The sequence below is a fragment of the Phoxinus phoxinus genome, assembly GCF_949152265.1.
Source record: "Phoxinus phoxinus genome assembly, chromosome: 2".
In the NCBI taxonomy this organism is placed as follows: Eukaryota; Metazoa; Chordata; class Actinopteri; order Cypriniformes; family Leuciscidae; genus Phoxinus; species Phoxinus phoxinus.
In genome coordinates this window covers 33,964,721-34,222,737 of record NC_136877.1, presented here as the reverse complement: position 1 = coordinate 34,222,737, position 258,017 = coordinate 33,964,721, and the positions used below count along the sequence as shown (strand labels likewise).

Genomic DNA, 258,017 nt, shown 5'->3' with positions numbered 1-258,017 from the left:
CATATGACTTGATTTGACAGAATCCTGGATACTTTGACATTGGGGCACAGGATGTGTCTGTGTGGCATGTTCCTAATAATATGGCGTTTGAACACTGGACCACTGCCTCCATCCTGAGATATCACACTGGAAATCGCTTCTTAACTCTACATGGAGGAAACCTTTTTAATTTATTTAAGGTCAGATAAACTTTAATGCCAGTTTTGAGCTTTAAACATTCCCAGAAATATAGGTGGCCAAAATTGTAAACTTTTCTCTTAATTTTCCCAGAGATATCCTGTGAGGTTTGGAGTCGGGACATGCAACATTGCTAATGGACCTGCTATTCCAATAGTGTATGATACTGGAAGTGAGGATTCCACCAAATTACTGTATGGACCTAATTCAAGAGGTATAGCAATATCTCGAGTCAATATTTCTTCAGATATTTTATCCACTTACTGTCATAAAATCTGTGTATTATTCAGTGATGGTGTATTATTTTTGCAAAACCATCATCAATGTTGTGATCCAATCACTTTAATGACTAAAAGCCATGTCATGTGTGCATGGACCATTCATGGCAGATCATCAATTATATATTTTGTATAAATTTTTCAGCCGAATTTGTGCCTGGATTCATCACATTCAGAGTCTTCAATAATGAAAAGGCAGCCATGGCTCTTTGTTCGGGCGTTAAACCAACCGGCTGTAACACTGAACATGTGAGTTAAACAAATAATGGATTATTTACAACAGTGTTTATGAACAGCATTTGATCACCACAGGCAGTTATTCATGCTCCATTGTTTAAATGAAGAGGAAATCCATTTATGATAATACAATTTAAACAGAAAAAAATAAACTGCACCAATGTAATGAAATGCATATGTTGTTTTGTTCCCTATCAGTCGGTCACTACGACGTATGTCGTGACCGACAAATAGGAATCTCGCTAGAGAGCCAATCTACTTCGAGTGAAACTAAACAAGCCAATACACATTGGCGTGCAATCATTTGCATCAGCTGCGCAGCCTCGCAGCGCGGGTATATAACGAGCAGCTGGTGATTGCACTGTAGTTTTTTGCTTCGGAGCCAAACGATGCTGTTTAATCTATCCAATTTTGAGTGGTCAAACAACGAGCAAGCTCTCCAGGAAGATCTCTCGTGTCTGATGCGGGCGATACAGCGCGGCAGTGGGGTCGACTTTCCTTTCTCTTTTGTTTTTGTGTGTCTGAGCAAAACAAAAAAGCTGTTTTCACAGCTGGTAACGGTGCGCCAAGAGCGTTAAATAGCCGCCGTGAAGAGAGACAGCGCACCACAGGTTGCACATTTCTGTCTGTGTCCGCCTCGACCGTTCCCCTGCGTGCTTCAGTACCAAGAAGAGCATTCACCTGAAAGAGCTTACATGGGTGTGAGTTGCGTCTTTCTAAAGATGACATTCCACCCGTGTGTTTCTGGATGCGGTTGTTTCCTGTCCTCACTGACGGCCACGATCACTGTCTCGCATGCCTGGGAAACATGTGAGACTGTGTTCGTGGGTGGTTCATGTTTTCGCACGGGAACATGACCACGTCGGCACGCCGGTTGACTCTGCTTTCTCCGGAAAGCTTGAGTCCCCTCTGTTGTTGGCCAGCCGCTGCTTGTGTGTGAAAGCACAGCTGCAGGTCTGCTCGACACTCTAGGACACCAGCGTGTCGTGTGCCGTCGAGCTGCCGGGCTGCAGCGCGGGTTGTCACGGCGACCCAGCGCTTGCTCGGCGCTCTAGATGCGCGGTCCCCATGTCTATTCTTCGTTGTAGCGCCCTCCCTGGTGGCCACCAGGAGAGGTCTACTTCAGTAGAATAGCTTGGGTGATCCTGAGAGCTGAGGGCTTCTCCTTCGGGGAACCAACCCCCTAGGGCCCCTCCCTCTCTAGCGCATCACAAGCTGTGCAGCTTCTGGATGGGATTGCTGGTCCTTCAAAATGGAGGAACCTAGCATTTCATTCAAGGCTCCAGCTGAGGGCAGATGTCGATTGCTGCATTGGAGAGAGGGGCTGTTTCGTTCTGGAAATGATGAGGCTGAGTTCCCACTGTAATAGTGTGCTTATGCTGAATCAGATTCAGAGCTGACAGCCATGCTTTCCCGGGTCTTTCTCGGACGTGCATTGAAAACTTAGCAGTATGGAGCTATATTGGTGAAAAAAAAAAGAAAAAAAAAATGGAGTGCCAAATTCTGCATAAGTTTTCACCTCTCTCACTGCCCTCGATGGTGGGGTGGCTGTGCTTCTGGCAGGCCACCTCTACCCTGTATTTGAGGCCAAGGCACTCTTATTGCACGAGGGTAGTTCTGAGCCGGGGTTGAGCTGCGCTTGTTTACTGACCGTGTTCAAGTCACAGCGCAGGCCCTCGATCAGACGATGTCCACCTTGGTGGTCAAGAAGCGCCCTGGCTGTCCTTGTAGAGGTGTGAGAGCTAGTCAAAGCACACTTTCTGAAAACTTCCTCCAACGTACCACCAGAGTACCTCGTGGGCTGCCCCTCAAGTCTACTCGTCGCCACGGGTGTCATCCCCTGCAAAAAACAACTCTCGCACAGCCTGCTCTACTGTGTCCGCTGCATGGGGATGACACCGCCCGTCTCAGCCACTGTTTAAGTGTCGGTGAAACAATCACCGGAGACGAGTTACGCGGAGATGGGTGGAGCTGCTCACTCCTGGTGGAGGGCCGGGAAATGAATCTTTTGAGTCAAAATTCTGTTCCACCACTGGAGTCACAGTGGTACACAAAATTCTCAAGAAAAAAACAAAAAAAAAAGCAGTTCCCTTATCTCTGGGTCTGAAGAGGGCCTGGAGAGTAGTGGGATGAGAGAATCCTCACCACCCTCATCTGCCTCTTCTGTCGCCAGCTGGCAGCAGTGTGTGGTTCGAGAACGCAACCAAGCCGCCTCCTGCCTCGTGGAACCAGGTAGTGTTGCACAGAACACTCAGACCATGCTACGGGACGCCTCCCCGAGAGAGCCTCCCGGGCCGCGTCCCTGTGTTCCACCTCGCTGCCCCGCTCTTGGTACGCCTACGGTCCCTTTGGTCCCGCTTGTACGGTCTCTGCGAGCCTGGCTAGCGCTCCCCAGTCCGTCTCGCTGGCTCATTCGGACCATCAGGCTCGGCTATGCGATTCAGTTCGCCCGGCGTCCCCCCAAGTTTCGGGCCATCCACTCCACTACAGTGAGAGCAGCCGATGCCCATGTCTTGCGTGCAGAGATCGCAGTCCTACTGGCGAAGGACGAGATAGAGCCGGTCGCTTCAGCCGATATGAGGTCAGGACACTACAATCCCTACTTCATTGTACCCAAGAAAGGTGGTGGGTTACGACCGATCTTGGATCTGCGAGTTTTTAATCGGAGCCTCCATAAGCTACCTTTCAAAATGCTCACACAGAGACGCATTTTCGGATGCAACCGTCCCCAAGATTGGTTTGCAGCGATCGACCTGAAGGACGCGTACTTTCATGTCTCGATTCTTCCTCGACACAGGCCGTTTCTGCGCTTTGCGTTCGAGAGTCGAGCATATCAGTACAAGGTCCTGCCTTTCGGGCTGTCCCTGTCTCCCCGTGTCTTCACGAAAGTCACGGAGGGGGCCCTTGTTCCCATGAGAGAACAGGGCGTTCGCCTCCTCAACTATCTCGACGACTGGCTCATACTAGCACACTCTCGAGATCAGTTATGCGAACACAGGGACCTCGTGCTCAGGCACCTCAGCCAGTTGGGCCTTCAGGTCAACTGGGAAAAGAGCAAACTCGTCCCCGTGCAGAGGATCTCTTTTCTCGGTATGGAGTTGGATTCGGTCGCACAGAGAGCGCGCCTCACAGAGCAGCGCGCTCAGTCGGTGCTGAACTGCTAGAACACGTTTAAAGGCAGGACGGCGGTCCCACTGAAACTTTTTCAGAGGCTCCTGGGGCATATGGCAGCGGCAGCAGCGGTAACCCCGCTCGGGCTACTTCATATGAGACCGCTTCAGCACTGGCTTCACGGCCGAGTCCCGAGATGGGCGTGGCATCACGGCGCTCACCGGGTGGCAATCACACCGGTGTGCCACCAGACCTTCAGCCCATGGTCAGATCCCTCGTTCCTGCTGGCAGGAGTGCCCTTGGAACAGGTGTCCAGGGATGCTGTGGTATTCACAGATGCCTCTGCCACCGGCTGGGGTACAACGGGCATGCAGTATCAGGGGTGTGGACGGCTTCCCAACTGCATTGGCATATCAACTGCCTCGAGTTGCTAGCAGTACATCTCGCTCTGAGCCGCCTAAAGTGGCCGCTACAGGGCAGAGACGTGCTGGTCCGTACGGACAACACTGCGACCGTTGCGTACATCAACCGACAAGGTGGTCTATGCTCCCGTCGCATGTCGCAACTCGCCCGCCATCTCCTCCTCTGGAGTCAGAAGCATCTGAGGTCGCTTCGAGCCATGTATGTCCCTGGTGTGCTCAACCGTGTGGCCGACGAGCTATCACGAGCTGTGCTCCCGGGAGAATGGCGACTCCACCCCCAGGCGGTTCAGCTGATTTGGAGAGAGTTCGGAGAGGCTCAGGTAGACATGTTCGCCTCCTCAGAGACCTCCCACTGCCAGTTGTTTTACTCCCTGACCGAGGGAACACTCGGCACAGACGCACTGGCACACAGCTGACCCCGGGGCCTTCGCAAATATGCGTTTCCCCCAGTGAGCCTACTTGCACAGACCTTGTGCAAAGTCAGGGAGGACGAGGAGCAGGTGCTGCTGGTTGCACTGGCCTCTTTCAAGAGGGTAGGGGACCTGCAGGCATTTTCGGTCGACGAATCGTGCCTAGAGTTCGGGCCGGGTGACAGCCATGTTGTACTGAGACCCCGGCCTGGCTATGTGCCCAAGGTTCCTACCACTCCCTTCAGGGACCAGGTAGTGAACCTGCAAGCGCTGCCCCTGGAGGAGGCAGACCCAGCCCTGGCTTTGCTCTGTCCCGTTCGCGCTCTGCGTATGTACGTGGACAGAATTCAAAGCGTCAGGACCTCAGACCAGCTCTTTGTCTGTTACGGATGCCAGCAGAAGGGAAAGGCTGTCTCCAAGCAGAGGATGGCCCACTGGATAGTGGATGCCATCGCCTTGGCTTACCAAGTTCAAGGCGTGCCCTGCCCGCTCGGGTTGCATGCACACTCCACGAGAGGCGTTGCATCCTCCTGGGCGCTGGCACGTGGCTCCTCGCTAACAGATATCTGTAGAGCTGCGGGCTGGGCGACACCTAACACGTTCGCTAGATACTATAGCCTACGTGTAGAGCCGGTCTCCTCCCGTGTTCTCACCCTAGACGGGTAGAAGCACTGAGAGGCCCGGCTCTGTCGGCTTGCTGCACCCTACTGTGCACCTTTATTCTCCAGTGTGAAAAACCTGTGAGTCCTCCAAAAACCATCGGGCCAGACTTGGCGGAGCGTCCGGTGCCAGGCCTTTATCCGCTGAATCCTTGTGAACCGGATTTAGGCTGGGTCCCATATGTGTGACCCTACGGGGATCCCATATGTGTATATTCTCCACGGCTGCTCCTAAACGGAAGCCCGTGTCTTCCCTTGGGCTAAGTCACCCACTACTCATATGCTGTACAACCCTCGGGTTAGTCCATATGTTATCTCCACTTAACTCCTCGAGAATGTGGCTTCAGCAGTGTTCCCCTCCTTCAGTTCGGGCACGCTTTCCCAGTGTTATCCAATAATCTCACTGTACGGGTTATCACGGAACAACAGTGACAGGTTCACTCTGTGTAAGCCTCCTCCTATCGTCCTTCCAGGCAAGAAGGTAGAGGCTTGCACAGGGCGCTGGATGGGGGGCAGCAGCTGTGGTGCTTTGGTAGGGATTCCTATTTGTCGGTCACGACTGATAGGGAACATCTCGGTTACGTATGTAACCCTCGTTCCCTAAAGGAGGGAACGGAGACGTATGTCCCGTCGCCACATCTGCTGCCGCCCGCCGGGGCAGCCAGCTTATCGGCTTGGCTCCTCAGCAAAAAAACTACAGTGCAATCACCAGCTGCTCGTTATATACCCGCGCTGCGAGGCTGCGCAACTGATGCAAATGATTGCACGCCAATGTGTATTGGCTCGTTTAGTTTCACTCAAAGTAGATTGGCTCTCTAGCGAGATTCCTATTTGTCGGTCACAACATACGTCTCCGTTCCCTCCTTCGGGGAACGAGGGTTACATACGTAACTGAGACGTTATTAATTCACTAATTTTTGCAGTTCTGTATTGGTGGACACATTCCTGAGGGGGTCCCTAAACAGTGTGGAGACTTTACGAGTTTCGACTGGAGTGGCTATGGCACTAATACAGAATGGAGTGCTTCCAGAGAGATAACTGAAGCAGCTGTGCTTCTTTTTTATCGCTGACACTCTGATACTTAAATCACCTGCTTTTTTTTTCTCTCTTGAGATATATCACATTAATTAACATCTGATTGTTATATGGACAATTATTTATTTAAAGATATATACTGTATATTGGTCTGTGATCTAAGAATAAGTTACATTTGATCAGTTGGAATTTTAGGTAAACGTGTTTAGGTGTTTGTAACTAATAAAACAAATATTTGTCATTTAATGAGCAGCTTCTGCTAGTTTTAAATTCCATATCCAGTACTGTATACTTTAAAACTCTCAGTGTTCATGTGTTTCTTTTTACAACTGTTCAAAAGTGGAAACAAAAAATAAATCCAGTGGATTTCCACCAAACATTTACAAAACATTCACATTTGTTCATACACAAAACACGTAACAAGATCTACTGAAACATAATCTCATGTCACACTCATTGTTTTTCCAAATTCTTTATTTAGAGATTATTTTGGACAACAATAGAAGGGTAAAAATGGCAGGGACTGTTTACAAAATAAAAAATATAAACGCAACAAAACTTCAACAGACAAAATAAAATATAGCCTATATTAGGCTACTATAATGTAAGTAATATTTCAAAATATAGTAATTTATTCAAACACACACACACACACACTTAGGTTTAAACGTGCACCCGCAGAAGTCGCCCAGAAGCTTGAAGTCTCTCGGCAGTGATCGCTAATCAGAGAAACAAACATAAAAATTGGTATTTGAAAATTAATGAAAATATTGTGAAAAAAATTCAGTGAACTAAGCAGTTGATACCTGTCTATTAATATTTAATCTATTTATAGATTAAATATAATAAACTTAATAAAAAAATCTAAATAAAAAAACTTAAAAGTGAAAGTAAACAAGCTTAGTGTTCACGAATGCCATCAGATTGACAAGTTCTTGTGTCATTGTTCACAAACAAGATAGTCAAAATGCTTAACCATGTTGTTGTCAATATAACAGTAGGCTACTCTGTCAGTATTTCCAGATTTAACCCAGATAGCAAGCAATCATTGAAACTGTAGCATCTGGACCAATCAGACACAATTATTCATTAGAATTAATGCAGCAAACCCACTCTCCCAACAAACTATGTTATGGAGTTCTGTGAACAGGGGCGTAATTTGTGTGAGTGTGGGGGGGGGAGATAACCCCCCAATATTTTAATCTATGCATTACAACCTCCCCCCCCCAATATTTATACCATGATCACATGAAAACCCCCCCAATGTTCAAACCAAATCTACACCCTTGTCTGTGAACCATCCCCCGAAAGGCAGATAGGGCCTCTGGTTACCGTGGCAGCGAAGGCGCCAGAGATTTACGACTTAAAAAATTGCATTTTTCGCCACTCGCATTGACATCACTTCAAGATGGCCGCCAAACGAACCCCAAGGGACATTAGTTGACCTCGGCAACATCAAACATTCTTAACTAGACACCATTAGGGTCCCAAAAAACAGGTTACAAAAAACTGCCAAGCGGACATGGGAACCTATTTCTCCTGCTAAGCTAGACTAATCTGATGTACCAAGATAATGTGGGAAAAAAACCCATTAATATTTCAACTACACTTCCATGGTAGCCTATGTCAACAAATTCCTGACCATTTCAAAGTTTGGGGTACACCTTTTCACATATAAATGACACCTTTCCAGCAATTGAGTCAATTTGTTTTATTTAACAGTTTAACAAAATCAATGACAAAAAGATATAAAATATACTTTACAAAAGAAAAGAAAAGAAAAGAAAAGTGGGACAAAAAAGCATTACTATGTCATTATAACTACAAGTGGTCCAATGGTTCAGGGGTCTCATTTATAAAACTGTGCGTAGGATCCTTACTAAAAGTGTACATGCGCCCGAAAGCCATAAATAGCGTAGCAAAAAATATTCAGACTTTTAAAACCGTGCGTACGCCAGAACCTGCGCAGAATTCACTTTATAAATCCCAGTCAGCTGAAGATTGTGCGCACATGCGTCTCCACCCCGAAATAACCATATATGGAGCTTACAATGCCTAGTTTTACTATGCATATCATCATCTGCATATAATTTGCATATTCATCCACATGATACCATTGTTTAACGGTACATTAGGAAAATATGTCACTTTAAATTGCTAAAAAAAATGAGTAGCCTATCCTTGCCTTGTTTTTGAATAAATAAATCAAATAGTATAAAATACATTTCAGAGAAAGTTTTTCCTCAATCTTTTCCACTGGCCAAAATAGTATTTTTAATTTATTTATATTTTTAATGGAAACAGGTAAGCCTTATTGTGCATTATTTGCACGAAAATATTTTCTCAGACAAGCTGCTATTATTATGGTAAGCAATCCTCGCTGTAGTTGAAACATTAAAACACAGCATGCCACAGAAAAAAGTGTTCAAAAGCAATGCATCCACCGCAAATATTTCTATTTATATCTATACTTTTTTTGTAACTTCTCAATAATGATTTCATGTAATTTAAGTGCCTCCACAAGGTACAATATGTAAGAATTTTGTATCAAAATATCCAAAAAACACTTGCACAGTGTTATATATTTCTTTAAATTGTGTAGGCCTACTAAAATTATCCTAAATGTTTCCAAGAATTAGTAAATTCAGAGAAATTCACAATTTTAAATAGTGCCCGTCCCTTGACACTTGTCGCCTGCCAATGACGTAATATCCACATTATCCCTGGTTTCCGCTTGTACTGCCGTGGGCAACTGCGTAACGTCTAGCGCCTGTTGTTGTTTCGTTCAAACATTATGGACCATGGCAAGCAGACTTTGGGACAAAGGGAGAAATAAAACCAGAATAAAAGTCGGTGTAGCGCAGCGTTTTTGAGATGCCGAGAGCTTCGTGACAAACTTCGACTTGACAGAGATGCCGCTCTTGCATGTGCTTTATTAGACAGGTGAGCAAATGTACATCAAACGAATCAATGTTATAGCTCAAGATGATGAAATGTTAGAATATGATCTGTATGTTATTCTAATGTTGATATAGCTTACTAGTAAGCTGCTAGTTTCATATAGCCAAACTAACACATAACATTATATCTTTCAACACACAATCTTTAGTAGATTGCAAAGGAATGTCATGTGTTTTTGCCATTTGCAGTACGGTGTGAGAACAGGGAACTGCTCTCAGATTTATGTGTTTACGTACCTGGGGAGGCAGACGGGGGAGAAACTCCAGAAAACAGACGAACAAGGACCTCTGACCTATGTGTCAGAAGGCCATGTGGTGCAGGGGGGCTTAGTGGGCCAACTAGTGACGAATCTAAACTAGATATGGTTCCTTTGTCTATGGAAAACTACTGGGAGGAAGGATCTGGGGGAAGAAGACCTTGGAAGAACTAGGATAAAAATGTGGTTCAGTCTGTCTGGGGGTGTGTCACTCTTCTGCACACGGTAACAACTGTGTATTAGACTGCTCCTATTCTTGGAAGAATAAATACTTCTCTTTTTATAATTTGACTCTGAGTGTCTCTTACGCAGTGATGTTTGTTTAATTAATTTTTGCCACAACAACACTCAAATGCAGTTTAGTATGATAGTGTAACGTTAGACCAAGTGAAACAGTGCTGTATTACCTCACAAGTTAAATTCTTCAAATAAACTGTCCAGTTTGAGTATTAATTCAGCACTTAATAATATTAATAATAATTTATTTATTTTGTATAGCCCCTTTAAAAGTAGCTTTCTCAAAGCGATTTACAGACAAGCATAACAGCAATTGAATAAACACAATAAAGATACAAGAGAAAATAAATAAATAAATAAACACATAAAATCAAGTTCAGGTGAAAGCAATCCTAAAATAAAGAGTTTTAAGACGAGATTTAAAAGTCACTAGTGTATTTGCTTCCCTGATGTTGGCCGGGAGAGAATTCCAGAGCTTAGGAGCATAGACAGAAAATGCTCGGTCACCCCACGTATGAAGCCGTGTCTTCGGAACAACCAAAAGACCACTCTGAGAGGAGTGCAGATTGCGACGTGGTGTGTAGGGGATTAATAAATTAGTCAAATACTGAGGTGCAAGATTGTGCAGAGATTTATAGGCCAGCAAAAGGATTTTAAAATCAATACGGTACCTAACAGGTAGCCAGTGCAGGGACTCCAAGACCGGGGTTATATGGTCCCTGGCCCTGACCCCAGATAGTACTCTAGCAGCTGAATTTTGAAGATATTGCAATTTATCCAATGATGATTTAGATACCCCAGCTAGAAGATCATTGCAGTAGTCAATGTGCGAGAAGACAAAAGAGTTTATCAACTTCTCAGCTACCGAAAAGGACAACATAGGACGTAGCCGGGCTATATTTCTGAGGTGATAAAAAGATGTCTTAACTGTGTTCTGGACAAAAGGCTCAAATGACAGTGTGGCGTCAAATATGACACCCAGATTTTTTAATTTGGTCTTAAACTCCAGTGCAACACCATCAACAGACAGAGTAGGAGACCCAACCTTTCGCAGTTGATGTGGAGATCCAAGGAGCATAACTTCTGTTTTTGAGCTGTTGTGGCAAAAACAATTACTAAACTCAGCATTCCCAGGCAAAGAGACGTCAAGATCCAAATTGTATTTAAAAAGAAAAGTAATTTATTCATGCAAGAAAAATGGTTCCCTGACCCCAGCCTTGCAGCCAGGCTGCAGGCCAGAGTCAGAGACAGACAGATACTGGCACTTTTCCTCAAGAGAGCTTGGCCTGCTACTTTATAATGCAAGGGGAAACCATCACCCCCACCGTTTATACAAGCAAGAACAGCTTCCCCCAGCATGGGAACTTAAAACACAGATCATTCTCGGGCTCACACCCATACAGCTGTATCAGCGTTACAACATAAAGCTCAAAATACAGAACACATGGCATTCATATATTATCATTGAGAAAACAAAATAAACAAAGAAAAGATTAAAATTGCCACTACAATTTCTCCCTGTTTTTCATTCTCTGAAAACCCAAATAAATGCAACAATTTTAAGTCATTTCATCATATTTATACCTCTCATTTAAATCTTCCTGTTATCCCTTCCGTGACCATGTGACTAAAACCCAAATTTTTTGACATTCAAAACTGACCAATCAGATAATTACAACTTCCCTCATTGTACCAAATGTCGGACAATTTCATACCCCCAAAATACACACATCTTAGGCCTACAGGCCTTGATAACTATCAGCACCTCCGGTGCCTTTACAGACTCCAAATGGTCATTATGGAAATAGGTTGTCAAAAACAGCAAAGCAGATGTCTTTGTTCATTTCAAATATCTTGGATTATTTTCAATCCTACAATTCCCCATTGGTCCCGTTGGCCACACACGTGAAGTCCAAAGGTGACACAGTCCATCTTCAGACTTTTCGTCCAAGCTTGTAGCAAAACAGTTTGTCAGTTGTTCAGTCTTTTGTTCACCATCCAGCCCTGCAGGATTAGGCTCTATCAAATTGGGTTGCACCGTTATGCAAATCATCCATCGAATACCTGCACAAGAACAGTCACTGAATCTTGGAGCAAACGCCGGTTCCTCTTTCTGAGAAGGACACAGAATGTGAACTTGGGTTGCATGGATCCTGTGATTCTAAAAGAACATCTAGCACAATGACACAAAAGCAGACACATCTCATTTGTCATTGGTCAGAGGATTGATATGGTCAGATTGAAATTAGTCTTCCGGCAAAAGGCCCTTAAATTGATGTACTTAAAAAAATATGGTCAAGGAATGATAAGAGAAGATCTTACAAGTTCTTACACTGTTTCAGGAAACACTCAAATAAATTTCATTACAACAAAACAACAACTGCTTGTTTAAAGCATCATTTCATGAAGAGTATCAGCAAAATATTCAGTGTAACCAAACACAGAGATTCAATTCAATTGATGTCCAAAAATGTTGTTGCAAGTCAAATGGACAAAATACAAATAAACAAAAATCAAATAAGTTTCAGAAAAGTTTCAAAAGCATTAATGAGAATACAAGTAGTTGTACTTCAGTTAAAATGAGAAATACTGACATACATTTTAAAAGAACTTGGTGAGACAAATGAATACTTAAGTGATAAAGTAAATCCAAAGAAAAACAAAACAAACAATTGTCCGTATATCAGGGTTAAATGGATATGCACTGTCACCGCTTTGTCATAGTATGAACATACAAAATAATAAAAATTATAACAAAACCCCTCATTTCAAATCCTGTCCTTGTATTGCTGCTTTTAACCCTTTTTACATTTCATCGTCTTCAGAACGAAAAACAAAAGAAAATCAAAAAACAGAACAAAACAAAACAAAGAAAAACAAAAACATATCTTAAACTCAATTAATACATTTCACTGTAACTTCCGCTACTCGAATCGTCTGCATAATTTTGTTCATCCTTCTAACCAATGTAGTTTTTTCAAAATTTACTCTAATATTTCCATTATGGACCGTCTTTTTTTGCTTATTACGCATCAATTAATAGATTTTCTACATTTTCACCAATCAAATCAATACCTAGTTTGAATCAATCAAATAAAATCATCAACATCATCACAAAACAGATTCTTCTGCTAAACCATTAGTTGGTCAAATCGTCTTTCTCCCTCGTACGTAATGGAGGCTGTTACTAACACAAGCCTTTTATCCCTCACTTTATTCTTCGCGTTGGCATGTGTTTGTTCGTTTAGTCTAAGGTGAGAAGTTTGGACTCAGGTCTCACACTCTCCAATCATTTTCTGATTCTTACAAGATTTTCCCTTAGATCATGACCGTACCCCCACTGGAATAAAACATTTACTAATGGTCCTTCTGACCCCCCTGACCCCCCTGGGTTTTGAAAGGCTCTTATCTGATCATTTGTTTATGTGTGTGTGTGTGTGTGTGTGTGTGTGTGTGTGTGTGTTTCTTTGCTCATGCCATGTGCCCAAAAGTCTGCATTCTCTGTAAAGGAAAAAACAAATGTTAAGGTTATTGTCACATGTGTTCTGTGTGTCTGCTGTGCTGCTGTATCCACCCTAGGCGTTTTCCTGTTGAAACATTTCTTGTTATTAGCACACTTTACAGACTTTTGTTAGGGAGAAGAATGGCTTCTTGCAGGGCTTTACTCAATTAAACCATTCTGAGATTTACTCAATCTCAACATCCATTGCTCCACCTGTGCAATGGCTTTGGGAACACAGATGGCTTTGGGAAATCCCAAACCATCACAAACTATATTCCCCATTTTTTGATGCACCATCTTACTTGTGCATCAAATTAACATAATTGGGTTTTGATTCACTAAACTAAACACTGTCCTCCAGACATCTTTCTCTGTCTCTTAACCAAAATGTTATATTCTTCACTCTAAGCCACAATCTCATCTTCTTATCAAATTATTTGAAATGCAAATGCACTCTTTGCGTATCCTGCTTTTCAGGACTGCTCTCAATAGTTTGTCTCTCAACTCAATCTCAATTCTCAGTCATCTGCAAAACTGAATACAATTGTCACTCTATTTGCCCTCCTCCGTGGGCTTCACTGTCCCTTGCATCTGTAAGATCAAAGGTATTTATTTATGGTCAAATGGCCCCTCTGGCCTCCCTGCCTGACAGGTTTCCCGTGTTTCAACAAATGTTAATTGTTTCACAAACATTCATACATACCCTGAAAATGCAAATGGCCCTTAGTCATCTACAAACATTTTCAAATCTATAACCTATTTTATTTCAATCTATGATGGACCAAAGATATCCAAAATTGATCTAGAAATTCATTCAAATCTACTGTATATCATAAATGACCAAATCGATTCAGAATTATCAACTTCTCTCAAATTTAACGACACATCTATGCACACTATTCAGACATAATGTTTTTCCACTGCCTAATACCTAAACTCACACTTATCAAGACATAAAACTGCAGTCATCATCAAACACACACATCTGACTATTAACCGTTCATATTTCGTATTCATATCTTTTCTCTAAAAAAATTTACATTTTAAATCAGATTTTAAAACTTAAATTTTCTGTAGCTTTTACCTAATTTACATGGCCTCTTAACCTTTTTTCAAAAAATGTCTATTAATTTGTTTTTTACAAAAGTCAGCTGTGTTGTTTTTTTTTTTTTTTTTTTCATTATCATTAATTTGTTTTAGCTTTTCCTTTACTGGCCGAATACAGAAAGACAAAATATAAATCCTTCCTCAAGCAGTCTCTCTCTCTTTCTCTAAACAAATGCTCTTTTCAACAGCCTTCTAAGACTGTAATTTAGACAAAATGTAACAATAAATTCATTACAATAACTTATTTTATGTATTAGTTCCTTCGTTACTCAATCTTTTCCTTGAATCTACAAAATATGTCTTCATCTTTAGCCACCACGATGTACTAATGGCACTTTGTCATGTCCAATGACCTAAAATTCCTTGCCCTTAAGGCAACTAAAATCAGACAAAGAAGTCACTGGTTCTGAAATAAACAAATCAAAACAGTATTATTTTAAAGACTTCTTTAAAGTCATTCAGTTTTACTTATAAAACATTTACAAATTGTCCTCTAAATTTATAAGATCCTGTAACATTATTTCTTTAAATTTCTCTGTGCCTATTATTTTCAACTGAAACACTGTGCTTTACTAAATAGCTCATTAACATTTACAACGCAGGCTCAGATAACAGCTTTTAGCTGACATTTTGAATGAGAAGAGACTTTTGAGCCATTCCTGACTAATATTTTCACTTTCATAAACTAACTTAAGACTTCATCTATCATCTTGTTAACTCTAGCCTATAGTTTGAGTTATCTTTTCCATAAATTAAATGCATTTTCAATTCAAGCATAATTTTTATAGTTTCCTTTGCCCCTAAAGGGAATTTAGACATTATAATTCCTACTCAGAATGAGTCTCTGTTGCACTGAAACTGTTTCAGCACACATCAAATTCAGATAATCAAATTGTTTTCAACCAAATCATAAACTTTATCTTATTTACAAATAGCACATCAGCTTGTAGGTCTTTCATAGTCAACACTAACAAACTTTTGTTTAATCAAATGCCTTTTACGCATTTTTGCTTTTAGCAACTGTTACTTCCTCAACACTGCTTCTGTTTAGCTTATTTTATTCTTTAGAGAACAAATTATTATTATTAAGTCTCAATAACATTTCAAATTTCATCTAAATTTTAGTTGTCATGTTCTCAAATTACCATAGTTTTAATATCTTACTTCCATATTTTCTCTTCTATGAGTTTATCAATCTGCAATTATGATGATCTAGAACCTTTTTTAAGCGTTTCATTAAAAGACAATCATTTTATAGCCTTCTTCAGATCTTCTCTTCTGTAATTTTCTGTTTATTCTAATACGACCATATCTAGCTGTAATAGATTGCCCTATCCTCCCCTCCTCCTAGGCCAAATTGTCTTTCACACCTAGGGGTCTTCATTTATGGTTAAATGACCTTCCGTGCCTTCCTGACTGAAAAGTTTCCCGTGGCTTAAGGTGTTAAAAGTTCCCCAGTAGCATGTGTTTTTGCTATGAGCGAGCCTTAAGAAAACAGACATGCATTCCAGAAGATAAACATGCTTAACACCACACAATGTCTGAAGAAGTTAAGACAAGTTTTTTTCGTTTCATTAACACTACATTAATACACGTCACTCTCACATCATTTAGATGTAACCTACTGCTTGACCACAATAAAACACTTTACCGTTTGATCACAACCAGCCTCCGAATTCACCCCACTGCAGTTCTGTCCCATCCAGGAAAGCAAACAACAATATAATCTCTCAGTTGCAAATTCAATCAAAATAGCATTCTCTGTATTCTTTTACAATCTCAGTTCCCGTAAACTAGATATATGGAGTAAAATAGAATACAATTCTAAATTCCCCTGAGTCTTCTAAATTTCCCCTTCCCTCGGGGGTTTTACTGTCCTCACTTCCCTGAGGTTGAAAATTCTTTGTTTGTGGCTAAATAATCTCTATCTTTCCTGAAGATAATTACCTACACTAAAAGTTCAAATGGTCTTTTGAACTATTTGTTTCACTTTGTCTGTGTCACCCTGTTCTGTTTACTATCTGCTTTCAAAAGCATCCCCCATTCACTAATGCAAACAGAGCTACTAATGCAATCTGTTGCAAATTGAATTATAATAGCCAAATGCCAAATCATAGTAACATTACTCTTTTTTTTTTCTAACCCATATTAACACAGAATTTTTTCTTCAAATTTGTATCATTTTGGCATGTCTATGATTATTGTTTCTTTAGAATCAAACTTTTAGAAAAGCATCATTTGCAAATCAGTTAGCTTCAGCTGTTTACAGCATTTGCTCTCTTCTGTCTCATTATTATTTATCAGGACGGTTTCACAGAAATTACAATATCCTTCATATCTCAGTCCCTAAATTACACAGACATCTCTCATAGCTGCCTGCACATTCAAATATTTTATAAACTCTGTTATAAACATATAGAAGTCTATTCTTCAATTCCCTTGTTTTCATAACATTAATACAATAATGCACATTCACATCATAACACTGACATATAGACTTTTCCCATTCTGCTTAATGAAACATTCCTCATGTTAATCCCTGTTAATCATACTCAATGCCTTATTTTTATCTAAAACTCACTTTTCATACCATTTCAACTTAATTTGACTTAACAGGCCGCAGGCGTTCATAAATAGTTCCATGAATTCTATCAATCCCTACATTCCATGTTCCTTAAATCTTCAATCTTTCCCTACATTTCAGTTTCCTTCTTACATCTGTTCTCTTTATCTGCAATCCAACAATTCAGTTCAACAACTCTCAACAACATTCTATTTTCTATCCCTACATTTCAGTTTCTTTCTACATCTGTTCTCTTTCATCTTCAATTCAACAATTCTTCTTTTATTGTACCTGCTTCTTCAGTTCAACAATTCTGTCTGTTCACAGTTTTACACATGCTGAACACGATCACAAAAACCCTTTTGTTACAATTATCCGTTCTCCCAATTTCTTGCATGCATTTTCTGGCCATAATTTCTTCTTTTTAACAAAACTGGTGTGTAAAAATGATCTAGCTTACTGTTAGATGATCCCATTTTTGGCTGAATCTCCTCTCTTGGATTTTTATTTTCGACGCGCGTCTTATTAATCTGTCCAAACGTCTTCGAACAGATCTGACTTCTTAACCCAAAATCAGACAGGTTTTAGCAAATATGCTCTGTATTCAGCTGTGACTCTTCCGTTCACTTACTTAATCAGCTGTGGCTCTTTCGTCCACGGTGTGGCTCTTCCGTCCACCTACGAGCTAGTTTTCAGAAAATTTACTTTACTTCCTCATGTCAATTTTCCGCTTAAAAACTCTGCTCGCACCAAAGAAACAGTCTCAGCCAATATGGTTCACTCACAGTTAGCCTATATCAATCTACACCCAACAAAAGAGAAGAAAAATAATAATTTGGCTGTCTTTTTTTTACCTGAGCTGAGATGCACTGCCACGGATTCTTTCTGATCCCGGTGAGGATTCTTCTCTGGCCCTGAAATCAGGAGTTGTCTCTCTCTCTCGTAACCTGTTGAGCTCTATTTCTCAAACCATCGAGGTATGAGACCAGTACCTGGTACTGGGGCGATTCACTCCGTCAACTCCGTCTCAGGACCAGGAGAAGAATTTTCCTCACGGAATCCCACTTCTGACACCAAATTGTTGTGGCAAAAACAATTACTAAACTCAGCATTCCCAGGCAAAGAGACGTCAAGATCCAAATTGTATTTAAAAAGAAAAGTAATTTATTCATGCAAGAAAAATGGTTCCCTGACCCCAGCCTTGCAGCCAGGCTGCAGGCCAGAGTCAGAGACAGACAGATACTGGCACTTTTCCTCAAGAGAGCTTGGCCTGCTACTTTATAATGCAAGGGGAAACCATCACCCCCACCGTTTATACAAGCAAGAACAGCTTCCCCCAGCATGGGAACTTAAAACACAGATCATTCTCGGGCTCACACCCATACAGCTGTATCAGCGTTACAACATAAAGCTCAAAATACAGAACACATGGCATTCATATATTATCATTGAGAAAACAAAATAAACAAAGAAAAGATTAAAATTGCCACTACAGAGCCGTTTAAAGACAGAAAATTATTGGACATCCAAATCTTTATCTCAGCAATACAGTTAGAAAGATGCCCAACGTTCACTTGCTGACCCGGTCTATGTATATAAATCTGTGTATCATCAGCATAAAAGTGATAGTTAAGGTTGAGAGATTGTAGTAATTGACCAAGTGGATAGATGTACAAACTAAAGAGTATGGGACCCAAGACTGACCCTTGTGGAACACCCGTATGAACAGAACCAACTTTGGACCTATAACCACCCATAAAAACAAATTGACTGCGGTCAGTGAAATAGGACTTAAACCAGTCAAGAACAGTCTCTGAGAAGCCAAATACATGTTCAAGGCGATTGAGTAGTAGGGCATGGTCAATAGTGTCGAAGGCTGAGCTGAGATCCAAAAGAATGAGAATGGACGTGGAGCCGGAGTCGGAGGCAATTAGTAAGTCATTAGCGACTTTCACCAACGCAGTCTCAGTGCTATGTAATTTTCGAAATCCTGATTGATGTGGCTCAAATAGTTTATTTTCGATTAAGTGTTTGTTTAATTGAGCTGCAACCACACCCTCCAGGATTTTAGACAGAAACGATAGATTTGAGATTGGCCGATAATTTAACAGATTACTCACATCAGAATTTTGCTTTTTTTAAACGGGAGTAACCGCAGCAGTTTTAAGTGCTGCTGGAACCTCCCCAGTTGACAAAGAGTCATTTATTATAGCAAGGACTGAGGGACATAAAGGACCAAGGCAGGATTTAAACAGGCCACCAGGCACGGGATCAAGTATGCAAGTGGTAGCTTTCATACTAGAAACCTGGTTGCAGAGCATCTCAGGTTGTAGCAAAGTAAATTTGGATAAAGGAATGCCAGAGAACCTAGGAGTATTAACTCTAAGATCGGCAGACTGCAAGGAATGGATATTTGTACGAATATTGTACATTTTCTCACTGAAAGATTTGAGAAACTCATTGCACAGCCAGTCAGATGAAGTCAGAAAACTGATACTATTTGCTTTAAGCAGACTATTAATTGTATGAAAGAGTTTCCTGGGATTGCTATGATTATTATCAATAATGTTGATAATTATTGCGGGTAGTTCGGTAGAATGAAATGTACTTATTCCTTTATGTCCGCGGGACTTGCTTGTGGCGCTGATATCTGTCTCTCATTAGCAATCTCACCCTGCTTCATACCACAGTCATGTTAAAAACATGACTTAAAAACATGGTGCGAGTGCAACTGGCTTTTAAAGGGAATGGGAAATTACACTCTGATTGTTTTTTTTGCACGTTACGCCCAAAACACACCCATGACTCATTAAGATAATTAACCCTTTTGGACCATGCGCTGGGCGTGCCGACCATTTTTTGCCGTCGTTAAACTAGCAAAAGTAGATTTGGACATGCCCTAAGTGCACTTGCGTCCTGCGCTTTAGACCATGCGCTTAGATCGACTTATTAAACCGTGCGTACGCCAGAACCTGCGCAAAATTCCCTTTATAAATCCTAGTCACCAGAAGATTGTGCGCACATGCGTCTCGACCCGAAATAACCATATATGGAGCTTACAACGCTTAGTTTTACTATGCATATCCTCATCTGTATATCATTTGCATATGTATATTCATCCACGTGATACCATGTTTAACGGTAAAAGAGATTAGGAAAATAGCCCCTTTCACACAGAGATTCCAGAAAATACACAGATAATGTGTCCCGGGATCATTTGATTTTGGTTCATTTACCCTGCCAGTGATTTTCCCGGAATCTGTGAGTGCGTTCACACACATCCCGTAAAGGATGTCAGGATGTGACGTGTAACGCACGCGACGCGTCGAACGATCTCAGCTTTAGCGTGGATAGTAAGCATAGACAGTTTATAAGATAGTAAGGAGCTCTCTGGGCTGCGTTCCAGTTTCTTCATGAAGTGGATGAGGGAAGTTTATATGGACAGACCCTCGTTCCCTTGATTTTGACAGAGTCTACTTCATATATAGTCCAGGCGTTTTAAGCCAAAATGGGGGTCAACCGTGAACAAATTGCAACAGAATCAAACTCAACTGATTTTGTATCCTCCATATGTCCTCCAAAAAAAAGCCCCGAAGAATCCCATTAGGGGAAAGTTCCGAAAAAGACCCAAATATATCCTATTCATGTAGGCCTAGCCTATTCATTATTTTCCTCACATGAATAGGGTAAAAAAATGTAACCTTTAGATATCACCATCAAAATTACTGTGTTGATTACTTATATCAAGACAAACAAAAAATGTATTACAAGTTTTTTTAATTGTTTGTTAACATGGACAAACGGTGCATAATCGAATTACAGATGTGCTAATTTGCATAAATACCACAACAGATCTAAACATTGGGTAGCCGCCAGGAGAAAATGTCTTGTTGAATCTTGTTGATATAACAGTAAAATACTAAATGTTAAGGTCTGAATGGAACCCATTTAGGCTACCCATGAGCATATACATAGAGGCAGGAAGAAGTACTTTAAAACAGCCTTTATTCATTATTATTGCAGAGATGGGGTTTGGGGCTGGGTCTGTGGGACTGTTTCTGGGGGTTCACTTTTTATTTTACCTACCTTTTGTCTTCTGCATTCTCCTTACCCTTGTCTCCTATTCTTCCCTCAGACTCATCCCCCAGAAACTGTCCCACAATTATTATTTATTAAATAATAAAACTACTCCATAGCTGATTCCAAGCGATCAAGGGCTTAGTACGTGCCAATTCAGCCTATTGCAGTTTCCGCCAGTAGTGGGCACTCGTGCAACGTAAGCAATGACATACATCTGAGTGAACGAGACGCAGGGAAGTGGGCATGACAGGGCATGACAATTTTGGACTGTAACGCAGCCCTGGTCTCTGCTTCATTCCAGTTTGCAGACATGTTTTTGTTCTTTCTTTGTTGATGACGAACACAAACTTTCTTCTAAGTGCAACAGAGTCACACGATACAGTGCTGGTCAGAATTATTTGCCCCTTGGTAAATATGATCAAAGATGGCTGTAAAAAATAAATCGACAGTTAGGGCCAATCCCAATTCTACCCCTTACCCCTTCCCCTCTGTTTTGAGCGTGCACGTGAAGGGGTAGGGCTGTCTCAATTCTCTTTTGGTTGGAGGGGAAGGGCCAGATAGCCCTTCAAATGAAGATTTTTCGGGACCACACTTCAAACAAAGGGGTATGAGAAGTGTCACTGCATACACCGGCTACAGACGCAAAATGGCTGCCCAAGCAAAAAAAGGAGACCCATAAATGTAAGAATTGTTGGCTTTAATAAGTATTTTAACGACAAATAATTATTTGCTTTGTTACATTCAATCTTGTATACATATTTACGGTCAGTTCCTTCAAAGAAATGTTTGTAAAAAAAAATCCTCTCCCCGAACAAAGCACACAAGCTATTGGTGCGTTCAAGTCATCTCGTAAAGATCGTATTTATGAGTTGAACGCACATGAACGCCACACAATGTCGTATTTCACACAGTAAATAAATAAATAGGTCAAAATAGGACAAACATAGGTCTGTACCTCCAACGTGTTAATACAACACCACAGAATACAAGTCCTGTGCATCTTGGAAGTTTGTGATAAACATCGGCGCATCTCCTGTGACGTAGGCGACAACGTATAATGACGTGTAACGGTGTAGTAGTGGTGTCCCATTTCTTAGGGGAATATTTTCACCCCTACGCCTTGCCACTCTGTTTCAAGGGTCAAGGGGAAGGGGAAGGCGAAGGGTTAGGGGTAGACGAAGGGGGAAAAGGTAGAATTGGGATTGGGCCTTAATCCTTTTGATATTTTATTTAAAAAATTAGCAAAAATCGAACCTTTCATTGAAGTAAAATAATTGAAAGTGGGGGGGAAATCACATGAAATAAATGTTTTTCTCCAAAACACGTTGGGAACAATTATTTGCCCCTTTTTATTAAATAATTTTTGCAACCTCCTTTTTCCAAGATAACAGCTCTGAGTCTTTTTTCTATAATGCCTGATGAGTTTGGAGAACACCTGACAAGAGACCAGAGACCATTCCTCCATACAGAATCTCTCCAGATCCATGTTAGCACTTCTTCTCTTCAGTTCAGCCCACTCGTTTTCTATAGCAGGGGTGGGGAACGTTGGTCTAGAAGGGCCACTGTCCTGCAGAGTTTAGCTCCAACCCTGAACAAAACCTCACCTGATTGTAGCCTTAGTGATCCTGAAGACATTGATTAGCTTGTTCAGGTGTGTTTGATTAGGGTTGGAAGTTGGAACTAAACTCTGCAGGACAATGGCTCTCCAGGACCAACATTCCCCACCCCTGCTCTATAGGGTTCAGGTCAGTGACTGGGATGGCCATTGCAGATGCTTGGTGTCAGTGACCCATTTTTGTTTTGACTTTGATGTTTGTTTTTGGATCACTGTCCTGTTGGAAGATCCAAACATGGCCCGTTATAAGATTTGTAGCAGAGGTTGTCAGGTTTTGATTTTTTATCTGTTGGTATTTGGATCGAATCCATGATGCCATGTATCTGAACAAGATGTCCAGGACCTCTGGCAGAAGATTAGCATCTATACAAGCATCGAAGAATAGAGATCCCTGACTAAAATACATCTGCAACACTCAACAACTTTTAACGTTAGGGAATTTGATCATTTGATCAATATTCTTAATATTTGTAACGAACAAGTCATAAGTCTGGCTGACGTACTGTACAGGAAGCATACCCTTTCTTAAAGGCTACTTGTTGAGGTGTGAAGCATATCATGGAAGCTAAACTAGGGCTGATGTCTTGCAAGAGATATATTGTGATGCCACAATCTTTATGAAAGCACACATTTGAAATTTGTTTTACAAAGATAAACTGTATATGTACAAAATTCAAGTTTGTATCACTACAATATATATAAAAAAGTGCATCAATGTTGTAAAAAAGTAAAATAGTAAATGTCCACCTCTATTGTTATTTTAGATTGAACAATGAGCATATAGTAAAAAAAAAAAAGTAGATGTATAATTATTCAGGGTATTAGACAAAGATAGTTTATAAAAATGTAATAAGGTACATAACACGGTTCATTTTCTATTCAATAAATTACAACCACAAAAACAAACAAAAAAAAAAAACAGAGCTACAAACTCCAGTGCCTAATATTATATTACATATAATAACAATGGCCATTACAATAAAGTGAGCCAACTTTTACACTTTTTTCCTCCAAGATGTCCCTTTTTTCTTGATGTCAAAGAAGCACCAGAAAGCATGGCTGTTTTATAGAGTTACAGCACTTTGAGGTTTCTCTTGTATATTCTTTTGTCTCTTGTCAGACACTGGATTTGGCCAAGGATCAAATGTATTGACTGCGATTCCAAAGACCCTGTGAAAAAGTTATTTTCTTTGAATTAATGCCAAAAGTCAAGCTTTTCACACGACTGCATCTTCCAAAAGTCTCTCTTTTGAATATGTCTCTCAGAACAACATTCTTGTGAACATCATGTCATCTGAGGGGTTTGAGGGGTCATCTGGAGTGAGAAGAGAGATGGAGACCCATCTATAGGGTCGGCTCAGTAAGCAGTGCAGGCATGATGAGGATAATTGCAGTGTTTTTCATGGTTGAACAACAGGTCGTCCAGTGCGCAGAGCATATCCCTCTGCTTTATTCATTGCCTCAAGTTCTGTTTTTCTCTCTTTCCACCTTTCTCTCAGTTTCAGAGACGTCTAATATTGCTGTTGGTTGGTCCCTGAGATGTAGGCCTGTCTGAACCCTCTTGAGCAGCCTGCGTTATCGCTCTTCCACCGTCTTGCCATTAGCCTCATTCTCAGCTTCCTCACGCCTTTTTTGCCTTTGGAAAAACCCCAACTAGTTGAGTAAAAAAAGAAAGAAAGAAATACAACAAAAAAACTAAATAAGAAAGATATTCAAGATTCACTAATCAAGTAATCTATCCAATCTATCCATGCATCCATCTATCTATCTATCTATCTATCTATCTATCTATCTATCTATCTATCTATCTATCTATCTATCTATCTATCTATCTATCTATCTATCTATCTATCTATCTATCTATCTATCTATCTATCTATCTATCTATCTATCTATCTATCTATCTACCTACTGTATCTATCTACCTATCTAGTCAGTATGTACAGTATGTATGTATGTATGTGTCTATCTGTATTCCAGTGAGTCTGTGTGTGCTTACAGTATATATGTATAGGGCACATTACCTTCCAAAGTGCCAGAATGAGGAGAGAGAGGAGTAACAGGCCTCCAAGTGTGCTGCCAATGATAATCCAGATGGGAACACGGTAATCCTCCTCTTTCCTGATCTCCAGGATTATCTGAGAAAACACACATAGAAAAGAAAAATGTAAAACACTATACTGCTTTATCAGAGATGCCTCACATTGCAATTATGATATAGCTGCTTATTATTTGACTGCTGGTTACCTCATACCTCAAGTTCCCTTTGTATATCTTGCTTGCCACTTACACATTTCATGTTTTATCCAATGTTTCATCTGCTGCAGCTGAGATCAGATTTGCTGATGTTAGAATGTATGTCTACTCCCTGTCCTGCCTATAGATGGCAGCACCACACAGTAATAAAGAAAAGACCAGAACTCAAGTGTGCTGCTGGTCCTTTCGGTCCCCTTGGCTCCAGGTTATTTTACTGTGTTGAAACAACTCACACAGTAGCTCACCAAAGGACACACTGACGTGTAAAGAGAAGGTTCTGGCATGAGAGAACCAGCGAGCCTAATTGCGTAAAGTCCAATACTCAGTAATGTTAGCATGAAGGTATTTATGTTTCATGCCTGTGTACAATTGTTCTTAACTCTTTCTGACAGATGAATGAAAACACATCGTTTGTCAATGTTCTTCTCTCTCAAAATCGCCAAGGATGGAAAAGACAAAAGCAACTTCTCATACTAACCACATCTTCGGTCATGGATTTATATTTACCTATTCTAAACATGTTGTCCAGCAATGTTTCTGTAACGTGGCTTTCTGTAAATGCTGATGTGTACAGAGGGTGACTCACATGTCTGACCGGCCTCTCTTCAGGCAGAAACATGGGGCTGGAAGGGTTCAGCTCCACTGAGGCTGTCGTCACCAGCTCAAGGGTTTTGAACTTCAGCTGCCGTGACAAGAAAAACAGTTTTTTAGTTTCTCTGACAGATACTTACTCCAGTGGATGTGAGAAAGTGAGAGAGGACCAGCACTAAAAGTGAGAGGCTAGAGAGGTGGTAGAAAGAGTCCGTGTATTGGGACATTTAAGCCACATTTGTCATAAATTGTCTGAATTTCATTGCATTAGATACAAAATATAAAATCGACTGGAATCTACAAACAACTGATGCTAGAGCTTTTCTCAGAGCTAACAATTTTTCTTAACACACTGATCTCAAGGTGATTTTAAGTGCATTTGTTAGTTGTTCCACTAACTAACATATACAAATGTCTTAATTTTGAACAATATATCAATTGTTTTGAAATCTGAAACATGTTATGAAATGATTAACTTGAAAAGTGTACAAAATGTAAACAAAACCAGATTTAGTTACAGCATGTCTCTAATTACTGCTCTAGTCACAGTTTTGCATCGGTTTTGGGATATCCTCTTGACTAAAGACTTCATGTTGTGTGCGGACACTATGCCTTGATGTCGGGTTCTTCCCACATTGTACTTCTTCATCTTCATCAGATTGCTACTAACCGCATGCAGTGCATCAGTACGAAGGGATCCGCCGATTTTCACGCTGACGTCTCTGTAGGAAGGCAGGTTGATGGTACACTGCACTGGCACTGCCAGGGTGTTGGAGTAGTTCTGTGCAAAGGAACGAAACATTTCTCTCACAAACAGACAATCTTACTGATGAAACCCAGCTGCTTGTGGTGGAAATCTGACATGCATTACAAAACTCCCTACCTCAGACATATGAGAATCTTCAAAAACAATAACATTTCTAGAACTGATTGAAGATGAACCACATTTACCAATAATAATCTTTATTTATGGCACAATTTATTAAACTCAAGTGGCTTTACTCAGAGAGTATAAACCAACTATTTTGCAGAGAAGTGCTTTAATGCTGTGCATTAAATCAGCATAATCTCATATCTGAAAGCCCCTAAATCAGGCAAACTTTAAAACGGCACAAACCAGACTTTTATAAAGTGTTAAAGTGCTAGTCTGAATGTGGCGCAAGCTTTGTCTGTGATAACAGGCAGACACTATAAGCCTGTGCAGAAAGGGTCTTACCAGTCGTGATGTTCGTGAGAGGTCCTCTGGAGAGGCTCGACTGTGTGCCACATGCTGAGGGGGGATACAATGACTTCCACCTACCTGATGGAAAAATGACACAAATCACTATTAATATCATTCCTGTAGTAGAACCAACATGATCTCACGAAAGTGCGTATCTATACCATGAATGCTATTTCTCGTGCCATTTTTTTTTTTGCGTGCATATGCTACGCACTAAAAACCCTTGGGTAGGATTAGGGGTTTCATATGCACTATTTTCAAAAACTATTTTTGGCGTATAATAGCACGAGAAATAGCACTTTCATGAGATCGGGCTGGTAGAACATGGCACTAGCAGCACAAACGTCATGGGTTTGATTTCCAGGGAATGTATGAACTGATAAAAGTATAGGCTACCTTGATTGATATGTAGATCACTTTGAATAAAAGACTTAAAGTGCACCATTTATGCTATTTTAAAGGTTCCTAATTTTGTTTGGAAGGTCTCCTGCAATAGGGCTACATGCATCCAAGGTCAAAAACACATTAATTGTCTCATAATATACATTGCACATCATTTCATTTCTCAAAGATTCGGAAAACTGTTTGTTCGAAGATTCAGTCTCTTTAAATCCCACCTTTCCACGACCCTACTCTGCTCTGATTGGTCAGAGGAGTCTGTCTGTCGTGACTGGTCTACCGCTTACAGCTCGTGTCAGAAACGAAACGCCTATTATTACCTAAATTTCAGATCTGGAGGCCTACTCAGCACTTGATACACAGTGATACGAACGATAGCAGCGGTTTTTCTGTATCAATTCCAGTGCAAGTCCTCATTCTTTTGAAGTGCATCAAAGTGGATTCTCAGCACTGAAAACAGCGTCTTCTAGACATGTCACCAACACGAACCAAACTCTTCCAGGCCTCAGCTACAACAACAGTGTTTGAAGGTGGTTCAAAGTAGACGTTGTTTACCGGCAGCCAATGAAGACCATAGTATTGTAGTATTGCAAATGTATTACATTGGTATGTAGGTATGTAATAAGAAGTAAGACTAGATTTGCTGATACAATTCTGAATTGATTCTTTCTTTTAGAAGACGATAACTTTATCATGCACTCTGATCTTTAAAATTTTGCAGACTATTTTCATTTACAAACAGCTATATTATACACTGCATGGAAAGTAATATTTGAAAAAGCATAATGACTTTAAGACTTAAGGCTTGAATACACTTTGTGACTTTTAAAAAAAAATCTGAACAGATTTTAGAATACAAGGCATACACTTGCCAACTTTGTAAATGGTTACAGAGGACAAACTGGTCATCAATAACATATCCTCTAACTGAATTGAATCATATTCTGAACCTAAAAAATAATTTGCCCATAATACATGATGTGATTTTCTGTGAACTTAAATCAGCAGACTGGCTCTCACCTTTGGCAACTAGCGTCAACTTATCTAGACTGTAAATGGATGCAAAAATCTGATCGAAAGGGCAAAACATTTTTGAAAATCTAAAGGAAAATCTGATATATAACAGGTAGAGTAAAACTATAGTCTAGTTGAGTCCTCCTCACCTGGTCAATATGGAAATCTCTGATCTTCAGGAGTTGATTGCCATTTTTCGTGACCTCAGGGATTGCAATGTAGAGTTGTAAGTCTTGGACTGGAAAATAACCAAGATTCTTGATCTGTGATGCATAGAAGAAACATGTTTGGTTTTTTGAAACATCAGTTTTTGGGGTCCTGCTCTCTTTAGTAACAGATAGCAGTGGACCTCACCTGAAAGGTAAAGTTGAATGGAGGGTTGAAATCACCCGGTTCTTCTAGAGAGAGATCAGGTTTAAGCTCATATCGGGTTGGGTAAAACTCCCTGCGAGAATGAAAATATATTGTAACTATTCTAATTCCCACAACCACACATAGTGATTAGAGCGTTTAAACAAACACATCTATCTCACCTTGTGAAGAGCAGATCAGCTTCATATTTTAGAGTGTAGAAAATGTCATTAATGTTATCGTGTAGGACAACTTCCTCACCCTCACTGCAGAAACATAAGAACAAGCATGAGAAACCTCCCCAGGCAGATACACTCACTCACCCTCAGTGACGCTTGGTAGCGTTTATGAAAAGTTTAACATTCCAGCTTAGGCATCATCGTTGTCCAGAATCCTTCATAGAGTTTCATAACATTCCAAACCATCAACTATGTTCTAGATACTTTAACTGCAGTTACCACATCTAGATGATTTTAATCTGAGTGTGGCCATTTAGTAATCCAGTGATCAATGCATGTTTTCTTTTTTTTGTTTTGTGGTCCACATGATACAAGTTATATGATTTTCGAACTACATTTTTTAAAGCAAATAATCTGGCTGAAATAGTGCCGAATCGATTATCTCAGATAGATGTAAGACCGGCTGAATGTTCGCTGTGTCCTACCTGGTAACCTCCAGAATGAGCCGTACGTGATCCAGCAGCACAGAGTGACTGAATTCAAATTCCAAACGAAATGTTACCTGGGGAGTAAGAGAGAGTAATGTTTAATAAAAAACAGCCACATGATAGTAACAAGTGACTGACTAGTGTTAGTAGCTTTTTAAAAAATATTTTCAAACCTACAAAAAAAAAGAAAAAAGAAGCAGTTTTAGCAGAGGATTTAGGAGTGTAGTCTGCAATAACCTGCCTTAAAAGCGCAGTAAGCAATTTTTGAAAAACGCTGTTGAAAAGTGTATCGTGCACCAAAACACACTTGTAGTAAATCAGCAGTAAGGGGCATATACACTCATGATGGGGGAGGAGAGAGAGCTCAGTGAACAAGACAAGATATTAGCAGAACGACTATAGAAAGAGAGAGCAGAGAAGGCAGAGAAAATACAAAAGAGGAAAAGGCCTTGGGAATGTAACTTTAAAAAGAAGGGTTACGATCAGGCAAGAGGTAGGACCCGCATTAAAATTAGAGAAGATTTCCGGTGCTTGAGAGACATTAAGGTGCGGGAAGGCCTGAAAATGGATGCCGAGGTTGTTGAGCGTCGAGTAACGTTGTTTTGCTGTGTTTCACAGATCTAAGATATGCTGTCTTTTGCTTGAACAAACTCGTGTGTCACCTTCACTTGTTTGCTCATTCGAGTGATTCTATAATTGGAGATACATTTTGCACTTTACATTTCAAACAGTAAAGGAAAAAACTGTTCTCTAATAGAAATTCTTTCCAGTATTATTGAAAACATATTCAAATTTAATGGCAAAAATTATGTTTTCATTTTGATATTGTGGTAACAGTTTTTATGTTTTACAAAATAACTCTTGGTGTAAGAATTTTCTTTTAAACTATTTAATCCTGTAGAATTGAGAAAATGACTACATGGGGCTTTTATAAATAAAATAAATAAGATATTACCAAAAGAAAAGTAAAATAAAATATTTTGATTAGCTACACAATAATACATGAGAGAGAAAAATTCGGAAAACAAGAAATCCTGATTTTCAGCTATATAAGACACTTTTTACAGAAAATGTTATAGTTATGGCCTGTAACATCATGTGATCCATGACAATGAGTAACAAATTATTCAAATAGTTAAAAATATAACCATTTGAAAAAAGCAGAACAAATAACGACTTTGGACACCAAATGTACCTGCAACTATAGAATCACCCACTTGCATTATTAATATTATTATAGACCTGGAATGTCTGAACCCTCTTCTACTGCCCGTTTCAAGCATCGGCTCATAAAGTGTGTCCGAAAAGTGAGATAACATAATTCTAATATATGTTTTTCTTTTGGTTCCACTTTTAGTGATCGCTATAATCTCTTTAGCTTGTCACATTTTATATATTACAAAATGTATATATTAGTTTGGACTATCATTTTATGTAGGGAGCTGTTCATGAAAACTTTGTTTTTTGGGATGGAAGGGATGACTTTGCCATCAAAGGAGTAGAGGAGCTAAATAATAATTAGACATTCGATCTGAATTACCATACAGTAATAACTAATTGCTTTCACATATTGATGACATCATACCCTCGGGTGGACGGCACAGCAGATTCCGCCGTAGTCGTTGCCTGTGTTGCATAGAGTGAGTGTGCGTGAATGTGGGGTTGGAGGCTTCAAGATAGGGGTGTGATCCTTTTAGGTAGAGGTGTTTTTGTTTTGGTGATTAGTGAACACATGTTTACAGTACAAACATTTGCAAGTGCTGCAAACGCAAGCTCCTAAATCATTATATTCAGAGGTTATATCCAGCACATTCTACAATGGCGTTTTAAGAAAAAAGGTTATTGAAAGTTTGTTTGGCACTTTATATAATTTACAGCATGCTAGAGTCTATTTTTTCTTGGATTCATTCTAACTACAGTTAAATGCTCAAACAAATGAGTTCATGGTATATTTTGAGTTCAGATTTAACACCTGATCACATCCAAAAACCTAAATTGTAAAATATTCCAGGCCAAATAGACTTTCTGGATATAAAAGAATGACACAAACAGGCCAAGACCCTGCTAGTCTACCCATAGCCTTATTCTACAGACCAATAACATCATTTTTGTGTGAGAAGGCACTTCATCTGGCACTGCTGGCTATTCTCTAACCACCACATGAAGTATTAACTTCCATATCCTGCATATACATAAAAAAGATTCTGTTATTTGATAATATACAATAGATACTATAGGTGTTGTTCCAAAACTGCATGACATTCTGTCTTCTGTGAGAAATACAAGACAATATTTTGAAGAACTGTTCTTGCCGATACAATGAAAATCAGTGTGGTCCAAAACAACACTAAACCCCATTGACTTGCATTACTGTATATGGACAAAAACAAACAAACAAGCTGCAACTAAAGCACAGGAACATTTTTCAAAAGATTGTTTTGTGTTCTACAGATGAAAGAAAGTCATACAGATTTGGAACGACATGAGGGTGAGTAAATTATGACAGAATGAATTATGAAAATGTGAATTTTTATGAGAACAATGACAATGACAATTTATTTGTATAGCACTATTAAAAACAACCGCTGTTGACCAATGTGCTTTCCACATAGACTCACAAATCACATATATTGAGAAACTTTATATTAAAAAACACGTAAGCACATACAAAAAGACAGTGTTTAATCAAAAGCTTTTGAATCCCTTTAAAGCACAGAAATTGCCTTTCAGTTTGATTCTTGCTTAGAGAAATGGAAGCACTTGGACACAGCTATAACTACGTGGGCAAACTCTTCATTCCCTCTTGGTGAGTAGTGGCACAAAGCAGCATGGAAAATCCTTTTTACATTCTCTCCTCCTGAGTTCTCCTCCTTTTATTCCACTTTCGCACCATCTCAAACTGTTCTGAGCTGAACCAGGCTCCCATGTGGGCCCATAAAATATCTCTCTGTAGCCACAAGTGTAGCTCCAATGACCCCCAAACCTCAAGAAAATGAATCAGGACTCTGTGAGAAGCTGTTGACCCGTTTCCTATCAAAGCAGTGCCCTAGCACAGGACAGACTTCTGTGGTCCAGGGCAGGCCATGTGATTGATGGGCTCTGTACGGATGTAGTAACCGTTTTGCAGCAGTATTCTTGCATTACATTCCTGCCTCATGTTTTTCTTTTTTTTTGGAGAGGGCCGAACATGAGCATAAGTTAAAAAAAAGGACACTAAGTGAATCAATCTGTGACTTAAGGGTGCTGGTGACCTTGTGAGTTTTTTATGCCCCATGGAACATTCCAGACATAAAGATTTGGTATGTCTGCGACAGATTCTGACAGTTCAGCAGATGGGTAATGTGAAGAAGTCTATAGGGTTTTTGACTGTGTGGTCCAATATGTTTGTGTAAGCAAGGCTTTCTAGAGCACAGACGGCTAGTGCTGACCCTGGTTTAACCTCTAAATGTCTCATGTTGCTGAACATTGGCGATAAAAAACGATCACATTAGGATTATACATTATATAATTCTGAACATACGATAAATGTTGCAATGACAACTCACCTGTGACTTTGCTCTCATAAAGGGTGCACTGATATTGCAAGATTTCTCATTTTTTCGCTTGTTCTCACTGCGGCAGTCTATATGTATATCAGAGTTATCCTATAAATAAGGACAGAGAGATAATTTAACTTACAGTAACAATTACTATTGCAGATGCATTTCTAGAACGTAATTAGTATCAATCAAGATTATGAATGAACAAAGGAACAACCAATCAATCCTTGTCAGGTACCAGAGTGATGTACCTTCACTATAAGGCTGGAGAAGCGTAGGTTTGGAGTGAAAGTGATGTTAAGCTGGGCTCCATATGCGTTCTCCCCTCTGTTTTCTAGACGTACATCCACTACCATCCTCCTTCTGGATCCCTCCATAATGCGTTCGGAAGGTTCTGCTGCTGTCTGACTCCGACATATCAGACTGCCTGCCCGAAACGCCTGGGCACAGAACTGCCTGTAGAGCATCAGAGTGGGCATGAGCATGTGAATAAGTGCGTTAGCATGTGTGTGTGTGTGTGTGCGTGACTTATCCTACTTGCGATTTATTAGATCAGTCTGAGATTGTAACACCAAGTCTGGAACACAATGGTCGTCTTCATCACACCCGTTCCAGAAGGGAAGCTGGAGAAAACCAGGAAGAAGAAGTGCCATTACATTCAATATACATGCAAACGAGTTTCATAATGTGTGTTAATGTTGTTAATGAAAGATATATAGTGTGACAATGAAGTTTCCTTTGACCTACAGACACTCACCTGTGTTTTCACAGTAGTTGGCCAGCCATCATCCAGCACTGGGCCTTGATCCAGGTCCAATAGCTCCGTCTCTACAGTGAATATAATGGGCCTGCCGTAGTCTGTAGTCTCCTGTATCAACATTACAATATCATAAATCTCTCAATATAAATAAATGCCTATAAAAGAGTAACTTGGAATAATATAATCTGCTGCTGTAATGCTAGAAAGTGAACTTAATAAAATAGGAATGCTGTTATTTCAATAGAAAATCTGAATAAACAGAAATGAAAGTACTTAATTAATAGAACCGATAATGACCTGGCAGTTATCGCAGACATGTTATCATTATCAATGATTTATGCAATGCAATGCACCCTTGTGATACTGTAACCTAAGAGGTGAAAGCTAACCATGACGTGGAAGTAGATGTGGTCACAGGTCTCCTCTCCAGGAAGCAGTGTCAGATTCTGGGGCTGCTGGCGATCTGGATCATCAAACACGGCTCGAGGGTTGAAGCGCTTCTCCTCAAAGAAAGCACTATAGCTAAGAGCTAAGAGAAGTGGAAGTAATAAAGTGAACATACAGAGAAATATTTACTCATCACTTTACAAATTATTTTCAAATAATGCTAGATAACATATACGCTAACGCTACAGTTAGTACCATTCAAAAGTTTGAGGTCAGTACAATTTTTTTATGTTTCTGAAATTATGCTCATGAAATTATGAAAGTATTTTTTTTTTCTTATTTTTATAAAATACAGATAAAAAAAGTATATTGTTATTACAATTTAAAATTACTGTTTTCTATTTTAATATTTTAATTTGACATGATTCTTCAGTACATGATCCTTTAATATGCGGATATGGTGCTAAAGAACCATTTATTATTATCATCAATGTTGAATACAGTTGTGCTGCTTAATATTATTTTGTGATATTTATTTCAAGATTCTTTGGTGAATATAAAGTTCAAAAGAACAGCATTTGAAACTTTATAAATTATTTTATAAATGTCTTAACTGTCTCTTTTGATAAATTTAATGTGTCCCTTCTGAATAAAAGTACTCAATTCCTACTGACCCCAATCTTTTGAATGGCAGATTTAAGACGCTCTAGAGGTGAAATTTATGATACTCCGGAGATCTGAGAGCAATTTGAAACCCCTTTTAAGAGCCCTGAATGACAATAGGATGTTCGGCTCAAACAGAGGTTTTAAGATGAAAGACACTCTATAAACCTAAAGTAATCATATTTTCTAAAATCTCATACATGTGTACCAATAAATGACACACTCAACAGACTCAACATATTCATAACCCTGCTCAGCACATGTGAGGTGAATTAGAAAAAAAAAATTGTTTCTCCTTTTATGATGTCCCAAATGTCTGATTTCCCAGATGATTGTAGAGATGACGTGCTTAGTCTTTGAGACATTACGTTGGTTTCACACCATGACATTTTTGATGAAGATGCTCTGGGGTCGTGAAGGTTAATTAAAAACAGTTGTGCTGCTCTGTTGTCCCACACTTTACACAGGAACCTGACCTTCCAGCACATGACTTTTAAAACAACATATGATGGTCACCGAGGCCTTAAGTCAAACTGCATGTGTCAAGCCCTAGACCTGTCCTGAGGGACTGAGGCATTTTTTTTTTCCTTTCCTTTCACGCCATTCCAGCTTCTATGGCTATGTTCATGGCAAGAGCCAGGTTTAGTTATTCAAAAATAAAACTAAAGATTCTATAAACTCCCTCAGTCTATAAACGAAGCTCGGGCGCACCAGATAACACGTCATCAGCGTCTTACGCCAGCAGTGTAACTGTGGAGTCGTGAAGGCGGATTGACAACAGAGCCAGGAGAGAATACAATGCTGAATAAAGTCTTATTTTGTGTTCTTTTTGGACCAAAAAGTATTTTCGATGCTTCAAAAACTTCTAACTAACCCACTGATGTCACATGGACTACTTTAATGATGTTTTTATTACCTTTCTGGACATGGACAGTATACCGTACATACATTTTGAATGGAGGGACAGAAATCTCTCGGACTAAATCTAAAATATCTTAAACTGTGTTCCGAAGATGAACGGAGGTCTTACGGGCTTAGAACGACATGAGGGTGAGTCATTAATGACATTATTTTCAATTTTGGGTGAACTAACTCTTTAAGACTAAATATGGATTTACTTCGTTAAAAACATTCTCAAAAGTATCACCAGAATAGAGCATTTGGCTCTGCAGTGAAAACTGAACTTTGGTCAGGGATGCAGATATACCCTGACATTGTTGATTTGTTGCAAAAGCTGCTGCCACTTGATTTCCAGATTTAGATCCATAAAATTTTGTAAATGTGGGTATGTTGTGGGAACATCGCTCTTATGTTCAGAAATTGCTGGTGATAATCATTTGGATGAGTTTTTGATTTTTGGTTTCTCGCTAAATCCAGATAGATTTTCGGCTTTTTGAGATTCCATGGAGGAATTCTGCAAAAATGTCTCTGTTCCAAAATGTTTAAATCCACTTTCAGAACCTCAGATGGGTTTTAATGCGTAGACCAAATGGACAGATGTAACTTGGTTTTGTAAGACTGGAGAAACTAGAAGAACTGGAAGAGAGGGCTACTCTCTGAGAAAACAAAGGAAATTAACATTTGAACTCTCTTGCTATATTACCATCCCCATTCGAGACACGATCACCTCCCAATTTCCACATCATTCCCTTCACCCATCCCTACCTAAATTTACCCCAAGAACGATATGGTTTAATATGAACAATTATCATACAGTATTATACATGTTTGGTATCATTTGAAATGTCTCAGTGCGACTGGTACAAATGTCTCATTCCCAAAGAAGTAAACCAAAAGGTAAAAAAGTTCTTAAGTTTAGAGATAACTTGCACACAGAGGAGGGTGTGTCTTCCAGGCAAATGACATCCTGCCCAAAGGGTGTAAACTCTGAATGCAAATTCAGCAAATGTTTCAATGTGAAAGAAGTTTCTGTCTATATAAAGAAATGCAATGAGAGGCTCAGCGCGATTTGTAGCTCAAATTAGCCTGTGATGCGGAGTGTGTGCAAGACACTCCGCATTATGTATTTTCTAATGTCAGGTTCGCATCTTTCCTCTTTGTTCCAGAGCATTTGATGTTTTGTATTTATTATCTTTGAACTGATTATGAAATTGGCATGATACATTTACCTGACATAATAAGTTGTTACATTTGATTTTATTCTGACTGACTCTGAAATTGTTTTCCCAAGTAGATTAAACGGATTCATATGTTACCGCAAGACTGCGTCAGATTAGTGACGACTAATATTAGGCACTAATTCAAGTGTACTTAGTTTGCAAAGACAATAAGTGAATTTCTGTTTAGGGCAGCAAAAATGTTGCTTGACCAACCTAAATCTGGGTGTGTCTTACCTTTGTTTTAATTTAATGTTACTTTAGATAAGTGTACGTGGGAAACCACGGCATGGCCAATCCAAAGCTATTATAAGAGAAGTAATGTTGGTCGACTTATATCTGTAGTAGTGGCCATACCTCTGCCTAAAGTAAACGTTACTTTAAATTCAAGTGTATGCAAAATCATGGGGGCTATACCAAAGTATCTTTGATTGTGTAAGCATGAATGCGACAATCTCAGGTATATAGCCAATTACCTCTGTTTAGGGACCCAAAATTTACGAGCTTGTGATCGTGAGACCCGCGTTAAACAGAAGGTGTGAGGACCTCAAAGTGACACAGTTTCCTAATATGAATGGGTAAAATATAAGTAAAGAGTTAAAAAGAATAATCAAACATTCGCTCACATTTAATGATGCTCAGATATCATTAAAACCTTTTTTATTTATGGAGTAACATGAAATAAAGATGTTAATACAGAAAGACAGTAACACTTCACCCGTTCTATCGGATACCGCCATTTGGACCGATTTAGACGGGCTTACAGTTTTCTTTCATCTATTATTGAATGTTGACCTGAAAAACTGATGAATAGGCTGGATTTTCCTTATTTGTTTTAAGTTTGATTGTATATATTAGAGCCAACATTAGTAGTCTGATTTCCAAGGAAGGTTCATTGGGTTCCACATATAAACTTTTGACCGGTGCCAATCGTATGCCTTGGTGGTGTACACTATCCAAAAGTCATATATATGACTTCCTGGCTGATTTCCTGGTTTGTGAGCACTTGAAACTTGTATTTTGTTTATCTTCAGTTGGATTTTGTTCTTTCCAAATAAAATCCATCATGAATATAACTTTCAAGACAGACAAGATGATCTGTAGTGTTTCGACCTTCTGAGGCATTTTAAAGCAGTAATGCAGTCTGACACACTTTGTCACTTCTACTTAGTGTTTTTGCACAGCAATGACTTCATGTGTAGGTAGGACCCATAAAACACAATATTCAAACCATTCACATCTATTATATCTGGAACCATTTATAACACTAGTCATTTGATTTTTTGGCTACCTGACACAATGTTACAAATGCTAAAAAGACTTTTATACTAATTTAATGTGTTTTTTCAGCCAGAGTCATTATACAATGTGTCTACTTTACTTCTAAATTTCCAGAGCTAGCTAAGCAGTTTGTCTTTTCCCCTCCCAAGGCAAATCTTGAATCAACAAAGCAACAAAGGAAAGATCAAGAGATTACTGTATGTTGAACAATTCATCACAACTGAATATTTTTCAGGCTAATACGTGGCATGCTTAGAAGGGAAACCTTAACTGAACTACATTGAATATGCAGCTGGTTGGTGTGTGAGAATCCCACCAGCTGTTAAGTTCTCTTCTTATGATACTTAAACCAACAGATTCAATATGAGAGGAAACTGCTGCTTTCAAAGCACTACCATAACTTCCTGTTCTCCATTCAGAGTGTGTTTGGGTGAAAGCTAAGTGTTATGTTTCGTCTTTGACCAAAGAACTGTTGCAATCCAACACTACAACAGATGGATTCAGTGCAAAAAGACCATATTTAGATAAGCACCAATTTCATATATGATCAACTATCTACACAAATTAAACTTTTTATTTACAAATCTGCAGAAAACGTACAAGACATCAAAGAACAGTATTGCTTATTTATTGAAAAAAGTGTTTTATATTTTATCATAAAAATATAAAAACTTACCTATTTCTTGTGAGGGTCTGCTGGGAGTCCGAGCTGTGACATTCAGACATACAATAGCCGACATGCAGGTCACATCTTTTCCTCCTCTCTGACAGTCTTTATTGAATACGTTGATCTTGCTGGGCTCAAATCGAACCGTGGCATGGATTCGGACAACACTTCTAGACCTGTAGCACAACGAATATTATTGAGTTTTTTATTAAGGAGAAACTAACAGTGTAAAGAACCCTGTGTTAGAGACCCACCACAGAAGTACTGCTGCACCGAGGGAGCCCACAGCCAGATCCACCAGGCCATCTCCATTCATATCCATATTGCCATGGATACTACGCCCAAAGTACTGCAGACCCGGGGCCAGCTGAACTGCAGCAATCCTCTGACAGAGAGAGGAGATGGGGGTAAAATAAATAACTATTCAAAGCGAACACATTCAAATAATGAACACACAAGAGAACAGCTGGACACTTATGTGGTACCTGTTTATATTTCCTCAATATTCTGTTGCGTTGGCTGTAGTAGATGTAAATGGCTCCTTTGTGATCATCCTCTAGTGGAGCTCCCACCACCACATCATTAAATGAATCCCCATTTAGATCAGGCACAGGGGCCAGTGCAGAGCCGAAACGGGCATTCTGACCTTGATCTAAGATCTCCAGCGAGCCCTCCAATATGAAACGAGGCTGATGGGAAAACAAGCATAAAGAGCTGCCGTGAGGTAGTAAGACAATTTAGATACAGCATGAGCCTTGTTGCTCCAGTTTGATGGCTTGTACAGGGGGTAAGGCAGAGGGTAAACTAATGGGTTTCACAATGCAACAATGTACAGAGAGTTTGCCCTTTAATGCACAATGCATTGAAAATGTGGTCATGCACTGGGCTGTACTCTCTCTATGTGGGTGGGATACTAGTACTGAATGTTTTGTGAACTCCTATTTCCATATTATTGGATGCTCATCTAAACTATAAATCTTTTTTTATACTTTTTTTATTGTGACATTATTCATATTGATAATATGAATATGAATAATATGAATAAACTATAAATCAATGTTGATTTTGCTTAAAACTGAAATCTTGAAGTCTTAATTGGACTAAAAACACATTGAGAATACATTAGGAATCAGGGATAAATACAGTAAGAATTAATATTATGGTTTAATAGAGATATAAAAGAAGTCTATTTACATTAAGTTTATATTACTGTTGTACAAAAATGTTCAATGCAAACTTTTAATGAGGAGTAGGATCATTGTTTATATTTATTTCATCCAGCAACTATTAAAAAAACTCTCTGAAAAGATGCTGCTTATGATGTAAATATGCACTTAGGTCATGGACAAGCGCTAAACATTTCTGTAACCAGAAACAATCTTTTGAGGATTTTGTTAAAGATCCAGAGACGACGACAACCCATGTGTTTATGTAAGAAATATGGATGAAACTGCTGCCTTTATGCATTGTTTTTTTGGATAGATTGCAGCACAACTGTAGCATGATTTTGACAATAAAATGCAGCCTTTAAGAAATGAAAAAAAAAAAAATGAAAAAAAAATAATAAAAAAATAGTTGCATACACATTCACAATAACAGTCCAAACCAGACTCCCAAGATCAAATGCAATAACTGCTCCTGTATTATCACTTAAGCTGGGGTCAGTAAGAAAGCATTTGAGCCTCTTAAATCAATTAGTCTCAAATGGGTGGAAAGTTTGAGGGAAAGGTGCAATTTCTCAAAGCAAAAACTGTTCAAGTTAGCCAAGTATTTGGGAGAGTAATTAGCCATGCACATAACTCTCCTCCTAAATTCCTAAATCTCTCACTCGCACTGAAAATATACGGCCATAGACGACAGACACATGACATCAATTGCATCCTTAATAAATTAGCATCAGATTACAGTAAAAGAGAAGAGAAAGAGAAGAGAAGGGAAGGGAAGAGAAGAGAAGAGAAAGAGAAGGGAAGAGAGAGGAGAAGAGTGGAGAATGGTTTGCATAATAAATGGATGGAGTATGTTCAATGGTATTTGAATAATGACTTAACTATGGTCAATTATTTCAGTTAACGATGTTGATGTACCCTGTGCCTGGCATACTGCAACCTGAGGTATAACACAGATTGTGGTCCCCTGGTTAAGGCCACAAGGAAATAGCTTATAAGAGCTAAATGAATAAAGATGGAGGTCTGCTTTATTCACAGCATTGCTCTTGCATGCACTCCAGCTTTTTCCATTTATTAAAGCAGCTTTCTCTCTCTCTGTGCGATTCATATAATTACATTTCAAGGGGGAAATATTTTCCTGCTGACTTCACCCTCCACTACTCTCTGATGCGAGGTATGGCAGGTGGCAAAAGCCTGTCAGTATTTATGTGAGACCATTAATGAGGAACTGCATTAATGCACAGGCACAGTTTTCAGAGCTTGGATCCCTCAGCTTTAAGACAAGAGACAACATCTGTAATGTTGCTTCTGGGTGGGAAGTAAACAGGAGATAAAATAATAGCTTGTCAATGGCTAATTAACTTGTTTTTCCACAAGAAACTGTACCTGCTCTGTGACTCTGTATATGTAGACTTTTCCCTTTTCCCAGCCTCCACTGAAGAACATGGGCGCAGCCACCAGCAGGTTATCAGTCACTCCATCATCATCCATGTCCACTGGAGCAATCTCACTGCCATAGTATGACCCGATCTGCACAAACACATCCATCGAAGCCAGACTGATTACTTCTGGTGCACATGCATCTTATGCCTATGAAGCAAATCACTTGAATATGTGTAAGCTAATGTAAGCATAAAAATGCATGAGCTGTACCACTTTTTACTTACACTGTCCTCAAGCATAAGGGCATATAAATATATACAGTGAATGGCAAAATAACAATGCCATAATATGACAATTTAAGAGCATCTCATTCCAAAATCTTTGCAACTTCATACAAGCAGTTGGTTGATTCAAAAATGTATGACTTGTCTTTAATCTCATACTTTAGGGGGTTATGAAACATATACTGTATATATACTGTATATAATATATATATACATATACATATATGGATCAGCAACAACAAAAACAGCATAACCAAATGCTTATTTCTCATGTGTCTCTCAATCACAATCCTCTGTACAGTATATGCTTTCTAAACAAAGAGTCACATGCATAATTATGCAGTTTGATTAATATGGGTGATATTTAAGGAAATTTCCTGAGGTAATAATCACATGTTAAATGTTTACCTCCTTTAAAAATATTCAATAACTCTGTGCTTTGTTTGTGAGAGTGAATTTATTTGCATGCTTTAGGACTGTGATGAGAAGCACATGGATTTGGGTCTGTAGTCTAGACTTTAGACAGTCTACTCATCGCAAAGAAAGCCAAGAGAGAGATTGAAAACACAATGACCAATTGATCACTGCCGTTTGTACAGTCTAGCTGCTTTTCCACCATCCGGCCAAACCGTTCTCATTGCTAAATCGATCCATTCCATGCTGATTCGGCCCAGCCGATATGGATATTGTTTCATTCTCCACTGTGGGGCTGATAACGGAGCTCTTTGGAATGTAATACAAATGCGTCAGTCGTTGCATTGGTAACGCAAGAGTCTACAGACGATATGAGACGTAAATAACGTTCTGTTTCATTCTTACTGACCGCCAGAGGCAGTGTAAACACTATGGATTATCGCAGCGCCAGCCAGATAGGTCGAGAGAATATACCAACAAAGTCACGTGGCGTGACGTATGCTGAGCCCTGGAGGTTATAGGCTACAGTAGCTCAGCACTCTACCTCTTTCGCTTTCTCGCCTGGTTGAGATAGGTTGTTTTTGAGTGATTATTCGCGCTGTCAAGTGCAGCTTACAAGAGCAGCGAGATTCGTCCTCACAAGCTGTGACAGCGCGCGTCTACGCAATTTCAAGGATTTGGATTTATTTTACAGCGCTTGGTGAGTCATATTAACATTACTTCGTCGGTAACACTCTGTGCCTCTCGGTGCTATCCGGTGGCTTGTGTTTTCCGCGACTGAGTTAACGGTCTCCCGTTGACATATCTAACGTTACTCAGACTGTTTTTTCCTCGAATCCATGTTACATTATTTGTCCATCGGTTCAATCCGCCGGCCATTTTAGACATTTTTTCTTTTTCGTGAGATATTTGTTGGTATTACCTGTCGGTTTGCCCGAGGTAATTGTTTTATTTATTTTTATTATTTTTTCATCCCGCTCAACTTAACCTTACGGTGCTATCCGAAGGTGTTATTAACGAGTAACTATGGCTCACAGCTCGATCGCCACTGGTTTTCCACTGACTTGTAAGCTGTGCCCTAATCATCTTCTCCCTGACGACGGTCATGACTTCTGCCCGTCGTGTTTGGGTGTTCAACATCTGCGAGATGCTCTCACGGACCCGTGCATGCACTGCAGCCTTTTGCCTATTTCGGAACGACAGCTCCGTCTTGCCGAGTTAGACCCTAATTCGACAGTGAAACTTGGGCAGTTGGATGCAGCCCCTTCACGCACTCGGAAGCGCAAAGCGTCGGCGGCAGCTGGTGCTCCCCCCCCATCTAAGAAAGTCAAATCGCGAGGTGATGAACATTCACGTGTTGAGAAAAGTTCACTTTCTATGACGGTGTCGGTGCTTTCTTCAGAGATGGCAGAGCTGAAACGTCTGCTTCACTCGCTTCAGCCTGTCTCATCTGCTACACCTGTGAAGCTGACACAGGAGGATGAGAATGTTCAGAATCAGGGAGCTGGGGAAGAGTCTCTTGATTTCCCTGGTTTTTCTCATCGTTCAGAGTTTGATGTGCTTTCTACAAGTGCTTCAGATTCCTTTTTTCACGATCATGGGGATACTATGGATGTTGCTGCACAACCATCACCTCAGGCTGTTTTCACTGGTTACCCAGCAGCGGAGGGGTCTAGTGGGGGTTCAGTTCAGTCGTCTGGACAAGCCCAGTCCTCCTCCGATGATACTTTGGATGTGCTTCGAATGGCAGTTGCTCGTCTAGGACTTGATGAGTCACCTGTCCAATCTGCCCAAACAAATGTGTTTTTCAGACAGAACACAGCAGCAACTTCTTTTGCCATGCCACCATGTAAGGATTTTGTGGCTGAATTCTCAAATGCTCTCACTGGTTCTGGTCCGCCTAAACGGCGCTCTAAGATTGCTCGAACGCTAGCATCTATGGCTGAAGCAGATTCTATCGGGGTGGGTCGTGCTCCAGAAATAGAGCAGCCTGTGGCAGCTTTGGTGGTGTCTCCTGATGAGGCTCTGCGAGGGAATGTGCGATGTCCCAGTGCGCAATGCGGTCGTACGGATTCCTTGCTAAAAAAGGCATACGAGTCTGTTGCCTACATTACTCGAGCAGAAAACACAATCTGCCAGTTACTTCTTGCTGCCACCAGTACGCTGGAACCTGCGAATGCGGATCCCTCTGTTTCACAGTTTCTGCAAACTGCTCTGTTGGCAACAGGCCATGTGACCCGCGAGCTGGGTAGTCTTACAGCCACGCTTCTGGCAGCCCGCCGCCAAGTGTGGCTTGCCCAAGCACGACTGCCGGAGGACTGTAAGAAAACCTTGAGAGAACTTCCATTCGTTCCCGGGCATCTTTTTGGTCCAAATGTTCCGGAACTGTTGGAAAAGAGGATAAAGCTGTCTGAAGCTACTCGTCAACTGACACAGGTGCAGCGCAACCCTACCTTTAGGATGCCAGCGGTTCAGACCCGACAGCACTATGCCACATCGGAGCAACGTTTCCGCCGGCATGCTACACCTCAGTCACAGCCCCCTCAGAGACCTCGTGCTCCTGAAGAGGCGAGAGTTTTTCGCCCACCTCATCGACAGTTTCCAGGAGGACCCCGTCAGCGTCCCCCCGCGAACACTAAAAATCGCACACATAAAGCCTGAGACAGCCAGGCCGGCGGTCGATCGCTTTTCAATAGATCAACTGGAGTACTGGAGATCCAACACAGCAGACCCCTGGGTGTTGGCGACTCTGAGCAGGGGATATACTCTACAGTTTCGACGTCGGCCTCCCAGATTTTCAAGAATTGTTCCTACGATTGTCAGAGACGCGGTTCGCGCGGTGGCTCTCTCTCTGGAAATTTGTTCACTGTTAGAGAAGGGAGCCATAGAAAAAGTTCATCCCCTCGTTCAGAGAGACGGGTTCTATTCAACATATTTTCTTGTTCCGAAGAAGGACGGTGGTTTCCGCCCAATTCTCGATTTGAGGCTTCTGAATTTGTTCCTGAAGGTCCTTCCTTTTCGAATGCTGCGCACAGCCGATGTTCTTCGGTCTGTGACTGCAGACGATTGGTTTGTAAGTGTCGACCTGAAAGATGCTTACTTTCATGTCCCAATTGCTGTACATCACAGAAAGTTTCTGCGTTTCAGTTTCCTGAATCAAGCCTATCAGTTCAAAGTGCTACCCTTCGGCCTTTCCCTTGCTCCTCGCGTCTTCACAAGGTGTGTGAGCGCAGCTCTGTCTCCTCTTTGGATGAGAGGCATGCGTATTCTTCCTTATTTGGACGACTGGCTTCTCTGTGCCCCAACAGAGCGGCAGGCTGTACAAGACTCCAGACTGCTTTTGAGACATGTGCAGAAGCTGGGGTTTTCTGTGAACGAGAAAAAGAGCCGTCTGATTCCATCACGGACCACTACGTTCATAGGAATGACCCTGAATTCCTGTCTAATGTCTGCCTCCCTGTCTCAGGAACGTGTGACGAACATTCTGCAACTTTTGGCTCGCTTTCGCCCGGGGGTGTCTTTGCAGTACGAGGTGGTCCTACGACTGATAGGGATGTTAACAGCGGCTACAGTGGTGATTCCCCTGGGTTTACTCCACCTCAGGCCACTCCAGTTATGGAACAACAGTTTGCGGCTAGATCCCACCAGGCATCGCCTTCGACTGGTTGTGATTTCTCACCGTTGCATATGTGCGTTGAGGCGGTGGAGACAGTTAGAGTTTCTGAAGGCAGGAGTGCCCCTGGGTGTTGTTCCCTCTCGTCGGGAGTTGGTCACGACAGACGCTTCCCTCACAGGATGGGGAGCAACGTGGAATCGGAGGGGTATTTGCGGGCGCTGGACACCGATCCAGGCCACAGAACATATCAACCTGCTAGAACTAAGAGCAGTGTTCTTGGCCCTAAAGTACTTCATGCCGGTTCTGGCAGGCCGCCATGTTCTCGTTCGGTCCGACAATACCTCAACGGTGTTCCATCTGAACCACCAGGGCGGCACGAGATCCCGCAGGTCTCTGCAGCTGACTCAAGAGATCCTGACTTGGTGTCAGCCACGACTCGCTTCACTGAGGGCAGCTCATATTCCAGGAGTGTGCAACCAGACAGCGGATGCTCTTTCCAGGGATCAAGTACACCCAGGAGAATGGAGGCTTCATCCAGTTGTAGTGCAGGAGATCTGGCTACGATTTGGAAGAGCAGAGGTGGATCTTTTTGCTTCAGAGATGACCACCCACTGCCGATTATGGTTCGCAAGAACAGAAGTGTCCAGCCCCCTGGGCCAGGATGCGCTGTCTCACGAATGGCCGAACTGCCTGCTATATGCGTTTCCACCTATCCCTCTGTTATGGGAGACGTTGCACAGGATCTCCCTGCGCAAGCACAGAGTGTTGCTGGTGGCACCACGGTGGCCAGCCAGACCATGGTTTCCTTTGTTGCTGAGACTTCTGACAGGGAATCCATGGAAGCTTCCCCCCAGGAAGGACCTCCTCTCCCAGCTGGAGGCCAGTGTCTGGCACCCGGACCCGGCACGTCTGCAGCTTTGGGTCTGGCCATTGGGCTAAATCCTTCCCTGGAGCATTGTGACCCTGCTGTTATTCACACCATCTCTAATGCCAGGGCCTCTTCCACACGGCAGATTTATGCTTCCCGTTGGAAGCTTTTTTCTACATGGTGTGAGGAACAAGGGCTTGATCCTGCAAAATGTGACATCCCGAATATCTTAAGCTTTCTTCAACGCTTACTGGAGGAAGGAAAAGCAGCTTCCACGTTGAAAGTATACGTTGCTGCGATTTCTGCGTATCATGTTCCAGTTGGCGGCTCTTCGCTGGGCTCTCACAGTCTTGTCTGCAGTTTTCTGAAGGGCGCGCGCCGTCTGAACCCTGCTCGGAATCCTAGTTTTCCTGTGTGGGATTTGTCACTTGTGCTTGCATTCCTGTGTTCACCCCAGTTTGAGCCCTTGCAAGGCATTGACGTTAAAATGTTGTCCTTGAAGACTTCTTTTTTGTTAGCTATTGCTACTGCGAAACGGGTCAGTGAGTTGCACGCGCTGTCTGTTAGCGAACCGTGCTTGCGTTGGTTACCGGATGACTCCGGGGTGGTTCTACGACCCAATCCTTCTTTTCTTCCGAAGGTCCTTCTTCCTCAGTTCATAAATCAGCACATTGAACTGGCGTCTTTTCAGACTTCTTCAGGGTCTGATTCAAGTGCCCAACTTTTGTGTCCTGTTCGTGCCTTGAAGTATTATGTGAACTCTACTGTTCAATTTAGACAGACGGACCAGTTATTTGTCTGCTATGGTGGTGCGAAGAAAGGTGCTCCAGTGTCGAAGCAGAGGTTGTCGAACTGGATAGTAGAGACCATTACACTGGCTTACAAGGCAGCAGGGAGACCACTGCCCTGGGGACTAACTTGCCATTCCACTAGGGCCATCTCATCTTCATGGGCTGTTTTCAGAGGAGTTTCTCTGGTGGATATCTGCACTGCTGCTACCTGGACTTCTCCATGCACGTTTGCCCGGTTTTATAAAGTCAACGTTGCTGCTCATCATGCCGTTAGTTCTGCGGTTCTTCTGGAGCAGCCTTAATTTCATCAGGTGGGTGGCATTCCTCATGACTATGTTGGTATGTGTCATCCATAGTGTTTACACTGCCTCTGGCGGTCAGTAAGAATGAAACAGAACGCTAGTTACGCATGTAACTGTGGTTCTGTGAATTCTGGATGACCGCCAGAGTTCTCAGTCACTCGGAATGCGCGAGAAAGGCGTACCGAGGTAGAGTGCTGAGCTACTGTAGCCTATAACCTCCAGGGCTCAGCATACGTCACGCCACGTGACTTTGTTGGTATATTCTCTCGACCTATCTGGCTGGCGCTGCGATAATCCATAGTGTTTACACTGCCTCTGGCGGTCATCCAGAATTCACAGAACCACAGTTACATGCGTAACTAGCGTTTGCGTTATGGAGGACGTTCAGATCATTTTTTTCATTTTATTATTAACTTGTGTTTAGGTCGCTCAAATAGCGAACCAGGCCAGCTATAGAAAAACTGGTAGCCAGACAACAGACAAGTGACCAATCCTGAGTGGTGACGTCACTTAGGGGTGTCACGATTCTCCAAATCCTCGATTCGATTAAATTTTCGATTCTAAGTTCACAGTTCGATTCGATTCTCGGTTTTAATTTTTTTTTTTTTCCAAAGCACAGGTTGCTATACCATTTTTAGACCAAATTTAAATTTAGACCAAATGTCAAATTTAAAACATTTATTAAGAACACAATGTAACAATAACTTATATCTTCAGTCAATTGGAAACTTAAGCAAAATAGCCTGCGATAGTTTCTCCTTTGTAACCCCTTCTTCACAGAAGATGACATTCAAGTTCACAACAAACAAACAAACAGTTTAACAGATAAATCTATGCGTCGCGCAGAGCCACGTCTTTAAAATTCTAACACTTTATTCTCTGTGTACAGTACACACACACACACACATACCGGCGGCGCCATTCGGCGTCTCATAACATAGACATGATCTTAATTCCATAATGTCCATAAACATATTGCAGGTCATAAACTGAGAAAGTGCGCGCGTCTGGTGTGCGATACCTCGAGTTGTCAGACGCGGCGCTTCTCGTCCGGTGTGTGCGATGCCTCGAGTTGTCAAAGACGCGGCGCTTCTCGTCCGGTGTGTGCGGACCCCAGAGGTTGACTCGCAGCATTTCAACACGCGTGTTTTTTTCCGCTTGACAAGCCGACCGAACGTGACATGGGGGCGTGGCAGCATCGACGATTCCATTTTTTAATTCGATGATCGAGATTGTGACTTAATTTCGATCGATTTCGAAATCGTGACACCCTTAACGTCACTACACGCATTCTACCAGCACGGTTCAGCATGGTAAGCCAATGGTGCTGAGAAACCCGGGCTGAGAATCGTTTGTAATTTGCCAAACCAGGCTGAAGTGGAAATATAACTGAAACAATTCCTTGCTGTTCTTAAAATCGTTCGGCCTGACAGTGGAAAAGAAGCTTTTGAGTACTTGGATACAGCTGTAAACTGTAAAAACTGTGTGTGATGAGTCAGAGCAGCAGAATGCTATTGGAGAATACATGAGCATTGTATACAAACACTGTGTGCTGCAAATGTTTGTAAGCATGTTTGTAAGTGCTTTACCTGCTGTCCCTTCAGTGAGTGTAATATAGTGAGCTCTCCAGTATTTTTCAGGGTGAAGATGATGACCTTGCCCGTGTGGTTAAAACGTGGAGCTCCTGCTACATATAACTGACCACTGAGAGCTGACACCACTGACGTCACTGTGTAACCTACAAACACAAAAGGAGAAAGATGATCAAATAAAATGCGTATCAATTAAAGACTGTATACTGTATGTATCACTTTGATTGGTAACAGAGTGGAGATAAAATGAGACCAAGAGAGTAAAAAAGTGACAATATAATAAATAACAAAAAAAATTTTTTAGATGTTGACATATCACACTGGGGCATTTATCTCAGTGACAGCCATGGTTGAATGTATAGGTGTGGATTCTTTACCCAGGTAGGCTCCATGGTTCTTCAGTTCATCTGGAAACTCCTGTTCATAGGAGGACTTTGGTGGAACCACTTTACCCTGACGAGTCTCCTTCAGTACAGCCCCATTCCAGTCATAAGCTCCCACAGCTCCCACTAAAATACCGTCCTGGAGACAGAGCAAACAAATATATTCAGATTTTTACATTTACATACAATTCACTAACTTCACAATTACATACAATTCACTGACTATATTCTTCTTTTCTGTAAACTCTTATAGCATCAACCTACAGGCTTTGGGCCTTCAAAGGTATGAATGGAGGATTCTATTGTTTTAAGTTGCTAGTTTTTCTGACATCCAACTGATTTTTATGAGACCCTAGACTAGAGCATCTGCAGTGGTTAATTTTGGGTTGATGGGCTTTTGCTTCAATGGCACAACATTAAAATAAATGAATAAAATAAAATAAAACAATAAAATAAAATAAAATAAAATAAAACAATTTCAGTGAGACTTGCATAGAATTAATTCTGTAACCGTTGCTGAAGAATAATGGAATCCATGTAAAAAAAATTAGAAAAGTTCACAATCTCAAAAGCCTCTTTATATTATTTAGCCAATGCATCAATCATGCCTCCATGGCATAATGTACAGGTGAAAATGTTAATTTATTTCAGTAATTCAACTTAAAAGGTGAAACTAATATGTTATTATAGACTCATTACATGCAAAGTGAGATATTTCAAGCCTTTGTTATAATTTTGATAATTATGGCTTACAGCAATGAAAAGCTTTTCACAATATTCTAATTTTGAATTTGGGGGTTTTCATAAGCTGTAAGCAATGATCATCAAAATTATAACAAATAAAGGCTTGAAATAACTCACTTTGCATGTAATGAGTCTATATAATATATTAGTTTCACCTTTTAAGTTGAATTACTGAAATAAATTAACTTTTGCACGATATTCACATTTTTTACGGGTTTCACCTCCACGAGGGCAGTAGGATTATTTGTTATTGACAAAAAAACTTGAGGATTTTCCTGTAGATTGAAAGCACAGTTAAAAAAAAATCACATTTTGCAGTTGTTTGTATATAACATAGCTACATTCTTGACCTCATTTAGCTCTCAGTAAATTCATAATACAGTGATTCATTCAGTTTCCATCCAGCTCATAATTTCGCTGGAAGTTCTTTGCATTCAATTGCCATGGAAACCTCATAAACAATTTATTTACTTAGTTATGAGTTTATTCTGCTGTAAAATATGAACAAAATGCTTGGCATCCCACACTGTTAATTATGTAGACAGTAGTCGGAATGAGAGCAAGTGGAATGGGTTCATGTTTAGAGAGAACTTAAATTCCCTGGCGGATGCTTACATATAAACAGACAACAACGTTCCGAGCAATCCCAGCCCAGACGGAACATTCTTACCGAACTTGCAGCCCACTGAGAATGCACTGCTCTGGCTCAGTGGATAGGCTACTTCAGATGTCAAACATAAACAACACAGAGAGCTGATAATCATGACTTTCTGGTTTTTAATCAGTGAACAAAATGGACTGTGGATGAAACCACCAATGTTTTCCAGAAAGCCTCCAGCTTTGTGTGCCTTTATGGTGTGACCTCACCCTTTCAACAACTTCTGCTTCGGCTCTACTGCATCCTGGCTTTCACAGCATTAAAGAAGTCACATCTAAATGGAACAGTGCTGGCTGAGTGTGATGTTGTGCACCTGGTACCATTGCACCTCATCATCGCTATAAATCCATCATCACTTTCTACTGAACCAGCACCACATACGCATGCAGAAGATGTGATAAGGGACCAGCACAAAGACACAAAGCAGGACTGCCTCTAAACCTCTTGCTACCAGGACTGCAGTGCTTTAAGACTTTTACTGGACATATTTTTCTCATTTCCCTCATTTGCTTGTCTAATTTTGATCAGTTAAACATTTGAATCTTGTTCCCGCTAACACTACAGTCTGGACTCCCCACTAAAGTGGATGCCAAAATATGGCCAAAAGCATTGCAAGCCGGTGAACAGCCATTTGCAAGCGAAAACAACAGTGTGAAGAACTGCAAAACAGATTGACCATGTAGAAGCAATCTGTGTGTGTAAAACGTAAACTGTTGCAAATGTCTAAATTACTTGTTGTGTACGCTTAAAGTTTTGGCACGATTCTCTCACTCATTAGAGTTGTGCAAGTGTGAGAGGGAAGGCGGGTCTACCTTCTTCTTGTAGTCAATCAAATGGGGTTCTCGTTGTCTCGATTTACTCTTACGTATGTGATTGGTTCATTAAACACGCCAGACGCCAGATGGCATCTTTATCTTAATTTGGCTCAACATTGTTCTCACTGAGCCAAATGAAGATATATCAGTCTGTTTTTTCAGTTTCAATTACTAACTTTTACTTTATCTTTTTTAATTATGTCAAAAAAGTCATCTTTATTGCTTGCTGAATTCACTGTTATATCTAGGCAATCACTTTATATTGTTACTGTATATCTTACACAGATATACAATATCTCTCCTAATGGCTTTTCATTTATCAAATAGGAGTATAAAGGTTTTGTAATTAATTACTTATTGATGATACTTGCTCAGGTGGTTGCTGGGTTCCTATCTCTATCAGCTTGTATTGTTATATATATTGCTCATGAGAACACATGGCATGCATGTCTAGTGGCTAGTTGTCCAGCTTTATTGGCATTGGCTGGACAACTTGTAAATGATCTGTTTGGATGTTTGTTGAAGAGGGCTCTGCCCTTTTCTCTTGTTTCCTGCTTTGATGGGGGTTCATTCATGTATGTTATATGTGCAGCAGCAGCAGCATGCTCAGTCTTACATGCTCACAGCAATCTCTGTGAATGTATTAGCAGTAGCAAATCTCAGCACTTGCTCTGCAGCAGCAGCTGGCTATTCCGACTAGACCAAATACATTAACATTGCCATATCCATTACAATACCAATCTCCCGAGAGTTGTCATAACAGAAATACCTAGTTCTGGCATTAAACTCTAGATGGAGCATGCTGATAGGTCTAACTCATTTGTCATTAACAACTCATTAGAAACCCTTTCAGAAACCCTCCACCTTCCCCAGCTCCACCTGTAAAGGTCTACTACGGGCGGTATTTCATGTATGTTATATGTGAAGCAGCAGCATGCTCACAGCAATGTCTGTGAATGTATTGGTAGTAGCAAGTCTATATGTACTTGCTCTGCAGCAGCGTAGCAGATCTAATCCACCAAGACCAAATACATTACCATTGTCATGACAGAAATAAAGATCATGTTAAATGTACAAAAATCCTAAAATAAATAAACCAAAAAAAAAATCTGGGGCATGAAATAAAGTCTAAGTCGAATATGTGTCATACACAGTATATATATACACACATTTAAACCTAGACACATCCCACACGCTTTAGAGAGTACCATCTGGATTTAGGGGTATGATTTTCTCCTAGAGTGCAAACATTCTTTCCAAAAATGTATCCCTCCTCTCAACACTCAAGATGCTTCTGTTGCAGATGTTGTTCCAGGCATCTAGATTTCCAGCCATCCCAATGACCATCTGGAGTTTTCCTATCCTTTTCTTCCATAAAAAAAGACTAGATATTAATAACTCTCATTGCTTGCCTTCAGGGGACGGAGTGGAAAAATCGGAGGGGTTGCATCATCAAACTGTGCAGCCTGGACAGAGATGATTAGCGTTACATTTGGGAGCAGGTCTTGGATGGAGACAGACCCACCAGGTACAGTTTGGGCTGATTTGTGGACGGAGCGTGGCAGACTGCCTGCCAGAGCAGCAGGTACAGTATGGGAGTGTCAGATGCTGAGTCTGTGCTGGAGGACAAGCCAGCTCTAATATCAGCTCTGGGTTCAGACAGACAAGAAAAAAATATTCCTTCTCCCATAAGGTGCGGCTCCTCCACACACTTCTCACCACAATAATCCCTTCCCTGGGAAAGCCTGGGCCTTATATTAATTTTTTTGGAATGAGAATCAGAAAGAGTCTTGTTTGAATTATCAGGGAGGAATCTTATCTGCTCACCATTATAAAGGTGTAATATTTTTGGTGTATCATATTACTGACAGCGACATAGTGTATAGAGATGACCTAAACAAAGAGAAGAAAAGAAAGAAAGAAAGAAAGAAAGAAAGAAAGAAAGAAAGAAAGAAAGAAAGAAAGAAAGAAAGAAAGAAAGAAAGAAAGAAAGAAAGAAAGAAAGAAAGAAAGATAAAGTTTCAGTTTAAAGCAAGTAAACCTAAACATTCACTGAACGTCTGACTTTTGGTTCAGACAAGTCCTTAGTCTGATCTCAGTTAAACTGTCTAGGTTTTTCTTTCAGCTGAGATGGAAAAAAAGGAGCTGTGAACTAAGGAATAAAGTAGATCCAGAACTTACAAAGCACATTTATATTCACACCGATACGCTGATAACTCCCAAAAATCAGCTTATTGAATTAACCTATTGTCCCAGTTTACATGCAAGCCACTAACCCGGCAACGCAGGTAAGCCATGTTTACTAGACTTTATTAAAAAATCTGGTTATTTCCCAGTAGTGATGCCAAAACCAAATAATTTGTGTATCTGACTCAGAGTGTTCCATTTGTTATACGAGATGTGATGTTAGAGGGATAGTTCACCCAAAAATGAAAATGACCCCATGATTTACTCACCCTCAAGCCATCCTACAGTAGGTGTATATGACATTCTTCTTTCAGACGAATACAATCTGAGTTATATTAAAAATTGTCCTGGCTCTTCCAAGCTTTATAATGGCAGTGAATGGCCATTATAACAGCGAAATAGGGGTAAGGTTTAAAAATCAACCTGAGTTGATCGGTTTATGCTTAAGCCATTTATGACCTTACTTTGATAAAGGAAAACAGGTTAACGCGTTTACATGACCAAATTTAAATGCACTTACAGACTGATGGACATACAGACTCACCTCCACTATGTGTGTGGAGAAGCCAGCCTGAGACATCTGGAGACCAAATGCTGTCCCATTCTTGCTAGTCCCTGCACACAAAGACAACATAAACACACAAGAAACGAGTCCACCATTTCCTACAACAGAGCATTGCAGATTTCAGTGATCTTAAAGAAAGAGTTGGCACTGAGAATATAGCAAAGAGATGTGGTATAAATTTGAAGATTTGGTCCAATGCAATTTACAGTGTAGTGCTGTGCAGAGATTTTACTGCTGAGGTTTTGAGCTGTGTTATGGATATGATGCAATGCTGTGTGTGGTGCCATTGTGGTAAAATTGCCAACCCTCTAAACTGAAGATCCTCTCCCCGAGAGCGTCCACAATGTCCTTCAAAGCTGCCTCATCTGTCACATTAAAGAAATGCTTATCATCGGGGTCGCTAGCGATGTACTTGATCTCATTAAGGAAAGCTTCAGGGTTGATGCCTCTGCGGTTGTAGTAGCCCAGTACCTGTTGTGAGGAAGAACGTCAAGAATCAATCAGCCTGAAGAGGGCTCAAACATGACACATTTCTTCTGAGCACCGAAGACAACACATCAAATCTAAGGCTCAATAAGTAGGAGTGAAAGCATTGGGCCATTTTCACTGGTGTCAGCAGCAGTTGAATGTGACTTCAATGACTGTTTAAAAGCCCATTTTAAAAATAGGTCATCACATAATTTCAGCATGAGAGTTGGCATCAATGCCAAAGCAAAAAAAGAAAGCAGGAAAGAAAGTAAAGTAAACTGAAGTAAGGAAAGCAATACTTACAGCGATGGCATATCTGGTGATGCCGTCCTTCTCGCTGTCCTCAATGACCTGCTGCAGGTCAGCGCTGTCATGTGATTCTCCATCTGTGATGACGATCATGACCTTCTTTGCTCCTCTTCTACCTCCCTGTTTAAAGGCCTCTGAGCTGTGAATATCCATAGATGATCATTTATGCTCTGTAAATGTAAGTCTTGGACTCTATTAATAAGCAAAATGTACAATCGTTCAAAAGTTTGAGGTCAGTAAGTTACTTCCTTGAATTTTTTTTAATACTTTTATTCAGCAAGGATGCATTAAATTGATCAAAAGTGACAGTAAAGATCTATTAAAGTGACCGTTAACATTTCTAATGTTACACAATATTTTTCTTTTTTAAATAAATGGTGTTCTTTTGAACTTTCTATTTGTCAAAGAAAAAATGCATCAGAGTTTCCACAAAAACATTAAGCAACACAAATGTTTTCAACATGGATAATAATAAGAAATGTTTCTTGAGCAACAAATCAGCATATTTGAATGATTTCTGTGACACTGAAGACTAAATTACATTTAAAAAAATATATTAAAACAGAAAACAGTTAATATAATACAAATATTTCACAATATTACTGATTATACTGTATTTTGATCAAATAAATGCAAGAGACTTCTTTCAAAAACATAAAAAATATGTAATGGTAATGAAAAACTTTTGCATGGTAGTGTACTCTAGTAGCAAGAAGAGCTGGATGATTATTAAGTGTTTTTTTATTATTATTATAATATATTTATTTTTGTCATTTATGCGCAGTACCGTGCAACACTGATTCCCAGCGCAGTGTTGGTCTCTTCTCCTCCTCGCTGGCCTATTTTACGGGCTGCTTTGACCACATCCTCCACAGAACGGAAGTCATTCAGCTGAAACTCTGACACTACCTTTTCTCCATATTGTAGTACTCCAACCTGACGAGCACATGATTCAACTCATGTGACATTAATGAAGACACATTTGATACTTCGCAGTGACATTGTTCAGAAACTCAAAAACACCTGAATCTGTCCCGGTCCAACGTAGAATTTCCGCAGGATGTTGATAAGGAAGTCTTGAACTTCATTCCAGGGGTAGATTGAATTTGAACCGTCCAGGACTATAACTATGTCCATGTATGTCTCACACCCTGATAAGGGAAATTAGATGTGTTTGATGCCTTTGGCTGATAAAACTCTTAAAAGGTAGTAATTCTGCTCAGAAGCTAATTTTAGGGATTTGTTCTAAAAAATTAGGCCTGTGATTCTTTCATAAAAAAGAGAGATTTATATTCTCAGCTCTTTCTTTATGAGCAGTCATGATCATTTTCTTTTTAAAAAGAAGATTCATTCCACATTATATTGCATATGGCAGATCCAGAAACTGTCATGGCCAAATTCAGCATAAAAATAAAGTCCACATTTAAGACAGAAAGTTGAAACATATGACTGAAATGTCACTGTAAAAACCGTCCTAGTTAAATCGAGGGCGCAGGTGCATTTTGCTTACTTTGGAAGGCAGGAGCAATAGTGCGGGAAAACTTGAAGCTGGCGTTGACTCTGGAGCAAATTCCAGTGCTGTAGTACGAGCTACCACATTCGTACGACCAAAGGGGACCACATGCCTGTGAATTATCACAAAGAGAATTGAGTGCACCATTAATAAATGAATTTAGGATTTACACGAAGATCATGGGCTCATTTGACATACAAAGTATGATTCCATAGTGTACCACATGGAATAGATGTTGTTTAAACACTTAATAATATTAGTGTTATAGACCGTTTAAATTCCAGATTACTTTAAATATAACACTGAATATGTATTATTATCTAACCAGACATTCAAAACATTCAACTCACCACAAAGCTGTTGTCTTTAGGGTTGGACGAAAGGGTCATTCCAAGTCTCATCTTATCCTTTCGTTCAGAGACATTTGTCAAGGATATCCTTCCTTAAGAAAAACAAAAACAAACCATTAACAAATGTTTCAAATGTGTAAGCGAAATAAAATGCTGTGCTGTAAAATTTGACCACAGTCCATATGTGGCATATGTACATTAAACAGGGACTTCCTCTAACAGTAAAAATATTTGTTAATTCCGTCTAGACATTCCTGACTTTATCTGTTATGTGTGTGCATCTATACGCATACACATATTGAAACTGGCAGAGTGGTTATATTGACACACTTAAGATTATATAGAACACATATGCTTGACATACTGTAGATGTTGTGTTCTGTAGTGAAGAACCCAGATGTGTACATGTAAACTCAAGTTCGGGGGTGTATTTGAATGAATCAATCTGTTCCCCACCCCCCATTGCTTTTCACAAGGCATGCCAGGCAACACTTTACCCAAACCACAACTCTTACCCTTATTGTGGAAGCTTTGTGAAGTAATTATTTGGTGCTAGTAAATCATTACAGTTCCTTTTGAAGTCTGTTTACAAAACGTATTTATGCTAATTATATATCTAGTAATAATCATCAAGTGTTAATCTCATCAACAGAATTACTGGTGAAAATTTTCATTAACAATGGGTTGTGCAACTTCACCAATGATAACAAAGAGACGTAATGCCTTTGCCTTGCTCAGTTGGGGATATTCAATTTAATTAATCAATGAATAATACTATTGATTAGCATTACCAAACATGGACGTTTTATTATTACTTTAATTTAATACTGTGAAGCTGCTTTGATACAATCTGTATTGTGAAAAGCGCTATACAAATATTCTTGACTTGACTTGAATATGTACATTATGATGATAATTAAAATGCTGACTTTTTTAAAATTATGGAAATATGATGATAAAAACAATGCTGGAATGGTTTTTAGACAAAATTAACAAAAAATTCTGTGAAAATACAAAAACTGCAATCACCATACCAAGATTGAGTTTGGTGCAGCTGGGTCCTCCAGATCTCTTGCTTAAGGGACATTTGTACACATCTCCTGTCTGATGCTGTCCATTTGTTTCCAGTGGGGCTCCTACCAGTAACCTAGAAACATCCACAATCCAAACATATAAATATTATCTTTGACACAGTACAGCATTCATCTAACAGAAATGTCAGAACAAAAACACATAAGCATAAAGCAGGTGTGTGATCCACTTCCCTGTAAATAATACAGCCAGAAGCCGGTTGATTTAAGCTCCCTATGAAAACAGCGACGTTTAAAGGAGGTTAGAGGAAGTGAATCAATGAGAGATGGCAGGTGAGTGGAATCTAACGGCAAAGGAATGTTTAAACAGGTTTAAGCTGAATGTTGATGTCTGAGGTAATGTATCGATGGAAGCTCGCAGGGCGGTTAGGTATGTGGGACTCTGCTGAGATCTGTTTGTGTGCGTGTTGAAATATGTATCCTATGACCCAGACTGACTAAACACATCGCTCCATTAATGCTGACATGCTTTACACGTAATACTGCTCCTGCAGAGAGCAATCAGGGACACACACATTATTCAGGTGCAGTAGCAGTCGCACTGTAGGGAGCAGTACAAACTTTTCACGGCTCTCGGAAGCATGCAGCTTTTAAAAGCAAAGGCTGTCACTTTCACTAAGTAGCCATGGAGGACTCATTTAACTAGTCACAGATCACTGGAATACTAGGCATCCTTAAACACATCAAGATGTGTACTTTCAACTGTTTATTCAAGAGATACAGAATTCTTTCATGCTGATAGTTGTCTCGAGGGAGAGAGAAAACCGGTTTGACTTCACATTTATGTGCCTATGCCAGGTCAAGATGGGCTCTTAAATGTCATTCAGAACTTCATAATTAGTTAATGGTGAGGTGGTACTATTAAATAGCCTATCAGATGTAAAGCAGTATCTGTCCATTGGGGTCAGAGAGTGAAAGTAAAACTAATCATGCATGGGAAACAAAAGTCCATTTACTGCAAAACAGCGATTTTTAAGAGTATAGCTCATGTAAAATGCTATATTTTCTCGTGAGCAGCACAGCATTGCAACTCAGAGGTCCATTCACAGCTCAAAGTATTATTGTTCAGCATTATGGATCAGGTAGAACGATTATCCCAACCACTAAATATATATTTGCAAATAACCCTCATGATGTCTCAACTGCTCAGTATAAAGTGGCTAGATTAAAATAAACATAAATCACTTGAACTGAATGTTCCATCACAGTTTAGTAGTCATTCATTTATGAATTTCTACACTAAGAAAATAGAAAGCATCTGAAATACAATTATAAATGAATACAACCTTTTACAGCATTTTATGATTCAGCCTCAATTATCGCCCCATAAAGAACAATTGCAGAGCTTTACAACTATGGGACAGGAAAATATAAAACTTACTGCATCTTAAACCACTAAATTGAAGAGTTGCTCCCTGTAGCAATAGAGCCTCTTCTCAATTGTACTAACTCTTCTCTATCTAGGTAATGTCCCAAGACCCTTCAAGCTGGCACTGATTAAGCCTCTCATTAAGAAACCACAACTAGATCCAAATGAATTGACAAATTACATACAATTTTCCATCTATGTCTAAAATACTAGAAAAAGTTCTGCTCAATTGTGCTCCTTCTAGCAAAAAAAGAAGAAGAAGACATCTATGAAAAATTTCAGTCAGGATTCAGGACCCATCAGAGCACAGACACTGCTCGTTAAAATTACGAAATTATGACTTGCTTCTAGCTTCTGACACAGGCTGCATCTCAATTTGTACTTGATCTTAGTGCTGCGTTCGACACTATACATCATAAAATACTCTTACATCAATTACAAAATACACTGGTATTCAGGTACAGGCATTAAGGTTGATTAGATCGTACCTATCTGACCGTAAACATTTTGTTTATTGAAATAAATCCATATTAACATCAGTAAATTATGGAGTGCCGCAAGGGTTTGTTTTAGGCCCTCTGTATATTTTCAGTATGTATGCTGTATTATTATTAGTAAACATGGAATTAGTTTCCACTGTTATGCTGATGATACACCATTATATATACTTCATCACGACACATATGTTGTCAAGTTGATAGAGTGTGTTAAAGATATAAAATATTGGACAACCAGTAAATTTCCTCAAAAAAATTCAGATAAGACCGAGAGTATCTAATAAGAGGTCTAATAAGAGTATTACTTATTAGACCAAAAACTGGTTCACAGAATCTCCTAAATTTGCATCCACAAGGATGTACTGTTACTTCCCCCTCTAAAGACCTGGGTGTTATATTAGACAGTAACTTGTCTCTTAAAATCATATTTAACATATTTACAAAAACAGCTATCTTCCACCATCGCTAAGATACGGAACATGTTATCTGTTTCTGATGCAGAAACGCTAGTTAATGCATTCATGACCTCTATAGACTGGATTACTGTAATGCACTACTAGGTGGTTGTCCAGCAAACAAGCTACATTTCGTCAGATCAATTGCACATGAAAATCTATTGCTTGAATATGAATATTATGAACAGCAGCTAAGCTAATTATTGTCCAGTTGCTTTTCTGTTTCAAACTCGGGATGCCCATTACAGATCACACCAACTCCAGTTGGGATCTTCAGATGATGGTAATTCTGTATCAACATACAAAACTGCCAAATTTTCTATAAATTGTAATCATTATGATCAAAATAGTCAATGATCAATGATCATTATGGTAATAATTGCATTAACAAGGCTCATTGTTTCTGCCTAAATGAATGCATGATGTTAGCTAACTTCATGATTTGTATTATCGTATAACTGCACATATCGGACATATGGACATTACTTTGACACAGTTACGGTACTTACCTCTGATAGCAGATTACAAAAAATGCATGCATCTAAAAAACAATTTAGAGTAAAGCTGCTTTGAAAAGATATTGTGAAAAATAAATGTGAATTGAATATTTAAGGAAGGGAATCCCTCAGAAGGTGATCATCCTCTTTGAAAACCCCTCTTCATTGTGCATCATAAATGAAAGATTCAAAATACAAAGGCACTAACACATCCTACCATAATGAAAATATTCAGAAGCACCACATCTCACACACATCAATAATCACCACATCTAAAGCTGATTCTGACAGGTGGTAAAGGTTAATTCTCTGAACAGGAGCAATACCCACTCAGGGACAGTGCGATTCAGGGAGCGATATCTGACACTCGTTTATTGCAGATCCAGACCTCAATGAGTGTTCTGCCATAGGCCAGGGGTCAACATCATGGGACCCTTGAGAAAATATTTCTCTGTTTGGCAAGCTTCTCCAGGGAAGCATTCCAACAAAATCTGGATCCAGCTCCCCAAACAAATGGATTTTACCCATTACAGTTAAAATATAATTATAAGACACCCACAGGCTATTTACAGTGGAATTGGGGAATGTAGAAAAAAATAACACTACAGATGTATGTTGACTGCTCAGTCTCACTTACCGCAAAACAGCAAAATAAACAAAATTAACTGACAGTGACAGTGTATCACTGTTTCTTATGCAAATATGACATTTCTGTGATATAACGATATTTAGATAAACTAACCATCTACGTTTGACATGGGTTTGAAATGAGCATGAAATAAGTAAATAGTTTACACATTTAAAAAAACCAAACGAGGTCTCCAGTTAAAAGTTCATCTAAACATTTTCAAATGTCTCTGGAAATAATTTTTCACAGAAGGAGCTCAGACTGCGTGCATATTTTCACTGCTATTAATATTGTGAATAGTACTGGTGCTATAGCCGCTTTTGGCACTACACTTTACGCTAGAGTTCAGCTCGGGACAAACTTACCTAAATAAATAAATTGGAAAGAAGGAAGTATGAAAGAGAAATGGAGAGATGAGCATGAGAAAGAAGGCCATTGTTGCAGTGATTTAATAGTCTAGTCAAACTTCCAGGGCAATGATACAGTGAGCTGTTAAAACAATCAGGCTCAGACTCATTAAGTTCATACTTTTTTTTTCTCTGCGGCAGGGCTACAAAAGGCTAATAGCACTGAATGAAACAGCCTTGCTAATACACAAACTTTACATACTCAATCTCCCACAAAGAACTGGACTAGCGACCCAAGTCCTTTGGAAAATTCTAAGAGGAAAATGTTTGCCATTAATAGACAAATGTTTTTCACATTTGGAGAGTTAGACAATACTTGGTACCATGGCGCTGAGGTCTATGAAGTGCCAGTGAGTCCACTGATATGCTGTTTCATTACTTTCATAAATGACGGGACAGAAAAGCAGAGATGCACCACAAATGATCTATCTTAAAGGGATAGTTCACTTTAAAATGAAAATTCTGTCATCATATACTCACCCTCAAGTTGTTTCAAACCTGTATGAATTTCTTTCTTCTGCTGAACACAAAGGAAGATATTTTGAAGAATGTCAGTAACCAAACAGTTAACTGGTCCCATTGACTTCCATAGTAGAAAAAATACTATGGCATTCAATGGGACCAGTTAACTGTTTGGTTACTGACATTCTTCAAAATATCTTCCTTTGTGTTCAGCAGAAGAAAGAAATTCATACAGGTTTGAAACAACTTGAGGGTGAGTATATGATGACAGAATTTTCATTTTAAAGTGAACTATCCCTTTAAATCCCTGCCTGTGTTATTGATTTAAACGAAGTTAAACATCACGAAAACCTCAGTGTGACATTACCATGAAACCTAACACATTTGTGTTGTTACTTTTTCACTGTAAAGGTAGCAAAAGTAGTGAACTATAGCAACACACCCCAGATAAAAACCCATTATTTAATTATTACTGCTTTAACCAAGAATAAAAGACAGTTTGTGAGCCATATTTCAGATGAGTTTGAGTCTATAATGCTTCAACCCTCCTGCTGCTTGTGGAATTCAGAGGTCACAGGCCAGACAAAAGTCAAAACTCAGCAAGGAATTCAAACTGCAAAACTCTCAAAAATAAACATGTGCGTATGTGTCCACGTTTGTCTCCATGTTCATCCCTAGGGATCTGTCAGGCCAAATCTGTGGATGTGCAACTGTCAATGGCCACCCAAGGAAAAATCCCATTTGGCAGGCAGAGACATCAGAAAAAGAACTTGTGTAGTGAACGTGTTATGCTGAAAGATCTTTGCTATACCAAATAGTACAACTTCTCATTGATTGCACTGCAAATGTGTAATTCATGTCTTTTACATAACAACATTGCTGTATATTTAATCATTATTGATTAATGAGGTCATTATTGTAGGCTTTTCACTTTATCCATGGCCACTAATGATGGATCAGCACCATCGCAAACATAGTAATGCAAGTCAGTCATTCAAACTAATAATAATACATAAAAATAAGTTGTTTCCATTTATGTATTATCTCGCAGTTGTAAAAGTTTCCTATCCATCCATGAGCTCTGACCATTTTTCTATCCAAACAGCATTCACGCAGAAAGTGAGAGATGGGAAGAAATAGCAATTGAAAATTGTTCTCTTTGGGATTACTTACAGCTGAATGTAATAATGGCTGCAGATCATGTGGTGTAGCTTTTAAGAGCTGTATTATATACAGGTCAAACGTTTGGGATCAGTAAGAATTATTTTTAAAATAACGCAATTTTTTTTCTTCTGTCCAGCAAGGATAAATTAAATTGCACATTTAAAAAAAAATTATTTCAAATAAATGCTGTTCTTTTGACCTTTCGATTAATAGAAGAATCCTGAAAATGCATGAGTTTCACAAAATATTTAGCTAAACAACTATTTTTAACATTGATAATTAATAAGACTTGATAATAATAATTCTTGAACACAAAATCATCGTATTCAAATTATTTATTAAGGATAACTGTTGACACTGAAGTCAAAAGTAATGGCTGCTGAAAATTCAGCTTTACACCACAGGAATAAATTACATTTAAAAATTTTTTTTTAAATAAACAGTTACTGTATTGCCAACACAAACTTTGAAACAACAGTGTCTAAAAGACGGATGTAAAGGGGAAAAAAAAAACATTTAAAAGTGTAAAACACACACACAAGTCAATATGATTTGAAGAAAAATCGTTACAAACACACATTATGCATACAGGTGAAACTCAAAAAATGTGAATATCGTGCTAAAGTTAATTTATTTCAGTAATTCAACTTAAAAGGTGAAACTAATATATTATATAGACTCATTACATGCAAAGTGAGTTATTATCATTATTATTTTTTGTTATAATTTTGATGATTATGGCTTACAGCTATGAAAACCTTTTCACAATATTCAAATTTTGACTTTGGGGTTTTCATAAGCTGTAAGCCATAATCATCAAAATTATAACAAATAAAGGCTTGAAATATCTCACTTTGCATGTAATGAGTCTATATAATATATTAGTTTCACCGTTTAAGTTGAATTACTGAAATAAATGAACTTTTGCACGATATTCACATTTTTCGAGTTTCACCTGTACTTCTAAGAGCTCCAAGACACCAAAACAGATTCCTGGAATAGTTCAAATATTCATCACCCATTCAAATATTCTGTGCCCCAAAACACCCACATGCTCCCTAAGAGTTGTGCAATGAACTCTGTATGGAGATAGATCTGCTTTTACCATCCTCAGAGTGCTGGAGAGACTCAGGTCAGTGTCAGTGTTTCTCAACTGGTGGGTAGCGCAAACATGTTTTTACTGAATCAAGACTTTAAAGCTGTTGACTCTTCTGTCAGGCACAGTTTAAGTAAAGAGTGCCCGAGAAAAACGTGTTGTACTGATTCGGTATCTGCTGATGTTGTCAGGATATATGTCAATGTCATTATTCTAACATTAGTTACGAAATAATAAAAAAACTAACCTCACCTCAGAAAAACTAACTTTCCTGTCCTGTGGTCGCGGTGGACAATCCATTCCCCATTTATAATGTGCAAAATAAATGACGAGCATGCAGCGTCGTAGTTTTTGTCAATTACTAAGTCATGAAATTACCAAAAAGTAACAATAAATTACTTAACTTGTCATGTGTGTGTTAGCTGGGAAGGATTTGCATGCTGGTATGATGTTCATTCTTTTCATCAGAAGCAGTTTCCATATGTTTCATTAACAGTTCATGTTAGTATTATGTATTTACCATTGTATTTAATAGCCTTATCTTAAGCTATTTTAGGAATTACGTCAAATGTCTAAATTGGGTCGCTCTCTAATGACCATGGAAAAGTGCGGGTCTCATGGTCAAAACAGTTGAGAATCACTGTTCTATGTGATACTAGTAATGTTTGGTGGGTTAAGTTGGACAAAGCAGTCGAATACAAAGTAGACGTTAAATGAGTGTTCACATTAGTAGTTCGGTTCTCTTGGTTCTTTTGAACCGGACCAAAAAATAAAATTATACATTTAGTCTTGGTTCCCTTAGCATTCACACAGTCATTTTAAGTCTGAACCTTTATGGCGTATATTTTGCAACCCATCTTTTTAGGGGTCTCGGTCCACTTGTTTGGTGTGCACCAAGGTTTGGCAGCGTTAACACTCCAATGAAATGCACTAACAAAGCAATCGCACCAGAGTTTGTTTTAATCTAACAAAACCTGCCATGTGTGAACACACCCTAAGAGAATCAACAGCTCTAGACAAATTCAAAGTTCTGTCATGAAACTCTAGATGGTGCAGGCTGATAGGTCCTTAACTCAATTTGTTAGCGATCACATCGTTATCAACATTGTGCAGCTGATTGGTTGCTGTGGTATCGGCAGCCGATGAGCTTGCTGCTCAACATTCAAATACATGGCATTGTTTGCTGTTAGCAGTCTGCAGCGCGCTTTCAGAAACCCTCCATCTTTCCCAGCTCCACCTGTATTTGCTACGGGGGTTATTTCATGATTGTTATATGTGCAGCAGCAGCACGGATCTATTTCACCAAGACCAAATACATTAACATTGCCATATCCATCACCATGCCAATCTCTCAGAGAGTTGTCATGACAGAACTTCTTTTCATAAAAGTGAAGACATACTTTCACTTTTGGTGACATACCAAACCCAAAAAGTGTATAATTTTGATTTAAAATAAAATTAAACATGCTTGTTTAGTGGTTTACATGGCATGGAAATATAAGGTTTCTCCAATTGCAATAGAAGCTAAACATTAATTTGTGGAACACAGGCTAGTTTTAACATGATAATTTCAAAGTTTCTAGCCTGTAATTACTGTATGTATCTGCTATTGAACATGGTAGGCAACTGCTGAAATTGTTCCACAATACAGTATACAGGTCAATGCCTTTGTCTTGGAACATGTATAGTGAACATGTTCCAAACAATCCTGGTGAACTGATCTGAAATAAAATGCATATGTTAACATAGTATTAAGACTCGGAGAGAAAAATATGAGAGAACAGCAACTTCTACATACTTCCTTCTAGTCCATGGTTTCAGTAACCACAGCTGATGTGTGTGTTGCCAGCCCCTTTCCCCATTTTCCTACACCACTAAAACCCCTTCTGTGCCTCTGAAACTGGGATAACACCTTTTTCAACTGCATGCTGCTGTGATAGGACCCTCATGGCACCCAAGAGAAAGAATAGTGAATACTACTATACTACCATTTTAGAAGTTTATTATATTTAAATAAAACTTACACATACTAGTTTTAAACAATAGAAGGTATATATGCAGTAATCCACATAGCCAGATTCAAAGAGAAAAAAAGAGACAGGATGACCAATTGGATGATAGACTTTAGCTGTTATCATCATTTCATTCCTCATTTAGCTTCTTGATTAGATTTCAGATATGACATTATATAATAATAATAATTATTATTATTTGTTACATTCATATATCGCTTTTTCTGGGACCTCAAAGCGCTTCACATGTAAAGGGGGAATCTCCTCAACCACCACCAATGTGCAGCATCCACCTGGATGATGCGACGGCAGCCATATTGCGCCAGAACGCCCACCACACACCAGCTTACTGGTGGAGAGGAGACGGTGATGAAGCCAATCAGTATATGGGGATGATTAGGAGGCCATGATGGACAGACGCCAAGGGGCAAATTTGGCCAGGATGCCAGGGTTATACCCCCACTCTTTTTCGAAGGACATCCTGGGATTTTTAATGACCACAGATAGTCAGGACCTCGGTTTAACGTCTCATCCGAAGGACGGTGCTCTTATATACAGTATAGTGTCCTGACCCGATCACTTTACTTGGGCATTAGGACCCACACAGACCACAGACCTCACTAGCACCTCTTCCAGCAGCAACCTGGTTTTCGCAGAAGGTCTCCCATCCAGGTACTAACCAGGCTCAACCCTGCTTAGCTTCAGTGGGCAACCAGTCTTTGGCTACAGGGTGATATGGCTGCTGGCCATATTTATATCATATGGTATATGATATAAAAACTATTATGTTACATGAACTATAATGTAACTATTAACTGATATGAAACCTAAACCATTGACCAAAACAGTGATGTTCAATTAGTGCTTCTCCAGTGATGCATTTTGACCATGTCAGAGTCTATTTTGGGCACACAACATGAATAAGCTACAACAGGTAAACATGTCAGCTGTGTGAAGACACTTCACTGTGGCCAAAAATCATGCTGGAGTAGCAATACGTAAAATTACTTTGCGTCACTTCACTGAATTTAATACTGTAGGTATTCTGAACCGAAAACTGCATGAAAAATAAGTTGAACTGTCATAGTGTATTGTGTGTTGTCCATGCTGAGAGGGCTTCGGGGTTGTGAGAGAGGTGAGACACAGCTAGACTCCATTACTTTCCTGGACTAAACATTCTCCTCCAAGGATCTGACTGTGCTAATCAAGACATTTCCTGACTCAAACTGTGTGAGAGCACCAGTACACACACGCACAACTTGCACAAGTAAATAGCAAGCAGTGTCTCAGAGTCCAAAGCTTTTCTCCTGTTCAAACGATCTGAAGTAAACTTACCGCATAATGACGATTAGCTACCATCTACAGCCAATTCCTGCACAACTCTTTTCCTCTCCTACTGCCTAGTCATGCCAGTATAAACACAACACGAGCTCCCTAAAGCTCTGTCTCTTTATCGCATTAACAGATGGGGATGAGAGAAGGTATTGCTGGCATCAGAAATATTATATTAAAGGTGACATATTATGCCCCTTTTCACAAGAAAAATACATGGTGTCCCCAGAATGTGTCTGTGAAAATACCCCCCAGATCATTTATTATAGCATTAAATTTGCCCTTTTTTGGGTGTGAGCAAAATGCGCCGTTTTTGTGTGTGTCCCTTTAAATGCAAATGAGCTGCTGCTCACCGCACCCGTTCAGAAGAGGGTCGATCCTTTACACGAGCTTCGGATACTCCAGCTATAATGAAACACGTGAATCTCAATCATCCAAAATCTCAGAAATAACCAGTAGTGGAGTGCAGCCTTACAGAGACTCAAGAAGAGGTTGCAACTTTTAGACTGCACCCTGGACGTTTCTAAATGGTTAGTAGATACATTTATGTAGTTGTTGTGGAGTTACATTGATTCCTCTCATCTCAACTTTTACACAAGTTGACACAGTTCCCTGAGTTCTTTAAGACAGTTGTGACATTTTTTGGTCAAATAAGCCGCGTTTCCACCGCGGGAACTTTCCCCAGGAACTAGGAACTTTGGGCTGGTACTCGGTGTGTTTACACCGCAGGAACCAGGGTCTAAATGAAGTTCCGGGTAAATATTTCCCCCTCTGAAAGTCTCTGCTGGCGAGGTAGTACTTTTTTAAAGTTCAGGAACTTTCGGGGGTGGGACTTGTGCGCTGAACATGCTGATTGGTTGTGTTCACGCCGCATTTTATTTGGATGACTCCACGCAGCATTCTATTTTAACCGCCATTTTTAAAAATCTATTGCGGTTCGTGGCTTCATGCAGTAAGAGTTGTCTGTCTGCAAATATGGAATTTAATAAATAAATAAAAACACAGCTGGACCGACGACGATGTTTGGGCTTTATTAAGCGTATTTGTGTAACAGGAAATTTTCTGCGCGTTCGTCCCAGCCGTCTCACGGTCAATGTCCGCATCGTCTCATTTTATAGCATTACGAGCTTAATGAACACGCTTTAGTGTCAGTGCTCGTCTCTTTTCTGCCGTTTTGTTAATTACCTCGTTAGTAAACCAATACATCACAAACAACCTCAGCACAGTTTGAATCTCCTCCATATGTATTATAATGTGGCAATCAAAACTGATTACTGTCCATCGCAGACTGGGAGGAGCGGACGTGCGCAGTTTATAATATTCCCGGTACTTTAGACCGCGGTGTAAACGCAGAAAGCAACCGGTCTGGGGCAAAAAAAGTTCCTGGGACAAATTGTTCCGGGTAATTTCGGTGGAAACGCGGCTATAGTGTTCTGTGTGCGTCTGTGCAGCCAACGACAGAACAGTTTGAATGCTTTTCTTGAACTTTTGCCATTGTGTTAGAACTGGTTACACTGTTATCACTTGCGAAAACAAAATGGCAGCACCGTGGGTGCACTGTAAAAAAAATTGCTGCGATTATTTAGCACAACTTAAAATCCAACATTGTTTCAACTTTAAAAAGTATGTGTTCAAGCTTGACTTAAAATATTAAGTTTAGTTAACTTAAGTTTAGTTTGGTTAAGTTGGATATTTAAGTTATCTCAACAAATTTTAACTAATCGCAGCCACATTTTTTACAGTGTGGAAACCTGCAGGTTAAGGGGCGGTAATATTATAATAAGATCCCCTTCCTACGCCAGAAGGGGAGCGAAATCTGATCGGCTTATTTCTTGACATGCTTAGCAGAGAAAGGCTTACCAAAACAAAGTTAATGGGTTGTCACTTTTTTTTAACGTTTTATGGGTTGGTTCATGCACCGGGGACCCGATTATACCCCTGAAACACGGAAAAAGTCAGATTTTCATGATATGTCCCCTTTAATTTTGATCTCAAGGCAGTGTTAACTTTTATTTCATTAACTGTTTGCAGCACACAGGTGTAAACTTACTGTGGTGTTCACACACATCTACAGTGACATTTGTTAATTGGGCTTTCACTCAATATATCTTGTCTTCATGTGTATTTTAGTCTGCTACTGTAATATTGTTAGATGTGCAAGTCTTTATTTATGACTGCTTTCTGTATTTTGTGTAAGTGCTCATTCACAACACACATCTCCCAAACAAAACTTAAATATGATTTTTTTTAAATAGCCAAGCCACATGCCACACTGAAAATTTCCTTTGGGCTGTTAATGGTTTCCAGATGCCGTGTGAATGGGGCAGAGACAGAAAGGGGGTTTGTTTGGCAGCCGCTCACTTGAGAAAGTCTTTGTTGATATCACCCCACATCAGTCCAGCTAAACTGACAACACACTCACATCTAAACTACAGACCAAGCCATCTAGCCATTACCTGAGGAATGTGAGATAGAATATATCATTTTCATGATCTCAGGTACAATGGGGGGAAAAATATCTTTGTTACAATGAGAAGCAGATGAGCTGGATCCTCTTGCTTATACCAAACAAACGGTCCTTCATACAGTTCTATGATATGAAGTCAAAGGGGTGATTTACACACACACACACACACACACACACACACACACACACACACACACACACACACACACACACACACACACACACACACACACACACACACACACACACACACACACACACACACACACACACACACACACACACACACACACACACACACACACAAACTGGGATGCCAGATTTGAATCAAATTGCCAAAGCAAAGAGAGATGATGATATCACAGTGATGGACGACAAATGTGAAACTCCTTCCAATTCTCATAACCCCCTAAAAGCATCATAGGTGGATTTTCCTTTTAAAAGAGATCTAAATTTACTTGTGATGAAAACTGTAGATCATGAGATCTGTAGATCATAAATTATGAGGCAATGAGACCTACTGTTGGTTTGGGAGTTGCAATGAAAAACAAATTCATTATTTTCTGGGACATCTTTCTGAATTACACTTCCTTCACTTCAAGAACTGGACACAGGATTTTTTTTTTTTTTTTGATAGATGAATGTAAATATGCTTTCAGACTATGATTTGGCACACAACCGACGTGCTTTTGACATCATTAGGTATTTTGAGGGTGAGTAAATGACAGAATTTTCATTCTTGGGTGAACTATCCCTTTAAAATCAAAGGGTACAGGAAGAGACTCAATAAGTGCTTCTTACCACTTCTGTCCCCCAGCCATGTGTTGTTGGACAGTGTAGCCAAACTGCGTCTGCCTGGGGCCCTTTATGATCCTGTGATTTATGGTGTCAATATTGAAACAGTCATGGAACCCTGTAAACAGACACAGACAATTCAACTATGATTTTCATCCACATCATGCTTAAACATAAGACTACACTTACTGGCAATGGCAATAGATTCTGTGAGGCCAGGAGTTCCAGCAATGACCCAAAACTAAGAAGCAAAATTTAATTGTGGCTAAACTGAATTTCTGCCTGCACAAAGAATCTTAAACAGTAGCGCTTCTGGTCATGAGGAACACTGTACTGTTTCTACACAACACACAGACGAACAATAAACAGAGAGGAAAGTACACATTGTTTTTTGTTATTTGGCCATAACCAAATCACTTGACAGATTTGCACACATATGCACAAACTTAAAGAAGTGTGGAAATGTATTTCAAAATGTAAGTAATTTTTATATATTGTTTTATATTTAATTAAGTTTTTATTACATTTGGATAAAGATTTTAACATAATAAGCCATTGACATTGTACTCAGATTTGGCTTATTTACAGAATTTGTCTTTGTAGTGAGTATTGCCTAAAATGTAAATGACTGAGCAGCAATGAGTAACCCAATTAATAATAAAAAATTGCTTCTTAAAGATGTGGTCCAGAAATCCTCCTTAAATGGAAAATCGACACTTCGACATCAATAGACACTTTGATGTTTTGAGGTTTCATCCTATTCTGAAAACAGACTATATGACTGCTGTATCTCCATCAAAGTTCAAAGGTGTCTCTGTTTACACATGACATCCCTGTATGGCTTCTGCTTATGTTCTGACGGGCCCCTTAAAGGCTACAAGATCCTGGTCAATGGATTAACAAACACCTTCATGGAGGTCCAATGCTGAAAGCCCTTCATAATCAGCTAATGCTCAAGATCATGGAGAAAGCCTGCATGACTTTCACCGCTTGACCTGACACTCTCCTACTCTGTCAACAGACTCTGGTGTGGAAGAGACAGGACTATTCAACCTCATTATGGATGAGACTAAACAATAAAGCTGTCAATCACCAAATTGCCATTTGACTGTCTGTCCATCAAAAAAAAAAGGGGAAAAAAAGGGGAAAAAAATGCATAAGTAATGAAGTTACATCTATGACTCACAGAGCTCTTACAGGCAGGGCCAATTTCAGTGAAAATCAAAAGACTATTTTGTCTTTTAAGTTGCTTCCTTTCAGCACCATAATTGTGGCTTAACCTGAAGCAAAAGATGACTGTTTAGGCTACAGATATTTTTTTATTTTTTTTATTAAAGGGATAGTCCTCCCAAAAACTGAAAATTCTACCATCATTTACTCACCCTCGTGTCCTTCCAAACCTGAATGACTTTCTTTTCTGGATCAAAAGAGAAGAAGAAAAAAAATATATAAATAAAATAAAACATTCTTCAAAATATCTTCTTTTGTGATCCAGAGAGAAAGTCATTGATTTGGAATGATGAGTAAATGATGACAGAATTTTCAGTTAAAGGGATAGTTCACCCAAATTTTTTAAATTCTGTTATTAATTACTCACCCTTGTGTTGTTCCAAACCCATAAGACATCGATTTCTGTCCCTCCATTGACAGCTACGCAACAGAACCTGTGACGCTTCAAAAAGTTCATAAGGAGATCGCAAAACTAATCCATATGAATTGAGCGGTATAGTCCAACATTTTCTGAAGAGACACTATCGCTTTATACGATGAACAGATTGAATTTAGGCTTTTATTCACATAAACAATCATCAACTCACACATCAGTTGCGGTAAACCAACAGAAGCTCAAGCATGTTTGCTTGACGATGCGAGAACCAATGAGGTTCATTCTCATGTGTTATGCAGCACGTTTGAGCTTCCGCAAGAGGTTTGATCTCAAGCGTCAAGCAGGTTCGGTTGAGCTTCTGTTCTGTTTATGTTCACTGATCAATGTTTATTTGTGAATAAAAGCCTACATTCAATCTGTTCATCATATAAAGTAATCAAGTCTCTTCAGAAAATTTGGACTGAATTCATATGGATTAGTTTTACGATCTCTTTTGCGTAGCTGTCAATAGAGGGACATAAATCTCTCAAATTACATAAAAAAGATCTTCATTTGTGTGCCGAAGATTAACGAAAGTCTTGCGAGTTTGTAACGATATGAGGGTGAGTAATGAATGACAGAATTGTATTTTTTGGGTGAACTATTCCTAAGTAAACAAAACCTTTTAGTATTTGTAAACAGAGCAAATGATGTCAAATAAATGAAATAATCATGTCGTTAACGATTTTAGCGAATATTTTTTGATGCAGGTCTCAAAGATAGCCTTTTCATATTATAAACCCTGTGAATAAAGATAAATACCCGTAAGCATAAACTAAATCTAAAGCAGGTGCTGAACTGAGAAATATAAAAAGCTTTGATCCAAGTGTAAACACAATGGTTAATTTACCTGAGAATTACATTGAATTACACCGTTAATCTCCGCTCTGAACTCTGAACGACAGCATATGGATGCCATAACCTTGCCTTTCCACGTGTGCAAGGTTATGACATCCATATGCTGTCGTTCAGAGTTCAGAGAATGAATCAGTTTGACAAAAAAAAAAAAGAGGCAAGGATTCAGAAAACATACAACGGGATCTGATGAAAGGCCTGATTCTCTCTGGTGGCTCCAGGTCTCCTTGCCTCCAGTTTGGCCTCTATACCAATGGAAAAAACAGAGGGAAAACATCCATCTCCTCTGGATTAAATTAAAAGACTAAAGAAAAGGTCTTTCAAAATAGAAAAAAACTATTTATTTTCCATCTGTCACCAGAGAAAATGAAATAGTTTATGGATGACAATGCTGATAAGTACAATGTCTGCTTCATGCAGGGATGCAGTTTCCATTCAGCATATTATATCTTGCAGAGGATTGATGGATGAGATGAAGAGATCTTCCTCTTAGTGGAGGGGAGAGGAGGAGAAGTGAAGTGCTTTTAGCATCTCTCTCTCTCTCTCTCCATTTCCCACGTTCTCTTTCTGTAGACAAAAGCATGAATGATGACAGGCTACTGTAGTGTACAGGGATGATGTAAAATAATTTTTGCACATTAATCTGTTCAGGCACAAGAATGCACAGGGAATAATGTGGACCACATGTCTTTCCTAGCCTCATTTTTGGTCACTGCCTTTCACAGAAAGTGATAAACAGTTGAGAGTGATGCTGCCAGTCAATGACGTTTTATTCTGAGTACTGTATGTCCCACTGTGAACTGCAATGAAGGCTTATAGAAGCTCAAATTGACCCCTGGTTCACACACAGACTTATTCTCATCAGATCCCCTGTTCCATGCCCTTCTTTCTTCTAAGTTAACTTAAAGTTAAGTTAAAATGTGTATTTGACAAACGGATATCATAGTGTCCTGCCCTTAACCGAATTTCAGAAGTCTAATGCATTTTATCAAATATAATAAAATGTATAATATATAAATTGTCTTGCTATAAATATACACATCTAAAAAGTTTGGGGCCCGAAAGTTTTTTTTCCTGAGCTCATATGGCTGAATTTATTTGATTTATTTATTCGATTAAAACTACAGAAAACAGTAATATTCAAAAATATTATTACAATTTAAAAGAAGTGTTTTTCACTTTAATATGTTTTAAAATGTAATTAATTCCTGTGGTCAAAACTGTATTTTCAGCATCATTACAGTCTTCAGTGTCACATGACCCTACAGTGTCACACTGCCTAATAGTTTTGTGATGCATTTTTGCAGGATTTTTGATGAATAGAAAGTTCAAAAGAACAGCATTTATTTGAAGAAAGTTCTAGTAAAATGTATCACTGTCACTTTTGATCACTTTAATGCGTTCTTGCTGAATAAAAGTATTAATTTCTTTCGAATAAAATCTTTTTGACTTTTTTTAAATTTAGAGGGATCTAGCATTAAATAAACTGGATCTAACAAACTCATATAATTACCTATATAAACTCATATAATTACTGAAACCATATAATTCACTTATATGGGAACATACTGCAACACAGTCCAGACGTCCAAAACCTTTTGATCTTTTTCCCCCTAACTCTTGGAAGACTTCATTTATGAATAGCTACAAAAATGAGAACCTTACACGTGCATGAATCTAAATATAGATTCATTGGCTGACCAGTGAAGAAGAAAAACCTAATAACACCTGTGATAATTCAACTTTGCTTTTACCTTTTCCCCCCTAAATTCTCTCCCACAGTCATTGATCACTTTTTCCAAAGTGGTTTAAATACACATCTAAGGCATCCAGTCTGTTACTGAAACCAAATTGTCCCAGACACCATCTGAGAACAGCTTTACCCTTGAAAAAAGAAAGAAAAAAATCGAAGGGAAAAAAGAATGAGAAAGAGAGGGGAGCAGAAAGGTTCTAGTTTCCATTTAAAAGCACTAACGTGGCAGACACTTTAATATTCTCTGTAATATCAGCAGGTCCTATAGAGTGGGTTTCCTGTGTATGGATTTCTTTGCCCAGATAAATAAACCTCAATACAGTGGCTGCAAGGGTTGCGCTGTGTGTCCAGGCCAGGCCTGCGCTGTTTTGGACCACAACCAAGCTACATGAGCCACACCACAGTCATACTGACAGAGAAGCTCCAGTCTATGAGAAGGTCCATGGATCCTGAAGACTAACAATCTGTCAGACCTTGACAGACCCATAGTGATCGGGGATGCATAAAGAGCTGTACACAGAGATGCAGGTTCGAATCTGCCCTACGTCATGTTCTAGTCTCATTCTCCCATTTCTCTTCATGTCTTTTAAATACAAATATTTCACATGAAGACTGCATCTTCACTGAAAACCTAAGACCTTGTAATGAAAAATGTTGATTCATTGTGCAAGTACACACCACTTCATCTTCCAAAAACACGGATGTTAAATCCTATTGATCTTCTGATGAAATTAATTTTATTATGCTACATGCTTGTCACCAGATAATTAGATAAGACAAAATGCCAGCTACAACCTGCAACTGGAATATATTACAGTAGTCCTCTAAAAATCAATCAATGCCACATGCCCAGACACTGAAATCTCGATCAGATCGTGATCAAAATCAAAACATTTCTAAAGAAACGTTTAAATTGGTGTTGTTGGCTTATCTATGGCATATCTACTGCAGACCAACCACCAAAATCTAATCAAAACCCACATCACCAATACTGATACTACTAAACTTTAGTTAGACATGCAGCTGTGTACAAGCCCACATGTGACAAACACCCCCTTCTAAACATCTGCTCACCCCTCCGTCATCCCTTCCCTCCTTCACAAATATTTACGTGAGGAACTACCCTGATGCTAATGAGCCTCACTGATGCCCACTGGCGAGGATTATGGGCCAGCAGATTGACTTTTAATAAACTCCACATGCCGGAAATGCATCTTTCAAACCATTGCTTTGAAATGCTATTCTACTTAAGATCTCATGGATTTTATGCTCTTACTGTATGTGCTGCACCACAGGGACTGATATACATTCTGTTACACTCACAGATCAAGATTAAAATGACCAGATATTGCTTATTTCATGCTGACTTTCCAACTGTGAGCTCTGTGGTCTGGAAAGCTCATTGAAGGGCTGCTGAGAGATGGCTAGCAGGGGATGAGCCTGGTGGCCTTCGCCTGAGTTTGTGGCCAAAGTAAACTCTCTGTGAGGCACGTGGCATCAGCAGACGGATACACACCACAGTCAGGCATTACTCACTAGCTCTGGAGTTCCTCACCCACACACAAAATTCCTTCATTATTATTACCTAAATAGTACTCCAGAGGCATTTAAGATCACAATATTTTATCTTTAATCGCAGCCTGAATCAGCTGCTACTAACATCAAAGCTCTTACAAACTACAAAGATAAATAGAATACAGCTGTTTCTTTACACCATAAATCAGCCAGGAAACAAACATTTACCACACAACATCTATTCAACCGACATTTTCACATATCGTTTCTATCGTGGATATCTCCAGCATCAAAGCAAAACAAGTCCTATTTGAATTAGTTGTGAATGCAAGTTTGCAGTCTGAATGGAATGTAGTGATAAAAATTGTGGACGAGAGCTGCATGCCAAAACAGATAGCGCGTATAGTCCCGTTCATGATCAAGTCATGCGAGCCGATTCTTTTAGTGAATCATTTAAACATTTCACTAGTTTGAATTACCGTAGTCTGACGAATCCTTCACTGAATCAATCATTGTGGTTACTGAATCAACTTCTGATTCACTTATTGCAAATTATTGTTTCTTTCAGCTACGTCCGTCTTCAGTTCAGTATTTTTTGGTACTGAAGGTTCATAAAACGGAGTCGTTACTGCCTGGTTGTGTGCAACAGCCCTTCTGTTGTCACATTTACCTGATCGCTCAGGAAAAAAAGGTACAAAGGTCAATGGGGGTACTACTAAAGCGAAAAGGTACATATTTGTACATCTTACTTTGTACATCTTTGTACTTTATCTTTTAAAGAACATATCAGTGCTTTAAAAGTACATATTTATACTTTAAGTTTACATATTAGTTCTTTAAGTGTACATTTTAGCTTTTGTATATTAGGGTACTGTCCCAGTGACAGCTTTGTACCTTTTTTTCTGCACTTGCTTTCGCTGTCAAAAATGAAGCCATAATCGATCACGCTTGAGTCAGTGAATTACATCAAGAGATGCGAGTATTATCTGGATTAACCAACTTTCTGTCATAGTTGGAAGGCTATTCAAACATTGTTGGATTTGGAAAATATGGAAATGTTCTATTAATTGGATGTCAGTGTGAACCGATTAATATTTCCTTTCAGTATGAACAGGTTGAATTTCATGCGGTTTTGATATCATTCCATCACAACATTTGTAATAATTGTGCACCTTGCTTGAGCCAGAGTGTATTTGAGTGCAGGTCAAAAGGAGTGTGTGATTTGAGCAGAAAATCCATGTTTAGGTCACATTCAGCTGCAAAGTGAACGTAGAAGTTGCTTTGTATAAATGTGTTAATGTAATGTGAACAGGGAAAGGCTGAAAAAAAGTACAATAGACAGTAGTTTGTACTAGTACAGTATAATGTTTACTTTGCTGGACTTGATTAAAATTGGCCTGGGTCACAGCTGGCTTACTGGCGACTGGTCAAGATGAGTAATAAACAAACTAAACACAAACAAACATGTTTGAACATACCAACACACACATGTTCTTTATATCTCTCTCACACATTAGTATCAATTACAATTACCGTACTAGTTCCATCAACAGTTACACATTAATTTACTTCTCTTTTAGCCAATCAAATTACATAAAATAAATATTTGGATATTCTCATTCTCATAGCCTTAATTTTGCAGATGGATAGACAGACAAATTAAATAAGACCTAAAATATGACAGGACTGGGAAGGAATGCAAATTTGATTTACATTTTTCTCAGGGACCCTTGACCCATGACAGCACTGAACTGCAAAAGTCCTTGAAATATGCTGTCAAGAGTGTCATTTCAGAAGTGAACTTTAATATGGCTGCTCACCAGATCCTTCCCAGACACCGCAAACAATGAACTCCCAATACATCCCTGATAAAATCTCCTTGCATTTCAAAGTATGCAAGAGCTAGGATAGAAATTGGAACAAGGGTAAACTCCAACCATTCCACAGCCAATCCAGCATCCCCATCTATCACAGGAGGTCAGTGCAACAGTGCCTGACATTGGAAAACAGACGTGGGAGATGCACAGTGCTGGGATACAATCCCATGCGCACAAATCACATCCATGGCACTTTTTCAACTCTCAAGTTGCAGAGTATTTAATTCAGTTTGGTAGTATCAATGGAGTGTTTACTTACCATTTTGCTTCTCTTAAATGTTTTTAATTGGAAACAGGCAACACACGCTAACACACTCACCTGGCATCACGCTCCAGAGAATCCAGAGTAGGTGGGTCCAGTAGTACTCCATGTGCATGTGCGAGATGGAGAACGAGACAGAGTGCGTGTTAGTGTATGTGTGTGTGTGTGTGTGTGCGTAAGGATGAGATATCCTGACAGTGTGCTCTCCTGTACACCCGGCTCTGATTGACTCTACTGCTCCTAAAAACACTATATCTGAGGCAAGGAGGAGGAGACTGTGGCCAAACTAAAAGGAGGTGCTCATTCAGCCAAGAGACAGATCTTCACTCTTTTTCTTTCGCTCTCTCTCATTTCCTCCTCCTTTTTCTCTCTTTGTCTGTCTGTCTATCTATGCTTGATTTAGGTCACTCTATTATGAGCTCATGCATTGCTCCTGAAAATGCTTTTTGAGAAGAATATGGAAATTCAGGTTTCAGGGATCACTGTACATCACCTCTATGGCAAAAACTGATCTTCCATAATCTTCTAATTTGCTTAACAAGCAGTTTAAACTGCATACTTTCGGAAAGATGCCCTCCAACTTGATTGATGCAGAGATTTGTGGTTAACATTGCTGCATGTTACCATATAAAGCCCACTGACAAACTCTCAGCAGAACCTCAGACACCATCCAAACCACGCTATCCCAAGCATATAATTACAGATTATATAATAACTAATACTGAAGTTCTGGCCGCTCTAATAGTGAAATATGGCCCACCTCCATTTCAACTTGACCTTGAAAATAGCAAAACCACAGTTAATAAGTTTTGGTCAAAATGAACATGCAGTGTGTTGTAATCGTACACACCAGTAAACTACTAAACGTACATAATATCCTGATGATAAAAATCAAAACAAGAGCAAGATTTCTACGAGAAAATATCTGCTTCAAAATTATGCATTTAAGAAATTTTATTGTTCTAAAAAATAATTTGAATTTATGATTCACTAGTATTATCCAAAATAATAATTACATAAAATAGCAATATTGTTGATGCTATACACACATCTTGTTTAATTACTTCATCATCATGGTGTGTATTAATACATTTAAATGTATTCATGGAGTTAAATATATCAATTGGTTATGTCTCTAGTCTGAAACCAAAGTAAAACATCTGATGAACATTGAGCTGATTTTATTTTAAACACAAGTGACCAAAGTAAAGGGTGCTGCTTTCATTAAGAGTACTTAAAAAGCCATCTTTTTTTCCTTTCATCAAATGCTTCTATCAAAGCCAGGCATACAATTTTGCAGTATAATTCCCCCTCTTTGGAAATGAGGCAGCTGGGAGTTATAAGTTCTTTCAAATTCTGGAGGACTGCACAGTCAAACCATTGAGCATAGCAGTTACTCCAACAGACAGATGCAGGCATGTAGTGAGAGAAAGAGGGAGACAAAGAGATGTTTAGGCCCTTGGCAGAAAGATTTAGTGAGTACACCTGAGCTCTGTTCTAAATGTGAATACCATCAACTGATTCATTGGCTAATATTGAATGCCGCGGGCAGACCAGGAACTAGTTGCATAAACATATGGCCATTATAACTGTAGTCAATAATTGTATCTCATCTTTGATCGCCAAAATTACACATTTAAAAAACAAATCCTGTGAAATTTTTTTTACTCATGCCTTAAAATAGCATGAATGTAACTCTACACCCTTGCTTCATTTAGTATAAGTGGACCATGAATATGCAAATGAGCCCCGCCTCCACTCACTCATACAGGCTCGTCTACAAGTCGATGTATAACGAATGCTAATGCATTTTATGTATCACTCTCTACAACATCGGACACATAACGATAATTTATATGATTAGCCATTGGCTTGACTACATTTTCAAATAGCTAATAATGTTTTGCTAATGTTACACAAACCATGTTCCGTTCACCATCTCAGTCAGACAGCTTCCCTCTAAAAATCAGCATCCTTAGACACGCTTTGAACAACTCAGAATGTCAGTGGACAAAGACATATAGTTCATTATAACATTGTAATATCATATACATAATTCACCCGCTATTTTGCTAAATGTACATGATTTTTCATATCAAAAGAAAAGATAACCTGGTTCTTCAGACTCCCCTGCTTTGCAGTTAATGAAAAAGTCCAAAAAAAAGTTTATGATAAAGTGCGCCCACACTTTGACATGATTGGTTACAAGGTAGTTTGTGACGTGAGAAACACCAGAGATTTCAAACCGCGTAGAGCAAACCCTGTATTGGCATTAAAAAAACTACGGTCAGGACTTACTAAAGACAGCAGTGAAAAAGTAAAGCTGAAAAGGTGTGGACAGTTATTTTTGCAACTGACCTTATATGCATTTGTAAGAGTTTGTAGTCTCCTTTTCAGACGCAAAACTTATGGGATGAGATTATGAATCACGCAACGTGCTGTCAATTTTGCGCTAGTCAATTTACTGTTATTTGAGCCATTATTTAACGGCCAAAAAAGCATGTCTTAAACCAGATGCTAATTTGCACTGGCTTGGTAGATTGCGTTTGTCAGTATGGAAATGATTCAGCTGCGTCTGTGTTCTTTATTTTTGTGTGTCGTCAGTAGATCACGCGCTCTCACGCTAATTTACCCATTTTGGTAAATCTGGCCCTTAAAAAGTTATGAACAGTCTTAAAGAAAAACAATTGTTGACTAACTTGTAAGACTAGTCTTGGCAGTTCATGCAACCAACCACGGCTTAACACAGATGTGTTTACACTCATTTAGGGTTTCTTAATTTTATTCAGCATTCAGAATGTAAATCCATAATAGACATAGGCTATATTTATACGATCCAATATATTTTTTCCAATATTCTAAAAGAAGTCTGTGTTTGAGACTGGACTAACAAAATGAATCATGCAGTGATTGAGATAAACTAACTTAAAGTATAATTGAAGTCTTTTGAAACAGCAAAAATAATCACCTCATTAGCATCTGTTGTTTGAGAATCAGACAGGTCAGGCTGTCTGTTTCGCAATGTAGATTCAGCAGCAGTGTCACTGAATAGCACAGGAAACTTTGTCAGAGTATTTAATGCAATATTCTGTCCATACCTGCACATGCAAGAACCCTTATTTATTTATTCATTTTAAAAAAGGAATTCCATATCCCTACAGTCTATGACCCATTTCAACGAAAATATAAAGAAGCTAACTAGAATTCTCATCAAAAAATATAAGGAATAACTCCGGTTCCTTTGGCTCTCCTTGCAATATTCTGTCCTCCTTGAAAGTGAATAAAGATGCTTTGCAGATGAGGATTCAAAATTGGGTAAATGGATAGAGGGATAGAGAAGAGGCTATTTTGTGTCACACAACACAACATAAGGCAGCTTTTACCAGTATTGTGAGGTTGCAGCTCATAGCTCAAGAATCCACACTGTCAGTTTGCAAAATGTCAACAGTCCAAACAAATGATAAATCGTAAAGTAACCTGCAATTAAAATTTAAGTCTGATGCTTTCTCTAAAAAGAGAAGAGGGGCCTGAGAGGGAGCTGGTTGCTTCAGTCACTGTTTCCACATGGAAGGAAAACGCTTTCGTTCATGATGCTTGCTGAGCTACTGACCAAAATTGACATGCCAATATTTAAACTCAGAGAAGAATATAGTGAAGAGAGAAAGAGACTAATGTACCAAATGAATTGTAATAATGAGTTGTGAGAAGTTGTTTTTCTAAAAAATCATTCCATTCTTTCCACCAAAAGGTGAGGGTCCTAAGCCCCTTGTCGAGGAGAGGTTGGAAATGAATATCCTCTGCAGGAGCAACACTTACCTCATGACCACAAACCATTTAACAGCAGTAGCAACTGCAAACAATTATCCCACATTACCTGCTGCATGGTGTACGACTGACCCTTTAGAGAAACACAAGCCAAAAAATAAAGCCAGCAACAAATTTTGTTGAACTTCAGAGTTAAAGCTTACAATGAAAATGGCATTGCTCAACGAAATAAGGCCTTTCACATCTCCATCATGTGATCGAGAAATATCTATAAATCAACTTGCAATCTTAATGTGAAATAATGGACTTGCACTCAATCTAAAATATTAATAGTAATACTTTTCAGTAACTGTCATTTCTATATGGAAAGTGATTAAATTGACATTTTCCAAAGTCCTTATTAGCCCGAGCACCGATGGTGTGAGGAGGACCCTATTGGAATTGCTCCGTTTATTATTTAAAGTCTGTATTTGTTTTTTAAGAAACATTTAACGAGACATTTGTAATATATAAACAGATATATAGATAATTGTATATCTATTAATAAAAAAAAAAAAATATTTTGATCGTCATATATTTTGAGAGCAGAAAAAAAAAAATATTTTCCTTGAGCTTTCAGCCAGGTTGTTTTGGCAAGGAAATATAGTGCAATGTCAGTGACAGCTCTGCTGTGGTCAAACCCTCGAAGTCACCACAGTGTCAAGTGCCAGTCAGATCAACCCAAATCTGGACCCTTTGACTGTTTCTGTAAGATGTTGCTCAAAACATGGCAACCGCAGTCAATAATGCTGAACTGTGGTAATATCTGAATGCCAACTCCTGCTTTGTTTTGTTGCCTTTTCTTTCAACTTCCAGAATTTAAAATAGAAACTGTTACGAGTGCAGATGATGGTTGACCTATACAACTCCACGTTCAAAATGTTAACTTTCCACAATTCTGGCAAATTACATTGTAAAGTCGCCAGTACGTGATCAACACATAGACTTAGACAGTTGCCATAAAGGATTATTTAGAACCAGTTATAAAAATAGCATATGGCAGAGGTTGTTCTCTATAGCTTTTATATAACACAAATACTCGTTCATTAAATTAGTACACATTACATTAATCTTTATGACACAACCCTCTCAGCCCCAAAATAAATGTGTTCATGAATCATATGAAATCATCCTAGGAATCAGAGATTTTGTGGTTAGGCCACGGAAGCATGAGTCAACCAATCAGACATGAGTTTGATGTGCTTGGCCGTTTGACTGACAGGCAACGTTCAACTGGAGGAATTCAGTGGTTTGGGCAGAGACGTCGGTGTCCTCGCACTCACTCGCAAGCTGTGATGAAAGCTTTGCTTTCCCAATATACAATATTTTACCAAGAGCTCAACTTGTGTAATCTCGGTATGCTAAAACCCGAATCAACACTCTCGCTGTGTTGAAATCCAGCGGTTTGGACTGTAAATCGTGATCTCATAGCCATTTGCATTCCAGCTGCTCTTCTCCCCTCCATGAGATCTGCCATGAAAGGGCTATTTTTGCTGGTTATGCTGTTCAGTTCAAAGACACACTATCCTAATTTAATTGAAATTATATATTATGATACAAATAATATTCTTGAAAAACAATGTCATGACTTTCATGACTTCTCGCAGTGTCAGAGCTCCTTTAAGGATACAGCACTCAAGGTAAGGTTTGATGGTTGAAATGTGGCTTTGTTCTTAAATTAGTTTAATACTGAGCAGAAACACGTTCATTTTGTTCTGTGCTACTGTACCATCAACTGTAGTGCTGAACTGAACGTCATGCACACTAAAGTCAAAAATAGTATCTTATGGCGCTTTTCCATTACCAGTACCAGCTCGATTCGACTCGCCTCGTCTCGGCTCGTGTTTCGCTCCGTTTTCCATTGCAGATAGTACCTCCACAATAGTACCTGGTCGTCATAGCGACGCGACACACACCCGCTACCCACACACACAGGACAATGGAGGAAATCAAGTGTATGCTGTTTTACATAATATTAGTAATGGGTATATCACGCAATCTCTGGCAAAACTATTGAAAAATGTCGGGGTTATTCAGGATACTCCGTCTGGCGCGTACAATGATGACGCAGTGAATAGTGACGATTCTCTCTGACCAATCAGCAGTCTGCCGTGTTTCACGTCACATTTTAGTATCGCCTCAGCTCGCCTCGGCTCGCTTAGAACCTCGCTGAAGGTGATACGAAAATAAGTACCTGGAAGCAGGTACCGGTACAACTTTTACACAGTGGGAAACCAAACAAAGGCGAGTCGAGTCGAGGCGAGGCGAGCCAAGGCGAGCTGGTACTGTGTAGAGGAAAAGCGCCATTAGATGCTTTATGATGTGTGAGAGATTGAATTGTACCTAAAGGATTAAAAGTGAATTTAGTTTTGGAGTCCAAAGGGTGCAGCAATTGATTGTAAGAGAGGCAGAGAGGATGTTTAAATGAACTCACTTGATGTTCTGACTCATTATTTTGGATCCTGTAGATTATTACAACACAGCACTGACAATAAGCTACACTCTTGCCACCATGGAGGTCCGTTCTACTCAGGGAGCACCAAATTGTCAAAAGTGTCATGAAATCTCAATATTTCTGATGGAACGCCTCCATGTTTCCATGTGCCAAGACCCTTTAACTTTTTCCAGTCCTCACTGGTTTTATTATTGCACATGTGGTTATTCACATACTGCTGAGAGAATGGAGAGCAGTTTAATTGTAAGCAAGGCAATAGTGTACCAATAGAAATGCTCATAATGTGAAAGATGGCAGAGGCCTCTAATATAAATACAGAAAAGTAAGCGAGCAAATGGTCTAGCCTGAGCAGTGAGTCATTCCTACTTTTCCAGATATCTGGCAGCTGAGCTGACTGGCGCTCAGAGCCAGTAGCAACATCGGGATTTGTGGAAACTGAAACCACGCACCACAGCAGGAATAGCCACATGATTTGCACCACGCAACACACACATACACAAGTACTCAAACATGCAAACAAATGCATGGACATGGAGACACACAACCAGAAACCGACCAGGGACAATCCAGCTCCGTTTAACCTTGCGATTTACAGCAACGTCACCTCAACAAATAATACAAACTCAGGGTACACATTAAACCACTAGACTAACAAAATCCCTGACACCATATATTCAGAATTCCTCACTATCATCTACAGCAAAAGAAGGAATTTGTGGACAGAAACTGTCCTTCGTAACCTTTAAGCTCCAAAAGTAATGACTTCGGTGCCTGAGCTTTGGCCTTGGTTTGTTCTCGCTTGAGTCAGCCCTTCAGCGGCCGCTCGAACACAGGCGGTTGTTTCAACATCGACCAATTAGCTCATAATGTGGTCTAAGATCACCCGATGCCTTGTGCGTGCCTGCTAAAGGGAAATGCTCCCGTTTCATAGAGCTTCCGCATCACTTCATATGAAACAGAATGGAAAAATGTAAGAGAGAGGGAAAAATCGTATCTTTCTTTTCTCCTGCATCACCATGGAAAACCCAAAGCTCCGTCATTTCCAGCATGTAATTATTAGGTTTGAGGAGCCTGATACGTAATTATTTATTTCGGGGTTGACCGCTTAAACGCCGAACTGAGCCCCTGTGAGCAGGCCCTGTAAATGCATCCCATATGATGACATATTAGCAGGAGAAAGCATAATAGTTTTTGTGGCTGAGAAGATTTTTGCATCGTCATTTCTTTCTCATATAAATGTTTTTTGTTTTCCTCTTATTTCCTAGCAATACAGTCATTTAAATTACATTTTGCTCAGTAGCAAGTGGAAACATTTGAGATCCTTATCATCCCTGGTGCTCTAGCAAGTGCTATATTCATTAAAGGAAAGCACGGAAAAAAAAACATTTATGAGAATGTTTTTGTAAACATAATATATAAAACTCATAATTTAATTTTAGTTTTAGATGCATACATGGCATATTTTAACATTTGAAATCTTTACATTAAACATGAATTTGTTAAACATTATAAAATAATACCAGATAGCTCATTAACCTTGGCAGTCAAAAAAATAACTAATAACTAAAATAAAAATAGAATAATTTTTTTTTATTTTTAAAAACTTTACCTAACAATGACAGAGTGACCAAAAACTTTAGCTCTAAAATAATAGCTACATTTAAATTGTAACTTTTTGAAATGTAAATTTAAACTTAAATTTTAAGAACCTAAAACTCATCTTCTCATTCCCACAAACACTGTCACTGAAATAATCCAGTATGCTATTAAAACAAAGGCAATTTTTCTCGTGAGAATCTAAAAAAAAGAGCTATTTGAGAAGATGGGAAGTAAACAGTGAGCATTTCCCTATTTACCGTTTGCTTCTCTGATGTTTGGCCAGGTCAAGGGTTGCTGGACAGACTTCAGAGAAATTAGCCGCCTTTTGATCCAAGAGTGACCACTTACAGTAAGGCATTATCCATAATGTGGGCATGTCCACATTTTTAAAACTGTGAATGCAATTGCCATTTAAGGAAACTATAAAATGGAAAATAACAATCTCAGATGTTTCCCTAATGTGACTTAATCCCTTAAAATAGATTTTCACTTTTTTGCTTCATCAGCTTGTATGATAATCACACCCAGAAAGTTGTGATTTCATTGCAAGTCATTTGTCAGGAATGAACAAGGGATTAAGCACTGAACAATATCAGTTTCCTGGACCTAAGGCACATGGACCGCAGAAATTGCAAATATGCTATGGACAGAAGTGAAAATAAACACATAATTGGTCTACAAATGGGTATGACTCACTTCCTAAGTCTTTCAAAAAGGTCTGGAAAAATCGCATGGGCATCTTTACAAAGAGTACTGAAATATAGCTGGACGGCTAGGTTTGGATCTGGCCAAACAGCTGGGGACCTGGAGCGAGTGTTCAGCTGGAAATACCAGCTCAGATTTTCAGCCGGTTGGTTTTACATACTGCTTAGTGCATTAGAGGTGAAGATTATTCCAGAGGCATGGAAGCACCACCTCCATGGAAAGAATGGAAAATCCCACAATGCCTGTATCAAATACAGGTGATCTATATCTCAAAGTATAGTCTGGCATATGATTTAAGGACACATAACATTATCCAGCAGAACTTAAGTCAGGGAGAACATTATGATTGATTCTTTTTCAATCCGTCTGCCCTAGCGAGAGAAGAATCATCCCAAACTCAGCGATTCTATAGAAACTTCCTGTCAAACATTCCAAGAATACTAGAACAGGAGCTGTTTAGATAGTCATCTGAAAGTATGTTTACATTGTCTAAAACATTCATAAGATGTACCATAAGGTCCGCATATGGCCATTTCCCCAACATAGGTAGGTGTACAATTTTCCACAGATGCAATGGAGAGAAGATTTGATTAAAAAAGAAAATCCCTTAATTTTCCCTTTCCCTTAATGATTTCACTATCTGGGGTTAGTTATAACCACTGGACTATAGTATCAACTCCCAGGGCTCAACAGTAAGGATTTTCAGCGCTGGACCAGTTAACCAGTCGTTATGATCAAAAATAATTATACATTTTTACTTTTAGCAAAGTATTGTCACATTTAGGTTGTAGCAAGCACAGGAAGAAGAACATCAGGGTTAAAAAAGGCTTTAATAATCCATACGTGCAAACAATCCAAAAGGCGAGCAAACACAACTTAACATTAACGTGACGGACAAATGAGAACTGAAAAGACTGCAACTTAAATTAAAGGCAAATGAGGGTAATTATGACAAGCACCTGTGATAATTAAACGAATCTCCATGACAACTGAAGAGTGGCGGGAAACTAAACAAAGGAACATATGTGACTGTAACAAACAAACAAACTAAAATCCATGATAACAACACTAACTGAACATAATTGTGACAGGTATTTATACCTTGATGGAAAACAATGCCATATGATTCAAAACATTACTGACTGGTTTGTAATTTTCAACATACAATGCCTTCATGATTATCACGTCCTTTTTATAGTTTTGACAAAACCTCACATTGGCATAAGGCCAGCAGACCATCCTTATTTTCACCCAATTTATTTATTTGACAAAATATTCAATTGTACCAGATTCATTCGTGTCAATTTGTTTTTTTACTCATGTTTCTTTATAAACCGAATATCCCTCATGAGATTTTCCATTTTTCTTTGGTCTTTGGCACAAATACTCCAGACAATCCTGCGTATTTTCCCATAGACACACACACACTATAATAGTGAAGGAAACACCATCGTGCTTTGACAGCTTGACGCCTGCATATTTTTTTATAGACTTAAGTAGAATTTCCTCTTCTTTCATTCTAATCTCTGGTGTGTCAATAAAGCTTTGCCATCCAAGTGCCATGCACCTCTGTGTGAGCTGTAAGCGGCTCACAGCACTACTATAATTGAAGCAAGACCACTGGACTCATGTTAAAGCCTCATTGTGCTTCAGAAGTAAGGTAGCAGACAGACCACACACACACACACACACACACACACACACACACTTTTCTTTGGATTGTCAGTCCCACAAACACACACACACACACACACACACACACACACACACACACACACACACACACACACACACACACACACACACACACACACACACACACACACACACACACACACACACACACACACGAAAGTTCTGACCTGTATACACACACAGTACCTGGCACTGGATCAGCCAAGCATACAAAAGAGCTTAACCAAACATCAATGCATAGATAAATGGATCCCTGACCACATCAAAGCATTTGTGACCACTGAGTTCAGTGCAGCCCTAAACTACTACAATTTACTATCGCTTTTAAGCATTTAAAAGCATTCACGCTCTGAAATATGAACAGTGTATCCATAAATAACCCAATGAATGCATCTAAAAAAAGATGATTTAGCTCTTGTGTGTCATACTATTATTTCTCTGTACAGCTATTCTTCCAATTTATTTTAAATATTTTTCTATAGAGGAAACGGTAGATAGTTTATTGTATTCTTTATTAATGATACCCCGAGGGACACATAACAGGATAGCTTGCTTGCGCTCACACTTATTTATTTAATACATTATTTATATGATTCCCACTGCAATTACTGATCTAAAAAGCTGTTTTTTGCTTACTCTTTCACATATGTGCAGGGAATCAGTCAGATATGACGTGCAAAAGCTTGCAATTCTTTGTGAGAATGTAACATGATGTTTAAAACTTGTTTAAAGTGATCAGCTACCCTCTGGACTGGAGCAGTGGCAGTAACTCACCAGAGTAAGCCTGTAATGATGTGAGGGGTTAATAGGGTAATGTCTTTATGAGGGGAAAATGCCACGTGTGCAATGCAAACCTTCATGTATCACTCTGAGGAAACATGCAGAGAGAGTTATGGTGGATGTGGGGGGTGGAGTCACATGGTTTCCTTCAACTTGTCAAGTTATAAAGGGGCAGATCTATTGGACACTTTAGGTAAAATGATTTAGTTGGGAATACAACCTTATAAAGAAGACTACTGCGGCTAAATACAACATCATCTAGAAAAGTCTATAGGTCAAATGTGCTTTTAACAGTCATGTCAACATATAGTGCGCTTACTTGTACAAAACATTTACTTGCAGATCATTTGATTATGAAATAAAAGGCCACTTAAGTGTACTTAAAGACAGCATTGTTTCATGACGGTTTCTTATATTTAAAAGTATACTTTAAAAAAAGTGCATGTATAGTAATAGTGTCAAATTAAACGTTTTACTCTAAAGTAAATTTTAATTCATTATGTTTTAACAATACTTTGTGATGCTTTAAAAAAGTAATATTAACTCTAATGTGTCATTCGATAAGTGGGGAAGATGGGGGTAGAACAATGTGCATTTACTTTTAAATTGTAACATATTTAGATATGAGTTTGTATGCAGAATCAGGATGATGATACATCAGCAGCACCATGTGTTAAGGGGAATAAATAGAAACATTTGCTATAGTTGTCAAAGCACAAAATGCCCCAAAAAAGCCCACTATTGGGGCAAGATGATTCTACAGAATGTATAAATGACTTTTGATATTCTTATTAATATTGAAATGTTTCAATATGCATATTTCTAAATCAACTATTCTTTTTAAAATTGTGTTTTTACAATTTAGTTGAATAACGAAATAACCATTGACAACAACCAAAGCAGAATCAGTAAAAGAGCTTCATAAGGTAAATTGATTCTATGCCTTACAGGCATATGTATATTCACATATCTAATTGCCCATATTTTAATTTAAGATAATTGCCATAATATCTGTAATGATTCCTGTCTTGTGTGGACTTTTATTATTTCCTGTTTTGTGCCATGTTTTTGTAGTCTTTTGTAGTTTTCCTGTTGATTAGTTCATGGTTGTTCCCAGGTGTATCTTGTTTCCTCATTACTTAGTTAAGCTTGTTTGTCCCTGTGTATTTATAGCCCTTGTGTTTTACTTGTTACTTTGTCAGTTGTTGTACGTGTAATGGTTGCCTCTGATTCCCCTGATTTTGTTACTTTATTAAATAACCCTGCGTTTAGATCCTCATCTTCGCCTGCTTTCCTCAGACCGTTACAATATTGACCCAAATTCAGATGTAATGATTTTACACAATTAGCCTATAGGTTTAAATGAAGAGTGAAGATGTATGAAATGTACATTTAATTGATGTACTTCGCCTAAGTCCATTAAGTTGGTCAAAAAGCACTCTAGAATTTCATGCAATAATCACATTTATTAAAATGTACAAACTTTAATGTTGCAATTGATATGCAAGTATATCCAACAACATTACGTTCAGTTTTTGCTTGAATATATTTATTTAAAAGTATATGATTTATGTAAAAATAACTCAAATATACAGTACTAAGGCCCGGGTGGACAGATAGGGTTTAGATTAAGCCAGGATTAGGCCTTAGTTCAATAAGGACAAAAAAGTAGCTTTTATGAACATGCCTTAAAATAAAAAAAAACATAACTGTAGTGCATCTTGAGACAAAACAAAGACACTAACATATTTTAAGATATGTCAGTGCAAGTTGCTTTCAGTTAAGCCTTGTCTGTGAAACCGGGGGTAAAGTAGGCTATACTAAAGTATATTTCTTTTTCACAAGGGACCCCATTTAAATGGCTAGTTCACCCAAAAATGACACTTCTGTCATCATCTACTCACACTCATGTTGTTACATTCCTGTATGACTTTCTTAACTCTCTGGATCACAAAAGAAGAGATTTTGTTTTAAATGTTTCAAATGTTTGTTTCCACATTTGTGGGAGAACATCCCTTTAATACTTATACCATATCCCATATCCTATATTACACACCTTATTCCTTTACTTTGTATTCCATAAAGCCCTCAGCTCATCAGCTTCTCTCCGGTCTCCTTCCCGGAGGCCCTTACTTTTTCCCTTGGCCCCTGACTTCAGAGGAAGTGGTTTCTGTGCAGACAGCGTGTAGCTGGAACATTGTGTCATGTACATGGGAAGCTGTAACCAAAGAACTGCACATTAAAAGTTCCACTAGAGTAACACTTTCTGTGCAGACAGATCTGGTGGACAGTCAAGCCAGAATTGGGGGTCTGCCTTGAATCTAACCATAAGCAAGTATGCGCTCTGGTGTATAATACTGCCCCCTAGTGTTAATATTCTGTTAGTGAACGGAGCACTGGGACATATCCTGTCCCCTGCTGTATTGAACACACACATTCACATCCAAAGAAAACATTTTTAAGTGAACACATAACTGCACTCATCACTATTATAAAAAAACACTTCCAAAAAGTTCCTGTAGAACTTCGCTTCCAGATCCAGTCAAAATCATATCAAGGCCTATTAAGAGGAATTTCAGGCATGAGCAGATAAGATATCAATGCATGTTGTACTCTTATCTCTGCTTCTTCTGTAGGTATAATTCCAGTATCTAGGTCTTTTTGAAGTTCAAAAGCATGGCTTATCTCAGTCATGTCTGCTCATTGTTTTAATGAGCAGACGGTATACATGTTTGGACAACATTATTTACAATTTAACTATAAAAACATAATCTCCCAGCACTATTCTAAACATCAGACATAATGACCCTTAACTGAACTTTAAGATATGTTTAGCCAAGTTAAGAGTCTATAGTTATCTTAAAATGTTAGTTGACATAAAAATGATGAACGTTCCAAACCTGTATGACTTTCTTCTGTGCAAGGGACACAAAATAATGTTGGTAACCAAACCATTTACATTGAATGGGGAAAAAAAAATCTACTTATATGTTGCACAGAAGAAATAAAGTCATACAGGTTTGGAACAAAGTGATGATAAGTAAATTGACAGAATCTTCATTTTTAGGTCCTTTTCATTTGGGTGAACTATGCCTTTATGCTAACTTAAGATAAAATAATGATCTATTTAAAAAAAGCTTTAGCAATAGCCATGACAAACTTTCAAACTAACTGCGAAATTAAATCTCTGCAATATATGTTGCTTGCAAAAAATGTACACCATTCAGAAGTTTGGGGTCAATCTTTTTCTTTTTCTTTTAAATGAAATGAATAATTTGATTCAGCAAGAAACGCATTAAATTGGTTAAAACAGACAGTAACGTATTTTAAAGTGTTACCAAAAAGATAATTTTCAAGAACAAAATGCTGTTCTTTTAAACTTTCTATTAAGAATACTGGTCAAATGGAAAGAAACCATGATACATTTGACCAGTATTCTTAATAGAAAGTTTAAAAGAACAGCATTTTTTTGAAAATTATCTTTTTGGTAACACTTTAAAATACTTTACTGTCTCAATAAGTCAGACCTTGAATAAGTCAGTAAGTCAGACCTTGAATCCATGCAGTGTCTGACTTACTGTAAAAATGGCCAGAAATAAGTCATATAGGTTTGGAACAGGTTTTGTCCTGATTTCTTCAAGGGGAGGGTAAAATGTATGCTTTTTTCCATATATTTCAGTCTAATGAACAAAATAAGCTTATGCAATTTACATATGAAAGCGAAAGGAGACAACGGGAAAAACTATGGAGAGCCGCAGCTTTAGTTTCTGCTCTGAACAATGCAAGACCACACCGAACGCTGTGAGTGTTAGAAATCAGGAATGGTTAGAGAACCTTGTGCTTGGTATGTTTTTCATCTTCAAACCAAACTTGGGCCAACAAAGTTTAAATCCTGTCTGGCTAGTGCGCTTCCCATAATGTTTACACGCGTCAGGTCAGTAGGCGGAGAGTAGGTCGTCTTTTGCATTCGACCACATGAGTGTTTACACTATGAAAGCAATCCGGTCAAATGCATTTTGGACTATCTCAGGAAGTGGTCGAAAGTGGACAAGCTTTCCAGGGCCTGGGTGAACTATCCCTTTAAATGTGTTGTTCAATAAATGTAATTAGTGATGTAAGGTTTCTTAGGCCCACAAGAGGGCAGCAGAACATAAAAAACTGCATTTATCCTCAATTTTTTTCTCAGTCATGGATCTCTTGCAACCGTCATATGATATAGCCTTTTAAAATAGTTTTTCTAGCTCTTTATGCTTCTCTTTTTTTAATGCTTCTCTTTTTTTTAAGTATATGCATTTTAACTAAGCAATTAATATTTTTCTAAACATATGTATCTCAACAACCTTAGAAACCATATTCCACAAAAACGCTAGTTTGTGTATTAATAAACCGCTTCCCCTTAGTTTTGCACGTTTATGTGAGAGTATTGCGCAGTGTATTCTGGGTACCCCTTGGTTTCAAGTAAGCTCGTGAAAATGCTTGGTTTTAAGGGGTATCTACCACTTCTCCTTAGCCCTGGACCCCTCGATCAAAACGAGAATTGGGATAGCCCTACTCTCTCACGTGACCGTGCAAAACTAAGGGGAAGGGGTGAGACAGAGAATTGGGATTCCCTTAATATGGATCTTCTTCGGACAGTTTTCAAGATTTCAGAGTCTCTGTCATTTTGTTTGCTTTCTGAATTTTGCTTAGCAGCCAAGTTACAATATTTTTTATTGTAGTAGGCCTAGATACTAGAGAGAGAGAGGGAGAGTTTGAATACAGAGAGCTAATAAGATTATAACATGTAGAACAGGGTGATGCATTTGTGGACATCAATAATCTTCATTAGCGCATGCAGTAAACAGATTGACAGCATGGAAGGAGAGAGAGGGGGGGGGGGTAGTAGTAACATGCTGAGCTCACTTCACTGCAGTATCCTGACTACAGGAGCACGGCTGCGGCGGCACTGATAGGCTCGGATACTCAGCGAGAGACAGCGACCAGACCCTCCCTCCCTCTCTCTCTCTCTTCTTCTCCTCCTCTTTCACAATCTCTCATGTCTCACTCTGCTGTCGTAGAGGCTGCAGACTGCACGCGCTCAGTGAGTCCATCTCTTTCTCTCTCTCTGTCCTGCTGTCTCACTCAGCATTTCAGGAACAGAAGCTGACTCTTCTGCACTCTTCTCTGCATGACTGTCACAAAGGTAAGCGTGTGCTGGAGCGTGTGAGGCTGGGAGGGGCTGCTGGGTTCGGGCTTCACTGCAGTGGGATGTTCTGCTGAATCTGTGACTGTAGTGTGCTGCAGTGCCGGACAGGTGGTGTGTGTGTGTGTGTGTGTGTGTGTGTGTGTGTGTGTGTGTGTGTGTGTGTGTGTGTGTGTGTGTGTGTGTGTGTGTGTGTGTGTGTGTGTGTTTATGCAGGTGAATCTTATACCTGCAGGATTTGCTGTGTGGTACAAACTTCTATGTGCATTTGTCCAACTGGATCCCTGTGTGTGTTTAATATGCGAGTGCCTGTCCCGCAGTAGGCCAGTGGGTCTTGGCTGGGTGAGGCATGTGTGTGTGTGTGTGTGTGTGTGTGTGTGTGTGTGTGTGTGTGTGTGTGTGTGTGTGTGTGTGTGTGTGTGTGTGTGTGTGTGTCTTTAGCAGACTGATTACGAAGGGGAGCTCTTAATCCAGTGCTGTCCTGCATTAAGCTTGAGCTGTGCTTTTTTGCTGAGGATAGACTGAGCATGTCACAAACTACAGTACGCATGAGATAAAAAGAAGAAAAGAGTGAAGGACTAAGAAGAAAAGAAGGTGAAAAGGGATATAGGGTGAATTCAAGTAAAAAAGGGCCACATTTTTTGGGATTGAGTCATGATGACATTTAAAAAGTAGTCCAGCTGAATTCATCTTAGAAATATAAATGTGGATCAGGCTGTAGTAATTTGTCTTCATGATTGTGCATGTTTGAATTATAAAAATGTGTGTTTAAGTTTGATTTGCCTATATGCCATTGGGCTCTCACAGCTAAAATCCTGTCGCTGCTGGCTAATAAAAAAACTGGAGAAAAATTACTATGAAATTAGCGTTAATGCAGTACACAAACAAACATGTTTGTTGTCAAAGTCTTCCTCTTCATTCTGTAAAGCTGGAAATAGTGTCTACTCTAGCCTGATATAGTAGAGATGAACATACAAGACTGTGCACTTTATAACACCACAACGGGTGCTCATAAATAATTTATACCATTTATATATATACACACACACATACATATAAAATGATAAATAATTAAATCTATAATACACCATAATTTTTTTTATAATATTCAAATAATAACAAAATCTAATAATATATTTAATAAATCATTGATTTTATATTATACTATATTATCAAATCACATTTGGTTATTATTCAGAGTTCAGTCTCCGCATGACGCAGGTGCTGACTGTGTAAGAACTGGTGTGTGTGTGTGTGTGTGTGTGTGTGTGTGTGTTTTGCTCTGTTGGAGAAGGTTGAGATGTTGAGTAGGGGCTCGAGTGATGGATACCAGAGGTGGAAAGTAACGGATTACATTTACTCGCGTTACTGTAATTGAGTAGTTTTTTTGTGTACTTCTACTTTTTTAAGTAGTTTTTTAAATCTGTAATTTTACTTTTACTTAAGTACGTTTTGTTTGAAGTATTGTAATTCGCTCCATTTTAAAATCATATCCGTTACTGAGTAAAAAATAAATAAAATAATAATTTTCAAGGAAAAAAAATAATAATAATCGCGCTCCGGAAACTACTGCATTGATTGAAGGGCGGGAGAACCGTCTATCTATGGGAAGAACAAACGCGCATAAAAGGTGATGCAGACCCAGCTGAAAGTGAAACGCCGTCGAATTCTTATGAAGCGAACCATATGGCCAGTATGTGAATAGGCTACTTTAGATGTAGGAAAAACGCGTGGTTGTCCTCGAGGATAGATAGCCTATCCAATGTGCAAAAAGTGTGGACGCAATGTGGCTGCAAAAGGATGAAACATAGAACACCATCCATCCGTGCAGATAAGGGTATGTCCCGTTTGCAGAGTGAATCCCGGAATCCAGTCATAGTAGTAGGCTATATTAATAAATTGAAAGTAGAGCTGTGCAATAAATCCAATCGCGACATGGTCTCTGAATATTAAAGCGCAAAAAGACTGCTATGTAAATATGCTTGTTCTGCGTGCCTCTGTGTGAATGAGCTGCGTCGCGCCTACTACATACTCAAGTAGGCCTATGCCTGATGCTCATTGTGTTTTCAGCCTCTCACAAACAATATGAGGACATGAATACATGAACATTTAGAGAGCTGCTCTGAGAGAACGCCTAATGAGCATTTTCATCATTTTGTTTGAGAAAAACCATTGTCAAATATTGTCAAATGAAACAGGTCTTCACTAGAACCCGTCAAAATAAAAGTTTAGTGTAACTAGGAGAAATTATGATAGAAATAGCATATATTACTATCGTATGCCTATAGAACATACTTCTCAAAATAATAACAACAATAATTTGAATTTAAAAAGATTTAACATTATTTAAGGAATATCTTTTTTTGGGTCCATGGTTTAATTTAATAAATCTGTTCTGCAGAACTTTCCCAAAAAATAAAAGGATACAGTTTACATTTATTGGTATTAAATCATAAAAAGAAACATTCATTTTCTGAATAAAATACATTTCATAGGAGTATTCTTAAACATTTTAATAAATTATTAATGTTAAAAAATAGTTAATCTAATGGTCATTGGTCAGTTATTGAATTTAGTTGATTAGACATGTTTTATTGAAATTTTAATAAACAAAACAAACACATAATTTTAAGTTTGTTATAATAAAAGCATTGTTAAACCAAAAAAACTGTTTTCATTAATTTAACTGTCATTTTTTAACTGATGATAATAATAATAATAACAATAAATTTATTATAACCGTTTATTTATTTATGAATTGATTAAAGGGGGGTTAATAAAGGCCTTCTGAAGCAAAGCGATGAGTTTGTGTCAGAAAAATATCCATATTTAAAACTTTACAAAGTAAAATAACTAGCTTCCGGCCACACGAACATACAGATTCCACTTAAAGGGCTCCTATTATGCAAAATTCACTTTAACATGATGTTTGAACATAAATGTGTGTTGGATTTATTTTACATCTTGTGAAAAGGGGCATAATAGGTGCCCTTTAAGTCTAAAGCTACGCCATTACGCACTACGCTACTTCGACGTCATAAGTTGTGCTTTAGACGCAAGTAGACTGCGTTTGGCCGGAAGCTAGAATTTTACTTTGTAACATGTTAAATATGGATTTTTTTCTTAAACTCATTGCTTTGCTTTAGAAGGCCTTTATTAACCCCCCAGAGCCGTATGGAGCACTTTTATGATGAATAGAGGCACTTTAATGGACTTTTTAAATATAACTCTGAAAGAAGAATGTCATATACACCTATAGGATGACTTGAGGGTGAGTAAATCATGGGCTTATTTTCATTTTTGGGTGAACTATCCCTTTAATAGTAATATTTTCTGAGACATTGCCATACTGTGCAAATCTCATACCGTTACGAACCTACATGGGAGAGCCCCCCACCCCACCCCGCTGTTAAAAAAGTAACTAAGTAACTTTTACTCTGAGTAAATTTTAAATTAGCTACTTTTTACTTTTACTTGAGTAGATTTTTAGACCGGTACTTTTACTTGTACTTAAGTAAAATTTCATTGAAGTAGTAGTACTTTTACTTGAGTACAATATTTTATTACTCTTTCCACCTCTGATGGATACTGTACAGAGCTAAATGACCTTGGAGTGTTGTGCTGACTGAGCAGAACAGCCCTCTGTGTCAGACAGTGAGAGACAGAGAGCGATTCCACTCAAGAGTGTGTTCTCCATATGTGAGAGTGAGTGCACATACTAGTGTTTGACCACACAGCTGTGTGGCAGGATATCCTCACAGACTCTTGGAACTGAAATGGTCACACACCCCGACTGTCATGAAGAGGACAGGATGCATCTCTCACTGCAGGGCTATAAAACAGCTGGCTGCACGTCACTTCCTGTTACACATTAGTAAAACGTTATAGTTAATAAATCACTGTGGATGTTAACGTTAGGAACTACAGCCAAAAAAATGCCTCATATTCAAATAAATATTTTAATCAGTGAAAGGGGAAAGAGTGTACAAAAATGCCTCTCACACAATCTACAAAAGCTGGTTAACACTAAGGGGCTAAATAATATAAAAAATTATAGCACAAATAAAAATACATGTATTAGCACACAGACCAACAAATAAATAATCATTATTTTAGTTAAATATTTGCCATTACAAAAAATAATAATAATTGACTTTTCATTTCTAGCTATGCTAGAATCATTGCTAGCTATGGCCCTGAAAAATACCTTATTTTAAATAATAATCAGAAATTGAAAATTAAAATTAAAATGGCCAACCACCTGAAAGCCACTCCCTAATTCCCACACTCACTTAGAGGCATGAAATGTACAGAAACACAGTAATCGATTTCATATAAATATGCAAACAAAATGGGAGGATTGGATGGAAAGCTGAAGGAGATCTAGAGATCATTCTGTCTCCTAGGGTGGAAGGTCAACACATGTGCCCTCATGCCTTTGTTTAAAGCGGAGCATACATTTCACCTTGGGACAGAAATGCCATCAGATTCACCAGTAATTTGTGGAGAATGAACTCACTGGGTAAATTTCGTCCCCAATATTAAGGCACAGAGCCAGGCAGACGTAAATGTGCTTCATGATCACTAAGTGTGCTGTGAGTGTATTATTTTTATGGGGAAATTGTGAGAAGAGTCCTCATCTATGATGTGTGTGGGTGGGTTTGCACATATGTGCATGACAGTAGGTCGAGAGGAAGGTGGGAAGCTTACAGGTGTGTTTATAAAGCTAAGAGAAGATTGCACATATAAATTGCACAGCAACACAATTGACAGGAGTGTTTGAGTGACTGAAAGGGCCCTGCGTGCGTAGGAGGACTGTAAAGTTGCAGGTGTAAGACATTATCATAACTGACCTCATGCACTGAGTGGGTGTTGTGTTTTGGCAGAGATCGTGTGTGTGTGTGTGTGTGTGTGTGTGTGTGTGTGTGTGTGTGTGTGTGTGTGTGTGTACTATATGTATGTGGGCTACATGTTACATACATTTTAGAGCTGCACAATTCTGGATAAATTGAGAATCACAATTTTTTTGTTCAAAATAGAGATGATTCTCCCACGATTCTGAATAGACAACTAAAATTAGACAACAAAATAACATGCAATTTAATTCTGACAAAATGAATGATTCAATGACAAATAGATGTTTAACAGTCACTTGTTGCCACCTACTGCCGTAAAGATGTAATTGATACAATCTTTATTTGAAGAGTCAAGTTACTTTCAAAAGGAGATTTGCTCTAGTTTGATCGCTACCATTGACATTACTGTTTATATCCGAACTATAAACTTTTACCAAGCACATTTGTAACATTTCGATTACTGTAACAAAATAAATAATGACACTGTGTGGTTGAAAAGACTGTTCGTAAAGCTGTTTCTTAAACATGACAACTGCTCTCTCTCTCTCTGGGTCAGCAGCAGCGCCAAAGCAGATATGGATGTTAGTTGAGATCGTACTTGTCAAAGGTTTAATAGACAGAGACGAATCACCATAGGAATAAGATTGCAATCTGTTAAAGGGATACTTCACCTCTGTAAAGATGAATGTGTATTTAAAATGGGTCATTTATGTAATAGAAATGTGAAATTATTTTTGAATTTGGAGCCTTCTAGACTGAGAAAAGCCAGAAAATGTATTTGTGGCTCATGTGGATCAAATACAACAACTCCCAGAATGCACTTGCTTCACTGCCCTACGAGGCCACGCCTACCGGTAACAGAGCGCAGTAACAGTTAAACAACAAGGCTAGACTACTTGTGAGTCTCCGTGATTTCTGCCCGGGATTTCGAGACCGCCCAAAATGTCCGGGATTCGGCTTTTGCTTTCTACAGTCGCCATTCATTGTGTGCGAGCAGGACGAGACTGACGGCCGCGGGAGAACGACCCGAGGCCGGTGGCGTGATTACTGATGAGCGGCACCTGTGAGACACACCGGTCTCGTATCTCTCACGGAGGAGCGGGAATTTTCTTAGCAATGTTAAAACTCACATTAACCCATCACTTGTTTAGTGTTCATGTAAACACTACATTCAGATTCACCGATCGGAATGAATTCAGTTAAATTGAAACAAAAGGTGTGCATGTAAACAATGAATGGTGGTGACTGCAGAAAGCAAAAGCCGAATCCCGGACATTTTGGACGATCTCGACGGCCGGACATGTCCAGGAAAAAGAGGATGGTACTCTATGCCTACTCTATGTCCCTACTACTCAGCTTTCTCCACAGAATAAGAACCTGTTAGCTTAGCTTCCAAATAAAAGATGGCTGACACTATTTATACATTCTGTGCGTGAGATCCCAGCCGTTATGGGTTGAAAACATGCGGATCTAGTGCCTTCTACTGGCTGTAGTTTTTAGCCTCTGGCCAAAAAAAGCCTCCGATGACGCAAAATGACGATTTTCGCGTCATCAGATAATTTTTTACAGACACAAAATACACAAATCTCTTGTCTCAGGGGGATATGAGGGAGGGAAGCTCTGGAATTTGAAAATACTACAGGTTTTCTACTGATACAAAGCTTAATGCTAAATCCTGAAGTATCCCTTTAACGATTAATTGTGCAGCTCTTAAGGCAGGGTCACACCAAGCCTGGGCCTACATTCTCTCTTTTTCTCTCACTCACACTTTTGTTGCCGCTAGTTCGTTGATTTCGGCTTGGCGTGTCCTGGGTTTTATACAGTGTTGTAATGTAACGGAGTACAAATACTTCGTTACTGTACTTAAGTAGAAATTTCATGTATCTGTACTTTACTTCGCTATTTAAATTAAAGTCAACTTTCACTTTTACTCCACTACATTTCCTAGATAAAATGTATACTTTTACTCCGCTATATTTCCACTAAGCATCTTCGTTACTCGTTACTACAAAATAAAATCAGAAGAAATGTGGTTTGAGGTTTGGCGAATCACTGCTCCTGGATTGCATTACGCACACTCTATTTCAGCGTAATGCTTGTTTGTTGCCAAAGGAGGAGGATGCAAAACTGAACCCGCCATGGAAGCGCGAGCCGCGGCCGCGCGCGAATCACAACGCGACGCTTCACGAGATAAGATGCAAGTGGCTAAACTAAACCGCTGATTTACGATAGAAGTTTTAAACGACCGACATAAATAATCAGTTTGCAAAGACTGTAATCAAAGCTCAGCTTCGGGAAGGGGAGATTTACAGGTAAAGATAAAGAGACTGAGAGAATAAGAACGAGAGATGGAGATGAGAGAGGGGAGCAGGTAGAGCAATAGCCTTTTGCATACTGTGCCCAGAATGAGAATTACTTTATTACAATGGATTCCTATTTAACAGAGATATATGTTTTTTGCCAATGACAGTGGAAAAATAATATGCCCCCGAACCCCCTAGCAAGATCACTTTTGGGACCTCTGTATTTATAAAACCCTGTGTACGGCTAGTGCACTGAATATAAAATTATATTTTTGAAAAATACAATGAATTATAAGGCTGTACAGAACAGTGCACTATTGCAGCAGACTTATATACTGAGGGTTTAATTATATTATTTTAATATAGTCAGTCGGGAACTAAAGTGGGCCGGACTAAGGCATGAAACTCCAGGGCTGAAAATTGATTTTTTCTTAGTAGAGCAGCTAACTTAATGTACATGCAGTGGGAGATAAACGATAACACAAGTACAGGCTACAAAACACAAACAACAGCAGGTTGTACCAGTTAATAGTATGCCTAGTATAAGAAATCCACAATAAAGTTCACAAAGTTAAAAAAAAAAAAAAAAACGTTTTACTTTTACTTCAAATACTTAAGTACATTAAATATCAGAAAATTACTTTTCATACTTAAGTACAGTATAAATCAGATACTTTAAGACTTTTACTTAAGTAATATTCTAAAAGGTAACTTTTACTTCAACCAAAGTCTTTTTCTAGTACCATACTTGTACTTTTACTCAAGTATTGCTTTCTAGTACTTTATACAACACTGGTTTTATACACGTGTGAGTTTTAGGATTAGCCTATGTGTTGGTACCTCATAGATGTGAGGATATTACACACAGATAAAAAGTAGTGTACTATTGTAAAAAGTTTTAAAAGTTAATATAATTCAAGAACTTCAGAATGCGGGTGCTTATTGCATTGTAGGCTACATGTATTTTAGCAGTAATGAAACAAGATTTATTAAATTATCAAATGTTGGAGATTATCATTTAGTTACATATAATCAAAACTTCATAATTTTAAACTTTCTTTTTACAAAAAAAGAAAAATTATATTTAAATCCTACATACAGATTTTTGTCCAATCAAATGCGGCAAGTCAAAATTTCAGCAAGCATGTTAGTATAAATCACAAGTAAGTAACTATCAGAGTAAAGGCAGACAAAAAGTGTATTAGTACATGCTTGATTTGGACCCTGTTTTTTGTTCTATCCTCAAAGGGAATCTTATAATTTGGACTGAAGTTGCTGGCTATTATGCCCCATGCAGGCAGTGTGCACACACGCTGAGAAGAGTCACATTTGATCCAAATCCTTACAGCTAGCTTAGCAACCCAAACCTCCCGCTGGCCAATGTGCTTATACAGAAAACATCCAATAATGAACAAATGACTAAAAGGTCCTGCATTTTTCTTCAACTTTTAAATGGAGCCTGAAAACGTGCTTGTCCATATTATATGGTGAGAACTAACTCAAACTCCACAGAGACAGTGTTTCAGTGGGACTGTCGGTAGAAAAGGAAAGGAGATCATGTCATTTATAAATATCCTGCTCAGCTCCTGCAGAGCTGTAGTGAACGTGAGGTAGAGACGCTGGGAAGAGGATGTGCTTCCTGTGGTCCTGGACTGGTGAGTGAGTGAGTGCAGTGGGAGACTCTGTAGATAAACAGCAGCTGTGGGACATCAGTGTGTGATGTTCACACTATCTTGTTATTCCCATTGTCTGTCCTAGCTGTGTTTTCAATCCCACTCCAAGGCATAGAAACTGAGAAAATATTATATTAAGCAACTTGTCTTGAGATATCTGTATCTTTTTGCAACTGCAATCCTAGATGCATGGACACTTATACACTTCACAACTGTTAAGAAGAATAAGTCCACTCACAATGTTAAAATATCTATGAAAACATCACTTCAACTTTTGGCTCAATCAATGGCTTCAGTTTTGAAAACAGTCTTTAGTATTGCAATCGCATTTTTGTGTCCCTATGTGTACTGTATGTGTGTAAGAGGTCCACATTGGAACATGGGACCAGAGAAGGAAATGCTACAGCCTACACAAATCAAACAGTTTGGGAGAGGGAACTAAAGCGTGACAGCATGATGAAGATACTGTAGGTCATATGCTTACGCTCTCAGGATTTCAACACACTCCTCATACAAGCAACGTCTCATGAAAATCGAGCTCATTATCTGTAATGCAGGACAGCAGCAACACATTCCATGCAGTGATCCCACTGACCAATGACTCCTATAAATGTGCTTGTCAAGATAATGAAGTGAACAGCAGTACGCTGCAGAGAAAAAAAACCTTTTTTAACCTATGTTATATGACAGGCTATATGTTGCATATAGTCAATAGCTCTGTTCTGTAAACAGAGTTTGATTTTTATCATCACTAAGAATAGGTACAATCCCAGTAATCATATTTACTCATTATAGTTCCTGTTCCTGTACATGTCAGGTTTCCAATCGCTTATGTGTTGTAATTTCACACATTGACCTCTATGAGTTCATCAAAACAAAGATTAGACTGCATATCAACATTGGATTTCACAATTTCAGATGGAGCTGCCATAACTAGTTTTGATATGCCAGTTGTCTTTTAGCACTAGCTATTAAAAATTTAATGACGTCTTTATCCATTACATGTTTTTCCATCATAGTTAATGCATGTTATCTTTTTATAGAATAAAAATCGTATCACATGCCACCAAGCATGTGTTTTTATGCAAATTATTGAACTTTTATATGCAATATTCAAAAATTACATAAAAATGCATGATCATAAGCAAGCCCATAGAGACTCAGCAGATAACAACTGGAATGCCTGTCGATCATAAATCCATCCCTCATCCCTTTCACATTTAGTAGCCTAAATATTATTAATAAGCTATTAATACGCATGTTAACTCTGTTTAACAAATTTCTCTTGTTTAAATCCATTTCACAGATTCTCTTTTCTCATCCGAAATTAGCACAGAAATTGTGAAAAAAGTATATAGCAAAAAAAAAAGGGAAAAGGGGAAAGCCTGGTCATAAGAGAGAAAGAAAAAAAGAAGAGAAAATTATGAAAATGTTTTTGATACTTCAGGCTGAAGTAAACAATACCTACAAGTTGTCTGAGGTTATTGCTGGAAAAGTAAAAAGAGAGCAGCTTTCTTTGTGAGCAGAGAGAAAGAGAGAGGTCAGCTGAGCGCTGTGAAGGTTCACATTCCTTCCCAGCATTCTCTGGCCCTAAGCAGTGTTTTTTGAAGTGATATGCCAAAAACTCAAGCCTTTTATTTTCTTAGAAAATGCATCAGTGAGAAAGTGCAAAAGTGTGTGTGTGTGTGTGTGTGTGTGTGTGTGTGTGTGTGTGTGTGTGTGTGTGTGTGTGTGTGTGTGTGTGTGTGTGTGTGTGTGTGTGTGTGTGTGTGTGTGTGTGTGTGTGTGTGTGTGTGTGTGTGTGTGTGTGTGTGTGTGTGTGTGTGTAATGAGAAATGTTAGAAACTGCATTTTTACAACAGCATGGACTAGCTATTCCAGCGAGAGTGATCAATATTAATACAAACACCATTCAGAACATGATACCACACAATCAAATATATTAAATTCAGTTCTACACAACTCTATATGGCAATAAGGCCAACAAAACCAGCTTGGATGGATAAATCCAAAGTGGAAAATATGGTCTGGATAGAGAGCAAGCTTGGAATGAGATATGCATTATGTCTTACAGGCCTTATTGTAGGTAGAAACTCAGTATTGTGAAAAGCGATTTAAAGAAGCAGGGATCAAAACCCATGTGAGTCTGGACTTATGGCAGCCCAGACTTCCTTCAGGCAGTTTTCAAATCACTCAACTCTGCCTCCAGCCTCCAATTAATCAATCTTCACAGACGAAACAAATCCCACACAACAAAACAAAGCAGAAGGATACGAAGAAAGAGACCGGTAAAAAGACAAAGATGCAAGAGTGAGAAACAAAAAGAAGCATGATGGAGACATTAGAAAGAAATAATGTGTTAAGAGCGAGGCAATGTTGTGGACTTTTTCAAAAAAAAAAAAAAAAAAAAGTGTGGCACCAGAGACCTGAACAGACAGATTGCCAGGTGGAGGCCCGCACTGACACAGATTTTTAGCTCAACCACTCCAACTGTGCATTGCATCTGTTTGCAGAGCTTGACTATGGCTACAAATGTTACATGCCACTATTTATCATCCAAACAACATCCATCAGATCCATCCATGAGTCCAAAATGGGTCACATGAAGTAGGTCATACAGGACACACGCATACATACATACATGCATGCCTTTGTGCAGAAACAGACATCTGTCAATACAGAAAATTGATTTCTTTTGTTGATGACGTCAATGACGCAAAAAACAATCACACTACAGATCAGGGAATGTAATTGCATTAGGTCTTTTAAAACAATTTCTGTATTTTTGATCAAACAAACGCAGCCTTTGTGAGCATAAATAAATTATTTCAAAAATATTTAAAAATCTTACCGACCCCTAAGTTACAGCTGCAGGTAATTGCCTCAAAACAACCTTGCACCAGAACTACTTCTGGCCACAGAAGAAGTGACCATGACATAAATTGGAATGTTAACGGAATGACATTAAAATGATCACTAGTGCGTGTATTAGATTTCACAGAAATGATTGTTATTGTCCTTGAATGCAACCTTAATCATGCCACCTTCGCTGATGTTTTTGCTTAACATCATCTTGCTCAGCCTCTCATACAGCTGTTTTAGATTTGACACTGCCCTGAGCACATTTCAGAGCACACCTTGCAAAAGCCAATTTTAGCTCAGAGTGCTGTGCTGGTAATCACACTGAAACAGAATCCTGCCTGCAATGAGAAACAGTCAGAAGAGATTAGCCAAGCAGGAAGACGACAGGCTAATACGACATTGTCATGTCACTGTGGAAGGTCACAGTGCTCATCAGTAGCTGGGTAACACTATTACGGGATGCCAGCTTCTGAGGTCTGGCTGCTGTTGTGTTGTCATATACGCTTTGTTGTTTCAGCTTTGTAGGTCGTAAGGGAATATAAAAAATAGTGAAGGTAGAATACAGTCAAATAGAAATATGAGTATTATAACACTAAGAATGTTTAGAACTTATTCACGTAATGTTTTTTCTGTGAAACTACGTGCAATCAAACAATTTGACATGGACAGTCTGCTAAGAAAGAATCTGTCATTAAAAACCCCATATTGATCGACCACTATTCTATACCTTTTACACAATACCTAGGTTATGGTATTGTGTGTCTGGCTAATTTATCCAGGCCAGATGGCATGTCTGAGCCATGATGCTCCTCTCCTGTGTGGACTTACACAGGGAGCCAGAGACCGCAGGGGAGAAAGTCTGTCCACTCAGCGAAGCATCACCAAATCTGAAGCCATAATCCAATTTATAAAAGGACTTTCTCCAAGATGGAGAATGCTGGAGAGGCACTAACCTATGTGCAGCTTTCATAGGATTAGAAAGCACCACATAGACTGAGCAGTACACGGTGTGAGATATAGTGAATGTGAGAATGGCACCAAAGAATGGTCATATAGGCAAAATTCTTTACTTCAAATTGTCAAAAGGCACATAACTGCTCTAAAAATCAAAAGCTGCTATCCATAGTTTCATACCAATGAGCATACATTTGCATTTTCAAGTGTTAATTAATTTACATAAAAGCCATCATTCTGGTTGACATTTTCATGCATGTAAAATTACAGTATCGGCAAAAGCTCTGTCCCAAAAAAAAAAAAAAACAAGCTTTTTTAATCTATTTTTATCTATACTTTAACTCTGAAATATAAATATATTGCTAACCAGTCTGGGATTGCCTTCTCTGTGGAAGATACAGGTTCTGCGGACTTCAGAATTTGGTGATTTGGAATTAGTGTTTTAGAATTATTCTTTGTGTCATAAGCATGTCTATGGCCGCATTTACATTACATGGTTTCAATGACATATACTTGCATAAACAAGCAATTCAGATTTTTTTTCTTGTAATTACGAGTTTATATCTCGAAATTCTGACTTTTCTCAGAATTGTGATATAAAATCGCAATTGCACGTTATCAGGTCCAATTCTAAGGAAAAAAATCTCAGAATTGCGAATTTATATCTCACAATTCTGACTTTATAATTCATAATTGTGTGTTATAAAGTGTGAATTGCGAGATATAAACTTGCATTTCTGAAAAAAAAAAAGTCAGAATTGTGAGATGAAAAGTCGCAATTACCTTTTTTATTCTGTGTCTGTAAGAAGCTTCCATAGATATGATCCACAAACGTGTAAGCAGGAAGAAAACACATGGATTCCGATATTCTCAGATTAGTTTCAGGCCTCATTCATATGTGGAATTAAATCTTATCTGTGTTTGCCATATAAGGAGACAGATCGGATACATTCGCCCAGGCTCCAACAAGGGCTCTCCTCTTTTTTCTTCCTGACCTTTAAAGATGGTGCAGAAAGCAAAAGCTTGTATTATCATTTCGTCTGCAACCATTACAAATCACATTTAAAAGATGATGTAAGCGGTCCGTTAACATATCTGATATAGTCAACAAATCAGAATTGGGCATCAAGACCTGCAGTGTAAATATGGCCTGCCTTAAAATAATTTTGGAACTACTAAATAACCCAATCTAAATCATTTCTATTTCTGCAAATTCCTGTAGAAATGTTACTTTAAAAAAAATTATGGACTGTGAGGTTTAGTATTAAAGTATTAATGTTGTGTTTAGTATTAACATTGTGTTATTGACAGAGGTTTTGTCAGGTATTATTATTGTGTACTGTCATACTTGCAATTCATCTAAGAAAAACATTGAACTCTTTTATCTCTCGGGGCTCAATTTGTTTTAGCAGCTATCAATCATAAAACGGCAAACTGCTAAAACTACATGGGCAGCATAAATGAATTAATTTTGACAGGTGAAGTGGATATCTACTGAATCAGAGATGACAGGCTGTTAGTCTTTATGCAAGTTCGCGGGACTCTTGGCATTCGAAACTAGGAAATATGTAGGTTGGGATGGAAGTAATTTTGCAAAGTGCATCTACATCTGTGTTTGAGCTCTCTAAATAATGAAAAGTATTCTGCCAGCATAGAGCAGCTCCTGCGGTAAAGAAATGTTGCATGTCAAAGTCAAAGAGAATGGGCTTTAACCCCATTTGACCGCCTCTCTTAAAAGAACAGATCCAAAAGAACAGATCTGGTGCACCTATCTTAAAATACCGATATTTTGTTTGTCTCTTAGAGGCAAGCTGCCACTACCGAGTATTGAGCACTTGCCAGATGGCCGTCATTGCAAATGGGGCTCATGTTTTTGTTGCATGCGGTTCAGAGCTGGCATCAGGACATCTCAAGCTGCTTCAGAAAGCTCACACACATAGCAGTCACTCTGTATTTTCTATGTCTACTTTCATTCAGAAGCTTCTTATTTCATGCGGAATTGGTCACACATCTTAGTGCAACAAAATGTCATTAGTGAATCTATGTCATTTGATTGACAGATAAGCATAGGGCTGAGTCACTGTCTAGTCTAATGGTGACCATAATGATCACCCCACCTGCATCTACTTCCTGCCGCCCTTCCCCCTCCATCTCTTAACGTGTGCCATCCTTTGTTCTTCTTCTCTTCACCTCCCCACCGTAATCCCCATCTATCCATCTGTTGGTTCTGCTTATCACACCCTGACCATTAACAACAGGGAGGTTAGAGAAAGGAAAACAAACAGCTCCTCTCCTGAGAATGACACTCTCTAGGGGACGCTCTATAAGTGATGCTTAAGTACACGAGAGGACATAAATTATAGGGGGATCAAGTCTTTTTAGCACTGATTTTGAATGTTAAGCAAATAACCAAATCATTGTACAGTATTATGTTATTTTTAAGTCAAAAGTTAGTTACATAGAGATGTTACATATAGAATAATATCTGAAATCGCATTAACAAGTGATCATAGATGCAAGAAACTCATGTTTTGCACGTGTCTTTACGAAGTCAGATAATGATCAAACTTTGTTTAGTTTGAGTGCTTTGTTTGCGCAAAAAAACATCTGCTCTTGCTTTATGATGTCTTTACTATAGGCTTGAAAGTGGTAGTTTCATCTTCATTTGTGTTCCGAAGATGAACGAATGGCTTATGGGTTTAGAATGACATGAGGGCGAGTAATTAATGACAGAATTTTCATTTTTGGGTGAACTATCCCTTTAATTGAAAAGTGTTGACAAAGCATGTTGATTGGTGAGTGTAGTCCACTACAAGCCAAAAAGGACAGTGAATAGGACAAATAGGATAGTGAATTGGTTCTAAATAATTTAATACTTTAAATAATGCTTTAATAATAATAATATATATTTATATATATATATATATATATATATATATATATATTCTTTTATTTATTTTTATAAATAAAAGACTGAAGTGCAAAACTTTTTTTAAAACATTCTGGTTTTGATATCTCATGAAGTTGGTTGACTAAGACCTAACCAAGAAATTAAAATGTAAGGAATAACTACATAATTCAATTTCCCATACTTTACCTTTCCCATCTGTGTAATTTTAGTTTTAATAACTTACGCTTATGCTAAAATGTGCAAAATAGTTATAATAAAGAGAAAGTAATTGACAAAACCTCTGGTTGGTAGTCTATGGACTTATCAAAAGGACTTATCAATATGTTCTGCTTCTTTATGGATGCACTTCGGTTTAAGTCAAGACCATTGAAGACTTTAATAAAATAAAATTCATACTTAAGGAATAGAGGCTACAGAGTGTAGGATAAGAATGTAGTATTGAAACTTTTCATATCATAAAAAATTATTAAAAAGTATATGAAAACGTATTGAAATTAGGGGTGTGCCATATCATACACCGTCCACGATAACAGCGGTATAAATGTGTCATATCGCAATATCAATGATTGATTTACATTTACATTCCCTAGCATGCACAACAACAACACCTGTCTGAGAGTAAGAGCAGCATGTCAGCCTCTGATGACGATTTAGTACCTAAAAAGGGAGCTACTTTGTATTTTAATAATTCCCGCAGGTCTACCACTTATAATGCGGGAAATTCCCCCACAAACATTGATTCACTTGGCATGTAGATTGTATGAGTAGCCTAAATGATTCTACATAGATTATAAAATCAAATAAAGCATTTTAAACCTTTCTCCGAGATACAATTTCACAAACCACGTAAGTGTTCAGCGGTGCTGCGTCTTCTCTCTGTCTCTCCAAATGGGTTGCTCAAGGCAAGCGTCGATACTACACTCTCGCGTTTAGGAGTCGGGACATGACGGAATTATCACTTGCACAATCGGGCCAGCATTGCATCATAACTAAAGTTTATGGGCCATTTGATGTCTATTTTCCACAAGTTGGTATGATTCTTTAGGGTGTTCATGATATCATTTTAATCACCCATCCCTTATTGAAATGTAAAAAAAATTATGAGTAATCTAAATAAAACCTTTAAAATGTATAAATTTGAATGTAAGAAATGTGCCTTGGAAGAAAATTAATGCTTACATTTCACAGAAAATGATTTGGTGCTGAATAGTAAAAGTTACAATTTACAAAAGAAGGATATTTCTTAATGTTTCTTTCTCTTATTCTGTCTCCCCGTTCATAAAAAAAAACCCACCTATCTTCAGTCTGTCAGCTTGTAGTGCTGTGGCCTGACTGGACCCTTCCTCTCTGTCTGATCCCCTACAGAGACAAAAAGGGAGGAAACTGGTGGTCTTGTTTCTTGTGTGTTTTTGAGGAAGTATGTCATGATACACTAAATCAATTTCCCAATGATCCTAAATCAACATCCTGGCAAGAATAATGGACATAATCTTGAGTTGTACTCAAAAACTTGACCACTGTAGTCCGATTCACAAACAAATAACTGAGCTGATTCTTATTAATCACTCAAAAACATACAGCGCAACAAGTGTAGTCTAATTCCTAAACTAATGACTCTTATGAGCCGATTCTTTGAATGAAGAGTTCAAATGGACGAGTTACTGATTTAAATCAGTCTGATACTGAATCAACATCTTATTGTATTGTTTTTTTTAGTGATGTAGTACATATGGAAAGTTGTGAAATCAGTCAAGACAATCATTGGAAGACCCACTACTGCCACGGACCCCCTGTTGGAGACCCCTAGTGCAAAACTCCCTTTTAACAGTTAGTTAAAACCCGAGTGTCAGTTGATACTCGCAGCTGCATCTCCATAAAAAGCCAGTCTGGTGGAAAAAGACAGCCAAGCAGAAAGACAATAACAAACAAAGGGCACCCCAATACATACACAAAACACCCTCCAGTACAGTAGTAATGAGGGTCTCTATCCCATCTCTGAGCCGTTTTCCTCCCTCCCCAGAGTTCTGTCTTCACTGAGAATTGAAGAGATTTAAATGCCCTTCAGCTCTGACAAAATCATTCTGTCCTGGAACTTAACTTATACATGTTATTATGTTTACCTCAAGGTCTTGTCAATGCTGAATAACATAAGCTCATGGCTTAGGATGATCTCATTACACTGTACATGCACAAACATAGCAAATCTAGTGAAAAAAACACTATAAACATTGAGAAAATACAATGTTATAATTTGCAACTTGGTGGCTCTATCAGGTAAATCTCATGTTGTCCTCATTATATCTGTTTGCACTGAGTAAATGCTGAATTTTCTATAGCAAAGTCTGTGCTAAAACCCATCTCTAAAGTCACCAGCATTCATTCTGACTTTTCTGTGTGAAAGGACAGCATGCAGCTTGACCTGGCTTTCTCTCAGCTGTATTTCATTCAAAGCTGGAGCCAAAGCTGCCAAAACAGGCAGTGGGTCTCCAGGCTCAAGAGTTATTTAACTCCCACAGAGACAAAATGGCATCGGAACTCAGAAGCAGGAACTGGAGGCTAGCTAATGCCCAACAAAGACGGGCATGGTGAGGGGCTGAAAGCAGTCTAACTAACAACCAACTGTGGCCCTCTAGAAGCCTTTCTTCCATTTGTGTGCCAAATTTTAAAGACAGAAGAGGCTTGCTTCCTGTCTTGGAAGCTGTTCGAATATTAGTATCTTTAAGTGAGTGAATAATATTCATATACACTTGGTATACACTTGGTAAAGCATTTTTCAAAAAGCTCAGTTTTTGCAGGACAAAAATGCTTTCTCCGTGTGGACGTAAGGTAGCCTGACTTTGTCATACTCATATTCTAGGCAGATTGTGAGTCTGATACTGCTCCATAGGGCTTTGATTATGAGGCATGTCTTAACCGAACCAGGAAAAAAAAACCTCTGCACTCAATTGGATAGACCTACCGTACAACCAATCAGATCAAAGCAGTAAGTGACGTATGTTGAGCAACGCATAGTTGTCAACATAGCTCAACTGCACGCACACTGGAAGAAGTAGTAAATTAATGAGTGTAAACGATCTTTGCCATTGTTGTAAAAAGAATTTAAGAATTTGCGGAGTACTTACAAGTACGAATAGCATTTTTGAGAGAAATACAAAAGGTGTATGTACGAACAAGTTCTCCGTTTAGGATTAGATCTCGGCAATAAAGCAAATAAATCTTCTTTTTGGAATTTGTCTTAAATTTGTCGACCCTGTCTCAACTTTATAACACGGTTGCAACGCGACTTGACTGATTTTAAAAAAAATGGAAAGACGACGAAAGAGGCCAGGCTGAAGAAGCGTGTTCATCTGAGGCTTCAGAGAAAAGAGATCGTGAGCCCATCCCTTCCATTGGTTTTCATTGCGTCCCATCTTCTTAGCGACCATCGGAGCCAGCTGATAAATTAAACTTTTGCCGAATCCCGTAGGAAGGACGGCAAACACATCTTTCCGATCGACAAATGCCTTGATTGCGGTTCTCCGTTCGTCTTTTAAAATTAATGCGCTGTCGATTTCATTTAAACAGACGCGATAGCGGAATCTAAACATCTCAATTCTCCAGTTGCAGTCATCTTTGTTGAAAACCAATTCAACCCAACCGCTCTTTGATGACGTGATGATTACGTAACCGTAGATCATCTGTGCATCATCGATTAAAGCCCGCCCTGGCAATTTGATTGGCTCGGTCTTCTGGGAGCCGCGCATAATTACTCCTCAACGGATCGAGTCCAGAACAAACTTCCCGGCCAAAAAATGTTGTGGGCGGGGTCCGGGCTGGCACCCAGGCTAGACGTAAGGCCAAAACGGAGAGAAATTAAAACCTAATTTTTAAGTACAGATCTGCACTAAATGGTAGAACGATGCATTAATGGATGGAATAAAGAAAATCAAAAACATAGCATGCAGAAGAAACTGCAGGCAAGATGTGAAAAAGTCAATAAAGAGTGTAGTCTCTGGAGTCTCTCTATCCTGCAGCAAAAAGAGCACATGTGTGCACAAGCTCACATACAGTGGAACGGTACACGCACATCACACAAATAATTTTCTCTCAAACAGTCTGCTTAATTTGCAGTCATCCTAGACAAAATGACTACACACTTTATAGAGTGCATCAAATAAGTACTTTCAATTTCAAAGATTTAAAGCAACTCATTTTTAATAATAACAAAAAAACTGTGATTAGCTCTTCCTGAAAAGCACTAATACTATCAGCTCGGTACACTCTCAAAACATTTGTAAAAAATGTACTTTTAGGGGTACAACAGCTTGAGGCAGTACTTGAAGCAGTACTTGAGGCAGTACCCATATTCTAATTTGTCCTCTGCATTTAACCCATCCAAGTTAGTGCGCACTCATTCGAAGCAGTGAGTAGTGAACACACACTGCAAACCTGTGGACACACACACACCCACACAGCAGTGGTCAGTCATATTTGCAGTGGCACCTGGGGAGCGATTGGGGATTGAGTGCCTTGCTCGAGGCAGCTCAGTAATTTCTTGCCGGCATAGAGAATCGAAACCGAGACCTTCGGGTTACCAGTCTGACTCTCTCACCATTAGGCCAAGACAACGACTTCCCCTACCCCATTTAATGGGTACCGTCCGGGTGACAAGCTGTTGTACCCCTAAAAGTGCAATTTTTGCACCTTTTCTTCACAAGTGCTTCAGATGTGCTCTTACTGCCAGAAGTTACATGGCATCAGCCAGTCACATTAACACAGACAATTTCAGCCAAATCTTGCCATTTTGTGGGCAATATGCATCAGACTGTCATTAAACAAACTGTGGGCGGTCCTTGGGTGTGCCATCTAAGGGTGAGACTAAGCCTTCAGTGCATGCGTACACACACATCCTTTTTTAGGTCTACCTCTACCCCCTATATAGAGATGTTCTTAAAATGAACATATTAACTTTCCTTGGGGCTAGACATCAATATATATTCTCTGGACAGTATTTTCATGAATGCATGCAACAGTCAGACAGCCCAGACTACAAAATATCTGTAGGGTGTTTTACTGACACATGGTGAACAGAGAGCAGAGCTGAAGGGGAGGCAAGGGAGAGAGTGCTGTCGCACTAAAGTTAAATAAATCTTGTCTGTCTGCATAGAGCTATAGCCAAATATACCATTTAATCATTCAACATAATTAGAGAGAGAAAGACGTTTGTTTTTATCATAGACCTGAGAACGCTCCCAAGGTCTTATTATCATTCTCCTGTTTATTTCTAATAATATCACATAGCATTATAATTATTTGAGAAACTGTAAATCAACCAACCACAGAACAACTTACCAGCCTCTCACATCAATGGCATGTATGGGGTCAATTTAGGACGTCCTAGCAGAAGAAAAAAAAGAAGAAAAAAAACATATACTCTGTTTAACAAGTAACATAGTAAACATAGCCTAACTGGTTGGTTAAATACAATGAACGTGATTACATGGTCAACCTTCAGCTGTAGACTTCACAGACCATAACTGCTGAAACTAATTATGCCTAAAGCAATTGAACATCATACTTATTAATATGTAATATATCTGTAATATAGAAAATATACACTATGGTTCTAGTTTGGGGTCAGTACGATTTTCTTTTAATGAATGTATATTTTTTTATTCAGCAAGGATGCATTAAATTTATCAAACGTGACAGCAAATAAATGCTGTCTTTTGAACTTTTTATTCATCAGGGAAAATAAATGTATCACGGTTTCCACAAAAATATTAAGCAGCACACTGTTTTCAACATTGATAAGAATAAGACATAAAAACATTGATAATTGGTTTCCTGGGCACCAAAGCAGCGTATTAGAATAATTTCTGAAGGATCATGTGACACTGAAGACTGGAGTAATGATGCTAAAATTCCGCGAAAAACAGGAATTATAAACTAAAATATATTAAAAACGAATTTTAAATTGTAATAATTTTTCACAATATAAAAAATAAAAATATAAAAAATGTTTTTCCTGTATTATTGATCGAATAAATGCAGCCTTGATGAGTATAAAGACAGGCAAAAATGTTGACAATTTTACCAATCCCAACCCCAAACTTGTGAATGGTACTGATAAAATGCAAAATGGCTTGCAGTGCATCTGTATTCGTAAATGACACACATCTGAAACTTACTGCTGAAACTTTTAATCGTGTCATGTATTTCCAACTGTAAATCTATTCATATTAAATATAGAACATAATATTTACTGGACATCTGGAGGACTGGACATTTAGAGGAGAGAGAGAAAAAAGAAGAAAAATATGAACATAGATGGGGAGAAAGCTCAGAAACAAGATGGTTGTTATGTTTTTCAAGACCATAGCTACCATAGCGGATGGGCATAAAACAATAATCATCCTCCAGTGGAAATGAGGACACTTCCCCCAGACATAAGTAGACAGAGTGCAGTTGCATCATACTTATTATATAACTCTCTATATAACGCTGTCTTTTAGATCAATGTTTTATAAACTGAATGAGATGGTAAGGAATCTGATCAATGGCAGTAAACTGAAAGACATTAATAAGCAAACACTGACATAAAGAGAGGATGGAGCAACAACTTGTGTCTGGGAGGCATGTGGGGCTGGGCCTGGTAAGAGGGAGGGAATGAAGTAGTGAGGGAGGGATGAAAGGAGGCTGTGGGAGGAAAAAGGGAAAGAGAGAAACAGATGCAAGTAACTCAGGCCGGCAAACTACATGCACGCAGGAAGCCGGAGAAGATACAGGCTCTTTCTATAGATGATTGCAGAATACAGAGGGTGGTCAACTCAAAACCAAAGGAAAGGTAGGAAATTAGCCTCAATAATTTGGAATCAGACATGAAAATAATAATAAATATGATCTATTTTATTCTCATACTGAATAAGCAAGTATATTTTTGCTTATTTATGTATAGAAATAGGCTTATTACTTGTGTAAAGTACACAGATAGATAGCGGCCTGTTTGTGTCTTTTGGAGATACGTGGAAGTGAGCGAGTGCATACGAGCAGCATTAAATGAATGAATGTCCTTGTATGCAAATCTCAAAGGCACAGCTCAGTCTCTACACACCAAGGCCTCTCTCTGGTTGATTCGGTTATGGTTAAGCAGGCAAGACAACACGCACACAAACCGCTGAATGCTTTACGACAGCTGTAAACATTCAACATGGTGGGAGAGCTGAAAATTAGACATGTGGATGTAAGAAAAAGTAATATGATGGAGTAAGATCTCAGATAGATGCAATTTCATGCCTCACTGCTAACAGGATGCGACTAGCCAAACTTTTTAGGCGTGCTAGTATAATTCCCAATCAGTCAACATATAAATGTTACAAATAAACTAAAGACTATAAAGGTTATGCATGTGCTGCTCATACACAACACACATATATTCACAATGCAGCCTTTAGTCATGAGTGATGTCAGTCTCACAAAAAGATGCAGATCAGACACTGGTGATTTAACACTTCCTCTTCTCCTTCTGGCCATTATCTGTTCGAATCACTGTGACTGCTCATTTTAGTTTGAATGGCACCGTCTCATTCATTAGAGCTTAAATTGTTGCTTACGCATTCCTTTAGGCTACAAACGGTGGTTTGAGTTCTTAGTGAAATTTTACAAGCATCCACCAACCGCTTCCTGTTTGAGTGGCAGAGTCTTCTAACGAGTTTCATACTGGAAAATGGAGCCAAGTCAGCACTATCTGGTCCAATATTCATATTACTCATATAATCTGTATTTCACTTATCATATCATGGTGTCATTGGACATATGATGTTATATATTTAGGCTATTGACATGATGTGTGTATGAGTTTCCAAAAAGGCCTAAGTGATCTTTGACTGGTTAATGGTTAGGTTCTGGATGTTGGTTTGAGTTTAGTCGTGTTTACTTTGTGTCATTTGGTTCATTCAATCCTGCTGGTCTATTGCGAAAACACAGATTCAGGTTTTCCACTGGTATCATGCCAAATATAACTTAATAATTTACCTTAATAATATATTTTCCCTTTAAAAACAAAAAGATTATCTTGTAAAAGCTACAGCAATCTTTTGATTAAAACTTATCATGTTTAATGTTGTTTTAAACAGAAAGGTTCTTCATTGGTTCTTTGCAACAACGTATAAAGGGTAAAGGGAGTCTTAAAGCATCAGTTCACATGTTCATAATCCTTACGTATTTCATTATAGGCTACATAATGAAGGTAAACCGATTTGGTTGGGTGGCGGTTATATTAGAACCATTTTTTTATTAGTGTAGACTTGATAAACACTTCTTCTGTCCACCTCACAGCTTACATAATAATGAATATTAAAGACAAAAAAAAAACGCTGTCACTTCTAAGCTTGTTGTCTTTGCATGTGCTTTGCAGATGTCATGGCGGCCGACCTACCGGAGCTCCAAGTTTCGAAACGTCTATGGCAAAGTGGCGAACCGAGAGCACTGCTTCGAGGGCATCCCGATCACAAAGAACGTCCATGACAACCATTTCTGCGCGGTCAACGCCAAGTTCCTCGCCATAGTAACGGAGAGCGCGGGAGGAGGATCGTTCGTTGTGATCCCGATCACTCAGGTAACCACTACAGTCACGCAGCTCGCGCGCGCGCGCACTTAACACTAGTGCTTTCTCTAGACAGTTTGTCTTATGGTTGCACTAAATTAATGACCGACACAATGTAGGGCGTCAGAGACCAGAACAATCAGCAGCATGAATGATGCTTGCTAACCTTTTTAAGAGGCTTATTTTCAGAGGCGGACAGACACAGCTTCATTACTTGAGTAAAAGTACAGATACTTGCAAAATTTTACTCAAGTAGCCTAAGTAAAAGTACCACAGTCAGTACTTGTTTTTAAAAGTACTTGAGTATCAAGAGTACAAGAGTACATTTTCTAAATATTGCATTTACTACTGCCACAGTGCTTACATTTATGTACAGAAACGTCCTACATGGAGTTATGAATTTTTAATGTTAATACCTTGGATAATGTAAAAGGAATTGAAAGTAAAATCAAGTCATTTTCATCTTTTTACCATGTTGCTTTTTTAAGGCAATACAAGGCAATAGCACAATGGCAACGCTCTGACAAACCTCTGCTAGATGTTTTGCACCCACATTTGAACCTGACTGTGCAACACACCGCATACTCAAGAACATCAAAGCAAATGCTCAGCTTACATTAATGTGTAATATCAGACAAGAAAATTCAGCTAACAATTGTGTGTACATGTGAGTTTCTCTGTTTTTTCATCAATCAATCAAATCAATAAACCTAAACCAGCAAAGAAGGCAATATAGCAATGTTCTGACACACCTCTGAACCACACCTCTGAAAGGTGATTGCTGATAGGCTGTCCCAATCAGTGGCGCCTCCACAATCCAGTCACGTTTGAGAGGGAAACAACAAATTGAGGGTTTCCGAGATTTTTCTTTTTTCCTTTTCTTTTTTCTTTTTTTAGAAGAAGTAACTGGTACTCAGTACTCACGGTTATGGATAGAAATGTAGCGGAGTAAAGAGTACAATATTTGCCTCTCAAATGTACTTGAGTAAAGTCATGAGTACTACCCAAAAATGATACTCAAGTAAAGTACAGATCCCTCAAAATTGCTCTTAAGTACTGTACGCAAGTAAATGTACTACGTTACTGTCCGGCTCTGCTTATTTTGGTCACATGGTGTCGGCAGGTTTAAAATGGAGCAATGGATTCGTGTTTATAAGGGAGACCAGACCATACAAGTGTTGTTAATTGGGTCATCCTAACATGGATTTTTGTTTTATTTGAATATGTTCTATGGGGTTCGCCTTAATGTTAATAAAGTTTTTAAGTTACACAAAACAAAAACAGATAATTATGCGCAAAAACCGTCATTAACAGTCAAAGCATATGAAATTGTTTAGGCCTAGCCTACTTACCTACAAACATCAAACCCTTCATACAATATATTTATAAAAAAAAATTTAAGTATTCCAGGCAAACCCAGCTGCAGGACATTGCTGAAAAGGTGCATCTTAGTTATCTGAGTTGAGAGTTAATGACTTAAATTGAACTGTGGTTAAAGAGTGCTCCTGAACCTTGATGCAACGAGCTACGGTAATCGTTTTACAGCAATTATGCATAAAATCTGTCTAAAATAAAGCAATACAATGAAGGAGTGCTAATGGATGCTTGTACAAATTCACATTTACATTAATTTGTGCAGAGAACGTGAGCAGTGGTTACTGAACAGTGGAAAAACATAGATGAGTCATCCCTTGCCCTGTTCTTATAAATGCACATGTGGTGCACGCTTAAAGGAACCCACAGGCCTCTCACTCTCTTTCTGTTAAACAATTTAGTTGGCTCTGTTATAGTGTTGTATGCATTTTCTTATTGTGATTTAGGTTCCCATTGCACCGATACACAGGCCTTTTATGCGATCACCTACATGCTGTTCTGAACAAAATGATATCTTTCAACAGGGTTATATTCCTTCCAGAGAGTACATTAATGAGCTAAATGTTTTGTTATTGCCCTATTGCCAGTAAGGTCATTGATGTAGTTTAATCATTTGGAAGACCACACATGTTTGTTTTCTCCATCACCCTCTGAGCATGAACCATGGGCCATGACTCCATAGACTATTCCATAGAGAAAGACTCCATAGTCTTTCTTTGTTGCTGAGAGGTTAATTAAAACTTTTGTGTTTTCCCGTATTGATTATTGTAATGCCTTGTTATCTGGAGTGTCAAAGCTACCTTAAACAAATTGCTGGTGGTGTAAAACTCGACTGCTAGAACTACTAGACTAAACTCTCCTTACTAGAACTAGGATAAGAGATCACATTACTCCCATTTTGGAGTCTCTGCATTGGCTCCCCGTTAGGTTTAGGCTAGACTTTTAAATTATGATGCTTACTTACAAGGCTTTACATGGGTTGGCACCTCAATACTTGACCAAACTTTTAATTCCATATACGCTAACGCGTGACCTTCGTTCGTCTGAAACTTTTAACTGTTCCTTTAACTCACTTACGATTGAGGGGAGAGAGGACTTTTTCTTCAATAGCTCCAAAACTATGGAATTCATACCAATCGAGATAAGGCAAGCAAAATCTCTTTTTTAATCATTTTTAAATCTTATTTCAAAACTCATTTTTTTAGGTTTTAATTGAATATTTGTATAACTTTTTGATTGTGCATTTTTTTATGGTGTATTTTTGTTGTTTTATTTGTTTCTGTAAAGCGCTTTGAGATGTAGTTAAAGGCGCTATAGAAAATAAAGGTTATTATTATATTATAGAACCAAGAAGTCCTTCACCCAGTGGCTTGACATGCTCTAAAGAAAGCTTTCTGTTACCCTGTTTACAGGCTGACCAAAAGCCTGACTGTAGTGACCAGAAAGCAGGCTTTGATGCTGTAAAAAGGACAAGCACTGGAAGCTGCTGATCACTGATGTTGATATAACAGTAACGTGGACTACAACGATGTGGACATCAGTGTGCTCTGGCCAGAACAAAACAGCTTTATATGTCTGCTTCATAAAGAAGACGGGGTTTCTGTAGATAAAGAGATAATATATATATATATATATATATATATATATATTCTGTCATCATTTACTCACCCTCATGTCATTCCGAACCTGTAGGACTTTCTTTCTTATGCGAAACAAGATTTTGAAGAATGTTGGTAACCAAACAGTTTTGGTCACCATTGACTTCCATTAGTTAAAAATATGTTCCACAGAAGAAAGTCATACAAGTTTGGAACAACATGAGGGTGAGTGAATAATGAAATCATTTTTAGTTTAACTATCCCTTTAAATTATTTTCTTTGCTCTGAAAAACCAAGTTACTGAGACAAAATGCAATTGAATTTAAATGTACCTCCAAATTCCACCTTCACAGCAAGTGGCCAAACTGCAAGAATAGCACAGACAGAAAAAATGACACGCACACTATTTATCATTGACATGACAATGAGAATTTTTGGCACAGAGCCTCTGATGTCCCATTCTTCTCTCCAGTCATCTTCTCTCTTTATTCTGTCTATTCTTCTGTTCCTCCTCTTGAGCGCATCCGGTCATGCTACACTGCCCAGTGGTCCTGCAGACCCTTGGTCATGCTCTCAGCCAACTTGGATAAACTCTCAATAGCACTTTTGTGATGAACACTCAGAGTCACCCAGTTAAAGTGTCACGTAGAAGGCCAGCTTTGTGCTCTTCATGGGCTCATTCCACAGTGTTTGTGACTCCAACTGAGCTCCCATGCTGGCCTTGAAAAAGAGTTCAGTCCCTCTGACTTCAGCATGTGTGTTTCTCTGGACACCACGTGGGGCTCTGTTTTTCCCAGCTTCTTCATCCTCCATCTCCCTTGCATCTCTTTCTCTCTCTGCCTAGCATTGACAGCTCCCGGCAAAGTTTGCATGCATACTGTAATGCTGAGAAGTTCACTGTCACTGAAATCTGGCATAGATATAATAGAAATCACTGTGAAGCTATTTAACAAGTGATAATAGTTCAAACTCAGTTGCATGATAGGTCTAACTAATATACAAACTTTAACATGTTTACATTTAGCCAACTTTTATTCTTAAAGTAACAACTTTCGTATTTGTTGTAATATGTGTATAGCTCATTAAATTGATCTAATACTTTTTATTCAAACCAAGGCATTAGTCTGAATTAGTCTATTTTACAGAGACAACCGTCTGATTAAGGAGGATCAGCAATTCTCATAATACATCTGAGATACAGTATAGACACATGGGAAAAATATAATGGCAGAACATTGGCTTTTCAAATGGAATTCCTCATTTAACAAAGGAGCTTCAGTTGTGGAATGGAAACTGCATTCAGAAACCAAGATGAGATGGCCCAGGGAAAGAGAAAAACGAGCATGAATAGATGACTGTGGTATTCGCGATGATGTCATCATTAACTGTTTAACCATTTGGAAATGAAACCGTTCCTTTCCTTGACCTGCAAAGCTGCTGTTGACAGAAACTTCTCTGAATGATGATGTGTGAGGTGGTGCTGTAATGGTTTGGGATGATATCATAATTCTTAAAATAATTCAGAACTCCCATCTAAAATGCTCAAGCAGTCAGGCACGCACACACAGACACACACACACACACACACACACACACACACACACACACACACACACATACACACACACACACTCACACACACAAGAGGGAGTTGGGCCATCTGGCAACACAGATAGGAAACTGCCAACCATTTCAGACTAACATGCCCAAAAGTGCTTTTAACTGGACCCACACCCATTTTAATAATGCCTCAGTTAACATACAGTAAGCTCAGAAAACTGTAATGCCCTTTGTTTAGAATTTTGTTCAGGAACCATGGAAAATGTTGGGCTTGGAAGAAGCAAAATAATTTTTAACAGTCTAGACTTTAGAAAAGAGTAGCACTGGCCAGTCATTTAGATCTTCTGAGGATGTGGTAGTGTAAATCTACAGACTCATCTTTCTCTCTCTAAATATCTACAATAGAATATGAATTATGTATTAGACTGCCAATCATCAGTTTGTATCAAGTAATTAATTAATGAGTAAAATATCCTAATATTGTGCATATAGTGTGTGCAGGCAGGCTATCTTACATTTATGCTAGTTAAAAATGCTGATATTGTAAGTATTTTTTGTTTATACGATATAAACCTGCATTAAGAAAAATGTTGTCTCTGCCGCTTATATTCTAGTAAAGGTCTAGTGCATGCAGCCAGATTAGAAAGATAGTGAGTCATTACTCATGCACTATTGTATTTAGCATATTATTTGGAAAGAAAAATGACAAACTTTAGCCCTGAAATGTGCATTCAGGAAGGTGTTTAATGTGGGATCAGGGATTTTTTACAATAATAAAAATCTCATAATAGTATCATAATCGAACATGAACTTCTAAATATCTGTACAGTAGACACTGAGAGGAGCAGAAATTATTTTACAGCATACTCTATGGACTGTTCCATAATAATGTTATATTGACTCCATAATTAGATTTGACTAATGACTCAGCAAAGCCTTGTAACTTCTCTGCTAAGGATGTTAAATTTGTGCCCTATAAGAAAACACCATATTTGTGTTTGTGCTTTTAGAGTTATGGCATATATATATATATATATATATATATATATATATATATATATATATATATATATATATATATCTAGAGGCACATCCACTGACATCATAATTAGTGTAATCACATGGCTGTTCCTCACGCATCATTGTGCTGCTCACAATAGAGGGTGTGGCTAAATATATTATCTCCTTTTGTCTCTGACTCTAAGATCTCAGACAGCGACTACTCAGTCTGATCTGCAGCCAACACATCTATCTCAACAACCACTCACTGCCAACACACTCCTACACACACACACAACAGAATAACAATAAACAGGAAAAATTATAAATAATCAGAGAGCGGAAACTGAGAAGCAAAGAAAAATAGGTGTAAAATGCAAAAGCATCTCTTTCAAAACTTTGTCCTGTGCATATATAGGAAAATGTCCCTCAGAGAAAATCATACATAATCATGTTTGTATATTAGATGTAATAAATGCAATAAATGCCATTAAATTATCATTATGCATGCATTTAATGCAATTAAGAGATCATTAAAGATGTTATATTGTACTTTCATTCATTACACTGATAATGTTAGTTTTGGTTAAGTCTTTAAGTGTTTTTAAGTCTCGTTAAGTCTTTATTATATTTTTGTGCTGCTGTGCTGTTAATAGCATTATTATTTATTTTATAATTTATTAATTTCATAGCCTGTTTGAGTCATTTTTCATCTTAGTTCTAAAAATGTACGTTTTGGAATACAAGGTGCCCCCCCAATATGATTTTATAGTACATCTTTCATCACAAAAGTGCAAGAAAATGTTTATTTAATTTCTCACATTGTTATGATGTGAGAGGCAATGATGAGCTGTTCGAATAAGCACAAGATCAGTCTGAGAGCTATATATAGTCTTGGAAAACACCTTGGCAAATCAGAAATCCTCACATGCAGGCAAACATTTTGAACAGCAAACTATAACCGATTTTGGCCACAGTAGTTAAAGGCTTTAGCATTTTATAATCGGCCATTTTCAGTGTTCTTTTGAGTTTTGATCTCCTGTGGGAAATCAAGACATTTCCTCGCTCAAGAAAATTATATTTAAAAAACACCCCTCGAGCAATCGCTGTGCTAATTTAATGCCGTAATCTAACACAGATTTCCATCATGCTAATCTAGTAGAATAGCACAGAGAGCACAGACATGAACGTGTGACTGCCAGTCTTCTATGAGTTCATTGCTTGCATATCCAACCAAGAAGCCACATGCTGTTCTGTTCTTGACCAAGAATTCACAAGCTTACAAAATTTCTTCAACAATGAAATGACTTCTCTGATATCACAGCACTAACAGTACTATATCACTGCATTGCACTGAAGCCCTGACGTGTAGATGAAGACTCTTTCACAAGCAGCCCACTCAGGATGCACTCATGCATGACCTGAACTACAAATCCCAGAGGACCTCAGAAAGAGGTCAATGGACTAAAGTGGCATCAAACATTCATGACATCATGACTACCATCCTGTCTACTACTGACGGTCAGCTTACGGACTGTAGTTATGTAGCTCCACACAGTGGACGTTTATGTGTATTACAATGGAGCGTTTTGAATGTTTTCAACTATCCAGATATTTTGTTATGTGTGTCCATACATACTTTTATTTGTGTAAATAAAACCATCAGATCAGTAACCTGTACTTTCCTCCCGCAGTTTGGCCGTATCGACCCTCATTATCCAAAGGTCTGTGGTCACCAAGGCAAAGTGCTGGACATCAAATGGAATCCTTTCCATGACAACATAATCGCGTCTTGTTCAGAGGACTCTTCTGTGAGTAAAATCCTCATGATGGTCAAATCAGTCAGTATCATAAAAAAATAATAAACTGGAAACCTGAAATATGAATATAACAGGACCAAATATATCACTTAAATAAAGTATTATTTACTGAACCTTAAGTCACATCAAGTAATAGGGATATATTAGGAAAGGGATACATATTTAAATGTCATTTCAATGTGATTTTGATTTACATAGATAATTTTAAGTGACCCTGCAAAATAAAAATAAATTTATAAAAAAATTAAAACACAAAAAGATGTAAAAAAAAAAATGCCGTGGCGAAAATCATAACAGGGATAGAACAAGTAAACACATTGTTATTGTTATTATTATTATTATCAGATGGCTCTGAATTGGATTATGATTGGTAAATACAGTTATTTTAATGCTTCCGTGTTTGTTACATTGTATTTGTCATATGAGACTGATTTAACCATTTATGAAGTTATATAATTATAACTAACCTGACATCAGAGTCTTAAACCTTCTATCTTGATATAGTTGATTTAAAGGTGACATTTTTTTAGTCCTGCATCTTTGTGTCTGTGAATGTGTCAGGTACGAATATGGGAGATTCCTGATGAAGGACTGAGAAGGAATTTGACAGAGCCTGTATTAGAACTGTATGGTCACAGCAGACGCGTGGGCCTCATAGAGTGGCACCCAACCACTAGTGGGATTCTCTTCAGTGCTGGCTATGACTACAAGGTACTAAAATCTTTTGCAACCGAATTTGACAGTCTCAAATTCAATAATATGAGCTATAAAGTTAAAACATGGACAGTGTGGACAGTTGGTACTCAAGATTGTATGTGAAAACTTATTTTGATTGTCCACAGAATGAACATGAAAGTCCCATACTGCTAGCCTGGTCCTACCAGACCCTCGTACATTTCATTTGTACAGAGAGTCTGGCCTCTCTCCATTGACAAGCGTTAACTTCCTTGTTGACGGGCACTCTGTTGAAGTTTAAAACTATTGGATCTGCCCAGAGCCACTCTGGATCTGCCATAACCAATCGCTAACGTTTGGTCGTGAGTCTCGTGACGTATGTCACTCAAACTAGAGCACGACCTCAACGTCATCATTCTCAAGGGGGAACCATCGTTCTCGGGCGGAGCCAGGCTACCATACTGCCACTCACAGAAATAAAACCGTCAAAAGACTGTATCTGAGGTATGACTAATGTGTTGTTGGTATTTTTGTCTCTCTGTAGATCCTGATTTGGAATCTGGAGATTGGGGAGCCGGTGAAAATGATTGACTGCCACACAGACGTGGTCCTCTGTATGTCATTTAACACAGAGGGGAGTCTGCTGGCCACCAGCTGCAAAGACAAGAAGCTCCGCGTCATTGAGCCCCGCTCTGGCAAAGTGCTACAGGTGCGGATTGCGTGTGTTTAGTATTTCAGTATATGCAGCGCTCAAACACTCACAGTCCGAAGTAAACAGACAGACTCATGGCAAATTTCAATCACATTCCTTCTAATATCTGATATTGACTTAATTCTGCACTCTTCATATTCGTCAAGTATGCATTAAATTGGTTAAAAAGTATAGTAAAGACACTTATAATGTTACAAAAGAGTTCTATTTCAAATAAATGCTGTTTCAAATCAGCATATTAGAATGATTTCTGATGGATCATGTGACACTGAAGCTCCTGTCAAATGGCTACTGAAAATTCAGCTTTGCCATTGCAGTAGTAAATTACATTTTAAAATATATTAAAATAGAAAAAAGTTCTTTTAAATTGTAATATTATTTCACAGTATTACTTTCTTACTGTATAATAGCCTTGTTGAGCATTTCTGTTAGAAACATTAAAACATCTTACCAACCCCAAAATATTTCAACCGTATTTTTTTATTCATATAACCATACACCCGGAATTAATTTTATGTTCTAAAATATTCTATTTTTCACTGACATCCAAAGGGAAAATATCAATCATCACTGTGAATTTTTGGAATAACCATAATTTTTCATGCACCCTTATTTTGTAAATGCACTATTGAGAAAATTGTTTGCAGAACTGAAATTTTCACTTGTTTTTGTTTTATATTGTCAAGCAGGAGGCAAACTTTAAAAACCACAAAGTGAACCGTGTTGTGTTCCTAGGCAACATGAAACGACTCCTAACGACAGGTGTGTCTCGCTGGAACACACGCCAGATTGCTCTCTGGGACCAGGTGAGGACAACCTATGTGTGTGGGTCAGGTTTTGACCTGATCACTCCCGACAAGGGTATTAAACCTGAAATCATGTGGGACCAGTCAAGGAGGAAAATAAACAAAAAAAATTGATAAGCAAAAAATATGATCTAATTTAAAATATAAATGCTAAAATGTGTCTGTGAGGGTCAGGGGTAGGGATAGTTTTAGGGGTTATAAAATACTATTAGTTCAGTATAAAGACAAATGAAGTCAAGTCTCCACAATGGCAGAAAAACAAGTGCGTGTGTGCGTGTGTTCATTTACAAAACTCATCCAGAAATACACATTGTCCCTGATGTCTGCATTACCCTAAAGATTAAGATCGTTGAAAGTCATTGTTTTCTTCTCAGCATCTTCCCTGTAATTATTGTGTGAGAATCACATTAATTGTTCTGTGTAAGTGTAGCTAAACTGGAGAGAGAATATGGGTAAAGAAGCTGGTTGCTTTGCTCTTCGTACATTGTTAGGGTTCTGTGAAAGTCCTGTATCTCAAAATTAATTTGTTAAAAGAAAAAAAATCTGCAAATCTGGGTTCAAAGTTATTTGCTCTCATACTGCGCTGTCTCTCATGACAGGAGGATCTGTCCATGCCGATCATTGAAGAGGAGATTGACGGCCTGTCAGGACTGCTTTTTCCATTCTATGATGCAGACACACATATGCTCTACTTAGCAGGCAAGGTACACATTACTCCATACTGATAAGGATTCTTACATACTTGTAATGCTTGTAAATATGCACTTCGTTCAAAAGTTTGGCATCCGTACTTTTTTTCAAAAAGGATACATTTAATAGTAAAAAAAAATTCCATTTAAAATAAATGCTGTTCGTTTGAACTTTCTGTTCAGCACTAAAATATTAAGCTAAACAAGCATTTTCAACAATGATAAGATTTTTTTCTTGAGCACCAAATCAGCATATTGATTTCTGAAGGATAATGTGACACTGAAGACTGGATTAATGACTGCTGAAAATTCAGCTTTGCCATCACATGAAAAAATGACATTTAAAAACTGAAAACAGTTTTTTTAAATTGTAATAATAATGTTACTGTTTTTACTGTATTTTTGGTCATATTTTGAGCATAAGAGACAAAACATAAAAAAATGTCCAACCCCAAACTGTTGAACGGTTATGTATATTAGATATAAAAAATGTTCAGCCAAATACTGAAAAGCCACATCGATACTGCCATCACAAATGATCACCTTAGAAAAAACAGTAATTGTCTTTGAACTGACTAAGATGGTGTAATTGTAGGGTGATGGGAACATCCGGTACTATGAGATCACCCTGGAGAAGCCCTACCTGCAGTATCTCATGGAGTTCAGGTCCCCTGCACCACAGAAAGGCCTTGGTAAAACTCAAATTCTCACCATTCAATGATCACACTGTACCAGCAACCAGTGAAATGGAGTAAAAAACTTTCAAAATGAACCCTAGAATGCAATAAATAAACAAACAAACAATAACAAAACCCCAAAACACTTTCAATTTATAAAGGTCGTCAACATGACCCATATTGGATTCTGTTTTTTTTCCATAGAAAGGTTTTATCTCAGTTTTCAATGTAATAATTTAAGATTTTTTTTATAAATAAAATTTTAAATATTTAAATTATAATTTATTCACTTCAAATATATATATTAAAAAATATATAAATGATATAGCTTTTATGAGCAATGTAAGGAATATCAGAATCACACCCTATCTTTATGCAGTCTAGGGTTAAAACTGGAACTTTGTATGTATACCTTTAAGTGGATAGCACTTTAATTTTTTCAGTAGTTTCTCCTCTAATAAAACAGATATGTATTGTGTTATGATCTCTTCCATATCAAGACAAAACCAACAATAAGCATGCCAATGACTAGTGTCTAATGTTTAACTTCTCATGTGTGTTCTGATAGGAGTGATGCCGAAGCATGGACTAGACGTAGGAGCGTGTGAAGTCTTCAGGTTTTATAAGTTGGTGACTCTAAAGGGCCTGATTGAGCCAATCTCTATGATCGTACCTAGAAGGGTGAGCACAAGCATCATGAATATATTAGTTCCCAGTCCACGGTTCCCAGTTAAATGAGTCATTGAGGCTTCCACTGAAGGATGAGAGAAATTTGTGCTAGACAGTAGACACATCCCTTGTATGAGGTCTCTTAGGTAATGGTTGTGTATACTGCCTTTTTTTTTTTAAGCAAGCCATTTGACAGGATGGAGAAATCCATCACCTCTCTGTTGCTGGTGTAACTGCCACCTCAGTGAGATGAGAGTAGTGAGCCGTGTAATAACCTCAATGTGAGACACAGCATGTGTGTTTTTGTGCTCTGTACAGAATGGGCAGTGGTGGGTTGGCCCATTATTGTTAAGGCTTCACAAACAGTGGGAAGGACAGCATCCACTCAACCCCACAATTCAAATCCACACACACACACAAATAAATCCAGTGCCAGCTTGTTTCAGTGCAAATGGTCCTGAAATCTATCAACCCACATCTATCATTCATGATATTGGAGAAATCTGTTGTTGCACCGCCAGCAGTTTAACCCAGGGGGCGACAATAGGGGGCTTGAGTGTTTTCTGTAAATTTAGGGGTGGGAATTAGGGTTGGAATTATACAATCAATTTAACAGTATGCAAATATTATATATATATATATATAGTTATCCTGCATTCCTTGTAACATACATATGTTCAAGATCTGTTATATATATATACTTATGGAACTATTCTATAAAGTTGCTTTGAAATTATATTTAAGTATATAAAGTATATATATAATAAAGTGTTATACAAATTAATTTGAAATAAAAATGTATCTCTACTGTTGGGTACAAAATAATATTGGGTAATATTTTATTATTAATGAAATTTGCTCAAACTCTTTTTTTTTTTACTTTAGTAAAATGAATATATAGCCAATATATAATTAATATACATTTTAAAAAATTGGAATCAACACATTTGCTATTTTATCACATAATATTTAGTCTGTATACCTTAGCTGGGGATCATCATATTTCAGAGTCCCAGGCATTAAAAGTTTTGAAAAACCCTTTTTACTCACACACAAAGTATTTGCTTATTTGTAGCAGAAACCTTTAAAAAAAACAGCAAACCCACATAAACCTGTAAGAATAAGGTCATACCTCTGCAGAAACATTTTTTCTTATAGCTGTTGAAAGAATTTGTTTACGTATTGTAGTAGCCTACTGTTACTCACTGCACTTTACAGTTTTCTCACCGGTGAAAGACACATTGGTAATGCAGTAACGTTGCCTCTGGTCTTATTGGCTGTGCGTGTTCATGCTTTCAGGAGGCGTGGCATTGAAAGGCGATTGCAGGGAGGGTGGGACGTACACTTTTAGTGCTATCAGGCTAAAGTTAGCATTTTCCCAGATCACCTACAGCACCTTTAAGTGCTCTGCACAATGAACACAGTGGCAATAGTGTGCTTTCTGTGACACTCTGGAGTCCAAGTTTAGACTGAACATGTACCTGTCCAGAGCCTTGTTCTTATCACCTAATGTTAATAGTGTAAAAACAGTACATGAACACCCTGTTTCTTTTCAGTCTGAAACCTATCAGGAGGACATATATCCCATGACTCCCGGGACAGAACCTGCTCAGTCTGCTGATGAGTGGCTCAGTGGAATCAACCGAGGTGAACACCTGCAGTTATCTTCAGAAGAAAAATATTTGAAAAGACAAAGGTTGAAATTAAGCTAATCCATGTATGCATGTACACGTCTAGGTCCGGTGCTCATGTCCTTAAAAGAGGGCTACAACAGACCCAACAAGCTGGTGTTCAAGGCCCCAGTGAAGGAGAAGAAGGGTGGAGTGGTCAATGGGATTGACCTGCTAGAAAACGTGCCTCCCCGTACAGAGAATGAGGTGTTACCATAATCCTGTTAAGATTTATTATGGTTGTTGAAAGGACAATTTAGCATATATCTGTGTGTAACCCTTTGCGTTGTGCACTGCAGCTCTTGCGGATGTTCTTCAGGCAGCAGGAAGAGTTGCGCCGACTGAAGGACGAACTTGCGCAGAAGGACATTAAGATCAGACAGCTTGAGTTGGAGCTCAATAACTTAAGGAACAGCCCAAACATCACCAACAATAACAACAGCAGCAATGGTAGCAGCATTTGACGTGGGATCTGTGCTGTTTCTGTTGATTTCCTAAAGTGACACACTAGCTATAAGCCCCCCAGCGCTGCTGAAACACACGGGCTTCCTTTTTCCTAACACTCAAATATCCTTCCTTCAAGACCACTGGAGACCAAGCACTTGTCTTCATAAAGCAGTGTTTCACTCTGGCCCTCAGTGTTGACCCCACAGCTGCAGTGTGCTAAGTTGACTTTATTGGACTGATGATTCACTTACCCTGTGAAAAGTCTCCCATCTTCAGTCACACTGCCAGTCTACCTGCAGTGGATTGATTCTCCCTATGTGGATTGATTTTGGTACAAGCTATTCATTGCATTATCATCTCATAATTGTAGACTTTAAATATTAGAATTATTTATTTCTTTTATTTTTTCCTTTGTGCTATTAGAAATTGTTTTAAAACGCTTAATAAACTCCATATAGAGATAAAAAAAAGTGTTGAATAAGGTCAAACAGACATGCTTCACCCATCAAGCTGTTATCTCATGTAAACACTAGTTCTATTGCATCATTAGGATATGACCCACAGTGCTGTTTTAATGTGGAAACTCAAGCACCACAGTCCAGTAATCTTACGACAGATGACTTTTACCCAATTGACATGCTCCTGAGTCCTGAAGTTTCGAGTTTGTACTCATATAAGTAGGGGACTCTGCTTCTTCACATAATTTAGATCCTCCTCACATTGTGCAGTGTGAAATATGTTCAAGTCAGTCTATATAAGCGATATAGCAATATAATTAAAAAATAAATACATTTTCATTTAAATAAACTTTTGCAATATACAGATAGAAAAAAGTCCACTAATTGTAAAGTCCAATCATGACATAAATTAGCGATAGATGTAGTATTAGAGACCTACACTGTAGTTTATAAGAAGGTTCAAAGAAAGAGAAAAACATTGTTAAAAAAAAATTCAGTAAGATGAATGAACAGTAACTGTTTATTTTAAAGACTGTCTGTGGTTTACAAAGCATAATGGAGCATTGCTTTTTTTTTATTAACATTTAAATGAAACCTATTGACTTCCATTTTCAGTTCTTACTTTTAAATGAAGTGTTTTGAGTTTCAGGTTTGTAGCTTGTAACAATGAATTTATCCTTTCCGTCCTGATATAATATTCAAAATGTTGACCTCTTATACAGATTGCTTTTTAGATTGGATGTAAATTCTTGTAAATGCATTGTATTCCGCTTTGAATTTTCAATGTAAGCGCTTTTAAATGTTTTATTGTAAAGTTGACAAATTCCCTGTGGGCAAATATTAGTCTATGCGCCACAAAACACTACAGGTGCAGTCACGCACTTCAATGCGCACTGCTCTGTAAAGGTTAACCTATTAATTATAATATTATGAACACAATTATTTCCCCCAGAACAAACAGGAAAATATCGTTTTTTAAAATGTAATGGCATACTTACTGGGCCACCCATGATCTGATGTGTTAAATTCTTAAAACAAAAATTGGTAAAACTGACTGATCACTTGATTCCTGAAAGCTCTCAAACCTCGCTCGACCAGCACGGAAAGCAAACTCGGTCCTCCTCTGTGAGTGTTTGACATTTTGTCGCTGTCGCTATTTAATTAAAACACTATAAACATCAAGCTTTTTTTCAAATATTTTATCTTATAAAACAAGACAAACCCCAGCAGCAGTTCCTGCTTCATTATTGCATAGTAATAGAGCGTTTTGAGTGCATTTCAAGAATTCTACCATTAGGGGGCAGTGAAGCTACGGTCTTGCGCATGTGTATGGATAGCACATAGGCCTACACTTGCCATGAAGCAAACACAGACAGTAGTCCTTAGTTAATATCCTAGCCTGCAGTTCAGACACACAATAGTCCTTAGATAATATCCTAGTATGGGTATAAGTACAAATATTAGCCTGCCTAAAAAAAAAAGGTGAGGAATAGGGTGTTTAGTAGCCTGTACATTCCCAACCTCATGCCTTACAATACACTGTGTATCCTTTTGGATGTTAAGGTGAAGTTAGTAATAATTTAGATGTTCACATTGCGAGGTGCCAGAATATTTATGTTGTAGACTTGGGCCCCTTAATGTTGGTGTCAGACTGCCTACAAAAGCACAATTAATGTTGAAATATTTCGTGCTGACAGTGCCTGAAGAATTATGAGGCAAGACATTAGGCTAACCTTTGTCTTTGATTAAAATGAACATTAATAGGTAATCACTACTCTGTATTTCATCATTCATTATGATTAGCTGACTAACTACAGCATGTTGCACTAAGGGTAATTGCATTCCAAGTAAAAAACCCTTCCTGAGGAAGAGCATTAATGTGCATAAAATACAACTGTCTAGACTATAGCTTCATTTACCTGACAATATTGAGCAAAAATATGGCAATCTGTCCCCACAGACTGAGACACCTTAGTTACACTGTATGCAATGCTTTCATGTTCATGTTAAAGCACATGCATATACGGTTAATATTCATTTGAACAAAAATGCTGACTTTTATTTATGTGACATCTGAAGTCTTCTTTTTAATAAAAATTTCAATCAGTATGATCTGACAACTGGATACAGCTGTTAAAATTGCGTATGCTTTCTATTTAAATAACTGGCATGACGCTTCTGAATATTTACACAATATCCAGTTACGCATCATCAAAAATATACAAGCTATTTTCCCTGAGCTTCACAATGCAATTTCACTTCATATATTCAATTAATCCAAAATATGAAGTGGCGAGATGATATACACTAGCCATTTCTGTACCAGACTAGAAAAAAAAAACAATCTATTGATCATGTAATCACAACTAATTACAATATATGGATTTTCTGTGGCAGTCAGAACAGATATTTCAAATTACCATAGAACCACTTGCATTTTCATTCATTTTATTACAGTTAATGGTTACAACTGAGATTATTTGTGAAAATGTCTGCCATTATCAAAGGGAATCAGAAAAAAATATATTTGGTCATTATTTACAAAGAACACGAAACCTCTGAACTATCCACACAAAAGGGAGAAGGGGTTTAGGACTCATTTGACAAGGGCAGACATTCGGCTCTGAACATTAAAAAATAAAATAAAAATCACATTGAGAGGTTGAACTGTGCATGTCCAAGCATACATCATGATGTGTTCTTCATGCCTAAACAGCACGTCACGTGGTGGTGGGGATGATGAAGAAAACACCAAAAAAATAAAACACACACAAATAAAAAAGATGCAATAAAAAAGTGGGTTAGAAAATGTTCTTCCTTGAAATCCAGTAGTCAACTTTAAAATAGAGTCAGCCATGCACTTCTAAAAGGTTTTTGGTTGTTTTTTTCTTTTTTTTAATACATAAGTCATCACCAGCATTTAGGCATCAACAGTAAAGACAGGGAAAAAATTACAAGAGCATACTGGTCTGTTTTCCAACAATAATAAATTTCCACACTTGTGTTGTCAGCCATTTGAAGAGCTTTTGGAGAAAATGAAGGGAATCAAACTGAAAGTACAAACCAAACCAAAAGAAAACAACAACAACATCAACAACAAAAAAGCTAAAAACAAATATTTAAACTGTGTCCTCGTTTATACTAGCCCCACCCCCTACCATTTGAATACCTCCCCAAACCATCGAAGAGTGACAATAGGACAGATATACAGGGGTTAAACGGTCAGATCACAATGGGGAGGGGGGGAGTCCATGTTCAGTCCTCATCTTCCTCTCCTTCCTCCCCTTCCTCATCCAGTTCTCTTTTCCTCTTCTGACCCCGTTCCTCCTCTGTAAACACAACACAGGAGGACCAGAAGTTTTGTTTACTCTTATTCTCACCCTGCTTATCAGCATTCAATTCAAAGGTGGTAACACTTATTGTATTAACTGTAATCATATTCTATTCACTTACCAAAGTCTTCCTCATCATCTACCTCGCCGTCATTTAACTCCTCTTCCTCCTCTTCCTAAAAGTGAGAAAAGGGCACAAATTTATACCATGTTTGTATATTTCGATATATAAAAAAAATCTATATTTTCTTCCAGCATTAACCTCTCCACTGATGTCCTCTTCTTCCTCCTCTTCTCCCTCTTCCTCATCATCCTCCTCCCCCTCTTCTTCATCTTCATCCCCTGGAGCAGCATCTTCATCATACTCCTCTTCTCCCTCTGCAGACAAAATTAGGTCAATGAAAAATGAATTCCTTAAACGAAATTGAAAAGAATTATGCACCAGGAAGCACATTATCAGTCCAACTCTTCGGAAACATACCATCTTCATCATCATCATCATCATCTAGGCCTTCAACGTAAGCTTCAGCATCAGAGTCTGGTGCTTCTTTATCCTCTTTGTCATAGCCGTCGAGATATGTCAGCTGAGGGAGCAGCTTGAAAACATTTTCTCTGTAGTCATTCAGGTTTGTCACCTCACAGTTGAACAAGTCTAAACTTTTGAGGCTTTCCAATTTTTTCTGTTGGGAAAAGGACAGGAGGTCAAAACAATGACAATAATACATATTTTTTTGTTTTTATATATATATATATATATATATATATATATATATATATATATATATATATATATATATATATATATATAGCAAAATAGGATACGACTCATATGACAAGAATATTGCTTACCAGGGGTTCGATGGTGCTAAGGTCTTTAATTTTGTTGCCACTGAGGTTGAGATGGGTGAGGTTGGGACACTTCTCTGCCAGTACCTCCAGACCACCTGAGATTCTGTTATCGCTAAGCTCGAGCTGTGGAGAACACGATTCAGTGCCATGTTAATAAGGGGGAGGGGGGATATGTATTGTAAAAACATAGATTTTTGAAACTATAAAAAAAGTAGACATGAAACTGCCTATTACCTTTTTGAGTTTGTTAAGCTTAGGCAAATTGGCAACTGATGTCAAGCCTACGTTGATTGTGCTTAAAAATTCCAGTTCCTCAAACTCATCAGTGAGGCCCTCAATTTTGCCCTCATTTGACCGACAGTTGTCAAGCACAAGCTCTTTCACCTGTTAAAGGGCATATGAGATGGACAAGAGATTAAATGTTATGATTCATGAATACAGCATTTGTAATAGCCTCTACATGGGCAACTTCAAATCAATGAGGTGGGCAAGGTGGTTAAAGCCACTTAAATTCATTCACACAAGAGCTGTTTTTTACTTTTGCAACATGCCAAAAGAGCACTGTATGTTTACACTTATTGTGCTGACCCACCAAAAAAAAAAACGTGAAAATATGGATATTCCTTATTTATATAGTCTACTTTATTATCAGCAAACAAACAAAAAAAATAGAGTGCTCATTTTAATCAGAAGATGAATACATTAATCAAATTAGAACGAGGAAAATGAAGAGCGTAAATAAACACGTCGCCAATTGGGCGCCATTCAATTGTAAAGTTTACTTCAGCATGCGGTCTACGGTAACAGATAGGGGTGCATGTTTCGGTGCTTTGACCAAATCTCATATTTGACTCCCCATCCAACAAAATGGCTGACTCCGCAACAAGCGGCGTACATTGTTATCCTGTGGGTCGAGCATTTTTACTACAGTGCGTGCGTGTGTGCTCGAACAGCAAAGTAAAGACGCGTAAACGATAGCCTGGGTGTTACACAAATTCATTGCATTGTCTTGGAAGAGCAAAGACACGAGGACGGACCAAAGAATTCACGAGTAGGAGGGGCAGAGAGGCGCATGATAATGCAACTGAGTCGCTCTTCGAGCGAAAGGTATCGACTTTCACGGAATAAAGATGAAATTCCCGGCTTCACAGACGCTCGACTCCCTATATTCAACGGTTCTGGTCGGTTCAAAGGAAAGAGACGGCGGCAACTATTCTCTCTGTTCGATTAAATATCGTGCGTCTTTGTTGCTGGTTAAAATGGCGGCTTGTCCTAGATCTTGCAACTAGAGCAGCGCAGCTTCAAGTTGCGTAGCGCTCACATAAGCGCCCAGTCCATGTAAATAACAAGCAGAACCACACGGCTGGAAATCTCTTTATCCCACCAGCTGAGACGCACAGAAGTACTCGGAATACGGTTATGACATTTTAATTACGAGCTCTATTACAGCGTACTTGGGTATGCGTAAAGGGGCAATAACAGGGACCTTGATAACGTTGCAATAAATTCATCAGAGAACGTAGTTATACTTGTGAGAATTGATATATAGTGAGAAAAACACGGGGGATATTTAAGAATAAGAAAATGTAGATTTGGTCTTTGCATTCTGGCAATGTCGTCGACATATAATGCAGTTTTAAATAGGTTTGGGCACCTTAACGCAACTAGATATGCTGTGACACGATTCCTTTCTATACTGCGATCAAACAACAAATGCGCTCGTTTTCCCATCTAGATCAAATAGGGGACTTATTATTAACGTGCCAAAAGCCCACGTAAAGATCCCGCCTAAGTATTTACACAACTTTCCTCGATCGGGAAATGTAAATGCATTCAATTTAAAAGCGTTTAGCTGGAGAGATGCCACGAAATTTAGTTGACCGATCGCGTTTATCGAAAGCTATCTGTCAAACCGTCTGCACAGCTATTCACAAAATGCGTCCCACAACAAGTTACCGAACTGGTCAATGACCACTGTGACGGGAAAGTATGAATGTTGAATTGAAAATGGTTGTGCGAAAGTGTGAGAGAGGCATGAACTGACGGCAGGCGACTTTTGCAGCACTGAGGATGCAAAGGAAAAGGGCGCGTTCAGGGGCTACAAAGTTACAAATATGGCTTCTCACGCCGCTTCCCTTGTTTATACACTGAATGCATGGAGCTCTTGCAGTTTTCGACCACAGCATCGTCAAAAGATCTCCCGAAAGTTGGGGATAAAATATCCAGTAAAACTGATAAACTTATGGGCCGTGTATATGTATACTGAGATAACAACATCCGAGGCTCTAGGCTTGTAACAAAGTCGCCGCAAACTTTTCATTCAAGACATCAACTTGACGCGTGCACATCTAGCGTTGTCCATCCACGCAGAACTACTCTAACCAACAGTTTTAATAAAATCATATCACTCAGCAATTAATAAAGATGCTTACGTCTGACGGCGTCCGGTTCCGCAACTCCAGGTGAATTCTCTTTTTCATATCCATGTTATTGAACTCTAAATGAGTGATTTAAACCAAAGAGCGCAGTTTAGACTTGGAGTCTTTGCTGCACATTCAGCTATAGCCTCTTAACAAACTAGCTATTGCGAGTCTCACAAACATGATGCCCCAGTGGGTGGGAGTTGGGTGTGGGATTGTCGTCACCGGCGACCAATTAGAAACGCGGAATGAAATGTGAAAATGCTCACAACTGCACTGGCGGCCAATCAGCGTTCGATCACAAGCTGGGTGGGGTTACAGGAACTGTTAGGTTGATCCAGCGAATCTGTTTTAGGGTGACATCTATGCGATAAAATCAACCGAACTGTCGAAGGCGCCAGAGACTAAGCAGGGTTATGGTAGTTACTTTTGTTTTGATTGGATTTATCTACACTTAGACGAGAATATATACGAGTTATAGGAATACATTTTGAAAATACACTGACGTGTTGGTTAAAAATAAAATGCTACGGTCGTGTAAATGAGGGCTGTAGATATATTTAATATTTAGTCAAACTGCTGCTTCTGTCTTGAAGCGTTTTCCTGGCTAGTAAGTACAGTCACTTTGGACTGATGGATGGTGGACCGTCAGGAAAACACGACCCCTCCCCCTTTTGGAGGGAATGCACAGCGGCGACCACCGAGACTATCTGCGCTAAATATCTGTATTACTTCTCATCTAGTTTAGGCAGTGTTCATATCTCACAATAAAGTGGATTTCCTGCAATGAAAGTTTTACATTATTTGGTCCCGTTAATATATACGCTGATATGTAAATTATGTATTGGTTGAAACAGATGAAGCATAATATTTCAACAAAAACGAAGGGACGGTTGTATAACAAAATGGACAAGCCTATAAATATATATATATATATATATATATAGCGAATAGAGGTGATATGACATAAATCGACGTAATTATTTTTCAGTTATTACAAATGAGCCCCGCAACGGCAGAGCCCATACGTTACCAGTAGCCACTGGTCTTATTAAAAACAAGTTTGTCACATGCACTTGACTGCCACATCGCACACTCCAACCACGGGCCCACGCTTTTTCCTACAGTTCAAACAAGCCAATCGTATTTCAGGGGGAGCATTCACTTCCGCTTCTCGCTTTGACTATTGTTGGTATGGAGGGGAAAAAAACAAGGTCACCTGACTGTGCCCGGCGCCATCTTGATTCGCAAAATACAACACATTCAAATAATTATAATACCATTTATTGACTCTTAAAACGAACAAAAAGCAATAGACTTTACCTATATTTGATGTCATGTCTGTGTGTCGCTCCGCTACCCCTTAGAAAAAACTGTAGAGCAACTGCTTGGCGCATTATTGTTTTCACAAAAGTGCACCGGCTGGGTTGTTTGTTGAGAGAGCGCATTTCACTGGCGACTCTGTCGTTTTACAACGTTATTTCGAAATCACTTCATACCAGGACATTTTGCCCTTGAAGAAAACAGAAAAAAAATCTTCTTCTCTCGATCTGGCCACTGACTCCAACCCGCACAAGCGGGCTATTCTCAAGCCCCTTTGATTGTACTTGCGCATTAGTTGAGACCATTTTTCCTCTGGGTGTGTCTCTCACTCGTTGTCTGAACGTACTTGCTAGCAGTACTGCATCAACTGTGTGTGTGTGTGGATTGCATTGCAGAGTGCGTGCACGATGTGCGCAGAGCCAAATCGTATTCGCACGCTTTGTGGCACACACACGTACACGGTCGCTCCTTTTCACACCACCGACGGCTAACTTTTGTACGTGAATGACGAGGAACGTCATCTGGACAAAACGTAGAAAATTAGTGAACGTGGACGAACATGCGAGTTATAAATTACACCAAGGTCAAAGGAAACGTTTTTTGCGCGGAAGACTTTATCGTTTTGAGAATGACAATGAACACCACGTGTATCATGTGCCAATCACCTAGATTCGTTAGAAATTTGAATAAAAAGGCATTTGGTAAACCGTTCGGTTAGGCTATTTTAATAGGACAGATGGGTTGATGGACATTTGCACCGTCTGCTATAAATGCTAAAACTGCAATTCATAAGATCAACTCGTGAAGTGTTCAATCAACAAACAATTAGGCTAGTAGTTAGTGTAACCTCAAAACAATGCTTCTCTTTTTAGTCACATCTTTCTTACCCAAGAACACTCATTTTGAAAGGCACCATGTCAGAGGCATTCACTGTGTTTTTACAAAACTGGAGTGGCCTGTGTTGAGTTGTATTTATCACAACAGCACAGTACATGCAAAAATGAGATTTCACATATTTTCAGAGAGTGCAGACAACATCGATAGGGCAGAACCCGTGTCTGAATCATAATGTCACAAATGTGTGGTTCTTGCCACTTACTCCATCAGTAGGCCTAATGCATAGCCTACTACATGTCACAAAAAGTCCCATTTATTTACTCCTTGTCAAGCATTTAGTCATAGCTAGACTTCTCAAGCACACATAACACCCCATCTCTTTGCACAAAAGAATAGCCAGACCACAACATTTGAAAATGTACATGCTAGTGGATCTGACTCTTTCAGGATGTTTCTGAAGTGACCTGGAACTGTAATAAAGACACTTCCTAACTTACATCTCTGTTAAGATTGTACAAGTTCAGTTTTCTAAATGATATCCTAACTGAAAATGTTTCTGTAATAAGCCCCCTGATTATTTTGACTGTTTTAGGACTGTATTCACAGTTGGCGAATGACTTAGGCTACAGAATTGTATTACTGATCTCGTGAACCCTTGACGCCAATTAGCTACATGCTAAATCCTGCTTATGCTGTATGTGCATGTTTTATGTTTTGCACTTTGTTAAGAAAGCATCAGATAGCAACATGAATGTATGGAGAGATTTGGGGAGTATTCAGTACAGATGATTTTATCACTCCAGATGCTGTTTAATGTCACAATGAAATCAAAATGGACAATTATTTTATAGCCCATATATATATATATAGAATATTGCAGAATATAAATGATTTATTTGTATATTTATCTTTTTTTTTAAATAATTTAGCCTTTCTTCATAATCTTTAATCAACATAACTTCCCCTTGCTCTTGCAGCAAATACTCTCCTCTGACGTGTTTACTAGCGTGAGGGCGGGACAACCTGTCACTCACATAAGATGACAGAAATAGCAAACCATAATGATCCAATCAATTCCTGATGGACGAAAAAGAGAAGAGATGTAAAAAAAAAAAAAAAAAAACGTCTTGCCCGAGAATCAATTTCACCACATCACAATAGGGAAGAACAGATTACCGCAACTTATGTTTCATGCTAACTTTAAGCAGATGTAAGAGAAGCTGCTTTTTGCTGACTGAAAATTGTTTGTGATCTGAAGCATCTTTCATAAGGAAGATTTCCTGGGTGGAAGGTTTTGGCAGTAATATTGTCTTCGTACTTCATCCCTTTTGTGTCATGTAGGGCATTGATAGAGGGCACAGTGCTGTGAGAATGCAAGCCAAATCGAAGTAGTTCTGGTCGGGATAAAACTTAATTGTCTCAACAATATTTCTCTATATCAGTAACAAGATAATGGAATATGATGAGCTATACATATAGGCAAATAATGCAGCTGTTCTTTGGAGATGGATGATAGGCCTACAGCACACAGCAAAGTAGATTTTTGAAGTGTGCTGTTTAGGGCTCTTTTTTATTTTTATTTTTATGATTGTCCACAGAGTTATTCAAAAGAATATGGGTGAAAGACGGTGACCTAAATGGGTCAGCCATGATTTAGGTTGTAACTATCTGTCAACACATGGCTGAACGGTGCATTCTGCTGAAACACCACTAGATGTCAGTCTTCCATAGGCTGAAAACTTTAGCTCTGCATGCCCGATGTAACTTCTATATTTTACAAACGTTTCAAACTCTATTAGAAAAATTTAGTGTATCAGCCGCTTATAAAAATGTAATGGGGCGATTTGATCACTGTCAGATGGAGACAAACTGTAAAGTTGTTTATAATAACATTTAATTACTGTTTCTATTGTTTATTATGACTAAATTACTTATAAATAAGCCATCAAAATAAATTGATGTTATTCTATTAATCATGTTCCTATAAACTATTTTCATTACATTACACAAAAATATATAGATGCTGCTTAGTATAACGTCAGTAGCCTGTTATCAGGCCTTTTATGAGGATTAATCTAAAACGTTATGTATTTAGCTGAACAAATCCTTTCAGTGACCACTAAATTGATAGCCTTTCACGATCAATAAACTTAAAATTTGACATATTTATTCATAAAATTAAAAAATCTAATGTCGCCTTTCTTTGTTTCTCAACAAGTAGCCTACGATAGACATTGGCATATTGCTGCCATCTAGTGGTTAGTTAGTTATATATATCATACAAACATAATCAGATTAATCACCATCTTTTTGCCTTCTGCCGACTGTTCAAGTTCATGAAAGCTAAATATCCATAAAAGATTACCTTTCTGTTATAGAGTAATGTGTTTTTCCTTTCCCTTTTTATAAGATAGGCCCAAAGGCATTGTTCACGTCTAACCCTTTTAACACACAAACAAGTAAATTTGCTGTTAAATCATACAGCAAATATATACATTAAAAACATACTACAGAGTACGACTTACAACCTTATATCCTTTTTTATAGGCTATGTGTACTTTCTTGAGTCATCATTGCAGTAAAATATATTGACCACAAGATGGCAATCTAGGAAAGCAATTGTGAATACTTTAGGGACGAGTAAGCTAAATATATAACTGGCGAGGACTGTATTCAGGAGTCATCTTCAGAGATTCTGCTGCTTTGGTTTGTCTCAATAAATATTCCCGGAGGAATCTGATAGAAAACGAGAATCATTATTCATGAACACTTCATCCATTAGGGTGAGAAACACGTGTACAAGTTCTATATCTCTATTTACTTAAAGTACCCCTGTAAGTCAATAATTTGATCCCTTAAAACTCATCATTGATTACCAAAATGACATATTTAAACGTTTTTTTTCCTTGGAAAAAAAATTCTTCATGCCCTACAAATAGCTTGAATGTTAGCCTACTCTACACCCCATTTACCCGGTTCTATGAATATGCTAATTAGCCCGGCCTCCACTCACACCAGCTCAGAGATCCACTCGTTGACGATCACACGTTGACCTGATTTGTGACGTCAGAAACACCAGCGATTTCAAACCGCTGTTTTGAGACTATCTTGGATTCACTGCAGAGAAAATACTCAGCAATGGTGTTGATTGACTTATAAATTTGCACATGGTTTGTCTTAAAGCATATTGAAAGCTTGATTTTCACCACAGAGGCTAACTATTTTTTCTTTGAGAAAAAAAAAAAAAAACTTGTTATGGGCCTACCTGGCGTCAACCCTCACATTTTCCCCGGGATTCTCCCATATTTTACCTTGCTTTACCGCTATCATCCCGTTTAAATGTTTTTCCCGTATTTTTTTTTTATCTTTCTCTAAAAAAAAATACCACTGGGCGCAAACCAGTTAAGCAGAAATCCCGCCCTGCAGCTAATTTCAGTGGTTACTGTTATGACGGGTAGGTTTAGGGATCAGTGTTTGGTGTAAGCAGAGCCGTTAAATCGCCAAGAGGCCGTTCACATCTTGCGTCTTTTTCGCGCTCAAGTTCGTTATTTCAAATAATAGAAGCGATGCGGCTGTTTTTTTTCCAGGCGCCAGGCGGAGAGAGGTAAAAAAAAAAAAAAAAAAAAACTCAACTGTTCAAAATTCTGCAAGTGCACCGCAGGTCATGTGACAAGAACCAACCAATCAGCTTCACCCTTTCCGTAACAACATTGAAAGCTCAGTCAACATGAACAATGTTCATGCTCACCCAAACACTACTGGTGTTTTTCTCTTCTCCGTAATATTGGCTACAGCAAGCGTTTTTCACTGGTGGAAATCCATTATCTACAAAAACTACTTTGTCGTTGTGGAGAGCGCATTGCATGGTTGCATAGCAACGACAGACGCAACGGGAAAATCTGACCGAATTTTAAACATAAAAGATAAGCTAATGTGCATTGTAAATGTCAGTAAAATTAAATTATTTAAAGGCTGAAATACGTGAGGTTTATCTTTTTTATAAAACCTTTTTTTGTCAAAACTTTATTTGAACTTGTACATGTTAGAAACAATAAACTCTTTTAAAATCTATAATTTTTTAATGTTATTATTTTAATGTTTATGTAAACAAAAAGTGCATATTGATGCTAATCAATTTATTTGTTATTTGCTGGTCAAAGCGTCGTGTAGGTCTTAAATGTCAATCTTTATGGTCTTAAAATGTCTTAAATTTTACTTACTGAAACCTGCAAGAACCCTGTTCGCTCCGTGCACAATATGTCGACCGTTGACATTCGAACTTGAGTGTGCGGGGCCAGTCTTCCGGTGATAACTTCCGGTGATCTGACAGCGAGAGCAATCTAGACAACAGCGACAATGGAAGTAAAATAATGGCTAATGTTTTTGAAATAAAAAAAAAGCCTGTTGAATTGCACTACTTGAAAAAATAGGCTTTGCATTAACCATGCTTGCATTTTAATGCATTGCATTTTTATGGGCTGAAATTCAACATGGTTGAATATTTAAGCTGTGAATATTTCAATTCAAAACATTTCAAACACACTTTCGTTCATAAAAATTAAATAATCCATATTCACCTTTCATATTTCACTTTCAAAATATTCAAACTGTATTAAAATACAACCTATTCAACAGGCAATTTTTGGTCTATTTTATTTAGTTTTACAAATTCGCTTCCACAAATTCAGTGGTTCAATTTCGACAGTAAATTCAACATTGACATCCAACAGCTGGAAAAGCAGATTACCGAGCATAATCTCCATCTGCTGTTAATCAACCTCACCAGCAGGGGGTGCAAGCACGTGTTGTTGACGAAGACCAGAGCAACAGTTAAGAGCAAGCCATTCATTCATAAAAACTGATTTATAGAAATTTGTGATTTTTATGAGGGCTGTTTTTATGTTTAATTCAGTGTCTTCACTGTCCCCCTGTAGCGTACATGCATCTTTCTCTACCGTGAACGAGATTGTAATGTTATTCCCCCGATGCTGAGAACTAAGGTTACATTTGAGGTAGACATATAATTCTCTTGGTTGTTTAGTTGCCTTAACTTATATATCGCGGTGATGTGCTGCGTGGGTTTCCCTCAATAATTCAGGATTGCTGGACATATAAAACGCTTAGTTTATGGATTAATACAGTGATATAAAAGACCAAACTCGCACTTTATTGAGAAGCAGATGGACTCACAATAATAACTTAACGCACAAAGTTTCACGCTAAGCGTTTCCTAGTGATATAACGTTACTGGTTATAAAGTTGGCTTGACGTTGGACATTCGCGCATTTAGGGACCGTCTCTAAGTTACATACGACATTGACACGTTTCTAACTCTAATAGTTGTAACTATTTTTACAGTACTTATAATTGTCATTGCGTATGCAAATACAATCTTCTGTTTGTGAACAGTTGTATTTCATTCATTAATCTGACTATGCATCTGTGCATTTAATTGCCATTGGCTCATGTGATAGTACTATGGATCTTAGTAGTATTTTAAGTGATATAACTGATTCTACAAACAACCGGAAGTGTCTATCCGCACACTCGCTGTTCAGAAATCCAACATGGCGGCCACGTGCTAATAGCACCTTCCGAGTATTTCGTTCATTTGTCACGTGACAGATGCAATGAACGACTCATCATCACTATAATACAGAGATTATGTATTATTTATGTGCAGATATGTTCATATCTGCACAATGTATGTTTTAGCATAGTATTTATTTAGCCTGCCTCTGCCATCCAGCAACCCGTCCGTCCGTTCAGATCTCCCGTATTTTGGTTTCCAAATGTTGACAGGTATGGTCAATTCTAAATGTCCACAAATAGAAATAGTTTGGCTAGATATTCCCATGCATTTATTAATGTCATCAAGCTCAATAACAAATACTTTGACAACATCAAGAAGGAGTGACTTGGGGGGATGTGTTTGTCAGATGAAACAAACTGAAATAACCCATGCATTCATTATTAATGTTAATTGACTTTTGGATCAGATCTAAGACAGGGATTGTAATTTGATATCCACTTAGAGAGAGGGTATGAAATGGATATCCTGCTCTACAAAAGCATCCTAGACCATGTGGCTGAATCAAATTATGCTGTCTAATAGTAACATTACATGTGGCTAAGATACATGACTTAGAAAGGCAATGATTCAGATTTTAGGAATTATAATGAATACACAACTACTATGATGCAACCAAGGGTTGAATCTCAAAACTTCAACAGTGCTCTATATTCTGTGTGTAAACAAACATTCTTCTTTAGTGCTCCATGGACTAAATATCACCATATGAGAATGACACGCGGATGAGTAAATAATGACAGAATTAACACCACATGCTTGGAGAGCAAACAAAATTCAATAATACAGAAACTTTCTATGATTCACACACATGGGCGACATGAACATGCCCACATCTTTTTTTGTGATTGAGCACAGATCATAAAAGATGATATATTGTATGTAGTTTTTAGCATGTTAATTTCCTAAAATGTATTATTTTGTTGGTGAATGAATAATAAAAAAATGAAACCGATGGCTGTAAAAAAGCAAGATAAGTAAAAAGAGAGTGTGGCTCTTCTGTATCATTTACAATGCAGCTCTCAGCCCATCTTCTCAAACATTCATGAAGATTCCTCTATCCAACAGGATCATGAAATGTCGTTTGTCTTCAGCTGTCCCATCTTCAAGTTCCTCCCCCACAATTTTTGAAATGTTACCTCTCGCTCTGACTCAGTGCTTTATTGTCATGACATAATTGCACATTTGTATTGCCAAAACTTTTGCAGCTTACAAAGCAACCACAAGAATAAGGCAAAACATTACATAAGTTCGGAAAACGATACAAATTTAAAAATTATAAAAAAGAATTATGAAATGATTTATATTAGACATTAGATAATAAAAAGTAAGAGGTACAGGCAAAGAACAACAAGACATAAATAAGGAAAAGAAAGAACCTAAGGAAGAGCAATAGCCTAATAATGAGCAAAATAAACTCTCCGGCTCGGCCTTATTGTTTTTTGCTGATTTTTTCCTCTTGATGGTGCCAATCCATATACAGTATGAAATACACACTGCATGCACTGCAGAAATGAGATTACCTTGTATCCCTCTTTCTAAGGCACTATAAATGATAAAAGTTGTCTGCTGCTTGTTTAGCACTCAAGACTTTAACCGGATCCACTTTTCCCAGTCATTTAACCGAGCCACTAGATCTATTGACAAGCATTGTCATTCATCTGGTGCTATACAGACTGGAGGAGAGAGCTGTGATGGCTCTCTGTGTCTGATAATAAGACTGATCTGCACAACAGCTCATTCACTCAGATTGCTTGTGCATCATTTTGTATTCCCCAGCATCTGTCTGCTAACATTGCTGTGGTGCATTATATTAAACCTGCTTCCTGTCTGTGTGTTCTTAACCAAAAGATAATTAATAAATTAAGATACACATACACAAACAGACACTTTTTTTTTGTTATTATAAAACAAATAAAAATGTCATCTCTCTCTCTCTTTCTATCTCGCTTTTTACTCTTTTCTAATATCTCTCTCTTGATCCATATTATGTGTATGACTCCATCCTCCAGCTTGTAGATAATCACATTGTAGCACAGCAGTGGATTTGTAATTGTATATTTACTGTCTGCAATAGGCCACACTGGTGCCAGAAGGACTAAACCAGACAGACAGTAACTTTTGGCTCTGTAAATGGAAATCTGCCAGATGAGATATTGTAAGTGTGGCTCTTGCTATTCGGTTATCAAATGATAAAGATGATGGACTGCTTTGTATTGAGGGAGCACCTTTTTAAACCTAAGAATTCACATTTAAACAGAGGCCAACGGAAGCTTGTTAAGAGGATATTCCAAGGCTGAACACAAGTATGGAAAATAAAGGAAAGGGTGATTTTAGAGTACAAGAGTAAAAACCATCCCGCCCTGTAATAAATCAGCATTGTCCTCTGAAAGTGTACTAAAGTTTCTCCCTGCAGAAACTTGGGTTCTCTCCAATTGCTCCCTTGTCCTCTACTCCTGCTTCGCTATCATGAAAGTATGATTCACGATTCATGATAAGGAAAACTTATTTACTTACAATGACAGTCATGGTGTCCTTGAGCACTGTCCTGCCAAGAACACCAACAGGCCACCGGGATATTTATATAATGGTTTTAGATAATGGTCCAAAACAATAGTTATAGTAAATATGATAAGTTTATGATAAAACTGCTTGGCAGATATTTACAATAGAGGATGGTGTTTTGGTGACAAAGAGCACACACCCACACTAACAAACCATCAGCAAACTAACAAAATACTATCAGACTAACACACAACAGTAAAATAATGCAATAAATGTGAATTAACTTCTTCATTTTATAAAAAAAATAGGTTATATACTGTTAGGGGATTTAGAGTTAAAGACCCAAGGACCAGATATGATTAATTAAGATCCAGAGTCAGAAGTGCAGTCAATTTAAGACAAGAGTCAGAATTATAATAAATTAAAGAAAAGATTGACTGAAGATAGTTTGCAGTTTCATCAGCAGAAGTCAGCGTCAAGACTCACAAGTTTGTATGCCGCCCCGCTTACAGTTACAAAGATCACAGCAATTATACCCTACACCAAGGTCTGAGCTACGTCCTTGCTTCAGATTGAATGATTCTCATTGGCTAATAGATATACCCACATTTTCCACACATGGACAGATAGACTGAAGCATATCTCCATCGATTATGCAGCTGACACTCGGACCCTGAAGTTAGGCACGTCGTGACCTTCAAGGTTGCAGATTTGGGTTGCTGGGCACCAACATGTTGAAGAAAACAAATCAGTCAATCTCCAATAAGGCCAGTTGTTCCTTAACCTGTAACCAAGAATACTAATACACACACCGACACACAGGTTCTTCAAGGTTGGATTTGGCCAGGCTCTAACTAAACAGGAGAGTCTTCTCAAAACATCAAGATAATACGTTCTTTCTGTCAAGGAGAGGAATATTTTAACGAAGAAACTTAAACTTTTGGTTCCAATGACCCTTGCGACCTAGTTACATATAGACCTATAGTAAACTAGCAGCTGTGGTTGCCAGCAGAATACCGAAAAAATATGGTGTGTTACTGTTTTAAATGCTGTAATGCAATATGCTGTTAAATTACAGTTTTATAAAGTAGCTGACAAAACGGTGTTTAGCTATTCATTTAAAAAACAGCAACACACCATATTTTTACAGTATTATGCTGGCAATCACAGCTGCCAGTAGTTTACCGTTTTTTTACAGGATTATTTTTTACAGTGAAATAAAAAATAGGAAAATGAAAAACAAAATAGAATTAAGATATTGGAATTGACTATATAACCATATTAAGTAAAAATATGCAGTTAATAAAATATTATTTAAAATAAACAACTTTTAAGTTGATTCTACATTAGTTGGGCATTCAGTATGTACATTTATTTATGAATTTTACTGTTAAGTGTGACGAATTAATGTGTAAATATAATATGAATTCATTGATTGTGATGCAAGTCTTTATCTATAGCTTGGCTATTTTAAATATTCATGTGAAATATATTGTATTGTTGTGGATTGTTTCATAAAGCTCTCTTATTGTATGTTTTCACCACCACCGTTCTTTTAGAAACTGAAAAAAGGCACTATTTGGCTATTAACATTATATTAATAATTCACATCTAATATTGTAAATAAACATATTTTGTTTTCTATAAAATAAATTAATTTTCTGAGGCTCTGAGACATACACAGCTGTTTGTTCTGCCCACCTTAGAGGTTCTGTGACACTTTAGAGACGAACTAGAGTGCATTTGCATGTTGTGTATATACTGTATATGAGCAGAGAATTTGTCGCTCATCGTACCCTGCACTAGGAGACAGTCTTTGAGACGCAGAAAGAAGAAAGAAGCAGAGATCAGGCAGGCTCAGAAATATAATAGATGGATTTGTGCAAAGGCTTGGGAGAGGAGCTCATGATGAGAGTAAGAAAGTAGAATAGAAAGACAGCCTGGCTGTCAGACATATAGACACTGAGAAGAGGATTTAATGAGTATGTGCATGTAGGGGGAGGGATGAGAGAAAGATGGAGATTTGATGAGTAGCGTTCCTGTTGCCACCGTCTTCTCAAGCTCCCTCACCCCCAAACCTCTCTTTTTCTCTTTCTCTCGCAATCCTTCTGTGTGTCACCAAGGAGAGGAATGCACATCTGCTTAACATGCAGCAGATATAAACAACCACATACACAGTGACTGGTGAGGATGCAGTTTGCTCCAGTGTGGCATATTGCAGACAGCCTGTTTTATAGAAAGGGTTCTGGATTGATAAAATGTTCACATTCACTGTTAAAATGATCCTGTTATAGGCTATAGACACACATCTGAATTAATGGAAAGGAAAATAAGGATTCATAAGAAAATGGATTTTAATGATGAAAAAGAATAGACTATTTAAAATGGGCATAAGCTTTCTATCATTAGGCTCATATAGCAACATTTTAGTTAAGGACAGCCTGCTTCAGAAAGTCATATTTTGATTGGCACATTTGACACACGAACTCCCCGCGCCACGAAGGATGCAGCTCTACTGTAGGCTAAAGGTGTAATGAAATATTTGTTTCCTGTTTAGAGGGCTAGATAATTTGTCGTAGTTAGTGATTATTTCACTGTATTGTTATTGTTTGTCATCACTTGCGGTTCAGGCTGTTCTCACTTACCATCAAATTATGCATCGGGTCGCAATGACTGTATGTTATAGTGAAGAGGTGTTTTACGAAGTAAAGCAGACAGTTAACTGCTTTTGATGGTGGTGGTACCATGGTAATCATGGTAAAACCACTCAAATTGTGTATCTAAGAAATATTTCTATCTGGTGATCTAAAATGTGTTTATTTCATGGATATTGACGGGTCAAGTTTTTGAATATGTCGGCCTAGGCAATTTTCCTTTTTGTTTTATGTAGCCTAATATTATTTAATGCCCTGCCATATGTATTTTTTAAATATATATATATATATATATATTTATATATATATTTATATATACATATGTAGCGACAGGTATTTTTTACGGTTTGACAAATGAATAGGCCACATATTTTTTTTCTAGCAGGTGATACTTTGTGTTACGTCATCCCCCCCCTTCATTACTTTAGACACCCACTCTGCAGTGCTCAGCTGGGGCCAGTGGGATGCCATTTATAGGGATGCCTGTATATTTTATAACTTATAAACTTATATTTCATTACAATAAGTGATATAATGTTAATATATGTACTTGGACTTCCAAAACCTGCATGCACCTTAAAACGTGCAGATAACCACACAGGTATCATGCACAAAGACAAAACATAATCAGGGTAACACAGACCAATATAATGCAAAAAAGAAAGAAAGACAATAATTACAAGTGATGACAAATAATAACATGCAAAACTGATTATATAAAATAAAGCCAGATAACTCATGTAACTCGTTCCTTGTTTAAAAAATTCAGAATCTTTTTTATTACTATTATTATTTGAATACAAACCCAAATCAAGAAAAGTTGGGAGATTTTGTAAAATGCAATTAAATCAAGAATTTGTGATTTGTTAAGTCTCTTTCAACTTCATTTAACAGACAAAAATAAAATATTTCCAATGTTTTCACTGAGCAACTTGTATTTTGTAAAAATAAACAATTTTGATTTTGATGGCTGCAACACACTCCAAAAAAGTTGGGACGGAGGCACGTTACCACTGTGTTACATCACCTTTTCTTTTAATTATACTTTTTAATAGTTTGGGAATCTAGGATACTAATTGTTGCACCATTTGCAGATGTTTGCTTTTGTACCTGTCGCTGATGAAAGTCTAGATGGTCCCTTTCGTCTTGGTTAATGAGACCTCGGTATCCGTTTTTCCCAAACAAGCTAAAAACTTGGACTCATCTGAACACAGCACACATTTCCACTGTCTTTTAGACCATGAGATGAGCTTGGGCCCGGACAACTCGGTGGCATCTCTGTATAGAACTGATGTATATAGCTTTCTCCTTGCATTACAGAGATTCAAGTTGCATTTCAAGATACAGCGTCAAACTGTGTTAAATCACAATGGTTTTCCAAAGTACTCCCACAGACTGAGATGTCTCTGGATTCCCTGAATCTTTTCACAATATTATGTATGGTAGATGGCGAAAGACCAAAATGACAGAAATGTAATTTTTGGATTGATTGACAATTCCTCGCCTATTTCACTTATTGTGGGCAGTTTCAAAAGAGATTAACTTGTATATTACATCATCTTTTCACTTTTATTTTGCCTCAGTCCCCAACTTTTTTGCAGCCATCAAAAGTTTTTCAGTGAAACTATTGGAAATCTTTTTTTTTTTTTTTTTGTACTCTTGTCAGTTAAATAAAGTTGAAAGAAAATGAACAAATCACAGATTCTTGATTTTATTGCATTTTACAAAATGTGCCAACTTTGCTTGGTTTGGGGTTGTACAGTGTCACTTTGCATTAATTCAAATGTTTATTGGTGGAAAATATATAAACTGTATTGTGCATTATGCCATAGGTTTGAATATCTGTCAACATCCACTGAATGACATGCTTCAGTAAAACCAGTAGTGGATTTGATGACAAAAAGAACAGTGTCGTGAGTGTTTGGTCTGTTATTGCTGGTGTCATGGTGATGTCAGTCTTGTTTAAGCAGATGTGACAGGTTGGTTGCCTATAGAGTTCAACAAGCATGTCTCAAGCAGTGACCCGCAGCTATCTTTACTACTCACTTTCCTTTGGGAGTTTTGTAAACAGTGTATGTGTGTGTGCACACGTGTCTATGCTTATTTATTTCTCATTGACAAATAAGCATGCTGGGTGTAATTAAGTGTGTATGCTTCAACTGATCAATTTTCTAACCTACTTATGAGGAAAAACCCAACAATTCCTAAAAATAAGCTGACATTCTTTCCATTCTGTCATCATTACATCCTTTCAGATTGCCAAGTTTCCAGCCAGTGTCACTTTGGCCTCTTCATGACAGCGTGATCTCAGAAAGAGTGTGACAGCAATAAGCAAAGAAATACAGAGAAGAGGAAAGCAAAAGGAAGAAGAGGCCAGGCGTAGTAAATATTTATGAAGGGGCGGCTGATGCTTTCTGGCTTGATGGTGCAGCACATTGAAGTACATTAACAAACACAGTAAGCATTCTGCATGAATCTTTTATATGCTTTGGAGGTCAACGACAATAAAAGACAACAAAGGATTGCAGCAAGCACACACAGCAACCCTAAAATTAATCAGCAGTCACCCTTCACTCTGCAGACCAACAGGATGTACCATCTGAAAAGGTCTTATGTGAAAGAAAACAATGTGTAAGAGCTGGATTTGGCTAATTGTGTGGATTATTCTAGTAGTAAAATATGTGCTAAAAATAAATGTAATGTGTTTACTCGTTGACAAAAAAAAGTAGCATTTTAATTGTGATTAAATCAAAACAGAATTTTTGTAATTTATTCTGTGTTTTTTGAGGCATAAGATCAAACGGACTAAAATTTATTTTGTTTTAGAACAGTCTAAAAACGAATACATTTTTTTAAAAAAAACTTGTATGTTTTGCCCAAATCTGCTAATTCAATAGGTAATTTGTCAACAGGAAATACATCTGTACTTTTTAAATGATTTCATGGGGCCTCTACATTTTTTTAATTTGATTGACAGCACTAGTACAGCATTATTTAAATAGTGTGGTATTTTGATACAGATTTGGCGAAAAGTGATGTCCTGGGGGGATATTTGTTTTTAAAGACCATACAAATTTGATTAAACCATAACAATGTGGGAAATATTGGATGTATTTTAAAGGACAAGTTCGGTATTTTACACTGAAAGACCTGCATTCAGATCGTTTCTGATGAAATAGAGCGGTTAAGATTACAATTTGGACAGATGCTGCTGTCCCGAGAATTTTCGGTTTCTTTTGCTTATACTATACTATACTATACATATACTTATACTATACATCTCTAGCAAAGCAGAGAAAAGCTATGACATCGTTAAAAAATCCCAACGGCTTTCTTTCACAAGGGGGTTTGGCAGTACAATGGCTTTGTTTCCAGGCGGACCATTAAAGAACGCAACAAACACGTCTAGACATCCTGTACAATTTGACCAATCAGATGACCACTTTGAAAATCCTGAAGGATTTCCAGTTAAAGTGTTCCATATCAGACATTCAGCCAACGGTCCGTGGTCGTATCTCGAGAGACATTAAGATCTAGGCAGACAATCCATAATCGTTATCCATAAAACAGGCATAAGGTCAAACCCACAGCGTACCATCCATATAATAATAAAAGTCCAAGGCACAGGCAAACAGGGAAATCCAGGGAGACAAAAAACAGAAGTAGCACTCAAAAATGCAGTGTAACACAGAGTTTAAATTGGCAAACATAAGCGAGATAATGACAAACAGGTGGCAGTAATCAGAACACAATGTGTCCCGGCAATGGGTTACGGGAAATGTAGTTCATGAAGCGGTAAAAGAGATGGAAGGAGTGCCCTCTGGTGGTTATCAAGGGCACCACAGCTTGCAGGTGTAACACTAGGCTGGACATCACTTTTGGCCACTACTGTAATTTTTATATTTAAAGGGATAGTTCACCCACAAATCAATCTCTTATTGTTCAAAACCTGTATGATTTTATTTCTTCTGTGGAACATAAAAGAAGATTATTTGAGAAATGTCTTCATGTTTTTTTTGTCCCTACAATGAAAGTCATTGGTAATCCTTTTTTTTTTCATGAGGGCGAGTAAACGATGACACAATTTCATATTGGGTGGACTATCCCGTTGAGAGAATTACAGATTAAAAATATACAATATTCTGGAAATGTCTCTGATGTGTTTGAATGTTATTGGATTTATTGCCTTCAATCATTTCTATCCACAACCCTCTCTTTTTCTAAGTTGAATGTTTTTCTTTTCCATTAAAGTGATCATCACAAAAGGACATCAGAGCATCAAAAGAGAGCCTCATCATTCTCTGAAAGGAAATGAGAAGCTAAAGTGAACTATAAATATCCAGGGTCTAGCTTATCTCTGTCATTCAGTCTTCTTTGTTGAATTACTGAAACTACAAATACCTCAAGAGCAACACACACACACACACACACACACACACACACACACACACACACACACACACACACACACACACACACACACACACACACACACACACACACACACACACACACACACGATAACATCAGCCATCTTTTTGTTGAGCATTTCCAAACTGCTTTTTTCCTCTCACTTGTAATTCTTCTGCAGCGGTGGAGGAGCAAAGAAACTGCAGTCCCCGAGGATTACACTGACTGTGGTGACTCAAGAAGACTCTGAATGGACCATTTTCCAGACCCAAGACTGCCCTGTCTTCCAATATTGTTTTTTAGCATTCAACAAATTGATAGAGGGAAAGAGATTACATATAAATTATATTAAATCTCATACGCATTCTAATTGGCAGCTGCATGACTAGAGCCATGGACTATATAGTTCATAAAAAGTAAAAGAATAAATATAAATAATGTTTTATTATCATAAAAGTTAACATTTTATTACATAATAACATGTATAAAAAACAATTAGTACAATAGCTCAGGTCATTTATTTGTAGTAGCTAGGATGACATATCATGTCTAACTAATACAGCTGAACACAGAAATAAAAAGACTCCCACACTTCCCAGAGAGAGCTGTCAAGATAGAAGATTGGGCTTTTAAAGTTGTTCTAAAGGCTTTTGTTTCTTAACTTTAGCATATTTTAAAAGGAGGTAGTTAATTCAACATCACAGCACTCTGTGCTGGAACAGTGTGTGGGTGCATAATCACAACATTTTGTGACTGATGGCGCAGCTTGACATGCTTTTGCTGGGGAACTCATAAGGGTCATGGGGCTGGTCATTAGGATTGCTTCCAGAAGGATCGTGGGTAGTGATGCAGTACAGTGACAGTGTACCCTTTACTCTGAAAACTAACACAATGAGTCAGTTTTCAGAGTCGCATATGGATAGATATTTGTTTTTAAGATGCTTCTCAAACAGGACAAAATAAAGTTTTTTACATTCTTACCATTCAATGTGACCACAGCAACAGTCTTTCCTGGACTGACCCTCAATGACTCTGGTGAACAACCACGGATTTTGTCAAGCATCTCCACAGGTACAAGCTGCACTGAAAAAGATCATACAGTACATTTAAATTATGATCATTTGTATTGACTGAGTGATATAAGATTGAAACGGATCAATGGAGCACATTGCCGAAAAAGTACATAAGATATGCTCAAAAAGCTGACTGACAAAGTATTTACATAAATTCATGATCAAACAATAAGAGACAAAAAGGCATCATTTAAATAGTAAAGCTTATGAGCTTAACTATTCTGAGAATTAGATCTGTGACATTGCAGCACCAGACGGGGTCTCTCTGCCCTTCACCTCTCTGAAACGAGACTTTGTCATGTGCTCCAGTTCGAGGAAGCCAGAACAGGATCTCTTGGGGTTCCAAGAGGTGATGCCTCACCACATGGGGATTCGCTCAGTGAGTGCTGAAGAACTTGTAGAAAACACTGTTAAAATAGAATGGAATATTCAAAAACAATAATTTCCTTCATGAATATATTTTTAGAATATTAAAGTGTACTACATTGAGGGGCTTTGGCTTTGTGAAAGGCTCAGTATTCTAGCAAATTTTAAAATAGAAACAGTTATTTACATTCTAACCCACTGGATATATACAGATTAGGGGTGGAGCCGAACCCGAATACGGTATTCGGAAAGGCACAAATAACGTGTTTTTTACAAATACTTATTTTGAACAAATACTTTAAAAAATATTTGTATTCGGGAACAAAAAAAACTTTATATCAAAAAGCTGTGTTTCCTCATGAGACCGCAGTGCGTGCCCGGATGAGTGAGTGAGAGACGGACACAGGCTGCTCCTCCACACAGCAATAGAGAGCGAAAAAACTCTTAACTCCATCACTATTTTTGTTGAATAGATTTCTGTACCTTAACTGGGTTCCTGAGGCAGTTTATAACTTTCGGGAAGCGGAGTTTGATCGGGAGATTATTCCATTACGCTGCATTATTGACGTCTGCAGTCGTGCTCTCATGTTCGCTCTGTTTACGTAACGTCAGCTGTTTAGCGCGGTAATTTAGACAATAGGCTGTTGACAGAGTAACGTTAACGTTCGGTTAAAAAGTTTAAAAATGCTTGTGTATTTGTGTCGAATTGTATGCACATGTGGGAGTTATATGGTACGTTTAAGTTACTCTGTCTTTTGCAGACAGCAAGGTGTAGGCTGTAGCCTATGCTTCATAATGTTCACAATGGTATTTTATAGTTGTTGGTTTAACCACGGATGAGGTAATGGCTGTTATGTTATTTTCTTTTCAATGACGTTCATTGTTTCATTGCTGGATTTATGGAAAACCAATATTGCATATACATAATTATTATAATGGATATAATTAAAGAATACTTACACTATAACGTAAATTAGAAGGGTAACGCAAAAAAATTTTTTTTTTACGCCTATTTTGAATTTTATCCGAATACAAATACAAATACAAATACTTTTCCCCCCTCAACAAATACAAATACAGATACAAATAGCGGCTGCTTTGCACACCCCTAATACAGATACAAGGGCTAATGGAAACACAACGAAGTCTCTGGAGCAAAGGCCACCTCACAGTTAGTGTCAGGGGCGTTGAAGGGAGGCCTACTAGTTTTTTTTTATGTTTATTCATAATTTATTTAGGCGGACAAGGCTACCAAGTAGGCCTACAGCGCAGCTAATTAATCTAAGTTTTTTTTTTTTTTACCTTGATCAGATTCAGAACGATGATCAAAACACAGTGGAGTAGATCGACCCCCAAAGCTTCACAGTCGTTTTCTCTTCATGGGTTACGCTTCATTTCATTTGGTAACATTAAGCAGTTTTGATTTACATGCTGTTTAATGTTTGATGATCACGTTATTTTATATTTGAGTGAGCAATCTTCAATCACTTGTTTCAGCTTCTTCTTCTCTTGTGTTTTGATTCGGAGATTCTGTACTAGAAGATTTGTCATAGTAGCGCCCCCTACCGTATAACAGTGAAAACATGGATAGCTGGAAAATTCATGGTGGGGAAAGAGTAAAATTCCTATGTACACTACCAGTGGACTTACAGTGGACTAGCCTACAAAAAAATTCAGATACGCATATGATATTTTCAAACAATGTAAGTTTCATAAGACTGTATATAAAAAACGATGTAAAAAAGTATATTTAATAGGCTACTCGATCACAACTAAGCCAAGCATACTTTGAATACGTAATTATACTTTTAAGTATATATCGATCAAAAGATTGAGTGCAAGTACAGGCCAAATATACTTAGACTTTTCTCACAAGTCAAGTACACTTAGTGTAATTTTAAGTATTATTTCTGAGAAGTACATAAAGTATATTTTTGAGAACTATATAAAGGTAGACTGAAAGTATACTTTCTTATTTTTAGTTTAAAAGAAGTATACAAATAGAACACTTGAATAAACATATTTTAAGTAAGGCAACCGCACACGAAGAAAGGCACCATGACAGCGTGTAGAACATAACATTATTTGTTGAGCATTGAGTAACTGAATGGAGCACAAAGCAGAACTTATGCTGCCTTCATGTGTGGAATTATTGTAAAAACGAATAAAATAAAATAATTGTAAATAATAATAAAAATGATTAATTATTGTAAAAACTAGTTTTAGTTAAAAAATTGGACATGAACGCCCTTTCAAGTCAAATTTTGAATGTGCTCATAATCACGACTGCAGAAATGGGAGGACATTTTCAATAACATGCATTAAATACACAAGTGATGATGACAAAATAATGAGTGTCCATGGCAACTACTGACTGGCGGGTAAACAGGAACAAAGGAAACACAGGAAACAGGCCTAATTGACGAATACAAACTAAAAGTCCATGAAAATGAAACTAAACACAGATCGTGACAGGGGAAAAATTTAGATGCATTAAAACAACATTAGTTTAGTAAATTAAGTAGCGACATATTTTAAGCTTTGTGTATTTGTGTGTTTGTTCTGATAAAGCTCTTAGTACTATATTTAGCATATACAAAGCGCTCTAGACATTTGACACCTTAAATCAGCCTCCTCATGAATTTAAAGTATACGTTTAAGTCCCTTAAGCTATTTAGAAGATTCTGCTAAGACATATTGTTGGGAGATATTGTGACAACTGATATTTCTATGCATTGTATGTAAGTAGACTGCTAAAATCTCATTGATTTACAAGCTATCAGAATTCCATCATTTTGGCCACATAAATTGTATAGGCTATTTTTGCTCAGTTTGGGCCTGAGTGTTTTTTTTTTTTTTTTTTTTTTTTTTTTTTACTTCTTGCCTGTGAGCTCCATATTTTCACATAGCCCCAAAAGCCTGATGTATCAAATATAGGCCAACTTTTACAAACTTTTTTAAAAATACAATTAGGTGAATTCAGGTTGAGATTGAGATGACTGGAAAAATGTCCCTATCAACCTCAATGCATATTATATATTGTCTAAATGTTCTATAAACTGTTCCTTAAAAAAAAGAAAATAAGATTTTTTCGGACTATTATTTCATTCGGTTAATAGTTAATAGTAATAGTTAATATTAATAGCCTGAGTTAAGAGTTGGGCTTGCACAACAACGCACTCTGGCCTGTCATACATGTTTTAAAGGGCACCTATTATGGAATTTTGAAATTTACCTTTCATGTAGTGTGTAACATAGATCTAAGTGAACAAAAACATCCTGCAAAGTATGAAATATGAAAGTGCACCGTATATAAAGTTATTGTCTTTCAAAAGTAAGAGTCGACTCTGAGTCATTTTTATGAATCGTTAGAAGACCGAAGCTTTTTCTCTGACTAGATGACGTCAACTTGTCAAGTTATTTGAATATGATACGCCCACTTATTGCGCTCCAAGGCCAGCAGGGAAAACATCAGGGCGACGAGACGCTGTGTTCTGAAGTGCGACTCAAGTGAAGTCAGCATTTGAAGACTAAGTGGCTACAATTCATAATACAACTATACCACAGAAGTATAGTCCGAGCCGTGTGCTTTGTTCGCGCCATTTTGAAGACGATTGCTTTATCAACTTAAATGCAATCAAACTTGGATTCGCGAGTCGACTGATATTGAAGGAAGGTTCAGTTCCAAGTGTATTTGCATCAGCTTCCTCCTCCGTATCACAACCTGTAAGTGTTATTAATAATTGTTGCTTTTATGTAGCATGCTTAATAATTATTTTGTTTGTTGTGTAAGCACCGTTTAGCTTCTAGGTCTTCAATGACAATTATTGTATTGAGATATGTGAAGTGTTTGTCGTTGTTTTCGGAGTTGTCTTATATGATAGAGTAATACCTCGTAGTAACATAACAGCATTTTTTTTTTTTTGTAAAAACGTTGTTTATGCATCGGGCTAACGCAAACAAAGACTGATTGTGCTTTTACAATATGAACTCTGGGATATGCTCGCTAACATAACATTACATTCTTTATCTTATTTTTAGTTTTTTACTACAAACTACAAAGCAGTGGACTATAATCATTATTATAACACGATTTAATTGATAAAAGCATCATTGTACTCCGTGTTAAACAATAAGTATTATCTCTGTAAACACTGCTGGGTCATCTGACCAATCAACGCAGATTAGCGTCGCGCAAAGGAGGGGTTTGGGAAAATGAGTCGTTGAACGATTCATTTGGGAGTCGGTGAGCAAATCAGGTAAAAATAAATGCATATTATACGACAACAAAAGTGTTTTTTGTCATTGCATGCATGTAAAACTGTTGTTGGGGACTCCCTAAACAACATTAGGAACATTTTAAATGTCATAATAGGTGCCCTTTAAAGTCTGCAAATTTGCTCATATTTGCTTTTCGGCTTTCCTGTGTTTGGTCTGATTACACATTGCAGTTCCCTCAGTCTCCTCAATCCTGTAAATTAATTAGAACAGAAGATGTCGAGGATGTCAATCATATTGAACTGACCAATAATGCCAAACATGTCTCACCCTCCGCTTTCTTATTGGACGACGTTTCTTGAGTATGATTGGTCAGTTCAGCGCCGTCAGTAGTGTTGTGATATCGCGATATTTCAGGCATATGCTCTCTCGCTGCAGCGTCTGTAGCGGGCTGAGTGTGGGTGCTTGACTGCCAGTGGAGCCACCGTCTCTCTCTCAAGCGAACTGCAACCTGAGACATTGAGGCTGTTTACATTGCCTTTTAACTTTTGAAGGGCCCGAGGAACAGTGTGCTTGAATGTTTCACAGGTAAGTGAATACTGCGTCTCTGCTTCTTGGCGAATACTAGGAATGTTTTTGCTCATTTAGTTGCAGTGCTAACATGTCGACAGTGCGGTGCCTTTTCAGTTGAGCACCAGGACTGCTAGCAGCTAGTATCAGTCATTCTAGTTCGTTAAACTCTTAATTGCTGAAAATCAATAAACGACCAACTCTAGTTCCCATAGCAACATCACTGTACTCGTCCCTTTGACAGCATGTCCTTGCGACTCTCGGGGAATGCAAAGAAGTTCCTGTACCCTTGCTAATCAGTGCTAGTGTGGAATAAACAGAGTTAAAGCTCACATTTGTATGATGACAGCTCCGTAACATTCACCGAACAACAGAAATGAGCTCTTCTATCTCTACACGGTCTGTCAGTGTTTGTCTTGCGTGTAACTTAACGTTACGTGGCTTCTGCTCTACTATCAGTGATCGGACACTGCTCTCTCACTGATAATGGATCTTTGCAGGATTGCTTTGTTTTGGCATATGGTTTTGTTTACAAGATAGTATAGATACATTGATGAGCACGTTTTGTTTGACTATCTGCTTTTCACCGAGATGACAACCGTTATTTGTGGTTTTATCAGCTGAAGTGGTCCTTGATTTAGTGCAGAGAATACATGTTGAATGAGCACATAACGTTACCTGAAAATGGAATGACTATTATTATTTGATTGCTATTGTAATGTATTATAAAGTACACAGTACTGTTTTTTTAATAAAAAAAATTATGTCAAGAAATCGAATTAAACTCACGTGTACATATGAGATAAAGACTTTAGACCTAGACTCTAGATAAGTCTTTTACAAATAAAAAAAATAACAACAGTTTTATTCTACATGTCAACATGCATTCGCCATGAGGGGACATCACTAGTCGATAAGATCGTAGCAACTACGTGAATAATAGGTCTTCTTTATGTAACAGTAGTACATGATGGCTCTGTGAAATACTTGACTCTGATTGGTCAATTGCGGTGAGATATTTTCCAATATTCGCCGTCGTTCACGATCCAGGTAACTGAACCTGCTCAAGTGTAAACTTATTTTTGTATTATTGATATACTATATAGCCTAGCTATTTTAAACTAGCCTATATTTATATTTTTAATTCTATTTTTAATTAACTATTAGTAGCTATTTTTATGTCCTAATTTCTATTAGACTTTTAAAAAAATATTTCGATTATTATCATTTAACTTTAATATATATATATATATATATATATATATATATATATATTTTTTTTACTTCAACTTGCACTTATTTCAGTTAGTTTCCTACATTTTCTACATCCTGCAGGCAACATTTCTAATTTTCTTAAATTTTTTCCCCATCTATATAATTATTAATATTTGCATTTCCACAAAATTAGCATCGTAAAAATAGAACAACCTTTTAAAATATATTTTCACAAAAATATATATTTTATAAACGTAACACTAAACTTTGTGTTATATTACTCTGGCATTAAATTACAAAAACAGTCTCCACTGCTGCCGTGAGGTTTGTGAAACAGCTACTGTGAATTTGGCATCCTCCTTTCTTCCCATCTCTCTCTTTATTATTTCCTTCCAAGGAAATGAAATGGCAACTTTTTTTTTTTTTTTTTTGCTTTTGGAGGGAATGGGAATAATAATAATAGGCTATTTGCTATAGTCTCCATTGCAAATCTATAGAAGTTTAGACTTCTGTAGTTCTATACTTAAGCCTTTCAACCTGAAAATGTGAAAATGGTCCATAAAGTGTGAAAGGAGCCAGGTGTTGTAGTGAAGCACTTTTATAGCAAGAATGTTATGAATAGTTCTGTGTATTGTTTCAGATTGCCACTATAATAGCAGCTAGCACCCAATTTGTGAGTATGCATGCTGGGCGAACACTATCATTTGTGCATGGCAGACACCTGGAGCTGTAACAAATTGGCTGCGGTATGGGCTTTACATTAACTAAGTGCTATCTGAAATGGCTACATGAATCGGTTATAGTTTCAGGGATCAGGTGTTCAAACTGGACAGAACGGAGTCATCATTTTTGAGCTGTGTGGAATTGGCAAATTGTCCATCTGATAGCCTCACTTGCAGAAAAGAGTCCACTAAGATTTGTGGAACTATTTTTGTTTAGTTCTAGGTTGTGCTGTCTCCAGAAAGAAACAAATAGATATTCTGTGCTGCTCTTCTTCAAGTAGAGAGTCTGGAGTCGCCACTCGGGTGTCAATGGGGCAGTAAAAAGTAGGTAAAGTCTTAATTTCACAAGTATGTGATGTAATGTTTCGGGTGGTTAATTTGTGATGTTGTGTTTTTCAACTTTGAAATGTTTCTCTAGAATAATTTCTGCATTTGTGTAGTAGTAGTGTGTAAAAACAAAATAAATGATTCAGATTTAGTGATAAAAATGTTGAGGGAAGACAAGCTCCAGGTTTGCTGTGCTTGTTTGTAGGGCTGCACAATTTGGCCAAAGATGGTTGGCGCAAGTTGCGTTCCCATCATTCCCAGTTGCGTTAATGCACGTTATAATTAAGCAACCCAAACTCAGAGCGGATACAAAGATGGAGTTGCTATGAGATGTTAAGAACACAGTACATTTATTTATTAATTCACAGCCTTTGTTATTTGATAATCACACTAAGCCATATCACGATTTCGTTTTTATTTCGATTAATTGTGCAACACTAATAGGGAGGGAGGGCGTCCCATGACTTTAATAATGTGTCTGAACTGTAACCTGTTACTGAGGCAAACAATTCTCAATGGCTCTGTCACGTTCCACTGTCTCTGATCAGCTTTATCACATTTGCACAAAGAAATGAATTAAAACAATCTAAATCCATTTTCTCACATAAGCATAACAAGTCAGTCTCCTCTGATAACAAAACGCCACCTTACATTTTCCTGATCTCTTGCCTTACTTGTCTTTTTTTATCAACCTTTTATCACAACTTAACGAGATTACTTCAAACCCCCTATAGTTCATTTTGATTAAGAGGCACATGATTTTTTGTCACACTAATTATAGTGGAAGGTACATGGGAGAATTCTAGTTGATTTTGGCCTAGGGGGAAATTTGGAGCACAAAAGAGTGTAGTAAGAAAAGAGGGCAAGTAAATTGGCAAGAGCTCGAACTCATAATGAGTCCTGGTTTTCGAAAGGCCGCTGAGAGTATGTTGGTGTTCAGCTTCTGTGGCTGCATTGTTATGTGGGTGGAGGAAGAAGACCTTCAGCTGTTCATAACAATAAAGCACTGTCATAGTCATCATGTGGGGAAGTGTCTACATAAAGTCATTGCAGAGAATGCTTTCAGGCTACTATTCACTACTATTAGTAGTTCAACATGAAAAGGCACTATTCACCTGTTATAAAAAAAAGTAGTATGCTGATTTGGAAGGCATTGTGTGTGTGCCGTACTCAAGCTTACAGTCCGTTAATGTATGGTTCTCTGTGATGCATTGTAAGCAAGCACATGGCCAGGGCCTCCTGTGGGGACTAATAACAGTCAAATGTGGGAAGGTGGTCCCACTTGGCCCTTGGCTGGACACTTCCTGAGCCCTTGGACACAGGGGGCACTCGTAATTTGGATCACTTGGATGCTCTTGATGACTGGAAAGCTGGCCAAGGAGTAGTTCTGGTGCAGGCCCTCTGCCAGCATCGCTAATCCACCGCTGCCGCTCTCCCCCCACACAGGAAGGTTTAAAGGAAACTCGAGCGAAAGCTTGCTCTACCGAACTGGGACAGAAAACTCTGAGTATGTAAAGGGCGCTAATGGATTTCAGGCATACGAGATCAATAACACCAGGAGACAGAAAAGGTTTATGGCTTTCTTGTAACCAATATGCTAACTGTGTTGCTTGCTTTGAAATTGACATTTTTCTCAATTGAAGAATAGAAGGTTGTACTTCAGCAGTGTGTATGTTCTTCTGTTTGTTTCCTATGAAAGATAATATCCATTATTTTTACAGAGTGTGTGTATTTTGAAGTAGGGGCCGCTTTTAAAAGATTAATTCACTTTCTTAATAGCTTTTTTCATTTGCTGTACAGATTGTGTGTTTTGTATAGTGAGATGCTCAATTCTTTTCATTGTTTTGTATCTTTTGCACCAATAAGTGCACTGTGTTTAGACTTTAAAAGTAATAATTTTGTCGGCCACAAGTAATTTGTCTTTTTGAGATTCAAATTATATAAGGCTGGTATACACTCCACAACTTTTGCCCAGATTTTTTTCTTCAGTCTAGACAAACTGACACTAGTTATTGCTGAAAGTCAGAGCCAGTGTGCAGATTTAGTCTTAGATTGAACGATTTTACAGAAAATAGCATGTGTGATGGGCAGTTGGGCACAGACTCTGTTTCCATCCAGTTGCACAATATCAAACATGTTTAATATTATATGGTTTTAGAACACATTGTTTTCATTTGCATATGTTTCTTGAACGTTTCTACATCTTGAAAGTCTGGTAGTGTGTGAGATTGTCGTTTACTGTATTATGCCCAGTTTTTCTTCGCAACAGTTTACAAAGTATGCAAGCATCTGTATGATGCTTAGGCCCAGATTTACAAAACAGGGCAAATTAGTGTGAGCGCGCAATCCCATAAAAGCGCAGATGGGGAGTGCAAAGTTCTGCAAATGATCTGCTGACGACGAGCAAATTAAAGAAAACAGACGCAGCCGAATAATTTCCATAATGACCAATGCAATCTAGAGAAGCGCAACTTGGCGTCTGGTTTAAGACATGCTTTTTTTGGGCGTTAAACAATGGAGCAGTAAATTGACTAGCGCAAAACCTTAGTAAATCACCTTGCATGATTCATTTAAATAGGCTACTCTTCTCCCATACATTTTGCATCTGAAGGGAAACTCCTACACATGCATGTAATAAGGCCAGCTGCAAAAAAATAACCCTGTCCACACATTTTCAGCATTGTATTTTCACTGTGTGTCTTTAGTAAATCCTGACAGAAGTTTTTTTTTTTTTTTTTTTATGCCAAAAGAGGGTTTGCACTAGCGTAAGCTGTTAGTAAATCTACCAAGTGTGTTTAAAATTGGTTTTAAAAGTCGTGTAGTCTATGAGCCTATGGTTGGTTTGAAATCATATCTGTAATTTTTTTGTGAATTTGGAATATCAGACCTAAATAATGTGACTGTAGTTTGGCTTCATCATACACGATAATTGGCTATGGTTGGCCTCACCATTGTGAGCTTTCTCTGATAGACACATTGTGTAATCTATTCTTAAACAGACAGAACAATGCCGTTGCTTAATTAGAAGTGCATACTGTCAGGGAATTGGGTTTCATTTCTTTTCTGGTCAGCAAGAACAATAAACTTCGTCTTGACTAGCCCTCACTTTCATATCCCCTTTTCAAATATGCATTGACAAGCCTTGATCTTAGTATTTCTCTTGGGCTGTCTTTCGTCCTTTTAGCTCTTCAGCCAGTGTTAGCAGTCAATGCTGGATAATTTCTCTCTGTTTGGTAAATTACATTCATCTCATACCTTAAGGTCTGTTCTTAAAAGTCTTTTAAGCTCTGTATGTCGGAGGCCTTTAATGAAGCCGTTTTAGTGCAATGCTGCCTTGTTTTTTGCTTCTCTTTGAAATGCTGTCTTCTGTAGACCACAAATTGGTTGTTAGATTCCAGACTAAATTGCTGCTCAAGTGTAGGAAAAGTCCTTTTTTCTTTGTTTATTTTAAAATAAACATGCTCTGCAAGTTTTTCTTTTGGTTTTCTGCTTTGTAGCCTAAATAAATAATAACAAAGTTTGTGTTGTGAGCTGAACTCGCAGAGGGACTGTAGACATCTCATCTTTTGTGCTACATTACATACAGTATGTAAGTGTCATTCATGGTCTATGTGGATCATTAGAGGGGGTTTGTTTATCCCGGCAGTTGAGCCCCTCGCTGTGTCACTCGGGGCACTTCCAGCCCAGTTCGCTTCACAAACGCACCCATTCATATTTTAGTAATGCCAGACTGTCCTGACCTCAATAGTTCAAGTCCCACCAGCCATGCAACAGAATTTGGGCCCTGTCTACTCATCAAGAAAAACAGTATTTTAATAACAATACAGCTGGTGTTGTTCTTTCTCTTATCTATTGTTTTAGCTGCTGAAAGAACAAAGCAAACGGAGTGGGTGTCGGGGGGTCCAGTCTAGCAATTTTTATTTGGCAAAAGCAGCCACAAGCCAGACTTTATAAGTGCGTGCCAGCTTTGTGACGTTGTCAGAGTTATGGAAGTGATCAGACTGCACACACTGGGTTTTGATTGAGGATTTTTCATTGGCCTGCTATGTTTCCTGCTGTCCAATAAGCTGTCAAGCTATTGACATGACTGTTGGACATGTCACACCCCACCTGCTCTGCTCCACCACCCAGCTGAGATCAGATGCAAGGGCCTGGACCCTTCCCAAGCTTCTAATTTTTCACTCTCTTTAGTGCTCCATATGGCTGGGAATGTAAAAAAATATTAGGGCATTCGCGATTCCTCGAGTAAATTCGAATACTGGATTTTTATAAATCCTCGATTGCAATTAGTCGACTAATCGCACGTTTATATTAATTTAATTCAAAGCACTGGCAAAAGTAATGATTATGAATGTGTCTGAAAAAATAGCAAGGAGACATTTTAATTGTTTATTAATCTAGTGTTTTCTGAGTCAGCGTTGGCTGCAAAGATGGCGTTGATGATGCTGACTCTACATACGCCTTTAGAGAGAAATGCACCTTTTATACGGTATAAACCTTACATAATCATAACGGATGATTTTTAGCATGCCCGTGAGCCGCCATCATTGCGGAACATAAACAGTTTGACGAATCGACGAGTTCCACGTAAATCTACGCCATCGATTACGCCGACGCATCGTTCTAGCCCTAGATTAATCTATATAGCCTAATTTAGGGCTGTAAACGAATAATCGTGATTAATCGAATCCAAAATAAAAGTTTGTGTTTATATAATATATGTGTGTGTATTGTGTATAATTATTTTGTATATATAAATACACACGCATGTATATATTTAAGAAAAATTTGTTATTTATATATAAAATAGTTCTAATTACATATAATATAAATCATATAAAAATATATATGCAGTATATAAATGCAAATATTTCTCAAATATATACATGCATGTATAAATAATTATACACAATACACACACATTTTTTTATGTAAACACAAACTTTTATTTTGGATTCAATTAATCACGATTCATCGTTTACTAGTGCTGGGTATCGATTCAAATTTCAAGAATCGATTCGATTCCGATTCTCAAGATCTTGAATCGATTATCATTATTCGATTCGATTTGATCTGATCCAATCTTAGGCCTATATTTTTAAAATCAAAAGTTTTAACTGTTCATGAGCAATCAAGTGTTTGTATTAAATAACATTCACAAACATACATTAATGTTGTAAAATGTATTGTTCACTCAATGTGTTAGATGTTAGATAAGGCATTACTAATGCCGCATTAGTTTAATGAATGGTATCTTAATGTAGTGTTACCAACTAAACAGGAGATAAAACGTGTTTTATTTGACTTGACTGTCCTTTTATTTAATCCAAAACTGCGTTCATATTTAGAAGGCCTTTTAAACTAGATACAACCGCACACGATACCACTTTAGGGGCCGTTCACATATCGCGTTTTATGCGCGTGCAAATTCAGTGAGATGCACTTCAATGCATCTCAACAGGTCATGTGACAAAAAACAGCGGCCTTTCCGTAACAACATGGAAAGCTCGGCCGAACAGCTGATCATCGCTGTACAGGGCGGCTTTTTATTTCTCATCTCAATGAATATATCTAGTAGTAAAGCTAATGCAAGGGCTAGAAATCAATTAATTATTTGATGATACTTCCTCGTCATCATGGAGAGCGCAGTTTGCACCGCTTTCTCCTCTCCACAAGCGCGTGCTTTCCCTTTGCGTCTGTCGTTGCTATGCAACCATGAACAGAGGCACGCCAGGAAAACGAATTTGCACGCGCAAAAAACGCGCTATGAACGGCTCTTTCCTCTTCTCTTGTCAACAAGTGGATTCAGAGAAACCGCATTAGCAGCGCCGCCGGTCGCCATGTCTCGGTGTGTTTATGGGGAAAATGTAGTCCTGTTATTAAATCGATCGAGTTACGGATCGATCTTTAGAAATTATAATGAAAATCGATTCAGAATTGGTGAATCGATTTTTTCAACACAGCACTATCGTTTACAGCCCTAATATATTTTGCAACTTCCTAGTTTTATTTTTTATTTTATTGTCGATAATCTTCTGGTAAACTGTCTGTTATAATCGGCATCGCGATATTTGGAAGACATCGTCGATACGATAATATCGCCGTTATTGCCCAGCCCTAGAGCTCCAGTGAGTTTTCAATAGCGTATGCCTGATCGAGCTAGTCGAGGCATCACTGACGGTTGAGTTGGTCACACTCCTGCACAGCTGTTGCTGTTACAAAATTTGCTGTTTTGAAACCAAGATAAATCACTTAAAAGAGTCCTGAAGATTTGAAGAGGGTTTTTCTTTTCTTTAGAAAACATTGTACTTTTTCATGTAATTTTCCAATTTTCACTCAAGATATGTTGTCCTCGGACCTCCTACAAGGATCTACTTTCACGCCATGTCGCCTCTCAATAGTTTGCAGGTATGAAGAGAATAAGAATGTGAATGTCTATGAAAGACAAGGTGCAACTGTAGAGCTTTGCCTTGATGTTCAGTAAATATTGTGCTGGTGATTATCTTGAAGCTTCTTAAAATCCATCAAAGGCTTGTCACATGAGAGCTTCGGTGTCTATGACAAGCATGAACCCTTTGATTTCAGATAATACAAAGAAAGTTTCACAAATCTGTAATGCAATTTTGATGTGCTAGATTTGATGTCGTTGGCCTGTTTTGACTGAAAAGGCTGCATTTTTGAAAAGGACAGTTCTGTCCAGACACTGCTAGGCATTGTCAATTCAATTTTGTTATTGCATCTTTCACAATGCATGTTTTCTGAAAGCAGATTTAGAAAGATCAATGCTTTAAATCCCCAGTGACAGTAGCAAGAAAACTCCCTTCCTTCCTAAATTATCTATCCTCTGGATGACTTATTTGTCCTTTTATAGTTCTAGCCATATAATTAACAGACTACGGCATTAAAGAGTACTGGAGGAAAGCTTTGAAGTCTTATAGTGTTATTGAAGGGATGCAGAAAGTAGATGAAGTAGCTCCATACTGTTTAGGTCTCACAAACACCTCTTGAACCAGTTCATTTAGAGAGTCAGTTAAAGAGTTTAGTTTCTATAATAAAATAATAAAAAATAAATAAAAAAATTTAACAAGCAAACTATTCAACCACAACTACGCCTATATCAAGCAATTCTGTTCTTGGCAACTTAAAAAATGGCACCTAAAAGTCTACAAGAACTGATGACATTATCCTGACATTATCCAAGATATTAGTGCATTGTATAGGCATAAGATCACATTTAGCAGAATAAAGCTATTGATCTCAAAAATCGATTTATCATTTCCTGAGTTCCTCAGTGTCTGCAATAAGACTGTCTTATGCTAATTGATAATGCTTTCATATGAATTCAGGTGTCCTTGTTTCTAAACTTCTATTTATAAAGTTTGGCAGTTAAACACACTTTTTCCACATGGGAGAAGAAATGCTTTTTTTACAGTGCTTCACAGGGGCTTTCGGAAAAAATCCCTTCAAAGTGCACAGCTCAATCGTCTGCACTTATTTGCCCATCTCTCTGCATGCATAATAGCTCTTTTTTTAAGCGTCCCCCTTTGTGCTGCTTTGTCTTCTTTGACAGATGGAGTGCTTTGAGGTCAAGAGAACCACTATTTATCAGGCCTTCTTTAGTGAAACCTATAGGAGAGTTCTTGAAAAGCACATTTAGCCAGCATTTTGAAGCTATGCTTAAATGGATCCCTGAGCCTGCTGCCTGCTTAAAAGAAAGTCCTGTTTCATGAGGTCAATGTATTGGCCTGCTTGCAAGCCTTCGGTCTGTTGCAGAGAAGAGGAACAGTTAGCTGTAGGGGTCTAAAGGGCGTTGGGCAATGCCAGGCCGCTTAAGGTGCTTTCACACCTGCCTCATTTAGTTCAGTTGAATCGCACTAGAGTTCGTTGTCCCCCTTGGTGCGGTCCGTTTGGGCAAGTGTGAATGCAGCAATCGCACTCGGGTGCGCACCAAAAGCTGACCAAACGAACTCTGGAGCGGTTCGTTTGTGGTGAGAACGTGATCCGACCTCGAACAGACCCAACTGCCAAAGAACTCCCTGTTTAGCAACATTAATGCACGTCTCCTCCTGAAGTGACTTGCGTGAGTGCATTAAAACATTATTTTCAAGCCGCATCCTCGCTTCATTCTCAAATGTTATTGTTTGCCTAAAGTGGCGTAGAACTATATAATAAACTATGACCAGGGATACATTCAGCCCACGCAGTCGTCTCTCCAAAGTAAAAAGCGGCGCGTTGTCTGCCGGATTTTCCTCCTCTTTGTTTACTTCCAAGAGTTCTGTTGGAATTTCCCCGCACGTTAATTCTGACCAATCGAAGTGCAGTTATGGAAATACGTTCAAGACACATCTGGCCAACGAGTGATATGGATGTTGTCACGTGACTGCATTTTGGTTCATTTCATCAACTCATCATCTGATTCGGACCAGAGCAATCAGTGTGGCGTGAAAAGGAACCAAAATGCCTGAAATGCTACAAAGTATTATTTTTCGCCCTTGGTCCAGAACAAATGAACCGAACTACAGATGTGAAAGCACCAGTGTTCTGCACCGCTGGCTATAGTCGGATGAATCGCCAGTGGAGATTGTCAGTGAGAGCGATCACTCTGATTGGCTGTTGTTCACCTTAACCAATCAGCGCACAAGAAAAAAACGGAACTGACGAAAGCAAATAAACGACGGAGTAAAGAGAGAACAGAGTACAAACATTTTCATTCTTGTCATTTCATCTCATTTGAAAAGCGATTTTAATAATGTGGCTTTTTGGAATCAAGATGTCGAAGCTACACGAATCCATCTGTAATGAACGAGACTGGTGTAAACAATGGTAAAAGCAAGCGCTGCTTGCTTTGTATATCCACAGTTCTAGGGCTGCGTTTCATGCAGGGCATGCCCTTTACTCGCTAACTTTCCTCCGTCTCGTTCACTCAGATGTACGTCATTGCTTACGTTGCACGAGTGCCCACTACTGGCGGAAACTGCAATGGGCTGCATTGGCATGCCCTAAGCCCTTGATCACTTGGAATCAGCTGTGGAGTTGATTTTTTATTTATTATTTTTTTTTTTTATTCCCCTTTAAGAATTTGTTTAATGCAGCATCCAAATGATACAAACAACCCAAGCACACCTATAGAGTTGTTTGTGGTGGTGGTGGTGATTAGACGAGATCTGCGGTGACGTCACAATCGTGTTGCATTGTGGTATATGGAGCTGCCTGAAGTGTACATATGAAGTTGACTTGCTCCCTCGTCAAAATCAAGGGAACGAGCATCTGTCCGTGGAACGCACTTCAAAATGGCGGCAGGGATTCCCCAGAGGGGAAGTGCTTAGGGAAGTTCATAAGTGCGTATCTAAAAGTGGACTGGAACGCAGCCTAGCTCTTCCGTTTTCTCTTTTTGAATGCTGAATACAGACTACTGCCACCTGCTGGTATGGGAGAGTTATGTCCTCTCGCACAGGCGCAGAATGTACATGCTTGTTGGCCATCGGCTGTAGTCTGTGCGGTGTGTGCAAGCTCAACTTTTTTGCTCTGACGCGAGACAACGCCACAGTCGGCTTTTATCAGTGTAGTTCTTTGGCGTCGGTTTGTTGTATCCCTAAGAGCAGTTCATATTAACTTTTACTCACTTGAATGCTTCAAACAAAAACAAAAATGATCCAAACTGACAATTTCAAGCAGTGGTCTGAGTATGGTTAGCTGTAAGTGAAGCGAAAGTGTGGTTCGCTTCTAACATGCTTTCTGAATGCAAAACCAAAGAGTTAAGCCACTTATTTTAATCAAACAAGATTGAATTGGCCTCTACATTAAAGTATAGTGTGTTCTATTTTAATGCTTTCATTTGATCTTATAGGTTTAAAAAAATAAAATAAAAAAATAAAGATTATTTTATTGATGCCAAACAACAATAAGAGATGGGCTCATGTGCTGGTGATCATTATTTAGGGTGCTGATGAACTATTTACATTAATTAAAAAAAATTATATCCTTATTGAACTCAAATAGCCTATATAATACAAAATAAAAGTAATCATCATCATAATCCACCAAAAAACATGAAAGAAAAATAAACTGATGCCCTGTCATAGCAAGTGAACAAAATTAGATTTGAGGCAAGGTGTGGAACAGTGCGAGTGTAATAAAAAACCTTTTTCATTTTGTTCACTTTTTGGTTAATTTAAAGGAACTGCACTGAGTTTGATTATTTATAAGGCTTTGTGGGAAAACATCCAATATCACCTCTTTCTAAAAAAACCAACTCTCAAACAAGTTTGCAAAGTTACCAGCTGTGATAATGATCGGAAACGGAATTGTCTCTATTTGATGATTGCTTTCAAAATAAGCCTGTTGTCTTTTTCTTTGGCAAGAAACAGTTGTTGAGAAAACTGAGAGTTTTCACCAGGAAGTATTTTCCAAGCAGACAGCCTTGAAATAAACCCTGCTGTGCATCCTGTCTTCAGATATTTTGCAGAGAAACACTCGTATACACGGGCATGGAAATCGTAAACCTTGCAAATACGTTTTTGTGCTCGCTTTGAAGAGGAGCAACAGCTTAGAAACCTGTTAATGTGGTGAGTGCCCTGAAAGCCCTCTGACTGAAACATGTCATTTCCACAGGAAGTTTAGATTCAGTTCCAGCAGTGTACATCAAAGAACGCTCCGAAATCTGAAAAAGCTCTCTGTGGACGCAGGATGATATGACTCATATTGGTGGATGATTACTTTGCTGTGCTCTCCCGTTAAGTGCCCTTAAAATACAGCTGAGATTTTTCAGGATTAGATTTCGTCATGTCAGAATTGTTTTAAAGGGCACCTATTATGACATTTAAAATGTTCCTAATGTTGTTTAGGGAGTCCCCAACAACAGTTTTACATGCATGCAATGACAAAAAACACTTTTGTTGTCTTATAATATGCATTTATTTTTACCTGATTTGCTCACCGACTCCCAAATGAATCGTTCAACGACTCATTTTCCAAACCCCTCCTTTGCGCGACGCTAATCTGCGTTGATTGGTCAGATGACCCAGCAGTGTTTACAGAGATAATACTTATTGTTTAACACGGAGTACAATGATGCTTTTATCAATTAAATTGTGTTATAATAATTATTATTGTCCACTGCTTTGTAGTTTGTAGTAAAAAACGAAAAATAAGATAAAGCATGTAATGTTATGTTAGCGAGCATAGCCCAGAGTTCATATTGTAAAAGCACAATCAGTCTTTGTTTGCGTTAGCCCGATGCATAAACATAACGTTTTTACAAAAATAAAAAAAATAAAATGTAGTTACGTTACTACGAGGTATTACTCTATTCTTTAAGACAACTCCGAAAACAACGACAAACACTTCACATAGGCTATCTCAATAAATTTGTCATTGAAGACCTAGAAGCTAAACGGTGCTTACACAACAAACAAAATAATTATTAAGCATGCTACATAAAATATAAAAGCAAAAAATTATTAATAACACTTACAGGTTGTGATACGGAGGAGGAAGCTGATGCAAATACACTTGGAACTGAACCTTCCTTTAATATCAGTCGGCTCGCGAATCCAAGTTTGAGTGCATTTAAGTTGGTAAAGCAATTGTCTTGAAAATGGCGCGAGCAAAGCACAAGGCTCGGACTATACTTCTGTGGTATAGTTGTATATATGAATTGTAGCCACTTAGTCTTCAAATGCTCCTCCTTGGGCAGATGAAAAAAGTTTGCTTTTGAGTCGCACTTCAGAACTCAGCGTCTCGTCGCCCTGATGTTTTCCCTGGCCTTGGAGCGCAATAAGTGGGCGTATCGTATTCAAATAACTTGACAAGTTGACGTCATCTAGTCAGAGAAAAAGCTTCGGTCTTCTAACGATTCATAAAAATGACTCAGAGTCGACGCTTACTTTTGAAAGACAATAACTTTATATACGGTGCACTTTCATATTTCAAACTTTGCAGGATGTTTTTGTTCACTTAGATCTATGTTACACACTACATGAAAGGTAAATTTCAAAATTCCATAATAGGTGCCCTTTAATAATCAATGCGTTTTATTGGCCCTGTCTTTCTAATTTGCAGTTTAAGAGTGAGTTTTGAATTTTGTACCGTGCCAGTTTATTCCATGTTCAGAGGGGTTAAAGCACATTTTCACCTTAAAATGACCCACGGTATTTCAGTCATGCACTAAAAATTCTTCACTTTGCTCCTCATAGTGCTGTACTGCAGGCACACACACGCTCTCAGAAACCCATTGCACCTTGTTAGTTGTCTCTCTCCCTGCAGGCCTGTGGAATATTTCAGCCTGTTTGAAGAGTGGGGGCTGGGGAGCCCATGTGGGCTCTCTCACTAGGGAACAGAGTTGTTCGCATGCTCAGTAAGAGGATTTTTCTCCCTGTTGACTGCCATGATGCCAGGTTGGGAGCTCAGCAATGGGGGGTGGGGTGGGGGACCTTTATCAGAAGGTTTAGAAGACGAGTATGGTTGAGAAGTCAAGCGGCTTCCTTGGATCACCTTTAGCTCATAGCTGCAGAGACCAACAGAAAGAAGAAATCTGCATTCTGTTTTATGAATATTCATGAATGTTTTGTAGCATCTCCTTGTTAATATCAAAACTAATATCAACTTTCATATCAGGGGCCGGTTGCAAAAACTTTCAAGACTAGTCTTACAAGTTAGTCATCAAAATTTGTTTTTGTTAGACTTTTTATATAAAAAATGTAGATTGGTCTAATTTGATATTGTAAGACTGCTTGCCCCTTGGCTAATTGCTAGTTGGTCAGACTAGTTCTAAGGACAGTCTGTTTATGCAACTGGCCCCAGTTGACAGAGCTGTAGCCCAACTCACTGTGATTTGTATGAGTAAATAGGTTTTTTTTTTTTTTTGGCACCACATGACGTAGTTTTCCATTAAAGTATAGTTCATAAATTTAAAGCCGGCATGCAGTTTCATTTATGAGTGTGAAATAGCCTGTTGTTATTGCAAATTACAAATAAATTATTTTATATATTAAATATTAAATGTTTTAAATAATAAATAGCCTATTTTATATTTCACTTTTTTTTTTTTTTTTTTGTCTTTGAAAATGTCGGCATGGGAAGTATAAAAAAATAAAAATCTGAAACACTAATCAAGCTTGCAGAAAGAAAACCTGAATAAAGTGAATATTTATATACATTTCATGTAGGGAGTGTTTTTGGGAGAGTTTGATGAGATGGAACTAAGTATAATGCAGATTTAGCCTCCTCCATGCGTTGATGTTTTTGCATTTGTGCTTATGGTTTCTGTCACAGTCACTCATGTTCGCCCTGTGAGAACTTGCCATATGCTGCTGTCTGAACGCATACCAAAGACTTTATATAGACTCTGATGTGTCAGCACTGTTTAATTCTGTTTTGTTTGCTAGTTTGTCGTCTCTAATGAATGTCTCTGAGTGGTTCTGACTAGTCATAATGGTTGTTTGAGTAAGCTCTGAAAACACTGGGAACGCTCTGAAATGTCTAGGCTATAGTGTTGCAAGTCTCTGCTTTGGGATTAAAGTTAATTCCTAAATGTCACCCTCTGTCACGCGCTTCATCTTATCCATCAGAAAGGACTTTCTTTGTTCAGTAGTTTTTCTTTTTGTCGCTGTTAGATAAGCTTGGCTAATCAAGCCGTGGCGGTCCTCTGAACGTCTGTGTCTGAACTCTTTCCTGATTCTACATCGGTTAAAAAAAGTCTGAGTTGCCATTAATTTTTTTCCTCTGGATTTTATTGGCTTTATGATGAGAATTGGGGATGATTTTAGTGACACATTCATCTCACCTCTGGGATTAATTTAAGATGATTTAAATGTCCATAGAAGGAAGGAGAAAATTAATAAAACGCAGTGAACCTATTATAAAATATTATACTTGACATTGTGCATTTTTGTCTCTGAATGTGTGAATTCTTGCTAACCTCATATTAATGTGCAGTTATAACTGCATGGCTCCTTTCCACCTTCTTTCATTTGCCTTTTATTGGTTTTCTGTATAGGAATTTACCAGTATTGCCCTATAAATGTGACTTTTTTTATTGTTATCAGTGTTGGTCTAAAATGTAAAATAAGCCGATTATATTTAATCAAATTAATTTACGCACATGATTGTAGGACGCTACATTTATTTCTATATGACCAACCTCTTTTTTTGTTATTTTATTTAGGTATTTTATATTATTATTTGTTATAGACTTAACAAAGACATATCATATAAACAAAGGGACTTACTAAAACCCCTATTTATGTTTTTTCTTCTGAATTTCTAGCTTGTTTACTAATCTAGTTTATATTTTAAAGTTGACATTGTGTAATTTTAGGTTTTAGTATTGATCAAAGTACTGGTACTGTTGATGTTGGATTAGATTGTAAATAGTGGTGTCCCGAACCGTCACAGTATATGGACTAGGCCGCTAGGGTGTAACGGTTCTCTGTAAAAAAAAATCGAACCGTAGCGTTCTCCACCCACGGTTCGGTACACATGCACCGCGATCCATCTCAGATCTGATAATATGGTTTGTTGAAAATAAAAAAGCATAAAACAGACAGTTCCGCTAATGTATGTTTCTTTCGAATGATGCACATGCTGGCTTCCCAATAATGCATTGCAACAGCGATAATCAAAAAAATGTGCGTGCGTGCGTGCGTGTGTGCTCATCCGAAGCGCACGCACATCTCAGACAGCTGTCAAGTCTTGAGCTAGAACGGACAAATTCACACAAAAAATGTCAACATGCCTGTCTCGAGTATCCGAGTAATCCGTTATGCCATAATTTATACAGTTGAGAAAGACAAACGCATATGTAACAGTATCAGTATTTTGGATATATGCGAAATGTCTTAAAGGAACAGCAGCCTAACATTTCTGCTGTGTGTGTATCAAACTAAATGCAAGGAAATCACCTGTGTCCCCAAAACCGGCGAGGTATGTACCAAACCATGACTTCTGTGTTCCTTTTGCATAGAAACAGCATTAAGAAACTGACAAACAGTACAGACATGCTAGAAGACTTCCAGCTGTCGTTTGCAGCCTCTGTGCTGAGAAGCTTTGTCACAATGACAAGAATAGGAATTTTCGACAGTTCTTCTGTGCTTTTGGGGTTTTGTTTCAAGCATTTGATTTGTGTGGTGTCAGCCCCGGGCTTGGTAACATCCATTTGCTGCACTGAAAAGACCTCAGGAGAGACTGATGGGAAGACTTGATTCCAGATGCTCGCTGAAGATCATCATCATCTATATCTATGAAACTGCTTCTCTCTCTCTCTCTCTCTCTCTCTCTCTCTCTCTCTTCTCTCTCTCTCTCTCTCTCTCTCTCTCTCTCTCTCTCTATCTATCTCTCTCTCTCTCCTCTCTCTCTCTCTCTCTCTCTTTCTCTCTCTCTCTCTCTCTCTCTCTCTCTCACCCCCCCCCCCCCCCCCCCACTGTGACAGTCTCTTCTCATGGAGTATGAATTATAAATCCTGATATGAATACCAAGCCTTTGATTAGTAAATAATGCCTGGCGCTTATGCAAAGTTCAGATATGGATGAATAATCCTCTTCCTGTCTGCTCCTCAGAAGCCCTTTCCCGCTGCAGTGCATTTTGTCTTTGCCCTCATATCACCCTTACAGAGATGCTGTGATATGGCCCTGGCTTTTTGAAGCACTCTTCGCTCAAAGGCTTTTGATTTCAAGCATCAGCTGATAAATATTCCATGCAAGTTCCTTTCATAAGCAAACAAGGTGCAGAGAATGCGCCGCTTATCTCTTTGTTGACAGCAGGAAGATGTAGCCTACTTCCGCTCTTAGGACTGACACTAGGGTCGGAGGTCACGAGATGCTCCGGTGCCTTTGTGTGTTTTCGGGTTTCGTATTTCTGTAATCGGCAGAAGGCTGCCATGAGTAACACTCTGCCTGGGCTGGTGGGTTGCGAGTGGGCCTGTTCGTCGCTGTCACTGAAGAATTAGCCCATCTGAACTCGTCATCAGTGAATAATCGCACACATATCCCGGCAGCCAGGCACGAGCCCACGGCCGTCTGACCGAACGTCTGTTTGCTTTATTTGTGCGATCCCACGTCTATGGTTTATGAGGAGGATGAAACAGCCTCCCTTTAAACCAGAACTTTGAAATCTCAGCCTCAGTGCTACTGTTTAATGTGTAAGGGACGTGTGCTTTTTTAATTTGACGGGCTTGGGAGCTTTGGTGAATCTGATGTAGAGCTGCACAATTTTGGAACAATTGAGAATCAAAATTCTTTTTTCAAATAGAGATTCTATAACATGTAATTTACTAGAGGTTCTGACAAAATGATAATTGACACATTCTATTTAAAATGTTTAATGAATCTGAATGAATTATAAAAATAAAAAAAATTGGTTTGAATGAATGATTCAATGACTCACTCATATACTTCATTGTTCCCATTCAGTCGGTTCACTCAGTACAACACATGACTATAGGATATTGCGCTCACTCGTGGGCCGATCTTTTATCACACGACACTGTTACTACATAGCACTGGGAGATCCAGTGAGAAAGCATTTGAATTCACAGCAGAATTAAGAATATTGCTGTGAAATCTAGTGATAAGCATTCAAATTCAGTGCAGAATTCTTTTTTATAAACCACATCAGATCCAAACAGCACTGATGTGGAAACCAGGAGAAATGTTTTGCCATGAATGAACAAGTTATTGAGGACTTTCCAGTCCACAAATCACCAACATTCATCATGGATTTAATGTAGTAACGCTAACTGTAACCATTGGTACATTTAATTCAGGGTTCGTACAACCTTTTTGACAATTCAAGTGAAATTCAAGCACTTTTCAATAACTTTCAACTCAAGTGTTACACACAACTTTTTCCAGCTCTTCAAAGCTCTAAATGTGAATAATTTTGTTGCAGGTTGATTTAAGGTGTGCCCCTATACATTTTCTGTAATGGGCTATAGTGCTCCTAGTAATAAAAAAAGTTAAGTCTGGAGCCCTGGCACTCTGTGTAGATGGTGTTACTATAATGAGTTGTCACTTGTCAGCAATCCACTTTTGCTTTTGGTGTGAGTAGCCTTTAAGCTTCCTTTTGAGCCATGTCTGCACTTGAGCACTCCAAGAGAGTTTCCTTCAAGGGTGTTATTTTTCATGGCAAGAGCTTTCAGGAGAATGCCTTGGGTCTTCAGTTCACAGTGGTGCTGCGGAAAAGGTCTCTTGTAATATGGAATGACTCTGCTTTGAATTGATTTGTACTTCAGCTGAACTTGATTGTGACAGTGCGAGATGTCAAGAAACAAAAGGGAAAATACATTTCCATTGCCTTCTGCCACACTTCTTCTCACTTGAAGCTGCCTAATTTACCATGCCTAACTCTCGCAGGGCTCTGAGATTTGATGATGAGTGGAAAGAGAGATCACAGTTCTGAGAAACCAAGTTAAAACATCTACCACAAAATCTGCAGAAGGCGAGAATGATGGATGAATGAGAGGGGGAGGTTGTGAGAGGGAGTTGCTGAAAATCATGAGATATCTTTGAGACACTCGGCAGGGAAGCACTTATGAAGCAGCTGCTAAAGTGTCGCAGGCCTTCGATCCAGAGTGAGGATCTCCCTTCTCCATTTATGGAGAGATGGCGAGTAAGACCAGAGTCCAAAATTAACACTCGCAAGTTTCAAGTTTAATTTATTTATAAAGCACATTTAAAACAACCTTGGTTGACCAAAGTGCTAAACAAATGGGTTATCAAAAGACTTTCAAACTCAGACACTAGTCGCTGTTCTGATAGAAAGTGGCAGTTTGTTCCATAACTTGGGGCCAACTACTGCAAAGGCTCTGTCACCCCTGCATTGTAGTCTGGATCTGGGTAGTAGATGACTGGTCTGTGATCTGTGCAATCTGACTTGATGGTGTTCAGTAAACAACTCTGAAAGGTACTGTCAGAGGAGCGAGATTGTTTGACGCTTTGTATACTAACAGCAACATTTTGAATTCAACCTGATAATGAATAGGTAGTGCAATGAACGTAAAAAAGGTGTAATATGGTCCCGTTTGCGACTGCCCGTGAGCAAATGGGCAGCAGCGTTTTGGACCAGTTGAATTCTATGAATAGATGAGACAGGCAGCCCATGATGGCACAGCGAATTGCTGTAATCAAGCCGTGATGAAATAAAACCATGAATTACAATCTCAAAACTCTTAGGAAGGGTTTAACTTTCGCTAATCTTCTGAGGTGGTAAAAGCTGGAACTGCCAACAGCATTGATTTGTTTGTTCAGCTTTAGCCCACTATCCAGAATAAAACCCAGATCCTTTGCTACAAAAGAACGATATGGAGTGAGAGAACCCGTCAACAGTGTATGAATTGACTTGAATTGCATTTCGTCATATCGTCCAGCCCTAAAACTTGTATATTTTTTTTCAGTGTTTATTTAAAAACATCCAATTATGCAAAATAAAAATATTGAATTGAGTTGTCAATACAAAATATAACAATGCAATCTATAAGGTTGATTTTACTCCAAAATTCAAGATATTGACATAAAATGATAACTGCAAATCCATGAGTCCAGTTGTTTCCGAGAATTTCAGCTTTCTGTAGCTTTCGACAGTCTGCGAAAATATACCTCAGATTTATTGTCAAATCCATTTGTACAGTCAATCTCAAAGCTTTTTCCCATTTTAGATGTTTTGTATGTTTTTCGTGCCATTCACTCTGAAAACCAATGCTGCCACTCAGTGTTTTTGCCACTCAGTAGACGTCACTTGCTCTGTGCTGCACTGCCACTGACAATTTGACATTCATTGATCTTGTACATCCCCTTTTATAAATGTTAAACTTCAGTGTGTTTTTCTTTGATTTATGTTTTCTACATTATTACATTAATTACTTATTGACTTTGCTGTTTTTTTTTTGTGCATACACTACCAAAATTATAGTCAGTAATATTAATATATGCTCACAAAAGCTGCATTTATTTGATCAAACATATAGTAAAATTGCAATATTGTAAAATATTTTTAGATATAATAAATGTTTTTCTATTAAAATATATTTGAAAATCTAATTTATTCCTGTGATGGTAAAGCTGAATTTTCAGCATGACATGCATGACAGTGTCACATGACATGATCCTTCAGAAATCATTCTAAATGCTGATTTGGTGCTCAAGAAACATTTCCAACCAACCACAGTTGAAAATGCTTGTGATGCTTCTTATTTTTGTGGAAACCGTGATGCATTTCAGGATTCTTTAAATAGAAAGTTCAAAAGAACAGTATTTATTTGAAATATAAATATTGTGTAACATTGATCAAAAGTGACCAGAAAGAAATGTTTCATGTAATGCATCCTTGCTGAATAAAATATTTAAAAAATCTTATTGACAGCAGGCCTACGTTTTTTTTAAAACATTAATTCTGGACCCCACACGTTTGAACAGTAGTGTGTATTGTTAATTAAATCAATGTAAACTACATTTTCAAAGCTGATAAGAGAGCCAGTTACCCGCTGTTAGCATGTGTGGCAAAAAGTTAATTTTGGACCCTGAGAAAGACGATGAGATGAGACTAAGAATCCCAGGAGGCAGTGCAGAGATAACGGGAGAATGTATGCAAAGCCTCTTCAAGAGCCATTGGAATTTTACAGATGAGCACCATATCCCTGAGAGACTATGACAGGCCCCACACATCTCCCCTACTGCGACACTCAAACTCCCAGCTTCTCTTTGTTCCCATAATCCACTGTGACGGTGAGGGTCGCATTTCCACTGCGAGAGGGCCTGACTGGAGGAGGGGCTGTCGGATCACACGGGCCATTTATAGGGCCACAAAAAAGTGCTGGGGCTCTGGTATGTGTCCACAGGGTCAAACAAAGAGGTCTTTCTCCTTTTTGAGACACTTGATGTTGCTTTTGTTGCTGTTGTTTTGGCTCTCTTAATGTTTTTAATGTTGTCCGTGGTATACATGGGGCAAGACGAAGTAAAGGGAAGCTGGGCAATCTTCAAGGAGGGGTCGGTTTCTGACTGTTTTTGAAAGTGTTTATTCTCTTTTTCTATTTGAACAAAAGGCTGACCGCTTCCAGGTTCCTCCGAATCAGATATTAAGATGTTCTTGTCCAATCCATTCTCACAGGCTCTGAATCTGCCAGCCTGCAGTAAGTTAAGAATGGGGTGCTTTCAAGTGCACATCTGATAACTGGCCATATTTTATCCTCCGCTCCTCTTTCAGCTTCTTTTATACCGCACTCCCACCTTCCCCGCTTTTATTCTTTCTATCATCTGAAGCTGAAACCTCCATTACTCTCGAACACAGTCTACGCAGACAGAGCTGGGGAGATGAAGTGTGAGATGATTTCCTCCGAATGTGGCCATGTGCTGACTCTCGTTACTCTCGCTCTTAATGGATTCCACACTTCTGCACATTGTGAACGTACTTGACAAGGACTCCTGGATATGTCCTTGTTCTCAAGAACACCATAGTTGCTTTTATAGAGAAGACGTGTGTAGGTGTTTTTTGTTTTCATATTCAATACTTGTCTACCCCCTCTATGAGAGCAATTGATTGAGTCTCTATTGGTATGTTTGGGAAATGTACCATACATTGCAGCTGGAAGTAGGGGTTATGACTTGCTGATATACCGGTAGACATGATTAAAATAAATTTGTCAACCGGTAGAGATTTTGGACTATGGTCTCTATCGTGGTCACGCTAACATGACGTTGCTGTGCTAAGCTGTCATGAAAGCTCATCTTTGCATGCATTTCAAGTATTGCGGTTTAAAAACAAGCCGTTGAAGTGCAGTAAGCAACGAAAGACAACTTGTTTCGCTATATGCGCATGCCGAACATGAAGCTGCTTCTAAAGCGCGTGAGAGCTGAACTGAGTGCTTTGAGCTTGAACTATTAAATGCACATAGGCTAGTTATGTGTCAAAGTGACCATTCTTTGCAAGTAAACAGTAGTTTATGTCTTAAGTAAACGTAAACAGTTGAGAAAGAAAGTGCACAAGTATCGGATCCGTGCAGTCGGTCTTAAAAGGGCAGCATCCAATTTACCTACTGTCATTATTAATATTAATCAAACAACAAAAAGAGAAAATCTGTCACTGCTCTTTACAGAATCACTTTTGTAACTTTAATAAGAATAATTGTATAATTTACACAGTGAAGATTTGCAGTGGTTTTTTTTTCCATTTAATTACATTATACAATTATGTTTTGTATTATATTACAAAACCTTATTTAAAGCAAAAGTAACTGTATCGTGATATATATCGTAAAATACAATTTCTCATGTTGTGATGTAAGATTTTGGTCATATCGCCCACCTCTAATGATGATGATAGTTTTTCCTGTCTACAAAAGGAGAATTGAAGAAGCTTGTTGTGTATTCTTCAGAATAAACTCTTCAACCTCAAACTCTTGTTTTCCCCCGCCCTCAACATCTCAACTCTTCAAAATCTCCTCCTCTCGTAGTCTTTTAAACTCCACTCTCTTCTTTTGAGATTTGTCTCAGACTAATTTCAGTTAGCTTTTTAATTGCCTTTTGTTCATAAGAGTGTGTATCTGTGCGTGCAGACGTGTGATGGTGGCTGGATTTAGAAGAACCTCAGTTCATTCTAGGGATAGACGTGACCTGAGGGAGCTACCACGTAAATGAGTGCATCTCTCTCTCTCTCTCTCTTTTTCTCTCTCTCTTTTTTTCAAGCATATGGCATGTGCTCTGAACAGTAACTAACCCTCTAGGGCTTTTAGCTAAAGTACGTCCTTATTTGGTGTATGGAAAACGCACCACATGGACAGGGTTGACAACCTGTATTTAAATGCATCATGCATTCACTTTGGATATGTTTTTTCCCCTTCATATCTCGACAAACATGAATGAATAACAAGTTTGTGTGTGTAGATGAAACAATGGAGAAAGTTTGACCTGTTAAAATGAATAGGTAACCCAAAAACAATTGTCTATGTGTGTACTGCAAACCTAAGTTTTGTTTGCTTGGATTTTCAGAGGAGGGACAAAAAATATGAGATTTTAAAAATAACTTAATTTGTGTTGCAAAGATGAACGAAAGTCTTACAGTTTTGAACGACTTGAGTGTGAATAATATCAGAATTTTCATCTTTGGGTGAACTAAATAATGTCACAATGAAATTGACAATCTTCTTTGTTATGGAATATTGCAATTTATGACTTGTAGATTGGCGGGAGGGCTGGTCATAACAGTTGTCCAATAGCTCGACAAAATTCAATCACTCCCCTCCAACAACCGGTCTCTCACATGAAACGATCATAAAAATGAAAATATGACAATTCCATTGATTCCTGATGGACAAAATCCCACCCTACGTTTTTTTCTTGTTTGAGTGGTTTCACTCAGATGCGCCACAACAGGGAAGGAAACGGCATTCACAATTTCTTGTTTGTGCTGACTTGAAAGGGTAGGCTAGTTGAATCCTACTATTGAGCTAATTAAATATGTGCTAAATAATTTTGTCTTTTACTCACCCTCGTTTCATTCCAAACTCATATGTCATCTGATAGTCATCTGATAGTTTTGTATGAGAAACAGGATGAAATTGAAGTTGTTATTTGCTGAAGACTTATGATATTTGCACTAGCCTTTCCTTGGCATGTCTATAAGTGATGTTTGATTCATTAACTGATTTTTCAGACTGAATTTGTGAATGGGATAAACTGATTAATTGAAAAGATCATGCTCAAAAGAATGATCATTTCACATATTAGACAATGCATCATATTTAAGAGATTACTATCATTAGCTAGAAGTGACCTGGCACATTGAGCTTAGCTCAAGGTTTTCATTGATACGTGATGTCACGCTTCTTTTGTTCGTAGCCCTCCTCCCTTCTAGTCCATCAAAGTATGACCTGAAGGAATTTCTAAATTGCTGGGATTTCATCTTTCAGCTTCTGTGATTTTTAGGTGAGAAAGCAGGCATGAAAGACGAGGCTTTTAATAGTAACCGTCGACAATGCCCAGCAGACAGCCGCACGTAAATGAGGTGTTAACTAGCACTGATGTGCTGAGATTTTGCTGCTGTGACTCCAAGACAGACAACCTTAAGATCAGCATCTGTGATGTGCAATGAGAAGCATTAAATACATTTTACCATGCCTTTTAAAACCCTACTTGGCTGAATCGTCATGAATTATCTACATCATGTCTAATCATTCCTGGTATATCTATTTTTTTTTTATATTCCATAACATTGTTACATTGTGACGGATGGGAGCCCTGCCAATGAGCCTTGTATCCAACAGAATGTTATAAGCTAGAAAATATCTGATTTAAGTGCTTCGTCAATATTCCCATTTTATAAAAAATGATCAATACCTACTTTACGGTGTGATTTACTGCAGTTTTTAATTTAACAAGCCTCTCCTCGGGTGCCGGAAAACTGTTATGGCGGAGATTAATTGTGGGGTGAAGAGTTACAGTCAGTCACCACTCACTGTGGTTGATGGATCGTCACTACATTAACGACCAGGCTGTCGACAAGCCTGTAAATTCATCATGAATGCAATTACTAATATGTATTTGTTTCTTCTCCATCATTTATGGTCTATTTAAAGACTGTAACTCAGTGTTCCTTGACGTGAAAGTGTACTTAACGCCTAGGCCAAATGTGCTGTGCCAGTTTCATTTTCACTCACAACAGATTTCATTTATGGATAACTGGCCAATTAGCTTGGAGTTGATCTCCTCTTAACATCCTACAACAACATTAGCTTTGCCATTTTTTTTTTTTTTTTTTTTTACAGAACAGTGAACTAAAACAACCACCAACACCACCAGATGATATTTGTTAGTACATTTAATCTGTGGGTTGAATAACTTGTCCTCCTGTGGAAGCAGTTAAAGCTGTTTGCAATCAGATGTTTATCCCAGGAAGTGGATATGCCATCGACGTAAACGGACAACCAATAAACAGGCTTAGCTGGTGTTAATAGATGATATCTGAAATTGGCCACCACCTCAGAAGAGATAAGCACACAGCGATAACTTCAGGTTGCAGAAAATGTTTTAGTGAGCTCCTTCGTTAAGTTACTGTAGGTTAGGGTGCTTTATTTGTACCCGCATGTAAATTTGTTTTGCAGTAAAATTATATAATAATAGCATCCATTCTTGACACACAATTTTCAAAAACACATAAAAATCATATTACAACAAAATAACGATAACATGATACATGTACTCAAGACGTATCATGAAATATAGTACATGTATGGCCATATACATGTAGGCTATACCTATATAGATATACAAATATATACACACACATAACACCCCTACCACTTATTCAACAAGGTTAAAATGGCAGAAACCAAGCTGTTTTCATACCTCTTTTTTCTGCACCTTGGGACCAAAAACCTCCATCCAGAGGGAAGAGGCTGAAACTCGCTGTGCAAAGGATGGGAGACATTGTTTAAAATAGAAGTAGCCATCGTCTGTAACTGTCTAGTATACAGGGATGATAGATACAACTGTGACTCACCAACCAATCGACTAGACCATATAACTGTGGTTTAAGGGGCGGCAGTGGCTCAGTGGTTCATCATGTAGGTTGTCTACAAACCAGAAGGTTGGTGGTTCAATCCCCGGTTCCACTTGACCAAGTGTCGAGGTGTCCTTGAGCAAGACACCTAACCCCAGCTGCTCCCGACGAGCTGGATGGCGCCTTGCATGGCTGACACCGCCGTCGGTGTATGAATGGGTGAATGTGAGTCAAAATGTAAAGCGCTTTGGTGGCCATTGGGTCTGTGAAAGCGCTATATATATGCAGTCCATTTATCATTGACCGTTTAAGGAATTTCTTCGTATGACCAAACCATACCACCAAGGAAAGGGACAAAACTGATTAAATAAAAGCATGATAAAACATGTTCTTTATCATTTGGTCAATATGAAAGCGTGATAGTTTCCTCCTTAAACAATTTAAGTGCTGGTGACCCTTTTTGCACACGGCTGCACTATTAGCTTCAAAGTTAAATTTTGCATCAATAATAGTCCCAAGGTTTGCACGTACTCAATGGTCTGACCTTTCATTAAAGTTGCTTCATTCATGCAATTGTTCCTACTAAAATCAATGACCATATCTTTAGTTTTTGAAATATTAAGCTGGAGGTACGATTCCTCACACCAGTGTACAAAATCATCAATAACTGGGCAGTGGCTGATCTCATTCTCCGGAAGCAGTCTAACAATAACCAAATCATCTGCATATTTTATGATGGTTCCATTGTCATAACTGCTCTGACACATATTTGTGTAGAGAATAAATATTAAAGGTGACAACACACACTCTTGAGGAGACCCTGTAGAAGAGCTTTCAGTCAGACAAAATACCATTGACCCTCACTCTCTGTGTCCTATTGGTTAAAAAGTCAAGAATCCAACCCACCAGATTATTACTTGACTCAAACTGTTGTAAGAGCCTTCTGGTTAAAATGTGGGGTTGGATTGTATTTAAAGCAGATGAAAATTCTATAAATAGAAGTCTGGCATGTGTCCCATTTCCATCCAAATGTCTAAGAATCAAATTAAGCAATGTTACTGCATCTTCCACTCCTCTGTGGCTTTTATGTAAACTGCAAGGGGTCCAGTGCATGTTCAGTCTGCCTCAAGATCTCAGACCTGACCAGTTTCTCAAAAATCTTCATTAAAACTGAAGTTAAAGTGACCGGACAGAAATACAACCACAGTATATATAATATCATGAATTACAGGACTTTTGAACATGATTTAAGTAACCGGCCGCAGATATTATCAGGACCCAGGGCTTTTGTACACATTTACTGATCCGTTCCCCTCAAAGTTACTTTGGATTTTCTCCTCAGCATAAAGGTTAAGAGGATATTTATCACTGTTTTCAATGTTCGTAGAGTTCGTTTGTGGAGTAAATATATAGGCTATAATAATTTGTGTGTTTACACAGCCTTTTTAAAAATGCCGGGTGCTGGTGTTTCTCGTGCGTTCGGCCAATCAGCGTACACTATCCTCACGGATAGTTCCTGTTAGTGCTGGTTTATACCCTACACTAAAGTAGGAGCTAAATTAATTCCTTGAAAAGAGTTCCTAGAACTAAAATAGTTCCTAGTACCTGCGGTGCGAACGCGCCAAAATCCAGGTACTTCCGCCAATAGTTCTAGGAACTATGAAAAGGCTCCTCCGGCGCGAAAGCCCCTATAGTGTCCCGATCACTTTACTGGGGCGTTAGGACCCACACAGACCACAGGGTGAGCGTCCCCTTCTTAACTCACTAACACCTCAACCAGCAGCAACCTGGTTTTCCCAGGAGGTCTCGCAATAACGCTACTAACCAGGCTCAGCCCTGCTTGGCTTCAGTGGGCAACCAGTCTTGGGCTACAGGGTGACATGGCTGCTGACAACTATTTTGTAGCCATATGCAATCAGAGGCTGCTCCCTGTTTAAAGGCGATTGTTTTTTTTCTTTCTTTCCTTTTTGTAAGCAGGACTTAATAGATTTAGTAACCCATAGTTTTGTAACCCAGGTTTGTTATTAGAATGTAATTTAACACGTTTACAGGGAATTTTCATATCCCTGCAAAAAGCAACAAATGAGCATGTTACATCCACCAGTGAATCCAAATCATCACCACAGGACTGTGTAAAAATGTCCCAATCAGTACACAGCTGTAACATTCCTGCAAGCAGGACACAGTGTCTTCTGATCATAGTCTTATGTCCTTGATCTTTGATCCTTGATCAAGAGTATGATCAGAAGAAACTGTGTCCTGCTTGCAGGAATGTTCGTGGATTAGGCTACGAGTTTCTTGAGTAAAAGGTCAAATTATTCTGTAAAGATTTTCTTATTTCTTAACACATTATTTCTGTTTCTATTTCATCTGTTTCAGGTATGACAAACTGTTCTGTGAAGCAGATCCCTAAATGAACCGGAGCAGAGTATCCTAGCTGTGGAATAGAGCACAATGACGGCACAGTCAGACGTTCACTGATGATCGGAGCTGGGTAAGAAACAAGAAACAGTATTGCCATTTACAAACCTGAAGTTAGCAACTGGCTAAATCACTATTGTGCTATCCATTCACTTTTGTTAGACACTGCTTATGATCAGTTATTCACTCTAGTGTTGAGCCATACGAAATGGTTGAAATCAGTATATAGTTTCAGTACACTATAGCCTGGGGTTAGTAAAAAAAAAAAAAAAAAAAAATATATATATATATATTATAGTTTTTTTAGTTTAGGGTCCATTTATTTGAATGTATTTAATTCCTTTGATAAACTGATAATTTTTTTCCACATTTAATTAACATATTACAGATCTAAGCTAACAAGGTACTTTGCACAAATGAAGCAGAAGTGGATTTAGCAAGGAGTCAGTGGAGAAAAGGACTTTTATACCTCCTAAGTCAAGTCACCTTTATTTATATAGCGCTTTTTACAATACAGATTGTATCAAAGCAGCTTCAGTTCAGTCAGTTCAACACACAATTAAGTGTGTGTAAATGTGGTGTGGTCTGATGTAAATGTAAGCCTCTCTACCCACAAAGTCTCGTTCACACCAACAGTGATTAAATCACTGGAGGTCGAAGTGTCTGTACTAATAGATGTAAGCAGGCTATATCTAGCCTGTGTACAGTCTGCAATCTTGGTAGTCGTTTATTGTGAGATGCTGCAAAAAGACACAAGATGTGAGTACAACGGTTAAAGACGCCCGTCTAGCACGTTTACATTTAAAAACAATGGAAAAGTAGTGCAGTGGAATGGAAAAACACATTCTGTCTGAACAACCCCTAAAAGTGACTGCAGTCTGTTTGCTAGTGCTGTTTATGTATGGGGTCATAATGACTCTGTCAGATGGTTTGCTTCTCCTGTCTTCATTTTATGAGAAGTGTTTAATCCCTCCGTTGGCCGTAAGATCGTAAGCTTTTTGGTAATATAACGGCTCTAATCCCCTAACTGCTGATGAATTGGATGAGGGGCATTACCTTCAAAGCAATTTCTCTGCTCACCCACTGCAAGACGAGATATGCCTTGAAACACTGGTTTATCACACAGACTAGTTTAAAAACCATTGACTAGTGCATTTGATTTGGTGAGGGTATTTGTTTTTAAAGATACCAAATAATGTGCGGTCATAATATACCAAAATGCTGTCATCCTGTAAATGTCCTTAATAACACTGTTTTTTTAGTTCCCCCAAACAAGAATAGATGGATTTTTCGATGTACAGAATTTTCTTCCCATAAAGTGATGTATAGATGTGGTTCTAAAAAAAAATTATTAGAAGGCCCACTATTTTCCAACACTTAGGCCCTGTTTACTATGCGTTTTGGATGATCAGATCACAAGTGGATGACCTACTCTCCGCCTACTGATCTAACGTGTTAACATTATGAGAAGCGCACTAGCCAGACGGGATTTAAACTTTGTCGGCTGAAGACGCAAGTTTGATTTGAAAACGAAAAAATGTAACAAACACTTTATTCTCTCAACATTCCTGATTTTTAACACTCACTGAAGGCCCTGATATACTTCAAGCAAAACCGAAGAACAAACTGCTGTGACGTCATTTTGAACAAAATCAGGCCAAAATAAAGTTTGTTTTGGGAGTTCGAAACCACTTTCCTAAGCGAATTTCCCAGAAAAGTTTGTTACGGCTGGTAAACACCTTTGTACTACCATTGGTCCATAGCAGTTGTATTTATAGCTAGCATTTGTTTAAAGAAGCATGTGCAGTTATAGTATATAGCTGGTCATGTATTTCGAACTTCGTTTTACCCTTAAGCGAAGAAAATGAAAAATAACTTTGCCGTGACTATATCTGGGTTTTCAGAGCAGAAACGAAAGCTGAGGTTAGTTGTCCAGGGGAAGAAGGATGCGGGAAACGGTGAACAATTAAAGCACAAAACGAAAGTAATAGCGGCAGCCCCTCACGGACGACTGCCGCACTCACATAAACAAAACATAACATAAAATAGTTTTACTCTCTCGTCCTTTACTGTTATCACTCCTCTTTTTATGCTCCTGAAGCTCCTCCGTGAGAGATACGAGACTGGTGTAGCGTGCAGGTGGCACTTATCATCAATCAGGCCACCAGCCTCGCGCCACTCTTTCACGGTTCTGCCCTTCCCCACTTGCCACACTGCTGCTCTGGGTGTTTTTCTGTCGGATCAGGTCACGTTCATATGTAAATTGGTTGAGCTAATTTCTTAAAAAAAAAAAAAAAAACATTTACCCGCCCATAGACCCCTACCCTCGAAGAAATCAGGACAGAAGTGGTTGAAAGGGGACAAAAAAGACGGATTAAAACACCAGGTGTAAACGAGGATGTGTCTCCCTCGTCTACTTATGATCTGATGAACACATCTCAATACCAGGTGTAAACGGGGCCTTACTTAAACCCCCATATAAGGTAAGACATATCCTCCAGTATTTCTGCTGTAATTATGTTTTTTTTAAATGGCAACTGGAAATTAAATGGAAATAATAGTTATTTAGGGGAAAAGCCTGGTTATACAATTGAGATATACTCCTCAGGATCTCATTGGCTTCATTAGCACACACTAGCAAAAAACACCAGTGGTTTTAGGGTGCTCAGAGACACTGCAACAAACATTAAAGTCCGTGCAGTCTTCTTTTTCACAATAATCGCCTACATTTCACAGTATGTTGAGCACAGGAGAAGCTGCATATTTTAAGTTTGAATATTAAGCTCAAGATCTTTTTTAAATGTTTATTTTTAATTTTTTATATGGCATACTGTACATAAGATGCGATTCATAAAAATTGTCCATGACCCCATTTGCATTTCTGGTGTCTCAAAGGGTAAAAAAAAAAAAAAAAAAAAAAGTAAACAAGGGGGAATACTAGTTTGAGCCATCTCTCTCGTCAGTCGGGTATCTTCATGAATTGCACACCTCAGCTCTTTCAAGCTGTCTTTAGTGTTGCTCTTAATTGCATTCATGTAGAAACCAGTGTTAATTGACTTCATGTACTAGCCAAAGTTGTTTTTCTCAGGGCCTTCATGGTGCTGATGAACAGGTGTGTTGATTAGATCATGAATCACAGCCAGAAGGAGATCTTTGCAACATCTGCTCTTTGATCATCTTGCATTTCCAGCTATAAACTCTGGATTTGCACCGTAGCAGGAGAGTAAATGGCACAGTACCTTTGTCTAATATCAGATGAAACCTGCAATAAGGTTCAGTCCTAGTGCATCTGATTGGCTGTGCTTGAGCCTTACTATCCTGATATTACACCAATATGATGGTGTAATTTTAACACTTGACCCCAGATGCCGTATGTGTGTGTACGTTTATGTGTGCGTGTCTTCTATAACTGCCGGGAGTTCTTTCATGCTCCCTTTCTAATGAGAATTAGACTAAATTACATCCAGTGCCTGTTATTAGCCTGTCAACTGTGCTTATTATGGGCTGCATCTGTTACACAGGGGGGAATCCCTGTGATGTCCCTCTGGCAGTATTTTTTTCTCTAATGAGCTTAATAATGTAGCTGTTTCACACTGGAACAAAGGGGATCGGTGTGTTTTCGTTTCATTGGTTTACTTCTTTCATTTATTTTCACCCATCCTTTAGCTGCCAGGTCTGGTATCAGTAATAAGCTTCTTTTGAAGCTGCTGATTGCCCTTGATTCGTCCCCAGGCTGATCAGCAGTTCAGAGCAGTTGAAATGTCCAGAGTTTAGTTAGATCTGACACACCTGAGCTCAAACACATGACTCGCTTCTCAGTGTTGGCCAGAGGGCAACACATTTCCTTGGCATTGGACTTGTACTATTTCTGCTGTTGTTGGCAGATCAGACTATGTCCTCGACTAGGAGCATGCCAATACTCGACCCTGACCATTGTGCCATGAAGTAAATTTTGCAGGAAATGATTCAAGAACATTGCAGAATATTGTTATTTAACAGTAAAGTGTAAGCAAATTTTGCTACGCTTTTTCAAATTTCCTTAAGACAAGATGCACATTGATCTTTTTTTACTTTAAACATTATTGTGTACAATTCATGTTTCATGTACAGTGCGCATTATTCTGAAATGGTTTTATAATTTTTTCATCAAAATGTGTTAACGATGTTAACCGCCTAAATCGACAACGCGGATGGGGGAAAACTAATCAACAAAAATATTAAATCAAATCCTGGTGGATAAAATCTGAGTGAATTACTCAAATGCATAAAATCGTATTTTTTTTAGTGCTAAATGCATTAAATAAATTTAGAGATTTGTAAATGCAATGATCCAGAGCTGGATTCTGACTGCCAATTTAGCCAGGGATTCCTGTTATGCTAACAATTTTTTGCAGCTGTTTGCAGGCAGTTGGCAAATTGTAGTCTACAGCTCCAACCAGCCAATGAGTGACAAAAGACTTCAACATGGGCGTAACAGCCCTTCTGAGTCTTGCTCTTCTTTTCCAGAAGCCATATTGTGTATGATCAAAATCTTACCTCGGGAGACTTTAGGTAATTTCTTTCCTGTGTTTGGTTTGAGATCTACGAGCCAGCGCAATGGCTCATATTTGAGGTATTCTGTGATTAATATGTTGTGTAATAGAGCAGGAAATCCTATTCCCTGTGGCATTTCAAAATGCGGTTGGATACCATTTAACCCTTATTAAGTTTCCTTAAATAGGTCTTAGATTCGCTATCGGTTTCTCTCACTGCCAAACCCTTGTCACAAAACCTTTCAGGTTTGAAAGAAGTTCCGTAGTGGATTAAACATGCACATTAGTATATACCCTGTGGTTAGATTTGTCACTTTGTTTCCCATTCTAAGATTTTCTCATTCTAAAGCCAACATTCAAAGCTTTCATTCTCTTTAGTAAAATTGATTGTGATTACCATAGCTTACTCATTATAACATGTAGCATAAATGTAAAAAAAATAAAAAAAATCATCAGTGGGGTTCCAGCTCCTCTCTGCATTGTCTGGTGTTGCATGAAGAGCCTGTGGCAGGCCGGAGTAGGGAGGACAGGCGTGCAGTCTCAGGAGCAGGTCTGTGTGGGTTGTGGTGACAAATGAGCTGAAAGCTTGGTATTCATTGCACCCAGCTCTCCTGTGCCAGCCCTGTCCCCCCTTCACTGACGGCCTTTCATGTGTCAACAATACCTCCCACTGTTCCCTGAGCTCAAGGTGCCAGCAGAGGACAGCAGCCTGGTGCGGCCTAAGGCTGGGCAGTAAGACTGTATATACCATGCAATCGTAGACGTGTCAACCAGTAGAGATTTCACTGTCTTTCACACCGTGGTAGATATATTATCAGTGGGCTAGACTGCTACATATGATCAAGAAACGATGTAGAAACCGATCAAGTCAAGGAAGACATTATTAAAGGTCCTTGCACACGGAGTCCGAAATTTTCGTATGTGTTTTTTCTTATTCATGCTCCTAAAAAAAATTCTCACACAGAAACCTTGCACACTGAGCCAGATGCATATTAATTAATCTGTTGCTGAAAAAAACCCAGTGCAAAATGGAGTCTTCAAGCAGTGAGGATGATTTGTATTGTCCTCTTCTTAAAATGAGAAAAAGGAAGAGGAAATATTGGGTCCGTCCAATCCTGAGATTTCATAGAGCGGAAGGAGAGTATCAAAGACGAGGAGCTGCGGGATTATCCCCTGGTACAGTTTGATGCTTTGCTTTCTATACTGGAGCCACATATTAAAAAGAAGACCGCCAATTTGCGTGAACCAATTGATCCTGAACAGTTCTGGATTTTGGCGTTTGCCTGTTTAAAATATTACTTGATATAACTATTTGGGTTTTTTTTTGGAACTCAATGTTACATCATCTGAAGATACTTTTGCACTAATTAATACAATTATATTGATTAATTATAAGATTACAGTTATACTGATGTTTTTGGATTGACCTGGGCAGCTGTGTGTGTCAAGGTCCTGATCCAGGTAGCAGGAAACAACTGAAAATGCGGAGAATCGATAGCAGCCTACATTAGATGAAAGAGCTGCTCATGAATCAACATGATGAGGATTCAGAGGGGGCGTGACCAGCGTCAGGTCGTCGCTGCGACTGAGACCGCGCTAAGCGCATTCTAATGGGGACCGCTCTGCTGAGATGGATGTGCTTGTTTTGAATTCTGTTTTTGAGAGCACTGCGTTTAATCAGTCAGCTCAACTCTGTTTTCCTCAAAGGAGCCGATCGGCCACATCTGTGGCTATGGGGACGGCACAATGTTAAACCGCATTCATCCCTGACTCCTATTACCAGCTGTAAGCCCCTCTACAAAAAGCCATTTTCTTAAATCTAGCGTGGCATGATGCTCTCTAGGACGTGGTGTACTCTTCCTTTAAGTCCGCTATGCCACTTGTTCAGAGAAGGGATTACAACCATGTTCCTCCTGTTTTTAGTTTGATCTCTGGATTATACAGAGCTCAGCCATATCTCCTGCATATTAGTGGATTTGAATGCAAATTATCCTTGTACACAGATGCACCCTGCACTGCGTTGGGCCGCCTGATCCAGATGCTCCATCAGGGAGGCTTGATCAGGTGCTTTGCGGTAGGATTCAGACAGCACTTTCTGAGCAAGCATGTCCCTGAATCTCAGAGTAACGGCATGTGAACCCTGCCTGTGAAAGCCAAAAAGATCAAATTATTTATAGCCTCAGCAAACAAGATTGAGCTGCTTATCTTTCACGATGCAGTCAGCTCTGCATGCTCTGAACAGAGGGTGCGGAGTCGACGTGGGGAAGACGAAGTAAAGGGGAAAGAGATTAGAAAGAGATGGAGCGCAGGTCTGTGAAACAAGTGCAAACTCTGCAAAGAGGATTAAACGGGAAGATTGGAAGAAAGAATGATTCAGTTGCTCTGATCTTCCGTAGCAGTGAATATTTCAGAACTATATGAAATCAGGTTTCCACGTATTACACATGTAGGCCAGGATGAAGGCGTGTATGTACGGCTACCATTCATCACGTCTGGGTCCTTTGCTCGGTTCGTTAAATATGGAGTGTGTGGAGTGTGCAGCAATATTTGGCACTTTGTTTGGGTTGATGGATTGATGCGTTTTCGTTCTGTTGACCTTAGTCTTAGCTGTAGTTTGACAGTGGTGTGGACTGCTAATGATGGCATTGGCGTGTTGTCCATGCTAAACCCAGCACAGTAATTAGCTGTAGTGAGAGGCAGTGCTGTTCTGCGTATTGATTTTTATTCTTTGCGAAGAAGATAACATGCCAAAGAGAGAAGAGATGATATGAGTGAGAGGCTGCTGAATTGCGTTATGACCTACGTTTACGAAGTTAATGTGATTCTCTCCCTAGTACAGAAACCGCAGAAGCACAATATGGTTTGTGAAAGAGGAAAGATGTGTAGAGAATATTGAATTCTTTCGTTCCTGTTATACTTGTTACTATTGCAAGAACAGTAGTCATAATAAACTACCTTTTGGCTTTGCATCCTTATATTTTTATGCAGATTTTGGGATATCACATAAAAAATGATGGATGTAAAAACCAAAATGTGAAAAGTATCTAAAAATAAAAAAACTTATATGCTTTCTTCAGATGGATACCTTTTTTATTTTGTAAGAAGACCACATAAACTAAAGTGGACATTTACCATATAAGTTACTAGATTTTCATTTTTAAAAAAAGTTTTTTTTTATTTTTTTTTCTCAACAGGTTATATGAATCCATAATTTATTCTTAAATGAAAATATTATCAGACCAGTATAATTATCTGTCATCTCATAAGCTTTATTCAGATTATTTTTGTGATATTACAATTTTCTTGAATGGAAACATTGTTGACTGACTGGAATGCAGAATTGTTATTGATAACAAACACACAATAATTTTTGTTCATTTAAATGATGGCTAAAATATAAATATTACGTTAACTTTATAAATAACGTTGAATATAACGTTAACTTGCAATACTTACATTTTGCATAGGTAACTAACTGAAATTAAATGTTTGTTAAAATTTACAAAAAAAAACTAAACCTGAAATAAAAAATAAAGCTAAATAGAAAACAAAACGAATCAAAAACAGAACTAATAATACATAAATACCTAAATTACCTAAAATGAAAACAGAATAAAAAAATAAAAGCTTATGCAAAATATTGATAAATATTATAATAGTATACAAGTAGTTCTTAAAATAACACTGCTGCTAACATTGCTTCAGAGGCAAATTCTCTTCTTTTGACAGTAAATCCAGAAACGGTCTCCATTGTGCATGTTTTTTCGACGAAGGCTACACCTTATACCCATAACGATAAACAAACATAGAACAAAAAAGAAATGCTTTTCCCCTGCTGCTATGAATTCTGAAAAAGCAATATGCAAAACCGTGTTCACAGTCATCTAGACAGATATTGAATTTCTCTAATGCTGCATTTGATTATTCATGCAGAGGGAAAAATATTGATTGGACCTTTTAAACTCTGATTAATTCCATGTAGGTATGCATAAAATTTCCTCTGACTGGATTACTGATTACTCGATAGCTTAAATCTAAAATGTCACTGGCGTAGTGGGGGGAGTGTAAGTATATTATTGCATGTTTGCCTGTCATTGCAGTTCAGGCAATGGGTGTTTCATAGAATGTGTGTTAATGTAAGTTTGTGTTTACATTGTAGGTAAGCAGTGATGATGCGTTGTCTGGCAGCCCGTGTTCACTACAAGACCCTGATAGTGATCTGCGCTCTCCTGTCTCTGCTCACGGTCCTTCTGTGGAACAAGTGTACGAGTGAGAAAGCGCTGCGCTTTCTGCCCCGGCACCCCCAGCCCCCTCCCAGCCCGAAAGTAGACAGCCATCCGCAGCAGGCCCAGCCCCCCGAACCTCCACCTGTGGTCGGCGGAGTACGCTACGAAGAGATTGACTGCCTGATCAACGACGATGTCACCATTAAGGGCCGTCGAGAAAGTAGTGAGGTATACCTGCCCTTCAGCTGGATGGAGAAGTACTTTGAGGTATACGGGAAGGTGGTGCAGTACGACGGCTACGATCGATTCGAGTTTTCGCACAGTTACTCCAAAGTATACAGCCAGAGAGAGCAGTACCACCCCAACGGAGTCTTCATGTCCTTTGAGGGGTATAACGTGGAGGTGCGCGACAGAGTCAAGTGCATTAGTGGAGTTGAAGGTGAGTTGTTTTAATAGTGATAACTTTTCACATTTGATCGGTCTTATTATCTGATGATGGTTGCTTAGAACTGCTATGCTGAGGTGTGTATTAGCATTTGTCAAATGTTGCAGCTATGCATGACCTAGGCACTGTTTACAACTGTGTTTAATAGTGATGCATCAATTTTGGCAGCTGAAAATATTTGACTAAAAAAGTTTCGGATGAAAGTTTTGGAGCACCAAAATCATATCATTAATTGATGTTTAATTAGCACTCCTGTAATGATGAATGTTGACTGTTTTATTGTCTATTTCATGCACACGACTTAAGCGACAAGAAGTAAACATGTCAACAGTGTGAACGCACTTCACCAAAAATGATGATAGAGTAGCAATTTAAAAGTACAATTTGTAAAATTTGTTTGGATGAAATATCAAGAGGCAGCTCGTTCCTAAAGAACTTCACTATGACTGGTTTAATTTATCACGTTAGAAAACAAAACCCTGAACAGCATACTAGTAGGTTAAATTACCCAAATGTAATTACCGAAACTTAATTTTTTTGATTTTAATAAAAAAATCTTTTTATAATTTTTGTGGATTATTAGTATTTAAGAATGCTCCCATGTGATCTCACCACCTGAGATGGATGTTAATGCCAGATGTTCAGTGTTCTAGGTTGCCATTGGTTGTTTGGGCTATAGGTGATGATACACGAGGCAACTTTTTGGGCAATGTTGCTGTCAACGGGCTACCAAGTGAGAAATAGGGCCAACAACCGATCTAAAGTATCCAGATAGAAATTAGTTGCCCATTCTCAATGGGAAAGTGCCCGGGCAACATTGCTCAAAAAAGCACCATATCACCATATACATTTGGTCATCACTATATATTCAGCTACCAATAAAAGTAGAGTATTCTCAGCATGCCCGTTTGCATGTTTAAATCTGTTCTGCTGGTTTTACCCTTCATAATTAGAGCAGAAAATGTGGGGGGAAAAAGGCAGCGTATTCTGCCTGGGCCTACTCATAACTGGCTCTCCTAATGTGTCTTAGTAAAATCACAGTTACTTTCTCTCTCATCATCAAGATTCACCTAAATGCATGTCACATTAAAGCTGCACTTAATTGTGGCACACTGGGAGAAGTGAGAGGCAAAGCGACCTGCCTCAGTTCTAACACAACTTGTTAGTGGCCATTAATAGTCATTTAGTGCAGTCCAAGAGGAGTTTCCTGGAAGCCAGGCTTAAATGATCTACGTCTGGTTCTTCGTGAGTAATGCACCCTCAATGGACTATACATTAAGCAAATGAAAGTGGGATTGATTCAGCCAAGAACTGAATCACAAGGGCTGATTTGATGACCTTAGACTTAATGGAGAATAATTTTGCACTCAGACTCCCATGTGTCTTCTAGTGAATCTCAATGAGAAAAAGCAAAATCAAATTAAAGCAGAATATATTTTTTTTCTTTTTTGTTAAAGAACCTAAATGACAAGCATTTCAAAATGAACTGAGAAATGACACTCCTTGACGAGAAAAAGCTGATTATGGTGGTCTGGGTTTTGTCCTTCAGAGGCGTTTTACTGTCCAGGAACCACATTTGTCTCTCCGCTGTGTCAGTGATCCATCACTGTTTCTCTGCCCTGACAGATTACTTTCAACCATTTCCTGCTGGCTCACTCTTCTCTCCATCTCTCTATCTCTTCGTAAGGACCGTCCTTCAGCAGACAGGGTTAAGTGCCCTGTTCAAGGCATCACAGTGATAGAGCTAATCTCAGTCTCACTACATTTCTTGGATCACCCCTACCTGGAATTGAACCTGCAGGTTTTTCGTCAAGAGCTCAGATCTCTGACCGTCAGGCTACCTCCACCATCATATCAAAGCTATTAACACAAAGTTTGTAAAGCTTTCTGAAGAGAATAGAGATTCATTCCGTGCCTTTCACTCGTCTGTGTTCCTTTATAATGAGACTGGGTAATGAAGTAATCACTTCTTAAGGAAGTATTGAAAATGAGGTCAGTCTAATCAATACTGGAGTATAAAGAATGCCTTCCAAACCACAACATTACTATTCACTAAAGACGGTGAAGTCTCTTGCAGTGCTTCATAGGATGGCAAACAAAGTGGAAGAATTTTCTAAGAAATTAAAATGAATCAAATACAAAGTAGACTGAGGTTGTTATATGCGAGTGTACGTCGGTGTAACCAATGACAAGCTTGTGAACAAACCATAGCTCACTTGCTTAAAAAAAAAAACTGAAAGCATTCTACAGTACTTTGTTAAAATGCTGAAATGCAGAACATCCAGACATGCTGCTCTGTAAAGCTTTCTCTTTTTGCAAAGTTATTGATTAGCATTCAAGATTAAACCTCTTTCAACTCTTCTGGTGAAAGCTTTTAAAACACGTGGAGGTCGTGGACCTTGTTCCATGTGCGCATTCTAAGAACCCCCTTTTTTGTAGCACCGCAAAGAAGCACATTCATACCATATTCCTGTGTGTCAGGGTGGAACAATTGGGTTGTCTATAAGCAGAGATGAAATCTTCAATGTCTGTGGCAGTTCAAAAACGATGGAGTGTGTACCAGTCCCCTTTGTTTTCTTTCTAGGCTCCTCTCCTCCATAACCAAGAGCCTGTCCATTACTCAGAGGCTGTTTACATGGAACCGCTCTGTTCTGCACGCTACAAAGAAGCTCTGTAGCAGTAATGACTGTGTTGGAATGAAGGTGCCTGTAGGGAATCATCTGAGGTTTGAAGCATTGCCTCTGAATCTGCTCTGGTATCCATGGAAAATTAAAGCGAGAGCAGCCTCAAAGTGTAACATTTAAGCTCAGGCTTGAGTTCAGTGTATAAGGAATGTTATGGTGCCGGTGTGAAGGTCGTGCGACCTGCTCTGTCTGTTGTTTTTTGATCTCACTAAGGTAATCTGTTAGCATGTATTTTTAACAGTGTCCGGCACCAAGTTATTACGGCAACAGAAAGATGTATTAATCTCCTCAGCAGATTTAATCCACTGTAGTACGAAAGGTGTTGCAAATGCACAAAACAAAGATTAATTAGAGGTTCTGTTCCCCTCGTTCTCATCCCGGGCATCAGAGACACAAAAACAGTGTGTTGAGCTCCGAGGTAATAACCCACATGAGCCTGCGGCAGTGTGTTAGAGCAGAGCCTATTATCAGAGACAGCAGACAGACTCATCAGTCTCTACTGAAGGAGAGAGAGAGAGGGAGAATAAAAAGGAATGAAAAGGAGATGAGTACGGATGGTGACAGTGAAAGAGAGATCCTTTTTCCTCCTCCTTCAGTTTGAGGAATGGCATCTCCTCTAGCAGAGGATCAGAGTGCTCTGAATAGTATCTAGGCCAGAGAGCGCCTCCACAGTGCCCATATGCCTCCTGATACAGGTCCCACTTAGAGCCAGTGTGTGTGCGTCCTGGAAAGCGGGAGGCAGTCTCATTGGTGTGTTTGTCATCTATATTGCCTTGTTATGTCTGTGTTTAACCCTGCATGTGGTTTTTTTATGTGTATGTTTGTGAATAGACGCTTTAAGGCCAGCAATAAACCAGCAGCGCGGTCGCAGTGTTCTGCCTGTGGCTTGATTATTGTCATGCCAGGCTGTAGAATAGATGAGCAGTGGTTAAATGGAAAAAAAGGCTAGAGAGAGAGTTAATGAAAGCCCGCTGACCTGTAACTCTGACAGCACAACTTCATGCTTGAGATCAAGGTAACTGGTACTAACTGAAGACTGTTTGCTTCAGTGGCTTTGTCCTCCCAGCGTTCACCGCTCTTTTGTACATCTCTGGCTAATTGAAGGTTTGTTTTCACTTGTCAGTACTTGCCAGTAAAATTGTTTAGAAGTCATGAAACCAGAAACAAGATTATTTAATGAATGAAGATGGCATCAGTGCAGAAACCACTGCTTCACATTATCAGACTTGAGTTAAAAACAAAAGACTCAACAGTAAAGCTATTATTATAAAACGGTTAACATCTTAAGACACATATTAAGCCTAAAATGATCAATCTAAACAGTTGGTATATGTACACTTGTGAATGTTGAATTTTGTGTTAATAAGGCAAGTTGCTAATGTTGCTTGGCAACCGAAAAGGAAGTATAAAGGCTAATAACCTATATTACTCAGATAAATAATGATTTATTGTTGGTTTTTGTTGGAGTCCAATACTGTATTTGGGTCTATATTGCGGTTGTCGCTTTCCAAAGGTTTTTTTAAGGGCGCTTTTAGGCACTTTGCTTTATTATGTGCATCACATTATACTGTCTATATAGTCTGATACTCTGTTTGTTGGCAATACCAATGTGAGTACCACTGTGATTACTAGCAGCAGATGTTTACAACTGTTACCCCTGTAAAAAGGTTTTGAATGGTGCTGTATATAAATTTGCTACTTGTCTCTTTTCTCAGTTTAACACCCAGTCTGTCATATCTCTACTTCTTTTTCTTCCCTATAGGAGTACCTTTATCCACCCAATGGGGCCCTCAAGGGTATTTCTATGCTATCCAGATAGCTCAGTATGGCCTGAGTCATTACAGTAAAAACCTGACTGAGCGGCCACCCCACATGGAGGTGTATGACACAGTGGAGGAGAGAGACAGCAGGTCTAGCACATGGACAGTCCCTAAGGGCTGCTCTCTCATCAGAGTCTACGACAAGACCAGAGCCACATCAGTACGACAGTTCAGCGCTCCAGGTAAAGAAACAGATATTGAACTACATGTTTGCAATTCATTTCATTGATCTAGTCTTCTTATGTTCTTCATACACTGCATTCTGTTTTTTATTTCTGTAGGATTATCTGTCCTCCAGCTTCACACTTAGTATGTTTACAATTCAATTTTAGTATCTTTTTAAAATGCCATGTAAATACTTTAGTCTGATGAAATCAAACCAGTACAGTTTTTTGCATCCCTACCTGTTTCCTTATCTCTTTTGTATTCTTCCATCAACACTCTTACAGTCCTGCTCCACTGGGTATGCACATAAACACCCTCAAAATGTCAAAACACACGCAACTAATGGTGCCTCATGCACTGCTATTCAAACTTTTGGGATCTGTAATATAGATATCGTTTTTTTTTTTTTTACTTTAATTCAGAAAGGAGGCATTCAGTTGATCAAAAGTGACAGTCAATGCATTCTTTTTCAAATAAATGCTGTTTTGAATTTTCTATTCATCAAAGAATCCTGAAAAAAAATATCACAATTTCCACTAAACAGTTTTTAACATTGATAAGAAATGTTTTTTTGAGAACCAAATTGAGTTAGAATGGATCATTAGAACTTTTCATGGATCATGCTGAAAATTCAGCTTTGCCATCACAGGAATAAATTACACTAAAATATATTCAAGCACCACTGTCATATTTGAAAACTAACAAAGAGGCTATTTGATGACTAAAATGCTAGTTTGTCTGTAAAATAGAATCATATTCTGAAAAAAAAACTTCTTTCATCAGAAAACGCATTTCTTTCAACATTTGTTTGCCAAATTGCACACACAGGATTATAGGGTATCTCAGGTAGTGAAGGAGACATCTATGCTGCCTTCAGAAATCGACCAGGTGGAGGCATCACAGTAGACAGTACATTCTGTTCCTCCCTCAGGATACGGCATGATAAGGCAGCATTTCTGAGGTCTTGGACACACCGTGCTGCTTTTTAGCATTGAGCTAATCAATAGCCATTAGAATTAGCAGGGCTGTCGCGCTGGCAGGCAGTAATTGGTGTCAACACCCAGAGCATTGATTAGAGCGGAGCCAACTAGGACACACTGGGTCCAGGGCTCCAGCAGGGCGCTGCCTCCCTCCCGTTCTCTCCGTCCTCCACATCACTGCTATTGATGTGGGGGTAATCAGAGCAGGACAGTACAAATCCACTTAGTCTCTGCATTGCCTTAAGTAATGGATTTATGAGTGCATTAAATAGTGATAGGGGCTGTTTGAGCCAAAATGCCCTCTACTGCCTTTTTTCTTTTCCTTTGATTGGCTTTTGTCCTTTATCCCTCTCCTGTCCCATTATCTGTCTTGCTTTAATGTTGTTGATATTACTCTGTCTTTGGTGTTTACTCTTGCTTAAGTCTTCAACCTTATTCTTTTTTTTTCTTTTGCTCTTTCATGCCTCCTTTTCTCCTCTCAGTAGAGGGTATGAATCGGTTTCCTTTTTTGTTCTGCATAACCTTGTCAGAAGGCAACACAGACAGAGGCAGCGAGAGGGAATTGACACTAACAATGAGAGATGACTTTAGGATGAAGTGTTGAATGTGCATTTCTGTAAAAAGAGAGATAAAGTACTTTGATTGAGAGTTGGGTAACTGATCTGCTCGCTTTGCAGTGAGTTGCACTGCAGTGTGTACCAAAAAGTCTTCTGGAGGAGAAATGAGTTTCAGCACTGTCCAATGTCAGATAGACTGTTTTAAAGTTATTTCACTTTCTGCCTCTCTGACACCAATGTGTCTGTTTAATTAACCCCAAGAGAAAGAGACAAATGAAACCTTGTGGTTTCAAGACAACCTGTACCATCACTATTCCCAAGTACTATCTCTTAGTGTGTGTGAATCTGTACAAACAAGTGTGTCTATGCATATGATACTGTAAAGAAACAGGAGAAAGTTTTTGTAGGCGTTATACCGATAATAATACGGTGATGCAAAAATTTTAATTGATGTGATATAAAAATTGCACAAATTTTTTTCCAGACAACAGTTTGTTAAGTTTACATTGTGTGAAGGGCAGCACATGGTGATAACGTGAAATATGTCATTTTTGTGCACCGACAAAACTAAAATGGTGGACCAAAATGGCAGCAGTCTGCAAACAATACCATGTCATGCCAACGTGCTGCTATACACAGATTGACATTCTAATAATTTCAGAAAACTTTTTTAGTTTGAGCTGCATGTTTTTATATTAATAATTAATCTAAAAATTAATTCTGTCAACAATCAATCATCCTTGTTGTGGCATTTTATAATCAGTAAAGTTTATGGGTTATTGAAATTAAAAATGCTTGGAAAAACATGCAACAAACCTTTGTACTTACAATGGTTTATACTGTGCGGTTAATTAAATAATTTTCAGGTTAATCTTAATCATCTTTAAGGTTAATTATTTGTTTTTTTATGGCATCGATTTAGTATCAGTACCATGAGTTTTTTGTTGTACCAAAGCCAAAATTTTGCTATGGTTCCAAGCCTAGTACACACATCCTGTTAAATGTGTTGTAACATTTCCTTTTTTTTTTATTCCTTGTGTTTTAGAAAACTCAGAGGGCGTCTCACTTCCTCTTGGCAACACTAAAGATTTCATCATCTCTTTTGACCTGAAGTTCACATCTAATGGTAGCGTCTCTGTAATCTTGGAGACCACAGAGAAAGGGCCTCCGTTTGTTATCCACTATGTCACCACTACCCAGCTCATTTCTTTCAAGGACCGTGACATCACCTATGGGATCGGCCCTCGGACAGCATGGACCACGGTCACCCGTGACCTTCTCACTGACCTCCGCAAAGGCATTGGCCTCTCCAGCACCAAAGCGGTCAAAGCCACCAAGACCATGCCCCGACGTGTCGTAAAGTTATTGTTGCACGGCCACGGGACGATAGACAACATCACAATCTCCACCACTTCACATATGGCGGCTTTTTTCGCCGCCAGCAACTGGTTGGTGCGCAACCAGGACGAGCGTGGTGGTTGGCCAATCATGGTGACTCGTAAACTTGGGGAAGGTTTCCGCGCGCTGGAGCCGGGTTGGTATTCGGCCATGGCGCAGGGGCAGGCCATGTCCACTCTAGTGCGTGCCTATCTGATGACAAAAGATGACACGTACTTAAAGGCTGCCCTGCGTGCCACCGGACCTTTCAAACTGCCATCGGAGCAGCACGGCGTCAAAGCCGTGTTTATGAATAAGTATGACTGGTATGAGGAGTATCCCACAATCCCTAGCTCCTTCGTTCTGAACGGGTTCATCTATTCTCTCGTAGGCCTGTATGACCTGGCGCAAACCGCAGGTGAGAAACTCGGTCGGGATGCAGGTCAGCTGTACAGCAAAGGAATGGAGTCTCTGAAAGCTATGCTGCCCCTATATGACACGGGTTCGGGCACCATCTATGACCTGCGCCACTTTATACTGGGCATGGCGCCCAACCTGGCCCGTTGGGACTATCATACAACGCACATCAACCAGCTCCAGCTGCTGGGTACTATTGACAACTCGCCCATCTTCAGGGACTTCGTCAAGCGCTGGAAAAGCTACCTGAAAGGAGGGAGGGCAAAGCACAACTAGAGCGGAGCACACCTCTAAGATCTCTTTAAACCCTCACGTCCTCTTCCTGACTGCCTCTGTGAGGGCCACTGTGTCTAGCATGGAGGAAAAAATGGCTGAACACTTCGGTAGTCCTCTGATTTTTCTGTTTGAGACAGTAATTGAAGTGCTTCTGGTGTCTGTGCTGAGGTTTTAATTGGGTACAAACGCAGCTGCTTGCAGCATGTGTCTGGATGAGGAAGAGGGAGGGCTTAGGTATTTAATATTCAAAGCTTCAGATCTGCAGGTTTTTTGAGTGAGAAACATGTCTGCTGAGATTTGCCACATTTGGGCATACTTCAGTCAAGGTGTGGGATCGAAAATCAGCTTTTCAGAACCTTCTTCCAAAGCGAAGCTCAGAAAATAGTCAGTCACCAGACAGGCAAAAACATTGAAAACAAATTGCAGAGAACAAACTAAAGTTTGCTGCAATAGTCATTTAAGTTCGTAGCCTGTGAGCTGAACACTAATGCATACAAGCTACGTAGAAAAATGCTGAAAATGTCCTCAAGTGTAGCATTATTATGTTTCAGTGAAGGTTTACTTAATCGGTTTGACATTAGAAGGAAACACAACGCCTTTTGTTCAACCTACTGTCCAGCCTTCAATCTGCATTTCATGATCCTTTGCTCTGTCAAAACCTCGCCACAATCAGATTGAGCCTTCACTAATGCGGCCCAGTCCTGCCCATAATGCACTTAAAGCTTTAGAGAGTAGGTCGTAGGTCCCTTGCTTCATGTTTACAACAGATTTCAGGAAACATTGCTATAGGTATTAAGACACCACTATCCTAGATTATCAAACACAAAGCCTAGAATATAACAGTTTGGTTGCTTTTTGAGAAACCAGAGGGAGTCTGAATGGTCGTGTAGCCTGTGTTCATCCCAGTAAGACGTCAAACCTCAGTTGAATTGTGCTACATGTAGACTGGTCATGCACTTTACTTGTGTGGCATGCGTGTGTGGTGAGGATGCCTTTATACAACCATGTGATGAATTGTGACTGAATTGTGAATTCTGACATCAATCAAGTTTTTTTTTTTCTCTCTCTCATCCCTTGATGGCAATGAATCATTTTATAAGGGAATTTCCACCTTTTGTTTGCCGATTGCAAGGTTATTGTAGCTGTATCCATTTCCTCAATTTTCCCTAATTTATTTTTATTTTTTATATACACATTGTTTTTGGACAACTGTATTAGTTCTTGTAATATTTTTTTTTTTTTTTTTAGATAACATCGTATTCCCTTTGTTTTGAGTGTCAAAAACACAGTTGCCATTATGGAGAGCAAAAGCATATTTTTCACATCCAGTTCAATAATTAGCATCTTAGCCAAGCAAAAGATGCAGTTTCATGTATTATAAGTACTTCCTCATTAAAATAGTGAATTGATTTGCATGTGAAACTATAGCATCTGTTTTTTTTTTATCCAAGAGCGTCTCCTCACATCAAAATAATAATTTCAGCAGCCCTCTGACTAGTGCAGCCAAGTGTTTGAGACTGCAAATGGGAATATTTTTCTTGAGTTCAAGAGTTTTGGCCGTGTCACTTCCTAATCTCTCTTGACCTCGGCAGTAAAACCTCCACCTGGCTGAATCCTGTCCATCTTAATCTCACGTAACAACAGCCGTTAAGAAGGCGAGATGTTATCCCATTATCTGACAACCTGCTGTTCAGAACCATCTCAAACAGATGTTCACATTCCAGTGTGGGCTTTTGGCTTCATATTTTCAGAAAGTAAATGTCAGAGAAGGAAAATGTGACATTTCTAAATGTTTTATTTATTAAAGTTTAGCAGAGGTGGCTTTTGGAGACTATGGGTGCTTTAGCCTGGTGGCATACCTTTTGTGTTGACCTTTTTGGTTTAAAAATCATGTTTTCCCATTACAATCTGGTTTGCTTGTAGTTTCACCGACACGGATCTCACATATAATACTATGCACATTTCATACTCGTCGCTTAATGGGCAGACAGATGTATGTTTAAAGGCAGAGAGCTATTTCATTTATACTGTACCAAAGTCTCTAAAGTTTGCGTTATTTTTATCTTAAACTTTAGTTTTTGTATTGTGGTATATGGAAGGCCATGGAGCATTTGTTTTTTTTTTCTTCTTCTTTTTTTTAGTTTGGAAAAGATGGTGTGATTAATGGAACATTTTGAGGTGGTATACATGCCTTCCTCATCTGAAGAAATGCCTTTTGATACAGTTTTTTTTTTTTTTTTTTTTTTTTATCTCCAGTATAGATTTTTATAATATAGAGTGAATATAGAAGGGAACTGGGAATTTAATTAATCACTGCTATCTATGGGCATGTGTGCAAATCTTGATGTAGAGCTAACGCTCAGCGCTACATATTTCAAAAGGGAAACGAGAGACTTGGAACAGCATGTGTGATCTTGAAAGCCTGGTTTCAAAGCAGCCTCCTTTTTGAGTTGTGTTTACCAAACGTTGTTTGCATTTGAGTGAACTCCTTTGAGTAAGCAATGTTAAAGCACAACTATAGTTTCTTGAATTAATTTATTCTCATCTAGCTCTCTCTTTCTCTTTTTTAATATTATATTTACAGTCTGGACAATGTGCAAAGCCTTCCTCTGCAAGCTGCTGCATTTTACAATTGTAAAACGGTAGAAATGTGGTTGATCTTTTTTCCCTCTTCTTTTTTGACACTTCTTTTTCATTCTTGAGTTATAAATTGACATGTGTATTTCATGTGTATGCAATAAATGGTTGAACTGGATCGCAACAGCTGCACACCCAGAGGTTGTACAGACTTTGCAAAGGAAGCACAATATGCGATCATTTTTATGCAGGACAAATGTTTATTAAAGTCTTTGTGCTTTAAATTGCTTTTTTAAAAGTTGTATAAATAAAGGCATTTCGTTTTATACATACATTTGTCTACTGTGTTTATTTTAATAAAGCAGCATTTTTGACTTGAGTTCATTTATTTAGAAAGGATGTGGTTTATAATCAACTATAAATGTGTTTAGTCCCGTAAGTCCTATCCGGTCACTCGTACACACTCCCTCACTACAGAGCAGAAAGGAGCGGTGTTGAACACTGCCTTAGGTGTCTACTGCATCACCCTCCAAAAACATTTATCTCGGATGTCCCTGTTCACTGTAATCCCTGTGACATTCTCTATCTCAGTCACACATATGGTCACTGTGGTTTAATTACTAGCTGCAGCCTGGGGTCTGATCCGGCACATTAAACTCCATTCTCCTTCTTCTGTCCTGTCTCTGCCTCTGCCTCTCTCAGTAAGCCTGTATGTTGTTTTAGCCAGCATTAGCTGAGCTCATACCACTGCTAGACTGGGCGAAGGCGCCCCATGGAGCTCATCTTTTAATGACTGTCTGATCAGATTATCACTGTTTTTACCCAGACTCAGCCAGCTGACGCTTGTGGTCTGGGGTTTATACAATGTTTTTTTGTTTTTTTCGTTCTCCTCTTTAATGCTGGGTAATGATACAGATTTCAATTAGCTTCATTTGGGCATCTGGATGTTTAGAATCAAGATCATTCAGATGAAGATCTCAATTAATAGGTAAATAGATATATTTCCCCCCGATCTTTAGTCTCTAAAGGCAAGACACTACAGGCAAAAAGGTTTAATCTAAAATTGGCGTGTTTTTTTTTTTTTTTTTTTTTTTTTTTTTTTACACTTTTTCTGTTTGCATCCCTAGTGAAAAAACGTATACCAAAATGTATTTAAAATATATTTATTTCATAATAAGTATACTACAAATCAAATAACATATTTACTGACATATCGCTTCACACTGACATAAATATTATAAACTTTATTTGGAGTACGTTTTTAAACTTTATTTAAGCCTAAAATGTGTTTAAAGCCTAATATCAGTCTTTAAATACAAGATTTTTAAAGTGTACCAAAGTTTACTTGCAATAGTTCCACTTTAGCACAATCAAAAATTCTTAAGTACATCTTTAGTTGGACCTCAGCACTATTTCTGGATAACTAAAGTGCATTAAGTACAGAATTAGTTGTTCCAATTTGGCAAACTCTAAGTATATCAATTTAGTGTACCAACAGTATTTGGAGGTTATTTATATTAAGTACATAAATATGCAAATATATTTGTAGTATACTTAGCATAACATTTCAAATACTTATTTCAAATACATTTTGGTATATTTATTTTTCAATAGGGTTTCAATTACAATATAAGCTGTTTTATTAAAATGAGTTTTTCTCATGCACTGAGCCAGAATTGTCCACTTCAGAGCACTTTTACCACAGACTTTACAGTGTTATTCTCATCTATATTCTGAAGGTTTTTACAGTGTTTTTTTTTTTTTCATATATCATTCGCCTGATTTATTTATTAATGACAACTTTTTTTTCTGGCTTTATCATTGCAATGTTTGTAAATCCTCTCTGTAAAAACCTTTAACTCTGATATGTTAACAAAATGAAAATAATTTGAAGAAAGTGGCTTAATCCAATGTTCATCATTTAAATAACTTCTGGAAAGTTATAAACATTAGTGCATATGACTCATTTGCTTATATTTAACCATACTATTTCAAAAACATTCACATGTCTAATACAAAACAATTATCTTAATGTTCTGTGGTGGTTAATCGACTGTCTATAAGATTTTTTGTTTTGTTTAGTTTTTTACCTGTGGTGTCTTGCCTTGAAGTGTCTTTTTAAAACTCCACTTGTTCAGAGAAACACTCGCTCACCCAAACCTGCAATGCACAGGAAAAACAATTCCCAGACTAACACCGCGCTGTCAAATATCAGTTTATTCTTGAGTGTTTCATTACATTCAACTCATGTGTGCCTCCCCGATGTCTGCTTGGTGTGCCATTGTAACAGGACACAGTGAGTGATGTGTGCTTTTGTGTCTGTGAGAGATTCCCACACACGCTTGTGTCATTTCCCATTTATGACCTAATACCTCAGCTATGCAGAGTTCAGACTCTTCTCATCTGAGATGTTCAAATATATTTTACCTTTGGTACAATTACTGTGTCCGAGACGACAAAAATGTCCCTGCTGCAGAGCGAGACAGACAGATGTGGAGGCAGGAGTTGACGCTTGCATATTGTGCCAGTCTGGGGGGTCGTATAGGCCGTGCCCTCTGCAGCACTGTTTGATTCTGTCTGTCTGCATCTGGCCTACACACACACACACACACACACACACACACACACACACACACACACACACACACAGCCCTGCTTACTCCCACAAACATCATCTCATGTTTGCCCTCCAGACGATACACACACAAACACACAGACACACTTAATGAAGCAGAAGAAAAGTGTTTGCGCTGAATAGAGAGAGAGAGGGGTAATGAGAGAGCTGCTGCAGTGATAAAGCAAATGTCCTTCTCTGCTAATCTAGGAAGACTGGACAAGTGCCAGTGTTATGGCGGATATGTTTTTTAATAGTCTTTTGCATCTCCATTTATTTGCTTACTCCTGATAGGTTCAATCTAGACTGGTTGAAAAGTACGTGCACTTTCAACAGTGTATTACCCAGCACTGAGTCGTGTAAAGTAACTACATGGGTTAAGTCTAAAGGTAAGGTTTAGGTGTAGGTTCAGGGTGAGTACCCAGTTATTACTCAGTTAGTGTCATTATTATGTTCATTTGAAACCGGACTGTAAGTAAAGTGCTACCGGCAGTCTTAAACATTAAATTGCAACATTCTTAAAAAATGAAATATCATACTAGCATAACTGACGTCATATCAGTAAACATTCAGTTCTGCTCCTCCCAGTCTATATTCTTCATTGGAGAATATAGAAAGAGACTGGTTTAATTACTGACGCTGGTCCCTTTATTTTAACTTCAGTTTAGTTGCAGTTTAGTTCATCCCACATGAAGTATTTGAGTGGAGATAACATCCATTTCCATCATGTGGAACCTCTGTCCATGATTGAGTCAAGTTCAATCAGTTTATATATATATATATATATATATATATATATATATATATATATATATATATATATATATAAATAAATAAATAAATAAAAATATATATAGCCTATATATATATAAATATATATATATATATATATATATATATTATTATTATTATTATTATTTGAGTGAGGGCTAATGGAGCTTAAAAAATAGATCACATCAGTGGTGGAACAGGGGGCACTAATTTTTACCTCTTTTACCCTTATATACCTATATAAGTCCCTTTTAAGGGTTTTAGACCTTGTATTTTTATTTTTATTTTATTGTTTTAGTTGTATTGTTACATTCCTTTCATGCAGAGTAAGGTTGTGGCAAGTTCAGGGAAAAATCCAGAGAGGATTTAAGAAACATAAATAGAACAAAGCCGAAAACAAAAAATTGACAACTAGAGGAATACGAATACAATTTTGACGCTGTATATACAGAGAGATGTGATGAATAATTTTAAATGAGGAAATGCTGCCATCATGGGGTGACATTTGACATTACTGTTTAACTGTTGCATAACCGCTAAAACTGCTTCACCCACACCTTCACTAACTGTAATGTAAACACCTTCATTGTGCAATGTCTGCTTTACAGTCATCCATCATTTCATTTCAAAATCTGCACACCAAAATCACAACATGCCCACGTTGATGTTTTTAAATGGAAAAACATTTCCATACTCGTTTGACACATGGTTAATAGTATATTATGTATCACATTTATCCAAATATCACACTTGATTTGCTGTAATTGTATTATTATTCTAGGAATGGAGCAAATAAAAAAGCAGACAACAAAATAAATAAATATTAATGATACCCCCTCTCTTCTTTATCCACATTTGCCTTCTAAAGCCAAGTTCCTTTCATTTCACCACACTAACATAGGCCTACTTTTCACTTCTGCCAAGTTAAGAGGTAAAACATTTTTTACTAAAAATTACAGTTTGCCTAAGATACGTGTTCTTGAATGGAAATAACGTTTATGCATTGTCATTGGATTAGTACAGCTCTGTTTTAGCATGTTAGAATTAGCATTGTAAATAAGTTATTTCACACCCTCCATTCATTACACAACTTCAGGTGCACTGACTGAAACTCCCTAAAACACCCCACCCTGAATGAGCAAGTGGGGTCTGTCCCAGAACAGCCCAAGCTCAGTTTTACCTGTAGGTAGACTGGCAATCCAGCGACCTTGTTTGAAATATAATAATGCAAATCTTTGTTATTTTGTGGCAATTATGCATGATTAGCTTGAGTTTAAAAGTCACTGAGAAACCGGTTTAACCTGCAGAGCAAAGGGGGAAATAAGATTTTTGTTGACAAAGTTGACTTAAATATTTGTCCTTAAATTGTTCGTATATATGGTGCATTTATTGAGAAATAGTATTACAATTTAAAATAACTCTTTACTATTTTAATATATTAATTTAATCCTGTAATCAGTGGCACGTGATCCTTCAGAAATCATTCTAATATGCTGATTTGCTGCTCCAGACACGCGTCTTATTATTATCAATGTTGAAAACCATTGTGTTGTTTTTTATTTTTGTGGAAACCGTGACACATATTTTGGATTGATTTAAAACAGTTGATTTAAAAAAGATTTGTTTGTTTGAACTTTTGATTTATTTAATGTGTCAAACAGTGGACTTAAAAAAGATTTGTTTGTTTGTACTTTTGATTTATTTAATGTGTCCTAAATACAAGTACTACATTTCTATCAAAACATCTTACAGATCCCAAACTCTTGAACAAACTTCTATGCGAGACTGTTGTGTACATTATGTGTATGTTTGGAGTTAAACTCTCTGATTCTAAAACAATGTGCTTCTGAATAGTTCTTGTGAGCGTTCTCACCTAGCCGGTGTGTCAGGTATGTGTGTGTTTGTGCCAGGTGTGTGTTTGTGCCAGGTGTGTGTGTGTGTGTTTATGTATGTAGGTGTGATGACGAGGGCAGGGCTAACCGGGACAGCAGTCTCTGGTCAGGTGGAGTGCAGAGTGTCTGTGTGTGCATTTGTCTCTGTATCCGCTGGTGTGTTTATGTCTCTGCCGCTCTCTCCTGAGTCAGGCACTGAGGGCCATTCATCTGGGGAACATGTTCAGCTTGATCAAACTACGGCGTGTCTTCACCGTCCACCAGGTGCCCAAAGTAAGTTCCTTCATTTAACAAAACACAAAACTGATATTGTCTGATTTTAATAGTTTAAGGTATTCTTGAAGTAGATACACAGAAGGAAAGAATCACGAGATTTGTATTTTCTTTTATTACTGTGCAACCTGATGTGCAACATATCTGTAGCCAAACATATCATCATATTCATATCAATGCTTTGCGTTATTTTGTTGGCTTGACATTTTAGAAAGAGCTGGTTTGTCGGTAACGCTTTAGATTACAGCCCGGAAAGTGCTGCGTAATTAAAGCAATTTTGTAGTGTAACTTTCTGTAATTATAGTGTAAAGTACTTACATGTAAGTATAAGGGAACAATATGTAAAGTTTGGGGAATAAAGGGGTAACATAAAAATTATACTGTAAGTATAGAATTAGATGTACTTATTCTACTATTATGATACAAAAATCTAATATTTGGGAGCAATTTAGCAAGAACATACCGGTACACTGCGTATATTTTTGTAATAATGGTGTACCAATACATACTGTATAGGCTTTTTTTAAATTACAGGCGTAGATATGTATATCTACGCATTTATACAGTAATATTTTTAACAAAAGTGCACTGAAAACTCTAACTATTGCAAATTTTGCTTAAACATTGGGGAAAGATACTCTTGTTTCATGTAGTTACAGGGTAAGTACAGTAAAAATACATAAACAATCTAATTTCACTGATTCGGAAACCTTTATTTGAAAAACAACTTAATTAAAAAACGATTTACAACACTTATTTTTCGTTTAAAACTGCTTTTTTAAATCAACAATTAGTTTCAAAACTCTTGACAGAAAGTAGCACGTTTCTTCCCTCCTTTTTTCTATTGCTTGGCTTCTTCCTTTTGCTCCTCTTCTTCTTATTTCTTTCCACTGATGAATCTGAAGAAGAAATCATGTCTCTTGCTATTCTGTTTTATGTATTAAAAGAAAATGCAGTACACCCAGATATACGGTACGTACTCACCATTTACTGAGCAAAAAGCATAAACTGCAATAAATGTAGTAATCCATACAACCCCAATGGATGGATCAATGCCTTCTGAAGTGAAACGATCAGTGTTTGTAAGAAACATCACAATATTTTAACTTTTTTAACTCTATCGTTTCAGACCAACTGTAATAAGTTATTTTTCAAATAAAGGTTTCCGAGTCATGCAGTGATATTAGATTGTCTGTTTATTCCCCAAACTTTACATATTGTTCCCTTATACTTACATGTAAGTACTTTATAGGTATCACTATAATAACCGAAAGTTATGCTGTAAATGAATCTTAATTACGCAGTACTTTCCGGGCTGTAATCCAAAGCGTTACCGGTTTGTCTTTATCTTACTAAACGAGTTTTTTTTTTTACTCTTCCCATGGTAGGCATTTCATGAGGACAGTATCATCTCTGGATATCGACACCCTCGTAGTTCGGCCACAGACTGTGTGTTGAGTCTTTTTCAGCTGACCAATGAGACCCTCAATGTCTGGACACACTTTCTACCAACATGGTATGTTATCTCTCGTGCTTGCTTTCTCTCTATATGCATATCGTCCTCTCTTTGCCACTTTCTCAGTAAGGCTTTTACAATAAAACTTGTTATCTTATAACTCACAGACAATAGTATAAACTTACACAACCCTGGGTTCCATGGCAACAGTATTTAGATTGACTATGTGTGTGCGGTGTGCTGAGACTATCAGTAGTTTGAATAGAGAACCTCCACAGTGGATTCTCACGTCCCTCACGAGGGTTAACCCAGCTGAGAGTTCACCTTGGATGAACACATGAAGGTCTACCATCACTGTTAATGAGCTCCTGGGCCTGGCGTGGTTCTCACCAGAGCTTTCTCAGACGCAAACATGTCGAGATCTGCTTATGTCACCTTCGATTTTTTAACCTGTGTCAGTCTTTGTTGTAAACATGTTGGCATGGTAATTTACTATATTAGCTGTAATGGTCTGTTATAAGCTGTTATAAGGGATTTTTGCCCCTCGATAAATGCCTGCTTGCTGTCATTGCATTGCTTATTTTTCCAGACAATTCCATCCAGGTCTGTGAACGGAACTAAGATCATACAAAACCTTATTCGCTCATTAAGTTATTACATAACATTTTTCAATCCTGCCTCATGTTAACCGCTCTACAAAAAGTCACAGACATGCAAATGCTAACTTTATCCGTAATAAATGGAACACATTTAATAATGAATATTATATTGTTTTTATAAAATAAAAATGACATATCTTATAAACGTATACAATAAGATATTAGATCGTTTAAATATTCTTTTTAAATAACTACTCCGTATTGGCAAATTCCTGCATGATGAACTAATTTAAATCTTCTTTGAATAAAAGCATCTGCTAAAATATTAAATGTAAATGTAGTTCATAGCAAAAACACTTTGCACATTACTCGTCTATTTAAAGTATGCCATATCTCAAAGCTAACACATCCTCTGATCTCACACACAATGGTTAAATACACAGTCAACTGACAGTAAATCAATAGGACAAAACTTGGAATCTGTAACTTGACTCCGTGTTAATGTTTGGTTATATTAAACTCTCTGATCCCTTTCAAGCAAACAAGAGTAAATCAGAATTCATCACTTAAGAATCCTGAGATTTAAAAAATTAGATTTAGTACGACTTCATATAATATCACATTTTGTAGGGCAGGGCTGACATTGCTAAAGCTCTGATGCTCTTTGTTAAAAGGAAATGTTATGTTCACGTGGATATAGCAAACCCGTACAATTTTTATGTTTTTTTATTTCATAAAAAAGAAACCTCTTTGTGACTGCAATAAATATTTATTCATTTTTAATCTCTAATGACTGCGAGACAAAAGTGCAAGACAAAAGTTGACTGGGCTGGGAACACTGAATGTAAGGAGTCTGTGCCATCTGTATTAATCCTTATCTTTACTGTACCGTATAGAAAAAAGCTTTACCGGTGCTCTTTAGAGATTAAACAGAGACCTATAGAAACTGATAAGACTGTTTGTCAGATACATCCCTAGTAACAAACTCTATGAGCAAGTCAGGGCAAGTTAAATCTACTTGTTTCCCTAATCTTTTGTTCACTTGCTGCTAAGATATAGATTCTGTAGTTTTAATATCAGCTATCTGTGGAAACCATGCAAGGAATTGTCCGTCCAGTCTTTCTGTGGAAAAGAAAAGAGAAGTCAAAGGACTGAGAGCGGATATTTTTTAATCTCATGCGCAGAATGCCATCATTGTCTCATCCCATCTCTCTCTCTTTCTCCATCAGGTATTTTCTTTGGAAGTTGATGACAGTGTTGTTGATGGAGGATGTGTGGTATAATGAGTACACATGGCCTCTGCTGGTCTTCTTGTTCTCCTCCTGTGTGTATCTACTGGCCTCCAGCTGTGCCCACACCTTCAGTACCATGTCTACCCGCTCTCGCCATATCTGTTACTTCTTTGACTATGGAGCACTCAGCCTGTACAGTCTCGGTAAGAGAGGAACACACGGACACATTCAACACTATTGGTTCCTTGGCTTGTTACGGGAAATTTTGCCATAAAGACGAAGTTAAAAATTCAAGGTTGTGCACTGCATATATTTAAAAGACACAATGGATTTCTGACACATTTAACGCAAATACAATTTACATTACACAGCCATAAGTACATCAATTCTGTACATTATTTGAATGAACTGATAATAAAAATCCATCCAACACAGATAAACTAATTATTATTATAATTTTTGGCCAATAACTAATAAATGTAACACGTTTTGTGTAAATAAATAAAAAATAAAATGCTAGAAACTAAAATCAACCATTTTAACTCACAATGTTATAATGTACTGTGTGGAAAAATAGATAGTTATTATCTAAAGCTTGCCTAGATTTAAACTTCAAAAACTAATAATTTATTATTAAATTATTCGTTTTTAAAGTTTAAATTTAAGTGAGCTTTAGATTATGGCAAAAATTATAAATGATCTAAATGATAAAATGAGAATACACAATTAAATATAGAGATCAATTTGGAAATCTCTAATATCAGCCAATAACTGGCATGGTACTGACATACTGTATTTTTTGCATATCTAATCATTTTTAACAGAGTAATATTCATTTAATATGTCTATGAATAAATTCAATAGGTAAGTAATGTAGGCTACATACAGTAAGTACAATAGACAACTTGTGACTGCACTATTTGGAAGTTATTAACTAATAATAAGTATTTATGTGTATTAACAAACAATATTTTTTTTAAAGAATCACACTACAAATAAACACATTTTCACACATCATTACCAAATCATCCGCACCACACTGAGATGTATTTATGTGTTGTATGTTGATGCAGGTTCAGCGATCAGTTACTCTGCATATGTTTTTCCTGACTCATGGGTGAACAGCACATTTCATTGCTACTACATTCCTGTAGCTGTTCTAAACACCATCCTCTCAACCAGCATGGCCTGCTACTCCAGGTAAGGCTCCTCCTTGCTAACAAACATGCCACAAGTTACACAGATTACAGAAATCAGTTTGCATAATTGTTACGTATGTGTGGAACAAGCTCTAATAATCTTTACATCAATTAGGGTGAGATTATCAAATTTGAACAGGTACATTTATACTAAATACTACAAAAACACCCTGATTTGTCTAACACAATTTACATAATACAATTCAAAAACTTAATATATTGTGCAGGGACTAGGAAATATAATTGGTGAATCATTTTTGTCAATCTGTTTATTTAATTGAGGTGTCTGTACTAACCGATTCACTAGAAATATTCACTTCTAAGCGTCCGGAATAGTGTTTACTCTCTGAGGAGGTACTTTTCGTACTCATTAGTAAAAGAAAAAAGTCCACTGGATGCGCACTTCAAATTCTCGTACTGTTTGTACTTTGTTTACTGTTTAATGAATATGAATGTCGTCATACTACTTACCACATATTTTTCACCTACTGCAGTATGCAGTAATGTATGCATATTCGGATGCAGCCTATATATTAGAGAGGACTGTTTCCCTAAAATGAATCGACCTGAGACAGAGGAACGTTTAGATGAATGTTTTACTGTTTCCTCAGATCAGATATTAGCAATGTTGCGTTTGATCATACATTGGTACTTGTTGGATAAAGTTAAAAAGTTAAAGTATGAAAATAGCTTAATCATGCTACTGAAAAATGTAGTTAAGTTGGTGTACCTAGTAGTATCTCCCCAACACTGACGCAAATAGCACCCTGAAAGAAAATGCTCTACATTTTAAATAACAACATTATGTCTGTGCTACTACATATTAGTGTGTGAATACAAGGCTTGTTATACAGCATGGCAGCTTCATAGATTAATAATATTTTAATTTCCACTTTTTTGCTAAGGCTTGGCCTACCATTCGTACACTATAGCCATGACATCGATGAAAGGTAACATAATGAGTCAGAATTATCTGATGCTCGCTAATAAATTGTCTTAATCTGGCTATTTCTTTAAATGCTTTCTAACCCAATAAACAAAATGCTCTATTATCAATGGAAAACACTTCCACCACATTGTGTTAATAATGTGGTAATGTGTTATTCTGATATGAACAATCACCCACTTCTGTCTGCTACTATCAATTACATAACACCTCGCCTCTGACACTGAAACTGATGTTAGCATTAGTGAACATAAAAATATGTCTTTCACTTTCTACCTTTCAGATTCGTTGAGATACCGAGCCCAAGGCTGAGCAAGGTGTTTCGAATTCTTGCCTTTGCCTACCCTTACCTGTTTGACAACATTCCTCTATTCTACAGGGTAAGTTTCAGCATAGTGCACAGCACAAGTACAGACTGTAATTTTCAGCATACTGCACAGCACAAGTACATACTGTAAGTTTCAGCATAGTGAACAGTACAAGTACATACTGTAAGTTTCAGCATACTGCACAGCACAAGTACAGACTGTAAGTTTCAGCATAGTGCACAGTACAAGAACATACTGTAAGTTTCAGAATAGTGCACAGTACAAGTACAGATTGTAAGTTTCAGCATAGTGCACAGTACAAGTACATACTGTAAGTTTCAGCATAGTGCACAGTACAAGTACAGACTGTAAGTTTCAGCATAGTGCACAGTACAAGTACAGATTGTAAGTTTCAGCATAGTGCACAGTACAAGTACATACTGTAAGTTTCAGAATAGTGCACAGTACAAGTACAGACTGTAAGTTTCAGCATAGTGCAGAGTACAAGTACATACTGTAAGTTTCAGCATACTGCACAGTACAAGTACAGACTGTAAGTTTCAGCATACTGCACAGCACAAGTACATACTGTAAGTTTCAGCATAGTGCACAGTACAAGTACATACTGTAAGTTTCAGCATAGTGCACAGCACAAGTACAGACTGTAAGTTTCAGCATACTGCACAGCACAAGTACATACTGTAAGTTTCAGCATAGTGCACAGTACAAGTACATACTGTAAGTTTCAGCATACTGCACAGTACAAGTACATACTGTAAGTTTCAGCATACTGCACAGTACAAGTACATACTGTAAGTTTCAGCATACTGCACAGCACAAGTACAGACTGTAAGTTTCAGCATACTGCACAGCACAAGTACATACTGTAAGTTTCAGGATACTGCACAGTACAAGTACATACTGTAAGTTTCAGCATACTGCACAGTACAAGTACAGACTGTAAGTTTCAGCATACTGCACAGTACAAGCACATACTGTAAGTTTCAGCATACTGCACAGTACAAGTACAGACTGTAAGTTTCAGCATACTGCACAGTACAAGCACATACTGTAAGTTTCAGCATACTGCACAGTACAAGTACATACTGTAAGTTTCAGCATACTGCACAGTACAAGTACATACTGTAAGTTTCAGCATACTGCACAGCACAAGTACAGACTGTAAGTTTCAGCATACTGCACAGCACAAGTACATACTGTAAGTTTCAGGATACTGCACAGTACAAGTACATACTGTAAGTTTCAGCATACTGCACAGTACAAGTACAGACTGTAAGTTTCAGCATACTGCACAGTACAAGCACATACTGTAAGTTTCAGCATACTGCACAGTACAAGTACATACTGTAAGTTTCAGCATACTGCACAGTACAAGTACATACTGTAAGTTTCAGCATACTGCACAGTACAAGTACAGACTGTAAGTTTCAGCATACTGCACAGTACAAGCACATACTGTAAGTTTCAGCATACTGCACAGTAGCTACAAGTACATACTGTAAGTTTCAGCATACTGCACAGCACACGTACAGACTGTAAGTTTCAGCATACTGCACAGTACAAGTACATACTGTAAGTTTCAGCATACTGCACAGCACAAGTACAGACTGTAAGTTTCAGCATACTGCACAGCACAAGTACATACTGTAAGTTTCAGCATACTGCACAGTACAAGTACATACTGTAAGTTTCAGCATACTGCACAGCACAAGTACAGACTGTAAGTTTCAGCATACTGCACAGCACAAGTACATACTGTAAGTTTCAGCATACTGCACAGCACAAGTACATACTGTAAGTTTCAGCATAGTGCACAGTACAAGTACATACTGTAAGTTTCAGCATACTGCACAGCACAAGTACAGACTGTAAGTTTCAGCATACTGCACAGCACAAGTACATACTGTACGTTTCAGCATACTGCACAGTACAAGTACAAGTTTCAGCATACTGCACAGCACAAGTACAAGTTTCAGCATAGTGCACAGCACAAGTACAGACTGTAAGTTTCAGCATACTGCACAGCACAAGTACATACTGTAAGTTTCAGCATAGTGCACAGTACAAGTACATACTGTAAGTTTCAGCATACTGCACAGTACAAGTACAGACTGTAAGTTTCAGCATACTGCACAGCACAAGTACATACTGTAAGTTTCAGCATAGTGCACAGTACAAGTACATACTGTAAGTTTCAGCATAGTGCACAGTACAAGTACATACTGTACGTTTCAGCATACTGCACAGTACAAGTACAAGTTTCAGCATAGTGCACAGCACAAGTACAGACTGTAAGTTTCAGCATACTGCACAGCACAAGTACATACTGTAAGTTTCAGCATAGTGCACAGTACAAGTACATACTGTAAGTTTCAGCATACTGCACAGCACAAGTACAGACTGTAAGTTTCAGCATACTGCACAGCACAAGTACATACTGTAAGTTTCAACATACTGCACAGCACAAGTACAGACTGTAAGTTTCAGCATAGTGCACAGTACAAGTACATACTGTAAGTTTCAGCATAGTGCACAGTACAAGTACAGACTGTAAGTTTCAGCATAGTGCACAGTACAAGTACAGATTGTAAGTTTCAGCATAGTGCACAGTACAAGTACATACTGTAAGTTTCAGAATAGTGCACAGTACAAGTACAGACTGTAAGTTTCAGCATAGTGCAGAGTACAAGTACATACTGTAAGTTTCAGCATACTGCACAGTACAAGTACAGACTGTAAGTTTCAGCATACTGCACAGCACAAGTACATACTGTAAGTTTCAGCATAGTGCACAGTACAAGTACATACTGTAAGTTTCAGCATAGTGCACAGCACAAGTACAGACTGTAAGTTTCAGCATACTGCACAGCACAAGTACATACTGTAAGTTTCAGCATAGTGCACAGTACAAGTACATACTGTAAGTTTCAGCATACTGCACAGTACAAGTACATACTGTAAGTTTCAGCATACTGCACAGTACAAGTACATACTGTAAGTTTCAGCATACTGCACAGCACAAGTACAGACTGTAAGTTTCAGCATACTGCACAGCACAAGTACATACTGTAAGTTTCAGGATACTGCACAGTACAAGTACATACTGTAAGTTTCAGCATACTGCACAGTACAAGTACAGACTGTAAGTTTCAGCATACTGCACAGTACAAGCACATACTGTAAGTTTCAGCATACTGCACAGTACAAGTACATACTGTAAGTTTCAGCATACTGCACAGTACAAGTACATACTGTAAGTTTCAGCATACTGCACAGCACAAGTACAGACTGTAAGTTTCAGCATACTGCACAGCACAAGTACATACTGTAAGTTTCAGGATACTGCACAGTACAAGTACATACTGTAAGTTTCAGCATACTGCACAGTACAAGTACAGACTGTAAGTTTCAGCATACTGCACAGTACAAGCACATACTGTAAGTTTCAGCATACTGCACAGTACAAGTACATACTGTAAGTTTCAGCATACTGCACAGTACAAGTACATACTGTAAGTTTCAGCATACTGCACAGTACAAGTACAGACTGTAAGTTTCAGCATACTGCACAGTACAAGCACATACTGTAAGTTTCAGCATACTGCACAGTAGCTACAAGTACATACTGTAAGTTTCAGCATACTGCACAGCACACGTACAGACTGTAAGTTTCAGCATACTGCACAGTACAAGTACATACTGTAAGTTTCAGCATACTGCACAGCACAAGTACAGACTGTAAGTTTCAGCATACTGCACAGCACAAGTACATACTGTAAGTTTCAGCATACTGCACAGTACAAGTACATACTGTAAGTTTCAGCATACTGCACAGCACAAGTACAGACTGTAAGTTTCAGCATACTGCACAGCACAAGTACATACTGTAAGTTTCAGCATACTGCACAGCACAAGTACATACTGTAAGTTTCAGCATAGTGCACAGTACAAGTACATACTGTAAGTTTCAGCATACTGCACAGCACAAGTACAGACTGTAAGTTTCAGCATACTGCACAGCACAAGTACATACTGTACGTTTCAGCATACTGCACAGTACAAGTACAAGTTTCAGCATACTGCACAGCACAAGTACAAGTTTCAGCATAGTGCACAGCACAAGTACAGACTGTAAGTTTCAGCATACTGCACAGCACAAGTACATACTGTAAGTTTCAGCATAGTGCACAGTACAAGTACATACTGTAAGTTTCAGCATACTGCACAGTACAAGTACAGACTGTAAGTTTCAGCATACTGCACAGCACAAGTACATACTGTAAGTTTCAGCATAGTGCACAGTACAAGTACATACTGTAAGTTTCAGCATAGTGCACAGTACAAGTACATACTGTACGTTTCAGCATACTGCACAGTACAAGTACAAGTTTCAGCATAGTGCACAGCACAAGTACAGACTGTAAGTTTCAGCATACTGCACAGCACAAGTACATACTGTAAGTTTCAGCATAGTGCACAGTACAAGTACATACTGTAAGTTTCAGCATACTGCACAGCACAAGTACAGACTGTAAGTTTCAGCATACTGCACAGCACAAGTACATACTGTAAGTTTCAACATACTGCACAGCACAAGTACAGACTGTAAGTTTCAGCATACTGCACAGCACAAGTACATACTGTAAGTTTCAGCATACTGCACAGCACAAGTACATACTGTAAGTTTCAGCATAAGTTTCAGCATACTGGATTTTATAGGTTAAAGTCCAGAATTCTGCCTATCATTTTTCATATATATATTTTAAATATACTACAGTGCAAGTGATGTTTATGCATGTTACATATTTATAGTTTAAAGTGAATATGTATACACTTCATGGTGTGACCAGTAATTATTTTTGTGTTGCCTCTTTCCAGTTGTTTCTGTGTGTAGGTGAGGGTTGCACTGATAATGAAGCAAACTCCATTCATGTTACCCATATATTCTTTGCATTTCTAACCGCCTTCCTGTTTGCAACCCACTTACCTGAGAGACTGGCACCTGGACGCTTTGACTACATAGGTATATAATATGTTGTACAGCGTATATATCTGTGCTGTGTATTTGTGTATATTTCATACATTATCTCTTTAAGAAGACCCTACAGGTGTGAACTTGATTACCGAGGGCTTTTAAGTTTAAGTTTACAAAGAAAGTTCAGAAACCATACTCAAAGCTGCAGTCGGCAAGTCTGGCAGATTGAGGGGACTTTAATGTTTAATTTTTAATGTTTACAACTCTCATGCCCCTCCCCCACTACCGTGAGCAGAGCAGAGCACCCTCCCATTGAGTTTGTGCTCGTCAGTGCGTGTGTACCAGATTTTCTGTGAACGTGCCCGTCTCTTCAGCGTCAAATTTTCTTTTCTTTGGTTGTTTTGGACCTCCTAGCTCTGGTTGTTAACTGAGGAATTGGAAACTTCGATTTTCTCTCCGCCATCACGCTTCGTACAATCCAACACACCTGCGAACTTCAGGCGTGTGCATGTGATATAGTAACGTGCGCGAGAGGGAAGGGGGGATCTGTGGCGTGTGCACGAACTGTGATTGACAGTCAGATCTCACACCCCCCTGCGCTGACTGGACCAGAAGAACCGGGAGCGGTGGATTTTTGCTAAACAAATAACAGTCGGAGCATTGTGTCGGTTTCAGTGAATATGATCAAAAAAATCTTGCCGACTTCAGCTTTAAATCAGTAGTATGGAACTTTTGCTTCTCTATCGCCATCTCTGTTTGAAACATCAAATTGCAAAAAAACATGCTAATATTTACCCTCATTTTAGCACGGGCTCTGTCGCTTTCCCTTTTTGACTGCAGGCTCTCTGCAGTTCGCAGTTTCTTGGTTTTGACAACAGAGTATTAACCATATGTCAACAATGATTATTGTTTAGACCTTTCTATTAAAAGCAGCCATGAAGTTTATATCTGAAACAACTGCATCCTCACACGCCATTTAGTACTCAGGTCTTTTTTTTTCTGTAAACAAGATGTGACGTAACCACACCAAGGCAAATTACCTCAGACAAAATCAGACAGACAGCTTAAATTATAAATATTTTTTATAAGCTCACTGTTGTGAATCAGGGTAAGCTAGAGAGACAGTTTCGAACACCTATGTCGTATGTGCTTGCTCAATAACTGATTTTTGTTATTTGTTAACCAAAAAAAGTTACATATTGCAGCTTTATTTCAAGAAAATTACTATTTAACACAGGTCCACAGGTATTTCTTCATCATATCTTCATTCAGTGTTTCTCATGTGAATGGCTCTCTTCTGACCCCTACAGGCCACAGTCATCAGCTGTTCCACATTTGTGGACTAATTGCAACACACTTCCAGATGAAGGCCCTTGAAACTGACATGGTGCTTAGACAGTCACAGCTGCTGACCACTGCTCCACCTATTACCTTTAACAACACAATTGGAGCAGCTCTGGTCTCTGTGTGCATCAGTCTGGGGATCATATATCTACATTTTCTACCTCTACTGTACAGCCACCCAGAAACACACCCAACAAAAAATGAAGGAAAGAAACGCAAGCACTAAAAAGGAGTCTCTGAAAGATTCATTGCAGTCTTGCACAAGTTACAAAGTTATTATAAAAAAATATCTAGGACACTCTTACTAGATATTACATTATTAAAATCCTCAAGAGGAGTTTGTATGTTTACTGAAGGTATGCAACCTGAGATCGCAAAGAGTAATGAATGTGTTAACTGCATGAACACTACTTCTCAGGGGAGAGCAAAAAAGGCACTGAATCTTGGGAAGATGTCATAGTGGTCTAATTTTTTATGGTGTAAATACACTCACTGAATGAATGAACAATCATGATTAAGTTTACAGTATCGAACTCGAAAATGTAAATGTAGACTAAATTCAACACAAACATTCTAATGTATGTAAATGATTCAATAACCTATGGTGGGTTCAAATTGGTGAAGTGAATCGGTTCATTTAAATGAATTGTCCGTCCTACTAAGCTGTATATGAAAGAGAGGATGGGTTGGGATGACCTGATTCACTAGAATGAAACAAACTCTCCTATGACATTAACTGTTTTTACTAGAATAAATCAGACTTAGGAATTAGAGAGAAGGAACATTTAGGTGGGTCCGTTTTTTTATTATTATTATTATTTTTTACATTAAAACAGTGATGTAGTTTTAGGTCTTAATCTCAGGAAATGCAGTATATTAGGTCAATGGGAGGCTGTGTTCAACCTGGTCCTGTTTCTTTTATGATGTACAGACAAACACTCGTATACTCAGATCACAGACCTCAACAAATGAACTAACACTGTTGTAAAAAAAAGGTAGCAATGTGCAGAGTCTGCCAAAGTCCACCACAGTGACAACCATGATTTATCATACTTATTTCTTTTTTGTAAAACTGCATTATATTTTACGCGGTATCAACAAAATATTGTATGGGGTGTATTACATACCATCAGGTCACGCATTGTGTAGCCAAATCAAAACTATTTATTGTTTCCAAAATTCTTTAAAATAAAATATTTATTTCTTATCAGCCGATAGTCCTGTTTTTATTCCTAATTGAGACCTATGAGATACCTAGAAGGCGACGCAAAGAGAAGTATATTTTATATACACTGCCCTCTACAGCCTGCAAGTAGCAATAAACATGTTCTGAGTTGAAAAGTGAGATATAAAAGTGTGACAGGCTTGTCAGGGTAAGTTTATGTATATAAAGGCTTATTTGTTTATCATGTCATACTGTATTTTCTTACCAATGGGGACACGTTTGATAATGAACAGCCCTTCTCAGTATATATGCGAAATTTACTAGGTTAAAGTACACAATGTAGTCCATCATTTGCCAATTTCTTTCACTTTACACAATAGAACAGACAGATAACAATACAAAGCATACATAACAAACTGGATATATAAAAAAAGGTTAAAACAATCAAGTAAAAGGTAACCTGTATTTTTAGATAAGTTTTAAAAATGCATAAATTCTGTGCATCTCTAATATTAGAAGAAAGTGTGTTCCAGAGTCTAGGAGCATAGAAAGCTCACTGCAGAGTCAAATGACGTCCAGCTCCTCCTCTCTGGACGTCTAATGGGGTGGAAGCATAGAGTTGTGGGTAGGATTAGGGTGTGGTTGGATATTCTAGCTCCACCCATCAGGCCCAAATTGCATACGCTCCTCCTCACTGGACGTCTATCAAGGGGGAGCTAGACATAAGCTCCATCCATTTTCTCTGCAGGCCTGACTCTACAGATCGCAAGCGTGTCTGTGGAACAAAAGACCAGCTGCAAATGACACTTGGGAGTATATAAAATGAAAAGGGTACACAGAGACAGAGGGGCTAGACTATGCAATGCCTTATATGCAAGCATAAGAATTTTAAAATCAACATGGAAACTGACCAAGGGCCAGTGCAAGGAGTTTGGAAATTGGAGTGATATTCTCATTTGTCCTGACTCCAGCCAGGATCATAGCGAATTTTGCACACATAGCAATTTGTAAACTGTTGTTTTATGGACCCCTGCAAGAAGTGCGTTGTAGTAGTCAATGGTAGAAAAAACAAAAGCATTGATAAGCCTTTCAGCCACAGTAAAGGATAGCATAGGGCATAATAGCAATATTTCTGAGATGAAAATTAATGTCTTAATTTTACACATATAGATCAAAAGACAAACTCGAGTCAAGTATCCTACATTTTTTTATTTAGTTTGAAACTCCAAAACAGACCCATCCACGTTTAATATTAGTGACCTAGCATTACAAAGCTGATGAGGAGGAGAGCCAATGAGCATAACCTTAGTCTTATGAGTCTTAAGATACAGAAAATGTTGGGTCTTAAATATTTCTCAGAAATGCAGTGTGAGAGAAAAGAAACATCCACATTTTGAACAGGCTTTGAGTGGACACAAATCTGAGTATAGTCTGTGTAAAAGTGATAATTAACCCTTTCACACGTAAGTTTAAAATATTCTAACTGACCCCCCAGCATGAGTTTTTCAAGGCGACCGTTATTCAGAACCTGTCACTTTATCGTTTCCATGGTGACGCGTCATTGCTTGTCACGTGACACAGCACAACCACAACACAGCGCTGAATGAATGATGATCTGCTTTTATGTCATTTTTCCTTTTTGATTAAAAATATTCACAAATGTGTTAGATATAGCATGAAACACTGATATTCCGATTGTCAAATATGTGCATGTGGATGTGTTTGGTTGTTTAAACACCTTTATAATGATCGCGTTAGTTGACCTGTATGTGCGATGGGCGGCGCCATGTTAGTTTGAGAGAATCGGATCTGTTGGATTTACAACACGTCAATTCATCCACTTCTCCCGAAATACATTAAAGTAAGTGGCTGGTGGACAGGGAGAAGAATAGGGTAAATGTTAAGCTACTTACACAATGTGTATCTGAAACGTGTGGTCTTTTTATAATATAAAGGAATATTATTGCCGCTTCCATAGACATCAGTATTTTACAAACTCAAATTCGTTGGTTTTTAGTACTTAAGTGATTCTTAAATGTCTGAAATCTAAAATAAACATAATGTGGTTGAAAACACTGAATAGTTGTGATATATGACAAGCACTGAGCGCGTCTGTCTCTGGCTCAGCGCCAGCCAACGCGCCAAAGCACGTTTGAATTTAGCAGTTGATCACGTGATGCGCTGACCGTTCTAATCACACCGGTGTGATCGTACGCTCCAGGGACCAGCCAACCCAGTAAACAATTACCGTCTTTCAACGTTGAAATATGGTTGAAAATATGTCGGCCCGCCTTGGACTGGTTTACGACGTGATTTCAACTAAGTAGTTTTGGCCGGACTGTTTGACTACGTGTTTTCAACTGATCATCTAAAATGTTTTCAACTGATAATCTAAGACAGCTAGGATAAGTCTGTTATACATGCTAAAACAACAGAGAAAACAAACTACCAAACCATGTTCATTATTATCTCAAATAAATTTAAAGAGTTTTACATATTCCGTCAAAGTTATAAAAAAAATTTAAACGTTGAAAAGTCGGACAAATTTGACGTCTTTTCAATTTTCATTTTCAACCTTCAGTGGACCGTAATTAGACCGTAAAAATTACGTCTATTCAACGTCTAATAGACGACTTTTTGCTGGCTGGGAAGACTGATAACACCGGTGTGATCGTACGTGCGAAAGGGTTAAGCCTGGGTGATCTTACGAGCAACCAAAGAGGAAATATATAAATGCTAAAAAGTAAGGGGCCTAAAATTGAACCCTGGGGTCAATAGGGACAGCGCTAATTCAGACTCATTAAAACAAACTGGCGGCAAACCAGGTTAAACCAGTCTCAGAAACACCACAGACAATTTCAAGACAGTTAAAAGGTTGTGATTGGCAGTATCGAAAGTGACACTATCAAGAAGGTTAAAGATGAAGAAAGAACCAAAATCTTTAAGCTTAAGCTTATTAAGCTATGCTTTTTTGGAACTGGGTTTACAGCAGTAGTTTTTAGTGCTACTGGCACAACACAAGCATATATAATGCTTAGAACATCCAAAGAGGTAAACCAAGATTTAAATAAGCTTGTAGGGAAGGGATCAAGTGTTTAAGTGATGGCTTTAATATGTAATACCTCCCTACTAAGCATACCAGAGTCAATTTGCGAAAAATTAGAGAAGGATGTGCCAGAGTAACAAGGCAAGCAGAGTTTTGTTTGTTTCAATTCTTAAAAAGCTCTTGCTAAACTGGCACATTAATCAAAAAACCCAAACGGCAAAAATCTGAGTAGGCCTAAACGTCCTTGCATCTATCTAACGACACACGTCGCAATGTAGTATAATAATGTTTTAAATGTATAATTACATAAAATATAATTACCCAGTAAAAATCGTGTAATTACACAATGTAATATAATAATGTATTAAATGTGCAAGTACACAATGTATTTTTACACTGCAATAAATGCAAAATTACACAATGTATTTGTACACTGTAATAAATGCGTAATTACACAATGTATTATAACACTGAAATAAATGTGTAATTACACAATGTTTTATAGCACTGTAATAAATGTGTAATTACACAATTTATTATTTCACTGTAATAAATGTGTATTTACACAATGTATTATTACACTGTAATAAATGTGTTATTACACAATGTTTTATAACACTGTAATAAATGTGTAATTACACAATGTATTGTTACACTGTAATAAATGTGTTATTACACAATGTATTATTACACTGTAATAAATGTGTTATTACACAAAGTTTTATAACACTGTAATAAATGTGTAATTACACAATTTATTATTACACTGTAATAAATGTGTAATTACACAATTTATTATTACACTGTAATAAATGTGTTATTACACAATGTATTATTACACTGTAATAAATGTGTAATGATTCAATGCATTATTAGACTGTAATAAATGTCTAATAACACAATGTATTATTACACTAATAAATGTGTAATAATTCAATTCATTATTACACTGTAATAAATGTGTTATTACACAATGTATTATTACACTGTAATAAATGTGTTTACACCCGTTACACCTCGGGTGTGCATTATTTTTCTAATAATTCAATGGCCTGGAGTCAATTATTCCGCTTATACTACAGTTACCACACTTCGAAACATTATTCAGATGATGTATTTTTGTAAAGTTTTTGTCATTAAAATGCTCTTGTATGTAGGACTAATTTCTTACGCATCTAATCCCCATGCTCAGTTGCTAATTCCAAAACGTCTTTTTAGAGTTAGTAACAGAGGTTTGAGCCACTGATAGCAGAGTAATGCTGGACACACGACTAGTTGAAACATTCTCTGACTGTGTAATAATACATTGTGTAATAACACATTTTTTACAGTGTAATAATACCTTGTGTAATTACACATTTATTACAGTGTAATAATACATTGTGTAATAACACATTTACTACAGTGTAATAATAAATTGTGTAATTACACATTTATTACAGTTTTATAATACATTGTGTAATAACACATTTATTACAGTGTTAAAAAATTGTGTAATTACACATTTAATACAGTGTAATACCTTGTGTAATTACACAATTATTTCAGTTTAAAAATACATTGTGTTATTTCGCATTTATTACAGTGTAAAAATACATTGTATAATTTTGCATTTATTGCAGTGTACAAATACATTGTGTAATTGCACATTTAATACATTATTATTTTACATTGTAAAATGTAAAATATATAAATGCTAAAAAGTAAGGGGCCTAAAATTGAACCCTGGGGTCAATAGGGACAGTTGTTACAAGCTCCTCCCAGTCTAGGGTTGGGAGAAGGTAACCGGTTTAAATAAATTTTAAAAAAAGTAAACGAGGAGGGTTCTCTTCAATCCTCTGCCCCAGAAATGTGAGTCAACACCACCAGATATCAAATGAGAAGTATTTATTGTACAAATGAAAATAGGGGTTCAATCTTCAGGAGAAGGTCACCAAAACAACAAACAAAAAGAATCTTACTATTAGAAGGAAATCTAAATGACCTACACAGGTAAAAGAAAATAAATAAACAACATAAGCTAACCTCCACTCCCTGACTAAACAAAAACAGGGAATAACGTCTTACAAAATAAAAAGGGTGACTCAAACTCCCTACCAGTCCCCATACAAAGTAAAAGTAAATACAATACCTTTTAATACCGAACAAATAAAGAAAAGTTGAGAAAGAGAAATAAAATGTAGCCAAGCTACCTGCTATCTCCCACACCAAAGGGATATTCAGTTTGATAGCACAACACTTCAGTTTCACAGAGAGCACAACACTTCAGTTTCACAGCGAGCACAACAGTTTCACAAAGAGCCCAACAAGTCTGGTGCAGGGGAGAAGTGAACCTCCTCAAGCAGTGTTCACTCTGTCCTTTTATAGCAGCTAACGAGCCTCCTTACGAGTTTCAGGTGTGTCCATTTAGCTGCAATGCAAGCAGAGTGAGGGAGAGCAAAAGAGAGAACACACAACAAAAACAATATTTCACAAAGTAAAGCAAATACAGAAAAGAACACTGTACACAATACGTCCCTGGACGTAACACAGCGCTAATTCAGACTCATTAAAACAAACTGGCGGCAAACCAGGTTAAACCAGTCTCAGAAACACCACAGACAATTTCAAGACAGTTAAAAGGTTGTGATTGGCAGTATCGAAAGTGACTCTATCAAGAAGGTTAAAGATGAAGAAAGAACCAAAATCTTTAAGCTTAAGCTTTAAGCTTTTTTGTTATGCTCTAACGTTATGCTTTTTTGGAACTGGGTTTACAGCAGTAGTTTTTAGTGCTACTGGCACAACACAAGCATATATACTGCTTAGAACATCCAAAGAGGTAAAACAAGATTTAAATAAGCTTGTAGGGAAGGGATCAAGTGTTTAAGTGATGGCTTTAATATGTAATACCTCCCTACTAAGCATACCAGAGTCAATTTGCGAAAAATTAGAGAAGGATGTGCCAGAGTAACAAGGCAAGCAGAGTTTTGTTTGTTTCAATTCTTAAAAAGCTCTTGCTAAACTGGCACATTAATCAAAAAACCCAAACGGCAAAAATCTGAGTAGGCCTAAACGTCCTTGCATCTATCTAACGACACACGTCACAATGTAGTATAATAATGTTTTAAATGTATAATTACATAAAATATAATTACCCAGTAAAAATCGTGTAATTACACAATGTAATATAATAATGTATTAAATGTGCAAGTACACAATGTATTTTTACACTGCAATAAATGCAAAATTACACAATGTATTTTTACACTGTAATAAATGCGTAATTACACAATGTATTATAACACTGAAATAAATGTGTAATTACACAATGTTTTATAGCACTGTAATAAATGTGTAATTACACAATTTATTATTTCACTGTAATAAATGTGTAATTACACAATGTATTATTACACTGTAATAAATGTGTAATGATTCAATGCATTATTAGACTGTAATAAATGTCTAATAACACAATGTATTATTACACTAATAAATGTGTAATAATTCAATTCATTATTACACTGTAATAAATGTGTTATTACACATAGTATTGTTACACTGTAATAAATATGTTATTACACAATGTATTATTACACTGTAATAAATGTGTTATTACACAAAGTTTTATTACACTGTAATAAATGTTTAATTACACAGTTTATTATTACACTGTAATAAATGTGTTATTACACAATGTATTATTACACTGTAATAAATGTGTAATGATTCAATGCATTATTAGACTGTAATAAATGTCTAATAACACAATGTATTATTACACTAATAAATGTGTAAATAATTCAATTCATTATTACACTGTAATAAATGTGTTATTACACAATGTATTATTACACTGTAATAAATGTGTTTACACCCGTTACACCTCGGGTGTGCATTATTTTTCTAATAATTCAATGGCCTGGAGTCAATTATTCCGCTTATACTACAGTTACCACACTTCAAACATTATTCAGATGATGTATTTTTGTAAAGTTTTTGTCATTAAAATGCTCTTGTATGTAGGACTAATTTCTTACGCATCTAATCCCCATGCTCAGTTGCTAATTCCAAAACGTCATTTTAGAGTTAGTAACAGAGGTTTGAGCCACTGATAGCAGAGTAATGCTGGACACACGACTAGTTGAAACATTCTCTGACTGTGTAATAATACATTGTGTAATAACACATTTTGTACAGTGTAATAATACCTTGTGTAATTACACATTTATTACAGTGTAATAATACATTGTGTAATAACACATTTACTACAGTGTAATAATAAATTGTGTAATTACACATTTATTACAGTTTTATAATACATTGTGTAATAACACATTTATTACAGTGTTAAAAAATTGTGTAATTACACATTTAATACAGTGTAATACCTTGTGTAATTACACATTTATTTCAGTGTAAAAATACATTGTGTAATTTCGCATTTATTACAGTGTAAAAATACATTGTATAATTTTGCATTTATTGCAGTGTACAAATACATTGTGTAATTGCACATTTAATACATTATTATTTTACATTGTAAAATGTAAAATATATAAATGCTAAAAAGTAAGGGGCCTAAAATTGAACCCTGGGGTCAATAGGGACAGCGCTAATTCAGACTCATTAAAACAAACTGGCGGCAAACCAGGTTAAACCAGTCTCAGAAACACCACAGACAATTTCAAGACAGTTAAAAGGTTGTGATTGGCAGTATCGAAAGTGACACTATCAAGAAGGTTAAAGATGGAGAAAGAACCAAAATCTTTAAGCTTAAGCTTTAAGCTTTTTTGTTATGCTCTAACGTTATGCTTTTTTGGAACTGGGTTTACAGCAGTAGTTTTTAGTGCTACTGGCACAACACAAGCATATATAATGCTTAGAACATCCAAAGAGGTAAAACAAGATTTAAATAAGCTTGTAGGGAAGGGATCAAGTGTTTAAGTGATGGCTTTAATATGTAATACCTCCCTACTAAGCATACCAGAGTCAATTTGTGAAAAATTAAAGAAGGATGTGCCAGAGTAACAAGGCAAGCAGAGTTTTGTTTGTTTCAATTCTTAAAAAGCTCTTGCTAAACTGGCACATTAATCAAAAAACCCAAACGGCAAAAATCTGAGTAGGCATAAACGTCCTTGCATCTATCTAACGACACAAGTCACAATGTAGTATAATAATGTTTTAAATGTATAATTACATAAAATATAATTACCCAGTAAAAATCGTGTAATTACACAATGTAATATAATAATGTATTAAATGTGCAAGTACACAATGTATTTTTACACTGCAATAAATGCAAAATTACACAATGTATTTTTACACTGTAATAAATGCGTAATTACACAATGTATTATAACACTGAAATAAATGTGTAATTACACAATGTTTTATAGCACTGTAATAAATGTGTAATTACACAATTTATTATTTCACTGTAATAAATGTGTATTTACACAATGTATTATTACACTGTAATAAATGTGTATTTACACAATGTATTATTACACTGTAATAAATGTGTTATTACACAATGTTTTATAACACTGTAATAAATGTGTAATTACACAATTTTTTATTACACTGTAATAAATGTGATATTACACAATGTATTATTACACTGTAATAAATGTGCATTTACACAATGTTATATAACACTGTAATAAATGTGTAATTACACAATTTCTTATTACACTGTAATAAATGTGTTATTACACAATGTATTATTACACTGTAATAAATGTGTTATAACACAAAGTTTTATAACACTCTAATAAATGTGTAATTACACAATTTATTATTACACTGTAATAAATGTGTTATTACACAATGTATTTTTACACTGTAATAAATGTGTAATGATTCAATGCATTATTAGACTATGATAAATGTCTAATAACACAATGTATTATTACACTAATAAATGTGTAATACTTTAATTCATTATTACACTGTAATAAATGTGTATTTACACAATGTATTATTACACTGTAATAAATATGTTATTACACAATGTTTTATAACACTGTAATAAATGTGTATTTACACAATTTATTATTACACTGTAATAAATGTGTAATTACACAATGTATTATTACACTGTAATAAATGTGTATTTACACAATGTTATATAACACTGTAATAAATGTGTAATTACAAAATTTATTATTACACTGTAATAAATGTGTAATTACAAAATTTATTATTACACTGTAATAAATGTGTTAATACACAATGTATTGTTACACTGTAATAAATGTGTTATTACACAATTTATTATTACACTGTAAAAAATGTGATATTACACAATTTATTATTACACTGTAATAAATGTGTTTTTACACAATGTATTGTTACACTGTAATAAATGTGTTATTACACAATGTATTGTTATACTGTAATAAATGTGTTATTACACAATGTATTATTACACTGTAATAAATGTGTTATTACACAAAGTTTTATAACACTGTAATAAATGTGTAATTACACAATTTATTATTACACTGTAATAAATGTGATATTACACAATGTATTATTACACTGTAATAAATGCAAAATTACACAATGTTATATAACACTCTAATAAATGTGTAATTACACAATTTATTATTACACTGTAATAAATGTGATATTACACAATTTATTATTACACTGTAATAAATGTGTTATTACACAATGTATTATTACACTGTAATAAATGTGATATTACACAATGTATTATTACACTGTAATAAATGTGTTATTACACAAAGTTTTATAACACTGTAATAAATGTGTAATTACACAATGTATTATTACACTGTAATAAATGTGTATTTACACAATGTTATATAACACTCTAATAAATGTGTAATTACACAATTTATTATTACACTGTAATAAATGTGTAATTACACAATTTATTATTACACTGTAAAAAATGTGATATTACACAATTTATTATTACACTGTAATAAATGTGTTATTACACAATGTATTGTTACACTGTAATAAATGTGTTATTACACAATGTATTATTACACTGTAATAAATGTGTTATTACACAAAGTTTTATAACACTGTAATAAATGTGTAATTACACAATTTATTATTACACTGTAATAAATGTGATATTACACAATGTATTATTACACTGTAATAAATGTGCATTTACACAATGTTATATAACACTGTAATAAATGTGTAATTACACAATTTATTATTACACTGTAATAAATGTGTTATTACACAAAGTTTTATAACACTGTAATAAATGTGATATTACACAATTTATTATTACACTGTAATAAATGTGTTATTACACAATGTATTATTACACTGTAATAAATGTGTTATTACACAATGTATTGTTACACTGTAATAAATGTGTATTTACACAATGTATTATTACACTGTAATAAATGTGTTATTACACAATGTATTATTACACTGTAATAAATGTGTTATTACACAATTTATTATTACACTGTAATAAATGTGTTATTACACAATGTATTGTTACACTGTAATAAATGTGTATTTACACAATGTATTATTACACTGTAATAAATGTGTTATTAAACAAAGTTTTATAACACTTTAATAAATGTGTAATTACACAATTTATTATTACACTGTAATAAATGTGTTATTACACAATTTATTATTACACTGTAATAAATGTGATATTACACAATTTATTATTACACTGTAATAAATGTGTTATTAGACAATGTTTTATAACACTGTAATAAATGTGTAATTACACAATTTATTATTACACTGTAATAAATGTGTTATTACACAATGTATTATTACACTGTAATAAATGTGTTATTACAAAAAGTTTTATAACACTGTAATAAATGTGTAATTACACAATGTATTATTACACTGTAATAAATGTGTATTTACACAATGGTATATAACACTCTAATAAATGTGTAATTACACAATTTATTATTACACTGTAATAAATGTGTAATTACACAATTTATTATTACACTGTAATAAATGTGTTATTACACAAAGTTTTATAACACTGTAATAAATGTGTAATTACATAATTTATTATTACACTGTAATAAATGTGTTATTACACAATGTATTATTACACTGTAATAAATGTGTAATTACATAATTTATTATTACACTGTAATAAATGTGTTATTACACAATGTATTATTACACTGTAATAAATGTGTAATGATTCAATGCATTATTAGACTGTAATAAATGTCTAATAACACAATGTATTATTACACTAATAAATGTATAATAATTCAATTCATTATTACACTGTAATAAATGTGTTATTACACAATGTATTATTACACTGTAATAAATGTGTTTACACCCATTACACCTCGGGTGTGCATTTTTTTTCTAATAATTCAATGGCCTGGAGTCAATTATTCCGCTTATACTACAGTTACCACACTTCGAAACATTATTCAGATGATGTATTTTTGTAAAGTTTTTGTCATTAAAATGCTCTTGTATGTAGGACTAATTTCTTACGCATCTAATCCCCATGCTCAGTTGCTAATTACAAAACGTCATTTTAGATTTAGTAACAGAGGTTTGAGCCACTGATAGCAGAGTAATGCTGGACACACGACTAGTTGAAACATTCTCTGACTGTGTAATAATACATTGTGTAATAACACATTTTTTACAGTGTAATAATACCTTGTGTAATTACACATTTATTACAGTGTAATAATACATTGTGTAATAACACATTTACTACAGTGTAATAATAAATTGTGTAATTACACATTTATTACAGTTTTATAATACATTGTGTAATAACACATTTATTACAGTGTTAAAAAATTGTGTAATTACACATTTAATACAGTGTAATACCTTGTGTAATTACACATTTATTTCAGTGTAAAAATACATTGTGTAATTTCGCATTTATTACAGTGTAAAAATACATTGTATAATTTTGCATTCATTGCAGTGTACAAATACATTGTGTAATTGCACATTTAATACTTTATTATTTTTCATTGTAAAATGTAAAATATATAAATGCTAAAAAGTAAGGGGCCTAAAATTGAACCCTGGGGTCAATAGGGACAGCGCTAATTCAGACTCATTAAAACAAACTGGCGGCAAACCTAGGGACAGCGCTAATTCAGACTCATTAAAACAAACTGGCGGCAAACCAGGTTAAACCAGTCTCAGAAACACCACAGACAATTTCAAGACAGTTAAAAGGTTGTGATTGGCAGTATCGAAAGTGACACTATCAAGAATGTTAAAGATGGAGAAAGAACCAAAATCTTTAAGCTTAAGCTTTAAGCTTTTTTGTTATGCTCTAACGTTATGCTTTTTTGGAACTGGGTTTACAGCAGTAGTTTTTAGTGCTACTGGCACAACACAAGCATATATAATGCTTAGAACATCCAAAGAGGTAAAACAAGATTTAAATTAGCTTGTGGGGTAGAGATCAAGTGTTTAAGTGATGGCTTTAATATGTAATACCTCCCTACTAAGCATACCAGAGTCAATTTGTGAAAAATTAGAGAAGGATGTGCCAGAGTAACAAGGCAAGCAGAGTTTTGTTTGTTTCAATTCTTAAAAAGCTCTTGCTAAACTGGCACATTAATCAAAAAACCCAAACGGCAAAAATCTGAGTAGGCCTAAACGTCCTTGCATCTATCTAACGACACACGTCACAATGTAGTATAATAATGTTTTAAATGTATAATTACATAAAATATAATTACCCAGTAAAAATCGTGTAATTACACAATGTAATATAATAATGTATTAAATGTGCAAGTACACAATGTATTTTTACACTGCAATAAATGCAAAATTACACAATGTATTTTTACACTGTAATAAATGCGTAATTACACAATGTATTATAACGCTGAAATAAATGTGTAATTACACAATGTTTTATAGCACTGTAATAAATGTGTAATTATACAATTCATTATTTCACTGTAATAAATGTGTATTTACACAATGTATTATTACACTGTAATAAATGTGTTATTACACAATGTTTTATAACACTGTAATAAATGTGTAATTACACAATTTATTATTACACTGTAATAAATGTGTTATTACACAATGTATTGTTACAATGTAATAAATGTGTTATTACACAATGTATTATTACACTGTAATAAATGTGTTATTACACAATGTTATATAACACTGTAATAAATGTGTAATTACACAATTTCTTATTACACTGTAATAAATGTGTTATTACACAATGTATTATTACACTGTAATAAATGTGTTATAACACAAAGTTTTATAACACTCTAATAAATGTGTAATTACACAATGTATTTTTACACTGTAATAAATGCGTAATTACACAATGTATTATAACACTGAAATAAATGTGTAATTACACAATGTTTTATAGCACTGTAATAAATGTGTAATTACACAATTTATTATTTCACTGTAATAAATGTGTATTTACACAATGTATTATTACACTGTAATAAATGTGTATTTACACAATGTATTATTACACTGTAATAAATGTGTTATTACACAATGTTTTATAACACTGTAATAAATGTCTAATAACACAATGTATTATTACACTAATAAATGTGTAATAATTCAATTAATTATTACACTGTAATAAATGTGTTATTACACAATGTATTATTACACTCTACTAAATGTGTTTACACCCGTTACACCTCGGGTGTGCATTATTTTTCTAATAATTCAATGGCCTGGAGTCAATTATTCCGCTTATACTACAGTTACCACACTTCGAAACATTATTCAGATGATGTATTTTTGTAACGTTTTTGTCATTAAAATGCTCTTGTATGTAGGACTAATTTTTTACGCATCTAATCCCCATGCTCCGTTGCTAATTCCAAAACGTCATTTTAGAGTTAGTAACGGAGGTTTGAGCCACTGATAGCAGAGTAATGCTGGACACACGACTAGTTGAAACATTCTCTGACTGTTTTCATCGACTTTAACCCTCTGGAGTCTAAGGTGTTTTTGGGGTCCTTGAGATGTTTTGACATGACCTGATATTTGTATTTGTTTCAGTTGCTTATAAACATATTAATGGCAAAGGTGTAATTACACTCTATTTAGCACGAACATGACTATCATAATATGTGAGTAACATGTATGTACATGTTTGCATTTTTGAGAGAATAATATTTATGCGTGGTTATTCAAAAAACTCAAACTTAAATGTTCTGATATAAGACCACAAACGACCAACTTCACATATTCCCACAATACTTTTGACTAATGGATCTTGTCGGCTAGAGTATTTACTTCAAAATGATCTGAAAATCATCCGGGCTAATCGTTCACATTAAACAATAGATTGATTTAAATTTTGTAAGACACTTTTTGTTTGGAAAGGCAATATGCAGGGGGGGCGTGAATGATCCAACAAGGTCATGAATAATGTCCTCATTCACACCTGGAGACAAAGAAGACCTGCTAATGCTGCATACTAATGAGCCTTTCACTGAGTGTGTCACTGAGCCACACAGAATGCAAAGAATGCAAAGACAACACACACACACACACACACACACACACACACACATATATATATATATACACATACATACATACACACACACATCTACAGAATTGGTTCAGAGTGGGAAACATCTTGAAAAAAAAGTGTAGTTTTCCACAAACTGTGTAGGCCTATGCTTGCAAATTGTATAATATCCAAGGTAAACATTTCTAGTAATTGTGCAGTTAATTCTCATTCGTATTTTCAGAAAGTTTTGGATTATGTAGGCTATCCTCTCCCCAAATTTGTCACTAATAAAACACAAAAATAATTTAAAGAGAAGGCTTGACCTTTTAAGATTTTGTTTGCACCTTGGAAATTAGGTTTTGATGTGGCAGTACAAACTTTATAATATATCCAAAACGAAATGTTGTCTTTCATATTTCGTCTGTAACATATCGTCTTTTATAATATAGCCTATATTAGGGCATAAATGTTCATTTGCAGTTTAAAATGTTGCTTATACAAAGACATTTTATTTCAACGTATTCAGTCGATTTTTACTCATCTCAGTAGGCAATAGATATTTCATTCACACACACAGACACGCGCGAGCTGTAACGTTAGTAAACAAACGCATGCACATGTGCCGTTCATTCATTCAAACACAGAAACGCGATTCAAATTTAAACAGTCTTTTGCGGATTACAGACACCATTTCATATCGCGATTAGAACAAAGCACTTACTGATGATCTGCAGCTGGATCCGTTGTTCGGCTACTCCAGCACGTTTGAGGTAAAATTTCCAGGATAATCACGATATTATTAGCGGAGCTATTCCTCACAGCGAGTGTGTTGTCCAGCTGTTGTGGGCGTTGACTGGTTTGCATGTGTTGCTCCAGATTATCTGTGTTTGAATAGCGGCGCGCTCTCGATGGGCGTGTCACATTAGCGGAGTAATGAGGTGTCAGAACGATAATGAGCACGGCTGATCTCTCGCTCTTTTTATATAGATTACATAAACAGAGAATATTTGTTTTAGATTTGAATTAGATAATTTAAAACTACACACTTAAATGATTATAGAGATATATAGCTCATGTCTGAGTGAATAGTATTCGCTGAGTTTTGTTTGAGTTTAGAGAAGTGCTTCAGAAAAAAAGTTCACGGAGACGGAGAGGCATAAAGCACTCCCTGTTTACTTTCTTTATTTTACAAAAGCACAATGTTTTATTTCGATTGTAAGTGGACACATTAAAAAGTAGACATTTAACAGCTTATTTTTTCATATTTCTTAAGTCTGTATGACCAAAACCGACGGAGTATTTTAGGTCTATTTTGCTGCTATGTAAAAAAAAACGAGCAAAACGCGCCCGCGCGTTTGCCGACCTCAGGGGGTTAAGCAGATTTTAAACTGCAGCAGATTTTAAACACCGACTGTGAACACAGACTGAACGCGCTGAACACGAATTTGTGCATCAAATTACATTCATAACCGGCCTTACAGTGTGTCCTTATGCAGTTAATGCAGTTATTAGAGAGAGAGATGTTGCAATAATGAGACAGAAAAGCATGTGCGTCAATATTATTATTTATATATTAATTAAACTAGTTTTATTTAATTCGTTCATTTTTTTTCTATTATTGACATGACAGTAGACTAGCCTAATAAATTAAACACAAACCCCTTTTAACAAGTACAGTAGGCCTATCAATAATTGTTTATTTGTTATATTATCTGCAATAAAAACCTGTGCTGCAGGACTATCCATTTATTTAGCCTCAATTTAATTTTCTATTGGTTATAGATAGAACTATATACTTAATTTATTAAAATTAAACTGCATGTTTCCATTGATTGTGAAGCTAGACATTGAAATGTACAGATCAATTGCATGGGGCTGCAAGTTTTTTCTTGTTATGAATTGTATCCTATTTTCCGTTATTACAGTTAACTACACACAGTGATATGGAACTGTAATGCGGTCAAGACCTGCCTGGAACTACTTTAGCCGTGGGTTTCCCTGAAAATAATGCACACCTTTTCAACCAATCAGAATCAAACATTCAACTGCCCTGTAGTATAATAGACTGTAATGAATGTACAATTACACAAAATATTTTTACACAGTATTAATTGTCTATGTACACAATTTAATATAATAATGTAATAAATTTGTACTTATTTGTACTTACACAATCTATTATTAGTCTGTAATAAATATATAATTACATAACATATTATTACACAGTAATAACTGTGTAATTACACAATTTAGTATAATAATATATTAAATGTGTAATTACACAATGTATTTTTACACTGTAACAAATGTGTAATTAGACAACTTATTACACTGTGATAAATGTATAATTACACAAAATATTTTTACACAGTAAAAATCGTGTAATTACACAATGTAAAATAATAATGTATTAAATGTGCAATTACACAATCTATTTGTACACTGCAATAAATGCAAAATTATACAATGTATTTTTACACTGTAATAAATGCGAAATTACACAATGTATTTTTACACTGAAATAAATGTGTAATTACACAAGGTATTACACTGTTTTAAATGTGTAATTACATATTTTTTTTAACACTGTAATAAATGTGTTATTACACAATGTATTATAAAACTGTAATAAATGTGTAATTACACTATTTATTATTACACTGTAGTAAAGGTGTTATTACACAATGTATTATTACACTGTAATAAATGTGTAATTACACAAGGTATTATTACACTGTAAAAAATGTGTTATTACACAATGTATTATTACACAGTCAGAGAATGTTTCAACTAGTCGTGTGTCCAGCATTACTCTGCTATCAGTGGCTCAAACCTCTGTTACTAACTCTAAAATGACGTTTTGGAATTAACAACTGAGCATGGGGATTAGATGCGTAAGAAATTAGTCCTACATACAAGAGCATTTTAATGACAAAAACTTTACAAAAATACATCATCTGAATAATGTTTCGAAGTGTGGTAACTGTAGTATAAGCGGAATAATTGACTCCAGGCCATTGAATTTAATCGAAAAATAATGCACACCCGAGGTGTAACGGGTGTAAACACATTTATTACAGTGTAATAATACATTGTGTAATAACAAATTTATTACAGTGTAATAATGAATTGAATTATTACACATTTATTAGTGTAATAATACATTGTGTTATTAGACATTTATTACAGTCTAATAATGCATTGAATCATTACACATTTATTACAGTGTAATAATACATTGTGTAATAACACATTTATTACAGTGTAATAATAAATTTTGTAATTACACATTTATTACAGTGTTATATAACATTGTGTAAATACACATTTATTACAGTGTAATAATACATTGTGTAATATCAAATTTATTACAGTGTAATAATAAATTGTGTAATTACACATTTATTACAGTGTTATAAAAAATTGTGTAATAACACATTTATTACAGTGTAACAATACATTGTGTATTAACACATTTATTACAGTGTAATAATAAATTTTGTAATTACACATTTATTACAGTGTAATAATAAATTTTGTAATTACACATTTATTACAGTGTTATATAACATTGTGTAAATACACATTTATTACAGTGTAATAATACATTGTGTAATTACACATTTATTACAGTGTAATAATAAATTGTGTAAATACACATTTATTACAGTGTTATAAAACATTGTGTAATAACATATTTATTACAGTGTAATAATACATTGTGTAAATACACATTTATTACAGTGTAATAATGAATTAAAGTATTACACATTTATTAGTGTAATAATACATTGTGTTATTAGACATTTATCATAGTCTAATAATGCATTGAATCATTACACATTTATTACAGTGTAAAAATACATTGTGTAATAACACATTTATTAGAGTGTTATAAAACTTTGTGTAATAACACATTTATTACAGTGTAATAATACATTGTGTAATAACACATTTATTACAGTGTAATAAGAAATTGTGTAATTACACATTTATTACAGTGTTATATAACATTGTGTAAATGCACATTTATTACAGTGTAATAATACATTGTGTAATATCACATTTATTACAGTGTAATAAAAAATTGTGTAATTACACATTTATTACAGTGTTATAAAACATTGTGTAATAACACATTTATTACAGTGTAATAATACATTGTGTAAATACACATTTATTACAGTGTAATAATACATTGTGTAAATACACATTTATTACAGTGAAATAATAAATTGTGTAATTACACATTTATTACAGTGCTATAAAACATTGTGTAATTACACATTTATTTCAGTGTTATAATACATTGTGTAATTACGCATTTATTACAGTGTAAAAATACATTGTGTAATTTTGCATTTATTGCAGTGTAAAAATACATTGTGTACTTGCACATTTGGCGGCTGGTCGATCGGGTGTGGTCGCTGCTCTGTTACTATATACGATAATCTTAAAGTTTATCCATCCAGTTAATGTTTCATTTAAACAGTCTCATAATAACATAGATTTAAAAAAAAACAAAAAACATTTATGAACATGGGATCTTTTATAAACAAACAAACATGATAAATTGCTTCTCTGGATATGGAGAGTATGCGTTCACGATTACCTTCTTAACTACACGTCGGTTTCACCGAAGAAAACTGGGAGGAACAGTGCATAAACAACTACATAATAATGCTGTGATAATAGCCATCTGTTTACTTTTGTCCGGGGACATTCACCAGTGCCCTGGTCCAACCATTGCAACAGATGAGGGAAGCATTGTTGACAATTTCATCAGCAACTCTACCACTACTCAGGTATGTAGCTCATTCAGAGACTACTCATGTTTTGAAACTAGACAGCAACCTTACATTTTGTGTCCGGGATTCGTGGGGGATCCTGTGGTGGCCCGGCTGGGCTTCGGTGCCGATCTGGCTTGGATGGCGGGCGTTGCTCCTGGTGGACGTCTGGAGCGGAGCGCGTGGAGTGGAGAGTTGTCGTTGCCGTCGGGTGCCCCGGGGGCTTTGGCGGACGAGTGGCGGGCTCGATCCGTTGACTCGACACGCGTATTGGTGTCGGCTGACGGTCGACCATCGGTGGATTCGCGGACGGTGGAGCCAGTGTGGATTTGCTCTGTGTCGAAGACGGCGCTTTCTCGGGTTGTGGTCGGGGGCAGTGACCGTCTGCACTCGGCCGCGGATTCAGGTTCACGCGATGTGGAGTTGAACGATAAACTTGATGTACATGATAATAAGAAGAGGCGTGCAGTGGTGAACAGAGCAATACAAAAAAATCGGAAATTTAAAGTTTTTCAAACTGTAAACAATTCTAGAATTATTTGGGATCTGAATGTAAAACCGAAGGGTGTATTAGGTGGACACCTTAATGTACGAAGTTTAAAATCAAAAAGTGATCAGATTAGCCATATATTATTAGAATCTAATTTAGACTTTCTCTGTTTATCGGAAACCTGGCTTCATGACAATTCTCCATCAGCTGCTATAAATATCCCGGGTTACGATTTCTATAGGAAGGATCGAATTGAAAAGAAAGGAGGTGGCGTAATGATTTATGTGAGAGACACTATCCGCTGTAATGAGATTATATGGCAAAATCGTATTGATCTAGAATGTATAGGTTTAAATATGATTTTATCACCTCAGATGTCTTTTACTCTTATAGTTATTTACCGAGCACCTGCTTTAAATAACAGTTTTTATGATGAACTTAAGAACGTATTATGTCAATGTGATTTTAAGAAGGAAGTGATTGTTATGGGTGATTTTAATATAAATTGGGAAGACACATCTATAAGGAAGAAGCTTAAGCAAGTCGTTGATGGTTTTAATTTAGTCCAACTGATCAGAGGTCCAACACGAATAACAAACAGCACTAGTACTCAGATTGACCTAATATTTAGTAACAGACCAGAGAGAATTATAAAGTCATATAATATGATAACAGGGTTGTCAGACCATAATATGGTGCTTATTTCTAGAAAATTAACGAGCAAACGATTTACTACATATGCCAGTAATAAGGAATTCTTCGGTATTCCAAAAAATAAGCAAAACGAGTTTAAATCAGCAATTGAAAATACGAATTGGGAAGATTTGGTATCATCTAATATAGATGTAGAAATATCTAGTCAGATCTTTACAGAAAAGATACAATCTACAATTAGTGATTTTTCAATCAAGATGAAATACAAGTACAAGAAGCAGTCCCTCCCCTGGGTTAACGACAATATAAAAAAACTAATGAAGGAACGGGATAATGCTTTAAAATTAACGACAAGATCAAAGATGGTCCATGACAGAATTACATTTGTAATGTTAAGAAATAAGGTAGTGAGAGCATTAAGGAAAGCAAAGGCAGATTTTTTTATCAAAATTATCGAAAACGCTTATGGTAACTCAAAAATAATATGGAGACAGATAAAAAAATTGACTGGTCAAAATAATATTAAAACAAGTCTAATTGAATTAAAGATTAATAATACACTTCTACAAAGCCCGATTGATGTGGCACAGGCCCTTAATCACTATTTTGTTGAGTCAGTGGATAAAATAGCCCAAAGTTTTACGGTACAACAACCTTATTTACAAACAATTAATGCTAGTGACACAGCTTTGGTATTAAGACCAGTAACTAAGTTAGAGGTTGAAAGAGTGGTCATATCTCTGAGGTCCTCAAGGGCTATGGATATTTATGGTATGGACACACTCTTGCTGAAACAAATTAGTTCCTCAATAATCAACCCTCTAACACATATCATTAACAGTTCATTAGATCAAGGAATATTCCCTAGTTCTTGGAAACCAGCGGTTGTGGCTCCCATTTTTAAGGGAGGTGACACTCGCTTACCTTGTAATTATAGGCCCATCAGTGTCCTACCTACAATATCAAAGGTTTTTGAAAAACTAGTGGCCAAACAAATTATTGATCATCTTAATAACAGTTCATTCCAACTACATCCGATGCAATTTGGTTTTAGGGCAAATCACTCAACAGAAACTGCAATATGTTACTTTACAGAAAAGGTAAAAGCATTAATGGATAAAGGTGGAGTGGTAGGGGCTGTATTTCTTGATTTACAGAAAGCATTTGATACTCTAAACCATAATAACCTTTTGCATAAACTGTATGATTTTAATTTTTCTATACATTTTGTAAACTTAATCAGATCTTATCTTTCTTCCCGTTCCCAATTAGTAAAAATTGATAATTTTAAATCAAATTTTTTAGGTCTAACAACTGGTGTTCCACAAGGGTCCATACTGGGCCCAATTCTTTTTAGCATGTATATTAATGATTTGCCCAAGCAGTGTGAACAATGTAATATCTTAATGTACGCTGACGATACAGTCATTTTTACACATGGTAAAAATGCAGAAGAGGTTGCAAAAAATTTGACAGACATCATGGTAAAAGTTACATCCTGGCTCAATCAGAGTTTTCTGAGGTTAAATGTGTCAAAAACAGTTTGTATGATCTTTTCTAAAGGACGTAGGCCCGATACAAAGCAGGACATTTTTATTTCAGGAGAAAGAATACAGGTTGTTTCAGAATGTAAATATCTAGGGGTACATCTAGACTCCTGTCTTGGTTTTAATACCCACATAAAAAAAGTTTGCAAAAAGATTAAATTTAACTTGGTTAATTTTAGGTTCATTAGAAATTGTTTATCAAATGAGGCAGCAAAGATATATTTCCATTCTATGATTCTTTCTCATGTCACATATTGTTTGACAAGCTGGTCAAATACTCATCTGAAAGTCCTAAAACCATTAGAATCACTATACAAACAAGCCCTTAAAATTTTAGATAAAAAACAATTCAGTTTTCATCATTGTCACATTTTAAATAAGTATAACTTGTTTAACTGGGAAAATCTAATACAATTTAAAAATGTCTGTTTAGTTTATAAGATTATGCATGGTTTGGCTCCTACTCCTCTGGCTGTTTTTATTCAATTTAAATCTATTGAAAACAGAATTACAAGAGGTGCAATTAGAGCGGATTGTATTATTCCACGTAGGAAAACCTCGTTTGGTCAAGCGGTTTTCTCATATAGAGCTTCACATCAGTGGAATATTGTTCCTCACTCAATTAGAGAGTGTTCATCACTTAACTCTTTTAAGCTTAATCTTAAGAAATGGCTTCTTCATAACCAACAATGTGAACATTAATGTTGCTCCCCTATTATTATTATTAATCTTATTATTAATTTTATTATAGACCTAATCAGTCATATTTAACTCATAACAATATATACTGTATATTTTTTATTGTGTGTGTATATATATAGTTTTTTTTATTATTATTGTATAATACGTTTAATTGTATTTTACAGAGATGTTTACAAGTTCCAGTTTTATGATTGTTGTAGTATATTGTTGTAATGTTTAACCCTTTCTTCTAGCTTAGAGCCTAATAACACCTTGCAAAGGGACTACCAATGAAAACTAGCCTTCGGGCTAATTTGGGTACATTTACATTTATGAATGTTAATTAATGTACACTGTCCCTTTTCTAAATAAATAAATAAATAAATTTAATACATTATTATATTACATTGTGTAATTACACGATTTTTACTGGGTAATTATATTTTATGTAATTATACATTTAAAACATTATTATACTACATTGTGACTTGTGTCGTTAGATAGATGCAAGGACGTTTATGCCTACTCAGATTTTTGCCGTTTGGGTTTTTTGATTAATGTGCCAGTTTAGCAAGAGCTTTTTAAGAATTGAAACAAACAAAACTCTGCTTGCCTTGTTACTCTGGCACATCCTTCTTTAATTTTTCACAAATTGACTCTGGTATGCTTAGTAGGGAGGTATTACATATTAAAGCCATCACTTAAACACTTGATCCCTTCCCTACAAGCTTATTTAAATCTTGTTTTACCTCTTTGGATGTTCTAAGCATTATATATGCTTGTGTTGTGCCAGTAGCACTAAAAACTACTGCTGTAAACCCAGTTCCAAAAAAGCATAACGTTAGAGCATAACAAAAAAGCTTAAAGCTTAAGCTTAAAGATTTTGGTTCTTTCTCCATCTTTAACCTTCTTGATAGTGTCACTTTCGATACTGCCAATCACAACCTTTTAACTGTCTTGAAATTGTCTGTGGTGTTTCTGAGACTGGTTTAACCTGGTTTGCCGCCAGTTTGTTTTAATGAGTCTGAATTAGCGCTGTCCCTATTGACCCCAGGGTTCAATTTTAGGCCCCTTACTTTTTAGCATTTATATATTTTACATTTTACAATGTAAAATAATAATGTATTAAATGTGCAATTACACAATGTATTTGTACACTGCAATAAATGCAAAATTATACAATGTATTTTTACACTGTAATAAATGCGAAATTACACAATGTATTTTTACACTGAAATAAATGTGTAATTACACAAGGTATTACACTGTATTAAATGTGTAATTACACAATTTTTTAACACTGTAATAAATGTGTTATTACACAATGCGCATGCGTCGCGAGTGAGCGCTGTGTTTGTATTTGAAGCTCCGTCGACTTGATTCATAAATCGTTGATTTTGTTCTTTACACTCATTTATAAACGAGCATTTTCTATTTTTCCAGCGTGTAAACATATCTCCGATACTACTCTCTATAAAAAACAATCGGATTGCTTTGATATCGCTAGTTATATCCAACTTTCCGAACTTCCGTTACTATCTCTAACGATAGCCCGCTAGCATTGCACGCGTGGCCTCGCCTATCGACCGTCTTATTTACACTCGAATCACTGAAATCGCTTGTTTGTGTTGGAGTTTGTGTTTGTGCTTCGAAATCGCTTGTTTGTGTTTGAAGTTTGTGTCTGTGGTCGAACCGCTTTGGTTGTGTTTGGAGTTTGTGTTTAAATCGCTTGTCTGTGTTTGAAGTTGTGTTTGTGCTTCGAATTCGCTTGTTTGTGTTTGAAGTTTGTGTCTGTGGTCGAACTGCTTTGGTTGTGTTTGGAGTTTGTGTTTAAATCGCTTGTCTGTGTTTGAAATTTGTGTTTGTGCTTCGAATTCGCTTGTTGTGTTTGAAGTTTGGGTCTGTGGTCGAACCGCTTTGGTTGTGTTTGGAGTTTGTGTTTCAAATCGCTTGTCTGTGTTTGAAGTTTGTGTTTGTGCTTCGAATTCGCTTGTTTGTGTTTGAAGTTTGGGTCTGTGGTCGAACCGCTTTGGTTGTGTTTGGAGTTTGTGTTTCAAATCGCTTGTCTGTGTTTGAAGTTTGTGTTTGTGCTTCGAATTCGCTTGTTTGTGTTTGAAGTTTGTGTCTGTGGTCGAACCGCTTTGGTTGTGTTTGGAGTTCGTGTTTCAAATCGCTTGTTTTTGTGTTTGTGTTTCGAATCGCTTAACTGTTAACGTTAGTTTGTGAGCGTGTGAACATATCTCCGATACTACTCTCTATAAAAAATAAATAAAAAATAAAAACAATCGGATTGCTTTGATATCGCTAGTTATATCCAACTTTCCGATCTTCCGTTACTATCTCTAACGTTAAGTTAGCCCGCTAGCATTTGCACGCGTGGTCTCTCCTATCGACCGTCTTATTTACACTCGAATCACTGGAAGGATACGGGTTCTATCCATGATTTCAGTCCTAAATTAGTAGTGATATTGGTAGCATCACTGCTAATTTATTGTTCATCTGTCATAATGGCGAATACATCGTATGTGTGTCTACCTCTGAGTGCAGGTGAGGACACGTTTGAGCTGCATTCGGTGCGGTTGGAGCTGGAGTCCGTGGAGAAGCAGATCCGTGATCTGCTGGGGAGGCAGGCCGAGCTGCGAGACCGACGATCAGCGCTTGAAGCATCACGCGCCGATGCTCACAAGTCAGTGGTTAGTAACTTTTCGACTCCGGCCTCCTCTACTCCGTGTATTTCTCTGCACAGGACCCGAGCACCCCTGGTTTCGTTTACCCCGACACCGACACAGCACCATGGACCCTGGATGATGCCACAGCGGAAGACACGAGCCAGGACCAGAGCAAGGACCTCTCCGCCCCTCCCGGTCTTCGAGATCTCCACCCGGAACCGCTTCTCCCCTCTTCGCGAGACGGAACGCGACGACGCTGTGATCATCGGCAGTTCCATGGTCCGGCATGTCCGCGCTACCTCAGGTAAAGGTATGGTGCGCACTCACTGCTTTCCTGGTGCTCGTGTTCTCGATGTCGCTGCGCAGGTCCCCGAGATCCTGAACGGTGACGAGCGCGTCGGAGCTGTCGTGCTGCACGTGGGGGTGAACGACATCAGGCTGCGGCAGACGGAGGTTCTGAAGAGGGACTACAGGAGCCTGATCGAGACGGTACGCAGAACATCGCCTGAAGCAAAGATCGTCGTGTCTGGACCGCTTCCCACGTACCGACAAGGACAAGAAAGGTTCAGTAGATTGTTTGCACTAAATGAATGGTTGATGTCATGGTGTAATGAACAGAGACTGCTCTTTGTAAATAATTGGAATCTGTTTTGGGAGCGACCTAGGCTCTACCGTGCTGATGGCCTGCACCCCAGCAGAATCGGAGCGGCTGTTCTGTCGGACAACATCTCCAAGACGTTACACACCATATGACTAGTAAGTCAAAGTCCAAATCACATTCTTTGCTGTCCCAAATTAATTGATATAAGTACCAGTGTAGA

At 37.7% G+C, this 258,017-nt stretch overlaps 6 protein-coding genes across 16 annotated transcripts in view; 4 read left to right on the top strand and 2 right to left on the bottom strand.

The window, feature by feature from the left end:
* LOC306984057 (intelectin-like) overlaps nucleotides 1-6,703 on the top strand; it is a 12,134-nt gene extending 5,431 nt beyond the window's left edge. The window contains exons 5-8 of one of the 2 annotated variants that reach the window (XM_079585047.1): nucleotides 21-179; nucleotides 271-391; nucleotides 601-704; nucleotides 6,218-6,703. In XM_079585047.1, coding sequence (XP_079441173.1) covers nucleotides 21-179; nucleotides 271-391; nucleotides 601-704; nucleotides 6,218-6,364 — 531 coding nt within the window. In that variant the 3' untranslated portion in view covers nucleotides 6,365-6,703. The remainder of the gene's footprint in view (nucleotides 1-20; nucleotides 180-270; nucleotides 392-600; nucleotides 705-6,217) is intronic. The other variant, XM_079585048.1, reaches the window with a different exon arrangement.
* A 16,891-nt stretch (nucleotides 6,704-23,594) lies between these two features.
* On the bottom strand, nucleotides 23,595-119,479 carry itga11a (integrin, alpha 11a). Of its 4 annotated transcripts, XM_079599954.1 has the most exons (33): nucleotides 119,347-119,479; nucleotides 116,262-116,306; nucleotides 99,091-99,232; nucleotides 73,923-73,989; nucleotides 71,251-71,362; nucleotides 58,007-58,119; nucleotides 56,973-57,064; nucleotides 56,620-56,734; nucleotides 56,133-56,260; nucleotides 55,897-56,045; nucleotides 55,104-55,248; nucleotides 54,638-54,803; nucleotides 54,312-54,382; nucleotides 49,358-49,502; nucleotides 48,978-49,126; nucleotides 41,117-41,260; nucleotides 39,050-39,253; nucleotides 38,819-38,949; nucleotides 38,574-38,740; nucleotides 33,839-33,978; nucleotides 33,447-33,557; nucleotides 33,227-33,312; nucleotides 32,941-33,145; nucleotides 32,696-32,794; nucleotides 29,148-29,224; nucleotides 28,666-28,749; nucleotides 28,487-28,577; nucleotides 28,282-28,395; nucleotides 26,714-26,797; nucleotides 26,168-26,278; nucleotides 25,493-25,588; nucleotides 24,675-24,788; nucleotides 23,595-24,303 (listed from the first exon to the last, which is right to left on the bottom strand). In XM_079599954.1, the coding sequence occupies exons 5-33, from the start codon at nucleotides 71,268-71,270 to the stop codon at nucleotides 24,226-24,228; spliced, it is 3,429 nt and encodes a 1,142-aa protein (XP_079456080.1). In that variant the 5' UTR covers nucleotides 71,271-71,362; nucleotides 73,923-73,989; nucleotides 99,091-99,232; nucleotides 116,262-116,306; nucleotides 119,347-119,479; the 3' UTR covers nucleotides 23,595-24,225. The 4 variants fall into 4 exon arrangements, with proteins under 4 accessions (XP_079456080.1, XP_079456079.1, XP_079456081.1 ...); XM_079599953.1 differs by lacking the exons at nucleotides 73,923-73,989; nucleotides 99,091-99,232; XM_079599955.1 differs by lacking the exons at nucleotides 73,923-73,989; nucleotides 99,091-99,232 and having other exon boundaries at nucleotides 56,973-57,060.
* On the top strand, nucleotides 95,060-134,028 carry coro2ba (coronin, actin binding protein, 2Ba). Of its 4 annotated transcripts, none has more exons than XM_079599989.1 (12): nucleotides 95,060-95,371; nucleotides 119,326-119,526; nucleotides 126,740-126,856; nucleotides 127,427-127,576; nucleotides 128,085-128,249; nucleotides 128,942-129,058; nucleotides 129,658-129,762; nucleotides 130,343-130,439; nucleotides 130,993-131,105; nucleotides 132,650-132,740; nucleotides 132,831-132,970; nucleotides 133,063-134,028. In XM_079599989.1, the coding sequence occupies exons 1-12, from the start codon at nucleotides 95,357-95,359 to the stop codon at nucleotides 133,225-133,227; spliced, it is 1,476 nt and encodes a 491-aa protein (XP_079456115.1). In that variant the 5' UTR covers nucleotides 95,060-95,356; the 3' UTR covers nucleotides 133,228-134,028. The 4 variants fall into 4 exon arrangements, with proteins under 4 accessions (XP_079456115.1, XP_079456114.1, XP_079456117.1 ...); XM_079599988.1 differs by having other exon boundaries at nucleotides 95,100-95,371; nucleotides 128,939-129,058; XM_079599991.1 differs by lacking the exon at nucleotides 95,060-95,371 and adding an exon at nucleotides 117,626-117,756.
* A 2,071-nt stretch (nucleotides 134,029-136,099) lies between these two features.
* On the bottom strand, nucleotides 136,100-146,787 carry anp32a (acidic (leucine-rich) nuclear phosphoprotein 32 family, member A). Of its 2 annotated transcripts, none has more exons than XM_079600032.1 (7): nucleotides 146,650-146,787; nucleotides 138,084-138,233; nucleotides 137,850-137,972; nucleotides 137,482-137,680; nucleotides 137,263-137,378; nucleotides 137,122-137,176; nucleotides 136,100-136,997 (listed from the first exon to the last, which is right to left on the bottom strand). In XM_079600032.1, the coding sequence occupies exons 1-7, from the start codon at nucleotides 146,701-146,703 to the stop codon at nucleotides 136,924-136,926; spliced, it is 771 nt and encodes a 256-aa protein (XP_079456158.1). In that variant the 5' UTR covers nucleotides 146,704-146,787; the 3' UTR covers nucleotides 136,100-136,923. The 2 variants fall into 2 exon arrangements, with proteins under 2 accessions (XP_079456158.1, XP_079456157.1); XM_079600031.1 differs by lacking the exon at nucleotides 146,650-146,787 and adding an exon at nucleotides 140,282-140,946.
* Nucleotides 146,788-163,676: 16,889 nt separating this feature from the next.
* glceb (glucuronic acid epimerase b) lies at nucleotides 163,677-213,371 on the top strand. 2 transcript variants are annotated; one of them, XM_079605308.1, is made up of 6 exons: nucleotides 163,727-163,833; nucleotides 165,970-166,076; nucleotides 192,942-193,056; nucleotides 201,675-202,180; nucleotides 206,633-206,872; nucleotides 209,438-213,371. In XM_079605308.1, the coding sequence occupies exons 4-6, from the start codon at nucleotides 201,685-201,687 to the stop codon at nucleotides 210,460-210,462; spliced, it is 1,761 nt and encodes a 586-aa protein (XP_079461434.1). In that variant the 5' UTR covers nucleotides 163,727-163,833; nucleotides 165,970-166,076; nucleotides 192,942-193,056; nucleotides 201,675-201,684; the 3' UTR covers nucleotides 210,463-213,371. The 2 variants fall into 2 exon arrangements, with proteins under 2 accessions (XP_079461433.1, XP_079461434.1); XM_079605307.1 differs by lacking the exon at nucleotides 165,970-166,076 and having other exon boundaries at nucleotides 163,677-163,833.
* A 5,058-nt stretch (nucleotides 213,372-218,429) lies between these two features.
* Nucleotides 218,430-231,879, top strand: paqr5b (progestin and adipoQ receptor family member Vb). Of its 2 annotated transcripts, XM_079599026.1 has the most exons (8): nucleotides 218,430-218,589; nucleotides 219,978-220,105; nucleotides 221,874-222,079; nucleotides 222,950-223,076; nucleotides 223,981-224,025; nucleotides 224,305-224,401; nucleotides 229,229-229,373; nucleotides 230,636-231,879. In XM_079599026.1, exons 1-8 carry the CDS (start codon nucleotides 218,536-218,538, stop codon nucleotides 230,893-230,895), a joined length of 1,062 nt encoding a protein of 353 aa, XP_079455152.1. In that variant the 5' UTR covers nucleotides 218,430-218,535; the 3' UTR covers nucleotides 230,896-231,879. The 2 variants fall into 2 exon arrangements, with proteins under 2 accessions (XP_079455152.1, XP_079455153.1); XM_079599027.1 differs by lacking the exon at nucleotides 223,981-224,025.
* The last annotated feature ends 26,138 nt before the right edge of the window (nucleotides 231,880-258,017 follow it).

Coding starts and splice junctions, on each gene's coding strand:
- glceb (XM_079605307.1), top strand. CDS start 201,685: ATGATGCGTTGTCTGGCAGCCCGTGTTCACTACAAGACCCTGATAGTG. Junction 202,181..206,632: donor GTGCATTAGTGGAGTTGAAG/GTGAGTTGTTTT, acceptor TCTTCCCTATAG/GAGTACCTTTATCCACCCAA. Junction 206,873..209,437: donor ACGACAGTTCAGCGCTCCAG/GTAAAGAAACAG, acceptor CTTGTGTTTTAG/AAAACTCAGAGGGCGTCTCA.
- itga11a (XM_079599952.1), bottom strand. CDS start 79,266: ATGCACATGGAGTACTACTGGACCCACCTACTCTGGATTCTCTGGAGC. Junction 54,383..54,637: donor GAGGATCTTCAGTTTAGAGG/GTTGGCAATTTT, acceptor CTTTGTGTGCAG/GGACTAGCAAGAATGGGACA. Junction 28,750..29,147: donor CTCATTCTGGAGGTTACCAG/GTAGGACACAGC, acceptor ATGTTTCTGCAG/TGAGGGTGAGGAAGTTGTCC.
- anp32a (XM_079600032.1), bottom strand. CDS start 146,703: ATGTCAACGGTCGACATATTGTGCACGGAGCGAACAGGGTTCTTGCAG. Junction 137,681..137,849: donor TTAGCACCATCGAACCCCTG/GTAAGCAATATT, acceptor TTTTCCCAACAG/AAAAAATTGGAAAGCCTCAA. Junction 136,998..137,121: donor AGATGATGAGGAAGACTTTG/GTAAGTGAATAG, acceptor TTGTGTTTACAG/AGGAGGAACGGGGTCAGAAG.
- paqr5b (XM_079599026.1), top strand. CDS start 218,536: ATGTTCAGCTTGATCAAACTACGGCGTGTCTTCACCGTCCACCAGGTG. Junction 220,106..221,873: donor ACACACTTTCTACCAACATG/GTATGTTATCTC, acceptor TTTCTCCATCAG/GTATTTTCTTTGGAAGTTGA. Junction 224,026..224,304: donor AGCCATGACATCGATGAAAG/GTAACATAATGA, acceptor TCTACCTTTCAG/ATTCGTTGAGATACCGAGCC.
- coro2ba (XM_079599988.1), top strand. Junction 131,106..132,649: donor CTATGATCGTACCTAGAAGG/GTGAGCACAAGC, acceptor GTTTCTTTTCAG/TCTGAAACCTATCAGGAGGA. Junction 132,741..132,830: donor GCTCAGTGGAATCAACCGAG/GTGAACACCTGC, acceptor GTACACGTCTAG/GTCCGGTGCTCATGTCCTTA.